Source organism: Hyperolius riggenbachi, chromosome 9 (assembly GCF_040937935.1).
Source record: "Hyperolius riggenbachi isolate aHypRig1 chromosome 9, aHypRig1.pri, whole genome shotgun sequence".
NCBI lineage: Eukaryota > Metazoa > Chordata > Amphibia > Anura > Hyperoliidae > Hyperolius > Hyperolius riggenbachi.
This window is the reverse complement of record NC_090654.1, coordinates 256,802,601-257,090,958: the sequence shown is the minus strand read 5'-3', so window position 1 is coordinate 257,090,958 and position 288,358 is coordinate 256,802,601. Positions and strand designations below refer to the sequence as shown.

General features: G+C 46.2%; 3 protein-coding genes across 4 annotated transcripts; 1 reads left to right on the top strand and 2 right to left on the bottom strand.

Moving 5' to 3' along the window:
- Window positions 1-97,951: 97,951 nt before the first annotated feature.
- Window positions 97,952-101,070, bottom strand: LOC137533157 (ADP-ribosylation factor 6). The gene has a single exon (XM_068254372.1). It carries the CDS (start codon window positions 99,518-99,520, stop codon window positions 98,993-98,995), a length of 528 nt encoding a protein of 175 aa, XP_068110473.1. The 5' UTR covers window positions 99,521-101,070; the 3' UTR covers window positions 97,952-98,992.
- A 15,289-nt stretch (window positions 101,071-116,359) lies between these two features.
- LOC137533156 (cholesterol 24-hydroxylase-like) lies at window positions 116,360-201,993 on the top strand. Of its 2 annotated transcripts, none has more exons than XM_068254371.1 (14): window positions 116,360-117,310; window positions 129,767-129,844; window positions 135,898-135,979; window positions 138,532-138,602; window positions 142,105-142,191; window positions 145,501-145,639; window positions 150,096-150,206; window positions 152,169-152,325; window positions 169,034-169,096; window positions 170,982-171,054; window positions 172,687-172,771; window positions 187,564-187,674; window positions 188,422-188,510; window positions 201,526-201,993. In XM_068254371.1, the coding sequence occupies exons 1-14, from the start codon at window positions 117,174-117,176 to the stop codon at window positions 201,533-201,535; spliced, it is 1,293 nt and encodes a 430-aa protein (XP_068110472.1). In that variant the 5' UTR covers window positions 116,360-117,173; the 3' UTR covers window positions 201,536-201,993. The 2 variants fall into 2 exon arrangements, with proteins under 2 accessions (XP_068110472.1, XP_068110471.1); XM_068254370.1 differs by lacking the exon at window positions 201,526-201,993 and adding an exon at window positions 200,432-200,585.
- A 9,561-nt stretch (window positions 201,994-211,554) lies between these two features.
- On the bottom strand, window positions 211,555-279,165 carry LOC137533154 (cholesterol 24-hydroxylase-like). Its single transcript, XM_068254369.1, has 15 exons — window positions 278,966-279,165; window positions 275,817-275,894; window positions 269,737-269,818; window positions 265,537-265,607; window positions 264,202-264,288; window positions 263,093-263,231; window positions 262,889-262,999; window positions 260,256-260,412; window positions 258,268-258,330; window positions 241,782-241,854; window positions 239,780-239,864; window positions 224,950-225,060; window positions 222,172-222,260; window positions 218,687-218,753; window positions 211,555-214,594 (listed from the first exon to the last, which is right to left on the bottom strand). Exons 1-15 carry the CDS (start codon window positions 279,100-279,102, stop codon window positions 214,433-214,435), a joined length of 1,512 nt encoding a protein of 503 aa, XP_068110470.1. The 5' UTR covers window positions 279,103-279,165; the 3' UTR covers window positions 211,555-214,432.
- Between the last annotated feature and the right edge of the window lie 9,193 nt (window positions 279,166-288,358).

Sequence of the window (288,358 nt, the reverse complement as noted above, 5' to 3'; positions counted from 1 at the left end):
TCTCCTCCTAGGTCCCCCTCCTTCTACTGTGCGCTCTGCCGCTGCCCACTCCGCCCTCCCTTCCCACAGAGAACCACAACTGCAGCAAGAATGATAGCAGCAGATGGCAAACGCTCACTCACCTATCCATGATCCAAGCGATAGAGATCCCGTCATCTGAAACCCATCTGTCTCTTCTACAGTGAAGCCGCTTGCTCTGAACTTCCTGATTCTCAGATCACACAGGAAGTAGGAAATAGTAATAGTAGTAGTAACAGTAGTAGTAACAGAGCGGCAGCACTCTAGATGAGACAAATGGGCTCCGGATGACGGGACCTCTATTGCTTGGATCGCAATAGGTGAATGTGAGTCATCTGGTGCTGTCATTCTCCCCCGCTGCGGCTGCCTTCTTTGCTGGACTATCGTATTCACTGGGATGGAGGCTGCATGGTGGCTGTCTAGTTTGGGAGGAAATCGGTTGTTCGGTGGTGGGGGTGGTTATGTAATTCTGTATGAGGAACGGCTTCCGGTTTGGCGGTGTCCAGAGCTTTCTGCTATTGCCAGGCTGGAGATGCAGGGGGAAAGTGCTGCTGCTGTGATATCTGGCGCCCTCTTCACAGGGGTGCCCCAGCCCCTGAGTGCAAATGTTTCAGCCATTCATCTCTCACTCTGCATTTTGCCGCTGCTATTCCCTGCATTGTGCACCCACCGAGGAAAGTTGGCTGTTGCCCATAGCAACCAGTAGCTTGGCTGCCCCGCTGTGTGCGGCATGTTGCTGTGCAGCTGCATCTTCTGATTCTATTACGACATGATGGGGGGGCCCAAATCAGTTACTTTGCTTAGGGCCCCATTTAGCCTTAATCCGGCTCTGCTGGTACTGCTCACTGCAGTGCAAAGCTAAGCGGCTGCCAGTTTCGTGCCAGTTGCTCATGCAACGCCGAAGTCTGTTATCTTCAACATAGTCTTTAGTAGGGCTGTGGAGTCAGTACACAAATAATCCGACTACAACTCCGACTCCTCAGTTTATGAAATCACTGACTCCAGCTCCAGGTGCCCAAAATTGCTCCGACTCCTCGACTCCGACTCCTCGACTCCGACTCCTTAGTCTAATAATTACCAGGGCTCTAGAGTTGGTACAAAAATCATCCGACTCCCGACTCCTCAGTTTATTTAAACCACCGACTCTGAATCCAGGTACCCAAAATTCCTCCGACTCCGACTCCACAGCCCTGGTCACTAGGGACAGTTTGTCCAAGCAGCATGTGCGCGTTTGCTAGAATCCGGAATCATGAGGAATAATTGGCAGGGCCGGATTTGTACTTTTTACCGCCCAAGGCCACTGTCACCGGCCGCCCCCTCCAGTATAGTTAGCCTTATGACCCCTCCACCTTTCCCTCCAGTATTGATAGCCATATGACTCCCTTAATACCTCCTTTTCCCACTCCCCCCTTTCAGTATAGGTAGCCAGCTCACCTTTACACCGCAACAGCCATCAGTTTCACTCATTTATCTGCTCGTCTCCAGTGCAGAAGCTTCCTCTTTCTTTCTGTCTCTAATGCATAGCGACAGCTATAGTGCAAACATGCACAGAGAGCAAAGTGGCTACTGCACAGGCGGCTAGCAGCAGAGTACCGTGGTCAGGCGCTCGCCTAATCTCCCTGCATTACAGCATTTGCAAATGCTCCACCAGTTTAGCCTGCTGCTTTGGTGTCCTTACTCCTGTGGTGCCCTAGGCCATTGGTCCCCAACCTGGGGGCTGCGGCCCCCTGGGGGTCCTTGGGCAGATTTCTGGGGGGCCGCGGCTTCTCCCTCTCCCCCCGCGGCCGCCGCTCCTGTTACCTTATGAGCGGGCGGCCGCTTCCTTACTTATATTCCTCCAGCCGCGGCTCTCCTCTTCACAGCATGTCGTATTACAGCAGCGCTTCCTGCGCGGCTGCTGTAAGGAGCCAAGGGAGCCGGGACAGCGGTTCCCATGGTAACGGTGATGCGTATCGCTGCTACAGGAAGCCGCTGCTCCGCCTCATTCCCTCCTTACAGCAGCCTCACAGGAAGCGCTGCTGTAATACGACATGCTGTGAAGAGTAGAGCCGCGGCTGGCGGAATATAAGGAAGGAAGCGGCCGCCCGCTCATAAGGAAACAGTAGCGGCGGCCACGGGGTGGAGAGGGTACCTCTGCTAGCTACACTGGGGCAGCTATACTGGGGTAACTACTGGCTACACTGGGCTAACTGTACTGGGCTAACTGTACTGGCTACACTGGGCTAACTGTACTGGCTACACTGGGCTAACTGTACTGGCTACACTGGGCTAACTGTACTGGCTACACTGGGCTAGCTGTACTTGCTATACTGGGCTAGCTGTACTTGCTACACTGGGCTAACTGTACTGGCTACACTGGGCTAACTGTACTTGCTACACTGGGCTAACTGTACTTGCTATACTGGGCTAACTGTACTTGCTATACTGGGCTAACTGTACCTGCTACACTGGGCTAACTGTACTTGCTACACTGGGGTAACTATACTGGGGTAACTATACTTGCCATACCGGGCTAACTGTACTTGGTATACTGGGCTAACTGTACTAGCTATACTGGGGTAAATATACTAACTATATTGGGGTAACTATACTACCTAACTAACTATACTGAGGCAACTATAGTCCTTATACAGGGGCAACTGTGTTAGCTACCTATACTGGGGGCAACTATACCTAGTTACCTACTTACCTATATACTACACTCAAAATCAGGGAAAAGAGGGGGGCTGCCACCGCCACTAACCCCCCCCCCCCCCCCCTGGGGGGGCCCCAGAGAGAAGTTTGGTTGGGATAGTGGGCCAAAAGGTTGGGGACCCCTGCCCTAGGCCGTGGCCTAAATCCGGCCCTGATAATCGGTAATCTATAAGCGCTTTCTGCTGTTTACTGAGAAACACCCACACAGTGACATGGAGCAACATAGTTTTGCGTGTCACACTTTCTAGTGCTTAAAGGGGTTCTTTCGCGAAAAAAGTAGGCAGTTAAAAAATGTGACAGATGACAGGTTTTGGGCCAGTCCATCTTTTTAAGGGGGATTCTAAGGGCTTTCTTTGTTTTCAACAGCATTTCCCGAACAACAGTTTAACTGCCAAAATCGCAAGATACCAGCCGGCCTCCCTACTCACTTGCACACTATTATGTCAATTAAATTTTGCAACTGTTGTTCAGGAAATGCTGTTGAAAACAAAGAAAGCCCTGAGAATCCCCCTTAAAAAGATGGACTGGCCCAAAACCTGTCATCTGTCACATTTTTTAACTGCCTACTTGTTTCGCGAAAGAACTCCTTTAAGCCAGAGGGCGGGAAACATGCTGAGTTTGGGGTCATGTGACTGTATGTTAGTAGTCAGTAAACAGTTGAAAGACGGGAAGCTGTGGAGATCATTCATCTGGATCCTGGACTGATGGAAGCCAATGCAAGGACTGCAGTAGGTGTACATTTGTATTTGGCTGTATTTTTTTTGGGGGGGGGGGGGGGGCAAAAGCAGTGCCGATAATTAAAATAATGGTAAAATAATGGTAACCGATATGCTACATCTTACCTCAACTTTTCTAATGATACACCTAACACCAACCTTTGTACCGATACGCCTAACACCAACCTTTTTACCAACAGGCCTAACATCAACCTTTCTACCGATACACCTAACACCAACCTTTCTATTGATACACCTAACACCAACCTTTCTACTGATACACCTAACACCAACCTTTCTACTGATACACCTAACACCAACCTTTCTACTGATACACCTAACACCAACCTTTCTACTGATACACCTAACACCAACCTTTGTACCAATATGCCTAATACCAACCTTTCAACCGATCCACCTAACACCAACCTTTCTACCAATACACCTAACATCAACCTTTCTACCAATATGTCTAACACCAACTGTTCTACCGATACACCTAACACCAATCTTTCTACTGATACGCCTCAAACCAACCTTTCTACTGATACACCTAACATTGACTTTCCTACCGATATGCCTAACGCTAACCTTTCTACCGATACATCTAAAACCAACCTTTCTACTAATACACCTAAAACTAACCTTCCTACCATTACGCCTAACATCAACCTTTCTACCGATACACCTAACATCAACCTTTCTACCGATACACCTAACACCAACCCTTCTACCGATGCGCCTAACACTAACCTTTCTACCGATAGGCCTATCATCAACCTTTCTACCGATACACCTAACACAAACCTTTCTACCGATACGTCTAACATCAACCTTTCTACCGATACACCTAACATCAGCCTATCTACCGATACACCTAACACTAACCCTTCTACCAAAGCGCCTAACACTAATCTTTCTACCGATAGGCCTAACAACCTTTCTACCGATACACCTAACATCAGCTTATCTACTGATACACCTAACACCAATCTTTCTACCGTTACGCCTAGCTGATTGCTTGTCAAACATGTGCAGCTCGCTTTGTCACCATCTCTGCTTGCCGTAGTCCCTACACCAGGATGAACCTCCCTGGTACCCCGTTCTCACCCGGCGTCGCTTACTGATCGCTTACCAAGCACTTCCGATGCTAGTCAAAAACCTGCCCATGCCTTCTGCTTCCGAAACACTTGCACCACTCACAGCATCACTTGCGCTGTTTACTGATGCCCCCACGGCAAAAACTACCTGCCCAAAGCCCCATAGCTGCAATCAACATTTTGGTCTATGAGATAGTTGATGAACGCCGGTTCCCTTGAGCCAAAGTGAACTGCTTTGCCTTGTAAGCCCCTCTGGTTCAGGGGGCCTCCGCCTCTACATCCTTTATTGCTGCACCGCTGGCTATGCCCTACTCCTAACAGATAGAAATTGATGAAGACCTGGCTGCAGTGTGATAGCACTGATGGAATTTCAGAGGTCTGGCCGAGGATAATGGGGGTCCTCCTTGGTATAACTTATAAAAAAATGTTTTTATAGATAGGCTAACATGTGCCTGAGTGTACTGAAGTTTGCCTTAGGTAAAAAAAAAGCCACATAGCTGTATGCATTGCTGTAATTTCAGCAATCGGCACTACTCATGCCAAGGTCCCACGGCTTACAGCTAATGATCTTCGAAGGTCTTTCCAAGGTGGCTGAGTACAAAGCTCAGCCAGATAGCAGAATGCAGAGGAACAGAATTCTTATAGCAAGAAATTATTCACGTATCTGCAATCAGATAGACAGAATGGGATCTTGCCAATCTGCCATGCAACGTGCTGACATCCCCAGTGTGCTGCCAGCCAGGGCCAGTTCTAGACTTTTTACAGCCTGAAGCAATTCATTGTGAAGAAGCCCGAACTCCCCACCCACCCCGACCGGAGAGGAGAGACAGGCTCAGAGCAGGAAAAAAAGGCACATGCGGCAAGTCTACAAATTGGGCGCCGCCATAGGACTCAATACAATTTATCATTCTTTGGGGGCAAATTTGGGCGTCCAATATATATATCGCTTTCTGCTACTTCAAAAAGTTGATTACCGTTTTTTGATTACCTTTTTTTGTTCAAATCACTTTAGTTTTAGTATTTTGCAATGTTTATGTTATAGCCTCCTGCCCTCGTCTCCTGCCCTCCCCATTTTGATGAAAGAACTAGCGTTGGTATGGTAATTTTGCTTGCTATTGTTAAAAATTGTCTTATATAGTAATTTGTCCACTCCAGCCATAGATTGCTAAATATCGTTTTATGACGTCTTCTTGTGAAGAATTATCACTTCAATATATTTTTAAGTAACAATAAAAACCTTATGTATGGTCCTCCTTTTCATGAAAGATCTAGGGAATGTATTTTAAGTTTGTAAGTACATCATCTTATGTTTTATTCTTCCACCTTGTTCATAGATTGTTAAACATTGTTATATGTCAAAAATATATATTTTACTACTACGTTACTGTGCGCCCGTATTTCCACGAGTCTTTATTTAATGTATCCTCTCAGGCTGTGCATTGCAGGCACTGGCACTACACTTACCTCCCTCTGCTTCCTCCAAAACAGCATCACCTCCCTGCTGGCCTGCAGCATCTGATCCCCAGCACTGCATCACTCACCCGCTCTCAGCAGATTAGAGATGGACTTACCAGCCACATGTGAAGTCCTGCTTCCTCTCTGACTACAGCAGAGCCTCATGTGACCCGGCAGCACGTAACTGGTCACATGAGGCACTGCAGTAGCCATGGATACAGGAGGATGGAGATCCCATTGCTGGAATGCTAAGAGCAGGGGAGTGAAGTGGCACCACGCATCTAAGGAGGAGGAGACAGGGAGAGCGAGGAGGACACTTGGGTTGTGGTACCGCCTCTTGCCGCCCTATAATTGTTGCCACCCTGAAGCACATGAGTCATGTTGCTTCATGGAATAACCGCCCCGCTGCCAGCTCTCATCCAGGCATAAAAACAAACATGGGCAATCCATAGCTTCCAAGTGTTAGGTCTCATTCACATTGTGTGCGGTGGTGCTGCTGTTAATTATGATGCACCACACATAGAGCCTGATCTACAAAGCATTTCTGTTACATTATCTCACCTTATTTATTAACTCACAATTTATCTCTCCTTAAATGAATTAACTCATGATTTACCACTCCTTATCTAACTTAACTCATACTCAGGGCAGATTTGTACTCTTTACCACCCAGGGCCACTGCCACCAGCCGCCCTCCCTTCAGTATAGGTAGCGAGATGACGCCTTCCCCCTTCCCTCCAGTATAGGTAGCCAGATGGCCCATCCCATCCTTCCCTCTAGTATAGGTAGTGAGATGACCCCTCCCTTCTTCCCTCTAGTATAGGTAGCCTGATGACCCCCACCCCAGTATAGGTAGTCAGATGACTCCTCCCCCTTTCCCTCCAGTGTAGGTAGCCAGATGACTCCCTTAATCCCTCCTTTTCCCCCACCCCCTTTCAGTATAGGTAGCCAGCTCAACTTCACACCGCAGCAGCCATCAGTGTCACTTATTTCTCCACTCGTCTCCAGTGCAGAAGCTTCCTCTTCCTTTCCGTCTCCAATGCTGCCCAAGTCTATAGCCATTGGCCACAATGCAAACGTGCACAGAGAGCAAGGTGGCTGCTGCACAAGCGGCTAGCAGCAGAGTACTGCGGTCAGGCACTAGCCTGATCTCCCTTCATTGCTGTATTTGCAAGCTTGCAAATGCATGCTTCACCAGTTTAGCCTGCTGCTTGGGTGCCCTTGCTCCTGTGGTGCCCTAGGCCATGGCCTAGGCAGCCTTGGCCTAAATCCATCCCTGCTCATACTTTGGCTCTCCTTATCTAATTTAACTCATGGTTTAGTTCTCCTTATCTAACTTAACTCATGGTTTAGCTCTCCTTATTTGACATAACTCATGGTTTAGCTCTCCTTATCTATTTATCTCATGAATTATCTCTCCTTATTTGTTTATCTCATGCATCAGCACTCCTTACAGTTAAGCGGAAAAATAAGTAACCTTTGTGAATCAACCCCATAGTGTGTGATCCACATGGTAACATGAAAGTCCATAGTCATGCATCCACAGCCTAAAGGTGGCCAGGTGTACTATGTACAGCGCTACGGAAGGTGTTGGCCCTAGCCCCTATATGAATAAAAATGAATAATAATAATCTCCATGGCCAATGGATTTATCTGCCGACACTAATATGTCTGGCCACATGACCCCTCACCATAACAAGTGTGGCCCCTACAACAACTGTTCTGGAGGATAACCATGTACAGTATTGGTAAGGGAAACAATAAGAAGTTTGGACCCCCCCATAGCCCAGGATTCCCAGAGTTGTAGAGGTTGCTCTCCCTATGGTTACACATCCACTTAGAACTCTATAAACCCCCCAAAAGACGGTTAACAATATTAACAACCACGGATGCACGTTTCATGTTTGAAGTTTATTCCCAACTTGATTCGTGCTTTAAGTTCTATTTTAAGGCTCAGGCTCACCACAAGTGTACGTTTTTCTGTACATACCACAACTAGTTAATCCCCAGCACGATGTGTACGCTGTGTAGCAAGGAGATGCTGGGGCCGGGGGTCCAGATGTGTTCAGGAAGGAAGCACAGGCCATTTGTGCACAAAGAAAAGCTCAGAGATGCTGGAGGAAGTTTGAAACCAGAATGAAGTTTACTGAACAGAGTTGGCCTGGAAAGTCAAAACTGTACTCACTATTACAGCGACCTTTCCTCTGCTGTAACTGGAACGGTAGTGTCTTCAGAAGAAGCCACAAGTGATATTGCAAAAACAAAAATACACAAAAGCATTGTCACATAAAACGAAACACCATAATAAATCGTAAAACAACCACCCATTTATAGCAATGCCATTGTTCTGCAAAAGGAGAGACGTTATGTATTTCTATGTGTTCCTCGCTTGCGTCACAAGGCCTCGTTCACACAGTGGAGTCGGTTAAAAAAACTTATATTTTTGAATCAACTCCACTATTCACTAAAATAAGTTTGATATGACTTTTTGACCTATTTTTTTTAATACTTTTACAATTGTTAGGTATTGAAAAGCTTGTGAGTTCACATGCCCCACTCTACGGGGATGTCATACCTCCCAACTTTTTGAAATAAAAAAGAGAGACACTTAAGCCATGCCCCTGCCACACCCATAATCACCCCCCAGCACACCCCTAGTCACGTCCCTGGCACACCCCTAGTCACGCATACCATAAAGATGTCTTAAGGAATTATGTTGTTTTATAATTCAAACCACATTAGTCTTTTCTATCTTAGTTCATTTTCCTTCATATTAACATTTGAAAATAAGAAATGTATTGATTTAAAGGATGAGAATAAAGTTCAGAGTCAATTAAACAGAAATACATATATGTACATAGGTCTGTATGTCAGTCCTGATAGAGGGACAAATGAGGAATAAAGAGGGGTAGAGGAATTTGGTTCCCAAAGAGGGACTGTATCTCTGAAAAAGGGACAGTTGGGAGCTGTGTGTTTGCCGTAGAAAATAGGACAACAGAGGCGCCAACAGGATAAAAAACACAAAAAGAACTTAAAAACCCATCTTGGTAATAGAGGAGGTAGTGGTGGACTTACCTCCTCCAAGCAGAACATATGACTGTGGATTTTCAGTCAAAACAATTTTATTGGATACTCCAAATAAAGTGCAACACGTTTCGCAGGGTACAGACCCGCTTCATCAGGCAATAACAGATAGGAGTAAACAGCATCTGCCAGTATCATCAACGCTGAGCGCCCCTGTGAGCACCCAGAGGCACTCAGTGTTGATCATACTGGCAGATGCTGTTTACTCCTATCTGTTATTGCCTGATGAAGCGGGTCTGTACCCTGCGAAACGCGTTAACTTTATTTGGAGTATCCAATAAAATAGTTTTGACTGAAAATTCACAGTCTTATGTTCTGCTTGGAGGAGGTAAGTCCACCACTACCTCCTCTATTACCAAGATGGGTTTTTAAGTTCTTTGAGTGTTTTTTATCCTGTTGGCACCACTGTTATCCTATTATCTACATCAAGTCCACCCTGGGTGGAGGGTTGTACCCTTCCTTCTTCTACTACAGAGAGTGACTTTTTAATCCTGAGTGGGGTCAGGACAATCTCCCCACCTGCTTTGATAGTTGTTGCGTAATTGGTAACTCTGGTTTGTGAGTATTAAATTAATATCATTACTCTTCCAATTATACATTACCAGTACATACTACACTATATTGGGCTCTTGGTGAGTTTGTGCCCACTTCGGGTTTGCTTTCATTTACTCTCAGCATTGTTATACTTCATTTCTACCAATGCTAGTTGAGGCCTTGTGAGCACTGTGGTGCATTGCTGAAAATAGCCGCCACCACCAAGCATGGACAATCATCTACAGTGCTTGGACACATATATAATATTATAGGATTATAATTAGGGTTGGTCGAAAATGGCCATTTCCAATTCCGCGGAAATTCTGAATTCCAATTTTCTGTATTTCCGATTTCCCGTGTTCAGTTTTTACAATTTTCCATTTTTGCAATTTTTGAGGAGTATTTTATTAGTCATTTTTTGCATCAGTGAATGTAAAATTAAAAAAAAAAAAACGGAAAAAAGGAGGTCAGAAAAAACGGAAATTGGAAAGTCAGTCTTGTGATTGGTCGAAATTAGAATTTTGCTGAAAAATTATGCATTCTCTGATTGTTCCAATGCTTCCGAGTTCTGGGATTGGGCTAAAATTACCGAGTTGCGGTAAATCGGATTTCCGCAGAATTCTTATTTCCGTTTTCCGTTTTCATCTCGGAAATGCAAATTTCTGACCGGAAATGGGGAAATTTCAATTCGCAGAATCTGAATGAGCGTCCCTAATTATGATGCAATCCTGATTAGTCACACAGTTTTTTAATCTCCAGTATATATATATAGTAATCAGTGGAACCAGCGCTGATCACTTGTACCAGACATAACATCATCATGAAGGAAAAGACACAACTTGGCCGCCTCTTCCTCATTCGCTGCAAAATCCCACCGAGATTTCCTCTAAATTAGGAATGAAAGTCTTGGAAAGCAATGGATTCCACATGCCAGATGTTATTTAATTCTAGAATGAGGTAATCGATGTCAGCAGCACAGGGTACAGCGTATATACATATCCCGCTGCGATCCTGTCACACGGAACATGCTACACACCATGACTGATCCAGGGATATCAAAATGGATGCCATTAAGCCCCTGATGATGCCAGTACTGCGAAACCAGTCGGGCAGAGTGGACACTGGTACGGTGGGGGTGTGGCCTCAATTCACTGAGGGCAGTTCGGTAAAAACTATTAGGTCAGTAAAATACCACATTTGGTATTATAGACATTTTTTCACTAAGAATTCCACACTCGCGGTAATAGTTTGGAAATAAACCGCCTGTTGGTGCCCACACTTCGGGTAGCAGACTCCAGGCACTCCCCACCCCCTGTGATGTCATCATAAATGCTGACGCCAGCTTCCTGTCACATGGGTAGGCAGTAGACTTATAATACTTGAATCCCTCGACTGCCTATATACTAATAAGTGATCTATTGGAATGGGAACACTTCATTTTACAAAACAGACAACAGCAACCGATAAATAAAAAAGCAGCATTACTGTTTGCAAAATTTGAAAAGTAAGTTCAGATCCACTTTATAATCAGATCCTGAGTTTAAGCCCATTTAAGTATTAAATGTACAAATACTTAATATTTTCCTCAAAGATTACATATTTTGCTGTGAATGGGTTTCATTTCCTCCTCTGGCTGTATCACTTCTCTCTCTCTTGCCAGTGGTCATATGACTATTCCTCTCCCTTGGCTGCGGTCATGTGACTTTTTCTCTTCCTTGGCAGCAGTCATGTGACTTTTTATCTCCCTTGGCAGCGGTCATGTGACTTTTTCTCTCCCTTGGCAGCGGTCATGTGACTTTTTCTCTCCCTTGTCAGCGGTCATGTGACTTTTCCTCTCCCTTTGCAGTGGTCATGTGACTTTTTCTCTCCCTTGGCAGCGGTCATGTGACTTTTTCTCTCCCTTGTCAGCGGTCATGTGACTTTTCCTCTCCCTTTGCAGTGGTTACATCACGTGACTTTTCCCTCTGCCTTGGCTGCGGTCATGTGACTTTTCCTCTTCCTTGGCAGCGGTCATGTGACTTTTCCTTTCCCTTGGCAGCGGTCATGTGACTTTTTCTCTCCCTTGGCAGCGGTCATGTGACTTTTTCTCGCCCTTGTCAGCGGTCATGTGACTTTTCCTCTCCCTTTGCAGTGGTTACATCACGTGACTTTTCCTCTCCCTTGGCAGCGGTCATGTGACTTTTCCTCTCCCTTTGCAGTGGTTACATCACGTGACTTTTCCTCTGCCTTGGATGCGGTCATGTGACTTTTTCTCTCCTTTGGCAGCGGTCATGTGACTCCCTTTGCAGTGGTCAAATCACGTGACTTTTCCTCTCCCTTGGTGGTGCTCACATGATTTTTCCTGTCCTCAGCTGACAGTATGCTGCCATAGCTCCCAACTGTCCCTCTTTTGGAGGGACAGTCCCTCTTTGGGGACTCTGTCCCTCTTTCTTCCTCATTTGTCCCTCTTTCAGGACTGATGTACAGATCTATGTAAATATATGTATTTTTCTAGTGAAACATTTCATTGACTTTAAACTGTATTACCATAATTTAAATTTGATATATTTTTTATTTTCAAATAAATATGAAGGAAAATGAAACCAGGATGGAAAGGACCAGTGTGGTTTGAATTGTGAAATGAATTATGAAATAACATATTTCCTTATGAAATTTGTATGGTATACGTTAGGGGTGTGGTCAGGGGTGTGGCTTAAGTGTACCTCTTTCTGATTTCAAAAAGTTGGGAGGTATGTGCTGCAGCGAATTAAGCTGATGATGGCTGGCATGGTTAGCCAGTGGCAGCTCCGGTAGACCTATTAACACACGCAGAATAAACTTTGGTTTCTTAAATCTGTACTTTTGTACAGACACAGATGTAGACACATGTTTTTATCTCATAACTATAGCTCTGTTTTACATTCATTTTGCAGCCGCGCCATTAGATAAAATAGACTTGAGCTTTTAAACATTGCCATATGGTCAGCTTAGCTATCAGTATGTGTGTTTAGATTGTTGCTGTAATCACAGCATTATTCAAATTGGTCTGTTTATATACATAGACCAGACACGCCATCAAATTATCAAGTCCTTCGATATAACCAACCCCCATAGCATTATCCCAGGATATAATGTGACTCTACACTGGGCTGTTACCAGAAATGTCAGTGGTGTAGCTAAGGAGCTATGGGCTCCAGAGCAAGTTTTACATGGGGGCCCGTCAAGTACCTCTACATAGAACAATTGACAATGAGCACCAAAGGCTGTCAAATGTCAGGGACATGTAATCAGGGGTGAAGAACAGTTTCAGTGGAGTAACAAAGTGGGGATGCAGAGATTGCAACTACACCAGGCCCCTGAACTAAAGGGGCCCTCCCTCATCCGTCTGATTAGCTTTTTACTGGTGCTATGCTGGTAATGAACACCTCTATATGTGCATTGCATAGTAATAATGCTTAACAAACTGTTTCCTTACTCTAAATACACCTCTCTGACACCGCAGCTGTCCTTGGTAGGTTTTAGGGCATCATATCAATAGAGTGCTTGGGGCCCCATGCAATACTTGCACCGGGGCGCCAAGCTCATTAGATACGCCTTTAGTTTGTTAAAGGGGAACTTCAGCCTAAACAAACATACTGTCGCTAAGTTACATTACTTTATTTAATATTAATTAAAATAGATAGGCAGTATAATCTCTTACCCACTCTGTTTTAAAAGAACAGACAAATGTTTGTGATTTCATGGGGGCAGCCATCTTTTTCATGGGGGCAGCCATCTTTTTGGTTGAAAGGAGGTGACAGGGAGCATGACACACAGTTCCAACTGTCCTGTGTCCTGATGACCCCTCCCAGCTGCGCGCACTGGGCTTCAAATCTCATATTAAAAATTAAAAAAAAAAATTGCACCAAAACAACAGAAGGAGAATAACAACATCAGAAATCCCATCATGCTTTGCACAGCATCAGGGGAAAAATTCCCGGGCAGTTTTCTTCTGTGCAGCTACGGTAAAAATGAGGCCTGGGTAAGAAAAACAAAGTTCTCATGCTGTGAAACTGTTAAAGAAACACCAAGACTTTTCAGTGCTGCTGAGTAGATTTTTAGTCTGGAGGTTTACTTTAAAGGATACCCGAAGTGACATGTGACATGACATGTGTTTGTACAGTGCCTAGCACACAAATAACTACAGTATGCTGTGTTCCTTTTTTTCTTTCTCTGCCTGAAAGAGTTAAATATCAGGTATGTAAGTAACTGACTCAGTCCTGACTCAGACAGGAAGTGACTACAGTGTGACCCTCACTGATAAGAAATTCCCCTTTTTACCTCTTTCTTGCTCTCAGAAGTCATTTCCTGCTAGGAAAGTGTCTTATAGTTGGAATTTCTTATCAGTGAGGGTCACACTGTAGTCACTTCCTGTCTGAGTCAGGACTGAGTCAGCCACTTACATACCTGATATTTAACTCTTTCAGGCAGAGAAAGAAAAAAGGAACACAGCCTAGTTATTTGTGTGCTAGGCACTGTACATACACATGTCTATCTCATCATGTCACATGTCACCTCGGGTATCCTTTAATGATCACCTCTATTCAAAGCACATATAGAGGTGATCATTATTAACATACCAATGAAGAGCTAATACATAGGCTGAAGAAGGGCCCCTCTGGTCCAGGGGCCCCGTAGTGGTCACACCCTCTATTCCTATGCCACTGAGTAGTGTTAAGATGAATAGGAATAATATTTATACTCCCATGATGGTAATGATAATGAGGGAGAGGAGGATTTGACGGGATCAGTGAATAATGGCGCACAGTGCCTATGCATAGAAATGGCGCCGCATTAAAAAGATACGCTTATCGCTATTTATCGTTAGTACTGCATAATAATGGCGCCCAGGGAAAAAAGAAGAAAAACGGCACACACTAACGTTATTTATCAATAGTGGCACACACTAACGTTATTTATCAATAGTGGCACACACTAACGTTATTTATCAATAGTGGCACACACTAACGTTATTTATCAATAGCGCCCTACATAAGCCAAACTGCAGAAGTTATTTAACTGCAAAATGATGAATGGATTTAATGTAACACTGTCAAGGTTAGGGTTAGGCACCACCAGGGGGGTCTTAGGGTTAGGCACCACCAGGGGGGTGGTTAGGGTTAGGCACCACCAGGGGGGTGGTTAGGGTTAGGCACCACCAGGGGGGTGGTTAGGGTTAGGCACCACCAGGGGGGTGGTTAGGGTTAGGCACCACCAGGGGGGTGGTTAGGGTTAGGCACCACCATGGGGGTGGTTAGGCTTAGGCACCACCAGGGGGGTGGTTAGGGTTAGGCACCACCAGGGGGGTGGTTAGGGTTAGGCACCACCAGGGGGGTGGTTAGGGTTAGGCACCACCAGGGGGGTGGTTAGGGTTAGGCACCACCAGGGGGGGTTAGGGTTAGGCACCACCAGGGGGTTTAGGGGTTAGGGATAGGTACAGAGAGGGTTCTGTGTGTTAACGCTAAATAACAATAAGGCTTTAACGCTAAATAACAATAAGGCTTTAACGTTAAATAGCGATAAGCGGCAAACGGATTAGCGGCAACACTGTGCGCCATTATTCACAGGCGCCATTTTCAGATGGATGCGGATTTGACTGTTACTTTATTTATGTCTCTGAATTAAAAACCTGTGAACTGCTTTTGACACCCACTCTTCATTTTAAGCCGCTTCTAAAATAGGCATTCTATAATGAGCTCCCTTGGGAACGTAGTATCCCGCCAACTTGACACCCACTTTATCATATGGAGAGCAGGTATCCAACCGCAGCTCAGACGCACCGAGCGGGAGATAAACCTCATATACTACAAAAGAGGTTAAATACTTACAGAGAATATGGCTAAACATCATCTACAGAGCTAAGCTGCGCAATAAGGGGTTTGATGTACAGAATTGCTGCAGAGGATTCTGGGATGTGTGCCATATAAATAGCTGACATGACTGATGCAAGAAGATAAATGTCACATTTTTTAGTTTTTTTCTCTCCTAATATTCTATTCATTAAAACTGTATATTAGTAACATAAAACAACAACAACAAAATGTCTGTAAAGTGCTTTTATCCCATAAGGCCCAAAGCGCATAAGCTTGTCTCAGATCAGTACACAGTGATGTGTTACGGGGAAAAGGTTATCCTATATAATAAAACCCTAATGTCCCTGCGTCCGTCCCTGTGTGAGTGCTTTTTTGCACTGCGCATGTGCAGTGACAGACGCAGAGACACTGCGGAGAGCCGGAGGAGGACGGGCCAGAAGGGGCGGGTGTGCCGGTGCGCGCGCGTGTGTTGGGTGGGAACGCGCGATGTATTAGTGACAGACCTAGGGGCTAAGTCACTAGTGTGATCAATGCCAGACTACACAAGTGTCTTTTCAGTTTTGATTCAAACATGTCCAGAGTTGGAGCTGTCTTGATTAAGTTTGGCAGGGTATTCCACAGGGTAGGAGCAGCATGACAGAAAGCTCTGGCTCCAAAGGTTTTTAGTTGGACTCTGGGGGGAGGTCAAGTTATTGGATCCTTTTGATCTGAGGTTGTGAGAAGTGTGACGCAGTTGCAACAAATCCTTCAGGTATCCGGGGCCTAGGTAGTGTAGAGATTTGAATGTTCGCATGCCAATTTTGAAAAGGATTCTCCATTTTTTGGGTAGCCAGTGGAGTGAGCAGAGGATTGGTTTTATGTGGCAATGGCGGAGTTGGCTTGTTAACAGTATTGCGGCAGCATTCTGTACTAGCTGCAGGCAGTGTAGGTCTTTATTTGGAAGGCCTGCACAGAGGGCATTACAATATTCCTTAGGTGAAAGGAGAACAGAGTCTTGTATTTTTATTTTCAGTTTAAGATTGGAATATCTAAGACTGAATTCTAAACCACAGCCCTAACAAAGTCTACGTAGCACTGCTGCCTCTGCCTGCCTCCTGTCCTCTCTCCTCCCCCCCCCCCCCCCCCTTCCCTCATGACATGTGTCACCCCACCAGGTCCATGGTGAGTATGAAAGCAGTTCAGCTCAGCTATACGCTGGCGCATGAGTCCTGCGTCTTCTTTCCGGTGTGACGCACAGGCAGCGGGGGTACGTGATACAGTCGCTGGTCGGCAATGGAGAAAGACATGGAACACAGGAAGAGGGGTGCCCACGGACAGGTGAGATGCAACACTCACCACGGGCCTGAGGGGTGCACGTTTTACAGTAGGGGAGACCAGCTGGGGATCTGTCAGGTCCATCAGCCCTATGGAAATTGAGATCATTCCAGTATGCCGCATCGATCATTTTGGTCGAAAATTGATCAAAACAATCAATCAGGTGGACACGTTGCAGCATCGATCTCTGCCAGATTCAATCATTATGATCGAATCTTCTGGATATCGATGCCACAAAACAAGTAATTTCAGGGCCTGATTTCTGGAAAGGCCACATAGGCCCAGGCTTGGGCAGCAGCTGGCCAAGGGGAAGGCTGGACATGAAAAGGGGATTGCTGCACATGGAAATGCTGTAAATGGAATATGAAAGCTGCAAATAAGGGGCAACATGTGGACATAGGGAGCTGCTGCTCGGTGGATCTGTATATAACTGAAGGGGCTGCTGTACCTGAAGGTTAGACATGGAAGAGGGGGCTGCATTAGGATTAGGAGGGGGTGCTGCACATGGAAAGGGAGCCACAAGAAAGTTTGCCTAGGGGCGAGAAAACTATAAATCCGGCCTTGAGTAATTTAAGGGCACCTGTAGAGGGACTCATTACTTAGCACGTTCCGGAGTTCTCCTGTAACCCCCGGATTACAGAACAACACTTTGTATCACTTCAGGAGAAGCTAGAGTAAAGGTGCCCAGACAATGCGTCGAATTCTCGCCAATATACAGCAGATTTGATCACTGTGATCGCATCTGCTGTTAAATCGATAACGCAAACATTGACCGATCAACCGATTCACATTCAAAATTGATCGATCTGACCCGGCGAAAAAGTTCTCATGATCGATGGCGGATCGGAAGCGCGTCAATATCGGCGTTCGATTGGCTGACGACCGACGCAGCATAGCGGCAGCAATATATTACCTCTCCGCTGGTGCGAGTCTCCGATGTCCCTTCTCTGGCTGGCCATCTTCTCTTTACTTCCTGTCCCGTCCTATCAGGAGAAGTTCAAACAGTAGAGCGCCCTCTACTGTTTGAACTTCCGCTGGTCACAGGACATGACAGGAAGTAAAGAGAAGATGCCCAGCGTGGACAGAAGGAGCAGCGGGGATTTGCGTATTGCTGGGAGCGGCGGACAGCGGGAGCTCCACAGATTTTGAATCGATTTCATGCTGAAATCAATTAAAAATCGGTGTGTAGTGTATGGACATTGGACAGCCAATAGATCATGGGTGTAACAATAGGGCCCGCAGCCCCTGCTCCTGCAGGGGGGCCCGCTCAAGGCCATTTTGGGGGGAAGCCATGGCCACACTCGGCGGGGAGGGGGGACGGTCCCCCCCCTCCCTCACCTCGGGCTCTCCCCTCCAGCTTAAATTAGTGTCTGGGCAGCGGCGGGCAGCGGGCAGATACATACAGGGTCGGACTGGGACACTAAGGGCCCACCAAGGAAGCTTCAGCCCGGGCCCCCCCCCCCCCCCCGATCCCCTCCTCCTCGCCCCCCCCCCCCCCCCCATTTTGGGCTCACATACACATGTACTCTAGAAATTTTGCATGAGTTTATGGTAGGGAAAAGATTGTGAGCACTTCTGAGGACAGTCTCCAATAGGGATATGTCCACATGCGGCGCGCGCAGCGCGCCGCAGCGAAAGTAAATGGGTGTCACCACGCACTGGAACATCGGCGTGGTCACGATGAGTCATGGGCAGACTTAAAAAAAAACAAAACACAACATAAGTAGCGGTGTTATTCACAGAGATTAGGTCCGACCAGATACATTTTAGATAAAATATTCAAGTAGTTACATGCCTCATGATAATTCATCAAGTAGTCAAATCGCAGCAGATTTTCCGACAAAATGCAATCAGGTTGGCGGCAGATACCCCCACAACATGCAATCAGGTTGGCGGCAGATACCCCCACAAAATGCAATCAAATTGGCGGCAGATACCCCCCCAAAATGCAATCAGGTTGGTGGCAGATACCCCCCCCCCCAAAAGTGGGCAGCAGTGACCAGAAAATCGTAATGTGGGCAGCAGACACCTGAAAATCGCAATGTGGGCAGCAGTGACCAGAAAATCGTAATGTGGGCAGCAGAGACCTGAAAATCACAATGTGTGCAGCAGACACCTGAAAATCACAATGTGGGCAGCAGACACCAGAAAATCGCAATGTGGGCAGCAGTTACCAGAAAATCGCAATGTGGGCAGCAGGCACCAGAAAATCGCAATGTGGGCAGCAGGCACCAGAAAATCGCAATGTGGGCAGCAGGCACCAGAAAATCGCAATGTGGGCAGCAGTCACCAGAAAATCGTAATGTGGGCAGCAGACACCTGAAAATCGCAATGTGGGCAGCAGACACCTGAAAATCGTAATGTGGGCAGCAGACACCTGAAAATCGTAATGTGGGCAGCAGTGATCAGAAAATCGTAATGTGGGCAGCAGGCACCAGAAAATCGCAATGTGGGCAGCAGTGATCAGAAAATCGCAATGTGGGCAGCAGTGACCAGAAAATCGTAATGTGGGCAGCAGTGATCAGAAAATCGTAATGTGGGCAGCAGTGACCAAGAAAATCGCAATGTGGGCAGCAGACACCTGAAAATCGCAATGTGGGCAGCAGTGATCAGAAAATCGTAATGTGGGCAGCAGGCACCAGAAAATCGTAATGTGGGCAGCAGTGATCAGAAAATCGTAATGTGGGCAGCAGTGACCAAGAAAATCGTAATGTGGGCAGCAGGCACCAGAAAATCGCAATGTGGGCAGCAGTGATCAGAAAACCGCAATGTGGGCAGCAGTGATCAGAAAATCGTAATGTGGGCAGCAGTGACCAGAAAATCGTAATGTGGGCAGCAGACACCTGAAAATCGTAATGTGGGCAGCAGACACCTGAAAATCGCAATGTGGGCAGCAGACACCTGAAAATCGTAATGTGGGCAGCAGTGACCAGAAAATCGTAATGTGGGCAGCAGACACCTGAAAATCGCAATGTGGGCAGCAGACACCTGAAAATCGTAATGTGGGCAGCAGTCACCAGAAAATCGCAATGTGGGCAGCAGTGATCAGAAAATCGCAATGTGGGCAGCAGTGACCAGAAAAATCGCAATGTGGGCAGCAGACACCTGAAAATCGCAATGTGGGCAGCAGACACCTGAAAATCGTAATGTGGGCAGCAGACACCTGAAAATCGTAATGTGGGCAGCAGTCACCTGAAACCCCCCTCCCTCACCTAGGGGCCCCCCCTCCAGAATTGTAGCCAGCGGCAGCAGCGGGGATGAATCACTTACCAGCATGACGACGAGATCCATAGCTCTGCGTGCCGCTGGCTGGTCTGGCCTCTCTCTGTTTCCTGAACTGACTGTCCAATCACGCTCTCGCAGTACTTCCTGCGAGAGCGTGATTGGACAGTCAGTTCAGGAGCCAGAGAGAGACCAGACCAGCCAGCGGCACGCAGAGCTATGGATCTCCGTGTCATGCCGTTAAGTGATTCATCCCCGCTGCTGCCGCTGGCTGCAATTCTGGAGAGGGGGGGAGCGCGGAAGGGGGGCCCCTAGGTGAGGGAGGGGGGGGGAGGCTTCCGCCCCTCCCCGCCGATCTGTGCACAATGTCCCCCCTTCCTGCGCTTAGCCCCCCTCCTTTTTAGCACTGGGGCCCCCAGGAGGCGGGACGGCCGGGGCCCACCGATGGGACCATCGGTGGTTCGGTGGGCCTGTCCGAGGCTGGATACATACCTTCCTTGCGTTCCCCTGGGAATGTTCCTCTTTCTAGTGTCTGACGTCACTTCCTGTATAAACAGGAAGTAGCGTCAGACACTAGAGCAAGGAGAATCCGCAGTGGAATGCAAGGAAGGTATGTATCTGCCCGCCGCTGCCCAGACACTAATTGAAGCTGGAGGGGAGCGCAGAGGGGAGAGCCCGAGGTGGGGGAGGGGGGACATGGCTTTCCCCTCATGCTGCGCCCCCTCCAGCCCCCCAAAACGGCCCTGAATGGGCCCCAGGGGGGGGGGGGGGGCATCAGAATCTCTGCAGGGGGTCCCGGTGGCTCCTAGTTACGCCCCTGCAATAGATTCCTCTGTGATCAGATTAGATCAGAGAGGGATCTATCTGTTGGTCGATCTGGTGCAATCGACCAGTGTATGGCTGCCTTAAAGGTGGCCATACACGGATAGATTTGCAGCAGATTCGACCATCAGATAGGTTTCTGTCAGGTCAAATCTGACAGGAATCTATCTGCTGTGTGTCACAAAGTAGGAAAAGATTTCCAATAGATTCAAAATGAAATCTATTGAAAATCGATCTAAAGCCCAATCTACACGATACGATTCTTTGTGCGATTCGATTATGACTATTTACGTTCCGATGAAATCCAACATGTCCGATAGTAAATAGAATCGTAATCGAATCGCACAAAGAATCGTATCATGTAGATGGGGCTTAAAGGCATTACTGCACTATTAGATCCAATGCAACTTTATGGGCCATGGATTTTCCATCCTGTCAGATAGATCAAATCGATCAAAATCGAATGCAAATCGATCAATCGGCTGTTCGATCATGCATCGATTTGTGATCGATTCGATCAAATGCTGAAATCAACCAGTGTATGGGCCCCTATTCTCTGAGCCAGGATTTGCCTTCCCAGGTTTTCATGAGCTCTAGAAATGCTAGGCTGCACATAACATGCAGATAACTTTCCCCTACAATGCTATCACCACTTAGCTAAGATCTGGCCTCTAAAATAATGATACCACAGGAAATACTTTCTAGATAACACAAGTGGGGGTTTCGGCAGAGATTATCATGAGGCGTGTCCATATTTGAACAGCTGACTCCAGACATCTAGAGATAAAACAGTGCTGGAGCGATTGTATTCCGCACACATATGCGGTTCTCCTGAGAATGATCCACGGGCAAAGGTCATTAATAAAGAAGCTGTGCTCCAGGCCACGGTATATACACTCGGATTACTTTGCTAATATTGGGTAGGGCCTCCCTTTTCCCAAAAAAGGCCACAGTTCCACCTGGCAATGGGTTCCACAAGATGTTGGAATTGGAAACACGTCCTTTGAGATTTTGGGCTATGTTGATATGATTAAAGAGGAACTCCAGCCTAAACAAACATACTGTCATTAAGTTACATTAGTTATGTTAATTAAAATAGATATGAATTTGATTTCATGATGGCATCCATCTTTTTGGTTAAAAAGAGGTGACAGGGAGCATGAGACACAGTTCCAACTGTCCTGTGTCCTGAGCACCTCTCCCAGTTGCTAGGCAACGTGAATAACAACATAGGAAATCCCATCATGCTTTGCACAGCATCAAGGAAAAAAAGCCCGGGATTTTTTTCTTTGATGGGTGGAGCTTAGCTAAAAATGATGCTTTGGTAAGAAAAACAAAGTTCTGATGCTGTGAAACTGTTAAAGAAACACCAAGCCTTTTCAGTTCTGCTGAGTAGATTTTTAGTCCGGAGGTTCACTTTAAGTCACATGTTTCCAGCACATTAGCCATGAATACAGGTGTGTAACTGCAAATTATGGGTCCCTTCGGCAAAACTTTGATGGTTCTCCCAATGTTCATACCCTTGCCTGGGCGGAGCAGGAAAAAATGGCGCATAGCTCCGCGGCTACTTCCTGGCGCGCCATTCAAGTGCATGGGAAACTTAATTTACCGTTTTCAAGCCTGACATTATGGGGCACAGACACCGGGAGGAAATGATGGCGCAGGGCTATTTATAGTTTTGTTACTTTTGTTGTGTATCGTTTTAATTGCCGGCTGCCTGTGGTGGGGTGGGAGGGTGAAACCTTTTTTCCTGCTCCCATTGGGCGAGCCCCCTGTTCACAGCACCCTGGAGATGATTTAGCCTGGTGGGTAGCAGTGAGTGGTGGGATTGGAGGAGCCCCCTGTTCAGAGCACACACTGGAAATCCCCAGCACTGGGGAGGCAGAGGGGTTGTCACCAGGGGCGTAGCAATAGGGGGTGCAGAGGTAGCGACCGCATCGGGGCCCTTGGGCCAGAGGGGCCCCGTGGGGCCCACCCTCAACCACTGAATTAGCTCTCTATTGGTCCAATGCAGGTAATAATCACTTCTATAGGTGCCTTTATTGGTAGTAATCATTAACAAACTGTTCCCCATCCCCTCCTAGCACTTCTGACACTGTATTTGCCATTGGCAGGTTTTGGTGCGCTGTATCAATTGTTATGTATAGAGTGCTTGGGGGGCCCCATTGTAAAACTTGCATCGGGGCCCACAGCTCCTTAGCTACGCCACTGGTTGTCACCTTTCCCGGCAGGGTCCCCACAAGAAGCCAGCACCCTGGGGTTCAGCGCCGCCTTCACCAGGGTCTCCTGCCTGTGCCGCAGGTAAGCCAACTCCCCCGGCCAGGGTGGCTTCCAGCCGCTCCCGGTCCTCTGGCGCTCCAAGTCCACCTCTGCCTTCTTCCTGCGCCGCAGAGACACGCCTTGAGAGTGGTTTCATCCTGCGGAGAGCTCCGGCTACAGCAGCTGTCTAGTAATGCAACTCCCGGCAGATGGGATCAGCGCCTGGTCTGCGGCATAGTGTCCCCCCCCCCCCCCCCGCAACGCTCAGCTTCCCCTGTGCTAATGGGATCTCTCCTGCCAGGAGCTGCCCATGTGACAGCAGCCCTGCAGATCCAAAAGAGGCGCCGTTTCAGCTTCAATTTAATTTGATAACGGTATATACAGTTTTTATTATAACGGTAAATAGCGTTATATAATGTCAAGATACCGGCATCACCATGCGCCATTTTTTCCCGGCGCCTCTTTTGTATGTACGCTCCTCGGCTGCAAGGGGCTGGAGGAAGCCCCGGGTAAGTAGAGCTTGCGTATCATAATTTTGCCTGACATTTCCTTTAAAGCACACCTGAACTCAACTTTCAAAAGTTAGGCCTAGTCCACACTAGATCCGGAAACGTATCCGTGGCTGCGTTTTTCAGCCCTGATGAAAAACGGAGTTCCGGATACTAATGTTAAAAATAGCAGCCGTCCTCACCCAAGAAAAAAACGGATCTGTCTGCTTTTGCGGGGACCCGTTTTAAAAACATGAACGGAAGGTCCGGATCTGCTGCATTTTCACGGACCACGGATACACGGATGGGTAGTGAAAAGCAATGAGAAAACGCATCTCCATCTCCACAGGCAAAATAGCAACAAAAACTGATGAGAAAACGGATAGCCTGAACTTTATTATTGGCCCAAAACCTCCTCCCACTACCTTCCTAATGATAGAGACGTTTTCTGTCCGTGAAAAACTGAACGGAAACTGATGCAAAACTGATGCAAAACTGATGCACTTTGATCAGTTTGCGGTCTGGTGGTACTTCCCCTAATCTTCCCCTGATCCCAGACTGCAGTGTCCGTCCTGCAACCGTGCCTAGTGTGGACCTAGCCTTACCCGACCATACAAGTATGTGCCTGTTACATACACAAGGCATACAAATGTCTTTAGCTGCGAGGCAGGAACGGAAGGTTGCAGCGTGCAGTTTTGTGAGACAGTTTACACTAGCAGCAACAATTGTACACACGCGACAACATACTGAGTGATCTCACAACGGAAGCAGTCTGCCGCGGGCTTGTAAAGTGATCATCATCGTCTGCTTCCAAGCTTTCCACTTGCTATCCGTCTTTGAGACATTTGTACACACAACACAACAACTCTAAATTGCAAGACGGTTTGCACTACAAAAGTTGTGGGGGATTGAACGATTTGATCTCTCGTGCTAGGGCTTGTCTGCAGACAGTCTTTGTTACTTGCTGCGTACACACGGCGCAATTGTTGCACAAACCGTCCTCCGTCGCCCATCTTGAGAGACATTTATATGCAAACATGTCTCTTCTTCCAGGCCTTTTGCCAGTCCTTTGGCTACACTGCTATCCGCGGCAGCAATGACACGAAAGACTGGTGCCCACTAGAAAGAGCAATAAAAGAGCAATCGCTAAGGACTTTTAGCAGCGATTTCAGCAACATTTTCTGGAGCGATTTCTGGTGATTTTAAAGCGTCTTTGAATTTAATGCTAATGATTTGTACAGCGATTGCGATTTATTTTTAAAAGGGGCAAATAGGGTACGGGATATCAACAACCTCTTATTGGCCTGTCTCAACCATAAAGTACAATGATGCTAGTAAATTGAGTATAGGGAGCTCTAGGCTGGTTATAGAAAAAGTACAAAATCTTTATTAAACAAAGCTACATATAGTAACACACATGCATACCCCCTTTAAAAACAAGCAAATGAACTGGCTATGAATTGCTCCTAATCTAGGCCAAGATCGTCCCTTCTGGAGTGCACTCCTATGAAAAAGGTGGGGACTGACATGTCAGAAAAATGTAATCTTCGGGCCCAATTTTTCATAAGCCAGCTTGTAGGCAATATCCCGTTGATGGTACAAAATCCTGCACCACCCGTGTGCTTGAGAAATGCACGCCTCTATGTAACAAACATGTACGCTCTCATTACAGACACATGTGATAAGTGTCTAACCTCAAACTCCTATTGCACGCCATGGATAGCGCTGAGACTCACGTGACCCGGCCGGGCAGCTGGCGTCCGCATGGAGGATGCACCTCTGTTATAGCGGCGCGTCTGGACTGGATGCGTCAGTCGGTTTGGGTCTAAGCAGGTTTAGGGGTCCCATCTGGTGTGCGGCAAAGGAGGAGGAAGAGAAGCGGAGGCACGGGGGTCAACAGCGCGCCGCGCGCTTCCGGGTAGAGCCGTTCACGTGACGGGTTTCGTCACTCCCACGTGACTTCCTCAGACGTGACAATTGTTGCACAAACCGTCCTCCGTCGCCCATCTTGAGAGACATTTATATGCAAACATGTCTCTTCTTCCAGGCCTTTTGCCAGTCCTTTGGCTACACTGCTATCCGCGGCAGCAATGACACGAAAGACTGGTGCCCACTAGAAAGAGCAATAAAAGAGCAATCGCTAAGGACTTTTAGCAGCGATTTCAGCAACATTTTCTGGAGCGATTTCTGGTGATTTTAAAGCGTCTTTGAATTTAATGCTAATGATTTGTACAGCGATTGCGATTTATTTTTGTTGGTGTTCTGGGTAGAAAATTTTCTGCAAAATCGCTTTGAACAGTGATTGCAAAGCGATGTTGCAGCCATCCCATACTTTGCATTGAAATGTAATCGCTCAAAAAATGCTGCAGGACCCAGGATTGTATTTTGGGGAAATCACTCTTGTGGAAACACCCCAAATGCCTTTCACAAACCTAGTGCTTTTGAAATCGCTGGCAATTCCACAGCACCTTTGGGTCCCAGCCTTTACACTGCAATTCACACTAAAATGTTTACTGCTGATCCCAAAGACACACACACAGACATACACACACACACACAGACAGACAGACAGACACACACACACACAGACATACAGACGCACAGACAGAGACACACACACACAGACAGACACACACACACACACAGACAGACACACACACACACACACAGACAGAGACACACACACACACAGACAGACAGACACACACACACACACACAGACAGACAGACAGACACACACACACACACACACACACACACACACAGACAGACACACACAGACATACAGACAGACAGAGACACACACACACAGACAGACAGACAGAGACACACACACACAGACAGACACACACACACACACACACACAGACAGACACACACAGACACACACACACAGACATACACACACACAGACAGACACACACAGACACACACAGACACACACACAGACACAGACAGACACAGACACACACAGACACACACACACACAGACATACACACACAGACATACACACACACAGACAGACACACACACAGACAGACACACACAGACAGACAGACACACACACACACAGACATACACAGACATACAGACACACACGCACAAACAGACACACAGACAGACAGACACACACACACACACACAGACACACAGACAGACACACACACACACAGACACACAGACAGACAGACACACACACACAGATACACACACACACAGACACACACACACAGACAGACACACACACACACACACACACACACAGACAGACACACACACACAGACACACACACACACACACACACACACACAGACACACACACACACACACACACACACACACACACACACACACACACACACACACACACACAGACACACACACACAGACACACACACACACACAGACAGACACACACACACACACACACACAGACACACACACACACACACACAGACAGACACACACACACACACACACACACACACACACAGACACACACACACACACACACACACACACACACACACACACACACACACACACACACACACACACACAGACACACACACACACACAGACACACAGACACACACACACAGACAGACACACACACACTATGAGAGTTGAAAATTTTATTGCTGGCTGTACACAGCAAGCTCAGCGGAATTGCGCACCTGGGCTGCTCACGTTTCACTTTTCAGCTAACAAGAGGCTGGGTCTCTGAGCTGCGGTACTAAGTCCAGAAGATATGTGATAAAACCACAAGTCAGCAAAGCATTTCTCCTTCACCTATTTCATGTACATGAAATGAAGACGTTGAAAAATTTGGGCACAAGGTGAAGCCAAATAACGTCTCACCCTGCTCCTGCAAAACTCCCAGCGACGTTAATTAGTATTCCCCTTCCAGGCCGCCATGGACAGTGGAATAAGACGTAATTCGGTTATTGCTGGAGGTCGAGTTATGCTGTTTTTAGCGTAATTTGGGCTCCGTCCCTATTAGAGCCTGTAGAGGGTTCACACGCCATTCTACGGTCTCCCTGTTGCCGTGTGCAAAACCCCCCCCCCCCCCCCCCCCCCTGAAGAAATCTGACAAGGGCTTGTTGGATTGAAGATCAGGGCTGCACTCCTCTTCAGGAACGAGCGCTGCTGTACTGCAGCTGGCCCAGTATGGCCATAGCTGCTCGTGCAGGAGCAATTCCGTGCTACTGCGCAGGAAGTGCTCATGCCGGTGCAGCACAGCCGCGCTCCTACATGAAGAGTAGCGCTGCCCAGATCTTCTGGTGGGTCTCAACGAGCTGCAGCAGTGGCGAAGAGGACACGGGAAGCCTCTACAGGATCCAGGGATGATATCTGGGGAGTCTAAAGAACCTTCAAGAAAAGACGAAAAAGACACAGAGACCCCGGGTGCCTCGTATAGTGTAGTAATGTGTGATACCAGATGAGGTAATAGGATGTAGAGAGCAGGGATGGATCTAGGGGGGGGGGGGGGGGGGGGGGCAGGCGGGTATGTTGCCCCAGGCGCAGTTTGTTGAATTCTTAAAAAGGCGACAAAATTAATGGCAGTTTAGTCGGCAAAACCTGACCTTGCCCCAGGCGCAACTTGGTCTTGATCCGTCCCTGGTAGAGAGTGATACTCACAAGTGTAGGTCGCAATAATCGCAACCACAGTATGAAGACAAGTAAGGAGAACCAGTCCTCACTCGGGTTCTTTAGCAACTAGGCATCAGGAGGGTTGCTCTCTAGAAAAAAAATGTTGCAAGTTCAAGGAATTTGTAACATAAATCCCAACAAATTGGGTTGTTTACCCTAAGTAACTGGGAGGGAAGAGGTGCCCCTTGCATTTTTTCTGCTTACAAACACACTTGGGCCTTGATTCATGAAATTGCAGTAATATTACTTACACAGCGCGCGGTAATATTACGAAGTGCGCAGATATATTCCCGTCACATGCGCGTATAGCTACCTCAAGATACGCTCGAAGTGCGGTTGCGCTATGAGCATATCTCACAGTAGTTACGCGTGCAGTTTTGAATCAGGGTGATACCATTTATTGGCTAATTAGAAATAAATAAAAAGTGAGCTTTCGTCTAATAATAAGCCTTCATCAGACTTGGTTCCTGCACATACTGACAAGATTTTAAAAAAACACAGCTTAAATACATTGGACATACAGAGGAGAAACATTCTTTTGCAAAAATAAATAAATGTAATTAGATGCCTTAAATGCCAGGAATGAAGTCCGATGAAGGCTTATTATTAGCCGAAAGCTTACTTTTTATTTATCTCTAAGTTAGCCAATAAATGGTATCACCCTGATTCAAGACTTCTGACTTATTACCTGCAGTAAAAAATCACGTGCGAATAATCACATCCGAATGTGGATTCTAACGCGTGTTAACGTATGCGAAGAAGTGAACATGATAAGTGTAAACCCTGCCTTAAAGCATTTTCTTTTTCTGCACGAATTTCAGTGTGAAGGAAGCTTCAGGCTAAGGGCTAGTTCCTACTATGAACGCAAAACGCGGATTTTTGCCACAATTTGCTTTGTGACTCCCATTCAACAGAACATGAATCACAACGCAATCGCCCCCAAAGCGCTGCATGCAGTGTGTTTGTAATCTATGCAAACTGCAAACACTGCAGTGAGAATGATCCCTTAGGGCTCGTTCAGACTATGCGCGCTGCCGTGCACATTTTGGCAGCACGTATAGTGTGCGGCACACAAGAACGGTAGAAGGGCATAGACAGCCCTTCTACCATTCCCATCATATGCGCTGCGCAGCAAATCGATGCGCTAATGCACTGCTGCATGCATTTTCGGGAGTCACAGCGCAGATCCCATTTACTGTAGTGAATGGGATCTGCAGCGCAGCGCATAGTAGCACAGATTGCGTGCAATCGTATGCGCTGCGTTCTGATCACACAGCCACCTGCGCTAAATGATGTGAACGAGGCCTTAGGGAAACATGATCAACAGCGATTTGCTGATCTCTGAAGATCAGTAAAGGGCTGAAAAGCGTTCAAGTGTGAACAGTCCTTAGAAAGTACAAGTAGCAATGCAGCAGTGCAGGGAACGTCCTTTGTACCTGCATGCCATTACAGACAATCCTACAGCCGTCTAACTAACCCCAGAAGAGCTGGTAAGTTTATACTGGCCTCCTCCGGTTTGGAGAGGACAGTCCTGGCTCCACAGACAATCTCTCTCTGTCAGCTTTGGCTTATGATTGAATTTTTCCACATGATCCTCACACGATCTCATTAGAATTCTTTTTTTTTTTTTTTTTTTTGGGAGTTCTCAGACTAAACAGTCACTCCGTTTCTGACTGACAGTATTTTAATCACTTCAACTCCCTTCCCTGATATGGAGCCAGCTGCTGTCACATACTCTGGAGGACGCAGAGACATAGGGCAGCCTGAGGAGCGAGGGCTTCTGGGTAAAAAAAAGTAAAAAATGGCCCAGGCGTAGGTTTCCAAACCACAGGGCCTTCGGTTTCTGGAAAACGGGCTGGATGACAAGAACCAACACAGGCGAGCGGGGGATTCTCCTCACTGTAGGGCCAGAAGGAGGCACCACTCTGGGCATCGAAACCTGATTTTCCATAGAAGTTGCATTAGGCGTTAGGCACAGCAGGCCTCAGCCAGAGAAGAGCTTTAACAGTTGTGAACTTTACTGCATCCTTTATGGCACATAGAGTATGTGCAGCCTCTCTCCTCAGCTCTATATATAGAATTTGCAGTTTCAGTACATTTTACAGAAATTGTGACTCATTTTGACTGTTCTGTTGAAGCGGAGGTTTGGGTTCATTTGTGGAATGCAGATATAAAAGTTCTGCATTTTAGATTCATATAAAAATCTAAACTTACCATTGCAGCGGATCAGAGGTGGCGTTTTCCTCACCTTTCCTTCTCTCCTCCACACAGAAGTGACTGTGAATCCCACCACAGCAATGCTGCCCTATCTATCAGCCGTCAGTCACTAGGGAGAGGAAGCTGCAGCAAAAATCACAGGTCAGCCACGCCTATACCTCCCAACTTTTTAAAATAAGAAAGAGGGACATTTAAGCCACGCTAACTGTAATCAGAGAAAAAGCATGTGTGCATCAACCAAGTGAACCTGACAAATCTGGCTTTGCAAATTTGGCCTATTGGCTAATCACGAGACATTGCTCATGCAAATAAGCATTTGCTTTCGCATGCCTAAATATGCAGGGTCAAAACCAAAAACCGCAAAACAATCGCCCTGCGGGAATTAGTTCATGCTATACAGCACTATCCAGGGGCGCCACGAGGAGGCTTCCCATTGCCCCCATACAAACAATGGGGGCAATGGGAAGCCTCCTCGTGGCGCCCCTGGATAGTGCTGTATAGCATGAACTAATTCCCGCAGGGCGATTGTTTTGCGGTTTTTGGTTTTGACCCTGCATATTTAGGCATGCGAAAGCAAATGCTTATTTGCATGAGCAATGTCTCGTGATTAGCCAATAGGCCAAATTTGCAAAGCCAGATTTGTCAGGTTCACTTGGTTGATGCACACATGCTTTTTCTCCGATTATAGTTAACATTTAAGCCACGCCCCTGCCATACCCTTAGCCACGCCCTCAGCACACCCCTATTCACGCATCCCATAAAGATTTCAGAAGAAAAATATGTTATTTTATAATTAAAACCGCACTGGTCCTTTCTATCCTGGTTCATTTTCCTTCATATTCAAGGCAGGATTTCTGGAAAGGCCACAAAAGGCCCGGGCCTTGGGCGCCCAAGGGGCCACCTGAAGAGATTTCATGCTGAAATTGATCGGGAATCGGGCTGCAGTGTATGGGCAGCTGGCAGAACTCTCTCCAATCAGATTCGGTCAGAGAGAGATTTGTCTCTTGGTCAAATCTGCCCCTCATCACTAGATGTATGGCTACCCTGGCCGTGCGCATCCTTGTTCGGATTCCCGCCGTCAAGAGCGTCAAGGCAGTCAAGAAAACCTCGTATTGTGCCTGCGCAGGACGCTCTTGCTGACGGGAACGCGAACAAAGATGCCCGTGGCCTGGGCCAAGCAGGCGCAGATGCGTGCCGACTCTCAGTTGGCTGAAAATGAAACTAAGCCATGACAGGGACCGGAGGATCATCGAGGATCTTCATGGGCACAGGACGGCTGCAGGGGGCTGGTAGAAGCCCCAGGTAAGTGAAACTCTTTTTTTGCCTTTCGGTTTAGGTTCACATTAAGAGAAACTTTTCTCAGCCACTTTGAGGCCAGAATTGCAATCACTCAGTATCCGCACTGCCATTGTCCCTAAGCCCTGGCACTAAGCTGCTATTGTAGGCTATATGCTTTGTAATATGCTGGAAAACTGGTTGATTTTGACAGAAGTCCTCAGGCCAGTGACTGTGTCTTTAGGTGTATTTATACGGATGATGAATTTTATGACATCCATGAATCAGTCAGAAACCATGAATCATCTGTGCAGCCACAGAAACCACAGACTAAGTAGCAGCCTGTTCTATGAGGATCATATCAGCAATCCCAACATTTCACAGTCCTGAAAATAAGTGTAACCACAACAAATAAAACAAATAAGGTGATTGTTGAGCACACAGGCACAGAGAGCAGCACAACCTGGCTGCCTTCACCTATCCTGACTCACTGAACACCAGAGATCTTCCCCTCAGTGGTAACACAAGTGTGACGAAATTCTCAGGCTAGGAACACACTAGGCAGAAACGCTAGTAATGTGGAAAACTCAGGGCTCTTTCACACCAGAGCCCTTTTCATGCGTTTCAACACAAAGGCAATCCTTTGCGTTAACCAAGGTAAAATGAAAGTCCATAGACTTTCATTTTACCTTTCACACCCGACGCTGCGGTTCGGTGCATTGCGGTTTCGATGCACCCGGGAGGTTCGATCCGCCGGGAGCCGGCGTTTTTCGTCGGGGTCAATTAATAGCTACCGCCGCTGATTGCGTCGCGATTCCCGATGACACGCCGCAGGGCATATAACGCGTGCAGGAAACGGCTCCTGCACGCGTTGATAGATGTGAAAGAGACCTCAAGCATTTTTGCTGCGAATGTTAGTCTATGGGCCGCATGCAAAACGCATATATGTGTGTTTTACATAGTGTGTTTTTAAAAGTGGAATTTTTAAAATGCTTTTTTTTTAAAAAATATGATACTGTATTTAACTTCATTGGGAAATTAATAATAATTAAAAAAAAAAAGCATGGAAAATGCAATACGCAAACGCATGCAAAAAAGCACCAAAAATGCAGTAAAAAAATTAAAAATGCACAGTGCAGAATCTGCACTGCCTAGTGGGCTCCCAGCCTAAAGGCCCGTACCCACCTTGTAATTTTTCCGATGCTTTTCCTGACGACCGGCGATTGTTTGAGTGACGAGCGGTCGTCTTTTGCAATCTCGCGACGTGGGTACAGGCACGCGATCATGCGAACATAACGACCAGATCGGATCTTTAACTACTTAACGTCCGCATCATACCAATACCATACCAATTGGCGTCAAGTCCTGTGGCCGGCTACTTCAGAAGATTGCACACAGGTTGCACGCGCATCTCCTGCTTGAGGGGCGCTCCGCCTTCAGTCTCCGAGCGGCGATTAAAGCTCGGAGACTGTTAGACGACGAAACCGCCGTCTATTAGGGCTGTACAGCCCTGCGATCTGCAGCAGCGCTGTACTGGGGACAGGCGGGTAACACGGCTGTCCCCCTGGCACACTAGAGAGAGATCGGCTCTCATTGGCAGAAGCCCATGACAGCCGATCGCTATGATTGGCTGGCTGGGGGGAGGGAGGGGTTTGGGAAAATATATAAATAAATAAATAGTAAAAAAAAAAATACAAAAATAAAGAAATAAGTATTTATTTAAAAAAAAATAACCACCAGGGGGGCGATCAGACCCCACCAACAGACAGAGCTCCGTTGGTGGGGAGGAAAAGGGGGGGGGGGATCACTAGTGTGCTGTGTTGTGCGGCCCTGCAGCAAGGCCTTAAAGCTGTAGTGGCCCAATTAACAAAAAACGGCCTGGTCTTTAGTACTTTGGCCCTCAAGTAGTTAAAGGAACTCAAAGCTCCCGGAAAAAAAAAAGTATACATACCTGGGGCTTCCTCCAGCCCCATCAGCTTGGATCGCTCCCACGCCGCTGTCCTCTGATATCTGCAGCGCCGGTACCGGGTCAATCTGAGCCAGTTTGACGTAAGAAAAGTGCGCAGCTGCTAGAGAGATATGCAGAAAGCGCAGTTCTCCTGCGTAGACTGGAGCCGACTGACGGAAGTGCGGGGAACCGGTACCGGCGCTGCAGACATCGGAGGATGGTGGCATGGGAGCGATCCAAGCTGATGGGGCTGGAGGAAGCCCCAGGTATGTATAAATATTTTTTGTCTTTTTGGGGGGGAGCTCTGGTACACTTTAAGATCCCTGATGACTTCGGGCAAAGTACCGCGATCGTTTGATTTCTCATTCGTTCCCGTCATGTGCCATCACGTGACATCGCATGTGCCCGCTGATAGGAAGATGGATCAGGGAGCGCGCATTGTCGTGGGGCATCGCTGTGATCCATCTTCCTTCATTGCGAGGTGAATATTCAGCTTTACCTCTAACCAGAAATAAGAATACAGCATGAATACATGTATGACCACTATGTCATCAGTGCAGCCCTTGTACTGATGTGGAGAGCTAATCAGTTTTGTTCCGCCACCACTTCTTGTTTACATAAGGACAGTCTGGATGGATTGAACGCACCAACCTTCCATTTTTCTCACGTCTATGATGGTAAATTTGCATGGTTTAGCAATGTGCAATGTTTTGTGCACTGTACTTTTTACAAGTGAGGATACTTTCGCACTATACATATACACGTGGGAAAATTCGCATAACGCATAACGCATTAAGTGTGGTGCGACGTATACAGTAAAGCATACGGTACAATGAAAGTATGCTTAAAGAGGAACTGTCGCGAAAATCTTAAAATGTAAAACACATACAAATAAGAAGTAAAATGAGCCATAAATTACTTTCCTCCTTTGTTGCTGGCATTTACAGTAAGTAGTAGAAATCTGACAGGACCGACAGATTTTGGGCTAGTCCATCTCTCCATGAGGGATTCTCAGCATGGCCTTTATTCTTTATAAAGACATTCCCTGAAAAAGATTTATACAAAGATGCTGGCCAGCCTCCTTGCTCACCGTACACTTTTTTGGCAGTTGGACGGAGCAACCGCCTTCACTATGTGCATTTTGAAAGTAAAGAAATCCCTGTGAAACCCCCATGAAGAGATGGGCTAGTCCAAAACCTGTCGGTTCTGTCAGATTTCTACTACTTACTGTAAGTGACAGCAACATAGGAGAAAAGTAATTTATGGCTCATTTTACTCTGGAAGAAACTTATTTCTTAATTGTATACTGTATGTTTACATATATTTAAAATATTTAAAAGTGGTGTAACAATAGGGCCTGCAGCCCATGCTCCCGTGGGGGGGCCCGGGTCCCCCCCTGGTGCCCGCTTGGGGACATTTTGTGGGGGTTGGAGGGAAAACAGCATGAAGCGAAAGCCATGGCCACATTCGGTGGGGAGGGGGGACGTCCCCCCCCCTCACCTCGGGGCTCTCTCCTTTACGCTCTCCTCCACTTTAAATTAAAGTCCAGGCAGTGGCTGGCAGCAGACAGATACATACCTTCCGTGCGCTCCAGCGTGCGCTCCTCTCTCTAGTCTCTGACGCTACAGTAAGTCTCTTTAGTAAGTCGCGTCAGAGACTAGAGAGAAGAACGCACGCTGGAGCGCACGGTACTCTAATTTAAGCTGGATGGGAGCGCGGAGGGGAGAGCCCCGAGGTGAGGGAGGGGGGGGGGAACGTCCCCCCTCCCTGCCGAATGTGGCCATGGCTTTCCCATCATGCTGTGTCCCCTCCAGCCCCCACAAAACGGCCCCCGAGCGGGCCCCAGGGGGCGCTCAGAAATTCTGCAGGTGGGGCATAGTTACGCCCCTCACAGAGGTCCTTTAACTACCACCATATACAGTCATACTAGTAAACACACAGCATGCTCCGCATCATTCAGACAGAACCCTCCACACCGCTAATGTGCTGATGTGAACGTACTATAGAAATGTAATTGCATCATGTTGCAAAGTGTGGAAGAAGCCTAAAATATTGAAAGAAACTGAGTAGCTTCTGTCTGGCAGCATCCAGTAGTTCTTCATTGCCAGGAGAGTGAGGAACACTCCTTTCCCAGCAGATCACCTGATCCAGCCCAACTCCTCCCACTGACTCTTTGTGACCAGCACTGCAATTATAAATGTGCCTCTCATCCCCCTCCTCTGACTGCAGTAGGAAGCCATATCTCACGTCTCTGTTATTCAACTTATTATTTTTTCATAAACATGTTTAGAAGGATGTGGAAAGGGCAAATACTTTATTATCCACTCAGCAATGAGATACTCGACAGAGAGGATTTGATGACGAGGCAGAGATAACGGCCCATAGGCAATTAACTTTTTCTCCTGCGTTTTCTCCTAGGTGATATTTTCAAATTTGTCAATAAAATGCCCTTTAAATCACCAGCAGGCAAGAAAATAACATTGTTTTGATGGTACTTTTTTCACCTACTTTTTTGATCGTTTTTCTATTGCAGAGTGCTGACAGGTTATTCTAAATACAAGATGAAAAATGATCTCCTAGGAGAAAAAGTGAACTGCATATGGGCCAAGACAAGCGTTTTCTCCTAGGAGATATGTTCACCCCTTATCAATAAAATGCCCTTTAATCCACCACCAGCAAGAAAACACTCAGAATAATTTGGACAGTACTCTTTCACCTAATTTTTTGTACTTTCCTCAATTGGAAAATGCTGAAAAGTTATCTTAAACAGAAGATGAACAATTACCTCCTAAGAGAAAACTCAGGAGAATAAGTGAATTGATTAAGGGCAAATGAGTGTTACAGTGCTGGCCACAAAGAGTTACTCTCTCTCAGTAGCATACAGTAGAGGTGGGTGGAGCCAGCTCTGCCTTCATAGTGAAAGACATCATGTTAGTTACAAGTCCATAAAGGGAGCTGTGGCCTAGGGTCAGTATCCAGACAGCAGAAGTCTACAGAATACTGCTGTTGTTGAACTCATGGCCAGACACTTTAAAAGTGATTTTTTTTAATGCATAAAAATAGCACACACTACCCTCTTTCCCTGAAATTAAGACATCCCCTAAGGGCCCTTTTCCACTAGCAATCGCTAGCGTTCACGCTGAACGCTAGCGATTGCTGAATCGCAATTAGCGGCGATTCCCCGACGTTCGCGGCCGCGATTTTGCTATGCTATGCACTGCATAGCAAAATCGCGGCAAAAGTCGCTCCGCGGCGCGATCGCGATCAAGTAAAAAACGAATCGCGGTAGTGGAAATTACCTACCGCGATTCCTATGTTAAAAAGCAAACCGTAGCGATTGTAAAATCGCTAGCGGTTTGCGTTTTTGCGATTCAGCCAGCGCAAACGCGCTGGTGGAAAAGGGCCCTGAAAGTAAGCCCTAGCAGGAATCCTCGAAATATAAGCCCTACCCCGAAAGTTAGCCCTAGCAGCAGTAAAAAAGGGAAAAAAAGTATGGCAACTTATGTTATTACCAAGAAGGGGCCGGATTTACCATAAGGCACTGTAGGCACGTGCCTACAGGCGCCTGATGATGGAAAGGCGGCTCATTCCCCTCCCCCAGTGCTTCTCTTCCTCCTTCCCTATGCAGAGTCCAGAGCAGAGGGTAAATGAGCAATTATTAACCCGGGACTCCACATTCCACTGATGGGATCTCCCTTCAGTCAGGGCCAAGAGGCACCACTAGCTACTTAATACTGAGGGTACCTCTGGCTACCTAATGCTAAGGGACATCTTTAGCTTTGATGGGAAAGGGAAGTAAGGGAGAAGAGACAGCTGGCCCAGCCAGCACACTTGTGGTGTGGTTCGTGGGGGGTTTGTAGGTTCATGGGGCGCAGTCTAGTGTGCCTATAGGCTCCTGTGATGTAAATCCGGGCCTGAGCGGAGCGCATGGTATTACGGGTGGGACCATGGCTCCATCATTGGGCCAATCACTGCAATCACTGCTATTCAGCGAGTGCTACGATTGGCCCAATCACGGAGCCATGGTTCTGGCTGCCAGACCATCGTCTCCAGTAGAAACACAAGTTGTCGTACTTCTTCCGCACAGGGTGAAGCTCGGGGACACAGCGGCATGGAGCTGGGGGAAAGAAGAGGATGCAGGGGAGTATCGGAGGACATGAGGGACAGCGGAAGACACAGCAGATAACACAGAGGACATAAGGGGACACAGGAGGACAGGGGAGAGAAGGATACGGGTCCGTGGGGGTGGGGCGGGGGGCACCAGGAGGAGACTAGAGGTACAAGGGGGACACAGAGGCACACAAAAGGTGTGCATGCACAGAAATATAAGACATCCCCTGATAATAAGGCCCTGGCACATATTTTGGTGCAAAAATGAATATAAGACACTGTCTTATTTTTGGGTAAACATGGAACTCAAGCCTAGGACATATGTGACCAGAGTGGGGCGTTGATCTAGGAGGAGGCCAACAAGACAGGAGGATTTATGTTTTACAGCAGACACTCTCGGAGTTCCACAGTAAAGCTGTTTGCAGATTCACCATCTGTAAGGGTTTAGTGGCATTCTGTAGCTGGAGATGCTGTTCTGAGATTATAACTTCTAAAGACGCAAGCCTAATAAATTCAAGGAGAGCCTGTTCCAGTGACGCACAGCTACCTCCCATCATCAGGCTATCTCTCTGCACAGACCTGGACTGTGCCAAATATGGACTACAGAGGGAGACTGCAGGGTTCCTTCTCTCCAGATGGCCTCTACCAGAGATATCTCTGCCAGAGCAAATCCTGGGCCTCATTCAAATGATATCCCCCCTTCCCCAGAGGAAAAAAAAGAAATCTTCCAGTCACTAAAACCATTGCACCTCATTTTCTTTATATTTATACAGCAAAGCTGGTGTGATTTATTTTGTTGTCATCTAGTCATGTCACTGACTGTCTTCAGAGGAGCAGAGGAGCTCACAATCTAATCCCTGCCATACACCCTAGTCATTATCTAATGTCCTATCATGAGTCGCCTGCACCTGCGCAGTACAGGGGACTCGATCGGGCTCGCCTATATCCGCCTGAGCCCAAGAGGAGAGCCACTACTACGCCTCCGCTGGATCGCAGCAGGTAAATATTTACTTCTCTGGCGTTCGGCAGCTTCCAGCGCTGGAACGCCGGGACGGAAGAGGACGAGGGAAGCCTCACTAGGATCCAGAGGCTTCCCCAACCTGAGGTAAGTATCCAACAGATTTTCTTTAACCACTTCAGGACCACAGGATTTACCCCCAACCCCCACCCCCCCCCCCCCACCCTCTAAAGACCAGGCCATTTTTTTCACAAAAATGGCCACTGCAGCTTTAAGGGCTCGCTGCAGGGCCGCACAACACAGCACACAAGCGATTCCTCCCACTTTTTCAGAGAGCTCTCTGTTGGTGGGGTCGGTTTTTTTTTGTTTGTTTGTTTTTTTAGAAATCCTTATTTCTTTATTTTCACAATATTTTTAACTATTTATTTTTTTTATTCCCTCTAACCTCCTCCCTCCCCCCGCAAGCCAATCATCACGATTGGCTGTGATAGGCTTCAGCCTATCACAGCGGATGTTTTTTCCCCCCTGGAGCGGACAGCCGAGTGACATGGCTGTCCCCTGTACAGTGCTGCCATAGATCGCAGCACTGTATGTGGTAAAACAGATGGCGGTTTCGGGAGACTGGGAGACTGAAGGCGAAGCAGAGCCCATTGGCGTGACGCGGTCCTGAAGAAGTTAAAGTGACACTGAAGCAAAAAAAAACAATTTATGATATAATGAACTGTATCTGTAGTATTGATATTTAATAGAACATTAGAAGCAAAGAAAAGAGTCTCATATTTTTATTTTCAGTTATATCTTTTTTTTTTTTTATATAACATTGCATCATTCTGTCATATTTGCATTTACAAACTACACTCAATTTTAAAGGAAACCTGAAGTATCTACAAAAAAAAGAGTTTCACTTACCTGGGGCTTCTGTCAGCCAATGGGGGGCTGCGGACAAGATAGGGAAGCCTCAATAGGATCCTGAGGCCTCCCTCTCTGCAGGATAAGAAGTTGTTTTGAACCTGAATTTTGGCGCGGGTTCACTTTAAACCAGAGTTCCCCAGCCCTGTCCTCAAGGCCCACCAACAGTACATGTTTTGCAGAAAATCAAAAACTTGCACAGGTGAGGTAATTAGTGTCTCAGCAGAGCTGATTTACTACTTTTGTGGATTTCCACAAAACATGCAGTTGGTGGTACTTGAGGACAGGGTTGGGAATTAGGAAAATTGAATACTCACCTTACAGGTAATTTTCCTTTCCTGGTGCTCTCCATGTCAGCATACTAATGGGCAAAGACCCGCCTCCTTTGCCCCAGTAGGATGTCCAAAGATGTTAAAAGACTATCCCTCCCCCATACTGCCATTCTAGTTAACAAGTACGAGCCGACAGTATAGGGTGGGAACGTATGCTGACATGGAGAGCACCAGGAAAGGAAAATTACCTGTAAGGTGAGTATTCAATTTTCCTAATTCCCTGGTGTCTCCATGTCAGCATACTAATGGGCCAATAACTAGACAATAACAAGGGTGGGAGATGCAATAACAACAACAAAATTTAATTAACAGAATGTCAACATTACATAAATCATATTGCAGAGCTGACAGTGGAGGAAATAACTTTCTTTCCAAATTCCACAGTAGACAATAGTGCAGGGTCTACACTATAATGTTTCAAAAAGGTGTGCCCAGAGGCCCAGTTAGCTGCTCTGCATACTGTGGTCAACTCGACCTTACCTAACGTTGCCCACGAGGAAGACAGACTTCTCGTTGAATGGGCCAATATTTCCTGCGGAGGCTCAAGACCATTGGTTTTGTAAGCCTTTTGGATTAGAGTGACAATCCACCTCGCTATGGTTCTTGTAGTAGCGGGTTTTCCTTTCCTATAACCGTTAGGAATTACAAACAATCTATCTGAGTCTCGAATCGAGTTAGTTGCTTCTAAATAAGCCTTGACTGTAGAAGGAATGTCCAATGGATGCAGTTTTGAGACATCATCCTGTAATCTGAAACTTGGTAGTGTCCATTCCTGATTAAGATGAAAAACTGACGTTACTTTTGGCAAAAAAGCTTGGACGGGATGGAGTACTAGTCTATCCTCATAAAAGATCAAGTAAGGCTCTGAATGCCCCAAAGCCTGCAACTCTGACACCCTTCTACCAGATGTGATTGCCACCAGAAATACTGTGATCAAAGTTCGATCATAAAGGCTTAACTCCGTTTGTTTAGATAGGGCTTTCTCAATGTAGTCCAGGACTAACGGAAGTTCCCATTTAGGGAACTTTGGTTTTAACGGAGGCCGGAGTTTAATTGTTGCTTTAAAGAATTGCTTTACCAGAGTATTGGAGGACCAGGATATTCCAGATATTGATGAAATGGCCGAGACCTGCCTCTTCAGTGTGGAATAGGCTAAGCCCATATGAAGACCTTCCTGAAGAAAAGATAACAAATTAACTACTGTAAACTCTGATGTAGGAAATCCTGACTTAGCAGCAAAGTCTGAAAAGGTCTTCCAAACTCTGTTGTAGGAGAGTGTTGTGGTTGGCTTTCTTGCTTTAGCTAAGGTTTCCGCCACCTCTGCAGAACAACCTATGTCTAACAACCTAAGCCTCTCAAATTCCATGCCATCAATCGGAGTCTTTGAGGATTTTGATGGCACATCGTTCCCTGTGAGAGTAGATCCGGCAAATCTGGAAGAGCTAGAGGATGTTGAGTGCTCAACTGAAGCAGTAGGGGAAACCACGGTCTCCTGGGCCAATATGGCAACACTGCCAGTACTGTCATTTTCTGAGTCATTAATTTCCTGAGAAATCTGAAGATTAACGGGATCGGTGGAAAAGCATATGCGAGATTGAAGCTCCAAGACTGGGAGAGAGCATCTGTCGCTAGAGCATTGGGGTCTCTGTACCTCGAGAAATATTTCTTCACTTTGTGGTTGGAATGAGAGGCAAAGAGATCGATCTCCGGACAACCCCATGTTTCGGAAATTGTTTGAAACACCAATGGATGTAGCGACCACTCGTTGTTGTTGAGTAGATTCCTTGACAGATAATCTGCTGTCGTATTTAATATTCCCGGAATATAAAGAGCCGAGAGATCCCCCAGACTCTCCTGCGCCATCTGCATTATCGGGCCAGTTTCCTTCATCAATGTCCTGCTGTGCGTTCCCCCTTGATTCTTTATATAGGATACTGCTGAGACATTGTCGATCCTCACCATCACTGATGTATTCTGTAAGACTGGAAGAAAATGTATCAAGGCTTGGAGGACAGCTCTTAGCTCTAGGACGTTTGAAACTATCCCTTGTGTTGGAAACTCCCAACAGCCTTGAGCGACTTGGTCTTGAAATACTGCCCCCCAACCTAAAGAACTGGCATCCGTTGTCAGAATATTCCAATTCTGTGGAAAGAGTGGACGACAATTTTTGAGGTTTGCCATGTTCCTCCACCATGAAAGGGAAGACCTGACTTTCGAGGAAAGTAGGATGTGCTGTGTTAACGATTCTTTGTTCCACTGTCTTAGAAATGACCACTGAAGAGGACGGAGATGCCAATGAGCCCACTTCACCATCGGTATCACTGAAGACATGAGCCCTAGGATCTGCATACATTTCCTGGCTGGAATCCAAGCTGCTAGTTCCAGATTTAGAACAGCTCGTTGAATTTTGTAAAGTTTGTCTGCTGGAAGTGATACTGTCCCTTTGACTGTGTCCAATTGAGCCCCCAGAAATATCATCCGACGAGTTGGTTGAAGCTGACTCTTGGGAAAATTTATCACCCAACCGAAAGCCTGCAGAGTATCTATCAGTACAGACCTGTCTCGAAGTAAGGCTTCCTTCGAAGAGGCCAACAGGAGAATATCGTCTAAATAATGAAGGACGCGTATTCCCTGTACCCTTACAACAGCAATTACCGATAACAGAACCTTGGAAAAAGTTCTCGGAGACGTCGATAGGCCGAACGGCAGGCAAACAAACTGAAGGTGCAACTCTCCTACTGCAAATCGAAGAAATTTGTGAAAATTGTGATGTATGGGTACATGGAAATACGCGTCCCTCAGGTCCACTGAACACATCCAGTCGCCCGGTTGAATTGATAGGAGTATAGTTTGAAGACTCTCCATTTTGAATCTCGGGGTGAAGATGAATCTGTTTAGGCTTTTTAAATCTAATACCGGCCTCAGCTTCCCAGTCTTTTTCTTTATTAAAAATAGAGGGGAATAGTATCCTGTACCTCTTTCGGAAGTTGGCACCTGCACGACTGCTTTCTGCCGCATTAGCTCTGTCACATAGTCTATTAGAATTAACAACTTTTCTCGATTGTTTGGTATCCTTGTCGAGATAAATCGATTTAGAGGCGGACTTCTTTTGAAGGACCACTTGTGACCTTCTAGCACTGTACTTAAGACCCATGGGTCCTGACAAGTCCCCGTCCAGATTTTCCCGAAATTCAAAAGCCTGGCACCAACCGGAAAATCTAGGACGGGCGTCCCATCAAAAAGGCTTAACTGCATTACTTGTGGCTGAAGATGTTCTGGCTTTTGTAGACCTTTGAAAGGTATTTTGGGGGCGTTGCCAGTTTTTACGGTACTCCCTTCCAGGGCGATAAGACTTTGACTCGGTAAACTTGCTTGCTAACTGCTTTCTGTATTGAGAGAATTTTTGTCTACTGAATCTTCTGTCCTGGGGCAACAGACCCGATTTGCCCCCTGTAACTCTTGAGATGGCCGCATCCATCTTGGGCCCGAATAAATTCTTTCCATCAAAAGGTATTTTCGACCAGGCCTGTTTCGATGTAGGATCTGCTGACCAGGGTTTCAGCCATAAATTTCTTTTCGCCATGACGGCATATAACATTGAACGACTGGCAGAGCGGACTATGTCCACACTGGCCTCACCCAAGAAGTCTGCCGATAATCTTAACTCATTTAAGCCAAACGTAACTTCATCCATCGATGCACCCCTTGCTATATCTCTTTGAACCTTGTCTATCCAAACTCTGTTAGCCTTTGCTACTGAGGTTAATGCAATAGCGGCCCGAGACGTTTCCCCTGAAGCTAAGTAGGATCTCTTCAGGTCCTGATCTATTTGCCGATCTAATACATCTTTAAAGGCCACAGCATCTTCTATCGGCAGGGTAACGTTCTTCACTATTCTCATTAATGATGCGTCTACAACAGGGCATGTCTGAATAAGTGCTTCATCCCGATCCTCCAAAGGATACATTTTTTGAAATTTATTCTTGAGAGAAGGTTTCTTGACTGTCTTCTCCCATTCTTCCAATATCACTTCCTTAATCTCCTCCATCAAAGGAAACGAAACTTTAGTTTTAGTCAGATGTTTGTAATATCGTCTTCTCTTGTTTTTTGGCGATGCCGCTTCATCCTGCCACTCTATTGCTGATCTTACACTTGAAATAAATGAAGGAACGAGGGAGAAATCAAAACATTCCATTTCTATATTCGAATCCTCATCTGAGCTATCATCTTGTGATGAGTTTCTGGAGGAACGAGTGTCTGGAGAGTGACGGCTTTGACTGTGCGACATCTCTGCCACCGTATCCTTTACCACCTGCTTTATTAGCGTGGACACTTCCCTATCCTCCCTAGCAATGTCCAGGTGGCACAACTCGCAAACCTTCTTGTGGGGTAAAGCAGGTCTACCACAAATCCAACATTGATTCTTTTCCATGACTGGTCCAAAGGAGGTAGAAGGAATCACTCGATGGTCCGAATCTTCTGTTGACGACTGCGATCTTCTATTATCATATTGTTGTAATTGCTTAAGAGCCGAGGAACTTGACGAGGATTTTGATGATGCTAAATTGGACGATTTAATATCCGTAGGATGATCCTGCCGAGAATGCTGAAGCTCCGGATCCTGACGTCGTTGGGAAGATGCAACTGACTGATCCGTAGTCCCAAACGAGGATCTATGGGAGGCTTCCTCTTTCTGCTGCTCCACCTGACGATCCTCCTTGTCGCGTCTGAAAAAAGAGGGTAATCCCCTTAATCTCAGACCAATTTGATGCTCTTTTCAAAAAAATAATTACTTACCACCCTTACCTTTTAGATTTTGATTCACCCCCTTTATGCTTTCCCATGGCAGCTGGAATAAAATCAAAAGGTTGCTTTAGTGAAAAATCTATGCTGTACCTATCATCATAAAAAACAAAAACTTTTATTATATTTTTTTTTTTTTTTTTTTTTTTTTTTTTTTTTTTTAGTGTCAACCTACATAAAACCCACTTCTAATATATATCCCCTTATTTACCTAGCAGGCTAGCAGGAGCCAACAGCCTAGTCCGGAGCGCACTGGAGAAACGACCTTCCAGCAGCGCTGCCCGCTCCTACTGACTCTCTTATAGAAGAGTCGGCTGAATTCCTGCCTCCTCCTCTGAGATCCGGAATTTGCCCATAACAAAGATGGCGGAATTACAACTTCCGCCCCGGGCCCACAAAGGCAGCCGAAATCTCGCGCGCGCGCGCGAGAACACCGCCCAATCACCCGGAGAGCTACGCATCAGCGTCCTCCGACACCAGCAGGAGCCCACAGGAGGCAAACAACCGACGTGTGTCCCGGTATCAGACCGACAGCCGAAGCGGGCGGCCATGCCAGACGAGAAGCACCCTAAGGTAACACGCTGCACAGACTATATACACACCTGAGCTACAGCAACCACAGCATGCCAGGGACCCACTGCATCCTTTAGATACATAGCGTGGCCGCAGGAGTTTGTATAAATGCCCCAGGGGGAGCCATAATCAATGGCTAGGGCTCTACTACTTTTAGGAGCCTTTAGCAACCTAAGTAGCAGACTACAGCAGGAGAGCCTGAACCTGCTGGTGCCGCAAAAAAAGAGCGGAGGTAAGGGACAAGTAGAACAACATCCATGGAATCCACTACTGGAGGCGAGGACGAAAAAAAGAATGGCAGTATGGGGGAGGGATAGTCTTTTAACATCTTTGGACATCCTACTGGGGCAAAGGAGGCGGGTCTTTGCCCATTAGTATGCTGACATGGAGACACCAGGGAAACACTGCTAGGCTGCTTTCACAGTGGGACGTTACAGGCGCACATTAGAGCAGCCTGTAACGCAGCCCACCGCACAGTAATGAAAATTCAATGGGCTGTTCACACTGCCCACGTTGCGTTACATTGCAACGCTAGACGTTAAGAGAAAGTACTGCATGCAGTACGTTATAGGCGGCTAAGCCGCGTTAGACTGCTTGCACATGCTCAGTGATGTTGGGGAGGAGGGGAGAGAGGCCAGGCACATGGCTAATTAATATTCACTGCACGGTGTGACGTGCAGTGTTTACTTCCTGGAGCGGCCGATCTGTGCGGCGATTGGCGGGCGGGACCACGGGAGGCCGCATACGTCACAAAGTACGCATCGCAGCATCACGGACTCCAGAGTGAGCTGCACAAAGCGGCTCACTCTGGCGTCCACATCCAGCACCACCAGGCGTTGCGTTAGGGGCACGTTATGCGACCATAATGTCCCCTAAAACGCAACGTCCTGGTGGGAAAGCAGCCCTAGGGCCTGTACACACTGCTGCGCTTGCGTTGCGTTTTTAAAAACGCATGCGTTTTTAAAAACGCAAGGTCTTTTGAAAAAGAATGAAAATCGTGATGACTTGTACACACTGGTGCGATGCGTCTTTAAAAAAACGCAAACGCAGTGCCTGCTGCGCTTTTTTAAGCGCAGCGCATGAAAAACGCATTAAAAGCGCTTGCGTTTTTGCCTGCGTTTTTCAGAAGTCAGTATCCCAGAAGACTCTGCAATCTCCTGATTCCTGTTGAAATGTAAACTAGAAAAAAAACAAAGGATTCTTTAGCCAATCAGCAATTACAAGAAAAACGCAAACGCACAAAAAACGCAGGCAAAAGCGCATGCGTTTTTAAAACTACAGGCACTTTAAAAACGCATGCGCTTGCGATTTTGCCTGCGTTTTTCAGTGTGTACAGGCCCTAAAACTATGAAAAAGAGCAAAGCTAAGTACCATAGTAACTGAAAAGATATATCGCTGCACCAGATGGTTGGATAAACGTAGAAATTCTTTATTATTTATTCCGACATCATAATGTACAAGTAAAAGCTCACGCGTATCAGAGCAAGGTATGGCTCCTTAATCATAGCTTACAAAAAACTTGTGCTACATAGATTATATGGCTTATAAAGCTAATGACTCCCCTGCAGTAAAATCTTATCTGAAGCTGCCTCTCACCCTTTCTTTGATGTATAAGTGCTTCAGAAAATAGGACTGTCTCTGACCCAAGTTGGGTCACAGAGCTCAGAGCAGCTCTTTTGCATAGATAACAGCTGAAGTTTCTTAAAGGTACATACACACGTCTGATTTTTCCAAACGACCGGTCGTTCGGACCGGTCGTTTGGACGTCAAATCTGGCGTGTGTACAAACGGTCGTTCGGTTGATAAGGCTGATTTTGACGGATTTGCCAAGCAGCATTGGCTGCATTCTCAGTGACCTCCCTGCTCTCTAGTTAATGGATTGGCTGCATTCTTAGTGATGTCCCTTCTCTCCAGTGAATAGATTGGCTGCATTCTTAGTGATGTCCCTGCTCTCCAGTGAATGGATTGGCTGCATTCTCGGTGATGTCACTACTCTCTAGTGAATAGATTGGCTGCATGCTCAGTGATGTCACAGGCCAAGATGTGTCTGTGGGGAGGTGGGCCCTATACACCAGTGTAGAACACAGACTTCCACTTTCTGCAGCATGGGGGACATTTCGATGAACTGGTAAAGGGTACATTTTACAAGGCAGGATATCAAATTAAGGTGACCTGGCAAGAGGGGCAAAAGACACCTTTACCAGTTCGTGAGGGGAAAAAAAGAGATTTCCCCCCTTTACAAAAATCCATTGAGGACTGAAGTCCTTTGCTGTTGACATTAGTCAGGCGTAAGTGATTGAGTTAGGGGCTGACGTGTCACTATGTCAGGTCTGTGTCATTAGGTCACAGTGTGACAACTGCTGGGGACATAGTGTGGCATTGTCCCTGGAGCCACAGGACAGCCAACTGTTGTTATGGTAGACCTGTGACCGCAGCCTGATTATTAGTACATAAATCAGGCATATATTGTGCCGCTGTGACAGCATATTTATATATGGCTTACTTAGGGTGACCGGGGCAAGTCCATTCAGTCATGGAGGCAGGTGTTATTTATGGCATGTGGTGTCCTGGATTGAGATGTATTCGATGAAATAAAGCTATTATTCAACTGACATAGTGCGGATCTCACCTTCACTATACGGATTTCTGGGTGTGAGCTACCTGTTTTCCTGCACTGTTGGCTGACAGAGGTATTGAGCGGAGTTCCACTTTTACTTTGTTATTTATGGCCCTGTTGGCTTTTGGGTAAAGAAGGTTTAGCGTGAATGAGGAGACTGTAGTGATCAGATGAAGCATTAGGCCTGTTTACAGGGCAGCCTGCGAGCCGCTTTGTTGCACCTCCTAGGCGCTTGCTAGCGCTCAACTCAAGCAGTAGAGCGGCGTCCGTCCCATGCGGGCTTATAGACTACAACTGCTGCCGTCGCCCTCAGACGTGTCTTGAGGAAGTTTTTGTTGCTTGGTAACTGCACCGCGTGTCGAGCGGTGGCACCGTTGTAGTTATGTGTTTTTGGTAATAACTCTGATCAGAGCAGGATCACCTACCAGGCAACCTAGGCAGGTGCTTGGGGTAAAGTGGGTATCAAGGGGCCCACCTTCCAAATTTTTTGACCTCTCTTTGCTTCATCTTACCAAAAGGACCACAAGGGGCCCCAAAACTACTATTCATTGTATTGTTTTAATGACACTTCTTCTTTAAATGCATATAAAAATGAACTGTGGCTATGAGAGATCAAGGGGCTTTTGGGCTGGTTGACTCGCACTTACACAGTGTAAAGAGAAACCGTAACCAAGGACTGAACTTCATCCCAATCGGTAGCTGATACCCCCCTTTCCCATGAGAAATCTTTTCCTTTTCACAAACTGATCATCAGGGGGCGCTGTATGGCTGATATTGTGGTGAAACCCCTCCCATAGTGTGATGTCAGGACCATGGTTCTGCCATCACACTGTGGGAGCCTTGTTGCATCGTAGGAAATAACAGCTGCTTACAGCTGTTTCCAACTGCCAAAAAAGCAAGCAGCATCTCCTTCCAGTTATATTACCTGCCAGCAGTAAAAACGTCACCATGTGATAAGTGTCAGAATGTAAATCAGGGAGTGGAGAGATTTTACAATGGGCAAACTCTGACTAAATCATTTATACTTAAAGGACCACTATCACAAAAAAAAGTAGGCAGTTAAAATCTGACAGAACCAACAGGTTTTGGGCCAGTCCATCTCCTCATGGGGGACTCTCAAGGTTTTCTTTGTTTTCAAAAGCAGTTCCTGGACAGCAGTTTAACTGCCAAAATAGTAATATACCAGCCAGCCTCCCTACTCACTTGCACACTATTTTGTCAGTTAAACTTTGCAACTGCTGTTCAGGAAATACTGTTGAAAACAAAGAAAACTCTGAGAATCCCCCATGAGGAGATGTACTGGCCCAAAACCTTTCGGTTCTATCAGATTTTAACTGCCTACTTTTTCGCGATAGTGGTCCTTTAAGAAGGCCATCCGGTGCTTTCTATAAAGCACTTTCACACATTATAGAGGTTTACTTCCAACCTTTCATTTATATCAAAGGGAAAAATCCTGTATTTCCTTACAAACGTCAGACAGAGGGAATGGGGAGGATCTGTGAGGCAGCGACAGCTCCGCTGCGCAGGAATGCCTGACATTGCTGGAGGTTATTTTGTTGTCATGACGAGGTTATTAAGTAAATCACACAGCGCGGTCCCCCCTCCTTCTCTCCCTCGCTGACATGCCACAGCCCTCCCGGCCCACTTCTCCCATGCCAAGCCTGCTCATAGCAGACCTTCAAGTCAATTATTATTATTATTTAGTATTTATACAGTGCTGGCATCTTTCACAGCGCTTTACAGAGTATATATAGGGCTTGATTCACAAAGCAGGGATAACTGTTATCACGCTGTGAAAAGTGCTTTGCGCGAAATTTAATAAATTCGCGTTATCGCATGAACGCGAACGTTAAAGCATGAAAATTTGCGTTAATGCGCAACCGCGAATTTTTGCATACGATAACCGCTTTTCGCGTGAAAACAAGCACTTTTTCACAGCCCATAGTCTTCTCACTGACTAATGTGACATTATCTGCATCCTGAAATATCCTTCAGAATCCACTGCTGCTACTTCCCCATAGCTCATTTCTGCTTGCATAGAAGTGGCCATCTTGCTGGAAGTGTCAAAACTATGCACAGAACAGGGAGAATTCACAGGTTTTTCAGCTAGAAATGGTTTGTGTCACTAAAAAAAGTGGTTCTAAAATCTCATCAGTTCATCTCTTTAGGACAGAAGCTGCAGTGATTAGTGTATGGGCATACGTGTATTCAGCATGTAGTCCTGTTTTGAAAGATTCAAAGTCTAACTCTAGGTCAGTAATGGCTAACCTTGGCACTCCAGCTGTGCTGGAACTACAAGTCCCATGAGGCATTGCAATACTCTGACAGCTCTAAGCATAACTTGAAGAGGCAGAGGCATGATGGGATTTGTAGTTTTGTCACAGCTGGAGTGCGAAGGTTAGCCATCACTGCTCCAGGTGAACACACCCACAGCATCAGGAGCATACTGTGTCTGCTCAGTACTGAACAAGCGCAGTATGCTCCCGTTGTTGATGTGGGCACACTCTTGCACTATTTGCTGCTAACTACTTACTTGCTTTAAAGAGGAACTCCAGTGAAAATAATGTAATAAAAAAGTGCTTCATTTTTACAGTAATTAAAGAAAAACATTTCTTTGTTACAGCTGATTCAAAACCTACAATACATCTGCACTGTGTCTACTTCCTGATTCATGGAAGCAGACATATTGTTAACATCCTGTGCTTTCAAATGAGCTTATCTGCCGTGGCAGTCAGCTGACATAAGTGAGAGATCAAATTACAACTTTCGATTAGACAAAGATGAGAGGAAATTAGACAGGCTAAACTCTCTAAATGCATACAGGGTGCATTTCTCTATGTTTACCTACTGTTCTGTACAAGAGTTCAGGTCCACTTTAACCATTTTACTATCCAGCCACTATCCACTCTCTAGAACAGACTCCATTTTGTGTGCCCGCACCGCAGACCTGGCTGTTTATAGTATTCTGGAAGGGATTGCAAGGCAGCTATGCAGAGTAAAGAAAGCTTCGGCCTACATAGTAACAGAGGCCTCTAAGAAGAAAAATGAATCCTTTGAGGCTAAAAATAAACGAGACCTTTCTGTCAAGAATTCTCCTCTGTACAACAGGTCATCATTTTGTTTTATTCTCACTTTCTAAATATACTGTTTGTTTAGACAGCGGTTGGTGCTGCGCGCACCGCCCGCCAGCTGTCCCCCTTCCCAGCTGCCTGCTGGCCAACCCAGAGGCTGTCAGTGAACTGCGTGACAGAGAGATCAATCGCCGCGTAACCTCGTCCACGCAGCCAAGGTTCAGATACAGCCCTGCCAACCGCCTACAAGAAAGGTGAATCAATATTAACTCTGGGGTTAATGGGTAACCATTCACATTCCTGTAAAATCTGCTGAACTCTGGAGTAACAGTTAGTGGCTGTGGCTGCTGCGAGCACGCCCTTTGTACGGCAAAGGTGTGCAGATAGCTTGCACTGAGTCATGCCCTCCTCCTGTAATCTGTGCCCTGGGATCTGCCCCTCTCTCCCTGCCCATTCCCAGAATGCTGCTGGGTGAGACACTATCCAGGGCATGTCAAGGTGTGTTGCTTTCAATAGTGTGATTATATTCAAAAGAGGATTGTTCTGTTCAGCCGCTTCCGCTGTTCACACCCATCGTAACTCATCAGCGCACGACAAACAATGCTGCAGCAGCCGGGGCAGGTGGAACCGGGCCGACCCGCCTCTTTCACAATCTCCCCATTATTGTGAAAAAGTTGCAGCCGCATAATTTGCTGTAAGCAGAAATACTAGCCTGTCACCGTTTACGATCTCTTGTCATTGTTAAAACGTGCCTTTTGGAATTCGCAACATTTGTAAACTTCCACTGCTGCTGTCAGTAAAGTGTTTAATGTGTATTGATACTTCCGAGTGTTGAAAGTAGTAGCGACAACCACACTATCCCAGGAAAAAACAACAACACATGTATAAGTAGATAAATGCTTGTTCTACTTACATAACACATGTATTGTACTGTCCATGTTTTGATATCAGTGAATTTTATATAGTAAATAAAGAGAAAACAGTTCCAGGCATTCTCCATCTTTACTGCCTCTGACTGAAGCCAATTCCGATGTAATTTCCTCCCTTACTCTTTTTATCTCCTAGAAAATATGCTGTCATATCTAACTTGCTTTGTAAACACATGTGAGCATAGCATAGATCGTATTTCAGCAGCTTCTGCAGAGGGGTGAGGTGTATTTCCCTTCTCAGCCTCAGCCTTCACACTGAACTGCTCTCAGCCAATCAGTGAGGAGCAGGAATGTGGGAGGGCAGATAACAAGCCTCCCTCTCCCCGGCAATGCACCAAATAAAGCCAGGCTGACTGCGATAAGATTTATTACAGCAGAGACATGTATGGTTATATTGGAATGCTTACAATGCAGGGTCATGTTGTAGACTGCATAATAAACACAGAGCAGTGGGTAAATGGAATTTGATATTATGGCTGACAATCACACGTTAAAGGGAACCTGTAGTGAGAAGGATATGGAGGTTGTTATATTTATTTATTTTTTTAAACATTACCAGTTGCCTGGCTGTCCTACTGATCCTCTGCCTCTAATACTTTTAGCCATAGACCCTGAATAAGCATGCTAATCAGCTCAGCTGTTTCTGACAAAAATCTGACAAGATTAGCTGGATGCTGAATGTTTTGGGTGTGCGATTCAGACACAGGACTGCCAGGCAACTGGTATTGTTTACTAGGAAATAAATATGGCAACCTCCACTTAGTGACGGTCATGTCTAGGAGAACTCATGGAGAAGCATGTGATCAGTTTGGTCAGGTGATAGATATATAAGTCTCTAATTTGCTGGTTATGATCTTGTGCTGAAGCAGGATGTGATTGCAGCAAATCAGAGCTTTGCAAATCTATCAGCTAAGTAAACAAATAAATCACATGCTTTCCCTTCAGTTATTCTAGACATGACTATCACTAGCCTCCTAGCCTCACCTATGGTTCATTTTAAAGCAACCAGTTGTTCAATGGTACTTTAGAGTGTTTTTTTTAAATATGACTTAAAGGGAACCTAAACTGAGAAGGATATGGAGTTTTCCTTTTAAAATAATACCAGTTGCCTGCCTCTCCTGCTGATCCTGTGTCTCCAATACTTTTAGCCACAGCCCCTGAACAAGCATGCAGATCAGGTGCTCCGACTGAAGTCAGACTGGATTAGCTGCATGCTTGTTTCAGGTGTGTGATTCAGCCACTACTGCAGCCAAAGAGATCAGCAGGACTGCCAACCAACCGGTATTGTTTAAAAGAAAATATCCATATCCCTCTCAGTTAAGGTTCCCTTTAAAGGACAACTGAATTGAGAGGGATATGTCTGCATCTGGGCTTTCTCCACCCCCATGTACTCCGTGGGTTTCCTCACCATCCTCCCAGGCGGCTCTGTTTGTCTGCAGTCATCTTGTACTGTGCAAGCGCGGCCCAGCAAGCCCCTGTCGCCAAGAGCGTTCTGCACCTGCGCAGTACAACGTTCACAGGCAAGACAAGACAAATAACATTTATATTGCACTTTTCTCTTGGCAGACTCAAATTGCTTAAGCTGCAGCCACTAGGGCGCACTCTGTAGGCAGTAGCAGTTTTAGGGAGTCTTGCCCGTGGTCTCCTCACTGAATAGGTGCTGGCTTACTGAACAGGAAGAGCCGAGGATTGAACACTGGTCTCCCTTAACCATTACATTACACTATCCAGCTACTAGGTACGGAACTCTCCAGGCAACAAAAGTGCGTGTGCAGCCAGGCAGAACATGCGCAGTGCAGCCCAACTGGAAACTATTAACGGGGGAGATTGCAGACAAACAAAACCACCTGGGAGGACTGCGAGAAAACCCACAGAGTAAATGGGGCTGGAGGAAGTCCCAGGTAAGTATCAATACTTTTCTCCTTTCGTCTCAGGTTCTCTTTAAATTCAAAATTGCTTAATATGATTAGAAATCACTCCAGAAAATGCTGCTAAAATCTATTAGCAATTGAAATTGCATTTTATGATTTCTATTCAGGGCTGGCGCTTCCATAGAGGCAAAGGGGGCAATTGCCCCAGGACCTCAGAACCCCTGGAACTCTAGGGGTGATTTTTTGGAAAGGGGGGAATCAGGGGGGCCCCTGAAGTTACTTTTGCCCCAGGACCCCATTGTAGCTAGCACCTACCCTGTTTTTAGAGGGGCCCCAGCCAGGGCCGGATTTAAGGCAAGGCCACACAGGCCATGGCCTAGGGCACCACTGGATCAAGGGTGGGTGTGCAGCAGGCTATAGTGGGTGGGGGTGGGAAGGGCACCTGGCTACCTATACTGGAGGGAGGTGGGTCATCAGGCTATCTATACAGAAAGGGGGAGGACATCTGGCTTCTTATACTAGAGAGAGGGGACGGGGGGGGGGGGGGGAGGTGAAGGGTTATCTGGCTACCTATACTGGAGGTGAAGGGGAAGGGTCATCTGGATACCTATACTAAAGGGGGGGCAGCAGCTGACAGTGGCTTTGGGCGGTAAAGAGTACAAATCCGGCCCCAGCCCTAAACAGCTCAAAATCCTCATCCTTCCTGTAGAATTGAAGAGCAGTGTCCATGTTTATTCTAAAAATAACCTGTGGAGTTATGTGACATAATCACCATACAATAACCCAGAGCAGCCTACTATGCATTACGTATCCTCTATGTCCCATGCCACTTTATTAGGCGGCCTATTTGTCCATAGCTACTCATTTCCTCCCTATTAAAGGGAATGTTTACACACCGCTCTGTAGGACTCCATGCTGGTATTTCATTCTAGGAAGGTTCGGATTTTTCAGAGAGGCCTGTGTAAGTGAAATAGCGCATTCTTGGAATACACACGAGATGTGAGTTACGAATGTTTAAAACAACCGCAGGGAGATTGTAAATGTTAGGCACAGCTTTGCTGCCTTAGTTTAACGGGACTCCTGGGCCTTAAGGCTCCGCTCCTTCTACCCAGAGGTCTCCTGAACCTGCCAAGGATTACTGTTACAAAATTAGCCAGTGGGACGTGGATTTCTGGGAAATTTTCATTTTATAATTCCCATTATATGCATTAGAACTAATCACTAGCAGAAGACAACAATAGAGTAAACGTCCACTTTTTTTTAACCACTTCACCACTGAGGGGTTTTACCCCCTGACCACCAGAGCAATTTTCACCTTTCAGCGCTCCTTCCATTCATTCGTCTATAACTTTATTATTACTTATCCCAATGAAATGAACTATATCTTGTTTTTTTCGCCACCAATTAGGCTTTCTTTAGGTGGGACATTATGCCAAGAATTATTTTATTCTGAATGTGTTTTAATGGGGAAATAGGAAAAAATGTGGGAAAAAATTATTATTTTTCAGTTTTCGGCCATTATAGTTTTTAAATAAAGCATGCTACTGTAATTAAAACCCATGAAATGTATTAACCCATTTGTTCCGGTTATAAAACCATTTAAATTATGTCCCTATCACAATGTTTGGCGCCAATATTTTATTTGGAAATAAAGGTGCATTTTTTTCAGTTTTGCGTCCATCCCTAATTACAAGCCCGTAGTTTATAAAGTAACAGTGTTATACCCTCTTGACATAAATATTTAAAAAGTTCAGTCCCTAAGGTAACTATTTTTTTTTTTATTGTATTTTTTTTTTAATTACAAAAAAAAATAAAAAAAATTGGGGAGTGTGGGAGGTAATGAGTTAATTTATTGTGTAAATGTAATGTTTGTATATGTAAAATGCTTTTAGGGTGTAGTTTACTATTTGGCCACAAGATGGCCACAGAGTGTTTGTTTACATGCGACCTGTAAGCGTCCGGAAGGACGCTTACAGGAAGCAGTAGGAGGCTGGGAGACTCACAATGATCTCGCTGTTTCTGAAAGAAGCAGCGGATCATTGTGGGGTTTAGATCAACGAACGGGAATGGATTTTCCCGTTCATTGATCTCCGGGCGAGCGGGCGGCGGCGTGCACGAGCGGTGGGTGCGCGCGCACGATCGGCGGGAGCGCGGACAGCGGCGGTAGCGCGGAAGGTACGGATTTCTCCGTCCCTGGTTTTTTAGGAGGGAAAAAAGGGGCAGAGAAATCCGTACGCGGGGGGGGGGTAAAGTGGTTAACATCTGTACTGCTCAATACTGGGATCAAGGCAAAATAAAATTAAAAAAGAGGGATTGTTAGCCAGAAAATCAAATTCTATTTACCCACTGCTCTGTGTTTAATATGCAGCCTGCAACCTGACCCTGCATTGCAAGCACTCCAATCTATTTAGAAAAGTTTCTGCTGTGATAAATCTCATCTCTCAGTCTGGCTATATTTTGCCATTAACAACGAGAAGGAAGCTTGTAATCACCCCTCCCACATTCATGCTCCTCACTGATTGGCTGAGGGCAGTTCAGTGAGTTGCTGATCTCTGAAATCTGATCTATGCTGTGCTCACATGTGTTTACAAAGCAAGCTAGCTATGACAGTTTCTAAGAGAAAAAAAAGTAAGGGAGGAAATGGCATTAGGATTAGCTTCAGTCAGAAGGAATGAAGATGGCAAATGCCAGGTACAGAATTCTGTTTATTTACTATATAAAATTAACAAATCAAAATGTGGACAGTACAATACATCTGTTATGTAAGTAGAAAAAGTAGTTATCTACTTATGAATGTGTTTTTTTTTCCTGGAATAGTATGGCTGTCCCTGCTGTTTTAAAGTAACAGTGGATAAATGCCACAGTAAATAAGATGACATACATGAGCAGGAAGCACCTACACAACCTCATCCTTCTTCCCCTGCTGCTTTACATGTCCAGGCAGTTACTTGTGAAGCACAGACTACACCTAGATGGATATTTATTGCTGTAAGATAGCTGAGTGAGGACCATTATCAGAACAATCAGCGTGGTCCAAAGAAATTTGTGACATTCACAGCCCTCTGCACAACCAGCCCCTCCTCTCCAGAATCTCTGTATCAGCATTACAGGCAACTTCAAGCTTTGTACACATGATAGACGGAAGTAATTTAAAGGACAACTGAAGTGAGAGGGATATGTAGGCTGCCATATTTATTTGCTTTTAATCCATACAAGTTGCTTGGCTGTCCTGCCTCTAATACTTTTAGCCATAGGCCCTGAACAAGAATGCAGCAGAACAGGTGTTTCTACCATTATTGTCAGATCAAGATTAGCTGCAGCATGTTTCTGGTGTTATTCAGACACCCCTGCAGCCACAGAGACAAGCAGGCTGCCAGGCAACTGGCATTGTTTAAAGGGAAATACATATGGCAGCCTCCATATTCTTTTCACTTAAGTCGTCCTTTAAAATGAGCTACAGTATGTGCGATGAGCTACTGATAAATGGGACCAACACATCAGGTAAATGATGGCGTACACGTAATACAGACAAGAGACAAAACTCATTTGTACTCTGTACTACAGATGGTGATGTGTGCATTAAAGGGATACTGTAGGGGGATCGGGGGGAAATGAGTGTAACTTACCCGGGGCTTCTAATGGTCCCCCGCAGACATCCTGTGTTGGCGCAGCCACTCACCGATGCTCTGGCCCCGCCTCCAGTTCACTTCTGGAATTTCTGACTTTAAAGTCAGAAAGCCACTGCGCCTGTGTTGCCATGTCCTCACTCCTGCTGATGTCACCAGGAGTGTACTGCGCAGACACAAACCATACTGGGCCTGCGCTGTGCGCTCTTGGTGACATTAGCGGGATCGAGGACACGACAACGCAGGCACAGTGGTTTTCAGACTTTAAAGTCTGAAATTCCAGAAGTGAACCGGAGGCGGGGCCGGAGCATCGGTGAGTGGCTGCGCCAACACAGGATGTCTGCGGGGGACCGTTAGAAGCCCCGGGTAAGTTCAACTCATTTTCCCCTGACCCCCCCTACAGTATCCCTTTAAGTGGGAAGTAGTGATAAATGACGGAAATGACATCACGTGCCTTCCTTCTTTTCTTGTAGCCACACTTCGCAGACACATCGTTATGCATGTAACCAGTTCTATACACACTACCATCACTAACGATTATTGCCTAAAGCCGGTTAGATTGGTTGAAATGCCAGAGAACTGTTCTTTACCATTACATTTTCCCTAGTTTACAGCTTTATTTTTGGATGATAGTTGGGTGATCCATCATTGTTTTTTACCGACTTCCAGCTAGCGTCTGTACAAAGCTTTAGGGGCTGCAAGCTATAAATACTGGTCGTAATCTGAAACTAAGGAGAACATTTGATAAGTGTGTTACATTATGTGAAAATAAAAACTGCTTCTCTTGATCCAACAAACATATGCTTCTCTCCTGTCAGCAGAGAGATGTTACACACTGCATCATGGGAGATAATGTTCCTTGATGAAGGGAGTTTAGGGTTAGACATCAGAAAGGGGCAGCATGGTGGTGTAGTGGAAAGTACTCTTGCCCCGGTTAGAATACCAGTCAGGGCACTATCTGCAAGGAGTCTGTATGTTCTCCTTGTGTCTGCGTGGGTTTTCTTCCGGGCACTCTTGTTTCCTTCCACATCCCAAAAATATACAGGTAAATTAATTGGTTTCCCTCTAAATTAGCCCTAGACTACGATGGACATGGACTATGTTAGAGATTAAATTGCGAGCTCCTCTGAGGAACAGTTAGTAGTGACATGACTATGTACTCTGTACAGCGCTACGTACGATGTCAGTGCTATAGAAATACTAAATATTAATCGTAAATGGGGTGTTACATTAGGTCGGGAGGTTAGGATTAAACAACTAGATTTAGATAAGCAACGGAGACAAATGCCTCAACAAAGCAAGTCACAGACACCCAAATCAAAAACAAGCCCACAACTGTATAGACAGACATGAGTATTGACGACAAGACAAAGTCTGTATAGACAATGAGTTTGTGCAGGGGTACTGCTTCTGCCTACCAAGTATGAGGTTGTGAGTTTGACTCCCAGATTAGTCCAGCTGTGGTCAAATTGGATGTGGGTCAATGTACATGGCTTGCGCCCAGCCATGAGCAACCTGGACATGGGTCAATGTCCATGGCTGAAGCTGGGATTTTGACTTAAGCCTCCTCGGGGGACGAAGCTGTATAGCACACTCAACCTGATCAAGTAAGAAAAAAGAGCAGCACAGACAACTTTACGAAAAGGGTAGGAGGCGCCCGGTGTACGTAGTAGTATGTCTTACTCCATAAGGTAGATACAACATTTAATGAAAATGGTGTGGTCCTACCTTCTAGAAAATCCGGGCGCCATTTTTAGCAGTATCTGCTATAAGGCATTGTCACTGACCTGAGGAAGCGGTTCTAACCGTGAAACGCGTTGTCCTGATGCAAAATAAATAGAATCCTAAAAACCAACGAAATTCCGTTTGTATACTTCCCAAGAGGGGACCTCTAGAAGGTAGGACCACACCATTTTCATTAAATGCTGTATCTACCTTATGGAGTAAGACATACTACTACGTACACCGGGCGCCTCCTACCCTTTTCGTAAAGTTACCAGAAACCCCTAGCCCTAGGGGGAGATCCACATCGGGAACCTCCCGATTGATCATCTTTTCGGAGCAGCGACCAGGAACAAAGGCCGAGTGGGGACGGTACTTCCCCACAGGCGTGCACGAGTGGTTGCCTCACCTAGCAACCCACTCTTGTGAGTATAAAATCTACTGTTTTCAATTTTTCCCATACCACCTAACGTACTACACCAGATCGGGCTCCCGGACCCCCTGTGTTTTCTCATCCACTACCTCTACAGCACAGACAACTAAACCACTGGGGTCTCATCCAAATGAACACAAGGAGTGATTGTCTGGATGGAAGGGAAGAAATGATGATGAAAGCATGGGGAAAGTAATAGTCCATACAGATTGAAGTGACACTCTGCAGGGAGAGGGACCAGGGCCGGCGCTAACATAGAGGCAAAGGGGGCAATTGCCCCAGGGCCCCAGAGCCTATAGGGGCCCCCAAGGTGTCCCCCCACCAACATAACTGTGATCCCCTGTCACATATTTGAAAGAGTAGCATCTCACCTGTCCCAGTGGGCACCACACAGGAGTATGCTTGCTGGGACAGGCGAGTTGCTACTCCTGTTAAAGACATTGCAGGGGCCCTGGGGAGCACAGCTAAGTTGGGGGTTAGTGGGGAAGGGTGCAGCTGGCTCAGGGGCCCTGTGGGGAAATAAAGCTGCAACAAAGGCCCCCTAATGCTGCTTTATGGTTGGGGAAAGGGGGGTGTCTGTCAGCAGGGGGTTCATTTTGCCCTGGGGCCCCATTGTTACTAGAACCGGCCCTAAGAGGGACTGATACTTTGGAGGGAGGAGTGAAGCTCTGCACTAAAGGGAAGTGGCGTGGTGATAGCCTGCAGACAGTGGAAGTAATAAATGCAACAAGGCTTCTTACTATACTTCCTCTAAATGAAATAAATATTTAACCGGTTGGAGTGTAGGAGCCTCCCTGCTATCCAACAGTCCAGCTACAAGCTGCATAGCTTACAAGCCGGAGAGGGGGTAGGCGGGTGGGGCGGACAGTCGGGCAGTGTGCCAGGTTCGGCTGCCGGGACTGACAGCCAGGAAGCACACATTAGCCGGTCATGCTCCATACCCACACTATGAGACCTTACATACAGCGACAGGTGTACTGCTACCATCTGGAAGTGAAGACAAGATTTGCATGTTACAGCACAGCTGGTATCGGTGGTCTGAGGTTCACTGGAAGAATAATAAAGATGCAGCACATGCAGGAGTCTATGCCGCCTGCAGTGTCTTTAGCATGTCACTTTGGAGCAGTTATGGTTATGACAGATTTCTTTTGTGCAGGGAATTATGGGAAAGCAGTATACTGGTAACTATAACAAAAAAAACCAATAAAAAACAAAAAACACTTAACAAGTGGAGTTGCACTCCACATACATACACATTCTAGCCTACAAATTATCACTTTAGGATGTGTACACACAACCAATTTTGATTGTCCAATCTTACCACTTCCATGAAATACGAAAGCTTACCTACACAATTTGTTCATGGATGTGGAAAATTGGCCAATCATTGGCAAATTGAAATTGGATATGTGTACCAGGCTTTATTCTACAGATATTCTCTTTGACCTAGTGCACACCAGAGCGGTTCGGTCGCGTTTTCGGATGTGGAAACACTTGGGTAATGTATTTCAATGGGCTGGTGCACACCAGAGCGGAAGGCGTTTCGCAGAAACGCATACTCCCGGGCTGCTGCAGATTTTGGATTGCGGAGGCGTTTCTGCCTCCAATGTAACGTATAGGAAAAACGCAAACCGCTCTGAAAAACGGCAGTTCAGAGCGGTTTTGCAGGCGTTTTTGTTACAGTAGCTGTTCAGTAACCGCTTTACTGTAACAATATCTGAAATCTACTACACCAAAAAAGCTTCACAAAACCGCAAAATGCTAGCTGAAACGCTTCAGAAAAATAAGAAAAAGCGTTTCAAAATCTGCTAGCATTTTGTGAATCTGCTAGCGTGTTTTGTTGTGCACCAGGCCTGTAAGGAGAATTTTGGAGAAAAATGAGATTGAGATTGGTCCTGGGCGGGCTATGCTCATGAAAAATTCACAACAATTACAGCACCCTGATACTGCGCTCATATGCTGAGTCAGGTGTTAAGTGGGTCACCTCTAAAATGTTATAAAAGATAATGAATCAAACATTCATATTACAGGTGCTAAATTCTAAATAAAACACATTGGCAGGTAGTAACCACATGTATAGTGTCCTTGCTCATATAATGGTTATCATGTGGGAGCGCTCTTCCTAGATGCGTGCAGCCATCAAAATAGAGTTCTTCAGTGAAATGGTTAAGCGCTCTTCTCTGCCTGTTCCTTCTTAAACACAGCGAATATGTCATATAATGAAAAAGCCCACCAGACTTCTAGGCCTCCAAGGCCAATGCTCGCATTCGGGGTATTGGCCACCCCTTCGGGGAAAGACTCACCAGACTTCTAGGCCTCCAAGGCCAATGCTCGCATTCGGGGTATTGGCCACCCCTTCGGGGGAAAGACTCACCAGACTTCTAGGCCTCCAAGGCCAATGCTCGCATTCGGGGTATTGGCCACCCCTTCAGGGAAAGACTCACCAGACTTCTAGGTCTCCAAGGCCAATGCTCGCATTCGGGGTATTGGCCACCCCTTCAGGGAAAGACTCACCAGACTTCTAGGTCTCCAAGGCCAATGCTCGCATTCGGGGTATTGGCTGTGTTTCATTTTCTTGTCAAACAAGGGGCTGGCTGTGTTTCATTTTCTTGCGTGCGCCTTGTCACAAGCTTAGTGCATCTCATCTCTGCATACCCCTGTACCTGGAATCAGGTAGCTTGTCAAACAAGGGGCTGGCTGTGTTTCATTTTCTTGATGAAGTTTTTTGACCCAATGAGTGGTTACACACCACTGATCTGTTTTTAACCATTTTTTAAATAAACTGGTACGCTTTTACGCGATGTGGAATTCGTTTCTTTGATTACACAGACTGGGAATAGCCGAGAGAGGACTGCCAGAGAGGCTGCGGGGTGGCCAATACCCCGAATGCGAGCATTGGCCTTGGAGGCCTAGAAGTCTGGTGAGTCTTTCCCCGAAGGGGGGGCTTTTTCATTATATGACATATTCGCTGTGTTTAAGAAGGAACAGGCAGAGAAGAGCGCTTAACCATTTCACTGAAGAACTCTATTTTGAGGGCTATGCTCATGGCCTATTCCTCTATGCATGTACATAACACTAACCCTCCCTAAAATGCCTAACACTAACCCTCCCTAAAATGCCTAACACTAACCCTCCCTATAATGCCTAACACTAACCCTCCCTATAATGCCTAACACTAACCCTCTCTATAATGCCTAACACTTAACCTCCTATAATGCCTAACACTAACCCATCCCTTTCAGTGCCAAACACTAACTCCCTCCTATAGAATGTAGCACTAAGCCTGTAAAAATAAAAATAACAGTTGAACTTACCTGAGACTCCCCAGCAAGCAGCGGCGGCCCCTTAAAGCAGGCTGGCTCTGACTTGCCATGACCGACCAACTTTGAAAGGGACGTTGCCGCTCACTGGAGGGCCTCAGAAGGACGGTGCGGGCACAGAATGACTGCAGGGGGCTGCAAGAAGCCCCAGGTAAGTTCAACTGCTTTTTTAACAGGCTACAAGAGGGATTGTCAGCCACAAAATCAAATTCCATTTACCCCCTGCTCTGTGTTTAATATGCAGCCTGCAACCTGAACCAGCATTGCAAACACTCCAATCTATTCAGAAATGTTTCTGCTTTAATAAATCTTATCTCAGTCAGCCTGGCTATATTTTTGCCATTGCTGAAGAGAAGGAAGCTTGTCATCACCCCTCCCACATTCCTGCTCCTTGGTGATTGGCTGAGGGCAGTTCAGTGAACTCCTGAAATCTGATCTATGCTGTGCTCACATGTGTTTACAAAGCAAGCTAGCTATGACAGTGCAGATTCTAGGACTAAAACGTAAGGGAGCAAGTTACATCAGGATTGGTTTCAGTCAGAACAAAATTCTCTTTATTTACTATATAAAATTCACTGAAATCAAACTGTGGACAGCACAATACATCTGTTATGTAAGTAGAACAAGTAGTTATCTACTAATATATGTGTTTTTTTCCTGGGATAGTATGGCTGTTCCTGCTGCTTTAAGTATCCCTTTAAAGGGGAACTGAAGTAAGAGGTATACGGAGGCTGCCATATTTATTTCCTTTTAATCAATACCAGTTGCCTGGCAGCCCTGCTGGTCTATTTCTCTGCAGTAGTTTCTGAATAACACCAGAAACAAGCATGCAGCTAGTCTTGTCAGATCTGACTTTAAAGTCTGAAACACCTGATCTGCTGCATGCTTGTTCAGGGGCTATGGCTAATAGTATTAGAGGAAGAGGATCAGCAGGGCTGCTAGGCAACTGGTATTGCTTAAAAGGAAATAAACATGACAGCCTCCATATACCTCTCTCTTCAGCTCCCCTTTAAATCTGCCCAGGGGTAAGACCAATAGTTACACAGGCACACTGCTTATTATTCTTCTGCTCAAAGTGAAATGATATTGAATCAGCCCACCTGTAAATGACAGAGAAGTCCTGAAGCAGGAAACAATAATGCATACATCAAAAAGGGCACTCGGCATCCAGAAAAGCAAGTAGTAGAATATCGATAAATTTGCCGGTATTCTACTATTAAAGTGGAAAAGAACTCCTGCAATGAATCAGCAGGGTGTCTACATCCTGCTTTCATGGAAGCAGACAAAGGATTAACATCCTGTGTTTACATATTAGCTATGACTTCCTAGGACTTCCGAATACCTGAGCTGACACAACTGAGAGATCAAATTACACTTGTGATTACATGAAGATGAGCGGGAAATAGACAGACTGTTCTCTCGAAAAACACACAGGATGTTTTCCTTGTGTGCTGTGCAAGAGTTCAGGCCCACTTTAAATATCGGTATTATAGGACAACCGAGGTGACATGTGACATGATGAGATAGACGTGTGCATGTACAGTGCCTAGCACACCAATAACTAGGGTGTGTTCTTTTTTTCTTTCTATGGCTGAAAGAGTTAAACATCAGGTATGCAAGTGACAGTTTCTGTCCGGGTCATGACCATGTCGGACTGAGTCAGACTACAGCATAACCCTTACTGATAAGTAATTACAGCGATAAAACACTTTCCTATCAGTAAAAGGCTTCTGAAAGCAGAGAAGAGATAAAAAACGGTCAATAATTCATGTATTTGGCATACTTCAATTAAGGTGTCATTGAGCAGAGACAATGAAACAGTAAAAACTTAAAAACTAGATTTAAATATAAAATAAAACTGTGGGATAGCTAAAAAAAGTCATTTTTAGGAGGAGGAGGATAGATACAATTTTTTTTCTCATCAGTTTATTTTCACTTCGGATGTCCTTTAAATACTCATCAGCACTTATGGATAACATCTTCAAAATTGTATTTTCAAAGCTAGGACTGCAGACTGTAGTAATTGTGCTGGTGACTTTGCAGTCGGCAGGGCTGCTTCTTGCATTTGAGCTCAGTCATTTTTGAAGGGTAGGTCTCCACATTTGCCCGGAGTCTCTAGCTTGAATAATCCACTTCCTGCGTTCATTCATGAGCTGTGTGATTGCGCTGCACGCTGGCATTATACAATGACTCTGCCTCTGACTCACGTATTGCATCCAAGCCGAGACCTGCGCTAAACAAGACTCGTTCTACAGGAAGGGTTACAATTTGTTTGCTATTGGAAATGAGGGGTAAAGACAACATTGGTTTTAGGAATCTCATTGTGCGGAGAGAGAGGAGGTGGAAAATACTGGATCCATTGTACTCTGCAGGAAGGGTTATGCATGAGACTGAGAATGAGACATGTCACAGTTTACAGTCACACAGCAGCAGGGAGTCCGCATCATACGCAGAGTGACCAATCATGGGCCAGATTTAAATCTCCTGCACTCTCTAGGCAAACAGTCAGGTGCCCAATGCCAGATTTATATTTTTGTCCCTCTACGCCAACTGTCTTAAGTGAACCAAGCAGTATTATTAGCCCCCAAGGTATCTCAATAGCATATTAAAAATGCATGCTAACAATGTGGCACATTACTAAAGAAAATTCTATTCTACCTCTTCTTTTTACATTTAGGGCCCATTCACACCTAAGCGATTAGCGGGCTATTCCTGCTAATCGCTAAAGGGCTAGTGCTTTTTAAAGTGCTAGTGCTTTGTTACCCTATGGCAGTGTTCTCACTGCTGCAATTGGCGCGGATCGCGAGCGTTTTGCGTTTAGCACCAATCGCAAACGCGTTACCTGCAGCAGTTTTGAGGCGATTCTGGAACGATCTCAGTACAGTGCTTATAAAGCGCTGACCATGATTGCTCTGAAATCCAGTGTCCAGTGATTTTTACAGCGCTAATCGCGGTAAAATCACTCGAGCAAGGTTTTGCGATTTTAAGTGTGAATGGGCCCTTAAAGAGGACCTGTAACCAAGGATTGAACTTTATCCCAAACAGTAGCTGATACCCATTTTCCCATGAGAAATATTTAACGTTTCTCAAATATATCACCAGGGGGGGTCTGTATGGCTTTTGTGGTGAAACTCCTCCCACAGTGTGATGTCATGACCTAGGTCCTGACAGTTTCCTGTCCATGAACCTTGTTGTATTGTGGGACATAACAGCTGTTTCCACCTGCCTAGCAACCAGTATATCGCTCTGTGTATCTGTACAGATATATGGATATATATCTTTATAAAAAAAAACTTTTAGCCTATCGCATTGTTAGGGGGTGTGGTTGTGGATAATGGCAGTTGGTGCTTTTTTTCATGTCTGCCAGTAGTAAAGATGATGACATGCAGGTTGGTAGTGGATCAAACGATATGAACTAATTACATGGCGAATATCAATCATTTCTTGATCTCGCTTCTATTTTTTAAAGAGAACTCGAGGTGGATCTTCGGGGGCAGATGGAGATGGGACACAGAGCCAAGTTCTCTGCCTAATGACATGGCTCTGTGTCCCCCAACCACCTCTCTCTGCCCCCCCCCCCCCCCCCACCGCGAAAATATTTGTCGCTAACTCGGGCAGCTCTCTACCCTGGCCACGCCTCCTGCCGCTCCCCCGCCTCCCTGCATGCTATGAGAGACAGCACAGTCTCTCCATGCAGTGTTGTGACCCAGGGGGTCACGCAAGTGAAAGTGGGCTATTGCGACCCACAGGAGCAGCGGGTAGCGGCATTTTTTGTGGCTACCTGATCCGCTCGGCCCTGCTTTTTGTTTTATTTTTTGAGCCCACCTCAGACTCTCTTTAACTTCTCACTTTGCAATGTATTGATTTATTTTTTCCCCCTTTTTGCTTAAGTTCCTCTGTAAAGTAAATCTGTAACAAAAAAAATCCCCTGGGGGGTACTATTGATGGTTCCCCCAGTCCCACGGTGGTGGCGAAAATCCTCTTGGAGCGGCGGCGGCGTAAATATTTACCTTTTGGCTCCAGCGCAGGCGCAGTATCCGCTCCTTCCCACGGAGATAGGCGGAAAAGGCCGATCTCCGTCGGGCCGCTCTACTGCGCAGGCGCAAGTCTCCTGCGCCTGTGCAGTAGAGCGGACCCGACGGAGATCAGCTATTTCCGCCTATCTCCGTCAGACGAGCCGCAACAGCGCCCCCGCTGGAGCCTGGAAAGGTAAATATTGAACAGGCTGTCGGGTCTGTCGGGCCGCTGTTCGGACGGCTACAGCGAGACCCCCGTGGGACAGAGGAGGACAGGGGAAGCCTCATTAGGATCCGGAGGCTTCCCCCTCCCAAGGTGAGTACCCTCCAGGAGATGTTTTTATTCTTACAGTGTCTCTTTAAGTGTTTGTTGGGGTCTGAGTCCACTAACACAGTTGTGTCCGCTTTTCAGCAACACATCAATGTTACAGATGCTGAAAAACGGACACAACTGCGTACAACTGCGCACAACTGCGTTAGTGAGCTCAGGCCCTTAGAGGCTTTGTTACCCTACTTCCACATCCTGCCATCAACAGAAAGAACAGGCAGATAAGGACTGCTGCAATTAGCAGTAGCAATGAAGAAACAAAAGCTTTCATCAGCAGAGGGTGGGGAGATGGGATACTGTACTGCAAACAGTTTTGAGAAGTCACACTTGATCACATTCACAATTTCCCCTGGATAAATAAGGGCAGAGGGGAGGGGGAAATGGCAACTCCTAAAGCAATTAGAGAACAAGACAAACTGCAGGAAAAAAAGTTGCTTGTATTTCTTTAAGGTGCCAATTAACAGTACAATATTTTCCTCAGATGCGATCATTCTACCAGATTTGTGGGATCGTAAGTAATTGGAAGGTAATTATCGATTGTTCCCATTAATGAGTTGATTAGGGAAGTTTCTCTCTTCAGATATGAAAAACAAAATCAAAAAATTGTATTTGGGACGTCATCCTGTTGAGCCAACCCCCACCTGCAGCGTGCAGGAAATGTGAAACTGTAGAAGACCAAAGCTTCCTTCACAGACCTGGGAAACCAAGTGTGGGCCATGCATTCACCTCTTCCTCTTTCTGCAATCACATACACACATTTAAGGGAAATTACACTTCTGTCAACAATAAATTTACTTTAACTACAGATCAAATACAGCGCAGCGCGCAAGCCTAAGAATGTGACTGAACTGGAGGCTTTTGCCCATGAAGAATGGGCTAAGATACCCGTAGATCGCTGCAAGACACTTGTGTCAAGCTAAGCTTCACGTTTAAAAGCTGTTATAACTAGAAAAGGATGTTGTACTAAAGTACTAAGCATGAATGTCACTTGGGGGTTGAATAATACTGATAATGACGTGAACACAGAAAATACATTTGTGGTTATTTCATTATAAATGTAAAGGTGGCCATACACTGGTCGATGTGCCATTAGATCGACCAGCTGACAGATCCCTATCTGATCGAATCTGATCAGAGAGGGATCGTATGGCTGCCTTTACTGCAAACAGATTGTGAATAGATTTCAGCCTGAAACCGATTCACCATCTGCTGAGCTGCTCCTGCCGCCTGTCCCCCCCCCCCCCCCCCCCCGTATACATTACCTGAGGCTGGCTCCCGGGCGTCTTCTCCGCTTTGCACGGCTCTGTTCCGGCTCCATCCCGGCGCTTCCTGTGTTACTCCGTGACCAGGAAGTTCAAATAGAGCGCCCTCTATTTGAACTTCCTGGTCACTGCAGTGACACAGGAAGCGCCGGGATGGATGGAGCCGGAACAGAGCCGTGCAGCGCGGAGAAGACGCCCGGGAGCCAGCCTCAGGTAATGTATACTTGATCGGATCAGCCGCCGCTAGCGACGCGCACTTTACCCGCGGGCGATCGAGGGTAATTTCCCGCACGCCGCGATCGACGGACCGATCCGATTTCGGGAGGAAATCGGATCGGCGGCTGCGTTTACCGCGAACGATTGGCAGCAGATTCGATCCCAGGATCGAATCTGCTGTCGAAACGGCCGCGAATCGAGCCAGTGTATGGCCTGCTTTATGTTATATTTGTCTGATTTACAAGTGCCTCTTTGATTTAATTGTAAACAAGATGACTGAAATGTAAACAACAATGAAATTGTAAACAAGATGATTGAATGAAAACATACAGATAAGGTAATTGGCTTCCCTCTAAATTGGCCCTAGATAATGATATATACATGATTTCACGATACATACATAGACATATGACTATGGTAGGGATTAGATTGTGAGCCCCTCTGAGGGAAAGTTAGTGACAAGACAATATACTCTGTACAGCGCTGCGTAAAATGTCGGCGCTATATAAATACTTAATAAATAATAAATAATGATCAAAATCAATGTCAAATTGGCCAAAACACTCAATTTCAAGGGGGTTGAATAATTTTGAATACAACTGTAAATAACTGCAAAAATGGGGTGTGCGTAATTATTCAGCCCCCTTTGGCCTGAGTGCAGTCAGTTGCCCATAAACATTGCCTGATGAGTGCTAATGACTAAACAGAGCGCACCTGTGTGTAATCTAATGTCAGTACAAATAAAGCTGCTCTGTGACGGCCTCAGAGGTTGTCTAAGAGAATATTGGGAGCAACAACACCATGAAGTCCAAAGAACACACCAGACAGGTCAGGGATAAAGTTATTGAAAATTTTAAAGCAGGCTTAGGCTACAAAAAGATTTCCAAAACCTTGAACATCCCACGGAGCACTGTTCAAGCGATCATTCAGAAATGGAAGGCATATGGCACAACTGTAAACCTACCAAGACAAGGCCATCCACCTAAACTCACAGGTCAAACAAGGAGAGCGCTGATCAGAAATGCAGTCAAGAGGCCCATGGTGACTCTGGACGAGCTGCAGAGATCTACAGCTCAGGTGGGGGAATCTGTCCATAGGACAACTATTAGTCGTGCACTGCACAAAGTTGGCCTTTATGGAAGAGTGGCAAGAAGAAAGCCATTGTTAACAGAAAATCATACAAAGTCATGTTTGCAGTTTGCCACAAGCCATGTGGGGGACACAGCAAACATGTGGAAGAAGGTGCTCTGGTCAGATGAGACCAAAATGGAACTTTTTGGCCAAAATGCAAAACGCTATGTGTGGCGGAAAACTAACACTGCACATCACTCTGAACACACCATCCCCACTGTCAAATATGGTGGTGGCAGCATCATACTCTGGGGTGCTTCTCTTCAGCAGGGACAGGGAAGCTGGTCAGCGTTGATGGGAAGATGGATGGAGCCAAATACAGGGCAATCTTGCAAAAGACTTGAGACTGGGGCGGAGGTTCACCTTCCAGCAGGACAACGACCCTAAACATAAAGCCAGGGCAACAATGGAATGGTTTAAAACAAAACATATCCATGTGTTAGAATGGCCAAGTCAAAATCCAGATCTAAATCCAATCGAGAATCTGTGGCAGGATCAGAAAACCGCTGTTCACAAATGATGTCCATCTAATCTGACTGAGCTGGAGCTGTTTTGCAAAGAGGAATGGGCAAGGATTTCAGTCTCTAGATGTGCAGAGCTGGTAGAGACATACCCTAAAAGACTGGCAGCTGCAATTGCAGCAAAAGGTGGTTCTACAAAGTATTGACTCAGGGGGCCGAATAATTACGCACACCCCACTTTGCAGTTATTTTTTTTTTTTAAATGTTTGGAATCATGTATGATCTTTGTTCCACTTCTCACATGTACACCACTTTGTATTGGTCTTTCACGTGGAATTCCAATAAAATTGATTCATGTTTTTGGCAGTAATGTGACAAAATGTGGAAAACTTTAAGGGGGACGAATACTTTTGCAAACCACTGTATATATTTACACACACACATATATACATAAACAATTCTTTAGCCTATCAAATTAATGAGTGTGTTTAGGGATAATAGCAGTTGGTGCTGTTTGTTTTGTGTAATTTTTTTTATTTTTCTGACAGCAGTAAAGATGATGACATGTAGGATCACGGGGATCAAACACCATGAACAAATTAATTGGCAAAGAGCAATCATTTCTTGATCTATCTTCTCTTTTAAATTCTCATTAGTTGCAATGTCTTGTGTTTTTTCCCCTACTGCTATCTTTCTGTAAAGTTTCTCTTTAAGTGTTGCAAGCAGAGGAGTAGCATGAGACTTTTATTTTGATTTGGTCTTTCTGGCAGCAGCGGCAGCCTTAGTGCATCTCATTACGCTTTGCCATGAGCAGTCTGGTACGAGTTTCCTTCCTGAACACCACGTCACAGCACTGCAGCCGTTTGCAACAGATCATGTTAGTCCACCTGTCTGTATTAGTCACTCCTATTTTCCCAGCAGCTGAGTAGTCACTTGTCCTGCTGTGAGCACCATATTACATTTCCTTTCAGTGGTTTACTGCTCAAGACAGGAGGCGGGAGAGGAAGTACTGAGATGTGTTTCCCAGTGTTAGGCCCAGCTGACTAAAACGTAAACTACATGAAACTCAGAGAGTATATGTACTTGCACACACACAAGGAATGTTATCTCTGCTCCCCTCAAATAGTTTCAAAAACTTAAATTGGACCCCCAATCTATGATTTATATAAGAATGTATATGTGCAGCCAGCGCCTTTTGAATTCACACATAGGTTATTTCCTATCCAAAGAAGCTGGGTAGTAGACAGGAAGCTGAGCGTAAACTAGTCAGGGCAGGTCATGAAACATCCTACCTGAAGACTATACTGCAACCGCTGAATGCCCTGCCTCATGACCAGCTTCTCTGGCAAGGCAGGAAATGACATCATATTGTTTAGGCTTCCTTGATGGAATAGAGAGGCACTACAACTAGTTACCGATAGCTTCCAACTGTCCCTTTTTCAGAGGAATAGTCCCTCTTTGGGAACCAAATCCCTCTATTTTCTTCAATTGTCCCTCTTTCAGGACTGATGTATAAATCTTTTAAATATATATGTATTTTTCTCCTGAAAAATGTTTTAAATTGACTAAACTTTATTCTCATCCTTGAACTGCCTTGGGACGTCTACGCCGCACTTGTGGCTGCCCAAGCCTGATGCGCTGTAGTTTTATCACCTTCCAAGCACGGGACGCAGTAGCGCGTCCCCGCCGGCACAGATTCCCGCTGTCTAAAGACAGTGGAGATCCATGCATTGGTCAGGAGCCATTTTCATTGGCTCCTGATCACTGTGAGCCAATCACAGTGAACAGGAAATGCAAAAGTAAAAAAGGCTCTGGTCCATAAGGAAACCTGAGGTGTGGAGGATAGAAAAAAAATGATACATACCTGGGGCTTCCTCTATCCCCTTTAGGCTGATTGCTCCCTCGGGAGTATTGCGCACCCCCATCATGCTCCCATTTCTGGGAGAGTTCTGTGCCTGAGGGACTGAGGGAATTACCGAGTCGAACAGAGGAGGATCCAGGCAGAGGAGGAGGACGGCAAGGGAGCGATCAGCCTGAAGGGGGCTAGAGGTAAGTATAATTTTTTTCTATCCCCGTCTCAGATACACTTTAAAAGGCCCAGAACCTTTAGTCAAGAATGAGTTAAAATAATATATTTTTTTATTTTTAAATGTTATTATGAAAGAAAACGAAAGATGCTCGACAGGATGGCATGGTTTAAATGATGAAACGACATATGTTGCTTATGAATTAATTGTGGTATGTGTGACTAGGGGTGTGGCTGGGCGTGGCTAGAGGTGTTGCAGTGGCGTGTCTTAACGTGTCCATCTTTCTAAACTCAAAAAGTCGGGAGGTAAGACTTACCATAGCAATGTTTGCGTTACCCATGTACCACGGGTTGTGCTAACGAGCGGTACTCCACTGGCATTAGTACCGGTAATAAAGCCACCTGCACAGGGTAATATTAACGGCGGTTTGTGCATCAGGCCCATGGTCCTTTAATATTTGCTTTATCTTAGCAAATGTCTCCTTGCTACCGAGAAGTCATAGTCAAGTCGCCCAGCACTGAGGCAGTGTTCTCCCCAGGCTCTTTTAGCCGGGTGCTCCACCCAGCTAATTTTGGTGAGCACCCGGCTGTCATCGGTCTGTCTCCTCATAAGCTGTAAGCAGAGTTGCGTTGGCCATGCCTTCCCCCTCGCACCCCACCCGGCTACGTTTTCATGCCATCCGGCTGGACCAAAAAATTCTGAGGAGAACACTGTGAGGAATCCCGTAGCTGGGAGACGCTTTAGGACGTTGATCGCTCATTGCCCTTGCAGTGGAGCCTTCTAAAATGGCCATTAAGCCGCTGTGGAGAAAAACAAATGAAAGCACTCATTTCTCTCCAGCAGCAATGTGCGCCCCTCGCATTCCAGCACGTCCTGGAAACAGAACAGCAATTACTCTGCCGTTAAGTATGTGTGAAGTGAAACAGGAGAAGAGTTGTGCTGTGGATGAGAAAAATGGATCCGGCTGTGGTATCCAATCAAATGCATAGTTTCATTCTTTTTTAAACTGCATTTAAAAATGGAATCTAAATGGCTGCCATGGCAACACACCTCTAGTATTTATCCACAGGACCCCGTATGCACTGAAGCCAAACATTCACTCCATCTGAGGGCTATAATTAGTATTTTTATGCATTTATATAGAACAATCATCTTCGGCAGCCATTTACAGAGTATATCCCCCCCCCCCCACCCCCACCCCCATTCTTACAAACCCAAAGCTAAAATTAACATCATACCCATACTTCCTAAGTTTTTGAGATAAGAAAGAAGGACACTTTTAGACAGGGCTTTTCAACAATGTCCTCAAGGCCCACCAACAGTGCATGTCTTGCAGAAAACTACAAACCTGCACAGGTGAGGTAATTAGTGTCTCAGCAGAGCTGATTAACTGCCTCTGTGGATTTCCACAAAACATGCACTGTTGGTGGTACTTGAGGACAGGGTTGAAAAGCCCTGCTTTAAAGTGAACCGAGCATCATTTTTAACACCCAGGGCAGCTCTATAGCAAATTAAAAATGCATTCTAAAAATGTGGTTTATTATTAAAAATACCTTTCATTTTACCTCATCTTTTTACATTTAAGGGTTAAAACAGGCACTTCTTCCGACCGTGAAAGGACTGTGGACCCAGAGCAACAGATGATGGAAGGCAGATAAGGAATCACCTCATTAGACTTAATTGACCACAAACAAACCCAGAGTCTTCCCCATTGTACTTCAAAAGGAAAACATTAGCCACACTTAAAGAATTTCACACCTAGCATGGATAATTGCAGTGTAAAAGTAGCAGGGGTTTGAACTCCTGAAACATGGCAGCCCTTTCAGCTATTTGAACCCAGGAGCTGCTTAGTTCCTTTTAAGACACAGCCCTGCCAAACCTCTAACCACACCCAAGGTCAGGGTGACCTTGGGTGTGGTTAGAGGTTTGGCAGGGCAGGGTGCCCATGACTCGGGGTGATGCAGCTTCCTCAGGCGGCGGAAGTGTGGGGGAGGCACCAGGCAGAAACAGGAAGTGAAGAGTGCCCCTGACCTGCCGCCGCCCGCATGGACATCATGACCACCCATACATGGCAACCCCTAGCCGCCTCGCTGCACTTCTTTTTCCCTCCCCTGGATCCCCCGCAAGTGACTGCCTCCCTATCGTGGCCTCCTCTTATTGCTTCGATGGGCAGCGTTCAGGCTCGCCGGGCTCCTTACAATGCGGTCTGATTCCGGCACACCAGCTGATTCCCAGCCACGTGTCCCTGCTCCTGCAGCGGCTCCAGCCTCTCCTCTCCACATCCAATGGGAACTACGAGGCCAGCAGGGACTCTGCAGGCGACACCATACAGCTTTCCGCTGGACCTCTGCCGCGGCATGCCGTTGGCTCCTCACTGTGCAGGACAGGCTAGCTGCAACCACTGCCAAAGACACTGCACACTACAGTTGGGCCGCTGCAACGTGGGGGGGCCAGGCACCATCGCTCCAGTCCTGGCCTCCTCGCACCTCTGCCACACTGCTAGCCTTAAACGGGAGAGCCCAGCCACTGCTTCAGCAGTCTTGGCCTCCTTGCATAACTGCCCGTGAGTGGGGGGGGGGAAGGGTGTTGACGGGCTCAGCATCACCAGGATGATTGGTGAGTTGCGGGGGGGGGGGGGGGGGGGAGGATGTGAGCCCCCCCGCGCATCCTCACAAGTTTGCTTCAGGCGGCAAAAAGTGTGGAATTGGTCCTGACCACACCCTTCGCCATGCATATCACAAAAAATTCAGACTCAAAAGATGTAGTTATCATTCCAACCACACTGGTCCTTGCTATCATCATTAGTTTTTGTTTACATTATATTAACATTTGAAAATAAGAAATATATTAACCACTTCCGGATTCTCGGAGCGTATATACACGCCCCTGAATCCAGAAGTGTATACCATGGAAACGGCCGCTCGTATGAGCGGCCGTTCCATGTCAGTTCCCGGAGGGTGTCTCCGTGAACACCCTGCGAGCCGATCGGCGGCTCGCAGGGTAAATGTAAACACACGGGGAAGATCTTCCCCGGTGTTTACATGTATACGGCGCTGCTGCGCAGCAGCGCCGTAGAGGAGATCGGTGATCCCCAGGCCTCTGATTGGCCGGGGATCACCGGCATCTGATAGGCTAAAGCCTATCCCATCAGGCGCAGGACGGAAATCCGTCCTGCGCCGCTCACAGGGGGAGGGAGAGGGAGGGAAGGGGAAGGAGGCCAGGAAGCGCTGCGGAGGGGGGCTTTGAAGAGCCCCCCCCCGCAAGCGCAAGCAGCCGGCGGCGATCAGACCCCCCCAGCAGGACATCCCCCTAGTGGGGAAAAAAGGGGGGAAGTCTGATCGGCCTGGCTGCTAGCTGATCGGTGCTGCGGGCTGGAGAGCCCACGCAGCACCGATCAGCAAAACATAGCGTGGTAGGGAAGTGGTTAATTTAATTGATGGGAATAAAGTTTAGAGTCCGTTAAATAACATTTTCAGTAGAAAAATACATATATTCACACAGATCTGTACATCAGTCCTGAAAGAGGGACAAATCAGGGACAAATGAGGGACAGGGGGGATTTGGTTCTCAAAGAGGGACTGTCCCTCTAAAAGAGGGACAGTTGGGAGCTATGATACTATATACTAACTACAGAGGAAAAGGAGGCACCCCAATATAGACAATAATTAAAAATTGTTTAAAAGAAGCAAGTAGTTGCCTACCTCAAAAAGGAAGATAACCGATGGCCCAAAACGATTTATTGAAGACAATCAGATGATGCATCTCACAAACTGTGCGCACCCAGTTCATGATGGTGAGCACTTCCAGACGGGAGGATTTATAGGAGTTTTCCAAATGGGACACCAATATCCATGATCGGAAATACTCATTTCCGATTCTACAGAAATTCTGATTTCCGCTACTACTGATTACCGGTTCCACAGATTTCTGTTTTCTGATTTCCAAGATCCAATTTCCGAGTAGTCTTTCTTGGTCATTTTTCTCATTGTCTGATTAGCCAAATACTTACAAGTTGATTCATTCTGTGATTGGTCCAATGCTTCTGAGTACTGTGATTAGCTAACATTAACGAGTTATGGTAATGCCGATTTCTGATTGGAAATTAGGATATTTTAATTTCACCAAATCCGAATGAGCCTCTCTAGCCACCAGGGTGACGGAGGAAGTAACAGGAAGTGATAAGGGCTATTTTATACTGGGGGCAATTTTGCGGTGATTACGCTACAAAGTCTCCCTATGGAAGCATTCGCAGTGTAGCGATGCGATAAAACCTACCTGAACCTATGTGACATGATGAGATAAACATGGCTACATGAAGCACTGAACCTACCTAGATCACTGTTGGAAAGAGGTGTGAAAAATAGGAAATACATTAAAACTGATAAAAAGGAGAGGAAGTAGTTGGCTTACCTCTCCTGGAGAAAGAGCCTGCCGTGTTACAACTTGTAGAAAGTTTTATTGCACACTAAAAGGACAACGCATTTCACCTGTGCAATTATGCAATAAAACTTTCTCTGAGTTGTCATACGACTGGCTCTTTCTTCAAAAGACGTAAACCAACCACTTCCTTTCTTTTTTAAGTTTTTTATGCATGTTATATTTTTGGCTACCTCTATCCACCAGTTATTTACTGTTTACACCTTTGTTTGAAGGTTGTAACTTTAGGCCTCTTTCACATCAGGACGTTGCGTTTTAGGGGACGTTAGGGTTGCATAACGTGCCCCTAACGCAACGCCTGGTGGTGTTGAAGGAGGACGCTACATAGAGCCGCGCTATGCGGCTCTTAGTGCGCCTTTTTTGTTCTATGGACTGCGGAGACCACATGATTGGAACACTCCGCATCACGTGGTCCCGCCAGCCAATCGCCACACAGAGCGGCCGCTCCAGGAAGTAAACACTGCATGTAACACAGTGCAGTGAATATTAATTAGCCATGTGGCTAGGGGCACTAGTGGACTCTCCCCTCCTCCTCCAACGTAACTGAGCATGTGCAAGCAGTCTAACGCGGCTAAAACCGCATATAACGCACAGCACGCTGCACTTTCTCAGAACGTCCAGCGTTACACTGTAACGCAACGTGGGCACTGTGAACAGCCCATTGATTTTTCATTACTGTGAGTTGGGCTGCGTTACAGGCTGCTCTAACGTGCGCCTGTAACGTCTTACTGTGAAAACAGCCTTAGTTTTACCCGTCTGCTGGGAGTCTGCTTTTGCAAGCTCTACTTTTTTGGAGAACGACCACCTGGGGTGGATACCCCAACCCGAACAGGAATCTCCCATGTAAGGTTGAAAAATGGTTACCTAAAATAGAGTTTTTGCACTTTTTGTATGCGTTCCTTTTACAAAGGAAGTTAATTTAGATGAAAATGTATCTATGACGTTGCTGTTCTGAATTCTAGTGTACTTACCTATGCAAAACAGAAGTTTGCCTTCTTAAAACAGACGGAATCTGCAATTATTTATGTTGGAGTGAGCATATGAGGTGTCCCACAATGCATCACTGCTGATTATGCTAACATATGTTGAGTAAGCTATCGTGTACAACAAAGGGATGATTTGCATATTCAGCAGTGATGCATTGTGGGAGACTCACTCCAAGCTGAATAACTGCAAATACCTTCTGTTTTAAGAAGGCAAACTTCTGTTTTGCATAGCGTTTTAGTAACAGGGTTACTTTTTGGTCCTTTTTACTTTACACACTTCTAGGAGTTCTGGTTCCCCATGAGCATGCAGAGCGATCTGTATCTCAGTGTCCTTACCTAAACATGTAGGATGTGTTCAACTTACACTTCAATAAAATTATATTGAAACAGAAAATATATCTAATTAACTTCAAAATTGTGTACGTTTTTTTCAGGAAAAAAAACATGATTTTTATGTTTTTTTTTCTGCATTGCCATTGACTTGCGTTACAGAGAAACTCCAATGAAAATAATGTAATAAAAAAGTGCTTAATTTTTACAATAATTATGTATAAACTAGTGACCTTAGCCCATTTAAAAACGGGCTAGGTCTGTCACCGGCATCCATCACGCACTCACGTCCCCGCGCCCGCTTTACGTGCACTCCCGCAATGTGCTCACGTGCCCGCGCACACGCTGCCCCTCCTGTCCCCCCCGCCACGTCATTGCCCCAGCTCTCCTTAGTGTCTCCACGTCCCTGCACATGCGCACAACAAAAACACACACATACAGCGACATGGGACGCAGAGACACTTGCATTTTATTAGGTAGGATGATTTATAATAATAATAATAATGGCAGTATTTGTATAGCGCCTTTCTCCTGTCGGACTCAAAGCGCTTGATTTAGTCAGTGTTTGCCCATTGTAAAATCTTTCTTCTCCCTGATTTACATTCTGACGTTTATCACATTATTACTGCTGGCAGGTGATGTCAGTAGAAGGAGATGCTGCTTGCTTTTTTGTCAGTTGGATACAGCTGTCATTTCTCGCAATGTGCTGTGAGGCGCTGACATTACACTGTGGGAGGGGTTTCACCTCAATATCAGCCATACAGAGCCCCCTGATGATCTGTTTGAGAAAATAAATAGATTTCTCATGGGAAAGGGGGTATCAGCTACTGATTGTGATGAAGTTCAATTCTTGGTTACGGTTTCTCTTTAAAATGCAAATTGCAGATCGCACATGAAAAAAATGCAGACCTGCCGTGAGAATTTAAAATGCAAATCACAAAACGCACACAACACATAAATATTGCAACACAACTGAAATACATTCATAATACAGTGACTTCGCATTTTGAAAATCGCAAATTGCTCCCGTTTTGAAATAAGCGTGCCCCTGCCTTGAAGGCCGAGTTTTGAGTTTTTCTTATTTGCGTTGGCTTGTATTACTGAAAGAAGTGCATTTTTATTGTCTCCATTTTGGAACACTACAGCTCCCCAGAGGGGCCAGTTGGTAATTACAGGACCATCAGGCCATGTGGTCACCTCCCAGGGGAGTGATTTCCACTATCCCACCCCAAAGACCCCACATGTATTCTTTCCCCTCCACCACAGAAGTCCTTATGTGGCAGTAAAGAGAGACATCAGGGGAGCTAAACAGAACACTGGATGTTTGGTCTGTGCCGGGCATATGGAGATCAATGTCTCCATCTGTTCTCCCCAGGGCCACCACACTGACCATGGAGAGCCTGGAGGTAGACATTAGGAACTCTACAAGATGATAATGTGATATTCTTGCTGCGGTAGATGTGAGGATAGGATAGTCTTCATTCCAAGATCCATAGTCTGTGCTGAATTTGCATTTAAATCACAACTATTAGCATCCATAGACCATCTCTGACGTTCATCTGTTGGAAGGTTTTGGAGCAATGGCCTCAATTCACTAAGGACTGTTCTGTAACTTTTTACTGAAGTCCCTACGTTTTTCACACATTGAGGGCATATTCACAGTGGGACGTTGCGGTTTAATGTGACGTTAAAGTTGCAACACGTCTGTGTTTAGAGATAACACACTGCAAGCAGTGAGTTACCATAACGCAACAATTTCCAACGCAACGTTAATGTCGCACTGTGAATTATTTAACGCGACGTTAACCTCCCACTGTGAACGTCCCATACGTTTATCATTGGAGTGCAGTAAGCTGCATTATAAGACTTTATAACGCGGCTCCGCAAGTTGCCACTGTGAATGCGACCTTACTGAAAAACATGGCTTCAATCCACTAAGACCTGCTCTGTAAAATGTATATGGGCTGGGACCCACTAGAGTGATATTGGCAGCGTTTTGGGATCTCTGACAATCGCTGGCGATTCCAAAATGTCCTGCTTCCGCCCGTAGCCACACCCCGTAGCGGAAGAGGTCACAGGCGCTTCTCTGATTGGTCCTAGAGAAGCAACTATGACTCCTTCCATTAGTAGGCGAGGCTACAGATGGAAGCTGGACGTCAGGGCTCCTGGTAAGTATAATAAATTTTATTAAAAAAAAAGTTAAAAAGAAAGAAAGAAAACACTAATCAAAAGCTTCAAATCAGAGGGAAACACAATCACAATTGGCTTAGGCATCGCTGCACGCTGCACTTACGCGATTTAGTGGGTTCCAGCCCCTTGGCCACCTTCACAGTGGCCATTACGCTCCCAGCAGGAACGCAGGGGATTGGGAAAGTGTTGCCGCACATTACCTGCGCTTTGCTTCGCATACAGTGAAGCATACAGTCAATGAAAAGGTATGTAACCATTAAAGAGAATCTGTATTGTTAAAATCGCACAAAAGTAAACATACCAGTGCGTTAGGGGACATCTCCTATTACCCTCTGTCACAATTTCGCCGCTCCTCGCCGCATTAAAAGTGGTTAAAAACAGTTTTAAAAAGTTTGTTTATAAACAAACAAAATGGCCACCAAAACAGGAAGTAGGTTGATGTACAGTATGTCCACACATAGAAAATACATCCATACACAATCAGGCTGTATACACCCTTCCTTTTGAATCTCAAGAGATCATTGTGTGTTTCTTTCCCCCTGCATCTCTCATGCACCGAAGTTTCAGGCTGCTCTTTTCTTCCTGCAAACAGCTTTGCCCGTGTCTGTAATTCCTCAGTATGTGAAAGCCCAGCCAGCTCAGAGGACGATTTATCCAGCTTGTAAAAGATAAGAGAGAAGAGAGAAGCTGCTCTAATCCTAAATAACACACAGGCAGTGTGCATAGAGGGGCCTGGAAGGGGGAGTTCATAGCAGAACCACAACACTGAAGAACTTGGCAGCCTTCCAGACACAGGCTGACAAGTCTGACAAGAGAGAGATAAGTTGATTTATTATAGAGACTGTGATAGTACAAAGTGCTGCAGTAAGCCAGAACACATTAGAATAGCTTTTGGAACTTATAGGATGATAAAAAACAGGATGCAATTTTTGTTACGGAGTCTCTTAAACACACAAGTTTAGCGGTAACACGCCGCATGCAGTGTGTTACAATGTCGCAACTTGTAGCACGCAATGCACCCGCTGCACTGTGAATGTCGCATAGGTGGTGCACTGCAGAGTGGTAAGTCGTATTACAAAGCTGCTGTTACACCACAACGCACCACTGTGTGGTTTTAGTCTAACGAGCTGTGGAGTAGGTCCGGGCAGCAAGCTGTGTTCTGCAATGGTGATGCTCTCTCAGTTCTGCCCAGAGTTTTTCTGATTCTTCTGGTACACGTGGTCTGCATGAGCTGTTCCTTCTACCCTGTGGCAGCTTCAATAGTAAAAGCATCCCACTAGAGTCAGGGGCCTCTGTGTATCAGTCTATAGGTCTGAAAGTCTAAAGGGATTCAAGAAAGCCTCTATGAATATGCACTGCTCCTGCATCTATTTTTGTTTTCACTTTCTTAAGTCCCACCCAGAAGTGCATCAGATCAAATGGAGTGAGTAGCAGGACGAGGTGTTTTTTCCTATTGACTGTGTCCTATGTCATACCTTTTTTCCAAATGCTGTTTGTTAGCTATTGACAGCTTCAGGCTTCTTGCACATTGCAAATCCGATTTGCGATTCCAATTTGCATTTCTGATTTTCTCTGGATGCTATCAAAATAAGAAGAAAAACGCTGGAAAAAACGCATCATGCAGTACCGATAAAAAAAATCGCAAATCGGAATCGCATGTAGTGTGCAAGCGGCCTCAGGCTGGTCTTAAAATACAGAACATTTCACTTGTTTTACCAAATGCTCTAACCTTTGTGAATTGTGAATGGACATTTATTGAGGTATTTGCCATACAAGTTGGTCATTTACTTCACTAGTTGGTAATTTTACTTCTTAAAGTAATAACAGCCTTAGTGAATTGGTATTTGACAAGAGGTTTGGTTAAATCAGCTGTTTTCTGCATTACCCAACACAGTAATGCTTAGTAAATACAAGCTTGTAGACAGCAGTCAATGAAGTGCCAACAAGATTAGAATTAGAATGAAGAAGCCAACGGAGGACATGACTAGAGCGATGCCAGCAGCACACCTCAGTGGTGATCATAAACTCTATTCACATGCGTTGATAGTTCTCCATTTGCAGGCTAGTTATTTCTATGCACAGTTTTTGGCTGAAATGCTGATCCTGGCCCGTATGTTTCTTCCTCAAACAATGCAGGAATCTATACACAACAGTTTAATGACAAGTCCGATCAGGGTAGTTTTTCGGCAACCAGGCAGATGCCTAGGGCAACACCAAAAGGAGGGGGCAACACAGAGCTATATTTAGTGCAGTGCTTTATAGGACACATAAATAACTGCTGGTCCCATTAAGGTGATGAATGGAAATTGTAACAACTATATGGTCACCGTTGATTAGCATAACAAATATATTTATTTCTATATTTATTGATAAAATCCTTCTACATTTCGAGGACAATACAGCAAGACCCCCGGTATCCGACAAATGTGGGGATTGCCGGGGATTGCCTGATGCAGGATACATGTGCTTGCCAGTTGCTTGAACTGGCATTAAAAACACTATTGCCCCAGGCTGTACATAAACAATATAATGGGTTTTTAAAAAATAGATATAAACCCTTCACAAAAGTTACACACGGGGTTTTTATATGGATATTTTTTAATGTACATCCTTCTTTTACATAAGATTGTGGGCGAGTGGGGAGGGGGCGCAAAACATGCTTTCCCTAGGGAACCAAAATGCCCAGAAATTGTCCTGAGCTGTTCCTATTGAGTTGTGGATTGGTTTGCTCACAGATCCAGCCTGTGCTGTCTCACAAGGCCCACTGAAGAGAAGGCTGGAGGCTGACCAGGGCTGGTACCTCCAGCACTCCCCCGGAGAGCATTATGCAAGGCCGACTGCAGAGAAGGTTGGAAGACTGACCAGGGCTGGAACCTCCAGCACCCCCCAAACCCCCTGCCCTCCACCCCCACCCCAGAGAGCATCACGCACGGCCCACTGCAGAGAAGGCTAGAAAGCTGACCAGGGCTGGGACCTCCAGCACTCCCCCGGAGAGCATCATGCAAGGCCCGCTGTAGAGAAGGCTGTAGAGCTGACCAGGGCTGGAACCTCCAGCACTCCCCTGGAGAACATGGTGCAAGGCCCGCTGCAGAGAAGGCTAGAGAGCTGACCAGGGCTGGAACCCCCCCAGCACCCCGCACCAAGCCCCCCCTCCCCTCGAGAGCATCATGTATGGCCAGCTGAAGAGAAGGCTGGAGGCTGACCAGGGCTGGAACCTCCAGCACTCCCCCGGAGAGCGTCATGCAAGGCCGACTGCAGAGAAGGCTAGAAAGCTGACCAGGGCTGGGACCTCCAGCACTCCCCCGGAGAGCATCATGCAAGGCCCGCTGTAGAGAAGGCTGTAGAGCTGACCAGGGCTGGAACCTCCAGCACTCCCCTGGAGAACATGGTGCAAGGCCCGCTGCAGAGAAGGCTAGAGAGCTGACCAGGGCTGGAACCCCCCCAGCACCCCGCACCAAGCCCCCCCTACCCTCGAAAGCATCATGTATGGCCAGCTGAAGAGAAGGCTGGAGGCTGACCAGGGCTGGAACCTCCAGCACTCCCCCGGAGAGCGTCATGCAAGGCCCACTGCAGAAAAGGCTGGAAAGCTGACCAGGGCTGGGACCTCCAGCACTCCCCCGGAGAGCGTCATGCTCGTCACCAAGCCCCGTTCCCCGCCTGGATCTCCAGTTTCTCTAAACACAAGCGTACGGTTAATGAGCAATTATCCCAGACAGGGAATTAGAACATGGGGTTTACAGGCCTGCAAACTCTGCCATTGTTATTCTTCAGAACTTGGGTGAGTCACTGACCTGAAACAAGCATGAAGGCTGCATACTTATTACCAGTTTGTGACTCATTAAAGAGCGAGTGAACTTTAAACGCTTTATAGAAAAGCCTTGGAAGTAGCCCCTGATTAGTCATGCAAATATTAGCCGGTAATGAATTTAGCTGCTAGAAGATGAAACAAGAGAGCATTACTTAAAGTGTACCTGAGATGAGGCAGGAGGAAAAAAATGATACATACCTGGGGCTTCCACCAGCCAGATCGCTCCCTTGCCATCCTCTGCTGCCTCCTGCATCTTCCTCAATCAGCTCCAGTAAGTCGTCCAGTCGGCGCAGGCACAGTCCAGCCACGCGTGCTTCCACATCGCGCTCCCGTAGCCAGGCGCTTTTTGCACCTGCACAGTACTACTGCACAGGCATGCGCTCTGGGGCATGCGTAGTTTTTCCCTGGACCAGATGAATTTCTAGGGCCAATTGCAGAAGAATCAAGAGGCTGAGGAGGACGTCAAGGGAGCGATAAGCCTGAAGGGGGCTGGAGGAAGCCCCAGGTATGTATAATCTCCCCCCCCCCCCCCCGCCACTTTGTCTCAGGTTTACTTTAAGCTACCCATATTAAACCGTGGCGCAGATCGCCCCGCGATCGATATTATGCGCAATATCACAGGTCATTCTCTGAGAAAAAACCACTGACCCAATTATGGGATGTCACCCACAGGTCGACCGCCGGACGATCGCAGCAAGGTGGAGAACAATGATTTTTTTTCCAATTAGACGTTTGAATATCGAACTTGGCAAAAATATTGTATAGTTTATGGGCAGTTTTAGACTTTCTGTGCCCCAGCTACTGCCATAAATGCCACTGTCAAGATCAGTTGGATTTACCAGTCACTATCAGTCCAGGTATTCTCCTGCTTCTGCCTTCAGATCTCTTCTCCAGTAACACGGTTGCCTATGCAGAGACCCTGTTTTGCAGGCAGGATGTGGCAAGTGTAGAAGAGCTTGAGGATTGACCATGTGGTCTGCAACTGAAGGGAGTGGCAGGGTCAGGAAATGCACATATTTGCAATGCACAGGGGGAGGTTGAGGTGCCCATATACATCAGATGATGTATGGGCAGATCCACGAAGAGACATCTTTCTCGGATCGGAGAGAGATCTGTTGCCTGTCCATACACCACATCACACACGCGCCCACATATACCCCGGTAGCCACATAGGGCGTATGTATGTAGACGGAGCCAGCAGCGGACACCGACAAGTAAAGTATGCACGCCGCGGGGGTCGGGCACATTTTACACTAGGGAGAACAGCGCCGTGAGTTCCATAGTTTGTCCCGATATCGCACGTTGCTACTGCTGTGCACCCGATCGAGCATGTCGGCCGTACACCTTGCAGCATGTCCGATCGATACATGCGACTAATTTTCGGGATCATCGGGCATGCTCTTGGCGGAACCGACTTTCATCACAGGCGCCTTAGACGTTCTATCCTACTCGGGCCGACACATATTTGACCCGAGAAAGCGGCTTACTCCTAGAAACGCGTTGTCACTGTGCACGTTATATTTTTGTCTCAAATAAATTGAAAACTCCTTTTTTTACTCATTTGAACTCCCTGTGAGTTATTATTATTACTTATTCATGAATTTTTGGGTGCCTCCTGTGTTTGCATAGTAAATACTTTATACCCTACTTTGCCTCGCAGTTTTTGCGAACGAAAAAACATTTTTTAGGAGCAGTGACCTTGACTTCCAAGAGAAAAGACTGAGTGGGGACGGCTATTCCTACAGGCTCATACGAGTGGTTGCCTCAGGAAGAAACCCTTCTTTGTGAGTATATTCTTGCTATAAGCAGCACGGTGGCGTAGTGGTTAGCACTCTCGCCTTGCAGCACTGGGTCCCTGGTTCGAATCCCAGCCAGGGCACTATCTGCAAAGAGTTTGTATGTTCTCTCCGTGTCTGCGTGGGTTTCCTCCGGGCACTCCAGTTTCCTCCCACATTCCAAAAACATACAGATAAGTTAATTGGCTCCCCCTAAATTGGCCCTAGACTACAATACTTACACTACATAATATAGACATATGGTAATGGTAGGGATTAGATTGTGAGCTCCTTTGAGGGACAGCTAGAGACAAGACAATATATATATATATATATACTCTGTACAGCGCTGCGTAATATGTCGGCGCTATATAAATACTAAATAATTATAATAATAAAAGATATAAACCACACCAGACGATATCACACCAGAGCGGGCTCCCGGTGTCCTTTTTGTCTCACCAGTACGAATAGATATTCATCTGATTCTTAGATCTCTCAGCAACTTGGGGGGGGGGGGGGGGGGGATACATAATTTGGGCACCAGCTGCTGAATTACCTCCTATTCCCCTAATTTGAGCTCTGGCTATCACAGGCGCCCAATTTTGTCACTAAGTGCCAATATAACGATAATTCTCATTGCGGCCTATGGCAGCACCCAAAGCGCTGCGGTTAAATTACCTGATTTGTGCCATATTGCCAAATAAGTAACTTAGGCAATATTCTGCACCACTAAAAAAAAAAAAAAAATTTACGCCTATAGGAGGGGTAATATAGCCACTGAAGTTGAGGATCCCTGTGGACCAGAATAATTGGGACTTGGGGGAACATGTGTGAGTAAAGGAAGGAAGGGTAGAGATTTACCGTAAACTTGCTTTGCTGAAACGTGGCTTTAATCTTCAAAATATAAAACTCAAAACCTGGTCGTCTTAATACTTCCACACACAACTCAGGCTGACTGCCATGAACACACACAGCCCTATAAAACCTTTAATAAAATGTGTTTTGTTTTAAATCTAAGGAAGTTTACTACGCCTCATGTCTAAAATGGCAACTTCTCCTACTCCATGCCCACAGACAAGAAAGGTTGTGTGATGCTAAATGCAGAGGCTGTTCATCCAGTCATGTTGAGGTTGTCTTATTAGTCATCTCTAGATCAGCAGGAAGTTAATGAGGCTGCTTTGAAACTTAACATTAGAAGGGTGTGACAGCTTGGCCTCTCCACATCACAAAGCAGGAGAGGCCTGAGATCTGCAGCATGTGACAAATGAGAAGTCAGAGTGTGCCCCCAGTTATTAAGCCACCAGGTCCAAATCTGCTGAACTCATTTGCTCTGAGGGAGACTTACAGTTCCTGCCAAGTTCCAAAGCAATTAGTACATCACTGTACAGTGAAATATAAAACTTCCCTTCCTCAAAGAATAAAAATAAACTTTTATTTAGCAAAGTTTTTCTAAGCAAGGGATCTTTTTAACGTTCCTTGTAGTCCCTTATAAAACCCTAGTGGTTCTGGTTCATGATGCTTTAAAGGAAAGGTTCAGGGTAACGTCGAAAAAAATAAAAATCCATATCCACTTACCCGGGGCTTCCTCAGCCCGTGGCAGGCAGGAGGTGCCCTCGCCGCCGCTCCAGAGGCTTCCGGTCGTCTTCGGTGGCCGACCCGACCTGGCCAGGCCGGCTGCCAGGTCGGGCTCTTCTGCGCTCCACGGACGGGCTCTTCTGTGTCCCACGCAGGCGCGCTGACATCATCAGACGTCCTCCGGGCTGTACTGAGCAGGCGCAGTAGTTCTGCGCCTGCGCAGTACAGCCCGGAGGACGTCCGATGACGTCAGCGTGCCCGCGTGGGACACAGAAGAGCCCGTCCGTGGAGCGCAGAAGAGCCCGACCTGGCAGCCGGCCTGGCCAGGTCGGGTCGGCCACCGAAGACGACCGGAAGCCTCTGGAGCGGCGGCGAGGGCACCTCCTGCCTGCCACGGGCTGAGGAAGCCCCGGGTAAGTGGATATGGATTTTTATTTTTTTCGACGTTACCCTGAACCTTTCCTTTAAAGTATACATGTCAAACTCTGGCCCGTGTGACAAATTTGGCCCTCAAAGCTATTAAATTTGACCCTGAAGTAAATCCTGGCTAGGTCAAGTACCTATTCAGTAAGGAGTTCAAGGCAAGACTCCCTAACACTGCAGGGTGGCCTCCTGAGCGCGTCCCAGTGACTGCAGCTCTTGAGCGCTTTGAGTCTGACAGGAGAAAAGCGCTATATAAATGTTCGAATTATTATTATTAAATTATTATTGAAGTGGTTTCCCCACTTTGCATTATGTTTGGCCCACTCTAGACCACCAGGGAATCTATATTGGAGGTGAAGCCCTAGAACACCAGGAAAGCCATATGGCATACATTTGAAATCAGCGCTGGAGACTTGCGCACAGAATACAGCCGGTATATGGCTGATCCTGCTGCTGCACAAGTCCCGGCCGTGTTAATTACTATTCCCACTCCAGGCCGCCATGGATGGTGGGGAATTATATAATTCAGCTTCCAGCTATTGCTGGAGGCGGAATTATTGTGTTTTAAAAGCAACTTCAGCTCCGTCTTCTGACGGAGCCGACGTTACTCACTGAGTGCCGCTATAGATGTAATTCCTATTACAGTCTATGGTGGCGCCGGCTGCTCCCAAATCTTCCTGTGCTGAAAAGCACTGCTCCGAGCCATATGGGGGAGGTACGGGGAAAGCACTAATCCAGGCATGGGCAAACTTGGCCCTCCAGCTGTTACGGAACTACAAGTCCCACAATGCATTGCAGGAGTCTGACAGCCACAGTCATGACTCAAAGGCAAATGCATTGTGGGACTTGTAGTTCTGTAACAGCTGGAGGGCCAAGTTTGCCTATGCCTGCACTAAACACTATGGAAGTGTATAGGGGAGGGGGTCTCTAGACACCAGGGAACTGCATAGAAGAGGGAGGACCGCTAGACACCAGAGAACTTTATAAGGGAGGAAGGTGGTCAGTAGACATTGAGGTTGGCCCGCGACTAGGTCCCAGTGTACAATTTTGGGCCACAGCTAGGTCCCAGTGTACAATTTTGGCCCACGACTAGGTCCCAGTGTACAATTTTGGCCCACTTTGTATTTGAGTTTGACAACTCTGCTTAAAGGGAAGGTTCAGGGAGAGTGGGTAAAAAATAAAAATCAATTTCCACTTACCTGGGGCTTCCTCCAGCCCGTGGCAGGCAGGAGGTGCCCTCGCCGCCGCTCCGCAGGCTCCCGGTGGCCGACCCGACCTGGCCAGGCCGGCCTCTTCTGCGCTCCAAGGCCCGGAACTTCTGCGTCCCACGCCGACGCGCTGACGTCATCGGACGTCCTCCGGGCTCTACTGCGCATGCGCAGTAGTTCTGCGCATGCGCAGTAGTTCTGCGCCTGCGCAGTAGAGCCCGGAGGACGTCCGATGACGTCAGAGCGCCGGCGTGGGACGCAGAAGTTCCGGGCCTTGGAGTGCAGAAGAGCCCGACCTGGCCAGAGCATGTGACCTTACTGAGCATGTGCAACACACAACGCAGCAAATGTTTTGCTAAACACACAGCATGCAGCACTTTCTAAATATATTACTACACTTTACACACTACTAACGTAACGTGTGCACTGTGAATGTCCCTTGCCGTCCTCCCGAGTGCCGCAATTAGTCCTGGTAATCTGGCTCAGCAGCGCCAGTCAGCTGTTCTGTGAATGCACGACCCTGGTGAGTATAAAATCTTTTTATACCAAGTCTCAGGTACACTTTAAAGAAAATGTGAAGCGACCTGAAAAAAAAAAAGTTACATACTCACCTATGGAGAGGGAAGGCTCTGGACCAAAGAGATTTCTAGGTCTTCTCTCTATGTGCTTGGTCCATCACTGCCCCCCCATGAAAGTTCTGGCCTCAGAAGACTTTGGGAGTGTGAGTCCTCAGAAGAACTTTGTGTCTCCGAAGATGGATGGCTCTGTACGGCGCATTCGCAGGTGCATTCTCGCACATACGCAGTACAAAGCCACCCGTCTTCAGAAACACTCTGAGAACCAAGTGCTCGAAAGCTTTCCAAGGACTATCGAAGGCGTATTGAACCAGTGAGTTGAATAATTTCAATGGTGAACACAGTGGTGGATTGAGAGCAAGGTTCTATGGTACCAAGAGCATATTTTTTTAGGTCAATTCAGTTTTACTTTAAAAGGGAACCCGAGCCGAAGCTCGAGTGAGATATTTACCTAAAGAGAGGGAAGTCTCATGATTCTATTGAGGCTTCCCTCCAGGCTTCGATGTCCCTCCCCCCATTTACTTAGCGCCCCTCTCGCTACATCGGGGCCACACTCCTCACCTGTTAGGAGCGCAACCGTGAAGTGGCCGCACAAGCACAGCCACGCATGCACAGCCGCTGGTACACGAGCAGCTATGACTTACTGTGCATGTGCGGCCCCAATACGATTGGCAACAATGCCTTTTCACCAATCTTTTGGAGTATCGTGCTCAGTGAGGGGGGACATCAGAACACTGAGGAAATGTACACTGTAACAAAATTAAAAATGATTGAAAGGACACCATCTCATTGAAATACATTAGCCAAGCATTTCACAGGTGGAAGCGGTTTGCGGAACACTGCAAAAACCGCTCGTTGTGCACCAGGCCTCAGTCCCCTATACTCACCCAGTGGTTCTGGGTCACCCCGAGCTGCTTGGGTATTCTGTCAGTTATTTGCAATCCAATGGAAACCCTATGCTTTTGCCAGGACTCTGATCTATATATCGGTCAAGTGTCCTGTACAGTGAAGGCAAACAACGTGGCAGAAGCGGTGGAGGACTCGAGATGACCAAAGACAGAAGACAGGTGAGTAGAGCAAGACGTACACTGTGCGTTCTCATTGGCTTGCATTGATTCTGTCGGCATCTGCTGCATTTACGTTGCAAGAATTATTGTGCAGGTTCCAAATCTATGTTCTGCTTACTGTTCTACAGTAGATCAAACGGATGCACGGATCCTATAAATAACAGAATCCTTTTGACTGTCCATTTCTCAGATAGAGTGAGTTTTTTGGCTAATGGGAACTGGGCCTTAAAGCACACCTGAAGTGAGAGGAATACACAGGCTGTCATATTTATTCTTTTTTTAAGTAATGTAAGCTGCCCGACCGTCCTGCCCATCCTCTGCCTCTAATGCTGGGGATACATGGTACAACCCGGCGGGATCGACTCCCACTCGTCCCCGCGGGCGCTTCCTTATCTTCCGCTCGACTCCCCGCTATGGTCCGCCCGCGGGGATCGAGCGGGGTCATCAGACCTGTCGGAAATTATCAATCGAGCCATCATACATATATCTATGTATGTATTGTGTAGTGCATGTATCAGTCTAGGGCCAATTTTAGAGGGAAGCCAATTAACTGCATGTTTTTTGGAGCTTACTGCGCAGGACGACCATGCTCATATACCGCAGGAAGCATGGTCACGAGAACATATCCAACAAGCTCATGTTCAATATATTCAGCTGGTGCAAGCGCAGGAACAGCGTGGTCGAGGAGAACAAGGGAGTTATGTCATCATGCCAAGTCACCTCAGTGTCCCTTTAATAGAGTCATGAACCTATACCATGTATGCAGATCAGTTGCTGTGACCTACATAGCTGAATAACCGAAACTACTTCACCCAAAAGGTCAACATGATAAGCCAGCAATTAGTATTTTAGCACAAAGTCAGGATAAGCAACTTTAATGAAGACCTTAGTATTGGCCTAGTCCAGTGGAGAGCGGTCCTGCAGATGGAGACATTGACTGCAAAAAGCATGCTTCCTAAAACATTTATAAAATATGTATAAGCAACGTGAGGTTTGTGGCAGCACTCCCACCATTATAATTAGATGCACTTTTAGTCTGAGCACAGGTGGACAAATCATCATCAACCCAGTTAGTAAACTTGTAGTGTAAAAAACAAAACAAAAAAAAAAAACTGTTCCCCTAGAGGGTACCTACCTCAGGAGGGGTAAGCCTCTGGATGCTAAAGAGACTTCCCCTGTCCTCCACAATGGAGGTAATTCAACTCTGGGACCCCTGGAGATGCCCTTGTCAGCCGCTTGTCAGTGAGAGGATGTGCGAGTACGGGCTGCACCTGCACAGTACCACGAAACCAGTCGTGCCCAATTTCTCCTCCATGCACGAGCAGCTTTGTGCTACCCCTACTCACGAATGCGCAGTATGGACAAGAGACTCCCAGACAGCACCGGAGGGAGTCGAGGGGGATCTGGGAAGCCTCTCCCAGGGCATCCAGGGACTTCCTGCTAATCTTTTTTTAAAGGATCACAAAAATCTTAGAATAGAAATATGACATTACTGACAGGTTTTGGACAAGTCTATCTCTTCATGGGGAAATCTCAGGGTTTTGTTTAGTTTCAAAAGCACTCTGTCCAACTGCCAAAAAAAAGTGTACGTTGAGCAGAGAGGCTTGCCAGCATCTTTGCATAAATACTTTTTCAGGGAGTGTCTTTATCCTACCTAATAGGCACGTCTCTGCGTCCCATGTCCCTGCGTCAGTGCTTTTTCCGTTGTGCGCATGTGCAGGGACGCAGAGACACTGCTGAGAAAATGACAAGCAGCAGAGGAGGACAAGCCAGAAAGGGGGGGCGCATAAAGCGAGAAAGCAGTGCAGGGGGTCGCGGCCACAGCCTAGCACCAGTTTTTAAACGAGCCTTAGGCCTAGTAAAAAATAAAAACCTTGCTGAGAATCCCCTATGGACAGATGGACTAACCCAAAACCTGTCGGCTCTGTCATATTTCTATTACCTACTGTAAGTGACAGCAACATAGCAACAAAAAATGAGTTTATGGCGCATTTTACTCTGGAAGAAACATACTTATCTGTATTTTAAATTTTACCATTTTTCGCGATAGTGGTCCTTTCAAGTGAACCAGAGACAAAGCACCCTCATGTATTTTACCATATATATCAGTGAGAACATTAGAGAAAACACCTACCCTGCTCTCTGTTTCATTCTTCACTGCTCAGTCTGCTTATCAGCCCTGATAAAATCCCAGACTGAGCATTCAGTCTAGCCTTGCTCAAAAATCTGTCTTCTCTGATGTCTTTTCAAGCCAAAGCCCGCCCCCTTCTGGCTCTGCTATAATGCTTCCTGAGCAAAGCCAGACAGAATGCTCAGTCTGGGATTTTATCAGGGCTGGTAACAAGCAGGCTGAGCAGTGAAGAATGAAACAGAGCAGGGTAGGCGTTTTCCCTACTGTTCCCACTGATATACAGTATATGGTGAAATACATGAGGGTGCTTCGTCTCTGGTTCACTTTAACCACTTAAGGACCGGGCTTGTTTCTTCAGATCTGTGCTGCGTGAGCTCTGCAGCCCACAGCACAGATCGTGTGGCAGCCAGGGTGACCAGACTACCCCCCCCCCCCCCTTTTTTCCCCACTAGAGGGATATCCTGCCGGGGGGGGGGGTCTGATCGCCGCCGGCTATTTGTGGTTAGCGGGGGGCCTTCTCAAAGCCTATAGCAAAACCCCTATAGCAAAACAGTAACAGCTTTACTGTAACAATATATGAAATCTACTACACCAAAAACGCTTCACAAAACCGCAAAATGCTAGCTGAAACACTACAGAAAAAGCGTTTCAAAATCTGCTAGCATTTTGCGGATCTGCTAGCGGTTTTTGGTGTGCACCAGGCCTTACTTCAGGTTCCCTTTAAAGGGGAACTGTCAGCTATACTATCTCCCCCCCCCCCCCCCCCCAAAAAAAAAAAAACACATACATAAGTAGATAAATACTTGCTCTACTTACATAACACATGTATTGCACTGTCCACGTTTTGATTTTGAGTGATTTTTCTACAGTAAATAGAGAAAATCCTCCTCAGCATTTCCCCATTTTAAGTGTGGCTATTTTGAAGCCAATCCTGATGTCATTTTCTGCCCTACTCTCCTCTGCCTGATTTGCCCAAAGTGCACTGTCTCAGCAAGAGAAATATTAGCCAGAGAGGAACAGAGGTGTGGGAATGGAAAACAGGAGGGAAAGAGGCTTCAGCCAATCAGGCTGCATTAGTTAAGTCTGAGGGGAAATAGAGAAGCAAAAAAGGACAACCCAGCATGCCCTGCAACTTCCTTTTTGTGTACCAAATTGTGTATGCCAAATAAGAGACAGGTAAACCGGGAAATGATCATTTAACAAGAAAAGTAATAGGGATTTTAACTTTTGGATTTCCTGGTTAGCATCCTTATTACTTGATTACCAGATAAAAAAAATAATTGATTTTTGATTCTATGCCCGACAGTTACACTTATGTGCAGAGTCACTGTAGGAGGTTAGACTTTTTTAAAGGTGGCCATACACTCAATTAGTAGCAGCAGATATATCAGTAGATTTTCTGATCTGATATGTTTAGGAACATTTTTTACTAGGAACAGATTTGCAATAGATTTGAGTATGAAATCTATTGAAAATCGATCTGATGGCATTTTGTTGCCATCAGATTTCCATTAAGTCCAATGCAAAATGATAAGCCATCTCAAGAGAGAAGCCTAAATTTTGCAACGTCAGATCGATTGAAATAGATCGAAATCGGCCACAATTCGATCGATTGGTCAATCGGTTTCGATCGATCGGCCGAAAATCGGATGAGTGTATGGGCCCCTTAACCCTCCTGGCGGTATAAAAAAAATCTGCCAGGAGGGAGCGCAGCAGTTTTTTTTTCCTATATCATGTAGCGAGCCCAGGGCTCGCTACATGATGGCCGCTGCTCAGCGGCATCCCCCCGCCCTCTATCGCCTTCGGCGATCTCCGATCAGGAAATCCCGTTCAAAGAAATCGGCCCAGCAGGGCCTGAGCGGCACCCTCCGACGGCTTACCCCGAACTACGTTCGGGGTTACCGCCAAGGAGGTTAAAGGACGTCAGAGGCCAACTCAAAAAAATAAATACCTGCATCACATTTGAAGGCACGGAGGATGCCGTCCACGCCCTTCGTGACGTTCCACAGGGTACCCGCCGCTCAATAGCCCCCCGGGGCCAGTTCCCAAACGCACGGCCCGGGTTCTCCTGCCTCCACTAACATGGCTGCATGAGCTGGCCGCGGCTGCGCAGCTCTAGGACCTCCCCCCGATCCTTGCTACAGGCTCCTCCTTCAAATGTGATGCAGGTATTTAACTTTTTTTTTGAGTTGGCCTCGGAAGTCCTTTAGGTATAATTAGTTTAAGCCCAAATGCAGCAAAATTTGCACATCAATTTTTTTTTTATTTACAAAAACAAATTTGCATAAACAAAAATGCAGAACAAAATCTTAATGTCCCAACTCCAGCCAGAAATTGTGTTTAGTTCTGGTAAGGAGTAGCAGAGGCCTAGAATTTCCGGCAGGTTTATGTTTGAGAGAGTCATATAGGGAAGTTTCCCCTCCCATTCTGTCACACTGAGAAAGGTCACAGAACAGGAAGTCAGTGAAGTCTCTGAAATGAGCACACATGCTGAAACAAAAACATCTGATGAATTTCTGGGGTAAGGCATAAGAACATACATGATAGACAAATATGTGTGCTGCATGTTACAACCAGGACTAAAGGATATTATGTCCAAAGTAAATCAGTTTTTCAATGCCAGTGTCAGACAATGAAAAGAGGAAAGGTAGCACCCAGTGCAGCTTTCTCAGCGGTGGGATTTGACAAGTGTCTGTATCAGAAAAAGGAAAGAGAAGAGAGCTCCTCTATGGTGCAATATCTTTAATTCAGTTTGCAAATTGCAAAAGAAATGCACGTACTAGATCACATAAATTTGCAAGCATCTCTCACATGCTCAATGTTCCACTCCTCGGACGTCGTCCATGGCCAGTGGGGGACATGAACAAGGGTCCGTGGTAGGTCTAGAGTCCAGGCAAGCTTGGTGTGCCTGGTTATAATGACATGTTGACACGCCAGTGTGTCTTTGTCAAGTCAGGAACTTGACAGACACACTGGCATGTCGAAATGCGTCGTCATAACCCGGCACACAGAGCTTGCCTGGACTCCAGACCTACCACAGACCCTTGTTCATGTCCCCCACTGGCCACGGTCAACGTCTGAGGAGTGGAACACTGAGCATGTGAGATATGCTTGCAAATTTATGCAATCTTGTACGTGCAATTCTTTTGCAATTTACAAACTGAATTAAAGGTATTGCACCATAGAGGCGCTCTCTGCTCTCTCCTTTTTCTGATAAGAATATACATGAGCTGTTATCTGCTGAGTGCACCTATGAAGATCACACTTGCTGCCTGTTACAAAGAACAGAAAGTAGAGGGGATCCATAAGGAGATAAAAGCTAAAAAAAATCTGTCACATTTACTAAACTCTCCCCTGCTCTTCTCGAAAACTTAACACAATAACTTTGGATAGACCTGAAGGGAACCTGGAGTGAGAGGGTTGACTTGTTAGGATCCTCGTCTGCCTTCTGCAAATAGTCGAAAGTGGAGAGAACCTCTATTGGATTTTTATTGCTTTCCTCTGCCCACATGAGAATACCACTTCCTAACCAAACAGGAAGTGGAATAACCTCTTTAAAAGTGTTAGAAAAACTAAAAAAAATGCAGTGAGGGGGAGATTCCGAATAGTTTTTATTTGTGCACCTCATTTCCTGTTATGGGACCACTAGATTTCATATTAAACCTTCAAAGCTCCATAGAGGTTCTAGTGATAGAAGGGGAGGAAAAAAAGGTCTTCAATAGGACATAAACAATAATAAAAGCATCAAACATTTAAAACCGCCTCCTACACTGTCCAAACTAAAAAGAATAGTTCTTGGAATTTGACTTTCTACCCTCACTGATCTAGAACCAGCATGCCATGTATACCGAGACTCCATTGGCTGCTGCTTAAAGGACGCCTGACCTGATGGGCTAAATTGTGAAATAAAGCCCTTGGTGGAATAGTTTACCTCATTCTCAATGTGATCCTGCTGCTCGTTATCCGGGGTCCCCATTCCCCCAAACACTGCAACCGCCCAGCAGTTACTCATAGCAGTGCAAAGTAATTCACAGGCCTGCTCAGTGAAAGTGAACACCTGCTTGCGTGATTTTGGACCTGTGCAGTTCTCTTTGCGCAGGGCTGCCTGAGTTAAACAGTCTTTGACTGAAAGATCCCGTCAAACAGGACCAGACCAGGGAAACCCCTGACGACAATTGAGAATGAGGTGATCTAACCAACCACAGGCTCTATTCCACTATTTAGCCGTCGGGGGGTAATTTCACCTCACTGGCGTATAATTATTTCCTGATTTTAGTGTCTAAAAGCTGTACAATATTTTCATGTCCTTTTAGACCCTAAAAGCAAGGGGGAAAAAATAAACCAGAGAGCCTGCAGCAGCCCCGGCACATTACTCACATCCCTGGATCCAGCACTGCAGTTCTCCCTCCTGTCCACTGGGTGGCACTTTACCCCTATGGTAAGATCACCACGACAGCAATCTCACCTGAGGGATCAAGAGCTTCCGAGGACCGGAAGAAGATGGGCTGCAAGAGTTCTACCTGCCGATGTGTCCACATACGTCATTACAGCTTCCCCGAGCCAGGAATCTTTTTTCCACTCCGAGCCTTACTCGGGGTTGCCACCCAGGAGGTTAATGCCGGTGTACAATTCAGACACTATTGAATCCAAAACATAACAGCTAGGCAATTAGCATTTAACGTGATAAATATATGTTAGGGCGCATACACCCATCCAATTATGATTTGCCAATTTTACCACTTTTACATAGGGGGGCTGACAAGATAAAACGGATTGTGTATGCAAGACTTTAAATGACATGCAAGTGGCAAAATCTGCCAATGAAAATTGGATAAGTGTAAGCAGCCGTTGAAAAAGATGGCTGCCTTGTGTTACTACAAGTTCTGGCTTGTGGGTAAAAATAATGCAAATTACTATGCTTGAAATTGGCCCAATCAACTTACTGTCAATTCTGACTGGCCCAAATTGCAAGCTGCCTACAAATTTGTATGCAAGCAAGATTTGAACCTTACTGCCACTTCTACTTTCAATTCCCTGGACATGTCCGCTTTTTGGCTGCATACAATGGCCTAGAAAAGAAGTGTACTGTACACTAATTATACAGAAATAATGTAGGTATTTTATTAATAAATGCATATAGTTTAAGACGCTTTGGAGTAATGTACCTTTTTGAACACAGAAATATCAGACAAGGCCGATTACCAGGCTTCTAAGAAAGCTTTGCAATTTGCATTGAATTACAATGTTGTGCTTTACATAATCTGGTTTTCAAAATTAAGAACTTTTGCATAATTTAAAGTATTGCTACATGTTAAGGGATCTCTCCTCTATATACAAAAGTGGAAAGGCTTGTTTTTCTTCTTTCACCCCAGAACAAAAAAGCATTATAAACAGTGACAGCGTCTGCTATCAGTGCATCCTTCAAAGCCACACAGAACTTTGTCATCTCTTGCTAAAAATTGATTAGAAGGATCAATTTGCATTTAGCTTACTCATGCATACATTAAGCAAGGGTAGTCCAACATCTGTTTCCAATCATGGCAGATGTAACACTAAGATTTATTTTGCACAAATTGTTAGCAACCAATTGGAAAGGTCTAGTAATCATGTAAGCTTTAAATATAGACATATAATATATATTTAATCTTTATAAAGAAGGAAAAAAAAATCCAAGTAAATTTGTTATAGGCTAGCTAGCAGAACTCTTATTAAAAACAGCCTTAGTATAAAAGACAGACTGCAGCGTTGATTGTTAAAGAATAAACTGTAAAATTTACTAGTTGAGAGACCTAGCAACATACCCTGTGAGAATGCAGAATCTACAACATAAATCAGAAAGGGGAAAAAAAAGAACCAGAAAAAAAAAAAAGTTAGCTCCTAACCCTCAAACCAAAACCTTTTCAGCTCTAAGGACGTTTGAAACTTGTTTTATGGAAATATGTCAGGTCAATATCCTACAGCAAGGGAAAAAAATAAAATGTATATATTTATATAACATATTCCAGCCCATAATTATTTTTTGTAATTTATATTGGGATCAGTTAGATCGGTATAACCTTCAAGATGTGTCACTTGACTGCCAGTATATGCTTATCAGAAAAGCAACATCGTAGAACTGTTTGAATCTTCTAAAGTCATTAAGATTTGTAGTTGGAAGTTAGCCACGTGAGTCCTTCATAAAGCCCGTCCCCACTGGTCGCACAGGAAGGCTGCACGTACCAATTCCTATCTCTGATCCGGGTTAGGCCAAGTTTCTCCTGGATCTCGTGGGGTTTCATGGCATCAGGGAGGTCTTGTTTATTGGCAAATATTAGGATGATGGCGTCCCTCATTTCCCTGTCATTGATAATACGATGGAGTTCCTGCCTAGCCTCATCAATACGATCGCGGTCGGCGCAGTCCACAACAAAGATGAGCCCCTGGGTACCTGTGTAGTAGTGTCGCCATAGGGGCCGGATCTTATCTTGCCCCCCCACATCCCACACATTGAATTTGACATTTTTGTAAGTCACAGTCTCCACATTGAAGCCTACGGTAGGGATGGTGGTGACGGATTGGCCCAGCTTTAACTTGTACAGGATGGTGGTCTTACCGGCTGCATCCAGGCCAAGCATCAGGATCCGCATCTCTTTGTTGCCAAAAATCTTGGAAAGAACCTTGCCCATGGTGGAGCATTAAACAAGGCTTAATGAAATAGAGAAATGGGTGTTGTCTATTATCCAAAGCAAGAGGTTGTTCTTAGAGGGACAGAACACCTTTCTGCAAGGCTAAAAATTATTTGTAGTTCCGTTCTGATGTGACCCAGCAAACAAGGCAAAACAGCACTAGTATCAAGTCACGTCTCTCACCAGATATTCTTGTAATATCAGAAGTTGCCCAACTTTGCAACAGTTAGCCCAGATTATGGGGAGTTTCCAGCTAACTTGTGTATTGTAGTCTAAGGTAAGTTGCTACTTACCCTGTATCATACAGCTTACCCAAAAGACAGGCTCACACCTATGCCAGTTATTGAGCAACTAAGAGGGATAACATAACCAGTATATACTTTCTTCAGGTGGTATATATGAAGCGTTTAATGAATGAGGGTCCTTCAAGTTTAGGATATCCTTCAATGTCACACAAATAAGATATGTTGGTGCTGAACCTTCATATGAATGAGATTGGGTAGTCCCTCCCCTCGGAGTTCAGTGTTCCACTGTCTGTAGAACTAGAGAGATCAGAATATGTTGTAATGTCCTTCTATGAGGTTCAACAGCCCCAGGATTACAAATGCACTCCTCTGACTAAATTCGACAGTCAGTTCTACCTCTATAGTTTTGATTGTCCTCAAAACTCCATTCCAGCATTTAAAATCCTCAGATGAAGTTCACTGGGCTCAAGATTTCAGCAACTGTCCCTCAGGGATCCAGTGGCCCCCCTCAAATGAGGTCTGAAAGTCCAGGACATCCAGTGTTACCTCTCCAATGAGGTCTGGTGAGATGTATGAAGCAGCTCTGAAGATGTCTGAGGGTACACAGGTTGCTCCAGTTAGATCAGACGGAAAATAAACACCCCAGGTGAGATAAGGGGGTCTCCAGCTAGATGGGATTGTGCTCAGGAAGCCCTTCAGAAGAGGTGAGGTCGCAGTTAGGGCCCCTGCAATGAGGTATGTATGTCTATAGGTTGCACCAGCAGTAAGTGATGATGTCCAGAAAGCCCCTCAGATGAGATGAAGAGGTATTTTGGGGTCCTCTGACGTCTGGGGATCCTCTGGTTGCTGCAGCCAGACTGAATGGTACTCCAGAAGCCCCTCAGATGAGGTGAGGTTTTGGTTGGGGACCCTCTTGTGAGGTATGGGGGTCCCCTGGTTGCTCCAGCTACAGGCAGGCCCTCAGGTGAGGGGACTTGGTACAGGAGGAGGCCCCGTGCCTCAGCTCAGAGTCCCGGGCGGGCCAGTTGCCTCTGCAGGTATGCAGCACAGTTAGCGTCCCGCCTCGGCAGCCACATGAGACGGTTTCCCGGACTCTGCAGGCCGCTCCTCCACTCCCCTCAGCGCTCACTCCGGCCGGATACCCCCAATCAACGTCTTCCGGTACTGCTCTGAGCTGGAGGACGCGAGAGGAGGAGGAGCCCAAATCCCGGCGCCCGCCACAGCCAGGGAGGGGCCCGCTTCCGAGTTTCTACTCTAATGAGCCGGTCTTGGCGCCGCCCAGCTCCCCCGCTTGCGCCTGCGCGTCCCGCCCGGACATCTAACAGCGCGTCACGTGAAGGCTGCTTGCGTGGTGGGCGGGGCAATGGTTGACAGGGGCTGGAGGAGGAAGAGGCCGTAGGGCGGCTGCGCTGCTCTCTCGTGCTCTGACGTCACGCGGCCGCTGGGCGGGAGTTTGTGGCTGGGAAGGGTGTGAGTTGTGAGCTGGTTACCTCAGCCGAGCCGAGTTTCCTGCTGGGCGCCTTCTCTCTACAGCGCGAGGCGGCGTAGCGAGCTCAGAGCGGCCAATACAACAACATTCCTTCCGTCATTTTCCAGTTAGGAACTGATTGGTTGCTATGGGCAACAACACACATTTCTGTAGGACTCCTAAAAGGGACACTTAAAGAGCAACTCCAGTGAAAATAGTGTAATAAAACTGCTTCATTTTTACAACAATTCTGTATAAATGATTTAGTCAGTGTTTGCCCATTGTAAATTCTTTAAAATCCCTTATTTACATTCTGACATTTATTACATGGTGACATTTTTACTGTTGGCTGGTGATGTAGCTGCTGCATGTTTTTTTGGCAGTTGTAAACAGCTATTTCCCACAATGCAACAAGGTTCACAGACCGGAAACTGCCAGGCGTACCACGGTCCAGTTTCTTGTGGGAGGGGTTTCGCCACAATATCAGCCATACAGCGCCCCCTGATGGTCTGTTTATGAAAAGGAATAGATTTCTCATGTAAAAGGGGGTATCAGCTATTGATTGGGATAAAGTTCAATTCTTGGTCGGAGTTTCTATTTAAGCCGTGTAGAAAAAAAGTTTCACTTACAGGGGCTTCTACCAGCTCCCTGCAGCCGTCCTGTGCCCGCGCTGGTCCTCTACGATCCTCTGTTCTCGGTGCAACTTAGACGCTATTGCAGACGGCAATGCAGGCAAGGATACGCGTTGCCAGGGCTGCACAGGCGCAGTGTCCCGCCGACTCTGAGTTGGTGAAATCGAAACTAAGCTGCAGCGGGAGAACGGAGGATCATTGAGGACCAGCGCAGGCACAGGATGGCTGCAGGGGGCTGGTAGAAGCCCCAATTAAATGAAACACTTTTTTCCACATGTCAAACTCCGGCCCGCGGGCCAAATTTTGCCCTCAAAGCCATTAACTTTGGCCCTCAGGGGGATTCGCCACTTTTATTATTATTGATTTATAAAGTGCCAACATATTCCGTGGCTCTGTACAAAGTAAGAAACAAACGTGGGTTACATAATAATACAATGGTGTACACCAATATACAAGATACATAATTAGTGACAAAATACAAAATAATTATTATTATTGATTCATAAAGCGCCAACATATTTCGTGCCGCTGTACAAAGTAAGAAACGAACATGGGGTACATATCAATACAGACAACAGTGTACACCAATACAGGGCCGGTTCAAGTAACAATTGGGCCCTAGGGCAGAATTAGCCTGGGGGCCCCCCAACGGGCAACCCCCCCCCCCGACCAAAAAGCGTCATTAGAGGCCCTTTGTTGCTGCCAAATTTCCCTCCTGGGCCCCTGAGCTGGCTACTGACCCTCCCCCAATCAACTCCCAACTTAACAGACTCTGCAGAGTCCTTGGGGAGCAACAGTTAAGGTGGGGGAGGGACACCTTGGGGGCCCCTACGGGCCCTGGGGCAATTGCCCATTATTTCCTATGGTAGCTCCGGCCCTGCACCAATATACAAGATACATAATTAGTGACAAAATACAAACAATGATACAGAATACAAATCACAGAATTGGTAATGGCAGTGATAAAAGTAACATAATAAATAAAATGTATAATGATTTCCAAGACACAAAAGTGTGGAGAGAGCCCTGCCCTTGCAAGCTTACAATCTAAAGGGAATGGGGGGGGGGGGGGGGGGGTAATAGGAGGGGTAGTATACAACAAATATACAGAGGCAGTGTGTTTTAGGATACCTAGTAGAAGTGCAATTTGGTCTTAGGACAAAGGGAAGTGGCCTAAGATACCGCATATGCTTGTCGGAAAAAATGAGTATTTAGAGAGCGTTTAAAGGTAACAAAGGTTGGCGAGTGACGGATGTGATGTGGGAGGGCATTCCAGAGGAGGGGGGAAGCACGTGCAAAATCTTGTAAACGTGAATGTGAGGAGGTAATTCTAGAGGACAACAGAAGATCATGGGCTCTATTCTCAATGACTTCCCGCATGCGGTAAAGTCAGTGTGGGAAATTTGCGACCAAAACATCGGCATGTTGAGATTCACAAAATTTTCCGCATGTTGTTTCCGCATGCGGTAAATGTGCAGTAGTAATGCGGAAAAAGTTCCGCAAAAGTCGGTATTTTCGCCATAAAAAACACATTCTCAAAATATTTCAGACGCATTATTTCAGCGTTAACTACCGATTTTTTTATCACCTACAAGTAGTAGGTGATATATTTCGCATCCCATTGATTTTAATGACGTCTGGAGGCTTAAGTGCTGTGCTTGGTGGACTTTGAATTTTTTTTTTAAATTATTTTTCATGCAACCTTTTTACCGCATGTTTACCGCACGTTTAATTGCCGTTTCCGCACTCTTTTTACCGCATGCGGAAAATTTTAGTGAATGCAGAAAAAATGCGGAGATTACCGCTGGCGGTAATTTTGCGGTAAAATTTTGCGGTGATTTGGCCTCTTTGAGAATAGAGCCCAATGTGCAGATCTGAGATTGCGATTGGGTTGTGTATCTGGAGCAACAGGTAATCCGACAAGTTGCATTGTGTGTACTGCGCCTGCGCAGTAGAGACCTGATGACGTCAGCTACACCACGTGACCCGCGCCGTGGAGCGCACATGAAGCCGATCCGGAAAGGTCGGCTACTTCAGCGGAGGACACCGGCAGTGAACGGAGCTGCGGCGAGTGCCCAGGACGGCTGCCAGGGGCAGGAGGAAGCCCCAGGTAAGTGGATTTTGATTTCACCTTGGGCCTCTCCTTTAAGCAGACTGTGATTGTCTATTGTTGTGACTAAGATGAAGATCAGATCACAGGAAGGGAGGAATTATGGCGGCCCGCGCCCCTGCATTGTGCATTGACGCGGCTGGTGCCTCGATCAGTTTTTCCCCTCCTCTCTGCCTAGTTGGGACACAAGGTGGTGCCACAGGACAGACCCCCCCAATCCGGGGCAGTCCTGCAGAATTACAGAATTACAAATTAGCTGCTCTGCCAAGGACTGACGAAATTCCTAAGCTGAAACAAGAGAGATCAAATTACAACTTGTGATTAGTCACAGATGGGGAATTAAACAGGCTAAACTTTCAAACTACATGCAGGGTGGATTTCTCTGTTTCCTTCTGTCCTGTGCAAGAGTTCAGGTGATTCAGACTGATTCAGACTGATAAATGCAGCATCTAAAGCTGGCCACACACACACACATCAATTTTCCCAGTCTCTCCATCTAAATGCTATGAAAACAAGAGCAACATTCTACTGGCTCATTTGGAAATACACAGGTTTTAAACTTTAGAGCAGGGGTCCCCAAACATTTTGGGTCCAGGGCCGGGTCAACATACTTCAGACTGCTGGGGGGCCGGAATATACATAAAATGATGTCTTTGAGGGCCAGACAGTGAAGCATACCCAGGTGACAATCTGCAGTCCAGTTGGACAGCAGTGTCACCTGATGTGGAATTTGACTCGAAACCAGCAAATTACTGCTTTCTGGCTTCCATGTGGATGGGTGGTGCCAGCACTGCTATTCTATATGTGGATCACCAATATTTAAAGATGTAGCTGACCGCATCTATAAGTAATACATTGGGGCCGGTAAAAAAGCCTCAGGGGGCCGCATTCGGCCCGCGGGCCTTAGTTTGAGGACCACTGCTTTAGAGGGAGGACTTTAAAACATTCAAATCGCTGAATGCACTTACATTGTTTCTTATGGAAGAGCGCCATCTGTCATCTTCAGTGAGAAATGCAAACTGAGGATATTAAAGAGAATCCGAGGTGGGTTTTAAGAATGCTATTAGGACACAGAGACTGGTTCTGCATACAATGACCAGCCTCTGTTACTATACAGCAAAAATCTATTAACCCTTTGCACACTCGCATGCAAATGTTCAAACAAATGCATTCACAGATTCACTCATCCAGGCACCACTGTTATCCCTACAGCTAAGTTAAAAGCCTGGGTCTTAGTTCACAGAAGAATGCATTTTTATGCTTAGTCACCTATACTACGCAGAAGTACCCAGGTAAACATAGGTGTCCTAACTCTGGCCCTGTAACATGCATAGAGAGTGAATCTGTGAATGCATTTGTTTGAACATTTGCATGCGAGTGTGCGAAGGTTTAAAGGGGTTCTTTCGCGAAAGAAGTAGGCAGTTAAAAAATGTGACAGATGACAGGTTTTGAGCCAGTCCATCTTTTTAAGGAGGATTCTAAGGCTGCATTTCCACTTGTGCGGTGCGAATCGCCGCGGTAAAAATTCGCATGCGGATGCGAATTTCGCATGCGGGTCTATACGAATTTTCATGCGAATTCGCATGCGAATTCGCATGGATGACGATGTATGCGAATTTAACCATGGCAGTGCTGGAGTGCTTTTCCATTGTTTCTATGCGAATTCGCATGAAAAGTCGCATGAAAATTCGCATGCCCAAACCTCATGCGAATTTCCTATTAAATACATTGTATGCGATTCGCATAGCGGTATGCGCTATGCGAATTCTGATGGCTCTGCCATGCGAATTTTTTCTGCACAGAAAAACGCAAAGGAATCCTGACAAGTGGAAACAGTCCCATTCACTTGTATTGCTATGCGAATTTTCATGCGAAAAACGCATGCGAATTCGCTATAGTGGAAATGGGCCCTCAGGGCTTTCTTTGTTTTCAACAGCATTTCCTGAACAACAGTTGCAAAGTCTAACTGACATAATAGTGTGAAAGTGATTAGGGAGGCCGGCGGGTATCTTGCTATTTTGGCAGTTAAACTGCTGTTCAGGAAATGCTGTTGTAAACAAAGAAAGCCCTGAGAATCCCCCTTAAAAAGATGGACTGGCTCAAAACCTGTCATCTGTCACATTTTTTAACTGCCTACTTTTTTCGTGAAATAACCCCTTTAATAGATTTTTGCTGTTTTCTAGCCACACCCCCTTCGGCACCTCCCTTTCCTTAATAACTTATTTAATGTCCTAACTAAAGGCGATGTACCTGGATATATGTATTTTTTTTTCTGTTACTATACAGTGCACCCTGCTGTCCCCCCCCCCCCAAAAAAAAAAACGCTGTGCTAGTGACATGCAGCGTGTCGCTAGCAGCCTGTTTACATCCAGGCTTCCAGGCTGTCATTTACCGCCGCTCCCCCGCCTCCTCTATATCGCCGCTTCATGTCGCTAGCACGGCATTTTTTTTTCTGGGGGACAGCAGAGCGCAGGGGGGGGGGGAGGCACAGTATAGTAACAGAAGCTGGTTATTGTATGCAGAACCAGCCTCTGTGTCCTAGTAGCATTCTTAAAACCCACCTCGGGTTCCCTTTAACCACTTCGCCATATCTGGACGCATATATCCGTCCAGATAGGCAGTGGTGCTGCAGCCGTGGCGCGCGCCCCCGCTACCTCCCGCTGCCCCCCCGATCAGTGAATGGGAATATAATTCCCATTCACCGATCCAAGTCCCCGGCAGAAATACCGACGCTTTCTCATCAGAGAGCGTGGTATTTCTGCCCCCAGGAAACAACTTCTCTTCATTTTAGTTCCTAGATGCGACATCGTTCGCATCTAGGAACTTTTTGAATGTGGCCATCTTGTGGCCAAATAGTAAACTGCACCCACATACCTGTATTGAATAAAAAATACATTATTTTACATCTAAAATTGGCTATTTACCTCCCAAACTAAAATTACCCAAATACATTTTTGTATTAAAAAAAATAATAAAAAAAATTACAATAAAAAAAAAAAAAACTACATAAATAGTTACCTAAGGGTCTGAACTTTTTAAATATACATGTCAAGAGAGTATCTTATTACATTTTTTAAAATTATAAGCTTGTAAATAGTGATCGACGCAAATTGAAAAAATGCACCTTTATTTCTAAATAAAATATCGGCGCCATAAATTGTGATAGGGACGTAATTTAAATGGTGTAATAAGCGGGACAAATGGGCACATAAAATGCATGGGTTTTAATTACTGTAGCATGTATTAATTTTAAACTATAATGGCTAAAAACTGAGAAATAATGTTTTTTTTCCATTTCTATCTTAATCTTCCTGTTAAAATGTATTTACAGTAAAGTGGCTCTTAGCAAAATGTACTACCTAAAGAAAGCCTAATTAGTGGCGGAAAAAACGAGATATAGATCAATTAATTTTGATAAGTAGCGATAAAGTTATTAGCGAATGAATGGGAGGTGAACATTGCTTGGATGCATAAGATTTTCGAAGCTGTAGGCTGAAGTGGTTAAAGAGAACCTGTATCAAAAAAATGTCCCCCTGGGAGGTACTCACCTTGGAAGGGGGAAGACTCAGGGTCCCAATGAGGCTTTCCCCTCCCCTGTAGCTGCAGGCAGTCAAGCGCTGGCTCCCCCGAAGTGTCCAGGAATCCTCCCTCAACAAACCTGACAAATGCTGATAAGCGCTCATTAATTTACCTTCACTGGCTCCAGCGGGGGCGCTGTTGCGGCTTACCGCACAGAGATAGGCAAAAATAGCCGATCTCCGTTGGGTCCGCTCTACTGCGCAGGCGCAAGTCATCAAGCGTCCTCCTCGCCGTCAAACGAGGAGGACGCTTGACGCTATTGAAAGCGGGAGACGAGGATTGCTGTGGTCCTAGACCGGGGGATCGGTATACTCCATTAGAGGCTTAGGCTGCAAGTGGTTGTTTAAAGCGTATGAACCTCTGGCATAACAGTGAGAAGCAAGGCCCTGCAACTCTCTCATACAACTTCTGCCAGTGAGCAGGGAATTAGAGGGGACGGAGGGGAGTGCATGACTAGCTGGTGGTGGTTTGCCCAACCCCCCATACCTGCACACTTTAGGCATGTGGAGAGAGTCACATTGGAGGTGTGTTGCCTAACAGGGCCGGCGCTACCATAGAGGCAAAGTGGGCAATTGCCCCAGGGCCCAAGAGCTTGTAGGGGCCCCCAGTGGCTACAAGAGGGGAAAAACATTTTTCAAATCGACCTTATAGTTTTTGAGAAAATTGATTTTAAAGTTTCAAAGGAAAAAAAATACACATTTAAAAACTCGCCAACTTTAACGGTTAATAGCAAATCCACCTTAAATGCTAGAAACCCTAAATTTGCAGGATATGTTAAGGAGATCATTGGGAATAAGAGGAAAAAACAATTTTTCAAAAAGACCTTATAGTTTTTGAAAAAATAGATTTTAAAGTTTTGAAGGAAAAAAGTATACTTTTAAATGCGGTAAATGTCACTTTTAGTAGCAAACCTAACGGTAGTGTAATTTTACATGCATCAAACGAAAGCGCAATAAATTTCCTGATGGGGTTTCCAGGGGGTCTATACGCAGCTGCATCGCTTTGGCCAGGGATCGCTATACAGCCGCAATATGGCTGTATGAAGATCCCTGGCATTTTTTCCTATTTTCCCAATTTTTTTTTTTATCTTTAGAGCGTGGGAATTTTTTCTTTAAAAATGATGTGGGGTCCCCCCTCCTGAAACTTTTTAACCCCTTGTCCTCTATGCAGGCTGGGGTAGCCAGAATGTGGAGTTCCGACCGATTGGGGCTTCACACCCTGTTATACCAGCTGCAAAAATGGTCCCTTAATGCCGATTTTTGTTCCGGGGTATCTGTTGGGGGGGGGGGGGGGGGGCCCAGGTTTATTTTGCCCTGGGGCCCCATTGTTGCTTAAACTGGCCCTGTTGCCTAACTCATAACAGTCTGCACTTTTGTATTTTTATGTTTTCTTGAGGTGTGTTCATATGACAAAGAAGATCCTGAAGCATCGCAGATGATTGACTATATGAACTGAACGCTACTATTCTGTGGATGTTGGATCCAGCGCTGATTCCCCCCAAAATTGGCAATGATATTTACAATTGCTGCTGCGCACTTGGGCAGTAGCGGCTCTCTGGTCAGGCTCCAGCGGAAATAGCCAAGCCCAATCAGCTCCGCTCTACTGCACAGGAGCATATGACCCACGCCTGAACAGCAGAGCGGACCCGATCATGGCTCGGCTATATCCACCGGAGTCCGAGCGGAGAGCTGCTACTGCACCTATGAGCAGGCCGACAAGCATCCGACAATGAGAACCTTGGGGGGACCCAGCGTTTTATCCCTTCTGCAGAGGAGGACGGGGGAAGCCTTCCCCCTCCAGAGATACCCCCCAGGCGCTCTTTTTTTCTTGTTACAGATTTTCTTTAACCACCTGAGCGGTCTGGACGAGCTGAGCTCGTCCAACACCGCCGGAGGTCGCCGCTCAGGCCCTGCTGGGCCGATTTTAATCAAATAAAAAGCAGCACACGCAGCCGGCACTTTGCCAGCCGCGTGTGCTGCCTGATCGCCGCCACTCTGCGGCGATTCGCCGCGAGCAGCGGCGAAAGAGGGTCCCCCCAGCCGCCTGAGCCCAGCGTAGCCGGAACAAAAAGTTCCGGCCAGCGCTAAGGGCTGGATCGGAGGCGGCTGACGTCAGGACGTCGGCTGACGTCGATGACGTCACTCCGCTCGTCGCTATGGCGACGATATAAGCAAAACAAGGAAGGCCGCTTATTGCGGCCTTCCTTGTTTATTCTGGGCGCCGGAGGCGATCGGAAGATCGCCTCCGGAGCGCCCTCTAGTGGGCTTTCATGCAGCCAACTTTCAGTTGGCTGCATGAAATAGTTTTTTTTTTATTCAAAAAAAACCCTCCCGCAGCCACCCTGGCGATATAATCAGAACGCCAGGGTGGTTAAAGAGACACTGAAGCCTCCAAAACTGTTTTTACTGCAGAATACTGTTTAGCATGAATGCCCTACTTGAAACACTGCATCACCGTGGCTGAACTCACAATTAAAACTCCCGGAATCCCTGGGGGGATATTTGGGCAGCGCTTCCTTGTGGAGGCAGAGCTTTGGGCTGTAGCTCCCGTCAATCTGTGCTGATCGCCGTCTCTCCCCGCCCCTCTCAGTCTTCCTTCACTGAGAGGGGCGGGGAGAGGCGGCAATCAGCGCAGATTGACGCGCATGGAGGCAGAGCTACAGCCCAAAGCTCTGCCTCCTCCGGGCAGAAAAATCCACAACTTTGAAAGTTGTGGATTTTTGCCTCAGGATTCCAGGGGTTTTAATTGCGAGTCCAGCTGCAGGGATGTTTTGTGGAGGCTTCAGTGTCTTTTTAAGTGTGTGTGGAGGGGGGGGGGGTGCATCCTGTGTATGTAAGTGCTAACTCATTTAGGCCACCACAATCCTATCGATGCATTCCAAGCTGCATTCCATCGTCTTTCACTTCTGCCTTCAGAGCAGAAGCTCCAGTTTAGAATGCGGAAGTGTAAGAAGATGGAACTTGGCCTGGATCACATTTATTTATTTTAGTATTTATAAAGCACCAACATATTACGCCGCGCTGTACAGAGTATATTGTCTTCTCACTTAACTGTCCCTCAGAGGGACTCACAATCTAGTCCTTACCATAGTCATATGTCTATCTATGTTTCATAGTCTAGGGCCAATTTTTAGGGGGAAGCCAATTAACTTATCTGTGATTTTTTGGATGTGAGAGGAAACCCAGGCAGACACGGGGAGAACATACAAACTCCTTGCAGATGTAGACCTGGCTGGATTCAAACCAGGTACCCAGCGCTGCAAGGCAAGAGCACTAACCACTACACCACCGTGCTGCCCATCCGAAAGAAGGCAGGAGCTTAGGTGAGTTAACCCTTATGTACACAGCCCACACCACCCTCCCTCTAACTACTTCCTTCTACAGACGGCACAATGGTCATCAGTTTAGGTTCAGTTAGGAGATGCCCAGTGTAAACATTAGGTGTCGGTAAGGGTATAAAGCTAAAGGTAAGTCATTGGGATTGGGGATTTCATTATGGGAATCAGTAGTGAGGCACAAGACAACCAATGCACAACATAAAGTAGCGCCAGATAGCCACCACCGAAATCAAACGAACTCCGCTATTAACACCCAAAATACTCAATGAGCTTACTATATCCTAACCTGAACCTGAGTTAATTAAAAAATATCCTGACATTAAATGATTAGGATTTGGCACCTTTACCTGAGTTATATCAGATCACGGTGAAGGCTGCTGAGATGTTTGTGAGTTAGCAGATGTGGGATTGTAGTTTCGTGCAGCATGCAAGGCAAGAGTTTTTTCTTACCTGCCACGCTAGTAAAGGGGCCCATACACTTAATGATTTTCCCGCCGATAACTGTGATCAAATCTGCTGTGAAATCATTGCGCAAACACTGATCGAACGATCGATTTCCATCCAAAATCGATCATTCCCGTCGACCTGTCCGTGCGGAAGATTTCGCTAGATCGCCGGCGGGTCGGCAGTGCGTCTATAGCGGCATTCGAATGTCCGACGACCGACGCTAGTGGCATTACATTACCTGTTCTGCCGGTGCGTGTCCCCGCTGTCACTTCTCCGTACTGGGCTCCAGCTGGCTTCACTTCTTCCTGTCCCGACAGGAAGTTTAAACAGTAGAGCACCCTCTACTGTTTAAACTTCCCCAGCAGGAAGTAAAGATAAGCTGGAGCCCAGAGCGGAGAAGAGACAGCGGAGACCAGGGGACTCGCGCCGGCTGGATCAGGTTATGTATTCAAGGGAGGGGGGGGGGGGGGGGGGTTTCAGGGGTGGGCGGCGTCAGCTCCAATAATTCAGCTATAAGTGAACATTTGTGGTTACCCACAATGCTCCACTACTGAATATGCAAATGATCCCTTTCCACCCTTATAAGCAAAGCAAGCATCCAGAACTGCTGGTGTATAGCAAGCCTATAGCTGTACACACAGCCACACCAACCCCACATGTACAGAGCTTGTTTCAGGCTTTTGGCCCTCATCAGTATGTTGCAGGGATTGATATGGCTGTATGGGATAGGACTTGGACCAGTACAACAGAGTAACCAAGCAGCTCGGGGTGACCCAAACCACTAGGAATGTATAGGGGGATAAAAGAGACCGAAAAGCCCTCCTACTAATAAGTAGTGCTTGGTGAAATTTGCAGTTAATGTAACACTCAAGTATGAAAAACATCTAATGCTACGCGGAGCGGATAGCGGTGATTGAGCGCGGGCCAGCGGCGATCGGTGTGCTGACGCAGCTAGCAAAGTGCTAGCTGTGTTCAGCAAAAAAAAAAATTAAGCAAATCGGCCCAGCAGGGCCTGAGAAAACCTCCTGCGCGGCTAAGGTTAAGGACCAGACCCTTTTTTTCCATTCAGACCACAGCAGCTTTCACGGTTTATTGCTCGCTCATACAACCTACCACCTAAATGAATTTTGGCTCCTTTTCTTGTCACTAATACAGCTTTCTTTTGGTGCTATTTGATTGCTGCTGCGATTTTTACTTTTTATTATAGTCATCAAAAAAGACATGAATTTTGTCAAAAAAATGATTTTTTTAACTTTCTGTGCTGACATTTTTCAAATAAAGTAAAATTTCTGTAAACATGCAGCACGAAAAATGTGGACAAACATGTTTTTGATTAAAAAAAAAAACCTATTCAGCCTATATTTATTGGTTTGGGTAAAAGTTATAGCGTTTACAAACTATGGTGCAAAAAGTGAATTTTCCCATTTTGAAGCATCTCTGACTTTTCTGACCACCTGTCATGTTTCATGAGGGGCTAGAATTCCAGGATAGTATAAATACCCCCCAAATTACCCCATTTTGGAAAGAAGACATCCCAAAGTATTCACTGAGAGGCATAGTGAGTTCATAGAATATATTATTTTTTGTCACAAGTTAGCGGAAAATGACAGTTTGTGACAAGAAAAAAAAAAAAAAAAAGTTTCCATTTCTGCTAACTTGTGACAAAAATAAGTAAATGAAATCTGCCACGGACTCACCATGCCCCTCTCTGAATACCTTGAAGTGTCTACTTTCCAAAATGGGGTCATTTGTGGGGTGTGTTTACTGCCCTCGCATTTTGGGGGGTGCTAATTTGTAAGCACCACTGTAAAGCCTAAAGGTGCTCATTGGACTTTGGGCCCCTTAGCGCAGTTAGGCTGCAAAAAAGTGCCACACATGTGGTATCGCCGTACTCAGGAGAAGTGGTATAATGTATTTTGAGGTGTATTTTTACATATACCCATGCTGGGTGGGAGAAATACCTCTGTAAATGACAATCTTTTGATTTTTTTTTACACACAATTGTCCATTTACAGAGATATTTCTCCCACCCAGCATGGGTATGTGTAAAAATACACCCCAAAACACATTGTACTACTTCTCTCGAGTACAACGATACCACACATGTGGCACTTTTTTGCACCCTAACTGCGCTAAGGGGCCCAAAGTCCAATGAGTACGCTTAGGATTTCAAGGGTCATTTTGCGGCATTTGGTTTCCTCACGGTTTAGGGCCCCTAAAATGCCAGGGCAGTATAGGAACCCCACAAATGACCCCATTTTAGAAAGAAGACACCCCAAGGTATTCCGTTAGGAGTATGGTGAGTTCATAGAAGATTTTATTTTTTGTCACAAGTTAGCGGAAATTGATTTTTATTGTTTCTTTTTCACAAAGTGTCACTTTCCACTAACTTGTGACAAAAAATAAAATCTTCTATGAACTCATAAGCTGGAATTTTTTATTGACTCAAATATAAGTCTACCAGCAAAGTTTATGACTGCACTTGGGGACCAGGAAAAATTAACAGCTGCACTTGGGGCTCAGGAGGGGTTAATGACTGCAATGTATAAAGTATAGCAGCCATTAACCCCTCCTGTCCCTTAAGCACAGCCAATAACTCATTCAGGCCCCCAAGTGCAGCAATTATTCACCCCCTTCCCCCCTTCCTGAAGCCCAGTATTTTGCCTCTTACCATTTCCTTGTTAATTGTTGTGGCCAGGACTTTCAGACCTGTGTTTTCTTGGCAATACCTTTATCCCTCCTTTTGTGTCACCAGCCCCTCCCTCTAGATTGTAAGCCTTTGGCAGGGCCCTCTCCCCTTGTGTATCATACTTGACTGTGTGCACTGCACCCAGAATTTGGAACTGGTAATTTTTACCACTACCATTCCAGTTTATGATCTGGCATTGTACTATTATCTGCATTGTGTTGTGTATCTTATTGCTATTACCTGTATTGTTGTATCTATGGTCTGTTACCTGTATTGTTCTGTCAACCCTGTTATCATTGTCTGTAATCCTATTTATTGTACAGCGCTGCGTTGGCGCTATATAAATCTAATTAATAATAATAATAATAATAATCAAGGGTAAATTGCTGTAAATGGGAATCTCACCAGTAGTTACACACATTACTCTGTGTGCTTAGTATTGCTTGTGACTTGTGTATAAGTCGAACCCTATACTTTTATTTAGTGAATCAGACTTACATTTCTAGACTTATAATCGAGGAAATACAGCACTATTCCCTTTATATCTCTGGAATTTAAAGGTGCTTAGTAAGCGAATAAAATAAGTACAACCATTTTGTTGCGTTCCTAATACCGGTTATCCTAATAACGTCAACACAGTACAGATAAACCTCATTCTAAAGGTGCCCATATATCTATTGATTTGGTGGGCGATCGACCATCTGATTCGATAATTATCGAATTGGATGAAAAACAGTGCCGCCAAAACCATGCACATGCTGCAAGATGTCGGGCCGACACGCTTGATTGGGCGCATGGCATAAATGACAAACGCTGCAAAAACATCTGCCCTCCCCTTGCCCCTGCATTCATATTTTTACTCTCTGCCAGTTGCCAATAAATAGAGGAATTCCCACACAAAAAAGACTGTTGTTTGTATTCTTGAATATTAGCATTCACACCGCCCTGTTGTGTGCCCTGGTGATAAGGACAAGGGAGTTCCTCCACTATCTGCTCAGGAGAAGGACTCAGCTCACAGCTCCAGCACTGACACAAACCTTGTCCACAATCACTCTACAAGTACAGCATTGTCAGCCTCATATGCTAATGCCGGGGCTGTACACAGTCACCTTTCCCAGCACTTCAAAACTGCCGTAAAACTTTTTTAGGGTTTAATTACACCTAGGGCGTTTTGCGTTTTTTTTAAGCGCCGGTGATCGCCCTAAAAGCGCAAGGAGGAGAAAAATAAAAGTGCAAAAAATTGAAAATCTCTGCCGTCAACAATTTCGATTTTAGATGTGAACAGAGCCATAGTGCGCGGGGCACGTAATGGTCATTCGGGGTTCCAGCGATGGCCAAACCCCCAATTTCATCTCCCTCCAAGTTGCTACGACTCAGATGGGGCAATAGTATTTAACGCCGCGGGGATTTGAGAGGCAGCAGGGAGAGCCCTCATTTGGCTCACCAGTGGCGTACTAATACGTTTTCAATATTTTCACATCGTTTTAAAATGCCCTTTAAAGGAAACCAGAACTAAGCACTAATACAAGTGTTATACATACCTGGGGCTTCCTCCAGCCCCATGCACACGGATCGCTCCCACGCTGCCGTCCTCGATCTTCTGCAGCTTCTGTACCAGTTCCCCTAACTTCAGCCAGTCGCGGCCAGTCTACACAAGAGAAACGTGCCCTCTATGTATCTCTCCAGCGGCTGCTGGAGAGATACCTAAAGAGAGCACTTCTCTTGCGTCACACTGGCCGCGACTGGCTGAAGTTACGGGACCCGGTACAGAAAATGGAGAAGACTGAGCATGGGGCTGGAGGAAGCCCCAGGTATGTATAAATCTTTTAATATTATTCAACTCTGGTACACTTTAAGCCACCAACTAGCAAGAAAATACTCAGAATAATTGTGACAGTACTTTTACACCTTCTTTTGTGGTACTTTTTCAATTGCAGAGCGATGAAAAGTAATTTTAAACAGAAGATGGAAAATTATCTCTTAGGAGAAAACCTAGGAGAAAAAGTGAATTGTGTTTGTTTTTTGTATTTTGTTGAATAGATACATAAGAAGTACAGGCCAGGTACATCATTACAATTTCCCATTGGAACTGGCTGCCCTGTACGTTTGTGTAAAGCATACATTCAGGTAAACCGTTGAATGAACAAGGAGGTAGAAAACCCTAAAAACGTAGCTGTGTTTTCTTCAAGAGACGGTGATTGTGCAACATCCCTTGTCGCACTGACACAGCCTCTGCTGATAGGTTTCACTCACAGGACTACACAAGAGTTTATCTATCCAAGGGCCAGCCTGGCATTAACATCTACTGGCTGCTGCTGAGCACACACACAGGCATCACACAGACACTTCCACTGAGCACACACAGGTATCACACAAACACTTCACACACAGGCATCACATTGGTACTTCCACTGAGCACACACAGGCATCACACTGAGCACACACAGGTATCACACAGACACATCCACTGAGCACACACAGGCATCAAACAGACACCTCACACACAGGCATCACACAAACACTTCACACACAGGCATCACACAGACACTTGCACTGAGCACACACAGGCATCACACAGACACATCCACTGAGCACACACAGGCATCAAACAGACACCTCACACACAGGCATCACACAAACACTTCACACACAGGCATCACACTGGCACTTCCACTGAGCACACACAGGCATCACACTGAACACACACAGGCATCACACAGACACTTCCACTGAGCACACACAGGCATCAAACAGACACCTCACACACAGGCATCACACAAACACTTCACACACAGGCATCACACTGGCACTTCCACTGAGTACAAACAGGCATCACACTGAGCACTGAGCACACACATCAACATCTACTGGCTGCTGCTGAGCACACACAGGCATCTCACAGACACTTCCACTGAGCACACACAGGCATCACACAGACACTTCACACACAGGCACCTCACGCACAGGCATCACACAGACACTGGGCACACACAGGCATCACACAGACACTTCCACTGAGCACACACAGGCACCTCACACACAGGCATCACACAGACACCTCACTCACAGGTATCACACAGGCACCTCACTCACAGGTATCACACAGGCACCTCACGCACAGGCATCACACAGACACCCCATACATCATGGGATTCTGGAGCCTCATATTATGGACTTTTCTCCTAATGGCTTGTTTCTCTGGGATCTGCTTTCTCCTGTACTGTGCATATATCTATTATATTCACAGGAAATATGACCACATCCCTGGACCCCCAAGAGACAGGTAAGACCTGGCCATTGTTTTATGTCTCTCTGGATTAGCAATGGATCAGCGTAGTTGTGCCTCTACAACTGTGATGCCAGTTGGATCAGGGATTACTTGTATTGAGGTTTGTTGGATTGCTAGACTTTTTCTTACACACTTTCTTTTCCCTAGTATGCATTAGTATTTTTTTTGTGTAAATTCTTACTCTGCATTTATACATCTCTGACACGTGAAATGTGAAAGCAAACCTGTAACGTTGGAAAAAAAAGCAATGGATACATACAGTTAGGTCTATACTTTTTTTTTTCTTATTTTGGTTCTGTACCACAATTTATTGTAAAATGAAACAACTCAGATACAGTTAAAGTGCAGAGTTTCAGCTTTAATTCAATGAGAACAAAACAATTGTATAAAAATGTAAGGCTACTGAGGCCAGTTTAACACTAAACCGGCAGTGTGGTGCGATCGGATGATTGCCCTGCAATGCTAAAAATAGCCTTTTGGGGTTTCCGCGTTAATACACGGTAATCCTCCTTCTGGCTGGCAGACAAACAGGAAGTGAGGCTCTAGCGCTCACTTCCTGTGATGGAAATACAAAGTGCACGGAAGTGTATTTAAAAAATATGCTTCCACGCATGTGCGTTGCAACGCCAACGAGAATTTTTTTATTAAAAAAAGCTGTGTCGCCATAGACTTACATGACTTCCTGTCTGCCGCATGTCGCCGCACGTGGTGCCCGACAATGCACAGAAAGGCTCTATAGACTTTCATGGCCCTAGCGTCAACCTGCGGTAAAAAAGGGTAACGCAACGCAGTGAAAAGGTCCCAATGTGAAAGGGGCCTAAAGTATTTTTTTAAACAATATCCCTTTATTACAGGGGCTCAAAGTAATTGAATAATTGACTCACAGACTATTTAATGGGCAGGCGTGGACAAGTCCATCGTTATGTCATTATCAATTAAGCAGATAAGAGGGCTTGATTTGATTTGAGGTGTGGCGCTTCCACGTGGAAGATTTTGCTGTGAACAGACAACATGCGGTCAAAGGAACTTTCTACACAGGTAAAAGAAGCCATCCTTAAAGAGGAGCTGTTAGGTATAAGGTCTCAGAAAAAAAACACATATATCAGTAGCTAAATATTGGCTGTACAGCATTACATATGCATTTCACTGTCCACGTTTGGATTTCACAGAATTTTTATATAGTATTTGCAGAGAATGATGCTCCTGACAGCTCATGGCAGGTTCCATGTTTGTCTGTCTCCTATGAAGCCAATTGTGTGGTCATGTCCTCCCTGCTTCCTGATGATTCCACTCACAAAAAAGATCTGTAATGGACAACACTACTGTGCAGTGAATATTAATTAGCCATGTGGCTAGGAACAATAGCGTACTCATGCAGTATACTCTGCCCTGTGATTTTTCAGTGCTGTGAGCTGGGCTGCATTACAAGCTGCTGTAATATGAGCCTGTAACTTCTCACTAGCAGCCGAGGGGAGGACCCAAGGTGGGGAGAAGTAGCCCCAGAATGCTTTGCAGTATGTTATGCGACCTCTCGTCCTTTTAAGAGCTTGGGAATAACAGCCTTGCTGTTTAGCACAGATCAAAAGTAAGAGAGATTTTTAACTTCAGTATTGCCTTTTTGGCTTCCTTCTAAACTGTTTAACACAGGAGAATAGAGGTTTAAATTAGCTTTTGCAGCCTGACAGTTACTCTTTAACCATTTCAGCCCCTGGATATTTTTCACCTTATGGACGAGAGGAATTTTCACCTGTCAGCACTTTTCCCTTTCATTCCCCAATAACTTTATCACTACTTATCACAGCAAAATGATCTACAGTATACCTTGTTTTTTTTCCGCCAACACTTAGGCTTTCTGTGGGTGGTAAATTATGCTAAGAATTGTACATATATTCCTCAGCTCTGTTGTCACGCCAATCCTGTTGCAATAGCCTGAAGCCACCCAGTGCTCAAAAAAGGGTACACAGTGTCCACCACCATAGGACAAACAATATGCCAGGCTTAGTAGGATTGTCACAAGGGGTTACAATTTTATTTCACACTAGTCAAAGTTATAACAGAACAACTTACATTGTGGGTCCATGCAAACTGAACCCAACTGCATACAAATCGCTCATAAGGTTTTTGCACTGAATCAAATCAAAGTGCACCTTATCATATATGTAGGTGGCATGTTCAGAGATAGCCCGTCTCTCCTTCCCTTGGGGGAGACTTAATTGTAAATATTTACATATACTTTAACCACTTCACAACTGAGAAGTTTTACCCCTGAAACACCAGAGCAATTTTCACCTTTCAGCGCTCCTTCCATTCATTCGTCTATAACTTTATTATTATTTATCGCACTGAAATGAACTACCATATCTTGTTTTTTTCGCCACCAATTAGGCTTTCTTTAGGTGGGACATTATGCCAAGAATTATTTTATTCTAAATGTGTTTTAATGGGAAAATAGGAAAAAATGTGGAGAAAAAAATCATTATGTTTCAGTTTTCGGCCATTATAGTTTTTAAATAATGAATGCTACTGTAATTAAAACCCATGAAATGTATTTGTCCCGGTTATAAAACCGTTTAAATTATGTCCCTATCACAATGTTTGGCGCCAATATTTTGTTTGGAAATAAAGGTGCATTTTTTTCAGTTTTGCATCCATCCCTAATTACAAGCCCATAATTTATAAAGTAACAGTGTTATACCCTCTTGACATAAATATTTAAAAAGTTCAGTCCCTAAGGTAACTATTTATGTTTTGTTTTTTTATTGTAATTTTTATTTTATTTTTTTATTACAAAAAAAAAATAATTGGGGAGTGTGGGAGGTAATGAGTTTATGTTTATTTATTGTGTAAAACTAATGTATGTGTATATGAGAAATTGTTTAGGGTGTAGTTTTACTATTTGGCCACAAGATGGCCACAGTGATTTTTTTGTTTATGCGACCTGAAAGCATCCGGAAGTACGCATGCAGGAAGCACAATGAGGCTGGGAAAATCACAATGATCTCGCTGCTTCTCATAGAAGCAGCCGATCATTGCAGGAGCGTAGATCAACGAACGGGAACGGCTTTTCCCATTCATTGATCTCCGTGCAAGCGGGCGGCGGCGTGCACGAGTGGCGGGAGTGCGTGCACGAGTGAGCGGGAGCCGCGGACAGCGGCAGTAGCGTGGGAGGTGCGGATATCTCCGTCCCTGGGGGTGAAAGGATGGAAAAAGGGATGGAGATATCCACCCCAGTGGGGGTAAAGCGGTTAAATTTTAAGATTTTCGCAACGCAGAGGTCCTTTAGGCTGCTTTCACAGTGGGACGTTACAAACGCACGTTACTGCAGCCTGTGACGCAGCCCACCGCACAGTAATGAAAAGTCAATGAGCTGTTCACAGTGCCCACGTTGCGTTACATTGTAACGCAGCACGTCAAATAAAAAAGCTGCATGCTGTGCATTATAGGCGGCTAGGCCGCGTTAGACTGTTTGCACATGCTCAGTAATCCAAGGGGTAGGTGTATTGATATACAAGTCTAACGTAACAAGAGGACTGCATGAAAGTACATACAGAAGGTGCACTGCAAGGTACAAGCCGCTCATAAGCCTCAAGAATAGAATGGCTAGATTGGGCTTTGCTAAAGAACATCTGAAAAAGACAGCACAGTTCTGGAAAAACATTCTTTGGATAGATGAAACCAAGATCAACCTCTACCAGAATGAGGGCTAGAAAAAAGTATGGAAAGGTGTGGAACAGCTCATTATCTAAAGCATACCACGTCATCTGTATAACAAGGTGGAGGCAGTGTGATGGCTTGGGCATGCTTGGCTGCCAGTGGCACTGGTACTCTAGTGTTTATTAATGATGTGACACAGGACAAAACCAGCAGTCAAATTGGTGGCAATTCTAAATACAATGACCCAAAACAGCCAAAGCATCCCAGGGGTTTATTGAAGCAAAAAAGTGGAAAATTCTTGAATCGCCAAGTCACTCACCTGATCTAAACCCAACTGAAAATGCATTTCACTTATTGGGCTTGATTCACAAAGCGGTGCTAACTGTTAGCACGCCTGTGAAAACCCCCTTAGCACGTCTAAACAAGCTTTTCGCGCATAAAACATTATGCGCGCAAAACTTTATGCGCGTAAAACTTTACGCGCATACTGCACAGAGCACAGGGCGCTCCGCGCGAAGTGCCCATTAAAGACTATGGGACTTAGCGCGTGTAAAACTTTGTGCGCGTAAAACTTTGCGCGCGCAAAGTTAGCGCGCGATCTGATTGAGAAATCCGGTGCTAACCTACTTAGCACCCTGGTTAGCGCGTCTAAAGACTTTAGGGGCTTGATTCACAAAGCGGTGCTAACCTACTTAGCACGTCTAAAGTCTTTAGACGTGCTAACCAGGGTGCTAAGTAGGTTAGCACCGAATTATCTGATTCAGAAATTCGGTGCTAACCTACTTAGCACCCTGGTTAGCATGTCTAAAGACTTTAGACGTGCTAAGTAGGTTAGCACCGCTTTGTGAATCAAGCCCTAGATGTGCTAAGTAAGTTAGCACCGCTTTGTGATTCAAGCCCATTGAAGACTAAACTTCAGAGAAAAGGCCTGCCAGAGCATTAAAAAGGAGGAAACCTAGCATCTGGTGATGTCCATGAGTTCAAGACTTCAGGCTGTGATTGTCAGCAGAGGTATTTCAACCAAGTATTAGAAATGAACATTTTATTTCCAGTTATTTAATTTGTCCAATTACGTTAGTTGCCTCACATTTTAAGCAATGCAATCTATTTTGTTCACCCCACTGAACTTTAGCTGAAAGTCTGCAATGCTACTGCATCTGAGTTGTTTCAATTAAAATTCATTGTGGTAATGTACAGAACCAAAATTAGGAAAAAATTGTGTCTGTCCAAAAATATTTATGGACCTAACTGTTCCTCTAGATCCAGAGGTTTCCCATGTCCTCCAACAGACAATCGCGGGACGCTGGGACCCTCTGAAAACTCATGGTTGCGCTCCTGTAGGAGAACAAGCCGTGCTGCGCAGGAAGGCTCGCACTAGTGCAATAGCAAGGCATGGGCTCTTCGGAAAGAGCTAAGCCCATTTGGCACCATGCTACTGCGCAGGCGGAAGCCGTCTTCGTCTGCGCTATGCAGCCAAGCTCAGTCAACAAGCCCTTGTTGACGTGTTTCAGGGGGTCCCAGTGGTGGAAAGGTGGGGGGATGGGGAAAGAGGCTTACCTATACTGAGGTAAGTATCTCAGTTGGGCACTTTTTTCCCTTCAGATTCCTTTTAAGCTGCACTTTATCGAGTGTGTTGAAAAAGAAAGCAGTTACCGTAATGGTGTAGGGGAGAAAATCCACACCTAGGAAGAACATCAGAGTGGTGACTATAGGGGAAGCAGCCCATGCAACCGCAAGTGGGCCCAGAGCTGTTGGAAGCCCCAACTACGCGTACGTATTGTCCTTCTGCCGGAGAGCTGAGTGCCGTTCAAATCCCCGGCAGCAATAAATACTATTCCCCCTCCGGGTTGTAGTTACTCAGAGGGAGATGTAATTCGGGGTCTGGTGATCATCGGATCCCCGAGTTACCCTTGCGCAGGATGCATAGCATAGCACTAGCGCTATGGCGGTGCCCAGCTTCAATGCAGAGCGTCGGGAGCCCAAATGACCTGCTTCATCAGCTACTTAACCTCCCTATCCTTCAGTTCAGCTGTTACCGAGTCCACGCTTCATGATGGCCATGCTCGTCATATGACTCCTGGCAGATGGACTGCATGGAGTCCTGCCAGATGGACTGTCATGGGGGTTGCTAAGAGGAGACAGAAAGGAGTGTGAATGTTGGGGGGGTGGGGTGATTTGTAGTTGCGCTCCTGGCGGACAATACTGTATAGCTTTTTGAAATGGTGTCCTGACCAAGATAGCACTGCAAGCCAAAAGTGCTCACCACTTAGCTATCCTACTCTGACAGTTCCAGTATAAAAGGTTCCGTCAATCCTACTTTCCTAAAGGAAATCTGAATGGACAACAAAGTGCCCAATTAGGATACTTACTTCAGTAGAGGGGAACCTCTGTATAATCCAGAGGCTTCATCCATCTCCCTCCACCCCGCCACTCCAGTGCTGGGACCCCCTGATGCTCCTTGGGAAGGGCTTGTCAACAGAACTGTATCGCACTGTGCAGAGGCAAACAGCTCACGGCTACGCAGTACCGTGGAGCAGATGGGCCTGGCTTTTTTTCCGCCTCCTCTTGGGCTCCTCCTTGCTACTTCGCTGACCCTAGCTGTCCTGCATTTGCGCAGTGCGAGCGTGCTTGGTCTCGTAAGGGAGCGCAGCTGCGAGCTTCCAGGGGCTCTTGTTGACCAGCAGTGGTCAGAGCCAGTTCTAGGCTTTTTGTAGCCATAGCCTGAGGCCCGAGGCAAACTTATGAGGATGCTACCCGACCCCCCCCCCCCGATTTGGAATGATTGCACAGAACCAAAAAAATTTACTCTGCTTCACTTAACCTCCCCAGCGTTCAATTTCCCCAGGATTTCTGTGCAAACAGTGATAAAATTTATTTTTAAAACTTTTTTTTTTCTGTAACTTGCCAAAATGTGTCAAGCAAGGGTCTAGTATACAGTGCAGGAGAGTATTGATGTGTATGCATGTTTACACTGTTCACAGCATGTTTTTTTTGAACGGACATTTCTGTCCATACCGCTAGGGAGGTTAATGTTCTCAGTCAGCAAGGGAGCATATGCAACAACTCGAGACTTGACATGCTGGAGCTCGATACAATAACGCACTGGCTGACTACAAGTCTGTGACAAACAAACTGCTCACTCTCAGCCTGTTGGCCATCCTCCATTCCTCTTTAGTCAGGACAGCAGTGCCACCTCCTCCCATTTGCTGTGCAAGTCAAATGAAACACGGCTGCCTCCCCCCTCCCTACTTACTGTCAGACTCCTCACACAGCACTACAAACTGCTTTTCCCCAATGATGACCTCTTCACCTAGCTCTCCTCTCACTTCTCCTATTCTGACTGCATGATGTAAGTGTAAACACACAATGCAAACATGCTGCCCCTGTAAGCTCTGATGCAAGTGGTTCACCTTGCTTCATGAGAGAACCGTTTCTGGCGGTAGTCTGCCGGGGGAGGATCCAGAGCCTTTCCTCTACCGAGGTAAGTAATTAACTAAGTTTTGCCTCCTCCCAAAGTTACAGGTTTGCTTTCGCTTTAAAGCAAACCTGAACTGAAAAATATAAACATACACATGTCATACTCATCTACTCATTAATCTTTTTCCTCTCCTGCATCCTGTGTGTCCACTGTGATCAATGGAATCCTCCATTTTAAAAATGGTGATTACCCCGTAACAGCTTCTGGGTCAGCACACCATTAAACTGTAATATCGCCCACTTGAGCTATAGGGAAACATGGACATTACCTTGCACATCAGTTGTCATTTCAGTTATAACTGACAGCAACTGATAAAGTGGAAAAAGACCCTAATGCTAGGTACGCACCATACAATTTTGTAGTAGATGGTTCGATTGATAATTTCCGACATGTCCGATCTTATTTTCGAACGTTTTTCTGATCGATTTCTCACAGAAGTGAATGGAAATAGATAAGAAAAGATAACTGCATCAAATCGGAAACCGATCGAAAAATCGAATCGGAAATCGATCGGATGGAAAATCGACCGAAAAAACGCATCGTGTATACCCAGCATAAGGCTTTCGGCTCTGACAAGATCTTGTTAAGGGGCCCATACACCTAACGATATTCCCGCCGATATACAGCAGATTCGATCACTGTGATCGAATCTGCTGTGAAATCGTTACGCAAACGCTGACCGAACGATCGATTTCCATCCGAAATCGATCATTCCTGTCGATCCGTCCGTGCGGAAGATTTCGCTCGATCGCCGGCGGGTCGGGAGTGCGTCGATAGTGGCGTTCGAATGTACGAACAAACGACGCCAGCGGCAAAACATTACCTGATCCGGCCGGCGCATATCCCCGCTGTCACCGCTGCTCCTTCTCCGCTGGGTTCCGGCAGGCTTCACTTCTTCCTGTCCCGACAAGAAGTTTAAACAGTAGAGCGCCCTCTACTGTTTAAACTTCCCCAGACAGGAAGTACAGTGAAGCAGCAGCCCTGGAGCCCAGGGCGGAGAAGGAGACTTGCGCCGGCCGGACCCGGTAATATATGCAGGGGTGGCAGCGGCAGCTTCACAGATGGTGAATCGATTTCATGCTGAAATCGATTCACAATCTGTTTGCAGTAAAGGCAGCCATACGATCACTCTCTGATCAGATTCGATCAGAGAGGGATCTATCTGTTGGTCGATCTGATGGCAAATCGACAAGTGTATGGCCACCTTTAGAATGCAAAGGAATAGTCATTACAAGAAAATGGTGAACCTCTTGTTATAGTTATGCCTGGGCAGTTGATGCAGTAAACTTCCTCAACAGTTATATTGTCTACTATTGACTGTAGCCCGTTTAAAAATGTCCTCTAGTCATCGCCGCCACATGCCAGCACGCTTGTGCTCGCACCCACCACGCGCACACACACCCATCCACTGGGTAGTGTTGGGCGAACAGTGTTCGCCACTGTTCGGGTTCTGCAGAACATCACCCTGTTCGGGTGATGTTCGAGTTCGGCCGAACACCTCATGGTGTTCGGCCTTTTTAGTCCGGGTTCGCCCGAACAGCTCAATGCCCAGCCGAACAGGCCGAACAGGGCCCCTGTTCGGCTGAATACTGCCCCCCTATGGGGTCGCAGGCATAAGGGGGGAGCATGCCCCGGTCACGGGGGGGGGGGTCGAAAATTCCCCCCACCCCCTCCGCTAGCGCTCCCCCCTCTGCCCGCTTCCCCATACAAAAATTTTCCGTAAAGTTCAATAGTACCTTCAGTGGCTGGCTGGCACTGTGGTGTGAGTGAGTAGGAGGAGTCCGAGTAGGACGCGTTGAGGCCGCCCTTTCTCTGACCTCACGTCCTCTGCATACGAGGGTACGCGTCACGCGTACCCTCGTATGCGTCATCACGTAGAGGACGTGAGGTCAGAGAAAGGGCGGAAGTACCACAAGGGTACTACCGCTGAACCGCCCGCTGCCCGGCCTCAACGCGTCCTACTCGGACTCCTCCTACTCACTCACACCACAGTGCCAGCCAGCCACTGAAGGAACTTTACGGAAAATTTTTGTATGGGGAAGCGGGCAGAGGGGGGAGCGCTAGCGGAGGGGGTGGGGGGAATTTCCGACACCCCCCCCCCCCGCGACCGGGGCATGCTCCCCCCTTATGCTTGCGACCCCATAGGGCCCCCAAAAGCGGGATGTTCAGGGGAGTTCAGGGTTCGGGCCGAACATGCCGAACATCTGGCCCATGTTCGGCGAACGGACCCGAACCCGAACATCCAGGTGTTCGCCCAACACTACCACTGGGTCGGCCCCCTGGAACTTCTCTGCTTCTGTCCAAGGCTGTCCGTGCTACGCACATGCACAGTACAAAAAACACACGGACACAGATGACGCAGGGACACCTGCGGTTTTATCATATAGGATTATCTAACTGGATAGTGTACTGGTTAAGGGCTCTGCCTTTGACATGGGAGACCAGGGTTCGAAACCTGGGTAGGTCAAGTACCTATTCAGTAAGGAGTTCAAGGCAAGACTCCCTAACACTGCAGGGTGGCCTCCTGAGCGCGTCCCAGTGGCTGCAGCTCTTGAGCGCTTTGAGTCCAACAGGAGAAAAGTGCTATATAAATGTTCGGATTATTATTTCAGTTTGTTTTGCCAACTTCCCTTTATCTCAAACTCAGTAACATTAGGCATCCATTAGAATGGACTTTTTTGTGACTTCTACACTAATTATACGCGTAAATGATCTTAACCTGCATTACCAAATGATTTTAACAGCTTTTCAGCTGTCTCTCATGCGTGACCTGAGAGTTAGCTTAAGATACGCCTGAAGTTGGTCTAAACAGATAAAGCATAGCTGAATTGTTATGTAAAATAAACAGTTTACTTAGCAATACAGAGTAAAAGAGAAAACACGTGGCATGAGGGATGCATTGCTGGGACCCATTTGTAATGACTGTCATAGGCATATCTTTATCATATATTTAATTTTTATTGGATGTCATTGAGACTGATATGATGAGGAAAGGTGCAGCCATCACTAAGCTATTGGAGCTAGGAGCCATTGAATCTAGGCAGAAGCTACACAGTCTTTATTTAAAGCAGCGAACACAGATGCCTGCGAGCAAAGAAACTTGGGACCCATCAGAAGAAGCTTGGGTGCCGCCATAGGCAACATAATAAAGTTTGGCTATAGTGTTAAATTTCAACGCCCAATACATAGCATGGAGGCGCCCCAACATTATCGTAAAACTGGCGGATTGGCGGCGGAGGCTGGCTAAGGTTAGGTGTTCGGGCGGTTAAGGTTAAGCATGGAGGGTGTGTTTTTAAGGGTGAGGCGGTTGGTAAAAGTTAGGCATAGGTATTGGGAGGGTTCTGTGTAAGAATAGTGTTAGGTTATGTTGTAGTAAAATATTGGTATTATTTACAAATATTTTACTACGATCATTTTCACTTTAAAACGTAGAATATCAGAAAATGATACTGATATTTTACTAGCCGAAATTGGGCGCCCCAATTTCTCCACGCCCCTTTTTTATGCATACACCCGCGAGGGGAGAGGACCACACACTGCCTACAGAAATAGTCAGTGGAGGGGGTGTTTTTAACGGTTAGGAGTGTGTGTGTGTGTGTGTGTGTGTGTGTGTGTGGGGGGGGGGGGGTTGAGGGTTAGGTGTGGGTGTGTTTTTAAGGGTTAAGGTGCGTACACACATGCGACTATAGTCGTTTGAAACGATCGTTCCCCGATCGTTTCAAACGACAATCGTTTAAAAAAAAGCAGCCAACGACCATTAAGTCTAACGACGGACGAGCTAGATCGTTAAAAACGAACGATCTAGCTTGGCGGATTTTTTCCAACGACGATCGTTTGCAAAAGTAGTACATAGTTGGAAACGGTCGTGCGTACTAGGCTTGATATGCGCATTTCACTATTTCTTCATGGAACTTTTCATTTTTATGCGCAGGCGCAATAGTTGCTTTTACGTGATGTAACGTTCGTTCTAACGATCAGATCATTACACACCTTTTAAAACTAACTTTACTTAGGTCGTTCTTTCATCAATTTAAAGTTCGTTCGTCGTTGACAACGAACGATCGTTGTCGCATGTGTGTACGTAGCATTAGGCATGGGGGTCAGTTAAGGTTATGTATTGGCAGTGGGAGGGTTCTGTGTGAGAATAGTGTTAGGTTAAGTTTTAATAAAATTTCTGTATTATTTACAAATTTACACTTTTAAAACGTAGAAAATTGGTAAAAATTTTGCCGATTGCTACTAGACGAAATTGGCACATTTCCCTGCGCCCCTGTTTTTGTGCATGCACCTGTGATGGGAGTGGACAACACACCGCCTACAGAAATATTCAGTGGAGAGCATTTAGCAAAACCAGGCAGTGCCTAACAAGCAAGCATTATTCCTCCTATGTATTACTATATTTCATGTTCAGATGAACTTCAGAATCATACAATAATAACAGTACATGTTGTATGCTGTAGTTGAATAGGCAGCAAGTCGCTTGGCAGCTAGTGCAGACTGGAACAGCTATGGATGCATAGTTGACCAATGACTAGGGGAGATTATGTAGTGTATTTAATGAAGCCGTAGAAGACCAAAGTAGCCCCCCACCACCACCACCACTACGGCCTCAATTCACTAAGCGGTTTAAACGAATTTATAGATAGTTTTTAGTCTACTGATGGTTTGGTGTAATGTTTTAGACCTGTTTTTAGACCTGGTCTAACATTCAGTAATTACACAATTCACAAAGGCAAACAAGGAGTAACCACGCCCACTTTTTCTGACAGAGATTAGACCAGCTGATTTCTGTCAGTAAAGTAATTCTGTGAGGTATTTTAGGTGTGAGGATGGAACCTTTTGAATTAATTATGCAGGAGTTTAATTGTATGCAGAGGAGAGCTCATCAAAGGAGAAGGATGTAGTCATACCTACTCGTTTGTGCATTGCATCTTTTGATTATTTCCCCTGCTTTACCGACCTAATTACCAAATGTTTTAGACCAGGTCTAAAAACAGGTCTAAAACATTTGGTAATAGTGAATTCTCCTTTGATGCAACTGACCAAACCATCAGTAGACTAAAAACCATCAGTAGACTAGTCTAAACTGCTTAGTGAATTGAGGCCCACACAGCAGTGCCCCCCAGATAAAAACTAGTATCTGTATGAACAACATCAAGGATGCTATGGAGCAGCCCCCTAGTACGAGGTGCCCATGGCACATGCTATACCTGCACCCCTGTAGATACGCCTCTGTGTGAAAACACTAATTTCCCTATGCGTTAGTTCATAATATCTATTTTAAAATAATGACCATATGTTTTCCTATTCCCTTTTAGCTATCTTTTTGGACACACACCATCAATATTTAAGGTTCTGGAAAATAACGGCCTAGTGCATGACCTCTTCTTGGACTGGTATGTTGTTTTTTATGTACCACTTAGAAACATGTATATTATATATGCAACCCGTATGTGCGTAATACAGTATGTACATTTTCATTGTGGCCTCAGTTGTTGTCACCCTAGAATATTGGTGCCAGTCAGGTGTAAAGCCTCATCCACACGCGTAGATCGCCTCTTCCGTGCCCCCGTGCGTACCTGCCGCGTTCCCGCTCGCCCGCGCATGCGTCGGATTCGATACCAGCTTGTCCCCGCGCCGCACCGCTTATCTTCCGCTCGATTCCCTGCCATTGTCCCCTCGCGGGGAACGTGCAGGGAATCGGCGGTAGCAAGATCCGACCTGTCGGATCTTATCAATCGAGCCGCTGGTTGAGTCAGGCATTATCTGTACCTTTATTGTGTATGGTGGGCCCCCAGGCTAATTTTTCCCTAGGGCCCAATTGTTACTTGAACCGGCCCTGACTCCAGGTACCCAAAATTGCTCCAACTCCTCCACTCCGACTCCTTAATACTTACGGTACCAGGGCTGTGCAGTCAGTACAAAAATCAACTGATTCCGACTCCTCAGTTTATGAAACCACCAACTCAGACTCCAGGCAGGGCCGGAGCTACCATAGGAAAAAATGGGCAATTGCCCCAGGGCCCCAGAGCCTGTAGGGGCCCCCAAGGTGTCCCTCCCCCATCTTAGCTGTTGCTCCCAGGGACTCTGCAGAGTCGGGTAAGTTGGGAGATGTTTGGGGGAGGGTCAGCAGCCAGCTCAGAGGCCCAGGAGGGAAATTTGGCTGCAACAAAGAGCCTCTGATGACGCTTTTTGGTCGGGGTGTCTGGGGGGCCCCCAGGCTAATTTTGCCCTAGGGCACAATTGTTACTTGAACCGGCCCTGACTCCAGGTACCCAATATTGCTCCAACTCCTCCACTCCGACTCCTTAACCACTTGAGGACCTAGGGCTTTCTACCCCTTAAGGACCGGCCACTTTTTTTCCATTCAGACCACTGCAGCTTTCACGGATTATTGCTCGCTCATACAACCTACCACCTAAATGAATTTTGGCTCCTTTTCTTGTCACTACTAAAGCTTTCTTTTGGTGCTATTTGATTGCTCCTGCGATTTTTACTTTTTATTATATTCATCAAAAAAGACATGAATTTTGGCAAAAAAATGATTTTTTTTAACTTTCTGTGCTGACATTTTTCAAATAAAGTAAAATTTCTGTATACATGCAGCGCGAAAAATGTGGACAAACATGTTTTGGATAAAAAAAAACCCATTCAGTGTATATTTATTGGTTTGGGTAAAAGTTATAGCGTTTACAAACTATGGTGCAAAAAGTGAATTTTCCCATTTTCAAGCATCTATGACTTTTCTGACCCCCTGTCATGTTTCATGAGGGGCTAGAATTCCAGCATAGTATAAATACCCCCCAAATGAACCCATTTTGGAAAGAAGACATCCCAAAGTATTCACTGAGAGGCATAGTGAGTTCATAGAAGATATTATTTTTTGTCACAAGTAAGCGGAAAATGACACTTTGTGACAAAAAAAAAAAAAAAGTTTCCATTTCTTCTAACTTGCGACAAAAAAAAATGAAATCTGCCACGGACTCACCATGCCCCTCTCTGAATACCTTGAATGGTCTACTTTCCAAAATGGGGTCATTTGTGGGGTGTGTTTACTGTCCTGACATTTTGGGGGGTGCTAAATTGTAAGCACCCCTGTAAAGCCTAAAGGTGCTCATTGGACTTTGGACCCCTTAGCGCAGTTAGGCTGCAAAAAAGTGCCACACATGTGGTATTGCCATACTCAGGAGAAGTAGTATAATGTGTTTTGGGGTGTATTTTTACACATACCCATGCTGGGTGGGAGAAATATCTCTGTAAATGACAATTTGTTAATTTTTTTTACACACAATTGTCCATTTACAGAGAGATTTCTCCCACTCAGCATGGGTATGTGTAAAAATACACCCCAAAACACATTATACTACTTCTCCTGAGTACGGCGATACCACATGTGTGGCACTTTTTTGCACCCTAACCGCGCTAAGGGGCCCAAAGTCCAATGAGTACTTTTAGGATTTCACAGGTCATTTTGCGACATTTGCTTTCAAGACGACTCCTCACGGTTTAGGGCCCTAAAATGCCAGGGCAGTATAGGAACCCCACAAATGACCCCATTTTAGAAAGAAGACACCCCAAGGTATTCCGTTAGGAGGATGGTGAGTTCATAGAAGATTTTATTTTTTTGTCACAAGTTAGCGGAAATTGATTTGTATTGTTTTTTTTCACAAAGTGTCATTTTCCGCTAACTTGTGACAAAAAATAAAATCTTCTATGAACTCACCATAGTCCTAACAGAATACCTTGGGGTGTCTTCTTTCTAAAATGGGGTCATTTGTGGGGTTCCTATACTGCCCTGGCATTTTAGGGTCCCTAAACCGTGAGGAGTAGTCTTGAAAGCAAATGTCGCAAAATGACCTGTGAAATCCTAAAGGTACTCATTGGACTTTGGGCCCCTTAGCGCACTTAGGGTGTAAAAAAGTGCCACACATGTGGTACCGCCGTACTCAGGAGAAGTAGTATAATGTGTTTTGGGGTGTATTTTTACACATACCCATGCTGGGTGGAAGAAATATCTCTGTAAATGACAATCTTTTGATTTTTTTTACACACAATTGTCCATTTACAGAGAGATTTCTCCCACCCAGCATGGGTATGTGTAAAAATACACCCCAAAACACATTATACTACTTCTCCTGAGTACGGCGATACCACATGTGTGACACTTTTTTGCAGCCTAGGTGCGCTAAGGGGCCCAACGTCCTATTCACAGGTCATTTTGAGGCATTTGTTTTCTAGACTACTCCTCGCGGTTTAGGGCCCCTAAAATGCCAGGGCAGTATAGGAACCCCACAAGTGACCCCATTTTAGAAAGAAGACACCCCAAGGTATTCTGTTAGGTGTATGACGAGTTCATAGAAGATTTTATTTTTTGTCAAAAGTTAGCGGAAAGTGACACTTTGTGGAAAAAAACCAATAAAAATCAATTTCCGCTAACTTTTGACAAAAAATAAAATCTTCTATGAACTCGTCATACACCTAACAGAATACCTTGGGGTGTCTTTTTTTCTAAAATGGGGACACTTGTGGGGTTCCTATACCGCCCTGGCATTTTACGGGCCCAAAACCGTGAGTAGTCTGGAAACCAAATGTCTCAAAATGACTGTTCAGGGGTATAAGCATCTGCAAATTTTGATGACAGGTGGTCTATGAGGGGGCGAATTTTGTGGAACCGGTCATAAGCAGGGTAGCCTTTTAGATGACAGGTTGTATTGGGCCTGATCTGATGGATAGGAGTGCTAGGGGGGTGACAGGAGGTGATTGATGGGTGTCTCAGGGGGTGGTTAGAGGGGAAAATAGATGTAATCAATGCACTGGGGAGGTGATTGGAAGGGGGTCTGAGGGGGATCTGAGGGTTTGGCCGAGTGATCAGGAGCCCACACGGGGCAAATTAGGGCCTGATCTGATGGGTAGGTGTGCTAGGGGGTGACAGGAGGTGATTGATGGGTGTCTCAATGTGTGATTAGAGGGGGGAATAGATGCAAGCAATGCACTGGCGAGGTGATCAGGGCTGGGGTCTGAGGGCATTCTGAGGGTGTGGGCGAGTGATTGAGTGCCCTAGGGGCAGATAGGGGTCTAATCTGATAGGTAGCAGTGACAGGGGGTGATTGATGGGTAATTAGTGGGTGTTTAGGGTAGAGAACAGATGTAAACACTGCACTTGGGAGGTGATCGGACGTCGGATCTGCGGGCGATCTATTGGTGTGGGTGGGTGATCAGATTGCCTGCAAGGGGCAGGTTAGGGGCTGATTGATGGGTGGCAGTGACAGCGGGTGATTGATGGGTGGCAGTGACAGGGGGTGATTGATCGGTGGCAGTGACAGGGGGTGATTGATGGGTGATTGATAGGTGATTGACAGGTGATTGACAAGTAATCAGTGGGTTATTACAGGGGAGAACAGATGTAAATATTGCACTGGCGAATTGATAAGGGGGGGTCTGAGGGCAATCTGAGCGTGTAGGCGGGTGATTGGGTGCCCGCAAGGGGCAGATTAGGGTCTGATCTGATGGGTAAAAGTGACAGGTGGTGATAGGGGGTGATTGATGGGTGATTGATGGGTAATTAGTGGGTGTTTAGAGGAGAGAATAGATGTAAACGCTGCGCTTGGGTGGTGATCTGATGTCGGATCTGCGGGCGATCTATTGGTGTGGGTGGGTAATTAGATTGCCCGCAAGGGGCAGGTTAGGGGCTGATTGTTGGGTGGCAGTGACAGGGGGTGACAGGGGGTGATTGATGGGTGATAGGTGATTGACAGGTGATCAGTGGGTTATTACAGGGAAGGATAGATGTAAATAATGCCCTGGCAAATTGATAAGGGGGGGTCTGAGGGTAATCTGAGCGTGTAGGCGGGTGATTGGGTGCCCGCAAGGGGCAGATTAGGGTCTGATCTGATAGGTAACAGTGATAGGGGGTGATTGATGGGTAATTAGTGGGTGTTTAGAGAAGATAACAGATGTAAACAATACATTTGGGAGGTAATCTGACGGCGGGTTTGCGGGCGATCTAATGGTGTGGGTGGGTGATCAGATTGCCCGCAAGGGGCAGGTTAGGGGCTGATTGATGGGTGGCAGTGACAAGGGGTGACGGGGTGATTGATGGGTGATAGGTGATTGGCAGGTGATTGACAGGTGATCAGTGGGTTATTACAGGGAAGAACAGATGTAATGAATGCACTGGTGAATTGATAAGGGGGGGGTCTGAGGGCAATCTGAGCGTGTGGGCGGGTGATTGGGTGCCCGCAAGGGGCAGATTAGGGTCTGATCTGATTGGTAAAAGTGACAGGTGGTGATAGGGGGTGATTGATGGGTGATTGATGGGTAATTAGTGGGTGTTTAGAGGAGAGAATAGATGTAAACAATGGATTTGGGAGGTGATCTGATGTCGGATCTGCGGGCGATCTATTGGTGTGGGGGGGGGTGATCAGATTGCCCGCAAGGGGCAGGTTAGGGGCTGATTGATGGGTGGCAGTGACAGGGGGTGATTGATGGGTGATCGACAGGTGATTGAAAGGTGATTGACAGGTGATTGACAGGTGATCAGGGGGGATAGATGCATACAGTACATGGGGGGGGGGTCTGGGGGGGGGGTCTGGGGAGAATCTGAGGGGTGGGGGGGTGATCAGGAGGGAGCAGGGGGCAGGGGGGGGGGGTATAAAAAAAAATAGCGTTGACAGATAGTGACAGGGAGTGATTGATGGGTGATTAGGGGGGTGATTGGGTGCAAACAGGGGTCTGGGGGGTGGGCAGGGGGGGGTCTGATGGGTGCTGTGGGAGATCTGGGGCGGGGGGGGGGGAGAAAATCAGTGTGCTTGGTGCAGACTAGGGTGGCTGCAGCCTGCCCTGGTGGTCCCTCGGACACTGGGACCACCAGGGCAGGAGGCAGCCTGTATAATACACTTTGTAAACATTACAAAGTGTATTATACACTTTGTATGCGGCGATCGTCGGGTTAACATCCCGCCGGCGCTTCCGTATGGCCGGCGGGATGTTGCGGCGAGTGAGCGGCGACAGGCGGAGGCGGAGGATCGCGTCACGGATGACGCGATCGCTCCGCCCATGCCCAAACAAGGACCGCCGCATTTTGTCAATACGGCGGTCCTTGCGGCGTCTACTTCCCGGCCGCCATTTGTCTATACGGCGGTCGGGAAGTAGTTAATACTTACGGTACCAGGGCTGTGGAGTTAGTACAAAAATCATCTAACTCTAACTCCTCAGTTTTATGAAACCACCAACTCTGACTCTTCAACTCCACAGCCCTGGTCTGTACATCAGTTCTGAAAGAGGTACAAATGAGGAAGAAAGATGGACAGAGGGACTGGGTTCCCAAAGTGTTCATACTGGCAAATGTTACTCTAGTTAGTAGATGTTTTTACTCACTAAAAGTTGTTTTGTGCAAAAATAATAATATGAATATTTTTGCGTGGATTAACACAACCCTCTTTTTGTGCAGGGCACAGACCTATGGCCCTGTAGTGCGGATCAATGCTTTACATAAAGTAAACATTCTAATATCAAGCCCAGAAGGAGTCAAGGTATGTCAGCAGACTGAACGGAATACACTAGCTTAAAGTGGATCATTCACAAATCACATGTAAGGCAAAAAGTTACAAAAACAAAGATAAACTGTTTAAAATGTGGAGTGAAACAAAAAGAGAATTCGAAGTTAAAAAAATCCTACTAGACTGCTGGTATTGCAGTATATTAGCTTAAGTTTTTGTTCTTGGTTCAGAAAGGAGATGACCAGTTGTAAGTTGAAAATCTGCTCGAGAAAATTGTAGGAAGAAGAGAAAAGATAAAACATGATCTCCACCAGCCATTTAAAGTCTTGCAAACAAATCACATGATCAAATGAACTTGCTTCGCAATAAATTATCTTTTGGGAGAACCTCTATAGAAATTGTAGATGATAATTAGACACATTTAGCTATGACATGCTAGGGAGGTATTTTTGATTTTTTTTTTTCATTCACCAACCCTCCCACCAAAATGGTATACTTATATTCTTCCCAGGTCCAGAAATTTGCGGACATGTGAGTGCCCCCAGCCTCTCCTTACTCCCTCCCTTCCAGTCTGGAGGATCAGTGGATCACATGTTAAAGGGATCCAAGAAGCTTTTTTCCTGCAGTTTCCTGGTTTCAATTAGCTGTATGTGCACCCCCCCCCCCCCCCCCACCCCCATTTATCCAGGGGAAGGTGTGAATGTAATCAAGTGGGACTTCTCTAAACTGTGTAAAGTACAGTTGGAATAACCCTGCCCCCACCCAACCCCCTGCTGATGAAAGCCTTTGTTTGCTCATTGCTACTGCTAACTACAGCAGCTTTTGTTGGCCTGATCTTTCTGTGGATGGCAGGCTGCTGCTCAATTCACTAATAGATTTTCTTATATTGGACTGGGGGAGGGTGCATTAGGAGAGATTGCTAGTTGGTGGAAGAGGCGGCACTAATCAACTGGGGACAACAGAGTACAGAGGGAATCCTCATTAGGATCCTGAGGCTTCCCTCTCTTGAAGAGAAACCATGACCAAGAATTTAACTTCATCCCAATCAGTAGCTGATACCCCCTTTTACATGAGAAATATATTCCTTTTCACAAACGGATCATCAGGGGCTCTGTATGGCTGATATTGTGGTGAAACCCCTCCCACAGGAAACTGTAAGGACCATGGTCCTGGCAGTTTCCTGTGTGCGAACCTCGTTGCATTGTGGGAAATAGATGTTTAAAGAGACACTGAAGCGGAAAAAAAAATATGATATAATGAATTGGTTGTGTACTATGAATAATTACTAGAAGATTAGCAGCAAAGAAAATATTCTCATATTTTTATTTTCAGGAATATAGTGTGTTTTCTAACATTGCATCATTCTCTAATATGTGCAGATTACACAACACTCTGCATTCAAAATGATTCTTTCAGAGCAGTCTGTGAACTAATGACCTCTCCTCTGGCAGATAAAAAGAAAACTGATCACTTACAGTTGAGATAATAAAAGTCAGAAGACAGCCCTCTCCATGACTTTGAAAGTCGTAGAGATTAATGGCTTTTTTGCATAGAGATAACAACTGGAGTTTCTTAACTCTTCCTGTACTGGAAACAATTACACTGATGTATCTGATCTTAAGGTTTTATTTCTTAGGTGTGCTACACATACAAATCATAATATCATAATTTTTTTCCCGCTTCAGTGTCTCTTGAAAGCTGGGTCCAACTGCCAAAAAAGCAAGCAGCATCTCCTTCCACTGACATCACCTGCCAGCAATAAAAATGTCCCCATGTGACAAATGTCAGAATGTAAATCAAGAAGAGGAAAGATTGTACAGTGGGCAAAGGCTGACTAAATCATTTATACATAATTATTGTAAAAATGAAGCAATTTTTTTTATTACATTATTTTCACTGGAGTTCCTCTTTAAGGTATTTGATTTTGATCTCGAGCTTCGGCACTCTAATGATGGGAGTGGGATAATCTGATGGAGGGTTGTTTACGTTGCAGAGAGGATTTTACATGTTTGGAGGGAGTTACTCCACTGGGAAGGAAATAGAATTCAGAGGTGGAAATAAAATTGTACATTGGGGGGACATTACTTGAAAATGGGAGAGTAAGGCCTCGTTCACATTACACGCGTTGGCATCCGTATTTCGGCAACGCGTGCAGGAGGCAGACACGCACGACATCAGAAAGTGCATAGACTGCACCGTCTAATGTTCACACTGCATGCGTTGCGTACCAGTGAGGTGCGCGAACGCATGCTGCATGCATTTTTTGGCAACACACGCGACTGACCCATTCACTACAGTGAATGAGATCAGCCACGCAACGCATGCAAACACAGATGGCGTGCGACCGTGTGATGATGTGTGCTGCATGTGATGATGTGATCGAGGCCTAATGCATTATGTTAGGGGGATTATGGCTTTGGTGGGTTAACTGTTACCTTTTACCAGCTATACAAAGCTCTGCTAGGCACCAAAAGCCTTTGTTTGTGCCAAAAATAATTCCAGGTACATCCCCCGTTGTACTTGGCGAAATAGATTGTTCTGATTCTGATTGTTTATTGTTATTGCATATTATTGTTTCATTGCAGGAATTTCTTATGTCACCCAAGTACAAGAAGGATGCAGAATATAATCGTGCTCAATATTTATTCGGAGAAAGGTAGGTCTGGCTCTCGAGAGAAATCCAAACACTCTGGCTATTTGGCTTTAACCCATTAGCAGCTAGTTTATTTAGAGGCTTGCAAGTACTCCTGGGCAATTTATTTCAGCACATTTTTTTTATTTCTTATTTGTTATGTTTGCTTGCTACAGAATTGTACTGCTGTAATGTGTATGTAATGGCCGTTGTGAGATTATAACAGAGGACTTCTGCTTTCAGTTTCTGTATTTTCTGCTAGCAGAGAGACATCAAAGCATTCCAAGAATTTACAGCACAATGAGTTCTGACTGAGGTCAAATGTAGTGCACTTATCTCAAATGACATAACTCTATTGAAGTTGCTAATGGGTTAAAGAGGAACCGTAATGACTTATACTAGTAAATTATTTAGGATACCCACTTTTACATGAAATATCCTAGGTTTAGCATCAGAAACACTTCCTACATCTATATATTAGTATGTAGCCCCATCCTCCCACTGAGGCTTAGCCTAGGCTGTTTATTATGTGGAATTCTCATAAGAGGATGGATTTGTTTTGGTAGCCACAAGAGGTGCACTTAGCGTAGGGCTTTTTAAAGAATCAAAGTATAACACGGGGGCAGACGTATTGAAAACAACGCGGGTAAAATTGGAGCATAACTGATGCAAAGGGGAAGCAGATGCCCAGATCCTCCTGATTGGTCAGTCTGGACAGTTACCCAAGTTTTGCATCTACTTTGGACTAGTTGCTTTCCAGTTTACTTGTGCATTGATTCTGATAAATCTGCCCCACAGACTCAGGGGTGCCTCTAGTCATTTTGTCACTCCAGGCGAGAAAACCTGTGGCGCCCCCCCCCCCCCCCCAAGCCCCTACCCCCTAGGAAAATAATCATAATGCAGCATCGTTTCACCAGAAAATAATCATAATGCGGCAGTGTTTCATCAGAAAATAATAGTAATTATCGTAATTCAGAATCGTAATTCACCAGAAAATAATCGTAATGTGGCAGTGTTTCACCAGAAAATACACTTGTTGCAGCAGCAGTTCACCGGAAAATATTCGTAAGGTGGCAGCGTTTCACCAGAAAATACACTTATTGCAGCAGCATTTCACCAGAAATTAATCATAGGGCAGCAGCGTTTCACCAGAAAATAATCGTAATGGGGCAGCGTTGTCAGAAAATAATCGTAATGTGGAAGCGTTTCACCAGAAAATACACGTAATCCGAGCAGAGGGAAAGAGTAGAGAGGGAGAGGCAGCATAAGATGTAAGAGGGGGGGTAGAGGAACAGAGAGGGGGAGGGATAGACAGCATAAGATGGAAGAGGGTGCAGAGAAACAGAGGGGAGAGGGAGAGACAGCATGAGATGGAAGAGGGGGCAGAAGAACTGAGAGGGGAGAGGGAGAGACAGCACAGCACTAAAGCACAGGTTTACAGCTTTACCAGCCTACAGCCTAACCAGCTTTCAAAGAAAACTCTAGTATCAAAAGAGCAGGGCACATTCTAGCAGTTATAACAGTACTGGGAGTCTGCACACAGGACAGGAAGTGTTCTTAGCAGCCTGCCTGCATACCTTCTCTTCTGCCTGTGCATACAGCTTATCATCTCTGGAGTAGTGATGGGTCGTTCGCGAACGAGCCGGCTCTTTGCTGCGAACGACAAGAGCCGGTTCTCAGTTTTGAAAGAGCCGATGCCTCAGCCGCCCCACAGAGCTCTGCTTTGCTCTGCAACAAAGGGCGCTGAGGCATGTTGGGAGATGTAGTCCTCCTCTTGCAGCTTGTAGGAGTGTATGGGGCGGAGCAGAGCAGTAGCAGGAGGGATTGCCCCAGTCAGAGAAGCAGTCTGGAGTTGTCATGGAGACGGGGGCGGGGCTTTTACTCCGATTCTGAGTGGTGCTTAGTGATATTTAATGAAGAGCCGACTCAGAGCCGTAAGAGCCGTCTCTTTAATGGGAGCCGATTCAGAAGAGCCGATTCTCTGAAAAGAGCCGGAATTCCCATCACTACTCTGGAGCAGAAACTTCCCTTCTCCCGGGCTGTGTTGCTGTCTTGGGCGGGGGCGGGGCTCCAACACGGACACATCACATTCTTCTCTCTGTGACTGCATCTGTCCCCTGGCTGTCTTGCTCCAGTGTCTGTGTGCAGCCAGTGACACAGGTGGGGGGTCAGACTGTCGGGTGCATAAGCTGGCTGGCTGCTGGCTCCTGGTTTGACTGGCGTGGGGCGGAGTTAAAGGCTGGGCCACACGAGGTAAACACTTTACCTGTGTGGCTACTGAGAAGAAGGGGCACGGCTTTAAAGAAGGAGCCTGGCAGAGAAGAGCAGTATTGATTGCTCTATTGGCTGGGGAGAAGTGGAGGTGGAGGCACTGCTGAGCACATGGTAGCGTGCCGAGCACTGGGGACTGAGTCGGGAGGTAATATAATATAAAAAAAAAAAAACATGGTCACAGTAGCAGCGTCAGGGGAATGCGCCTCACCACCTCATGGCGCCTCACCACCTCATGGCGCCCCAGGCAACCGCCTATACTTGCCTGGTGGGTGAGACGCCCCTGCACAGACTGATAGATTAGTTGTTTCATTTTAAATAGTTCTCTTGTGAGTTCTGTCCTTAAATAAGCCAGTGCTCTAAAACCAGAACCATTACTGACACTCTTCAAACGCAAGGCAACCGGAAGTTTCAACTAACAGGCATGCCTGAGGGGATAATGGGGTCTAAGTTTGGTGGGTTTTGCAATGATAAAAATACTTACCGAGCCTCCAGTGATGTCTTCTAATCTTGCTGTAGGTCCTGACGGCTTTCTGGCGTCTGTGCACAGCTCCCGGCAGCAGGGATGCTCAAATACGAATTCGTGTGAAACCCGTATAGTTGCTATCTGGATTTCACCCTGTTAATTACAATCACCTGTGCGGGCTGGGCAAGGGGGGGGGGGTCAATCTTACCTATCTGACGTCTTCTTTGGTCCGTCCCTCGGCACCTCCCATGATGCGGTCCACATCCTTTCAACCCGAAAGGAGGAAGTGTTTGTAGTCACGTGACCGCCGCTTGATCCGCATTGTGGGAGGTGCCGAGGGACGGACCGAAGAAGACGTCAGATAGGTAAGATTGCCCCCCGCCCAGCCCGCACAGGTGACACCCTGGGAGCTGTGCAGGAACAACACCAGAAAGACGACAAGAGCTACACAAAGGTTAGAAAACGCCACTTGCAGCTCAGTAAGTATTTATTGTTGGGCGGGGGGGGCTTTGTGCTTTTTAGGCCAGTCAAGCAACCGGCAAGCACATGTATCCTGCTTCAGGCGATCCCCACCAGTGTCGGATACTAGGGACTTTTCTGTACTATGCAGACTGTTTGGTATGAGTACAATTCATATCCTCAGACAGATTACCACTCATTACCAGAATTGATGACGTACGTTTTGAGGTGTGTGTTAGGTACAGGTCTTCAGGGTAGAGATGTCTCCATCGGGTAAAATCCATTTCATACATTCAGGCTCTGTATTGTGTGTTTGCCTTTTGCTTGCAGATTTATGGGTGTCGGTCTTGTGAGCGACCAGGACAACGAGCATTGGGAGAAGCAAAGGAGGAGGCTGGAGCCAGCATTCAACCAAAAGTGAGATCCATCTTCAAGATAGGCTAAACGCGTTGACCCATGGGCCAGGAGCGTAACATAAGACCCTGAAAGGGATGCAGCCGCAGGGGGGCCCAGAAGTAGCAGGGGGCCCCATGGGGAGAGAAGTTTATTTTTCCTGTCCTGAGAAACTGACAACTAAGGGCATGGAGAAAAAAAAGTTTTCTACTCCCTGCACAATTTTTCTAATGGCTGCATCTGCTCAGCCACTGCTAAGGAATCATACAAAGTTTTGCAGACAAAGATTTGTAGACAATCCCTATTCAGTGTGCAGCAGGGTGTTGTGTACAGCGCCCAGCCCCCAACCTCTCTACCCCTCCCCAAGTGCTGTGTACTGTAGTGATGATGGAGGAGTCTGCAGAGTCAGTTCTGCTCCATCATAGATGGACAGAATGAGTGTAATAAGCTGAGGATGGGAGCACACTCGTCTGTCGTTTTTTTGTATGCGTTTTTTGCACACCACGTGTATCTGTATGTGTGAAAACATGCACGTTTTATCACAGAAGCTAATGGAATTGATAGAGAAAATGTGAGCAGTGCTTGGGGAAAACACATTCAAGTGTGCACTAGCCAATGGATTAGCATTGGTTCTCAGTTTACCTGTGCAGAAAGCGAGGGGGAGGGGGGGTGAGGGGGCCCAGTTTTGCAGGAGGGCCCAGTGATTTCTAGTTACGCCCACTGCCATGGGCTCTGATGTGCTATGCTTTTCTGATGAGTTATTGTCCCGATTCCTTAAATGTTTCTTCTCAGTTGTCTCACAGGAGATGCTTTTAAAACTTATCAATAAAATTCCTTTTCAATTTGAAGCATGCAACAAAGGAAAAAAAAGACAAGACAAATAACATGTATATTGTGCTTTTCTCCTCGCGGACTCAAAACGCTTGAGCTGCAGCAGGGCCGGCGCTACCATTAAGGCAAAGAAGGCAGCTGCCCCAGGGCCCCAGAGCTTGTAGGGGCCCCCAGTGGCTACAAGAGGAAAAAAATTTTTCAAAATCGGCCTTATAGTTTTTGAGAAAATCGATTTTAAAGTTTCAAAGGAAAAAAAACACATATAAAAACCTGCCGACTTTAATGGTTAATAGCAAATCCACCTTAAATGCTAGAAACCCTAAATTTGCAGGGTATGTTAAGGAGATCATTAGGAATAAGAGGAAAAAACAATTTTTCAAAAAGACCTTATAGTTTTTGAGAAAATCGATTTTAAAGTTTCGAAGGAAAAAAAGTATACTTTTAAATGCGGTAAATGTCACTTTTAGTAGCAAACCTAACGGTAGTGTAATTTTACATGCATCAAACGAAAGCGCAATAAATTTCCTGATGGGGTTTCCAGGGGGTCTATACGCAGCCGCAGCGCTTTGGCCAGGGATCGCTATACAGCCGCAATATGGCTGTATGAAGATCCCTGGCATGTTTTCCTATTTTCCCAATTTTTTTTTTTTTATGTTTAGAGTGTGGGAATTTAAAAAAAAAATTGTGGGGTCCCCCCTCCTGAAACTTTTTAACCCCTTGTCCCCCATGCAGGCTGGAATAGCCAGAATGTGGAGCTCCGACCGATTGGGGCTTCACACCCTGACTATACCAGCTGCAAAAAAGGTCTCTTAATGCTCTTAATTTTTGTTCCGGGGTATATGTTGGGGGGGCCCCCAGGTTTATTTTGCCCTGGGGCCCCATTGTTGCTTAAACCGGCCCTGAGCTGCAGCCATTAGGGCGCTCTGAGTAGACAGTAGCAGTGCTAGGGAGTCCTGCTGATCCTCTGCCTCTAATACTTTTAGCCATAGACACTGAACAAGCATGCCACAGATCAGGTGTTTCTGCCAAAAATCTGACTGGATTAGCTGCATGCTTACCTATGGTGTGATCCAGACAATACTTCAGTCAAATACATCAGCAGGGCTACCAGGCAACTGGTATTGTTTAAAAGGAAATGGCAGCCTCCATATACTTCTTACTTTCCTTTAGGCTTCTTTCCCACCAGGACGTTGCGTTTTAGGGGACGTTATAGGTTGCATAACGTGCCCCTAACGCAACGCCTGGTGGTGCTGGACGAGGACGCTACCTAGAGCTGCGCTATGCAGCTCTTGGTGCACCTTTTTTGTGCAATGTGATGCGGAGACTACGTGATCTGCATCATGTGGTCCCGCCGGCCAATCGCTGCACAGAGCGGACGCTCCAGGAAGTAAACACTGCACGTCACTGAGTGCAGTGAATATTAATTAGCCATGTGGCTGGCCACGGAGGAGGAGGGGAGACCTCCTCCTCCAACATTACTGAACATGTGCAAACAGTCTAACGCGGCTTAGCCCAGTATAACGTACAGCATGCAGCACTTTTTTTAAACGTGCTGCGATACTATGTAACGCAACGTGGGGACTGTGAACAGCCCATTGATTTTTCATTGCTGTGCGGTGGGCTGCGTTACTGGCTGCTCTAACGTGCGCCTGTAACGTCCCACTGTGTAAGCAGCCTTAATACATAAAAACGGTAAGATTGCATACAAAAAAAAATATAACATTAGTGGGCACCTAAAGGTGGCTACACACCATACAATCTTTGACATTTCTTTTTAATTCAAGGATTGCAATCAATTTTTCTGATTGATTGTAACATTTAAAAAATATGATCAATGTACCCCACACACGTGCGTTCAATCCTTTCCCAGTTGATGATTGAAAACTGCTAAAAAATGGATTGGGACTATACATTAAGAAATTGACAATCTACCCTCAATCAGGAAAATCTACTAATCCCAATCATCTTATATTGAGAAAAAAAAAACTCAATTTCTCTTTACAAGCGATTGGTTTTATCGAATTACCGTAAAATCTGATCATTTTATTGTATGGTGTGTGGCCACCTCAAGGCTCATCAAATACCATATATCGGTTATGTTAACCTTCATTAACAAATGTCTTCAATATAACATACAGTACTGTACTAGTCACCCTTTACTGACACCAGGGCCGGAGCTACCATAGGAAAAAATGGGCAATTGCCCCAGGGCCCCAGAGCCTGTAGGGGCCCCCAAGGTGTCCCTCCCCCATCTTAACTGTTGCTCCCTAGGGACTCTGCAGAGTCTGTTAAGTTGGGAGGTGATTGGGGGAGGGTCAGCAGCCAGCTCTTGGGCCCAGGAGGAAAATTTGGCTGCAACAAAGGGCCTCGAATGACGCTTTTTGGTCGGTGGGTGTCTGCTGGGGCGCCCCCAGGCTAATTTTGCCCTAGGGCCCAATTGTGACGTGAACCGGCCCTGACTGACACCCCTATACGCTGGTCACATCTGCTCCTTTATTCCAGCTGTCTGATCGGTCTAGTAAGACCTTTCAATGAGAAAGCGGAAGAGCTGGTGGACAGACTGATGGAGAAGATGAATGAGAAGAGCCAGGTTGACATGCATGACATACTGAGAAGAGCCACACTGGACGGCATTGCCAAGGTGCTCATAATTTTACAGCACTAGTGTGTCCACTAACAGGTTCTCTTTATAACCCCAATATCATAAAATGACATTAAAGCAAAACTGAAAGCAAATATAAAAATACCAGTATCAAGTGATGTACTTTATTAAAGATTGATGAAATACATTTTAGGTACAATGAGTGAAAGGATGTGATTTTGTTTAGCTATCAGCACATGGAATGCATGCAGGGCTTGCTATCGCAGTCTGTGAGGGTGAGGGCTCTGCTATGAACCAGTCTACTCTACCACCGTGTGCTAGTCTAGCTTGGCTGCAGTAAAAGACAAATGGGGTGATGATTCATCCGTTATCTTCTGACTCGCCCTGCTCTAGCTGCAGTTGGAGCAGAGACACACTGGTCCTTATTCAATTCACGTTTCACGTTCAATTCACGTTTTCTCTTAAGGTGGCCGTACATCAGGCGACTTGGTGGCCAATCGACTATCCGATTCGATTATTATAATCAAATTGGATGAAAATCAGTGCCGCCAAGTACATGCCTGACCGACAATGCAATCAATTTCGTGACGAAAATCGGTTGCATTATCGATTGCACATGCTGCAAGATGTTGCATTAAACACAAAAAGAAAGAAAGTAGCTCAACAAGCACCACACTGGACCAAAGTGTAGAAATCAATCAAAAATCATCTTTATTATAACATCACAAGGATCATAAAAACATTTAAAAACAAGACCATGAGTCTGGGGTCCCCAAGAATAAATGAATGGTACACTAGCACTGATAGTAAATGGCAAAAATAGCACTGCAGTGCATAGTGCAAATATAAACAACTCTCATAAGTGCCCAACAACTATGACCAACATGTCAAATCAATAATACATCTATGTTCCAAATTGTATAAATATAATAGGTATATATGATAATGAACAATAAAGTGCAAGTATTATAAATACCAAGAATGGTATACAATGCAAAGTGACAGTGGCGTAGCTAAGGAGCTGTGGGCCCCGATGCAAGTTTTACAATGGGGCCCCCCAAGCACTCTAAACATAACAATTGATAAGACGCACCAAAACCTGCCAATGGCAACTACAGTGTCAGAGGTGCAAGACAGGGATGGGGAACAGTCTGTTAATGATGACTATTATTTAAAGTATCTATAGAAGTGATTATTATGAGCACAGGACCAATAGAGAGCTAATACTGTAGTTAAGGGAAGGCCCTTCGGGGCCCCTCTGGCCCAAGGGCCCCGATGCGGTCGCTACCTCTGCAACCCCTATTGCTACGCCCCTGCAAAGTGACAAGGTGCAACAAGAAAAAATGATGAGTAAAATACTCTGTGCAAAAACAGCAGTGAAATGAATACCTTGTGCAGTATATAGAGCAAAAAGGTGCAAATTGGCCAAGAGGAACAAGTAGGTAATATGGGATTCGAAGGATACTCACATAGGTGTGGCACAAGAGAGAGAAGAGGGGACCCCAGTTCCGTTCGCCTGGGGTCCCCTCCCCTCTTCTCTCTCTTGTGCCACACCTATGTGAGTATCCTTCGAATCCCATACTACCTACTTGTTCCTCTTGGCCAATTTGCACCTTTTTGCTCTATATACTGCACAAGGCATTCATTTCACTGCTGTTTTTGCACAGAGTATTTTACTCATCATTTTTTCTTGTTGCACCTTGTCACTTTGCATTGTATACCATTCTTGGTATTTATAATACTTGCACTTTATTGTTCATTATCATATATACCTATTATATTTATACAATTTGGAACATAGATGTATTATTGATTTGACATGTTGGTCATAGTTGTTGGGCACTTATGAGAGTTGTTTATATTTGCACTATGCACTGCAGTGCTATTTTTGCCATTTACTATCAGTGCTAGTGTACCATTCATTTATTCTTGGGGACCCCAGACTCATGGTCTTGTTTTTAAATGTTTTTATGATCCTTGTGATGTTATAATAAAGATGATTTTTGATTGATTTCTACACGTTGGTCCAGTGTGGTGCTTGTTGAGCTACTTTCTTTCTTTTTGTGTTTAATGTGACTATTTTAGCTCATAGCACGCCTAGACCCTATGTACCATTACTACTATTATTACTTTTCTAGTGGTGCTTGTTTCCGTTTTTTTGATGTATTAATTGCTGCAAGATGTTGGGCCAACTTGCTCGATCGGGTGTGTGGCTGGAACGGCGTGCAATTTTGCGACGATCAACAAACGTGGCGAAACCCCCGGCGCTTCCCCCTAATGATAAATGGTGCACTGGGGGGCTATACATTACCCATCCGCGGGCTCCGCTTGTTGACGGATCTAGACCAAGTTGCCCCAAGTTGCGCCTGGGGCAAGGTCAGGTTTTGGCGCCTAAACTGCCACTTTCCATCCAAATTTTGCCGCCTTTTTAAGAATTCAACAAACTGCGCCTGGGGCAAGAGACCCGCTTGCCCCCCCCCCCCCGATCTGTCCCTGCTGCCGGCTCTGGGCACATTCCGCTGTCCATACACGTGCGCCCCACGTGGTTTCCTAGTAAGGGTGTGTGACGTCATACACTCCCGCCCTTACTAGGAAACCACGTGGAGCGCCGGGGCAGTGAGGCGGACTGATGCTGCGTCACAAGGCCGATTCCGGATGGATTTCAGCATGAAGTTGATCGGGAATTGGCCTGTGTTGTATGGCCAGCTGACAGATCTCTCTCTTATCAAATTGGATTAGATAGAGATTTGTCTCTTGGTCAAATCTGCCCATCATCGCTAGATGTAAGGCCTTAAGGTTTTCTCCTAGGTGATCTTTTTACACCTTCTCAATAAAGTGCCTTTCAAGCCACCAGCAAGAAAATACAGTACATTTTTTTTTTATTGCGTTTACTTTTTCAATTGCAGAATGCTGAAAACAATGTTTTCATCAAAAGTAAAAGGACTTATACTTGCCTGGAGCTTCCCCCAGCTCCCCGTAGTCTGACTGCTCCCTCGCCGTCCTCCTGGTCCCCTCCGTTGTGCCACTGTCAGCCCCTGTGAAATCCCCGAATGAGACAGACGAGTCCCGGCTACATGCACCCCCCAATACCGTTCTGCACATGTGCAGTTGGTGTAGACTGTAACTGCGCTTGCAAATAACACTGCCGGTTATGGGAGCCTGATCAGGGCTGCGGGCAGCCGAGACTGCACATGCCCAGTGGCTCGCAACCCGGCTGGATCCCGGACTCCACAGTGGCAGAACAGAGGGGACCACACCGACACGTAGGGAGCTAGCAGACAGTAGGGGGCTGGAGGAAGCCCCAGGTAAGTATAAAACCTTGTGCGATCTTTGTCTCCGCTTTACATTAAACAGAAAATCAAACATTATCTCCTATGAGAAAACTTCAGAAAATAAGTGAATTGAATAAGGGCCTGTGTGTTTTTTTTCTGCTTATCAACCAATATACAGTATGTGATATTCTGCTTAGAGAAGTTAAAGGACACCCAAGGTGACATGTGACATGATGAGATCGACATGGGTATGTACAGTGCTTAGCACACAAATAACTATGCTGTGTTCCTTTTTTTCTTTCTCTGTCTTAAAGAGTTAAATATCAGGTATGTAAGCGGCTGACTCAGTCCTGACTCAGACAGGAAGTGACTACAGTGACTACCTCACTGATAAGAAATTCCAACTATAAAACACTTTCCTAGCAGAAAATAGCTTCTGGCAGCAAGAAAGAGATAAAAAGGGGAATTTCTTATCAGTGAAGGTCACACTGTAGTCACTTCCTGTCTGAGTCAAGAGGACTGAGTCAGCCACTTACATACCTTAAATTTAACTCTTTCAGGCAGAGAAAGAAAAAAAGGAACACAGCATAGTTATTTATGTGCTAGGTACTGTACATACACATGTCTATCTCATCATGTCACATGTCACTTCGGGTATCCTTTAGAGTGTTTCTCCAGTCTTGCAAACCCTGTATCAATGCTGTACCTTTCATTCTAACTTGCGGCCATATATTTCAGCAGCACGGTGGCGTAGTGGTTTGCTCTCTCGCCTTGCAAGTGCTGGGATCCTGGTTCATATCCTAGCTAGGGCACTGTCTGCATGGAGTTTGTATGTTGTGTCTGTGTGGGTTTCCTTCAGGTACTCTGATTTCCTCCCACGTCCCAAAAACATGCAGATAATTGTCTTCCTCCTAAAATTGGCCCTAGACTACTACACGATACATTCATAGACATATGACTATGGTAGGGATTCGATTGTGAGCTCCTCTGAGGGACAGTTAAGTGACAAGCCAATATACTCTGTACAGCGCTGTGGAAGATGTCAGTGCTATATAAATACTAAATAATAATGTATTAGTTGCTAATTTGCATTAGTATGTGCCCATTGCTAAAAGGTGAGACATTGATGAAATGTTCATAAAGCCCTTAAAATGAGTTTTGTTTTAGGTAAGGATTTGTGCCATAGAAGTATGGCATTTTAAACACTCTTTTGTATGTTCCAGGCAGCTTTTGGGCTAGAACTGGAAAGCCTGCAGGATGAGCACAGCACATTACTACAAGCCGTTTCCTTGGCTATGAAGGGTCTGTCGGAATCGATGAATCCATTGGCACAGGTCTGTGGGGTATTAAAGGAGGACTCCGTCTGAAGGATAATCTGTCTATAAATGAGCGTGTTGGTAACATTTCTAAACAGGAATCCGTTGAGCTCTGTTTATCCCCTCTTGTTCTCAAACTATATCAGTGACCCCAAAAGTGCTATTAGATCTCAAGGGGTTCTGAAATGCATTCATGCAAAAAAGGACCTTGAAGTGTCAGCTCTTTAGACAGGCTTGTGTGCCAAGGAGTTTCGGTGACTACCGAAATAGCTGCATTACTGTAAGGCAACTAAAACTCTGGGGGCCATTTACAACGTACTTTTTCTCTGTGAATTGCATAGGGGCCCCGTGTGTGTGATGTCACACATGCGCCACACTGGCGGAAGACAGATGGGCACTGCAACCAGGGCCGGATTTGTACATTTTGCCGCCCAAGGCCCACTGTCAACCCCACCCTGCCCACTCTGTCTCCCCTGGTCTTGGGCACCGTTATTGTGCTTCCCTGTCCTGTGCTTCCCCTATCCTGTGCTGTGCTCGACTGCTCTGCTCTGTGGAAGCTGAGTGGCCATGAACCGGGTCTGTGACGGCTGTGGTTTCAATGTTTGTTAGTTTAACTTCCTGAGTGTGTCAGCCCACTACCCTCCCTTTTGTTCCTGGTGCCCTAGGTCATGGCCCTTGTGGCCTTGCCTCAAATCCAGCCATGACCACGACACAGGAGAAGTAGTGTATAAATGCAACATACATGCACATTTATACACTGCGGGAACAGCGGCGAGGCAGTAGATGTGGCGGACTCAGGTGATTCCCAAGAGATTTCAGCATGAAATTGATCCCGAAACGGCTTACGGTGTATGGGCAGGTAATAGATCTCTCTCCAATCAGAATCGATCAGAGAGAGGTCTGTCTCTTGGTTGATCTGCTCATACATCGTCTGATGTATGGGCACCTTAACAGATTGACCAGCAAGCTTAAGTCCTAACCCATAGAGCCACATAAATCCATGACATGCACTGAAGAGGATCAAACAATCTGAAACAGTCTGTATGCAAGTTGGATTATTGTGGCTCTGTAGTATTAACAAGCTGACACATCATTGCATTCCAGCGGTTCTGGAGGGATGATAAGCTTTCAGGGACAACAAAAGAGATGATTTGCATATTCAACAGTGATGCCTTGTGGGACACCTCAGAGCTCACTCCAACCTGAAGTTGTGTTAACTTTCTCATCCTGATTCAAAACTTCTTGCTTTCTAACTTCTGTTAGTCTGTATTTACAGTAGCTAGTAATAGGAATATCAGACTACTAGTGACATCTTGTGGTCAAAATGCAAGCTGCACTTTTGCTATCTCTAGACGTGTGCTGTTCTCAAATCTTCTTATGAAGAAATTTAGTTAATGCCACTCTTTAGTTAATGCCAAAATAAATAAGTACATGTACCATAACTGTACCTACTACGATAGTCATTCTCTTCTTATTTTATATCCAGGGTTTCTCTATGTATTATAGGGCCCCATGGCTAAATATTTATCAGTGCTACTGATTTTTGTTATTTTGCTGCCTGCAAGAGTTAATTTTTAGGCATGGAAGTGACAGCTTCTGTCTTGTCAGTAGCTTGTCGGGAATATAGTAAATCTCACTGATAAGCAAATTACAGTCATAGAAGTTTTCCTGGCAGAATACAACTTCTGAGGGCAGGAGAGAGATAGAAAGGGGTCAATAGTTCATGTATTTTAACTCTGGGACACTCAATAGTCTGTGATTCATCAGGGACAATAAAATATTCAATCTACTTTGTAAATGTTTAAATATAAAATAAAACTGTGCTTTACCTTAAAAAGGGTCATTTTTAGGAGTAGGAGGATAAATACAATTGCTTATCTCAATAGTTTATTTTCACCTCTGGTTCACTTTAACTCCTCCAAGATACTGCAGATGTATGATGTTAACTGATTGTTCTTTTGCTTTCTTTCTGATTGGAAGTACATGCCACAGAAGCGGCCTTTCATTACGGAGGTTAAGAAGAGTGCCAGGTTTCTGCGTGACTCAGCGAGAGAATGTATAGAGAGACGACAGAGGGTACAAGAGCGCCAGGAGAAGGTTCCAGAAGATGTCCTGACACATATGCTTCGTACAGCAGGTATTATTATTATTATTATTTATTATTTTTTATTTATAAAGCGCCAACATATTCTGTGGTGCTGTACAAAGTAGGAAAACAAACAAGGCATACATAAGGATACAAACAATGCTATACATCAAATATGGACACTGGTACAAAATACACAACTGTTGATTACACTAACAAATTTAACATGATGAATAAAATGATAACTGAGTCCAAGCTATTAAATGAATAACATTCCAAGACACAAACGAGTGAGAGCCCTGCCCTTGCGAGCTTACAATCTAAAGGAATGGGGTAGAAACGAGAGGTGGGGAGGTATACAGTATATATACAGGCAGTGCATGATTAGGTAATTTAGTAAAGAATAAAACTAGACACAAGGTTGAAGGGTGTATGGCCTAAAATAGAGCATATGCATGTCGGAAAAGGTGAGTTTTGAGGGAGCGTTTAACCACTTCGCCTTATCTGGACGGATATATCCATCCAGATAGGCACTGCTGCTGCAGCCATGTGGTGCGCGCGATTGGGCGCCCGCCCACGCGTGCTCCCGCTGCCCCCCCCCCGATCAGCGAATGGGAATATAATTCCCATTCACCGATCTAAGTCCCCGGCAGAAATAGCGACGCTTTCTCATCAGAGAGCGCGGTATTTCTACCCGTACAGAGTCTCCCCAGCCTCTTTATACTTCCTGGATGTGCGATCGTTCGCATCCAGGAATTTTTTGAATGTGGCCATCTTGTGGCCAAATAGTAAACTGCACCACATACATCCATTAAATAAAAAAATACATTATATTGCATCTAAAATTAGCTATTTACCTCACAAACTAAAATTACCCAAATACATTTTTTTATAAAAAAAAAAAAAAATTACAATTAAAAAAAAAAAAAAATACATAAATCGTTACCTAAGGGTCTGAACTTTTTAAATATACATGTCAAGAGAGTATCTTATTAAACTTTTTTAAATTATAAGCTTGTAAATAGTGATGGACGCAAATTGAAAAAATGCACCTTTATTTCTAAATAAAATATCGGTGCCATAAATTGTGATAGGGACGTAATTTAAACGGTGTAATAAGCGGGACAAATGGGCACATAAAATACATGGGTTTTAATTACTGTAGCATGTATTAATTTTAAACTATAATGGCCAAAAACTGAGAAATAATGAATTTTTTCCATTTCTATCTTAATTTTACTGTTAAGATGGATTTAAAAAAAATAATTCTTAGCAAAATGTACTACCCAAAGTAAGCCTAATTAGTGGCGGAAAAAACGAGATATAGATCAATTAATTTTGATAAGTAGCGATAAAGTTATTAGCGAATGAACGGGAGGTGAACATTGCTCGGATGCATAAGATTTTCGAAGCTGTAGGCTGAAGTGGTTAAAGACTGAAAAGGTGGGAGAATGGCGGATGTGCTGTGGAAGGGCATTCCAGAGGAGGGGTGAGGCACGTGAAAAGTCTTGTACACGTGAATGTGAGGAGGTGATTGTAGAAGAGGATAATAGGAAGATATATATATGATAGGAAGATACATAGAGGTCCTTATAATCTGTACACTGACATACCCTGCAGAGTATTCCTTACTCATCAAAGTAGCTCTCATTCTATTATCTTTACCATAAACATTACCGCATACAGTAATGCAGACAACAGCTTAGCAAATGTCAATTCTCTAAGGTTACATTTCCACTGTAGTGTAAAATTTTTGCATCAAAAAAAATCGTACGCTATTTTTCTGAATGGCAAAAAATGTGCATGTAAATTTGTACGTGTTTTATGCACATTTTTCAAATGTCAATTTTTTTTATGCGCATTAGTCAAATTTGACATAATCTGCCAAGTAACGGTTTACTCATGAGTGCTGACAACTTCCTGTAACTATACATTTAATGCAAATTTTTACGCAAATAACGTGAAAATTTGCGTTGCTATCTGATGCCATTGCAAAGCATTTTATGCGAATTGCGGATGATACTCGTAAAATATCACAATAAATGAAGCAGGACCTCAGGTCCTCAGGTTTTGGGGTTTTTTTTGCATATGAATCCTTATGGAAATTCGCATTAAGTGGAAACGGACCCTTCACTACTATTTGTTGCTAAACTAATGCAAATATTCCATGCAAAAAATCCAATACAAAACACACAAGTGGAAACCTAGCCTAAGGCTGTTACCGCATGGCAAGCTGAAATCAAGGCGGGAAAAAAGGGTGGCGGACGTTTGGGCGCCACCATAGGCTGTAATGTGAATTACGGCTATAACAGTGCTCAGAGGGTAATTTATTTGGGTGCTGGAAAAAATGGAGCCAAAATTACAAAGAAACAGTGCAGTTCAGCCAGCAGCAATAGCTGGCAGCCGAATTGCATCTTATGACCATGGCGGCCTGGAGGGGGAATAGTAAGTAACGCCGCAAGGACTTTTGCAATAGCAGGGTGAGCCATAGTGTTGGGCGAACACCTAGATGTTCGGGTTCGAGAACGTTCGCCGAACATCGCCGCGATGTTCGGGTGTTCGCGCCGAACTCCGAACATAATGGAAGTCAATGGGGACCCGAACTTTCGTGCTTTGTAAAGCTTCCTTACATGCTACATACCCCAAATTAGCAGGGTATGTGCACCTTGGGAGTGGGTACAAGAGGGAAAAAAATATTTGAAAAAGAGCTTATAGTTTTTGAGAAAATTGATTGTAAAGTTTCAAAGGAAAAACTGTCTTTTAAATGCTGAAAATGTCATGTTTCTTTGCACAGGTAACATGCTTTTTACCGCCATGCAGTCATAAATGTAATAAAGAGAAGAGGTTCCATAAACAGGGACCGGTAACGCTAACCCAGCAGCAGCAGCAGCACACGTGATGGAACAGGAGGAGGCGCAGGAGGAGAAGGCCACGCTTTTTGAGACACAACAACCCAGGCCTTGCATGAGGACAAGAAGCGTGCGGATAGCATGCTTTTTACCGCCATGCAGTCATAAATGTAATAAAGAGAAGAGGTTCCATAAACAGGGACCGGTAACGCTAACCCAGCAGCAGCAACAGCACACGTGATGGAACAGGAGGAGGCGCAGGAGGAGAAGGCCACGCTTTTTGAGACACAACAACCCAGGCCTTGCATGAGGACGAGAAGCGTGCGGATAGCATGCTTTTTACCGCCATGCAGTCATAAATGTAATAAAGAGAAGAGGTTCCATAAACAGGGACCGGTAACGCTAACCCAGCAGCAGCAGCAGCAGCAGCACACGTGATGGAACAGGAGGAGGCGCAGGAGGAGAAGGCCACGCTTTCAGACACAACAACCCAGGCCTTGCATGAGGACAAGAAGCGTGCGGATAGCATGCTTTTTACCGCCATGCAGTCATAAATGTAATAAAGAGAAGAGGTTCCATAAACAGGGACCGGTAACGCTAACCCAGCAGCAGCAGCAGCAGCACACGTGATGGAACAGGAGGAGGCGCAGGAGGAGAAGGCCACGCTTTCAGACACAACAACCCAGGCCTTGCATGAGGACAAGAAGCGTGCGGATAGCATGCTTTTTACCGCCATGCAGTCATAAATGTAATAAAGAGAAGAGGTTCCATAAACAGGGACCGGTAACGCTAACCCAGCAGCAGCAGCAGCACACGTGATGGAACAGGAGGAGGCGCAGGAGGAGAAGGCCACGCTTTGAGACACAACAACTCAGGCCTTGCATGAGGACAAGAAGCGTGCGGATAGCATGCTTTTTACCGCCATGCAGTCATAAATGTAATAAAGAGAAGAGGTTCCATAAACAGGGACCGGTAACGCTAACCCAGCAGCAGCAGCACACGTGATGGAAAAGGAGGAGGCGCAGGAGGAGAAGGCCACGCTTTGAGACACAACAACCCAGGCCTTGCATGAGGACAAGAAGCGTGCGGATAGCATGCTTTTTACCGCCATGCAGTCATAAATGTAATAAAGAGAAGAGGTTCCATAAACAGGGACCGGTAACGCTAACCCAGCAGCAGCAACAGCACACGTGATGGAACAGGAGGAGGCGCAGGAGGAGAAGGCCACGCTTTCAGACACAACAACCCAGGCCTTGCATGAGGACAAGAAGCGTGCGGATAGCATGCTTTTTACCGCCATGCAGTCATAAATGTAATAAAGAGAAGAGGTTCCATAAACAGGGACCGGTAACGCTAACCCAGCAGCAGCAGCAGCACACGTGATGGAACAGGAGGAGGCGCAGGAGGAGAAGGCCACGCTTTGAGACACAACAACCCAGGCCTTGCATGAGGACAAGAAGCGTGCGGATAGCATGCTTTTTACCGCCATGCAGTCATAAATGTAATAAAGAGAAGAGGTTCCATAAACAGGGACCGGTAACGCTAACCCAGCAGCAGCAGCAGCAGCACACGTGATGGAACAGGAGGAGGCGCAGGAGGAGAAGGCCACGCTTTCAGACACAACAACCCAGGCCTTGCATGAGGACAAGAAGCGTGCGGATAGCATGCTTTTTACCGCCATGCAGTCATAAATGTAATAAAGAGAAGAGGTTCCATAAACAGGGACCGGTAACGCTAACCCAGCAGCAGCAGCAGCACACGTGATGGAACAGGAGGAGGCGCAGGAGGAGAAGGCCACGCTTTGAGACACAACAACCCAGGCCTTGCATGAGGACAAGAAGCGTGCGGATAGCATGCTTTTTACCGCCATGCAGTCATAAATGTAATAAAGAGAAGAGGTTCCATAAACAGGGACCGGTAACGCTAACCCAGCAGCAGCAGCAGCACACGTGATGGAACAGGAGGAGGCGCAGGAGGAGAAGGCCACGCTTTGAGACACAACAACTCAGGCCTTGCATGAGGACAAGAAGCGTGCGGATAGCATGCTTTTTACCGCCATGCAGTCATAAATGTAATAAAGAGAAGAGGTTCCATAAACAGGGACCGGTAACGCTAACCCAGCAGCAGCAGCACACGTGATGGAAAAGGAGGAGGCGCAGGAGGAGAAGGCCACGCTTTGAGACACAACAACCCAGGCCTTGCATGAGGACAAGAAGCGTGCGGATAGCATGCTTTTTACCGCCATGCAGTCATAAATGTAATAAAGAGAAGAGGTTCCATAAACAGGGACCGGTAACGCTAACCCAGCAGCAGCAACAGCACACGTGATGGAACAGGAGGAGGCGCAGGAGGAGAAGGCCACGCTTTCAGACACAACAACCCAGGCCTTGCATGAGGACAAGAAGCGTGCGGATAGCATGCTTTTTACCGCCATGCAGTCATAAATGTAATAAAGAGAAGAGGTTCCATAAACAGGGACCGGTAACGCTAACCCAGCAGCAGCAGCAGCACACGTGATGGAACAGGAGGAGGCGCAGGAGGAGAAGGCCACGCTTTGAGACACAACAACCCAGGCCTTGCATGAGGACAAGAAGCGTGCGGATAGCATGCTTTTTACCGCCATGCAGTCATAAATGTAATAAAGAGAAGAGGTTCCATAAACAGGGACCGGTAACGCTAACCCAGCAGCAGCAGCAGCACACGTGATGGAACAGGAGGAGGCGCAGGAGGAGAAGGCCACGCTTTCAGACACAACAACCCAGGCCTTGCATGAGGACAAGAAGCGTGCGGATAGCATGCTTTTTACCGCCATGCAGTCATAAATGTAATAAAGAGAAGAGGTTCCATAAACAGGGACCGGTAACGCTAACCCAGCAGCAGCAGCAGCACACGTGATGGAACAGGAGGAGGCGCAGGAGGAGAAGGCCACGCTTTGAGACACAACAACCCAGGCTTTGCATGAGGACAAGAAGCGTGCGGATAGCATGCTTTTTACCCCCATGCAGTCATAAATGTAATAAAGAGAAGAGGTTCCATAAACAGGGACCGGTAACGCTAACCCAGCAGCAGCAGCAGCACACGTGATGGAACAGGAGGAGGCGCAGGAGGAGAAGGCCACGCTTTTTGAGACACAACAACCCAGGCCTTGCATGAGGACGAGAAGCGTGCGGATAGCATGCTTTTTACCGCCATGCAGTCATAAATGTAATAAAGAGAAGAGGTTCCATAAACAGGGACCGGTAACGCTAACCCAGCAGCAGCAGCAGCAGCACACGTGATGGAACAGGAGGAGGCGCAGGAGGAGAAGGCCACGCTTTCAGACACAACAACCCAGGCCTTGCATGAGGACAAGAAGCGTGCGGATAGCATGCTTTTTACCGCCATGCAGTCATAAATGTAATAAAGAGAAGAGGTTCCATAAACAGGGACCGGTAACGCTAACCCAGCAGCAGCAGCAGCACACGTGATGGAACAGGAGGAGGCGCAGGAGGAGAAGGCCACGCTTTGAGACACAACAACCCAGGCCTTGCATGAGGACAAGAAGCGTGCGGATAGCATGCTTTTTACCGCCATGCAGTCATAAATGTAATAAAGAGAAGAGGTTCCATAAACAGGGACCGGTAACGCTAACCCAGCAGCAGCAGCAGCACACGTGATGGAACAGGAGGAGGCGCAGGAGGAGAAGGCCACGCTTTCAGACACAACAACCCAGGCCTTGCATGAGGACAAGAAGCGTGCGGATAGCATGCTTTTTACCGCCATGCAGTCATAAATGTAATAAAGAGAAGAGGTTCCATAAACAGGGACCGGTAACGCTAACCCAGCAGCAGCAGCAGCAGCAGCAGCACACGTGATGGAACAGGAGGAGGCGCAGGAGGAGAAGGCCACGCTTTGAGACACAACAACCCAGGCCTTGCATGAGGACAAGAAGCATGCGGATAGCATGCTTTTTACCGCCATGCAGTCATAAATGTAATAAAGAGAAGAGGTTCCATAAACAGGGACCGGTAACGCTAACCCAGCAGCAGCAGCAGCAGCAGCACACGTGATGGAACAGGAGGAGGCGCAGGAGGAGAAGGCCACGCTTTGAGACACAACAACCCAGGCCTTGCATGAGGACAAGAAGCGGTGCGGATATAGCAGCAATGCTTTTTGCCGCCATGCAGTCATAAATGTAATACAGATGAGAGGTTTAATAAACAGGGACCGGAAACGCTAAACCATCCCAGATGTTCATTGGTCATGTTACTTGGTTGGGGTCCTGGAGTGTTGCGTAGTCGTTTCCAATCCAGGATTGATTCATTTTAATTTGAGTCAGACGGTCTGCTTTTTCTGTGGAGAGGCGGATACGCCGATCTGTGACGATGCCTCCGGCAGCACTGAAACAGCGTTCCGACATAACGCTGGCTGCCGGGCAAGCCAGCACCTCTATTGCGTACATTGCCAGTTCGTGCCAGGTGTCTAGCTTCGATACCCAATAGTTGAAGGGTGCAGATGGATTGTTAGATACAGCTACGCCATCTGACATGTAGTCCTTGACCATCTTCTCCAGGCGATCAGTGTTGGAGGTGGATCTGCACGCTTGCTGTTCTGTGGGCTGCTGTTGCATGGGTGTCAGAAAATTTTCCCACTCCAAGGACACTGCCGATACCATTCCCTTTTGGGCACTAGCTGCGGCTTGTGTTGTTTGCTGCCCTCCTGGTCGTCCTGGGTTTGCGGAAGTCAGTCTGTCGGCGTACAACTGGCTAGAGGAGGGGGAGGATGTCATTCTCCTCTCTAAAGTCTCCACAAGGGCCTGCTGGTATTCTTCCATTTTGACCTGTCTGACTCTTTCTTCAAGCAGTTTTGGAACATTGTGTTTGTACCGTGGATCCAGAAGGGTATAAACCCAGTAATTGGTGTTGTCCAGAATGCGCACAATGCGTGGGTCGCGTTCAATGCAGTCTAGCATGAATTGAGCCATGTGTGCCAGAGTCCTACCAGAATCCTCATCATCATCTTGTGAGCGTTGTGATAGTTGTTGTGATGCATCATAGTCGTCACCTTCTTCCTGGTCTGCTTCTGCTGACCATTCGCGCTGAATTGTGGAAGTCCAGCGTGCACCGCTCTGGCCCTCGTCAGTGGTGGCAGGAAATTCCTGCTCCAACTCCAGCTGTTCCTCCTCCTCTTCTTCGTCATAGCTGCTGGGGCCAGCGTTTCCTGAGGCGGATGGCCTGATGTTGGTACCATCACGCTGATCGTTTTCTCCTTCAGATTCCCCCAGTTGCATCATGACAGCTGTTTCCTTGATTTTCAACATTGACCTCTTCAGTAAACACAGCAGTGGTATGGTAATGCTGACTGAAGAGTTGTCACTGCTCACAAGCAACGTGGATTGCTCAAAATTTTGGAGGACTTGGCAGAGGTCCAACATGTTGGCCCAATCGGATCCACAGAAGCTTGGCAGCTGTCCGGATGCGCCTCGGTACTGCGCCGTCATGTACTGGACCACTGCACTCTTCTGCTCGCAAAAGCGGGCTAGCATGTGCAGCGTAGAATTCCAGCGCGTAGGGACATCACACAGCAAGCGATGGTGGGGGAGATTGAAGCGCTCCTGCATCTTGGCGAGTGCCCCCGAAGCAGTACTGGAATTTCTGCAATGTTTGGCCACTCGTCGCACCTTCAACAGAAGATCGGCCACGCCTGGGTATGTCCTCAGGAACAAGAAATTGTATGTACGATTCATCCAACACCAATCCACTCCTAGCTATATAAACATACATTTGAAAAGTCTATATGACTCAGAGTGACTTGGGTTGAAATTGGCAAGAAAAGGAAGCAGAACCCATCTGCACCCAAGTCAAAACTCAATGAGCCAAAAAGTATTACAGAAAATGATATAAAAATAATTCATTTATTAAAATGCATTAAAACATGTATATAAAACATACAAGTGAAGGTCTGAGTATCTGGACAACTGAGGGAGAAAAGGAGTGTTATAACATATTAACAGTGTAACTTCTTTGCACATGCTCTCAGCATGTGAGTCACCAATAGTTCAACAAACATGATCCATAGAGGCTATAGAGGAGGAAAAAGAGTCCTTAATGACCGTACAAAAGTGCAATATAATGTGCAGCTGTCTTATAGTTCCTGTCCATAAGCAGGCAACTACTAGTACACGAGGATGTTATATAAGCATATAAGGATGCAAAAGATGATATTTGACTGGGTTCAAGTTCCTGTCTTCAAGCAGGCAACTATGGGTGCATAAGATACATGTAGAAAAAATCATCAAAGGTGCAGCTTGATGCAAAGCTGGCTTTTCAGGGTTCCCATTCAAAGGCTGACCATAATAGGCATGTGAGTATCCAGAGGCGACCACATGTCACACACAAGATGTAAAGATAGAACCAGATGATACAATGTCAGCACTCCAAGTTCCTGTCCACAAGCAGGCAACCGTTATGCAGTAGGAAGTTCAAGCCTAGTAGCATCAGATGAAAAAAAGGTGTATGTGTACACACAGTCCTGAGTGTAATTGACACTGTCAGTAGGAAACTGATTTTTAGTTCCTGTCCGAAAGCAGGCAACTTGAACTAAATGAAGATGGGTGGTTGTAGCAGAGTAATGGCATGACAGAATCCGCTTGATATACCACAGCATGGATCATATGAGACTTCCCCTGCATCATAGAGAAGTAGTAGCATCCATAGGATCAGTATAGTCAACAGGGCTCAATATGAGTAGAAAAAATACAGTCCCAATGTGAGGCAAAAAGCAGGGCCTCAGTATACACAGGGTAGTATGCTTACGTTTCCTCTCTTAGGTATAAATGTCCTCCATAGGTTGTTTGTAGAAAAGGAGAGATGGTGGATGGTTATTGAAGGTAGCAAAACATCCTCTCAGCTGCCCAGACCTTGTCGTCTACCGGTTTCGCCGAATTGTTCGGCTCATCAGGACACAGACCGTCAGGTAGGTATGTCAGAGACTATCTCCACGCGCCTTAAATGGCGTCTACGCCGAGGCTCAGCCCGCATCACTTCCGTGGGCGCGGCTTCTGCGCCTCAGCGTGGTCCGTCCTCCCGGAATTGGCGTCCGCGCGCATGCCCAATGCGCCCTGCGCTGTTCCCGGGTGGTAGCCTAGCAACAGGGGGGAGAGGACAAAAGAGTCGGTCAAAACTGTCCGGCTCTGCCCGCCCCCTAGCCAGGCTAAGCGCCGGACATGAAAGCAACGTGGGGCAAGCAGGGAAAGGGATGGGAGACTAAGACAAAGGAAAAATAGGAGACATAAACTAGGCATGCCACCAAGCCGCATCCATGTCCAACGCAACGGACTCTTAAAGGAGACAGTCCTGAAAAGATCACAAAGTTCTAAAACAACCAATTATATTATATGTCCTCAGGAACCGCTGAACTACTAGGTTCATCACGTGCGCCAGGCAAGGGATGTGTGTCAGCTTAGCCAACCTTAAAGCGCGAATGAGATTACTCCCATTATCACACACAACCATGCCCGGTTTCAGGTCCAGCGGTGCCAGCCACAAATCCGTCTGTTCCTTTATTCCCCTCCAAATTTCCTCCCCTGTGTGCTGCTTATCCCCAAGGCAGATCAGCTTCAGCAACGCTTGCTGACGCATGCCAACAGCTGTGCTGCACTGCTTCCACGATCCTACTGCTCAGGGGCGTAACTAGAAATCACTGGGCCCCCCTGCGAATATTTGGATAGGCGCCCCCCCCCTCCATAGGTGCCAAATAATCGTAATGGGGCAGCGTTTCACTGTAAATTAATTGTAAAGTGGGCAGCATTTTACCAGACAATCGTAATGTGGGCCAGAAAATCGTAATGTGGGCAGAGTTCACCAGAAAATCGTAATGTGGGCCTTTAGAAAATCATAATGTGGGCAGAGTTCACCAGAAAATCGTAATGTGGGCACCAGTCACCAGAAAATTGTAACGTGGACAGCATTCACCAGACAATCGTAATGTGGGCAGCGTTCACCAGAAAATCATAATGTGGGCAGAGTTCACCAGAAAATCATAATGTGGGCAGAGTTCACCAGAAAATCGTAACGTGAGCAGCAGTCACCAGAAAATTGTAACGTGGACAGCATTCACCAGACAATCGTAATGTGGGCAGCGTTCACCAGAATATCGTAATGTGGGACAGAAAATCGTAATGTGGGCAGAGTTCACCAGAAAATCGCAATGTGGGCAGCAGTCACCAGAAAATCGCAATGTGGGCATCAGTCACCAGAAAATCCTAATGTGGGCAGCAGTCACCAGAAAATCGCAATGTGGGCAGCAGTCACCAGAAAATCCTAATGTGGGCAGCATACACCAGAAAATCGTAATGTGGGCAGCAGACACCATAAAAAAGCAATGTGGGCAGCAGACACCTGAAAATCGTAATGTGGGCAGCAGACACCAGAAAATCGTAATGTGGGCAGCAGACACCAGAAAATCGTAATGTGGGCAGCAGACACCTGAAAATCGTAATGTGGGCAGCAGACACCTGAAAATCGTAATGTGGGCAGCAGACACCTGAAAATCGTAATGTGGGCAGCAGGCACCTGAAAATCGTAATGTGGGCAGCAGACACCTGAAAATCGCAATGTGGGCAGCAGACACCTGAAAATCGTAATGTGGGCAGCAGACACCTGAAAATCGTAATGTGGGCAGCAGACACCTGAAAATCGCAATGTGGGCAGCAGTGAACAGAAAATCGCAATGTGGGAAGCAGTGACCAGAAAATCGCAATGTGGGCAGCAGTGACCAGAAAATCGTAATGTGGGCAGCAGACACCTGAAAATCGTAATGTGGGCAGCAGGCACCTGAAAATCGTAATGTGGGCAGCAGTCACCAGAAAATCGTAATGTGGGCAGCAGACACCTGAAAATCGTAATGTGGGCAGCAGGCACCTGAAAATCGCAATGTGGGCAGCAGACACCTGAAAATCGTGATGTGGGCAGCAGTGACCAGAAAATCGCAATGTGGGCAGCAGTGACCAGAAAATCGTAATGTGGGCAGCAGTCACCAGAAAATCGTAATGTGGGCAGCAGACACCTGAAAATCGTAATGTGGGCAGCAGGCACCTGAAAATCACAATGTGGGCAGCAGACACCTGAAAATCGTAATGTTGGCAGCAGACACCTAAAAATCGTAATGTGGGCAGCAGACACCTGAAAATCCCCCTCCAGCTAGTCAATGTGTGCGGGCAGCGGGCAGCAGCGGGATACATACCTTCTTCCTTGCGTTCCATCGCCGCCTTCTCGCTCTAGCGGCTGACGTCACTTCCGGAAGCGGAAGTGACGTCAGCCGCTAGAGCGAGAAGGCGGCGATGGAACGCAAGGAAGAAGGTATGTATCCCGCCCCCGCTGCCCACACACATTGACTAGCTGGAGGGGAGCGCAGAGGGGAGAGCCCCGAGGTGAGGGAGAGGGGGGAACTTCCCCTCTCCCCGCCGACTGTGGGCAAGGCTTTCCCCTCATGCTGCCACCCCTCCAGCCCCCAAAAAACGGCCCCGAGCGGGCCCCAGGGGGGGGGGCCGGGCCCCCCCCCGCGGGCGCAGGCGCTGCAGGGCCTATTGCTACGCCCCTGCTACTGCTGCTGGTGCTGGGTTCGCGTTTCCGGATGAGGTACAGCTTTGAGATGCGTTGGAGGAGAAGGAGTCAGAGAGGTAGGTGCTGCTGTTGTTATCCAGTGGGAGGGACGGCGGTGCAGCTGTTTGCGGCGTGGGCAACACCCGCGCCGTAGCAGGTGAGGAATCGCTGCCAGGCTCCACAAGGTTCACCAAGTGCGCGGTAAGGGAGATGTATCGACCCTGGCCGAACGCACTCGTCCAGGTGTCAGTGGTGAGGTGAACCTTGCAGGCAACGGCATTCTTCAAGCTTCGGGTTATTTTGCTGACCACGTGCTCATGCAACTCAGGCACTGCAGAGCGCGCAAAGTGGTAGCGGCTGGGAACCACGTAACGTGGGATGGCCACTGACATCATGCCCTTGAAGCTGTTTGTCTCCACCACTCGATATGGCAGCATTTCGCAGGCCAGAAGCTTGGCTATGCTGGCTGTTACTGCCACGGCCGGGGGTCATTTGCTGGCAATTTCCTCTTGCGCTCAAACATCTCCGAGACAGACAACTGAACCGTAGGGCTGCACACTGAAGGGCTGTTGGTTGTTGTGTTTGATGAAGACTGGGAGACCTCAAGAGCACTACTCCGGAAAGTGACAGTGTCAGCGTCGTCTGATGTTTGTGAATGTTGTGAACCACGCAATGGCTGGGCTACTGCTGCTGCTGAGGCGGGTCTGGTGGTGAGTCTGGTGAACCCAAGGGAGGCAGTGTTGCTGGTACCCTGTCCTGTCGAGTTTGCCCACAGAGTGGGATGTTTGGATAGCATGTGGCGGCTCATGCTGGTGGTGGAGAGGTTGTTAATACTTTTCCCCCTGCTCAGGCGGGTCTTGCACACCTTGCAAATCGCCATGGTAACATCCTCAGTGCAGTCTTCAAAGAAAGCCCAGACTTTGGAGCACCTGCCTTGCTGGCGATTTCTGTTTGCGCCTCTTTTGCCTCTCACTTGAACTTCCACGCTTGTGGTGCCTGAAATTGCGCGCCGCCTACCTTGTGGCACAAGGCGAACTCGTGCAGCAGTGGGTTCTTCAACAGACTCATCTGTGCTGCTGCTACGACGGTGATGTTCTCGTTCACAAACAAAATCTGGGTCTCTGTCCACATTGTCCATACCCTCCTCTTCCATCTCCTGAAACTCGTCATATGTCATTGTGGGGGGCCGCCGCCGTGGAGTAGAGCTCCCCAGAACAACCTCTGCGCAGCTCACTCCAACGTCGTCTTCCAGATCTTGTCGGCCGACCTCCTGCAATTGCAACCCCTCCTGCCCAACTTGCTCTGGGATTTGGGTTTCCGAGTCCTCCTCGGACTCGCCTTGTATTTCAGTGCGCGGTGCATTTCCCACAGTTAATGGTTGTGAATCCGGGCACAACATTTCTGGCTGTTCCTCCATTGACCTTTGAAAGGTGGAAGTTTGTTGGGCTGGGAATAGCTCCTGCGAATACCCCATTGTGTCCTGAGGTAATTCATCGGACTGGTTATCTGGCAGTTGTGTGCGTGGTGTCGCTGCCGGTTGTGTCAGCTTTGTGCCCACTGGCTCCTTGTAACTGGCTGAGGACTCGGACCTCGTGCGTGATGTGCTGGTGCTGCTTAACCCACTGCTGGACGCTTGAGAGGTCATCCAAGTAATTATCTGGTCCTGTTCTTTTGGTTCTGTGAGGGTTGTTGTCCTGGACAACATGGGCGGTATTGAGTGAGTTTTCTTGGGTGCTCCCCTGTGGCCTGTACGTGAACCGTCAGGGGAAACACCTCTTCCCTTGCCCCTCCCTCTTTCACCGGATTTCTTCCTCATTTCACTTATCCTTAAAGTACACGCTGACTGGCAGCAGTACAGTGGCAGTACAGAAATGCTATACAGTGGTGGGCGAGCGGTGTACCACTATTGCCAGCAGCGACACAGAGCACAATGCTATACAGTGGCGGGTGAGCGGTGTACTACTGTTCCCAGCAGACACAGAGTGGCAGTAAACACAATGATATATAGTGTGGCTGAGCCGTGTACACACAGTGGCAGTAAACAATGCTATATAGTCTGGCTGAGCCGTGTACACAGAGTGGCAGTACACACAATGCTATATAGTCTGGCTGAGCGGTGTACACACAGTGGCAGTACACACAATGCTATATAGTCTGGCTGAGCGGTGTACACAGAGTGGCAGTACACACAATGCTAAATAGTCTGGCTGAGCGGTGTACACAGAGTGGCAGTACACACAATGCTATATAGTCTGGCTGAGCGGTGTACACAGAGTGGCAGTACACACAATGCTATATAGTCTGGCTGAGCGGTGTACACAGAGTGGCAGTACACACAATGCTATATAGTCTGGCTGAGCGGTGTACACAGAGTGGCAGTACACACAATGCTATATAGTCTGGCTGAGCGGTGTACACAGAGTGGCAGTAAACAATGCTATATAGTCTGGCTGAGCGGTGTACACAGAGTGGCAGTACACACAATGCTATATAGTCTGGCTGAGCGGTGTACACACAGTGGCAGTACACACAATGCTATATAGTCTGGCTGAGCGGTGTACACAGAGTGGCAGTACACACAGTGCTATATAGTCTGGCTGAGCGGTGTACACAGAGTGGCAGTAAACAATGCTATATAGTCTGGCTGAGCGGTGTACACAATGCTATATAGTCTGGCTGAGCGGTGTATACAGAGTGGCAGTAAACAATGCTATATAGTCTGGCTGAGCGGTGTACACAGAGTGGCAGTACACACAATGCTATATAGTCTGTCTGAGCGGTGTACACACAGTGGCAGTACACACAATGCTATATAGTCTGGCTGAGCGGTGTACACAGAGTGGCAGTACACACAATGCTATATAGTCTGGCTGAGCGGTGTACACAGAGTGGCAGTAAACAATGCTATATAGTCTGGCTGAGCGGTGTACACAGAGTGGCAGTACACACAATGCTATATAGTCTGGCTGAGCCGTGTACACACAGTGGCAGTAAACAATGCTATATATAGCGTGGCTGAGCGAGGTACACAGTGGCAGTACACACAATGCTATATAGTGTGGCTGAGCGAGCGGTGTACTACTGTTCCCAGCAGACACAGAACAGTAAACAGAATGCTATATAGTGTGGCTGAGCGAGGTACACAGAGTGGCAGTAAACAGAATGCTGAGCGAGCGGTGTACTACTATTCCCAGCAGCAACACAATGACTGGGGGGACCCTGGCTAGCGTGGCTGGAGCGCGAACTACCCTGCCTGCCTACCCAAAGCTAAACCCACAGACAAATGGCGGAGATTTGACCTGTTTCGGGTATTTATTTACCCGAACCACGTGACCGTTCGGCCAATCAGAGTGCGTTCGGGCCGAACCACGTGACCCGTTCGGCCAATCAGAGCGCGTTCGGGGTCCGAACCACGTGACCTGTTCGACCAATCACAGCGCTAGCCGAACGTTCGGGGAACGTTCGGCCATGCGCTCTTAGTTCGGCCATGTGGCCGAACGGTTTGGCCGAGCACCATCAGGTGTTCGGCCGAACTCGAACATCACCCGAACAGGGTGATGTTCTGCAGAACCCGAACAGTGGCGAACACTGTTCGCCCAACACTAGTGAGCCATTTTTCAGCTTCACCCTAAATTTCCTGGCCCCATTTTTGCATGCAGCTCGAATTACCGACCAGTGAGTTAAATTACCGACTTGTGTGGCAAATACCTCAATACATGTCAATTCACAAACATTAGAGCATTTGGTAAAACCAAGTGAGAAGTGAGGTATTTATCTCCAAACTACAGCTGTCATCCAACACTTAACATTCGATAAAATGTTACAGGCAAAGGAGACAGCCAATAGGAGGTGCCACCCCGTCCTGCAATTTCCTCTATTGGTGCCGATATACTGTCGGGCGGGACAAGTTTCTCTCCCCCAGGCACCAGAGAAGACAGCAGGCACAAAGAGCAGTTTCCACTTCAGCCCTCTAGACATTAACCCTTAAACCTCTTGCTCCAAGCATTGTCTTATGTTTATTTAAAGTTTATCTAAACTTAGGCTATTAAAAAAATGTTGAGGAATACACAGACTCAGAGGTGCTAAAATCATATTAAGCATGTAGGTAACTTTTATGTGAAGCTTATTCTGTGGGCCTGTTAGTTTTAATGCTCATTCTGTGAATGAGCAAGCAAGACATAATCACATCTCACCTGACAATGGTAGCCGCAGCAGTGTATAAAGCATGAATGTTTAGCAGTGCCAGTTTGTGATGTCACCCTTTTAGCAAAAGTGAAATTACATTTTAAATGCTGATGGTGTGTGCAGACCTTTCTTCTTTCATTGCAGGTTTAGAAAAGGACTGTGATTTGGAGAATATAGTGGACAACTTTGTCACTCTTATAATTGGAGGTAATTTTATTACTATAGATGATGCAGGGGGTGTAAGTAGAATATATATTCTAGTGTATGTCTCCTAATTTATTTCTTTTCTACCTGGTCTGTGAGCCTTTGCTGAACTGTGCCAAACTGTGCAGAGCCAACAGGATTGTGGGAAGTCTTTTTTTTTTTTAGCTACATTCATACATTTTTTAGCTTATCTCAGAATGCAAATAACAGAAACTTCCCATTTCAGATAAGATAAGGACACTGGCCAGATGGTAATTGAACACCCCCCCCCCCCCCTCCTTCCCCATTTGAATAGTTTAAACAGCCATGTAAAGCCTCATACTGAGTCACGAGGCACAAATGTTGCTAGTCGACGAGAAAAAAAAACAAAAGCAGCGACAGTTCGTCACCAGGTCCCTCTGTGCAATAGCCGTACACACGGCGCACAGAGGGACAGAGATTCGGCGGAGCTGTCACCGAAGGTCCCTCCCCCCCCCCTTGCCGGAAGCTCCGCTCACTGCGTGTGTGTTGCTGTCGCTAGTCCGCATACACACGGCGGACTAGCGACAGTTGCGGCGAAGTTGTAGCAACAGCTGTTGCCGGCGATTGACCAAGTCAATCACCTGGCGACAGCTCTAAGTAGCGACGATTCGGGGCGTGGTTGCGGCGACAATTGTGGCCCATGTGTATGAGGCTTAAGCATGTTATCTAGGTGATGTTTGCTGTGCGAGGGACAGTGATCTGTAAAAATAAGCTGTAAATTACACTGAGCTGGGTTAAAAAAAAAGAAAGAAAGAAAGAAAGAAAGAACAGGCAGAACAGTCAAGATGGAAACCAGCAGAAATGTTCTTTATTCTTTTCTTTTTTTTCATACCACATTTCTCACAACAGGATAGGCAAGCTAAATAAATAATTTCTTAGTGGATAATTTATTTACATTTATTCAGTTAATATGGAGTTTTATCCCACTATAAATACTCCTGCATGTCACTGGGTGTCCGATTCACTGCTGGTCATGTCACCTTTTATATATTACCCTTAATATGTTGTGGTTGTTTTATTCATTGAGGGCTCGTTTCCACTATCGCGAATCTGCATGCGTCCAACGCACAAAAGAGCCAACGATTTCGCCTGCGTCGGGAATCCGTGCGAATCGCCGCTAATGTATTTAATAGTAAAAACGCATGCGTTTGTTACATGCGTTTTTACCCGCGATTTCGCGTGCGATTTCGCACCTTTTTCAATTTTATTTAGCCCTGGCAGTGTCATGGTTAATTTCGCATGGCACCCTGCCATGCGAAATCGCATGCGAAATCGCGGGTAAAAACGCATGTGGAAACGCATCCGCATGCGTTTTTACAAGCGTCGGAATGCGGCCGAAATCGCGTCGCAACAGTGGAAACAAGCCCTTAAAGTGAATGGGAACCGCATTTAAAAAAATGAGACAGATACTTACCCAAGGAGAGGGAAGGCTCTGGGTCCTATAGAGCCTTCCCGCTCCTCTCCTGGTCCCCTCATTCCAGTGCTGGCCCGCCCGGTAGCAGTATTTGACTAAATTAGTCAAATACTGCTTTACCCGGCCCGAAGGAAGCTTCAGCCCGAGTGCTCCTGAAGAAGGGCGGCCCTGTACTGCACCTGCGCAAGCACGCTCTCTCACACGCTCACGCATGCGCAGTATGGAGCCGCACGTCTTCGGGAGGACACGGCTCCCGAAGACTTCCAAATACCCTTTCGGCGGGGGATTGAAACGGGGTGGGAGCCAGCACAGGATAGAGGGCACCGAGAGAGGAGACGGAAGGCTCTATATGACCCAGAGCCTTCCCTCTCCTTAGGTAAGTATTTGCTTCATTTTTTAAAAAATGTGGTTCCCATTTACTTTAAGAACATTTTAAAATTCCTTGTGTCATAGGTCAGGAAACAACATCCAATCTGCTGTCATTTGTGGTGATGGAGCTGTCCAGGAACCAAGAAATCCTCCAAAAGTGAGTCCAACATCTCAACCACATCCTATTGCAGTGGATCCTTCAAGTTGCTTAATTAGACCTAATGAATATAAAACTACTGGGAACTGCCAAAAGGCTATAGAATTATGGGGTAAAGTCAAAACACTCAAGATAATATTTGGAGTGGAAATTCTTCACATTCAGCAATCCTTTCTGTATTTCCCTAATCCGGATGTTCCAAGATGCTTTTGCCAACTGTCCGCCCACACACATAACCCGTGGTGTCATCAGGGTTGCCACGTCATCACCTTAAATACCCGCATATATGAATTATACATGCCTTGTGGCTAGTTAGATGCAGTTTAGGCACTGATTATGTGTGAGTAGCCCCAGAACCTGTATAACTTAGATGTGTCAGTATTTAAAGCAGGGGTCCCCAAACGTTTTGGCTCGAGGGCCGGGTCAACATACTTCAGACCGCTGGGGGCCGGAGTATACATAAAATGATGTAGAAGTCTTTGCGGGCCAGAAAGTGAAGCATACCCAGGTGACAACCTGAAGTGGACAGCAGTGTCACCTGATGTAGAATTTGATTGGAAACCAGTGAATTATTGCTTTCTGGCTTCCATGTGGATGGGTGGTGCCAGCACTGCTATTCTATATGCGGAACACTAATATTTAAAGATGTAGCTCACCGCATCTATAAGTAATACATTTTGTGTGTGGGGGGCCAGTAAAAAAGCCTCAGGGGGCCACAATCGGCCCATGGGCCTTAGTTTGAGGACCACTGATTTAAAGGGATGAGGTAGCAACCCTGGGTGTATCCCCTGCAGATAGGCCAACCCCCACTTTAGAGCTAAAGGTCATCTTTCAGCAGTGATATGCACTTCTTAATGGGCATAAAGTTTTTATTGCTAAATGTTAACTTTGCCTCCTGTGATATGCCATGTGTAAGTCCACGTGTCACAGCATAAAGCTGTTTTGCAAGTCAATACCTTTAGCTAAATGATCATGGCACAGCTGACAATAGTGATTTTATCATGTGATGAATGTAATAAAGATCAGAGGCGTAACTACAGTTCATGGGGCCCTCCAGGGAGACTTTGATTGGGGGCCCCCGCAGTGTTCAAACCCCTTCCCTTGCCTACCCTTGGGGTCCATCTCACAAGAGTTATAAAACAAGTGTAGCCATCAGTGGCGTAGCTAAGGAGCTGTGGGCCCCGATGCAAGTCTTACATTGGGCCCCCCCAAGCACTCTATACATAACAATTGATACGGCGCACCAAAACCTGCCAAGAACAACCACAGTGTCAGAGGTGCAATAAGGGGATGGGGAGAAGTTTGTTAATGATTACTACTATTCAAAGTATCTATAGAAGTCACTATTATGAGCACAGGACCAATAAAGAGCTAAAACTGCAGTTGAGGAAGGGCCCTTTGGGGACCCGATGCAGTCACTCCCTCTGCAACCCCTATAGCTACGCCCCTGATAGCCATCATTATCTTCACACCCATAACAAGTGTAGCCTGATCTCAAATATAATCTCCTGTAATGGAGGAAGGGAAGGTTAGTAGTTGAGGCCCCCCCCATGCGATCACAGTGGTTGCTCCGCCCTAGTTACGCCCCTGATAAATATGTGATTTTTGTTGTTTGTTTGTTTTTTTCCTCAGAGTCCAGTCAGAAGTAGATGAAGTTGTTGGTTCAAAAGTTGACTTGGTGTATGAAGATCTTGAGAAACTGCAGTATTTGTGGCAGGTGCGGTACATGAAAGGAACCTGAATAATAATAAAGAAGGACTTATTGAAGTATACTGTTCTAGGAAAATGTGTACTTAAAAGGTTTTCAGATTTCCCTACTTCTAGCACTCTGCATGATTCAAATAGAGGTCAAGGGCCCTCGTTCAATTCAGTTTTTCGAATAAGTTTTGGTGTGAAGGTGTGAAAATATCACCTCAAAGAAAACTTAGAAGAAAAAGTGAATTGAATATGGGCCAAAATGTTTTTTTTTAAATCACAAATGTGTGATGTTAGCAATCCTCTGGAAAGGTCTTTGTAAAAGTGTACTCTCTCCTTTCCTCTCCTCTCCCACCTGATTCCTCCCTTGACTCCTCCCTTCTCCCTGACTCCTCCCTTCTTAGATTATCATAAATACAGAAGATAAGAATCAGGGTAAATGAATTGGGCAAAAAAAGCCTTGTACACATGCTAGATCTTTCTCGATCGGGCCGTGTGTTCGGGGCCACCTCTGCCGAGAATATAGTGTGTGTAATGTCACCACTAAGATAGACTAGTTTGACTAAGGCCCCCTGCACACTGCAAATCCGATTTGCGTTTCCAATTTTCCCTGGATGCTATTAAAACAAAAAAGAAAAATGCAGAAAAAACACAGCATGCAGTACCGATTAAAAATCGCAAATCGGAATCGCATGTAAAATCGATGAAAAATTGCAAATTGCAATCGCATGTAGTGCATATGTAGGCCTTCTTATGTGTAAAAGCAAGACGTTTTGAATCAGGATGATACCATTTATTGGCTAACTTAGAGATTAGGTATTACTGTTTATCCATCTCTAAGTTAGCCAATAAATGGTATCATCCTGATTCAAAACTTCTTGCTTTTACTCATGGCTAACACGGTACAACACTTTACTGCTTCTATTATGTGTAAAAAAATGTGTATGGCCACACACCATACATATTTTTAAAAATCTGTTCAATTCAAGAATAGCAATCAATTTTTCTGACTGATTGTAACATTTCAAAAATCTGACCAATTATCTGACCATAATTTACCCAATTATGATAAAAATGATTGGAAACTCTGAGAGAAATGCTCGGGTGTACAGAATCTTCTCAAAAAATTAGCATATTGTCAGGGCTGTATTTAGGGTTTGGGCTCCCCTAGGCACCCCAAACCTATGGCGCCCCCCCCCCCCCCCCGAGGGCGTTGGCGGCACGCGGAGCGTGCCGCGGCGAAAAATGGGCGTGGTCACATAATACAGTGGGCGTGTCCATAACATACAGTGGGTGTGACCAATTAAAACTTCCTAGTAAGAGTGCAGCCCAAAGTCAAAGGCCATGTTTTCTCCCCGGGTATGAGTAAAGTGACTAGGGTTGCAACGGTATGAAATTCCACGGTATGATAACCGTCAAAAAAAATACCACAGTATGACGGTATACGGTATTATGCAATTTTTTGGACCAGGGCCCCACCTCCTTCCATTACATTTTGTGCCCCTCCACCCCAGTGTGGGGTGCCCCACTCCCTCGGGAACTGTAAAAAGGCTCACCCTATTCCTGCAAAAGTCCTGATGGCGTGATAGGTGTAGCTAGTAATAGGTGGTCGCAGCATAGGTAGCTAGGGATAGGTGAAGCCAGGGATAAGTGTGGCCAGAAATAGGTGGCCGCTGTATAGGTAGCCAGGAATAGATGTAGCCAGTAGTTGGTGGCCGCTGTATAGGTAGCCAGGAATAGATGTAGCCAGTAGTTGGTGGCCGCTGTATAGGTAGCCAGGGATAGGTGTGGCCAGAAATAGGTGGCCGCTGTATAGGTAGCCAGGGATAGATGAAGCCAGTAGTAGGTGGTCGCAGTATAGGTAGCCAGGGATAGGTGTAGCCAGAAATAGGTGGCCGCTGTATAGGTAGCCAGGGATAGGTGTAGCCAGTAGTAGGTGGCCGCAGCATAGGTAGCCAGGGATATGTGTAGCCAGTAGTAGGTGGCCGCAGCATAGGTAGCCAGGGATATGTGTAGCCAGTAGTAGGTGGCCGCTGTATAGGTAGCCAGGGATAGGTGTAGCCAGAAATAGGTGGCCGCTGTATAGGTAGCCAGGGATAGGTGTAGCCAGTAGTAGGTGGCCGCAGCATAGGTAGCCAGGGATAGGTGTAGCCAGTAGTAGGTGGCCGCTGTATAGGTAGCCAGGGATAGATGAAGCCAGTAGTAGGTGGTCGCAGTATAGGTAGCCAGGGATAGGTGTAGCCAGAAATAGGTGGCCGCTGTATAGGTAGCCAGGGATAGGTGTAGCCAGTAGTAGGTGGCCGCAGTATAGGTAGCCAGGGATAGGTGTAGCCAGTAGTAGGTGGCCGCAGCATAGGTAGCCAGGGATAGATGTAGCCAGTAGTAGGTGGCCACAGTATAGGTAGCCAGGGATAGGTGTAGCCAGTAGTAGGTGGCCGCAGTATAGGTAGCCAGGGATAGGTGTAGCCAGTAGTAGGTTGCCACAGTATAGGTAGCCAGGGATAGGTTTAGCCAGAAATAGGTGGCCGCAGTACAGGTAGCCAGGGATAGGTGTAGCCAGAAATAGGTGGCCGCAGTATAGGTAGCCAGGGATAGGTGTAGCCAGAAATAGGTGGCCGCAGTATAGGTAGCCAGGGAATTGTTCTAATGACTGCATCTGCTCAGATACTGATAAAGAATCGTACAAGGATTTGTAGACAGTCCCTATTCAGTATATGGCAGGCTCTTGTGTACAGCGCCCAGCCACCAACCTCTACCCCTCCCCAAGTGTTCTGTACTGTAGTGATGCTGGAGGAGTCTGCAGAGCCAGTTCTGCTCCATCAGAGATGGACAGCGTGAGTGTAATAAGCTGAGGCTGGGAGCACACTGTATGTCCGTTTTCTGTACGTGTTTTCTGCACACCATGTGTGTCTGTATGTGTGAAAAACATGCAATTTTTATCACAGGAGCTAATGTAATTGATCGAGAAAATGCGTGCAGTGGTTTGCTGCGGTCTGTTCTGATCTGCATGGGGAAAACACATTCAAGTGTGCACTAGCCAATTGATTAACATTGGTTCTCCGGTTACCTGTGCAGAAAGTGAAGGGGGTAGGGGGGCCGCATCCAAAGTTTCGCAGGGGGGCCCAGTGACTTCTAGTTACGCCCCTGCTGGGCCCCCTTGCAAAAATTTGGATGGGGTCCCCCCCATAGGTGCCAAATAATCGTAATGGGGCAGCGTTTCACTATAAAATAATCGTAATGCGGCAATGTTTCACCATAAAATAATCGCAATGTGGGCAACATTTCAGCAGAGAATAACCGCAATGAGGGCAACATTTCACCAGAGAATAATCGCAATGAGGGCAACATTTCAGCAGAGAATAATCGCAATGAGGGCAACATTTCAGCAGAGAATAATCGCAATGAGGGCAACATTTCAGCAGAGAATAATCGCAATGAGGGCAACATTTCACCAGAGAATAATCGCAATGAGGGCAACATTTCACCAGAGAATAATCGCAATGAGGGCAACATTTCACCAGAGAATAATCGCAATGAGGGCAACATTTCACCAGAGAATAATCGCAATGAGGGCAACATTTCACCAGAGAATAATCGCAGTGAGGGCAACATTTCACCAGAGAATAATCGCAGTGAGGGCAACATTTCACCAGAGAATAATCGCAGTGAGGGCAACATTTCACCAGAGAATAATCGCAGTGAGTGCAACATTTCACTAGCGAATAATCCCAATGAGTGCAACATTTCAGCAGAGAATAATCACAACGTGGGCAGTTTTTCAGCAGAAAATGTCCCCAGTTTAGGTAGTAGGTTTATAGGTGTCCCCAGTTAGATAGTAGCTAGGTATATAGGTGTCCCCAGTTAGACAGTAGGTACATAGGTGTCCCCAGTTAGACAGTAGGTACATAGGTGTCCCCAGTTAGACAGTAGGTACATAGGTGTCCCCAGTTAGACAGTAGGTACATAGGTGTCCCCAGTTAGACAGTAGGTACATAGGTGTCCCCAGTTAGACAGTAGGTACATAGGTGTCCCCAGTTAGACAGTAGGTACATAGGTGTCCCCAGTTAGACAGTAGGTACATAGGTGTCCCCAGTTAGACAGTAGGTACATAGGTGTCCCCAGTTAGACAGTAGGTACATAGGTGTCCCCAGTTAGATAGTAGGTACATAGGTGTCCCCAGTTAGATAGTAGGTACATAGGTGTCCCCAGTTAGATAGTAGGTATATAGGTGTCCCCAGTTAGATAGTAGGTAGGTATATAGGTGTCCCCAGTTTAGGTAGTAGGTATATAGGTGTCCCCAGTTAGATAGTAGGTATATAGGTGTCCCCAGTTAGATAGTAGGTAGGTAGGTGTCCCCAGTTAGATAGTAGGTAGGTATATAGGTGTCCCCAGTTAGATAGTAGGTAGGTATATAGGTGTCCACAGTTAGATAGTAGGTAGGTATATAGGTGTCCCCAGTTAGATAGTAGGTAGGTATATAGGTGTCCCCAGTTAGATAGTAGGTAGGTATATAGGTGTCCCCAGTTAGACAGTAGGTACATAGGTGTCCCCAGTTAGACAGTAGGTACATAGGTGTCCCCAGTTAGACAGTAGGTACATAGGTGTCCCCAGTTAGACAGTAGGTACATAGGTGTCCCCAGTTAGACAGTAGGTACATAGGTGTCCCCAGTTAGACAGTAGGTACATAGGTGTCCCCAGTTAGACAGTAGGTACATAGGTGTCCCCAGTTAGACAGTAGGTACATAGGTGTCCCCAGTTAGACAGTAGGTACATAGGTGTCCCCAGTTAGACAGTAGGTACATAGGTGTCCCCAGTTAGACAGTAGGTACATAGGTGTCCCCAGTTAGACAGTAGGTACATAGGTGTCCCCAGTTAGATAGTAGGTACATAGATGTCCCCAGTTAGATAGTAGGTACATAGGTGTCCCCAGTTAGATAGTAGGTATATAGGTGTCCCCAGTTAGATAGTAGGTAGGTATATAGGTGTCCCCAGTTTAGGTAGTAGGTATATAGGTGTCCCCAGTTAGATAGTAGGTATATAGGTGTCCCCAGTTAGATAGTAGGTAGGTATATAGGTGTCCCCAGTTAGATAGTAGGTAGGTATATAGGTGTCCCCAGTTAGATAGTAGGTAGGTATATAGGTGTCCCCAGTTAGATAGTAGGTATATAGGTGTCCCCAGTTAGACAGTAGGTATATAGGTGTCCCCAGTTAGACAGTAGGTATTTAGGTGTCCCCAGTTTAGGTATAGGTAGTAGGTATATAGGTGTCCCCAGTTAGATAGTAGCTAGGTATATAGGTGTCCCCAGTTAGATAGTAGTATATAGGTGTCTCCAGTTTAGGTAGTAGGTATATAGGTGTCCCCAGTTAGACAGTAGGTATATAGGTGTCCCCAGTTAGATAGTAGGTAGGTATATAGGTGTCCCCAGTTTAGGTAGTAGGTATATAGGTGTCCCCAGTTAGATAGTAGGTAGGTATATAGGTGTCCCCAGTTTAGGTAGTAGGTATATAGGTGTCCCCAGTTAGATAGTAGGTATATAGCAGTCCACAGTTAGATAGTAGGTATATAGCAGTCCACAGTTAGATAGTAGGTATATAGCAGTCCCCAGTTAGATAGTAGGTATATAGGTGTCCCCAGTTAGATAGTAGGTATATAGGTGTCCCCAGTTAGATAGTAGGTATATAGGTGTCCCCAGTTAGATAGTAGGTATATAGGTGTCCCCAGTTAGATAGTAGCTAGGTATATAGGTGTCCCCAGTTAGATAGTAGCTAGGTATATAGGTGTCCCCAGTTAGATAGTAGGTATATAGGTGTCCCCAGTTTAGGTAATAGGTATATAGGTGTCCCCAGTTAGATAGTAGGTATATAGGTGTCCCCAGTTAGATAGTAGGTATATAGGTGTCCCCAGTTAGATAGTAGGTATATAGGTGTCCCCAGTTAGATAGTAGGTATATAGGTGTCCCCAGTTTAGGTAGTAGTATCAGTGCTGCAGCTAGCTAAATCAGCTTACACCAGCAGTGAAAGGGTTACACACTAGAGACAGAGAGATGCTGGACTGTGTGATCAGGGCTGACATGTGACAGGCAGATAAGGCAAATTAAGTTGAGAGGAGGTGTCGTCTTACCATGGAGAGTGCCCGTGATGTTTGTGCAGCCAGTGTCCCTCTCCCCTTGAGCTTGATGAGGCAGGAGGCTGGGATTGAGGGAGAAAACCTGACGCTGCGCAGAAAAGCTGCAGACATCAGGCAAGACAGGGACCCTTGCAGAGTCATTTTAGACGAGCTGCCTGCTAAGCTGTCAGGAAATGAATTATGCAGCTTCAGGTCGCACTTCCGACCCTGCCCGCCTGCAGTTCATTGGCCAGTGGTTTGCTCTGTCACACACTCACAGTAGTGTTGTCCGGATCATGAACGATTCGGATCTTTGATCCGAATCTATTTTATGAGTCGATCATCCGAATCATCAAAATGAGTGATTCGGATCGCAAAAGGGGCGGGGCCAGGAGCGACACGCCCCCTCTCAGCGGGCAGCGGGGTCCTGGAAGCAGAACACAGAGGGATTGCTCTGTTGGATGGGAGGTAGCCTTGCAGGGAGACAGGTAGATGAGAGAGAGGGGACATGGGTGCCACTGCCAGATATGTGTAGAGCACACATACTGGCTATAACGTGCTGCCCAATATAGGCTGTCTGTTCCGTAGTGCTGCACAGTGATCACATGGGAAGCTTTTGGCTCAGCACAGCTCAGTAACTTTGCAGGCACTGTGATTGAAAGGCAATATAATCCTCCTGCACTCCGCACTAAACAGCTGCACTTATCTTCTGGGAATGCTTTCTTTCACTGTGCGACCTTTTCTTTCAAAGTGTACAGATGAGCATATAGGTGAAATATATGTAAAGCATATGACTTCAGCATGTGGGTATTACGTGCAAACATTTCTGCTCTCTGCTCGTCCCTTCTCTGTCCACTCCCTGCCCTCTGTCCATCTTCTCCCCTTCTCTGTGTGTCCACCCCTCCCCTTCTCCTGTCCACAGACCTGTCCTGCTGTTCATTATACCCCCGAATGCTTCCGGTAGTAAAATGATCCGAGATTCGGATCAAAGATCCGGATCTCTTCAATGATCCGATTCGAATCATCCGGATCATTGAAAAGATCCGAACTTCCCATCTCTAACTCACAGGCTCAGCCCCGCTGAAGAGGAGGTCGGGACTAAACCACTGCCAGGCATGGATGGGGAGGGCAGGTGCCAGCTGCAGCTACCCTGGGCTGGACCAGACTCGCCCCCAACCCCCCCCCCCCTCCCCCCCTCCCTTAAAAAAAAAATAATAATCCAGAGGTCCACTCCAGAGGACCAGAGGAAAAATTTTAAATACATTAAATAACACACCATATAGGAGGCCGCCCCCCCCTGAGGGGCCGCCCATGGCACCGGCCCACGGGTGCCTCTTAAGAGATACGGCCCTGCATATTGTGATAAAGATGATTATTTTCTGTAATGTACTGATAAACATTAGACTTTCATATATTTTAGATTCAAATACACACAACTGAAGTAGTTTAAGCTTTTTATTGTTTTTCTTATTGATGATTTTGGCATACAGCTCATGAAAACCCAAATTTCCTATCTCAAAAAAATAGCATATTTCATCCAACCAATAAAAGAAAAGAGTTTTTAAAGCAAAAAAAGTCAACCTTCAAATAATTATGTTCAGTTATGCACTCAATACTTGGTCGGGAATCCTTTTGCAGAAATGACTGCTTCAATGCGGCGTGGCATGGAGGCAATCAGCCTGTGGCACTGCTCAGGTGTCATGGAGGCCCAGGATGCTTCGATAGCGGCCTTAAGCTCATCCAGAGTGTTGGGTCTTGCGTCTCTCAACTTTCTCTTCACAATATCCCACAGATTCTCTATGGGGTTCAGGTCAGGAGAGTTGGCAGGCCAATTGAGGACAGTAATACCATGGTCAGTAAACCATTTACCAGTGGTTTTGGCACTGTGAGCAGGTGCCAGGTCGTGCTGAAAATTGAAATCTTCATCTCCATAAAGCTTTTCAGCAGATGGAAGCATGAACCCACTTTTAAACCAGAAACAGCGGCAGAAGTGCCTGACCTAGGCTACAGAGAAGCAGCACTGGACTGTTGCTCAGTGGTCCAAAGTACTTTTTTCGGATGAAAGCAACTTTTGCATGTCATTCGGAAATAAAGGTGCCTGGAGGAAGACTGGGGAGAGGGAAATGCCAAAATGCCTGAAGTCCAGTGTCAAATACCCACAGTCAGTGATGGTCTGGGGTGCCATGTCAGCTTCTGGTGTTGGTCCACTGTTTTATCAAGGGTAGGGTCAATGCAGCTAGCTATCAGGAGATTTTGGATAACTTCATGCTTCCATCTGCTGAAAAGCTTTATGGAGATGCAGATTTCATTTTTCAGCACGACCTGGCACCTGCTCACAGTGCCAAAACCACTGGTAAATGGTTTACTGACCATGGTATTACTGTGCTCAATTGGCCTGCCAACTCTCCTGACTAGAGATGTAGCGAACGGTTCGCCGACGAACTTAGGGGGTTCGCGTTCGCCTGCACTAGGCGAACTTTTGCGGAAGTTCGATTCGCCCCATAATGCACTATGAGGGTCAACTTTGACCCTCTGCATCACAGTCAGCAGGCACATTGTAGCCATTCAGGCTACACTAAGCCCTGGAGCCCCACCCCCCCCCTATATAAGGCAGGGTCCTGCGGCCATTAGCCTCACTCGTGTGCCTGCTAGAGACAGACTAGGGACAGCTGCTGCAGACTTGTTCTTCTAGGGACAGATTAGTTAGGTTCTAGGCTGCTTTGCTTGCTCCTGACTGATTATTATTGCTTTTAAAGCACCCAGCAACAGCTCTTTTCAGAGCTCAACCTGTACATTTTTTTTTCTGTGTGTCAAACTGACACTTTTGTTGCATGCACAGCCTTGCTAATTGATATTGTGTGTGCCACTGCCAGCAGCCCAGCACATTCAGTGACTACATGTGTGTGTGACAGGGAGCTGCACATTGTACTACCCAGTACTGCATATACCCCAGTACCTGTTGTGTTTACTTAACCCACCTCATCACTGCATATACCTAGCTTTGTGTTGAGTGAACCCAGCTCACTGCATCTAACTACCCAGTACCTGTTGTGTTTACTTAATCCACCTCATCACTGCATATACCTAGCGTTGTGTTGAGTGAACCCAGCTCACTGCATCTAAATACCTGTTGTGTTGAGTGAGAACCCACTTCACTGCATCTTAAGTACCTTTACTGTTCAGTGAACCCAGCTCACTGCATCTAACTACCCAGTACCTGTTGTGTTTACCTAACCCACCTCATCACTGCATATACCTAGCGTTGTGTTGAGTGAACCCAGCTCACTGCATCTAACTACCTGTTGTGTTGAGTGAGAACCCACCTGGCCACCTCACTGCATCTAACTACCTGTTGTGTTGAGTGAGAACCCACCTGGCCACCTCACTGCATCTAACTACCTGTTGTGTTGAGTGAGAACCCACCTCACTGCATCTTAAGTACCTTTACTGTTCAGTGAACCCAGCTCACTGCATCTAACTACCCAGTACCTGTTGTGTTTACTTAACCCACCTCATCACTGCATATACCTAGCATTGTGTTGAGTGAACCCAGCTCACTGCATCTAACTACCTCTTGTGTTGAGTGAGAACCCACCTGGCCACCTCACTGCATCTAACTACCTGTTGTGTTGAGTGAGAACCCACCTCACTGCATCTTAAGTACCTTTACTGTTTAGTGAACCCAGCTCACTGCATCTAACTATCCAGTACCTGTTGTGTTTACTTAACCCACCTCATCACTGCATATACCTAGCGTTGTGTTGAGTGAACCCAGCTCACTGCATCTAACTACCTGTTGTGTTGAGTGTGAACCCACCTGGCCACCTCACTGCATCTAACTACCTGTTGTGTTGAGTGAGAACCCACCTCACTGCATCTTAAGTACCTTTACTGTTCAGTGAACCCAGCTCACTGCATCTAACTACCCAGTACCTGTTGTGTTTACTTAACCCACCTCATCACTGCATATACCTAGCGTTGTGTTGAGTGAACCCAGCTCACTGCATCTAACTACCTGTTGTGTTGAGTGAGAACCCACCTGGCCACCTCACTGCATCTAACTACCTGTTGTGTTGAGTGAGAACCCACCTGGCCACCTCACTGCATCTAGCTACCTGTTGTGTTGAGTGAGAACCAACCTCACTGCATATAGCTAGCATACCCCTGAGATGGACAAAATGGACAAACCAGGTAGAGGAAGAGGTAGAGGCAGACCCAGAGGAAGGCCACCAGGCACCGGCAGGTCTGTGGCTGTGCGAGGTGGTGTTGCTGTGATTTCGTGCGGACCTGCCCCAAAATACAGTGCTCAGAAGAAGGCACGTGCCATCACTTCCCAAAATCGTAAGGAGGTGATTGAGTATTAAACACAGAACACCTCATCTCCCGCAGCCACCAGCGCTACAACAAGCACCACATCCGCTGCATTTGACACTTCGCAGGAGTTATTTGGTGGTGGTGGTGAAATCACTGATTCCCAGCCACTACTGCAACAACAACAAGAAGGCGCAGGTACACCACCTCATACGTGTGAGTTAGGTGGCGATAGTATGGACGTAACATGTGTGGATGGGGATGATGGTGGACCACCTGAAGTTGGTGCACTTGAGGAGGTGTCTGAGGAAAGCGCAGCTGGCCAGGAGGATTATGATGACGATTATACAGATATCACATATGTTCTCGGTAGAGGAGATGACCAGGGGGACAATTCAGAGGAGGAGTCAGAGAGGAGTAGGAGGAGACGACTCCTTGGGCTCGATTCACAAAGCGGTGATAACCCAGTTAAAGACTTTAGGCGTGATAACCATTTTTATCATGCCTAAACTCTGTTTAGGCATGATAAGTTTAGGCATGATAAGTTTAGGCATGATAAGTTTAGATAAGTTTAGATTGCGCGCAAAGTCCCGCACGCAAAGCAGCGCCATTAAACTTTATGCAAAGTGCACCAGACTTTGCTAGCGCAAAACTTTTGATCAGCTGTGCACTGCGGTGCTAGCCCAGTTGGTGCTTAAACTTATCACACCTAAAAACTTATCACACCTAAACTTATCACACCTAAACTTATCATGCCTAAACAGAGTTTAGGCGTGATAAAGGGCTTTTCACCACGGTGCTAACTGTTAGCACCGCTTTGTGAATCAGGCCCCATGATAAAAGCAGAGGGAGCTCGTCCTCAGAAACAGCTGGGGGCAGTGTCCGGCGCCATGTATCACCAGCTATGGCCAGTCAGCCAACATGCCCTTCAACGTCAGCTGCTGATGCCACCCTAGCGCCATCACCCCACGGGGGTTCAGCGGTTTGGAAATTTTTTAACGTGTGTGTCTCAGATCGGAGCAAAGCCATCTGTTGTCTCTGCCAGCAAAAATTGAGCCGTGGAAAGGCCAACTGTCACGTAGGGACAAGTGCTTTACGAAGGCACCTGGAGAGAAGGCACAAACAGCTATGGCAAGAACACCTGAGGAAAAGCAGCACCCCTCAAAAGACAAGCCGCGGAGAACAACCGCGGCAGCCGTCACAGGGGGCTTCTGCTGCTCTACGTTCCCATGGTATTGTTCGTGGCTGGGGGGAGGAAGAATGGATACACTTTTAAACAATTTAAAAATACAACCATCTAAACTTTCAAACAATTTAAAAATACAACCATCTAAACTTTCAAACAATTTAAAAATACAACCATCTAAACTTTCAAACAATTTAAAAATACAACCATCTATCATTTTCAAAATTTTTTAAAAAGGGCAAAAAAACTTGCCCTCTGTAAAACATTCTTGGCAAATGCTTTCGACTTGGTTTGTCTTCCGCTGGCTCAAGGGTCAATCTGACCACAGATGCCTGGTCTGCAAAGCACGGTCAGGTCAGCTACAGCATGGGTCTCAGCAGGCTCCCACTTCGGGCCAGAATCCAACCTTCATTCCCCGCGGTGACAATGGCAGACTTGCCCTCCATAACGGATTCCCGTTAAAGGATTTAAAGTTAATTCATTTCAAATACACAGCAGGGCCTCAAAAGTCTGCCTCCTGTATTGTTATTTTTCGGCGCGGGCGTGCATGCCTGCCTGCTGCCCTCCTTGGATGTGTAGTGGTAGCCGTTTCTCAGGCTCCACACCGGATTCCATCCCTCATTCCCCGGCCATTACCCGGGGTCACAAATGGCAGACTTGCCCGCCTCCATATGATTCTCGTGAAAGGAATGTGGTGTCATCTTTGCCCGCCATAACTGGTTCTCGTTAAAGGATTTAAAGTACATTCATTTCAAATACACAGCAGGGCCTCGAAAGTCCTCCTCCTGTATTGTTATTTTTGGTCACTACCTCGGGGCGGGCGGGCGTGCATGCCTGCCCGCTGCCCTCCTTGGATGTGTAGTGGTAGCCGTTGCTCAGGCTCCACACCGGATTCAAACCCCTCATTCCCCGGCCATTACCCGGGGTCACAATCGCAGACTTGCCCGCCTCCACAGGATTCTCATTGTAGCGGTACTGAACAAGTACACAGCAAGTAGAAAATGTAATTTAAAAACAAAACGTAAGCTTTTTAACAATGCCACGGAAAGTTGAGAAGGAAGTCACACATTACCTGACATCACTGAGTGAGGAAGAGCAATCTCGCCATGTTGCGCAGTAGTCCAGCATGGCCGTCACTACACAAACAGCTGTTTGCGGTGCATTACACAGTGAGTTTGGTGTGTCAGTGTGAAGCAGTACTCTAATTACACTCCCTGATTGATGTATACACATGCAAGATGTTTGAAAGCACGTTAGGCCTGCAATTTAGCATTCAATGTGATTTCTGCCCTTAAAACGCTGCTTTGCGTCACATCCAGATTTTTCCCCGGGACTTTTGGCATGTATCCCACTCCGCCATGCCCCCCTCCAGGTGTTAGACCCCTTGAAACATCTTTTCCATCACTTTTGTGGCCAGCATAATTTTTTCTATTTTTCAAAGTTCGCCTCCCCATTGAAGTCTATTGCGGTTCGCGAACTTTTCCGCGAACCGAACCTTCCGCGGAAGTTTGCGAACCGAAAATCGGAGGTTCGCGACATCTCTACTCCTGACCTGAACCCCATAGAGAATCTGTGGGATATTGTGCAGAGAAAGTTGAGAGACGCAAGACCCAACACTCTGGATGAGCTTAAGGCCGCTATCGAAGCATTCCTGGGCCTCCATAACGGTAACAGTAAAAAAGGGCGCAGGAGGCTAGTGGACAAATTGGGCGCCGCCATTCACTCCCATAATAAATATCGTTTAATGGGCGCTCGATAGGAAAAAAGGGCGCCGGAGAAAAATAACGTTTTAAAAGCGGCACCCGGAGACTTCATGTTTTATTACTGCTTCTCATGATTACACATTATTTAATGATTTATAAATTTTTTAATATTATTTTTAAACGAAAAACAGTACAATATTTTTTTCAAACATTATTTTTAAACGAAAAACAGTACAAATTTTTTTTTTTTTTTTTACATTATTTTTAAACGAAAAACCGCACAATATGTTTTTGAAATGCTTATCACAGGGGGGTCTTAGGTTTAGGCACCACCAGGGGGGTCTTAGGTTTAGGCACCACCAGGGGGTCTTAGGTTTAGGCACCACCAGGGGGTCTTAAGTTTAGGCACCACCAGGGGGGTCTTAGGTTTAGGCACCACCAGGGGGGTCTTAGGTTTAGGCACCACCAGGGGGGTCTTAGGTTTAGGCACCACCAGGGGGTCTTAGGTTTAGGCACCACCAGGGGGGTCTTAGGTTTAGGCACCACCAGGGGGGTCTTAGGTTTAGGCACCACCAGGGGGGTCTTAGGTTTAGGCACCAATACGGGGGTCTAGGGGTTAGGGGTAGGTACAGGGAGGGTTACTTACTAATTTTTTTTTTAAACGTTATTATACGTTTCACTTTTTAAACGGAAGATTAACGTTTTCACAATTGCCGATTTCATGAACATTATTTAATGATTTATAACTTTATAAAACATTATTTTTAAACGAAATATAGCACATTATATTTTTAAACGTTATCCATGTTTATCGTTTAAAACCCCGCGCCCTTTTTTCCCAGCGCCCCTTTTTAACGTACGCCTCCATAACACCTGAGCAGTGCCACAGGCTGATTGCCTCCATGCCACGCCGCATTGAAGCAGTCATTTCTGCAAAAGGATTCCCGACCAAGTATTGAGTGCATAACTGAACATAATTATTTGAAGGTTGACTTTTTTTGTTTTAAAAACACTTTTCTTTTATTGGTCGGATGAAATAAGCTAATTTTTTGAGATCGGAAATTTGGGTTTTCATGAGCTGTATGCCAAAATCATCAATATTAAAACAATAAAAGGCTTGAACTACTTCAGTTGTGTGTATTTGAATCTAAAATATATGAAAGTCTAATGTTTATCAGTATATTACAGAAAATAATGAACTTTATCACAATGTGCTAATTTTTTGAGAAGATCCTGTATATATTAATAAACTGACAATCTACCACACACCATTCAATTTTCATAAAAATTGATTTAAAAAAATCTACCATTCCCGATCAACTTTTATGGAATAAAAATGGGAAATCCAAATGGAGTTTTTGCTCGAAGAAAAAAAAAACTTTCGATTTATCGCCAAATCCGTTCTTTTTTATTGAATTGCCGTGAAATTGGATCATATAATTGTATCGTGTGTGGCTACTTTTAGTGTCCCGGAATGATGTGACAAAGTGTGCATGTACTTTATTTAGGTTCTACAGGAGACTCTGAGATTATACTCTCCGGCACCTGGAACATCCCGGGCTCTGGAAGAAGAAATAGTCCTTCATGGTATAAGGATCCCCCCTCATGTTACTGTGTTGGTAAGTTTATACAAAGTTTCTGTAGATCCTTTGTAGACCTTTCTAGGTATCCTGGTGTGTTATCATATTGAATCCGATGAATCGTCCAGGCTGGGAAAAAAAAAGGAAGGGGAATTGTCGGAGACCTGCTTTGTTATGCTCTCCAAGGAGCAAACTGAGAATACTGGAGAGCCTAAGCCACAGGCGTCATCAATCTCCAGTGTTTGGGATGGTCAGAGAAATGGAGAAATGCGTTCTGCTTGATGAACCCCACCCTTTCCTGATTCAGTCCCATCAATTCACTTGAGCTGTGCCATAAAAAGTGTGAGGCCCTCGAGGACTGGAGTTTGGTATCCCTGACCTAAGCAATCAGCAGACCTCCCCTGAAGCTAGAGGACCCGGTTCTGGACATAATGCAGAGCGTCAGTGGAGTGGAGCCTTCTACATTACCCACTCTCGGTAATGATGAAGGTCCCTCTTCACGTACTTTTCAGTTTGCAAGTGCCGTGCAGCCAGCCAATCACTATGTGGTTTCAGTCTTGTGCAATGTGACATGGGATAGAAGCCGCATGGTGGTTGGCTGGCTGCACAGGACTTGTAGTCTGAACAGGAAGTGAAGAAGACCTGTATGACTGCCTGGTATCACTGCCGACGCCCCTACATCAGAGTAAAACGAATCTGCCAGGAATTGGGTAAATTGATGATCGTATGGCCGGCTTAGCACTCTGGTGAGGTGCAGAAGAGACTGACACTCTGTTGTCTTTACAGCTGGACTCCTATGTCATGGGAAGGATGGAGCAGTTCTTCCAGGACCCCCTGATCTTCAATCCGGACAGATTCCACCCTGATGAAGCAGAGTAAGAACAAGGCGATACACCTAAGTGTGCAGGTGCCCAGCATCCGATTACTAGAACAGTGCTTTTCTTTCTGCAGATTGCTGTATTAAAGTACAGCTGAGGTGAGAGGTATATGGAGGGGATGCCATATTTATTTCCTTTTAAGAAATGCAGATTGCCTGGCTGTCCTGCTGATTCTCAGCTTCCAATACTTTTAGCCATAGAGCCTGAACATGTATGTAGGTCAGGTGCTTCTGACTGAAGTCTGACTGGTTTGGCCACATGCTTGCTATAGGTGTGTGATTCAGACACAGCTGTAACCAAAGAGATCAGCAGGACTGCCAGGTAACTGGTATTGTTTAAAAGGTAATAAATATGGCAGCCAGGGCCGGATTTGTACTTTCCAGTGCCCTAGGCCTGTAGTTTGAATGGGCTCATTTCAGTTGTGCTGCTCTGCCCCCCATTCAACAAATAATTCCTGTAATTTGCGCTCCTGCCCGAATGTGCATAGCAGCCGACAGTGTTCTGGGCATGCAGGCTTGAGAAATGACACTGATGTATGACCGGTACTTGTCAAGAATGCATAACACTGTACCGGCCATGAGCAGGAGCGAGAAATTACAGAGAGCGCGAGTGGCCAGAGCATGCGCTGCTTCTTTGTCCTCTGTGAGACTGGCTGCAGTCGGAGCCACAAACAGGTGGCAGGGCAGTGCAATGGAGAAAAGCCCATCCAAAACAGAGAACAGGTAAGCAGCAAACATCCTGTCAGGACCCACTTTGGATGTTCTGTTGTAATTAGAGTGGACCTGAACTCAGAACTTCCTCTCTGCTCTAAAAGATATGCAACAACATAACCTTTAAACAAAAACATTTCTTTGTTACAGCTGATACAAATCCTGCAATAAATGTGCAGTGTGTCTACTTCCTGCTTTTATGGAAGCAGACGTATTGCTAACATCCTGTTCTTTCAAAGGAGCTTAGATGTTGTGGCAGTCAGGTGACACATTGTAGAGATAAATTACAACTTGTGATTAGACACAAATGAGGGGGAATTAGACAGGCTCTCTAAATACATACAGGGTACATTTCTCTGTTTTTCTTCTGTCCTGTGCAAGAGTTCAGCTCCACTTTAAAGCATCTGAATGACATTTCTTTATATTTGCTGAAAAATCTATGCATTTCTTTTGAATGCTGAATGTACATATGGTGGTGTGCTCTAACATATTGACAGTATACAGCAACAAAGTATGAAGAAGGCTTATTAGCAGAAAGCTTTCTCTTTTTCTTTTAAGCAATTAAATGGTATCCTGATTCAAAACTCTCTGCTTTCGCTGATGGCTAAGATGGTACAATGCTCTGCTGCTACAGGAAAGCAGAAGGATGCCAAACCATACACACTAGCATAGAGGTAGTAACAGCTCAGGTGTCCTTTAAAGTCACAGTTTAGCAATGAAAGGGAAGCAAGCAGTTCTCATAGATGGTAGGAGATGAAGGACAGAAATGAGCCAGGAAAGAGTTAACTGAATCAGACAAGCGATCACTGCTAGCTAGGAAAAAAAGATAGAGTCATAAATTAGGATTAGTTAAAGTAATTTACAACTGCTGGGTCAGTGTCAAAGCTGTAAAAAAGGTGAAGAAACTAGCAGACCTCACTGATGTTTGGGAATGCCTGCATTAAAACTCATCCTAACTTAGTTCTATCTGCTTTGTAATGTAAATCCCTGGCATTTCTCACATCATCTGTATGTCCATCATACAGAGGAATGGTGACAGTTATGATTGATCCTGATTGTTATAACACATCAGGAAGTGTGAGAGAGAAGCAGGGATTGGGGAACTCTGGAATTCAGCAGAGCAGGGCGCTGCCTGGCTGCACTGCGGGACCAGAAGAGATGATTTACTTTGACATATGACCTCTTCTCTCTCCAAGTCATGCCGCCCTTCTTATCTTATCTTATTTTCGTGCCCTAGGCCGTGGCCTTTCCGGCCTTTCCAGAAATCCGGCCATGATGGCAGCCACCATATCCCTCTCACACAACGACAGATTTCCTTTAAAGGACTACTGAAGCAAGAGGGATATGGAGGCTGCTATATTTATTTCCTTATTCCCAGGATCCACTTAAAAACATTTGGTGTTTGGGCCTTTTCCTATGCAGCTCCTACTCTATGGAACTCACTTCCACAATCAGTGCGAGAGTCTCCTTCTCTGGACAGCTTTAAAAAGAAACTGTAACCAAGAATTGAACTTCATCCCAATCAGTAGCTGATACCCCCTTTCCCATGAGAAATCATTTCCTTTTCACAAACGGATCATCAGGGAGCTCTGTATGGCTGATATTGTGGTGAAACCCCTCCCACAGTGTGATGTCAGGACCATGGTCCTGACAGTTTATTGTCTGGGAACCTCATTGCATTGTGGGAAATAACAGCTCTTTACAGCTGGGTCCAACTGCCAAAAGAGCAAGCAGCATCTCCTTCCACTGACATCACCTGCCAGCAGTAAAAATGTCACCATGTGGTAAATGTCAGAATGGATTATCAGGGGGAGGAAATATTTTACAATGGGAAAACACTGACTAAATCATTTATACATAATTATTGTAAAAATGAAGCACTTTTTTTATTACGTTAAAGGCTAAAAACCCACCTCTTTTCCCGAGCGTTTGAGACTGCATAACGCAGGGTCATAGCGCTTTGAGTCCCCAGGGAGAAAATCCCGATAAAATATTATTATTATTATTATAATTACTAAGCAATACCAGTTGCTTGGCATCCTGCTGATCCTCTGTCTCTAATACTTTTAGTCACAGACCTTGAACAAGCATATGAAAATCAGGTGTTTCTGACATATTGGCAGATCTGACCAGATTAGCTGAATGCTTGTTTCTGGTGTTATTCAGACACTACTGCAGTATAGCTCCCAACTGTCCCTCTTTTGGAGGGACAGTCCCTCTTTGGGAACCCTATCCTTCTGTCCCTCTTTCTTCCTCATTTGTCCCTCTTTCAGGACTGATGTACAGATCTGTGTAAATATAAGTATTTTTCTATACTGACTCTAAACTTTATTCCCATCTTTTAAATTGATATATTCTTATTTTCAAATGTTAACCACTTCAGCCCTCAGTCGTTTTCACTTTATGCATCCGAGCAATGTTCACCTACCGTTTATTAGCCAATAACTTTATCACTACTTATCACAATGAATTGATCTACATCTTGTTTTTTCCACCACCAATTAGGCTTTTTTTGGGTGGTACATTTTGCTAAGAGCTACCTTACTGTAAATGCATTTTAACAGTAAGAATAAGAAAAAAACGGAAAAAAATTATTTCTCAGTTTTCGGCCATTATAGTTTTAAAATAATACATGCCTTCATAATTAAAACCCACGTATTGTATTTGCCTATTTGTCCCGGTTATTACACCGTTTAAATTATGTCCCTCCCTATCACAATGTATGGCGACAATATTTTATTTGAAAATAAAAGTGCATTTTTTCTGTTTTGCATCCATCACTATTTACAAGCTTATAATAAAAAAAAAATAGAAATAGTTCATCTTTACATAGATATTTAAAAAGTTTAGACCCTTAGGTAAATATTTATGTGGTTTTTTTTTATTTTTTATTATTATTAAACATTTTATTTGGGTATTTTTGGGAGGGTGGGATGTAAATAGTAATTTTTTTAATGTAAATATTTTTTTTATTTTTTTTTTAAATGTAGATGTAGTTTTATTTTTTGGCCACAAGATGGTTTGTTTACATGACGTCACCCTAAGCGTAACATGTACGCTTAGAGGGACGTAGGGGGACGTAGGAGGCAGAAAAAGCGAGGCTTCCGAGAGAAGCTGTCGCTTTTTCTGCGGGGGAGAAGAATCAGTAATCGGGCACCATGGCCTGATTCATTGATTCCTGGGCTAAAGATCCCCGGCCGGGAGCACGCGGGAGCGTACATGGCCTCCTGGACGTAGCTCTACGCCCAGGAGGGGAAAGTGGTTAATATGAAGGAAAATGAACCAGGATAGAAAGGACCAGTGTGGTCTGAATTATAAAACAACATATTTCTCTTTTTATGGTATGCGTGACTAGGGGTGTGTTGGGGCATGATTAGGGGTGTGACAGGGGCGTGGCTTAAATGTCACTCTGGTATTGTTTAAAAGGAAATAAATTTGGCAGCCTCCGATATTCTTCTCACTTCAGTTGTCCTTTAAAGTGGCGATCAGCAACGTAAACACACACACACACATCCCATGCCTGCAACTATTATAAATGTATTTTTAAAAAAATGTTCTTACTGAAGGAACTGCATGTTTGCTGTTGCTCAACCTCTGCCCCCACTATGTCCTTTTATGACCCAGGCAAGGTAGCAAAAACAATCCAGTCCAGGTTTGCTAGATCATGTATGTTCTCTGCTGTCCTTCAGCCTTTAAAGAGAAACTTTTACCAAGAATTGAACTTCATCCTAATCAGTAGCTGATACCCCATTTTACCCCAATTTTTCCTTATCACAAATGGATCATCAGGGGGCTCTGTATGGCTGATATTATGGTGAAACCCCTCCCACAGGAAACTGTAAGGACCATGGTCCTGGCAGTTTCCTGTCTGTGAACCTCGCTGCATTGTGGGAAATAGCTGTTTTAACTGCCAAAAAAGCAAGCAGCAGCTACTTCCACTAACATCACCTGCCAGCAGTAAAAATGTCACCATGTGATAAATGTCAGACTGTAAATGAGGGAGAGGAAAGCGTTTACAATGGGCAAACGCTGACTAAGTCACTTATACATAATTATTGTAAAAATGAAGCACTTTTTTTATTACGTTAAAGGCTAAAAACCCACCTCTTGTCCCGAGCGTTTGAGACTGCATAACGCAGGGTCATAGCGCTTTGAGTCCCCAGGGAGAAAATCCCGATAAAATATTATTATTATTATTATAATTACTAAGCAATACCAGTTGCTTGGCATCCTGCTGATCCTCTGTCTCTAATACTTTTAGTCACAGACCTTGAACAAGCATATGAAAATCAGGTGTTTCTGACATATTGGCAGATCTGACCAGATTAGCTGAATGCTTGTTTCTGGTGTTATTCAGACACTACTGCAGTATAGCTCCCAACTGTCCCTCTTTTGGAGGGACAGTCCCTCTTTGGGAACCCTATCCTTCTGTCCCTCTTTCTTCCTCATTTGTCCCTCTTTCAGGACTGATGTACAGATCTGTGTAAATATAAGTATTTTTCTATACTGACTCTAAACTTCGCTGGAGCTCAGGCTGGGGTAAGTGCAGTTTTTCTTACTAGGCCTTAGCCAGAAATCCCTCCCCAGCCATCGCCCAGCATCAGGCCCACACAACAGCAGCCTTTTTCCCCAGCGGTTAGCAGCAGCCCCTGCAAGCCCCATCCATCCTGCCCATTCATCCCGGCTACCCCAGCCCGGCAAAACCCCATCCCATTCCGGGCCCAACTCACCGAGGCCTTTACAGCTGCTGCAGGCGACCGATCTGCAGTTCCTGCCTCGCATTGCATCTCCCCCAAGGAGCTTCTGGGCACACCAAGTCTTCTCTTTGTGTGCCATCCATCCATCCCACCCAGCACAGCGGCCCCCTCACAGCACTCCAGGCCCTTGCAGCACCCTCCAAGTGCCCCAGGTGGCCGCTGGCTGTCGCATCCCACCCCTCGCAACCCTCCTGCCCAGCTACCCCACCAAGCTTTCCCCCTCAGCCCACCCTCCCCAGCACCGAGCAGCTGCAGGGGCAAACAGCCATGGATGCCCCCATGCAGGAGCTCTGGGACCGGGTGCGGGCCATGCCAGGCGAGCAAGGGATGCTGTGGCTACAGGCCCAGCTCACTGACCTGGATAGGGCTCCGCGCCCGGAGAACCCGAGGAGAAGGAGGCCCCCGGTCCGGTATAGTCCCGCAGGCTCCCCAGCCAGGAGCAGGAGGCGGGGGGAGGAAGGGCCCATTGAGGCGGTGGTCGGCGCGGGGGGCATAGGGGCCCAGGCTGCGGCGGCGGATCGCGGGGTCCACGTGGGGCGGGCAGAGAGGAGCCGGAGTGCGGGAGACTGCCCGACCGAGGAGGCCCACCCGCCCGGACAGCAACAAACAGCGGCAGGTCCACGCCCCCTCCCTCTTCCCCCTCGAGGCCCACACCAAAATGGCCGCCACCCGGAGCCCCAGCAAGATGGCCGCCACCCGGGACTCCGGGAAAATGGCCGCCGTCCCAAACCAGCCAGCCCACGGCAAAATGGCCGCCGCCGGGACGGGGCAGGTAAGAACCCCGGGCAGCGCAGCCAGCGCAGCGGTAGACACAGCGGTGGGACCAGGGGGGACACAACCCCCGCAGCGCAGGGCTCACGCACCCCATCCCCAGCCAGCAGCCAAGCGGCCACCCCCACCCATAGGCCATACACACATGGCCACCGAGGGGGGCACGGCCCAGCCCCGAGCCGCCAGACACCGGAGCAAGTTAAGGGCTCACCGCAGAGCCCCAGCATGGTGCCGGGGGATGGTGGGGGGAGGCAGGAGCAGCAGTCAGAGGGGGCCCCAGGAGATCAGAGGGTCGCAGGGCAGCGGAAGGGGGGGGGGTCGCAAGGCGGGGGGAAAGAGAGCAGCGGGCAGGGGGGCCACAAGAGGCCAGGGCGGGGGTCAGGCGTCAGCTCAGAGGCCCAGCGGGCGGGAAAGGGACAGAGGACGGCAGCAGCAGCCAGAACACGCCACGGAGGTGAGTTCGGCGGAGGAGGGAGGGGAGAGCGAGGGGGACCAGGAGGAAGACCAGGGCCATTACGGGGGCCAGCAGGAGGGCGGATGGGGTTACCAGGAAGGCGCGGGGGAAGCGGGGGGGGACCAGGCACAAGGCCGGGACAGCAGCAGCGCCGAAGGACGGCAGCAACAGGGCGCGCGACAGCGATATAACTGGGCAGAAGGGGTCGCCTCTTGGTTATTGCCTCCGCAGGTCGCCCATCACGGCTCCGGGGAGCACTTGGCTCAGGGGCCACATCGAAGGGATGGACCAGCGACCCCCCAGGAGGCAAAAAGCCAATCAGGTGAGAACAACAAAACGACTGCCAATGAAATGTATGCTTCTACAAATGCTAGTGGTGTTTCGCAGGAGGGGGACCAGCGGTCGTTACTGCTGGAGATTCTAAAGGCCATTAGGGCAAATAATACCACCCAGCAGGTGGGGGCCTGGGGTGGGGGGGAGGAAACAAGGCCCGGAAAACAGGCAGAGGTGTGCGGCTCGGTTCCGGGGGTGGGGAACGATCAACCGCCGGCCGCTGCAACCCCAGAGGTAGCAGCGACCGAGAAGCCCGAACGGGCACCCCGTCTAGCCGATTCGGCTAAGAGCAGCACCTACATCTGTTTTGCGGGCCCCTTAGGTTTCCATGTGTCGGAGGAGACAAAGGAAAAAATTTGGAAGGGTCAGTACATTGACATTTTCACAGTGCTCCCCCTGGATAACTCTAACATAGACAAATGGGAAAGGGGCAAGGAACACCGCAAGGAGGAGGACGACATAAGGAGAATGTATAGACTAATACCCAGGACATTCCCCAACTGGTCCAGGGCGTTCCACATATTCGCCAGCATAGTGGGGGAAAAGACCCCAGAACAATGCGCAGCAATGTTCTGCTACCTAGACGGCATCAGGGGGAAGGCCTGGCTGCTATACGATGAGCAGTTTCGCCAAAGGATGGCAGTCAGGTCATCTTTGACGTGGCAGCACAGGGACATCATGCTATGGATGTCACTGAGTAGCCCCGCCAAACCAGAATACGGGGGCGGGTACAAAGGGGGACAGAACGCCCCCTTTCAAGCAGGTGCCGGCGGGGCGGATGCCTCGCTGGCCCAGCAAAGAAAGGGTCTATGCTGGAACTACAACAACGATACCTGCAAGCGGGGAACCACATGCAGGTATAAGCACGATTGCGCAGTCTGCGGGGCCAGTGGGCACCCAGGGGCAAAATGCTACAAAAGGAACAGAAACGCACAAGGGGTCAAGGCAGAGCAAGGAGCTGGAAAAGGGAGTCACGCCAGTTAAAGTTGGGGCGATGGCCCCATGGCTAGACAGGTACCCCAATAGGGAACAGGCCGACCTGCTAGCATATGGTTTTCGGGAGGGGTTTAGAATACCATGCGAAACGGCCTACCCAAATGACAGGTGCAAAAATTTAAAATCCGCGTATCAATTCCCAGAGGTGGTGGCGCAAAAACTGGATAAGGAGCTAGCCATGGAAAGGATGGCAGGTCCTTATCAACACCCACCCATTCCCAATCTACACATATCACCCCTAGGCGTGGTCCCCAAGAAAGAGGCAGGTAAATACCGCCTTATCCACCACCTGTCGCACCCACGGGGCACATCGGTAAACGACGGGATCGACCCGGACTTAGCAGCGGTACACTACGCATCCTTTGACAGGGCAACAGCCCTGGTGAGAGGAAAAGGCCAAGGGGCTTTAATGGGCAAGGTAGATATAGAATCGGCCTTTCGCCTACTGCCGGTGCACAAGGATAGCCTGCACCTGTTGGGATGCAAGTTTGAGGGAAGATATTATGTCGACCGATGCTTGCCCATGGGTTGCTCAATATCATGCGCGTATTTCGAAGCCTTTAGCACATTCCTAGAATGGGTGGTGAAGAACGAAAGCGGTTCCAAAGGCATAGTTCATTACTTGGACGACTTCCTTTGCGTGGGCCCGGCCGGGTCGGGCGAATGCGGGCAGCTGATGCGCACGCTGGTAGACACATTTGACCTATTCGGGGTACCATTAGCAGCTGACAAAACTGAAGGACCAACGAGGCAGATCAAGTTTCTGGGGATAGAGATAGACTCGGAGGCGATGGAATTCAGACTACCTGAGGACAAGGTGAGTGACCTCAGGCTTGAAGTGGGAAAATCCCTGGCAGCCAAGAAAAGGACACTGCGAGAAATACAGTCACTACTGGGTAAACTCAACTTTGCATGCAGGGTCATGCCAATGGGCAGGATCTTCTGCAGGCGCCTAGCCTTTCTGACGAAAGGAATACAGCAGCCCCACCACTTCATCAGGCTAAAACGGGAGACAAAAGATGACTTAAGGGTCTGGGAATCGTTCCTGGCAGATTATAATGGGAGAACGCTGTGGCCCCAAGAGTGGCGCACGAACGAGGAGCTGCAGCTCTTCACCGACGCTGCGGGGTCCACAGGCTTTGGAGCTTATTTCAAAGGACGGTGGGTGAGCGGCAGGTGGCCACACCCATGGCTCCGATCACCACTGGGGAGGAACCTGGCCTTTCTAGAATTCTTCCCGCTGGTAGTAGCACTGTTGGCCTGGGGCCACGAGCTAGCCAACAGAGCAGTCCGATTTCGCACGGACAACATGGCAGTAGTCGCAGCAGTAAATAGTCTGACTTCATCATCGCCCCCAGTTGTGAGTCTCATCAGGCAGTTCGTACTAAAGTGTCTGCAGCATAACATTAGCTTCAGGGCAGTACACATCCCCGGTAAGGAGAACGGGATAGCTGACGCACTGTCTCGTTTTCAGCTGGACCGTTTTCGGAAGTTGGCCCCAGAGGCGGACGAGAGGCCCACACAGATACCACCAGGCCTATGGGACACAGTCTCGACAGACTGGCAAGTTGGGTGAGACAGTCCATCTCACCAGCCACTTGGAGGGCCTACACCAGAGTATGGAATAGGTGGGCGGACTGGGAAATCAGGCACCCAACGAGGAACCCCGAGGAGAAAAGGAGCCTTATGCTCCATTTCCTCGACAACGTATGTGCCACGGCTACGTCACCCTCCGCAGTGGACAAGGCCATGGCGGCACTGGCATTCTTATTTAAGTTGAGGGGGGAGGAAGATTTAACCAAGGTCTTCATGATTCGCCAGGTGGTCAAGGGTTTTAGACGTAGGGGTAAGGAGGAGTTGGGAGGTGATTGCCGAAGGCCCATTACGCTGGCACTACTGATCGAACTACTGAACGCACTGGAGGTACATTGCCGCAGTGCACACGAAGTTCGGCTGTTCCAACTGGCTTTTGCGCTAGCTTTCCATGGAGCTTTGAGGGTGGGGGAGCTGGTAGGCCCCAATAGAAATAGCGGGGGGGGATACAGCGAAAGGATATTTCAGTAACCCAAGGCAGCTTATGGGTGCACATTCCCAGATCAAAAACGGACCAGAGGGCCAAAGGAGTAACCCTTAGGCTCAGGGAGATGGCCGGGAGCAGGGCTTGCCCGGTACAACTGTACACAAGTTTTATGCAGGGGCAATCTGACCGAACCGGTCCGCTCCTGCGGCACGAGGACGGAACTACGCTGTCCAGATTTCAGTTCGTAGCCCTGCTAAAACGCACACTCACAGGGATCGGGTGTGCCACGGCCGAATACGGGTCACACTCATTTCGCATTGGGGCGGCTACCGAGGCAACCAGATGGGGCCTCGGCGCCGAAATGATTAAAAAGATCGGCAGATGGGAATCGCACCGTTTCAGGTCTTACATTCGCCCGCACCTGGCGGAGCGATAAGTGTAGGGCGCGAGGAACAATCAAAAAAAAAAAAAAAAAAATTTTGTACTGTAGCATGTTATAATGACTATCATCCCTCACAGGCCGACGAAAATGTATAGTGTGGATAATGGGGCATTCATACCTAGTGCGGGCTGAGCGACGAGCGGCAAAGCGAGACAGAGACCGTCGGCTCGGGCAGGTAAGCGACAACGTGGAGGTTCACTGGCTGAGCCAGGGAGGACTGACAGTCGAGAGGCTGGCCCAAAAATTTTTTAAGTTAGTGAAAGCAAGGCGGTCCCCCGACGTGCTAATGGTCCATATAGGGGGTAACGACGTCGGGCATATGCAGCAGCATCTGCTGATGCAAGAGCTAATATCACTATTCACACGGATGTGGTCACTCTGCCCCCATATGACCATAGTGTGGTCGGAAATCATCCCCAGGCTAACTTGGCGCCCGCGCAAGCCCGAGCAGGTCCTAAACCAGTCTCGGGCAAAAATCAATAGAGCCATTTCGAAATTTATGTTCAGGTCTGGGGGGTTAGCGGTACGTCACACGCTGCTCGAAAGGCCGGCAGGGCACCTGGAGAGGGACGGCGTGCACCTAAATGATCTGGGCAACACCATCTTCTTATATGGCCTGAGAGAGGCTCTCGAGGCAGCGCTCTGCGTATGGGCGGGCATTCGCCCTTGAGAGGGCAAGGACGAATGCTGTGGCGGGTCCTTGGCAATGCCGTAGCTTTGGACATCGAGAAAGTATTCACCACTGAGCTGGCATAACCAATGAATGAGTCGAAAGAGGATCCCATAATGAAATATCATGATAATGGATAATGCATAATGGAGTGAGGAGTGGTGGTGTAATGTGATAATGTAAGCCGAAGGCTAGTGGCCAGCACGCAAGGGCATTGTCAAGGGACCTGCAGAGCGCTCAAGCGCCCCGCCATCTGTTAATGGAAATATGATTGTTGTTGTAATATGTGTTTCTTGTCCCTCCCCCCTTTTTAATCATCTTTTTATTTCAATGTTTCGCTGTCACAGCTCAACTAATGTTTAATGTTAACACTGTAATAAAGCTGTGGCCTTATAACTCCAATTGGGTGTCATAGCTTATGTTACGGTAATTATGAAGGTCAGCTCAATTAGAGCCCTACCCTGGTCAAGTAACCTGAGAGCTGGGCGAAGCTAGGGCGAGAAGAGGCGTGACCGGGTGGGCTCTGAGCTGGACTGTCCAGAGACAATAGGGTCGCCAGGTGTGAAGTAAAGGTGGAGTGTCCTGGCCTGAGGCCAGGACACTATAAGACCAGGGGGCTGGCCTTTCAGCCTCCCTTCTTGGATCGTGTGGATACAGCAAACTTCTCCCACCCACCCTCCCATTGCCGCTTGCTCGTCGGTAGCAAGTGGCAGGATGGGTGTTGGGAACACCCCATAACAATGCAAACTTGTTGTATCCCTACAGACTTCGTCACAGCCGAGGGCGGGTCCTTGGCAATGCCGTAGCTTTGGACATCGAGAAAGTATTCACCACTGAGCTGGCATAACCAATGAATGAGTCGAAAGAGGATCCCATAATGAAATATCATGATAATGGATAATGCATAATGGAGTGAGGAGTGGTGGTGTAATGTGATAATGTAAGCCGAAGGCTAGTGGCCAGCACGCAAGGGCATTGTCAAGGGACCTGCAGAGCGCTCAAGCGCCCCGCCATCTGTTAATGGAAATATGATTGTTGTTGTAATATGTGTTTCTTGTCCCTCCCCCCTTTTTAATCATCTTTTTATTTCAATGTTTCGCTGTCACAGCTCAACTAATGTTTAATGTTAACACTGTAATAAAGCTGTGGCCTTATAACTCCAATTGGGTGTCATAGCTTATGTTACGGTAATTATGAAGGTCAGCTCAATTAGAGCCCTACCCTGGTCATGCTTTGCCAATTGCTGAGGAACTAGGAACTGTTAGGGCAGATCATTTTCTTTTTCACTTTTTTTTTTTACAAAACTTTTTAGGCATAATTAATTTAAAGTATTGTTCTATTAACGGTACCCTAAACAGATGCGGTGGGTATGCATATAAGCATATCCAGGGCTATTGGGTTAAGAGGAGACACTCTTCAGCCCCTTAGGTAAGCACTCCTGCTCCCGGGCTGGCTGCTATCCATTACATGGGATCGGCGACTCTAACATAAAGTCATGCTGTGACCCCGGAACAGGAAGCCTGCAGGTCCTCTCTGCACATGCACAGGATTCCTCCTCCTCCCTCTGCCGCACGTCATTTTGCGGTTCATGCGCAGAGTGGAGGAAGAAGTCAGGAAGCCTGCGCATGCACAGAGAAGACCCGCAGGCTTCCTATTCCGGGGTCACAGCACGACTTTATGTCAGAGTCGCTGATCCCATGTAATGGATAGCAGCCAGCCAGTAAGTATCTTACTTTAACCAAATAGCCCTGGGTATGCTTATATGCATACCCACAGCATCTGAGTCCCTTTACCTGCATGTAAATGAAACCCTGCCTGGACAAGGATTTGATATGTGGTTCTCTTCTCTCCTTTTGCAGATCCATATGAAGATTATAATGGCTAAGCTTGTGCACAGGTTCCATTTTCAGCTAGTCGAGGGGCAGACATGCAGGATCGCCGGCACTGGCACCCTGGAGCCAGCAGAGGGCGTGTTCTGCAGACTGAGGCTTCGTATGAGGCAACGGAGATCCCAGACTAGACGGACTCTGTGATGGACGTTGTGTTCCTACCTTATTTAATAAAGTTTAGCTCAAGTTTTTATTCCACTATAATCAGCGCTGCCAATAGACGATCACCAGTTTTAGTTAACACGTTAATAAATATATTGCACACATTAAACCTTATTGGCAGTGCGGTCATAGTGACAGAAACAGGAATGGAATATCAGTTTTTTGTCCACCGCTGATGATCACCTGGATTTTTTAGTAAGATTTGGTGGGTGATAACAACCACCAGGCCCCTAGACTCTCTCCAGGCCCTAGGCAACTGCCTAGAATGGCCTTGTGGATGATCCGGCTCTGGACAGAAAGAATAATCACTTTCTGTATGATGCAGGTCAGAGCAGTCCTGGGGGAGGTACATCCTGAGAGTATAAAGGCAACAAGGCTGCAGATTGCAAGGGGGTGGGGCAGTGAAAGGTATGTGGGGTGGGGCAGGGAGGGTATGTGGGGTGGGGCAGGGAGGATATGGTGGGTGGGGCAGTGACCTTTGGCTAACATCAACATCTTCGTACTGCAAGCAGTAGTCACTGTTCCATGCCCATTCTCCAGCAGCAGCACTTTTTCAATTTACTATACTTAAATGGAAGAGCTGCCTACGAAAAGGCATGTAGATCGTAGTACACCCATAGATACATATATTTCCACTTTTCATATTATTACTTTAAATTTAACTTAAAGAACCGCTACAGTTAAAAAAGTAAGCAGTTAAAATCTGAAAGAACTGACAGGTTGTGGGCTAGTCCATCTCCTCATGAGGCTTTCTTTATTTTCCAAAGCATTTCCTGAATGGCAATTTAACTGCGAAAATAGTAAGATACCAGACAGCCTCCCTACTCACTTGCACGCTATTTTGCCAGTTAGATTAGCAACTGCTGTTCAGAAAATGCTTTTGAAAACAAAGAAAACCCTGAGAATATCCCATGAGGAAATGGACTGGTCCAAAACCTGTCAGATTTGAACTGCTTACTTTTTTCATCAAAGTTTTCCTTTAAAAGTTTCAACTAACAGAGAAACAAAGAGCCATTATTCTACAAATAATAGGTTGTTAATTAAATACATTACTATGGAAAATGATACACTGGAGAGTCTTTAACCACTTCGCATCCGGACCTTGTTTTCCCCTTATTGACCAAAGCAATTTTGACGTTTTAGCTATGCCCCTATTCAATCAGCCATAACTTTATCCCTACTCATGACACCTAAGTAATATAGGTATCTTTTTTTCAGGACAAACTAGACTTTCATTGGCGGGTATTTTGTCCCTAGACCAAAAAAGTTTTCTATGCATTTTGATGGGAAAAAGAGGGAAAAAATGAGAGAAATGCATTTTTTCTCAGTTTTTATCAATTCCAGTTTAAAAATAAAAAGTGCCACAGGAGATAAAAACATGTCACCAGTATTATGTCCCCCAGTATTGATGGCAAAATGCGTCCCGAGTATCAGACCCCCCCCCCCCCTATAGCCAGATGTGTCCCCAATATCAGTCACCCCCAGTATAGCCCGATGTGTCCTCTGTGTTTGGCACCTCCCAGTATAGATAGACAGATGTATCCCCAGGATTTCTGCCCCTCATTATAACCAAATGTGTCCCCAGGAATAGTGGTCCCCCATTATAGTCAGATGCCCCCTCAGGATTAGCGGGTACACCCCGGATTAGCCCCCCCCCCCCCCACCATTATAGCCAGATCTGCCCCTAGTATAAAATTATACACTTACAATTAAAATATGTGGCCCCTCTTACTTCATCCCCCCCCCCAGCTGCACAGTTTACCCCCCACCAAGGGTCCACGCACCCCCATAGGTGCCAGCCAGATGCCCCACCTAGGCAGTCCCCTCGGTGGCCAGATGGCTATAAAAAAATGATCAGAAAGCAGCCTGATTCACCTTATCTCGTTCCAGCAATCAGCCTGCAGCCCAAGCCTCCGATCGCCGCTCTGCACGCAGCCCTGTGATGCTGGTTACCGGGTCCCGGCTTGATGACGTCATCAAGCCGGGACTCGGCTATTCAGCATCACAGGGCTGCATGCAGAGCGGGGATCGGAGGCTTGGGCTGCAGGCTGATCGCTGGAACAGGAAAAGGTGAGTCAGGCTGCTTTCTGATCCTTTTTTGTTTTTACAGATCTGGCCACCGAGGGGAGAGATGAAGGATCACCGCTGTTTGCTACAGCGGTGATCGTTCATCCGCAGGGGGGGTTACTAATTGACTACAAGGGAACATTTTCCCTTTCACCAATTAGTATTGCAGCTGTTAGTGCCGGGAGGTGCGCTCTGAAGCGCACCTGTTCCTGCACAACAGGGCTGCAAGCAGGTCAGTATATCTATGTCGCTGTGGCTTGGAGAGTGCCACAGCTGACGTAGATATATACCTACCATTGTTTTACTGTTGTACATTCCCATCTCACCTTGCTGGCAAGAGCTGAAGGATGTGTCAAGTGAGCTTCCATCTCCACCTCTGTTTAACTCGACAATGTTTTCTTACAGACCAGCTTCTCTATGATAGTTCTGGTGTTTTATTACTTTAACCACTTGAGGACCACGGTCTTAACCCCCCCCCCCCCCCTAAAGACCGGGCCATTTTTAGCAAAATAGGCCACTGCAGCTTTAAGGCCTCGCTGCAGGGTTGCACAGCCCAGCACACAAGTGATTCCCCCCCTCCCCTTTTCTCCCCACCAACAGAGAGGGTCTGATCGCTTCCCCCAATGTTTTTTTTTTTTTTTTTTTTGTAAATAAAAATGCCTATTTTTTTATGAATTTTGTAACCCTCCCTTCCCCAGCCAGCCAATCAGCATGATCGGCTGTCATAGACTTCAGCCTATGAAAGCCGATCACTTGTTTGCCCCCCAGGGGGACAGGCGTGTCACACGGCTGTCCCCAGTACAGCGCTGACTTAGATCGCAGCCCTGTACAGACTTATTAGACGGTGGTTTCATCGTCTAACAGTCTCCGAGCGGCTATCGCCGCTGGGAGGCTGAAGGTGGAGCGGAGCTCCATCATCAGAGCGGGGATGCTGCAATCCCCATTCCAGGCCATTCATGCCAATCGGCGTGGAGAGGCTGCCGCCGCATTCACGCCAATTGGCGTGGAGCGGTCGGCAAGCAGTTAAAGCAATACTGAAGTGCCCTGTAAAAAAATGTCAGAGACTCACCTACTAGGAAGGAAAACCCTGGATGTCTGGAGTGTAGTGGCTGGATAGTGTAATGGTTAAGGGCTCTGCCTCTGATGTAGGAGACCTGGGTTCAAAACTTGGCTCTTCCTAATTCAGTAAACCAGCACCTATTTAGTAAGTTCTTTGAGCAAGACTCCCTGCGTCTTATAGACAGTCCAAATGCAGAGAGTTCCTGACTTGTGAACGCCGGCCAATACAAACCTCCAACAATGTCGCAGACTCCCTGTACTGTACCCATGCGGAGAAGGACACGGGGACACAAAGAAGCATAGAGGAGGACACGAGGGACACAAAGGAGGACATAAGAGGGACACAAAGGGGCATAGAGGAGGACATATGGAAGACTCAAGGGGGACAGAGAAAGACACAGGGAGACATAAGAGATACAAGGGGCATGAGGTATAAAGGGGGCATAATCCACAAGATACCCCTACACCCTGGATGCACCAGGTTTAGTATATATATTTTTCCCTGTTTTTTGTCCTCTAAACCTATGTGCATCTTATATTCTGGAGTCTTATTGTCCGAAAAATAAGTTATATATTTATGTAAGCTATTTTGTGTCATCTCGGTAGGTAAACATCTAAGTGTGGGTAATGTTGCCAAATGAAGTATTTTTGTGCAATGAATCTAAAAACATGCTTTGTAACTTATATAAGTGTGTTCTGAGATATAAGGTAGGACAGAGGTGGGATATTCATTTTTTTATATTTGTATAATTATATAATGTTAAATATTAGATGATTATTCAGTGAAACATGGTCTTACTATGACAAGTTTTGAAATAATATATTATATTTGAAAAAAAAACAGACTATAAATTTCTCTTTATCATCTGTCTACTTTTTCTGCCGTTCAGCTCCTGCGTATGTATTTGACTGGTGTTGGCTCCACCCACTTTTTCAAACCCTAACACACAATCAGGGGCGTAGCAATAGGGGTTGCAGAGGTAGTGACCGCATCGGGGCCCTTGGGCCAAAAGGGCCCCGGAGGGCCCATCCACAACTACAGTATTAGCTCTCTATTGGTCCTGTGCTTATAATAATAACTTCTATAGATACTTTGAATAGTAGTGATCATTAACAATGTGTTCCCCATCCCTTCTTGCACCTCTGGCACTGTAGTTGCCATGCGCAGGTTTTGGTGCACCGTATCAATTTTTATGTATAGAGTGCTTGGGGGGCCCATTGTAAAACTTGCATCAGGGCACACAGCTTCTTAGCTACGCCACTGCACACAATTACTCAATGACCAAGTTTGTGAGCTTGACAGTCTTTGGCATCAATAATTTGCATTGAAATGAAACAAATTTGATTGGCTGTGGCTCCAACCCCTTTTCTGAATTTGAACCCAATGATGGTCACCCCACGACCAACTGTACCAGGTTTGAAGCTTGCGCCATTAACAGTGCAAGAATGGCAGAAATTAAATATTCCCCTTGAAAATCAATAAATGAATTTTAATTGGCTTTTGTAGGCTCCACCCACTTTTTTGAATTTTAATCCCAGTCACCCAGTGACCAACTGTGCAAAATTTGAGAACCCTGCCATTAACAGTGTAAGAATGGCTGCAGTTTACATTTTCCCAGTGAAATTTGTATTTGTCCCCACCCACTTTTTGGTTATGGGGATAAAAAGTATCCTATATGTTATTCCAGGTAATGCACTATGTGTGTGCCAAATTTCATTCAAATCCGTTTAGCCATTGTTGCATGATTGTGTAACTAATATCCAAACTTTCTCATTTATAACATTAAAATAATATTAGTAATATAACAAAACAAGACCCTAAATAAAAAAAAATAATAAAAACTGACTGTCAGCAGAGTTCACTTTTAATGTAAAGTACCTATTTTATGTGATATGGATGTAATTTTTTTTTAAAGCGGACCCAAATCAAAGAGATACGCTAAAATATGTTTAAAATTGAGGTGTAACAAACGTGGAAGAGACAGCTACGGTGAACAGCGATACCACCGCAGCTGCCTCCATCTCCCTGCCTAGCGATCTATCCGTGCCTCAGGCGAGGACGGGTTTGTCAGCAGCACATCGGGTCGCATTGTCGCGTGTGCGCGCGCACAGAAAGGACCTTTATGCGGGGAGGAGGCGCGTCAGCTGACCGGCCGGTCGGCTGACGTCAGAGGAGATGTTCGCCGCTCCTCATTGGTTGATGGGAGTGGGCGTGCCGGAGGGGTCTCCTCTGCTTCTTAAAGAGACACTGAAGCGAAAAAATCTATGATATTATGATTTGTATGTGTAGTACAGCTAAGAAATAAAACATTAAGATCAGATACATCAGTCTAATTGTTTCCAGTACAGGAAGAGTAAAGAAACTCCAGTTGTTATCTCTATACAAAAAAGCCATTATCTCTACGACTTTCAAAGTCGTGGAGAGGGCTGTTTTCTGACTTTTATTATCTCAACTGTTAGTTAACTATTTACTTTTCCTCTGGCAGAGGAGAGGTCATTAGTTCACAGACTGCTCTGAAAGAATCATTTTGAATGCTGAGTGTTGTGTAATCTGCACATATTAGAGAATGATGCAATGTTAGAAAAAACACTATATACCTGAAAATAAAAATATGAGAATATTTTCTTAGCTGCTAATCTTCTAGTAATTATTCATAGTACACAACCAATTCATTATATCATATATTTTTTTTTCGCTTCAGTGTCTCTTTAAGCCTTGCCGAGTCACTTGCAACTTGTCTGCTGTTGCGAATACTTCGTGTTAGCGCTCAGACGTTATGGTGGCCATACATGGTACAATTTTTCAATTAGATAATTTAGTTTGATTATTCCGTTAGATCGAATATAAAGATTTTTCCAGCATGTCCGATCATTTTTCCCGAAAAAACGGGATAATCGTTCGAATTTCTTGATCGAAAAAAAACATTTTTTCAACTTTCATTCAATTTGATCATTTAGATCGAAAAAACGGGAAAATCAAACGTTTTTATTGTAGGGTGTATGGCCACCATTAGATAGATCCGGTGTGCTTTGATCCGGGAGGAAACTGGGGATTTCACACAGAGATAGGAATTGTTGATAGCTATAATTATAATTGAAATACTGTGTATTATCTGTATATGACTCTAGCTCGTTCTGACTATCCCTCCGTTCAGTGATTCTGTACTTCTGCCTATCTGATCTTGTTGCCGACTCTGCCTGTTTAAACCTTCTTGCCTTTGCCTTCTGATTTGGTACTGTATCTGTCTGTCTGTTGCCAACTCGATTAGTCTGACCTCTCTCCTCTCACCAGAGGGCCCTTGTCTCTGGTGAGGAGCTCTGTACTGTTAGTGCCCACCAGCTCCTCTGGTGTGGTATAGCTAAACCGAACAGTGCTACTGTTGCACCAAGCACTATACTTGCTATCACATTAGCTGTCTGGTATACTTGTATTATTGGTGATTCTGCAGATCACCATATAATCAGGTATATATCTGTATTATAGGTGATACTGCAGATCACCTAATAATCAGAACTCTGTCACTTGCTGACACATATCGTTACAGGAGGTAGTGTTGGACTTACTTCCAGGTATACGACACAGATAGTAAAATAAAACTTACATTTCTGTACACAGTAGGGAGAAATGGCAGTGCCTCCAAAACCAGGCTGCATCTGAATGACTTAACAGCAAGATGGCGTGCAGAGCCTCTTAAAGGCATAAATGCATCCAGTTGCATCTGAAGCATGTGCTTAATTTACACTAATGGAGGAATTTAGCTTCCAAAACAGTTTGCATGCAAAAAATTTCATAATAGGCCCATTCACCACAGTGAGGTCACCCTAATGGAAGGGACCCTAACCTGTATAAAATACCTGGAAGGGTGTGCATGGCCCATGCTACACCCCTTCCTCTACGTTAAAGCAGGATTGTCACCAAAACAATTGAATTTCAACAGCAACTGGTCTGAGTGTATTAAGTGATAAAGATGCTAATCCTGCATTCAAAACTTTCACAACATTTTCTGCTGTTATGGTTTGGCGTTACCGCATACTGTAGGAGCACTGGCCCTTTAAATGCCAGTTTCATGCTGGGTGTCTTTTTATCTATAATATATTCCTCCTCTTCCCTTTAGTTCCCCCTCCTTCTATTGACATAAAACAGTGCACTTCCTAATATAGGCCTTAGTGGAAATGTCTGAAGAATCTGGGAGGAGGGCAGGTAACGAATACACAATTACCAAGAGGAGAAAAAGTGAGGGAGGAAATTATGTCAGGAGGTCAAAGGTAACAAAGATGGAAACTGCCTAGAATAGGATTCTCTGCTTTTCCTTTATAAATTTCACAGGAATCATAACGTGAACAGTGCAATACATCTGTTATGTAAGTAGAACTAGTATTTATTTACTTATATGTGTGTTTTTAATTTCTATGTTAGCATGGGTGTCACCTGTTCTTTAATTGCTATCTGCTCGCAGGTCAAATTAATGTTTGCATGTCATTTTCTGGTTGTTTAAAACAGAGGTTTGGGTCCTTCCAATAGGATGACCTCACTGCGGTGGAAGGGTCTAGAACAAAAAAATGTATGCATGCAACCTGTTTTGGAAGCTAACATCCTCCATAAGTGTAAATTGTAGCACCTGTTTCAAATGCAATTGGGTGCATTTATGCCTTTGCTGTTAAGTCATTTAGATGCAGCCTGGTTTGGATGCACTGCCATTTCTCGACAATACGACACAGATAGACCATTCCTAAAACAGCATTAATAAGACATGAAAAAAACAAAACTTCAAGTGGAGCAGTTTTAGGAAAAGACTACCTGTGTGGTGTACCTAAGTCCTTTGCTAACTCCCTTTTAACCACCTTGGCGGCAACCCCGAGCTACAGTTGGGGAGGAAAACCGCAGCTCAGAGCGGTAACCCGTCCTACATTCAGGGTAGCCACCAGAGGAGCAATGCGCGCAACGGACATTTCAACCCACCTCCCGGGGGATCCCAACGTCAGCCGCCATTCTTCTTCCCCTCCTCCAAGGCTCTGCTTCCCCCTGGTGCGATCGCCGTCTGTCGTCATGACGACAGCTGGCAATCTCACTTTAGGATTACAGCGCCACCCGGAGGACGGAGGGAAAACTGCAGCGCTGGAGCCCAGAGAGGTCAGTAAGTGCTGGGGCTGCAGACTCTCTGCTGGTATGTTTTTTTTTCATAATTTTAGGGTCTAAAAGCACATGAAAAAATTGTACAATTCTGATTGTAAAATCAGAAGGAATCATACCGCCAAGGAGGTGAAACAGATTTTAGCCACAGGGTATGCTGCCAAGGCAGGATCATGTTGTATGTTGGGACAACTACTACACAGGCTCCCACAATCACACATGAAAACAAAATTGCAAAAAATTGCAAAAAAAATCGCAAGCACTTCAATGTCTTTCAGTGTAATATGTGACCTAAAAAGTGATGTATACAGAAGCAGCATGGTAACATAGTGGTCAGCATTCTTGCCTCACAGTAAGGACACTATTTGCATAAAGTGTATTCACATGTTTGTGTGGGTTTTCTCCAGCCACTTCAGTTTCCTCTCACATCCTAAAAGCATACTGATGAGTGAATTGGTTCCCTGCCCCCCAAAACTGGGTAGACATAGATCTAGCGATGATGAGCAGATCTGACCAAGACACAGATCTCTTTCTAATTGAATCATGTGACATCACACATGCACCCACATTTCTCTAACAACCACATGGGGGGGGGGGGGGTGTATGGATGGAGGATGGAGCCAGCGATGGACAAGAGTGGGACATGGACAGGTAATATGTAGTGCACTGGGCACCAGGGGACACAGTGAACATTATGGGGGATAGCGTCGGGGGTTTCGTCACTTTTCGCAATTTCACTTGACATTACCACCGCGCACCTAATCAACCACTACGGCACGACATCTTGCAGCTTGTCTGATCAACATGCTCGGCTTGAAATTGGTCGCATTGTCAAGTGGGCATGCACTTGGCGGCATTCATTTTCATCTAATTTGATAATAATTATAGAATTGGATGATCGATCAGCCGCCAAGTCGATAAATGTGTGGGCACCTTTAGACTACGGTAGGGTAATGAAAACTATAGTAGGGAATAGGGATTCGTTTGTGTGTTTCTCTGAAAGATAGTTAGTGTAATAACTATTCACTCTATAAAGCAGTGGTTCTCAAACTAAAGCCCGCGGGCCGAATGTGGCCCCCTGAGGCTTTTTTACCGGCCCCCCACACACAAAATGTATTATAGATGCAGTCAGCTACATCTTTAAATATTGGTGGTTTGCATATAGAATGAAGCCAGAAAGCAGTAATTCGCTGGTTTCCAATCAAATTCCACATCAGGTGACACTGTTGTCCAATTGGACTGAAGGTTGTCACCTTAGTATGCATCACTGTCTGGCCCGCAAAAACTTCTATGTACACTCCGGCCCCCCAGCAGTCTGAAGTATGTTGACCCGGCCCTCGACCCAAAACGCTTGGGGACCCTTGCTATAAAGCATTTTGGGAGATATCAGCACCAAACAAATATTGGTACTTTTCTATTATTTCCATTTTATTTTTTCCTAATGAAGGGAATTGTGGTTCCACGAAACATCTCTTTCAATTTAGTTGATTAACACCCACAGGCTTCAAATTCCCAGGTATGCACTGCAAAAAATAACTTATTGACTAATTTCTCAAATATATTTCACTAAGAACAAATGATGTAGAAAAAACACCAATACTTTAATAAGAATAGCAGAGTTATACACATAAAAGTTAATGATTAAATCCTGCTGTAAACAACATTTGTAAAAATCACTTTGTTACAGCATAAATAAAGTTTTGGAATACTGTATGATTGTTTATGTCCTTAGAGGTTATGACAATGGGCTCAAGTCACAAAGCATTACCGCATGCTGTGAAGCAGAAAACAGCTGATTTTATCAAACATTTTGTCAAATGTCAATTCACAAAGTCTGTTACTGTATAGAAAACTAAAATTACTATAGTGGAATATAGCCCTGCATTTCAACTTTGCTCTAAAACATTATTTACAGAATATTATATGCAAAAAACATTTTTTTTACTAGACCAGCATTGGAAGGTTAAACACAGAGGTTTAAAGTTCCGTGGAGAGATATGCAGAAGTTCAGATTGTTACATTCTATTTAGTTGAATGTATCTATTGATAAATGTTACACACTCTTTGGCTGTCCTCCAGCTCCTTCTCAGTCAGAGAGAGTGAGTCACATTCAACACTTTATGTAAACAAAATGTATCTATGTCAGCTTCGGATGCGTCTGCAGAAATCTCCAGGAACTTTAAGGCTGGTTTCACAGTGGGACGTTACAGGCGCACGTTAGAGCAGCCTGTAACGCAGCCCACCGCACAGTAATGAAAAATCAATGGGGCTGTTCACAGTGCGGACGTTGCGTTACATTGTAACGCTGCGTCACAAGACAACGTACTGCATGCAGTACTTTGGACACGGCTGAGCCGCGTTAGACTGCTTGCACATGCTCAGAAATGTTGGTGAGGAGCGGAGAGCGGCCAGGCACATGGCTAATTAATATGCACTGCACGTTATGACGTGCAGTGTTTACTTCCTGGAGCAGCCGCTCTGTGCGGCGATTGGCCGGCGGGACCACGTGATGCCGCATGCGCACAAGAGTGCGCATCACGGCATCACTGACGCCAGAGTGAGCTGCACAACGCGGCTCACTCTGACGTCCAGATCTAGCACCACCAGGCGTTCCGTTAGGGGGACATTATGCGACCTTAACGCCCCCTCTAACGCAACGTCCTGGTGTGAAATTAGCCTAAAGCTCTGTGTAACCCTTCCAATGCTGGTCTAGTAAAAAAAAATGCTGGTTGCATATAATATACTGTAAATAATGTTTTAGAGCAAAGTTGAAATGTAGGGTTATATTCCGCTTTAAGGTAAATTACCACATTTCTGAGGTAAATTACCAACTTGTGAAGTAAATACCTCATAAATGTCAATTCACAATGCATAACACATGCAGTAAAACAAGTGAGATATATGCTATTTTATCTCCAGCCTGGAGCTGTCGGAAAGATAACAGCCATTTGTGATACTACAGAATGGTGTTATAGGGAACCACGCACCATTTTTTCCCTGCAGTTTCTCCTGGTTTCTAATAGCTATAGGAGCTGCCATGTTTGGGGGGTCTCCTTCTAACTGCCCTTATTTATCCAGAAGTAAAATGTGAAGATAGCATGTGTGACTTTGCTAAACCCTTTGAGGCACAGTGTCCTATCCCCCTACTGCTAAAAGCTTTTGTTTGATCTCTGCTAAAGTGTGTAATAAAATAACTACATCAGTCCTTATCTGCCTGAAATTTCTGCGGTTGGGCAGCCCTTGCCATCTGCAGAAGTAGGGTAATAAAACCCTCTGCTAAACTTTAAATGTAAAAAGAAGAAGTAAAATAGAAGGGTTTTTTATGAATAAGCCACATTATTGGCATGCATTTTTTATGTGCTATTGATATGCCCTGGGTGCTAAAAATCATGCTCGGTTCACTTTAAGAAAAAAAAAGGGAAAGAGAGCGTAGAGAAAAGAGGGATGTTAAAGGACCACTAACATGAAAAAGTTTTAAAATGTAAAATACAGGCAAACACATACAAGTAAGAAATTCATTTCTTCCAGAATAAAAAGAGCAATAAATTACTTTTCTCCTATGTTGCTGTCACTTACAGTAGTTAGTAGTAATCTGACAAAACTGACAGGTTTTGACTAGTCCATCTCTTCATGGGGGATTCTCAGCATGGCCTTTAGTCTTTATAAAGACATTCCCTGAAAATCATTTGTACAAAGATGCTGGTTGTGCAACTGCCTTTCAATAAGTGCTTTTGAAAATAAAATAAAACCCTGAGACTCACCCATGAGGAGATGGGCTAGTCCAAAACTTGTCGGTTCTGTCAGACTTTTACTTAGAAGAAAAGTAATTTATAGCTCATTTTACTTCGGAAGAAATGCACTTCTTATGTGTATGTATGTTTGTATGTTTTTACATGTATTAAAAATGTTGCAGTATTCGCGACAGTGGTCCTTTAAGGAAACTATTCAGGAAAGTAAGAAAGTTAGTGAAAATATTGTTTTTCCTACTTTCACATGTGTTGTAAAACACAAATCCTCAATAATATTGTGTAGTTATTAAAATGGTAAATACGATACTAATAGTTTTGAGCTGATACAAATTTTATGTTAAATTTATGCAGCTTGGACTTGCTCTTTACTAGTCAGTATAATAAACAATGCTTTCTGTATCAGATATCGCTTCCATTTTCCATGCATTGCAAAAATCCATCAAATACTGGATGAAATACCGCATGAGGTAAAATCTTTGTTAATTGACATGAAGTTGTTTGATATAATTTACTATTATCGCATGTTTAAAAATCTTAGCGAACTCTCAAAAATATATATTTTTGCCGCATGAGGTGATTTACCTCACATGACATTTTACCGAACAGGTCTTAGTGAATTGAGCCCACATTATTTTTCAGACTTGAGTGATGACCAGTTTTGCTGGATTGCTGCTCACTGCCAAGGTCTCTGGCTTTAGCAAATCAGTTTCTATATTTTTGCAGTTCCAGAATCTGCCCGAGGCCTCAGTCTACACATCGCCCCACCCATGGGTCGCAGAGTTCCCATGTCATGAATGTCAAAGCTCTGTCCTTCCACCAGCTCCAACTCAAATCTCTGCAGGAGTTTGGCCATCACCACCTTGGCCTCCATCTGTAGAGTGAAGAAGAAGCATGATCAGTTTAGTTTTTTTCTCTTGGTTTGAACCCCAAATTCCCCAATTTTTTCTTTAACCACTTGAGGACTGCAGTGTTAAACCCCCTAAAGACCAGGCTATTTTTCTTGTAAAGCTGCAGGGCCGCACAACTCAGCACACAAGTGATTACCCCCCCCTTTTCTCCCCACCAATAGAGCTCTCTGTTGATGGGGTCTGATCGCTCCCCCAGTGTTTATTTAAAAAAAAAAATGTTTTTATTATTTTCATAATATATTTATTTATTTATTTTTCCCTACTCCCTCCACCCCCCCCTATGCTAGCCCCATAGAGAGCCGTTCACGCCAATCCGCGTGGAGTGGTCCTGGGGCTGCTACACTGCTCACGCCAATTGGCGTGGAGCAGTCGGCAAGTAGTTAAACAATCCCCCCCACCCCCACTAATCTAACAATGCACCCTCCAACCCCAACATACCCCACCTTGGTGTCATGTGATCCACGATAGTCAATCCATAGAGCCAAAGCACCTCTAACCTACTATGGCATCAGTTGGCACACTCACATCCTCCCGCCCCCCATTCCCCGCTTCATTCCAAGAACTCCAGGTGTGCTCTTTGCTCCCACATTACTACAGTGATTAAAATGTGGAATTTATTGCCACAGGAAGTAGTTATGGCAACTCTATATCTGCATTTAAGGGGGGCTTGGATGCTTTCCTTGCGTTGAAAGACATCCATGGCTATAATTACTAGGTAATTCCCGGTGGTATTGATCCAGGGATTTTATCTGATTGCCATCTGGAGTCAGGAAGGATTTTTTTCCCTTTTGGGGCTAATTGGACCATGCCTTGTAAGGGTTTTTCGCCTTCCTCTGGATCAACAGCGATATGTGAGGGTGTGGGCTGGTGTTGTACTTTATTTTCTGGTTGAACTCGATGGACGCATGTCTTTTTTCAACCCAAATAGCTATGTAATTATGTAACAACACTCTCCTGCTGCTGGATATACTGCAGAGATGGGAACAAGGAGTTCTGTGGCCTTAAAGGATACCACAACTGACATGTGGCATAATGAGATAGACATGGGTATGTACAGTGCCTAGCACACAAATAACTGTGCTGTTTTCCTTTTTTTCTTTCTCTGCCTGAAAGAGGTAAATATCAGGTATGTAAGTGGCTGACTCAGTCCTGACTCAGACAGGAAGTGACTACAGTGTGACCTTCACTGATAAGAATTTCCCCCTTTTTTATCTCTTTCTTGCTCTCAGAAGCCATTTTCTTCTAGGAAAGTGTTTTATAGTTGGAATTTCTTATCAGTGAAGGTCACACTGTAGTCACTTCCTGTCTGAGTCAGGACTGAGTCAGCCACTTACATACCTGATATTTACCTCTTTCAGGCAGAGAAAGAAAAAAAAGGAACACAGCATAGTTATTTGTGTGCTAGGCACTGTACATACCCATGTCTATCTCATTATGCCACATGTCAGTTGTGGTATCCTTTAACAGCCCATGCTTTCACTGCAATCAAAGGGAAATGGAAGGGCTGAGTGGCGCAACTACTATGCCTTCTTCCAGAGGTCACCTTAGGAGCTAATTTGGACCTGGATAAAAACCAGAGTGAGACATCATCGCTGCAATTTTCCTGGGTGATTATAAGGATTAGGTAGGGTAGGGGGACCACCTTTAAAGTACCCCTGAACCGAAAGAGTGTTTGACTGCTGTTAGTTTCCGTTTTGTGAATGGTGATGTGACATACTGTATGTCACAGCACAATTCTCATTCCAGTGCCCCCAGGAGTCACTGCTCTAGGCAGCCGAAATCTTTGACTGACAATTAGAAGTTGAATATGGGCGAGGAGGAAGTGGCAGTTATCCCCCTTAGAAACACCCCAGCCACCCCCCCCCCCCCCTTGTATTGCCGAAATGAGTAACCTGTAAAAAAAAAAAAAAAAAAGCCAAGGCTAGGGATGTGTCTGCATCATTCCCTGAATTGTTGCCAGAGGGATAGTTTCCTGATCCCCAACCGGCGACAGTTATCATACATGTATACCTAGTTATGTTACAGTGGGATGCGAAAGTTTGGACAACCTTGCCGTAAATCGCCATGATTTTCCTGTATAAATTGTTGGTTGTTACAATAAAAAAATGTCAGTTAAATATATTATATAGGAGACACACACAGTGATATTTGAGAAGTGAAATGAAGTTTATTAGATTTACAGAAAGTGCGCAATAATTGTTTAAATAAAATTAGGCAATTAGGCAGGTGCATAAATTTGGACACTTGTCATTTTATTGATTCCAAAACCTTTAGAACTAATTATTGGAACTCAAATTGACTTGGTAAGCTCAGTGACCCCTGACCTACATACACAGGTGAATCCAATTATGAGAAAGAGTATTTAAGGGGGTCAATTGTAAGTTTCCCTCCTCTTTTATTTTTTTCCGAAGAGTAGCAACATGGGGGTCTCAAAACAACTCTCAAATGCCCTGAAAACAAAGATTGTTCACCATCATGGTTTAGGGAAAGGATACATAAAGCTATCTCCCAGATTTAAGCTGTGTGTTTCCACAGTTAGGAACATATTGAAGAAATGGAAGACCACAGAATCAGTTCAAGCTAAGGCTCGAAGTGGCAGACCAAGAAAAATCTCGGATAAACAGAAGCGACGAATGGTGAGAACAGTCAGAGTCAACCCATAGACCAAAGACCTAGAACATCATCTTTCTCCAGAGGGAGTCAATGTGCATCGTTCAACCATCCGGCGCACTTTACACAAGGAGATGCTGTATGCGAGAGTGATGCAGAGGAAGCCTTTTCTCCACCCACAGCACAAACAGAGGTATGCTAAAGCACATTTGGACAAGCCACCTTCATTTTGCAATAAGGTGCTGTGATGAAACTAAAATTGAGTTATTTGGGCATAACAAGGGGTGTTATGCATAGAGGAAAAAGAACACAGCATGACAAGAAAAACACCTGCTACCTACAGTAAAATATGGTGGTGGTTCCATCATGCTGTGGGGCTGTGTGGCCAATGCAGGGACTGGGAATCTTGTCAAAGTTGAGGGACTCATGGATTCCACTCAGTATCAGCAGATTCTGGAGACCAATGTCCAGGAATCAGTGACAAAGCTGAAGCTGCGCCGTGGCTGGAGCTTTCAACAAGACAACAACCCTAAACACTGCTCAAAATCCACTAAGGCATTCATGCAGAGGAACAAGTACGATGTTCTGGAATGGCCATCTCAGTCCCAGACCTGAATATAATTGAAAATCTGTGGTGTGAGTTAAAGAGAGCTGTCCATGCTCGGAAACCATCAAACCTGAATGAACTAGAGATGTTTTGTAAAGAGGAATGGTCCAAAATACCTTCAACCAAAATCCAGACTCTCATTGGAACCTACAGGAAGCGTTTAGAGCAGGCTTTCTCAACCAGGGTTCCCTGGAACCCCAGGGTTCCTTGAGTACTCTGCAGGGGTTCCTTGACATTTTCCCCTATCGTGGGGAAGTATAATGTAGCATACTATAATAGGTGGTACTGTAACAAGAAGCACTAAATTGACAGCTCAGGAGACAGTATAATGAGTGGCAGTGTAATAGGGGGAGTGAAATAAACAGCCACACATAATTTTAAAGACCACGCCTCCTGAAAAATAAATGCAAGGGTTCCTTAAGACCCAAAAGTTATTTGCAGGGTTCCTCCAGGGTAGAAAGGTTGAGAAAGGCTGGTTTAGAGGCTGTAATTCTTGCAAAAGGAGGATCTACTAAATATTGATTTCATTTCTTTTTTGTGGTGCCCAAATTTGTGCGCCTGTCTAATTTTGTTTAAACAATTATTGCACACTTTCTGTAAATTCAATAAACTTCATTTCACTTCTCAAATATCACTGTGTGTGTCTCCTATATGATATATTTAACTGACCTTTTTTATCGAAATAACCAATGATTTATACAGGAAAATCATGACGATTAACAAGGTTGCCCTAACTTTTGCATCCCACTGTATATAAGATAGGTCCTCATAGTGGCCTCCTATATGATAAATACCCATTCAGAAGAACAGCCAAAGGCCGAATTAATATATGACCTACCTGTGAAAAGACTTGTCCGATGCAAGTTCGTGGGCCAAGGGAAAACGGAAAATAGGAGAAGTATGGCCTGTTTAGGAAAACAACATAAAGTTAATTTCGTCCATCAAACTTTACATCTGAAAACATATGCAACTATGCAGCTGGACATAATGCTGTAAAGTGGATGATAGTAGATAGTAGATGATGACACAATTCTGAACACAGGCCATGCTCCACTGGGGTGTCATCTTTCCTTGGCATTGCCAGGGACAGCAGGGCAGGTGGCTGAAGTAACGCAGGAGGGGAGGAGGCAGCGTCCGGCAGAGGAGCACTGTCGGCATGTATGTAAAAAAATCTGCCATGTTGTTCTTAAAGGGAACCAGAGATGATCTAAAGAAAAGATTTTATACATACCTGGGGCTTCCTGCAGCCCCATACGCACGGATCGCTCCCACGCCGCCGTCCACCGCTGCCCGCAGCATACGAGAACTGGCTCCCTGCTCTTCCGTCAGTCGGAGCCAGTCTAGTGTAGGAGAAGTGCGCTCTCTGCGTATCTCTGCAGCAGCCGCTGGAGAGATACGTAGAGGGCTCACTTCTCCTGCGTAGCATGGCTCCGATGACGTCAGTGATGGGAGCCGGTTCTCGTAGTGGCGGGCAGCTGTGGACGGCGGCGTGGGAGTGTGTGCGTATGGTGCTAGAGGAAGCCCCAGGTATGTATAATTTACTGCCAGGAAAGTGTCTTATGGCTGTAATTACTTATCAGTGAGGGTTACAGACAGGGGCGTAACTAGAAATCACTGGGCCCCCCTGCGAATATTTGGATGGGGCCCCCCCCCCCCCCCATAGGTGCCAAATAATCGTAATGGGGCAGCGTTTCACTGTAAATTAATTGTAAAGTGGGCAGCATTTTACCAGACAATCGTAATGTGGGCCAGAAAATCGTAATGTGGGCAGAGTTCACCAGAAAATCGTAATGTGGGCCTTTAGAAAATCATAATGTGGGCAGAGTTCACCAGAAAATCGTAATGTGGGCACCAGTCACCAGAAAATTGTAACGTGGACAGCATTCACCAGACAATCGTAATGTGGGCAGCGTTCACCAGAAAATCATAATGTGGGCAGAGTTCACCAGAAAATCATAATGTGGGCAGAGTTCACCAGAAAATCGTAATGTGGGCACCAGTCACCAGAAAATCGTAACGTGAGCAGCAGTCACCAGAAAATTGTAACGTGGACAGCATTCACCAGACAATCGTAATGTGGGCAGCGTTCACCAGAATATCGTAATGTGGGACAGAAAATCGTAATGTGGGCAGAGTTCACCAGAAAATCGCAATGTGGGCAGCAGTCACCAGAAAATCGCCATGTGGGCAGCAGTCACCAGCAAATCGCCATGTGGGCAGCAGTCACCAGAAAATCGCAATGTGGGCATCAGTCACCAGAAAATCCTAATGTGGGCAGCAGTCACCAGAATATCGTAATGTGGGCAGCAGTCACCAGAAAATCCTAATGTGGGCAGCAGTCAGTCACCAGAATATCATAATGTGGGCAGCACACACCAGAAAATCCTAATGTGGGCAGCAGTCACCAGAAAATCCTTATGTGGGCAGCAGTCACCAGAAAATCGCAATGTGGGCAGCAGTCACCAGAAAATCGCAATGTGGGCAACAGTCACCAGAAAATCCTAATGTGGGCAGCATACACCAGAAAATCATAATGTGGGCAGCAGACACCAGAAAATCGCAATGTGGGCAGCAGACACCAGAAAATCATAATGTGGGCAGCAGACACCTGAAAATCGTAATGTAAGCAGCAGACACCTGAAAATCGTAATGTGGGCAGCAGACACCTGAAAATCGCAATGTGGGCAGCAGTGACCAGAAAATCGTAATGTGGGCAGCAGACACCTGAAAATCGCAATGTGGGCAGCAGACACCAGAAAATCATAATGTGGGCAGCAGACACCTGAAAATCGCAATGTGGGCAGCAGACACCTGAAAATCGTAATGTGGGCAGCAGACACCTGAAAATCGCAATGTGGGCAGCAGACACCTGAAAATCGCAATGTGGGCAGCAGTGACCAGAAAATCGTAATGTGGGCAGCAGACACCTGAAAATCGCAATGTGGGCAGCAGACACCAGAAAATCGTAATGTGGGCAGCAGACACCAGAAAATCGCAATGTGGGCAGCAGACACCAGAAAATCATAATGTGGGCAGCAGACACCTGAAAATCGTAATATGGGCAGCAGACACCTGAAAATCGTAATGTGGGCAGCAGACACCAGAAAATCGCAATGTGGGCAGCAGACACCAGAAAATCATAATATGGGCAGCAGACACCAGAAAATCATAATATGGGCAGCAGACACCTGAAAATCGTAATGTGGGCAGCAGTCACCAGAAAATCGTAATGTGGGCAGCAGACACCTGAAAATCGTAATGTGGGCAGCAGACACCTGTAAATCGTAATGTGGGCAGCAGACACCTGAAAATCCCCCCCCTCCCCCCCCCCCCCCCCCCGGGGCCCGCTCGTGGCCGGTTTTGGGGGGCTGGAGGGGTGGCAGCATGAGGGGAAAGCCTTGCCCACAGTCGGCGGGGAGAGGGGAAGTTCCCCCCTCTCCCTCACCTTGGGGCTCTCCCCTCTGCGCCCCCCTCCAGCTAGTGAATGTGTGTGGGCAGCGGGCAGCAGCGGCGGCGGGATACATACCTTCTTCCTTGCGTTCCATCGCCGCCTTCTCGCTCTATCGGCTGACGTCACTTCCGCTTCCGGAAGTGACGTCAGCCGCTAGAGCGAGAAGGCGGCGATGGAACGCAAGGAAGAAGGTATGTATCCCGCCGCCGCTGCTGCCCGCTGCCCACACACATTCACTAGCTGGAGGGGGGCGCAGAGGGGAGAGCCCCAAGGTGAGGGAGAGGGGGGAACTTCCCCTCTCCCCGCCGACTGTGGGCAAGGCTTTCCCCTCATGCTGCCACCCCTCCAGCCCCCAAAAAACGGCCCCGAGCGGGGGGCGGGCCCCGCGGGCGGAGGCGCTGCAGGGCCTATTGTTACGCCACTGGTTACACAATAGTCCGACCCAGTCCTGACCCAGACCGAAACTGTCACTTGTATACCTGATGTTTAACTCTTTCAGAGAGAGAAAGAAAAAAAGGAACACAGCCTAGTTATTTGTGTGCTTGGCACCGTACATGAACACGTCTATCTCATCATATCACATGTCACCTCGGTTGTCCTTTAAAGGAAACAAGAGGTGCAAATAAACAGGGCTGAAGACAGAGATCAGATTTGGAAGGAGTAGCCACTGGGACAGGTGAGATATTACAAGGCAGCTCAGCTACAGAACATGTGGAGGCCATGGGGAGCAGTCAGGGGCAGACCACCTGGATAGTCTGGCGGCATGGGGGCCCCAGGTTCTGACTTTGATCTGGGGATAGGGGCCCCCCAAGTTACTTCTGCCCTGGGGTCACCATGTGGCTGTATAACAGGCAAGTACAAACAAAACTTACTTGGGGGCATCTGAGTGGAATCGGTCTGGGTTGAAGACAAGAGGGTCCGGGAAGAACTCCTCCATCCTCTGCATGACGTAAGAGTTAAACTGCAAAGAGAACAGATAGAGAACTGTGAATTCATTCTCAGAGAATGTAGACTGGACATTGATTTTAACTGGAGTTGAGACATGTTCCAATATTTATCTTCCAATGTGAATATAAGTTTGGTGACCAGCCGCTGTCCCATAGCTGCAGTCCGAAATGGATCACAAAACCCAGCATCGTTTCTAGCATAAAACAGCCCTGAAGCAATGGAGTGCCTCTGGCCCATAGCTACTTTTTGTATTCAGATAACTTTAAAGGGACTCCGAGCTCCTCTCATGGGCATCCCTTTAAGACTCCAACCAGTACTGCAAAGTAGATGCATACCTTTCTGTAGCTTGTGCTCTCCTCTTTCATTTGATGCCTGAATCGCCGTTCTACACCAAATAGTTTTCGTTCGATTTTAATTTAAACATCGCAGCTGCCATCTTGGCTATGTTATTACTTCCAGGTTACCCCTGTCTTCTCTGTTAGAGAAGTGCATCACTGAATGAAGCAGGAAGAGGAAGTGACACGCATGGCCATTGCAAGCGGCTCCTCCAGAGGGGTCATAGTAGACTTTGTTGGAAGTCGTCTGGCTTAAAGGCATGCCCATGATAGGTGCTCGGAGTCCCTTTAATTCTAATATGTATGGCCCTTATTCAGTTCACTTTTTCTCCTAAGTTTTCTCACACCTTTTGATGGTACTTTTTCATTTACTTTTTGGTACTTTCTCAAGTGCACAGTGCTAAAAAGTAATTTTAATTATTTTAAACAGGAGATGATTATCTCCTAGGAGAAAAAAAAGTGAATTGAATAAGGGCCACAGGGCCCAATCCAATGATCTTTTCCCCCTAAGTTTTCTCCTAGGAGATCATTTTTCATCTTCTGTTTAAAATAATTAAAATGACTTTTTAGCACTCTGCACTTGAGAAAGTACCAAAAAGTAAATGAAAAAGTACCATCAAAATTAAAGTGTGAGAAACCTTAGGAGAAAAAGTGAATTGAATAAGGGCCATACATATTAGAATTAAAGGTATCTGTATACAACTTTTCAGCACTCTTCAGTTGAAAAAGTACCAAAAAGTAGGTGAAAAAGTAGTCAAAATTATTCTTGGTATTTTTTTGCATGCTGGAGCTTAAAGGGCATTTTAGTGATAATATGTGAAAATATAATCTAGGAGAAAATTTAGGAGCAGAGCCAGGTGATCATCAGAGGTGGGCAAAAACTGAACCGCTATCTTTCCTAGGGCCCCATTTCATCTTAATCCTTTTCTGCTTATTGGTAAAAATGTGAATTGGATCGGGCCCTTAGTGTATTCAGGCCTGAATTTACCTCAGAGGAGCCTATAGGCACAGATGTCCTGGCATCCTAGACTTTGCCCTTCATGAACTTACAAACCCCCACTGAACCGCACTGCAAGTGTGCTGGCTGGCCCAGCTGTCACGTCTCACTTACTTCCCTTGCCCGTATTAGGTGGCTACAGGTGCCCCTTAGTATTAGGTAGGCAGACATACCCTCAATAATGAGTAGCTAGAGTTGCCCCCATATATTAAGTACCTAAAGGAACCTCAGTATTAAGTAGCTAGAGGTGTCAGGTATTAGGTAACTAGAGGTGCCCCTGACTGAAGGGAGATCTCTTCAGTTGAAGGTTAAGTAATCTCTTATTTACTAACTCATCATCAGGACTGTGCATAGGGAAGGAGGGAGGGAGGCGCTTGGGAAGGGGATAGAGCCGCCTTTCTATCATCAGGCGCCTGTAGGCACTTGCCTACAGTGCCTTATTCTAAATCCAGCCCTGAGTGTATTGTTTTTTAGATCAGTTTTCTTGTTTATAAGATAAGAAATCTTACAGTGGGATGAAGCTCAAATTTCATCTATGGGTTACAGCAGTGTTTCTCAACATTTTTGTGGTATGTACCCCTTTTCAAAGCCTGTGCTCGTCAAGTACCCCTTGGTATGGTAAAGATTATCTCAAGTACCCTTTTACACTTTTATATTTAGTAGTATATGGTAATTGTTTCTAAACATTTTATATTTAGTAGTATATGGTAATTGTTTCTAAACATTTTCCGAGCATTTACTAATGTTTTTAAGTAGTTAAAATACTAATTTGGTCTTGTTTATACAGTATTTATAATTTCCCCAAACTTTTACTTTCTTTTAACTACTGTATATCAAACCCAAGAACCCCCTGGACTCATCAGAAGTCGCCCCTGGGATACGCCTACCACATATTGAGAACCTAGGGTCTAAAGCATTAACACAGCATACAACTAATAAGAAAAAAAAAAGATATACCGTAAATGGTTTTGAAGCTACTGGAAGGTTAATGATCATACCTCTACTTCACTCAGAAGCTAATTGATAAGAGTGCTGTTGCTGTACTGAAACTATCAGATTGTGTTTAGCTATAGTAAGCTGTGGAAACAATACAAAAAAACTTCTCTTGTTTCCAGGGCAGGGGGTAAGCAGAAAACTTTTTATATTTGTTAATTAAAATCTGATAGTTTGTCCTGCAACTGGCAATCTTATCAATCAGCTGCAGCAAAGTGTAAATATGTCTTGGAATGACCAGTGTTTTTATGTTTTCTTTCATTTTTTTTTTTTTGCCGTGTTTAATGTTTTAGAGCAAAAATGTAATTTTAAGCTTCAAACCACTTTAAAAAAACATGGGTGTGGGTCAGTGCCTGTAGTGAAGGTTCAGATCTTACCGTCACAGTCACACTAGGGGGGATCTTCAGCCCCTCGATGACGATTTCCTCTTCCAATGCACGAGACGTACCAGGTGCTGTGGGGTACATTCTAAGACTCTCTTTTAAGACCTATAGGGAAATAATATTAATAGATCAGTGTTTTCACTTCATGTGAGTTTACAGTCAGACAAAATAATCAACTTTATTAATGATATTTATATCATGCTTTGCTAAGGCTTGTACATATACAGTAAAGTATCTATACTATACTGTAGTATGAAAGGAAACGTCAGACATTTGCTTATTATCACCACAGGGGATGAAAGAATTGGTGACACTAATGACTATCTCAGTGGCTAGGGAGACGATTGGACCTTTGTGTGCACTCATGGATCCAACGTAAGTCCACTTCTCCAGCAGAGAAAGCCCTTAGCATTACTGAGTAGCTAGTTTTAATCCTTTGTACTGCCTGAACCAAGATTCCTGGTAGATAGAAGGTTGCTTATAGTCCTTTCTCCTGGTCTTTACTTCAGCCTGTCCCTAATTACGAGATACGAGATGTGCAGCACCTGAAACTATGGATACTGGAAGCCTGTGCTAGCATTTCTCCTGCATTGTTGCTATCAGTGTGTGAAGAGTGGGAGAAGAGGGTTGCATTGACAATCCAACATAATGGGCAGCACATTGAACACATTTTATAAGTGGGCAGAAACTTGTAAATAACTCATGAAAGATTAAAAGTAAGTTAAAACCAAGCACACCATTGTTTTTCTTGTGAAATTCCCAATAAGTTTGATGTGTCACATGACTTTCTTCCTATTGAATAAACAAAAGGTGGATTTAAAATGGCCGACTTCAAAATGGCCGCCATGGTCACCACCCATCTTGATAGGTTACCCCCCTCACATATACTAATGTGCCACAAACAGGAAGTTAATATCACCAACCATTCACATTTTATTAAGATGTATCCATATAAATGGCCCACCCTGTAGCATAACCAGGTTATGGAGAAAGACAAAATGTGTGCTGTTATACTCACAAATGTGGGTTACCTCAAAGACAACAACTGTATAGGTGGGTAGGGAGCACTAGCACCTGACCCCACTCATGTTAAGAAGTGGCTCTCTGTAGATAGGAGACAAGGGGTAACATCTCTCCACCGAGGGTGGACTCCAGAATGTAGCAAGGATGGAACAGAGACGCCAATAACAGGATAAAACTATTCAAAACTAGGGATGGGACGACGAATCCGGCGAATCCACGAATCCCTCGAATATTGGGAAATATTCAAGATTCGTGGATTCGAATCCCGACGCCATTTTCCACTATACGAATCCGCCGAATCCCGACGCTGCATCGCCGCGCATCCGTCGCTTGCACTCGTCCTCCTCCGACCTCCTCCGACCCCCCCGCGCCTCCTCCGCCCGCCCGCATACTTAGTATCTCACCTATCCAGAGGGGAGCGCAGAGCGGCAGACCTCTCACTGACTTCCTGGTTCCCTCTAGTGACGGCTTTTACAATGACGTCATCAGTAAAAGCCGGTTTGGCCACTAGAGGGAACGGGGAAGTAACGAAGAGGTCTGCCGCTCTGCGCTCCACGGGAAAGGTGAGTAGATACTTATGCAGGGGTGAGCAGAGGAGGCACGGGGGACGGAGGAGGCCGTGGGGGGTTGGGGGTGAGCGGAGGAGGCATGGGGGGGTACCTACCTACAGGCCACTATACCTACCTAAAGGCCCCCTATACGTACCTACCTACCTACCTAAAGGCCCTTATACCTACCTACCTAAAGGTCCCTATACTTACCTAAAGGCCCCCTATACGTACCTACATACCTACCTAAAGGCCCCTATACCTATCTACCTACCTAAAGGCCACTATACCTACCTACAGGCCTCTATACCTACCTACCTAAAGGCCCCCTATACATACCTACCTACCTAAAGGCACCTATACCTGCCTACCTACCTAAAGGCCCCTATACCTACCAACCTAAAGGCCCCTATACCTACCTACCTACATACCTACCTATACTTTAGGCCCTATACCCTGCTACCTATACTGAAGGTCCCTTTACCTACCTACCTACCTAAAGGCCCCCTATACGTACCTACATACCTACCTAAAGGCCCCTATACCTATCTACCTACCTAAAGGCCACTATACCTACCTACAGGCCTCTATACCTATCTACCTACCTAAAGGCCCCCTATACATACCTACCTACCTAAAGGCACCTATACCTGCCTACCTACCTAAAGGCCCCTATACCTACCTACCTAAAGGCCCCTATACCTACCTACCTACATACCTACCTATACTTTAGGCCCTATACCCTGCTACCTATACTGAAGGTCCCTTTACCTACCTACCTACCTAAAGGCCCCTATACCTACATACCTACCTATACTTAAGGCCCTATACCCTGCTACCTATACTGAATGTCCCTTTACCTACCTACCTACCTAAAGGCCCCTATACCTACCTACCTAAAGGCCTCTATACCTACCTACATACCTACCTATACTTAAGGCCCTATACCCTGCTACCTATACTGAAGGTCCCTTTACCTACCTACCTACCTATACTGAAGGCACATGTACCTTACTACCTATACTGAAGGCCCCTATACCTACCTACCTACCTAAAGGCCCCTATACCTAATTACCTACATACCTACCTATACTTAAGGCCCTATACCCTGCTACCTATACTGAAGGTCCCTTTACCTACCTACCTACCTACCTATACTGAAGGCACATGTACCTTACTACCTATACTGAAGGCCCCTATACCTAGCTACCTACCTATACTGAAGGCACATATACCCTGCTACCTATACTGAAGGCCCCTATACCTAGTTACCTACCAATACTGAAAGCACATGTACTGTGCTACCTATACTGAAGGCCCCTATACCTTGCTACCGATACTGAAGGCACATATACCTTGCTACCGATACTGAAAGCAGACGTACCTTGCTACCGATACTGAAGGCCTCTATACCCTGCTACCTACCTATACTGAAGGCACATATACCCTGCTACCTATACTGAAAGCCCATATACCTTCCTACCTATTGTAATGATCCGCTCAGCTGCCTGCGCAGGCAGGCAGCTTTTTGACCACTGTTCAGGTCTGCATTCTGCAGGTCTCTGGAAGAGAGACCTTTTGTCAGTTTTGCATCTTGCTGCTGCTAGGGAATTTGCATACGTTGGTCATGCAAATTTCCTAGCCACATCCTTTAGAGGTTTGTACTATAAATACCATGTGATATCACAGACCTGGGCTGGTCATAAGGGTTAGTCCTGTGAAACACTCCTGGAGTGTCAGCCTTGCTCATTGTTTAAAGATTAGCTTAGAGTAATTCCTGGGACTGCACTAGGCAGATTCCCTAGTGCAGTTATGCTGGATACACACCATGCGTTTCCGCGTTCGATGCGTCCGTCAATACGCGTCGATTCAATTATTTCCGACATGTCCGATTCAAGCTTCGATGGATCGTTAGGTCGATTTGCCATACTTTACATGGCAATCGACCTAAAAATCATCTAAATTCGTTCGGAAATGCTCGGAAATAATTGAATCGACGCGTATCGACGGACGCATTCGACGCGGAAACTCATGGTGTGTATCCAGCATTAGGATTGCATATCTGTTTTGTTTGTCTGTTGCGATTGTTCTGTCCCAGCGGTGGTCGACAGGAAGTCGTTCTGACCTTTGTTTTTGGAGTATAGCTGGAGCAGCGGTTGCTACCAGCTATCTCATCTAATCTGTCTTGCCTGGATCGCACTCGCCTTGTGCTAGTGCTGTGGATCCGTCTCTCTCACTTATTCCTGTTTTCATGTATCTGTCTTGTCTGCTACGAACGCTTGCTGGAGGCTCGGTGAGGTAACCGTTAAGCAAGCGCTCGCGTCCTCTGTTTCATGTTTGTCTGTCGGTGGTTAGTTAGGCGTGCTTGTCTCTGTTGTGCTTAACACGCGGAGACCGCGCATAAACGCGTGCACTGTTGCGAATGAGTGCGGTGTTCGCGTTTAGTTAGCGTTTGTTATTTTCCTTATCTTCTCATTGTATGATTTGCTGTGCCTTTGCTACTCTCGTGCTCTGCCTTGCTGTAGCCTTGTGTCACCTCTGGCAATCGCCTCTCCCGCGATTGCGTTCCTACTTCATATCTGCTGTTGTGTATGCATCGTCGCGGGTTGGCGACTAGTTTGGTGCACACACATACAATCTGTCCCTTTGCTCAATCTCTTCGCAATCGCTTCTCTTGCGATTGTGTTCTCACTTGGTTTCCTCCGTTGTGTGTCCGCCGTCGCAGGGTGGTGGCTAGATTGGTGGACATACACACATTCCTCATCTGTGCTTATTCAGTCTTGTGTCACTGTTAGCAATCGCCATCTCTGGCGATTGCCTTCTCACCTGTTCTTCATGGTTGTGTGTTCATCGTCGCAGGGTGGCGACTAGATTGGTGGACACACATACCCTCTGTCACTTTGATCTCTCTCTTTCAGGGCTATCTTGCCCTGCGTTTCTTCCCTTCGTGCAATTCCTGTCTGGCGTGTGTAGCAGGGCAGAGGAGCTGTTCCTCTGCACTCCACAGCTCCACCTGCCGACAGGAATTTCCCTCTACAGGTGCATTGCACCTTTTGCTGGGTTTCCTCAAATTATACGCTTGTGGAGGATTTCCGCAGTGTCAGCGCACGTCTTGTGCGCTTATCACGGAGAGAATTCCACAATCGTTACACCTATACTGCAGGCCCCTATACCTTGCTACCTATACTGAAAGCTACCAATATTGAAGGCACCCATACCTAGCTAGCTATACTTAAGGCACCTTTACCTCGCTACCTATGCCTGGGTACCTATACTGCGGGCAACTATACCACGGATTGCACAATTCTTATGTGCAGGATTCGTTAGAATCGAGATTCGAAAGGTTCGAGATATTCGAGAACCTTTTTAGATTCGGATTCGGATTCAAAGAAATTGTGGATTCGTCCCATCCCTATTAAAAACTGTTTAAAAGAGGAGGTAGTGGTGGATTTACCTCCTCAGTAAGCAGACACCGAATTGGTTAATTTAACAGTCAACAATGAACTGTATTTATACACTCCACAATGCAACGCATTTCGCAGGACTAAACACGCTTCATCAGGCAATAACGGGAGCAATGACTAGTACTGGTCAGTGTAGCTGCCAAGCGCCTCTGTCTGGGATGATATTTAGTCCTTACACCTCCCCAATCCTTTATCATTAAGACAGAGCCTGACAGACGGTGTCTCTTTTGCAAGAGGTTCTCTTTAAGCTAGTGGTTCACTGGCCTTTGAGTCCAATTTTCCAACTGCAGTTGAATAGTTTGGGTCAGGGCCCTTTCACATTGGAATGGTGCCGTATTTTACCTCAGCCCACCGCTAAGGCAATGTTAGTCTATGCGGCCTTTCATCACGACGCGGTGCGGCGCGATGTGACAAAGTGACGTTTTAGCCGCATCCTCGGTGCCAGGGCAAACCTATGTTACTGTGTGGCTCTGCGGTGACCTGTGGCGACGTGCTGCGAGCTTGAAGTCATGTTAGTCTATGGCGACTATGGAGACGTGCGTTTTTTTGGGGGAAATGACCGCTGCAAATTTTAAGCGTTGTGCATGGAAGGAAGCACATTTTAGCAATAAGCTTTCCCGCACGTGATCGCTTTAGGCACAGGAAGTGAGTGTCACTTCCTGCTTGGCTGGCTGCCAAACGGGTATTACCGCATTATTACTGTTAGGCTTTTTTGGATTGGCGGTAGCGGTGCGGTGTGAGCGCACCGCTGTCGCCAATCCGAAGTGTGAAACCGACCTGATGCCCCCTGTACACTGCAAATCCGATTTGCGATTCCGATTTGGGATTCGGCTTTTCCCTGGATGCTTTCAAAAGAAAAACACAGATAAAATGCAGCATGCAGTAACGATTAAAAATCACAAATCGGAAATGCATGTTAAAAATCGACTAAAAAACGCAAATCGAAATTGGAATTGCATGTAGTGTGCAAGAGGCCTTAGAGTGCACAGTCGTATGTCTTCGGTGTAAGTTCAGATGGGTTCAAGTTAACCTCATGGATTTTACCCATTATAGCTGAGATATGAGAAGAAACAGTAAAATTGAAGGTTTTTTTATAATGAGACACATTATTGCCATGCATTTTTAATGTACTATTGAGATTTCCGGGTGCTGAAAATGGTGCTTGGTTCTCTTAAAGCGGACCCAAACCAAACATTTTTTAAATTAAAAATATTTAGTTGCACCACTCTGGCACATACAAAGATAAATAAACACACCTTTAAGCCTATGAGCATTTCAGTGCATGCTTTTCACCCTTCTCTTTTCATAACTAGGGTTATACAGGTGGCAGCCATTAGCAATTCCTCCTTTGTTGGACACCTCCTACTCCATCAGTTTACCGGATTCTGTCCCGGCAATATGAAAGGAAGGGAGGGGTTCCTCCAATAAATGTAAAATATTTTATATTTGTCATCATGCAGCTGAAAAAAGGCTGCTATTTATTATTATAATTTAGAAAATAGATTTTATTTCTGAAATCTTGTATTTTTAATTTGGGTCCACTTTAAAGCTATGTGGAATTCTCTTCCCAGATCATTCTGAGAGGCCAGGCACTATATTCACTGGCTTCGGAACACTAAGTAAACAAACATTCCACAGAGCTGCATCTGACAGGACTTGGAAGAGAAAGGACCGCACTCCAGTGCATGTGGGTGCCGGACTTCAAGGCTATCCAACGACAAAGTATGAAGAAGAAGTCCGCACACAGACTTGATGGAACAACCAGTGATCAGTTTATTGTTCCGTCACATACATTGCTTTTGGTGGGCGGGGCATGTTTGGAGAAAGTGTCGGCCTAACTGAAGTTGTGAGTTGGTAGTTGAAGAGCAATACCACAGGAGAGTAGAGCGGGAGATTGTGTGCTGAAGCGGGTGAGATTGTCCCATTACTATTGGCAAATCGTGGAATTGCTTGTCTCGTGCGGTGTCAGCATATCTTTTAGGATCTGGTTATTGAGTCTGATGGAAAGAAGCCTCGCAATCATCTATGGCTGGATTAAGGGGGCCCCCAGTTTCAATATTTAGCACAGCACAGTACACTTTCCTGTGTGTATGCGTGGATGAATGATGTGGGCTTATGTATAGTATCTCTGGCCAGAGAAATATTGCCCTAAATTTCATGTACATGATTTATCACGATCTGCCAAACCAATTTAATGATTGGTACTAATGTACAGGCTGGCGTATGAAGCTATCTGCATTTAACTGATTTTAATGTTTGTATTTGTATTTTTGGTGCTTAATTAGGTAAATTTATTCTGTATTTCTCATATGGGCTTTGGTCTATTGTTGGAATATTATTAAAGGCATTTATTCTTTGCTAACACTATAGCCTATTGCTTGACGTTTGTATAAATACGATTATTTGACGGAGGCTGTGTTTCGCTCACTTATCTTATTGTGAGCTGAAAGTAAGTGTGGTGGAGCAATATAGACCTGTGCTAGTTGCCAAGCTTTTTGGTTTCTAATTGAGTTGATAGTTGCACAGGGAATTCTGGGAAGCAGATACCTTCTGATGGCCCCTTTACATGCGTACGTACAAAAAGGGCGCCCGGACAAAAAGGGCGCGGGGTGTAAACTCTAAATAATAATTAATCATTAATAGGGTTTATAAAAATAGTGTGCTATATTTCGTTTACAAATAATGTTTAACAAAATTATAAATCATTAAATAATGTTTATGAAATCGGAAATTGTGAAAACGTTAATCTTCCCTGTTTCTAAAGTTAAACTTATAATTACGTTTATTAAAAAAACAATAATATATGTTTAATTGTTATAATTCTATATTATTGTGAATAACCTTCATTTACGGTTTGTTCTTATAATAAAATCTGAAAATATTCTTTATAACGATGATATATATATAACTACGTTCGTAATAAGTGTTGTAAAACATTAGTAATTATTACTAAAATTTTACTAAAACTATACCTAAGCCTACTCTTACACAGAACCCTCCCTGTACCTATCCCTAACCCCTAGACCCCCCTGTTGGTGCCTAAACCTAAGACCCCCTGGTGGTGCCTAAACCTAAGACCCCCCTGTTGGTGCCTAAACCTAAGACCCCCCTGTTGGTGCCTAAACCTAAGACCCCCCTGTTGGTGCCTAAACCTAAGACCCCCCTGTTGGTGCCTAAACCTAAGACCATGTAATGATCGCTGCTGCAGCAGGTGTTGCTGGAAGTAGTAGTGCTGCAGCTCAGGCAGTTCTGATCTCTTTCCATGTAAGCTGCATAGCTTTGTCTGCCTTCCCCTGCTGTCAGCTTGTGACTGATTATCATTCACCTGTGTGGGAATCTGCATGTCTGCTCCCATTGGATGACCTCAGTATAAAGATCTGCTTGCTGCAGGACTCCTCGGGTTTTCATAGCTTCAGTTTAAGCCTGTCTTGCTGTCGCTTCAGCCCCCGATCGTGTTTCTTGTTCTAAAAGATACTTTGCTGGTTTTGCATCATATATTGGTTCATTGCCCATATATATGCATACCAGCACGTTTATTATTTTCCTTGTATTCGTGTTACGTTGATACATCAGTGTCGCTGATGTATACGTACACGAACTGTTTATATCCTGTGTGCAGTTAGTCAGCTTTCCAGCACGTTTTGGTAGTTTGCGCGTATCGTGAGCACCCGTGCTGAGCTAGTATCCTGCTCCTGGTCCTGTTCGTGGATTGCGTTCATCTCTGCGAGGAGATAACGAATCCTTCTGAATCCTGTCCTGTTACCGTTTGTGGATTGCGTTCATCTCTGCGAAGAGATAACGAATCCTTCTGAATCCTGTTATGTTACTGTTTGTGGATTGCGTTCATCTCTGCGAAGAGATAACGAATCCTTCTGAATCCTGTTCTGTTACCGTTTGTGGATTGCGTTCATCTCTGCGAAGAGATAGCGAATCCTTCTGAGTCCTGTTCCCTGTATTACTCCAGTCCGAGTCAGCGTTCCTGCTTATGTCATATATCGGTTCATTGCCGATATATACATATGTTAGTCAGACGTTACAAATAGTTTCATTGATAGCTGTAATTGTAATACGCTAGGAAAACATACTTATTGTATATTTGTCTGTGTTACGTTCATCTATCTTGATCCTGCTATTTCCTGACTATCCTGTCCTGTCTTTGTGAGGCACGCCATCGCTGCAATCGCATTGGCTGCCTCATTCCAGTCTGTCTTGTTTTGGACGCTTGCTGTCGCTAAGTAGCCGCTAGCTAGCAAGCGTTTATTCTGTCTACCTGTCCTGATCTCCTCAGTTCTGGTTTATGCGCTTAGCGCTACTTTGCGCTGAGACGTTATAACGAAAGCATTGTTTGTGGCTGTCAGATCTGCACCAGCTCTGTGCGCCACAATCTCCTATTGGAGTCAGTCCTCCCCTCCACTATACTAGGGATAGCCTGTTTCCTTGTGCTGGTGTGTGTACCTCCTCCACTCCAGCTCATGCGTTGCATGCTGACTGTGGAGAATACACCACCAAGCCTTACATTATGAAAACCCCCTTACCAATCCCCATTGTGGGGGGGATTCCCAGAAAGTATGACACTGTTAATTATGGTTCCTGTTCCTTTAAGAAATTTGAAGAACTTAACTCTGAAACAGAAAATGAGTTTTTCTCTGAATGTGCCAGGTTCCTGGCCAATCCCGATCTCCAAGCGACTCCTGTTTCAACCTGGGCACTCCAACTAAGTTATATTTTGTTTAAAGGGGAATTATTCCAGTGGGCATTTGATGTTCTCAATCATTCCGATTTGAAAGAGAGACCGCTGGAATTTCTAGCGTTTGTGATCCATAACTGGTTGCGCATAGATCCATTGCCTTTTCCTCTTAATGAACTCCTGGCAGCAGGCCAATCAGCTTCTCCTTCAATTGCTTGCAAAAATGTTCAGCAAGCAGAAAGTGTTACTGATAATTTTTCTGCAGCCTTGAATAAATCACCAAAAACAGCAGGGTCTAAGGCAAAACGCAAACGTTCTAAGAAACGTGTCCGATCTGCAGAGTCGTTATCCTTAGCGACTGAGACCTATAATGAGATTCTGCCATTAACAGATAATGAAATGCAATTGTCTTTCAGGGGAGTTAAATGGACTTATGAAACTACTAATGAACTTTCCTCCCTGGCTAGGGAAAATAAAGATTTTTGTTTAAAAGAATTATCTGAGTATGATTATGAGGAGATATTACAGAGTATTGAACAAATCAACTTATTTGTGAAGCAAGGAAAGTTTGCATACACTACAGTTCAGCACTTGCTACAGGTATTGGAGATTCTTAGGAATAAGGAATCTGCCAATCACCTGCTAATTAACCCAATATATGTCCCTGCTACAATCATATCTGCAAACCATGATCTGCCTGTTAAGTATGCTTGGAATCCTCCATTTGAGAAAGGAGAGATGGAAGCTCTGGTCAATGAATGGAAGAATGATTCAAGTTCATTTTGTCAATTTTACAGTGCAAAAAGTGAATTAGTATTGAATGCATGCATTAAGTCTGCCTATAACCTAATAAAAACTGGTGTGTGTGGGTATGACTTTGTGGCTCCATTGATTGATGTGTGGGAACTGATTTTGGATGATTTTTATGTGACTCCGAATTCGCAAATTTGGCGTTCTGACCCGCCTGCTTCAGCACCTTTGGCTGATTCAGCAGGTGATTCGGAGCTCTTTTTGTGTGAAATTGAAGTTCCTGCAATTCCACCCTGTACCATGGATAACTCAGTGTTACTTACCAGTAAAACAGAAGCCACTGATACATTTTTAACCTTGCCCTGCGCAAATTTCTCAGCAGAGAATCCAGAGGTCCTGCTGACTTCCGAGTCCAGCCTAGCCAGTACTCATGACTCTTTGTTCAGTGAAACAGACACCAGAAAAATCTTGCCTGCCTCTGCAAACACTTCTGCAGAAATTACCTGTGTTAATAAAGTTCAACTCCTGTCTGATCCAGCAGATGCCAATAGATGCACTACATCAGTTTCCGAGTCCCAGCAATCCTGTCTAGAAACCTCAGAACCCCAGCATCTGAATTTTCCAATTTTACAAATGAATGGTGATTCAGATGCGCAAACATTGTGTCTTGATCTTCCTGTTTCTACACCTCGCTCTAGTTTCGTGAATAGCTCAGAGCATCTGCTATGTGAACCTGAAATCGCAGAATTATTACCTTGTTCAGAAGATGTTCCAGTAAAATTGCCCTGTACCATGAATTGTGCAGTAGATTTCTCCAATGAAACTCAGGTCACAGAATCATTATGCTGTCCAGCAGGTGCTTCCATGGTTTTGCCCTGCAATATGGACTGTTCAGTGATCCTGTCCAGTGAAGCTGTGGTCGCAGAGTCTTATGCTTCACCCAGAACTTTGGGTACTTCAAACCCTCTAGCAGAGGAGTCTGAGGCACTGCTTACCTCAGTTGGTGTTGCAGTAATATTCACTTGTCTAGCAGCTGTTTTGGAATTACAGTCTGCTCTAATAAAACTTGATGAATTTCTGCCCAGCAAAGCAGAAGCCATTGAAATATTGTCCTCGTCAGCAAGTGTGTTAGATACCTTGCCCTGTACACAGTCTGATTTAACCAATGTTGTTGAGTCCCTCTCCAGTGTTGTAACAGCTGAGGAACTCCAGCCCTGTCCTCTGAATGTTTCAGAAGTCTTGCCCTGTAACATGGATAATTCTGATTCTCTGGTCAAAATAATAGAAATCTCAGAATTTCAGTCCGGTCTGATGAGTGTTCCTGAAACCCAGCCCTGTATCCTGAAAGATTCTGGTTCTCTGGCCGCTGTGGCAGAGGTTCCAGAGTCCCCTTCCTGTCCAGGGAATTCCTCAGTTTTGCCTAGTCCAGTGGGGGCTGCTGCAATACTGACTTGTTCTGCAGCGCCTCATGAGCTCCAATCCAGTGTATTAGATGAGTCTCTGTCCAGTCCAGAGGTAGTTGTGGAGTCCCTATCTGGTTCAGTGCATACATCAGAAGATTTGTCCTGTCTTGTTAGTGCCCCTGAATCTGATTTGTTACTGACTTTGCTGGAATCAGCGACATCTAAGTCTGATCCTGCATTCTCGTGTAAAAGTCCAGTAGTTGCGAAGTCTAGTCATGATGATTTTTTTTTTGGCCAGTCCTAGTTTTGGTCCTGTCTTGGCTGACCCTGAGGCTCACAGTTCCTTGACATGCCCAGAGGTTTCTCTTGTGCCAGTGTGCCCAGATGTTCTTTGTGTGCCAGAATGCCCAAGTGTGTCTAAGGTGTTAGCGTTCTCTGATGCTTCCTTAGTGGGAACATGTTCTGATGTTGCCAGTCTGCCTGCATGCCCAGAGATGGTTCTGGTCCCTGAAAGCCCTGATCTTGATGTTTGTCCTTGTGGCCCTGACTCGGGATTTGCCCTAGGTTCCATAGGGGTTCTTGATAGTTCTCCATGTGAGCCTAAGGGGCGTTCTGACCTATGGGGATCTCTTTGGAGCTTCAAGGTGTTCTGGGAGGTCTCTGAGAAAACTTGTCCTGGTGCCTTGGACTGGTTCAACAGTGGGTTTTGTGTTGGTAAAGACAGTCCCGGTGGGCATTGCAAAGGCTTTGGCGTTTTTGAACGGTTCCTGGAAGGCGGTGGGTATCGCTCAGGGAGTTTCGGAGGGCTTTCTTCTGGAAATCATGGTTCTGATGGGTGTCACACTGGGGCTTGTAGTACTGATGGGCATGGTTCTGTAGGTTCTGGTTCTGATGGGTCCAGTCTTGTGGGGACTGATTCTGGAATTCGGTCTTGCCGGGCTGTCCCGGTCCTCATGAATTATCAGTCAGACTGTTTTGTTGGGAATTTCAGTTTTGAAAAGCGTCTGGAATCCGCTTTTAAGGGCGGGGGTACTGTAATGATCGCTGCTGCAGCAGGTGTTGCTGGAAGTAGTAGTGCTGCAGCTCAGGCAGTTCTGATCTCTTTCCATGCAAGCTGCATAGCTTTGTCTGCCTTCCCCTGCTGTCAGCTTGTGACTGATTATCATTCACCTGTGTGGGAATCTGCATGTCTGCTCCCATTGGATGACCTCAGTATAAAGATCTGCTTCCTGCAGGACTCCTCGGGTTTTCATAGCTTCAGTTTAAGCCTGTCTTGCTGTCGCTTCAGCCCCCGATCGTGTTTCTTGTTCTAAAAGATACTTTGCTGGTTTTGCATCATATATTGGTTCATTGCCCATATATATGCATACCAGCACGTTTATTATTTTCCTTGTATTCGTGTTACATTGATACATCAGTGTCGCTGATGTATACGTACACGAACTGTTTATATCCTGTGTGCAGTTAGTCAGCTTTCCAGCACGTTTTAGTAGTTTGCGCGTATCGTGAGCACCCGTGCTGAGCTAGTATCCTGCTCCTGGTCCTGTTCGTGGATTGCGGTCATCTCTGCGAGGAGATAACGAATCCTTCTGAATCCTGTCCTGTTACCGTTTGTGGATTGCGTTCATCTCTGCGAAGAGATAACGAATCCTTCTGAATCCTGTTCTGTTACTGTTTGTGGATTGCGTTCATCTCTGCGAAGAGATAACGAATCCTTCTGAATCCTGTTCTGTTACCGTTTGTGGATTGCGTTCATCTCTGCGAAGAGATTGCGACTCCTTCTGAGTCCTGTTCCCTGTATTACTCCAGTCCGAGTCAGCGTTCCTGCTTATGTCATATATCGGTTCATTGCCGATATATACATATGTTAGTCAGACGTTACAAATAGTTTCATTGATAGCTGTAATTGTAATACGCTAGGAAAACATACTTATTGTATATTTGTCTGTGTTACGTTCATCTATCTTGATCCTGCTATTTCCTGACTATCCTGTCCTGTCTTTGTGAGGCACGCCATCGCTGCAATCGCATTGGCTGCCTCATTCCAGTCTGTCTTGTTTTGGACGCTTGCTGTCGCTAAGTAGCCGCTAGCTAGCAAGCGTTTATTCTGTCTACCTGTCCTGATCTCCTCAGTTCTGGTTTATGCGCTCAGCGCTACTTTGCGCTGAGACGTTATAACGAAAGCATTGTTTGTGGCTGTCAGATCTGCACCAGCTCTGTGCGCCACAATCTCCTATTGGAGTCAGTCCTCCCCTCCACTATACTAGGGATAGCCTGTTTCCTTGTGCTGGTGTGTGTACCTCCTCCACGCCAGCTCATGCGTTGCATGCTGACTGTGGAGAATACACCACCAAGCCTTACAGACCCCCTGTTGGTGCCTAAACCTAAGACCCCCCTGTTGGTGCCTAAACCTAAGACCCCCCTGTTGGTGCCTAAACCTAAGACCCCCCTGTATTACGTGGGTAATAATGTTTTACTAATTGTGGATGCAAAAAATATTTTGCAATTTACATTACGTACTGATCGCTTTATTTTGTGAATAATAATGTTTTACAAACAGTAAGGGATAAAACTTTAAATAATGTTTTAATTAGTTAAATAAGATAAATATGTTTAGTATTTTTATAAACGTTATTCGGCACGGGTGCATTTTATAAACGTAAATCACCACAAGCACACTTATAAATCATTAAAAATCTCCTGGCGCCGTTTGTAAACGTTATTTATGTCCTGCGCCCTTTTTTCCTGCTCGGCGCCCATTAAACGTTATTTATTATGAGAGTGAATGGCGGCGCCCTTTTTGTCCACTAGCGGCCTGCGCCCTTTTTCCCCGCTTCCCCTTTACATAGGTCAGGTGAGAATTCTGAAAGCCAATATTATTCAATAAGGAAGCTCTCCATTCTTGATGGAGTTATCTCTGTATATGAAATATGACGTAGATGTGGTTACCTGAGACAGATACTGCAGTTTTCCAAGGTCCTCATACTCAATGTCTCTTTTGGAACCAATGACTTCATCCACCTCAGCCTGAGCCCTGAAAGGTTAACAGAGCTTTGTTGATTATTTACAATAGTTAAAGTGGTAATGTACTTATTCCTACGTTTTTTTACACTTAAATTGCGGCCCCGATCAATAATGCAATATTTATTTTACACCGTTGTTAAAGGATACCCAAGGAGACATGTGACATGATGAGATAGACATGGGTATGTACAGTACCTAGCACACAAATAACTATGCTGTGTTCCTTCTTTTTTTTTCTCTGCCTGAAAGAGTTAAATATCAGGTATGTAAGTGGCTGACTTAGTCCTGACTCAGACAGGAAGTAACTACAGTGTGACCCTCACTGATAAGAAATTCCAACTATGAAAAACACTCTCCTAGCAGAAAATGGCTTCTGAGAGCAGGAAAGAGATAAAAATGTTCAATAGTTCATAGATTTTAGCTCTGGCATACTTCAATAAATGTGTCATTGAGCAAAAACAATAAAACAGTTACAACTTAAAAAGTAGATTTAAACATAAAATAAAAAAGTCATTTTTAGGAGACGGAAGATAGATACAATTGTTTATTTCATTAATTTATTTTCGCCTCCGGTGTCCTTTAATGTGTACATGAGACAGATTTTGGGATAGCAAGGTGCTCGACTGGTACAGTCCAATGCAATATAATCCAGAAGGTCCGCACCCTCAATGAAAGAAAGGTTGTTTTTATTCACATCGCGTGCCAGATGTCTATTCAAATAACCAACACACATTTTCGGGACCACAGCAGATCCCCTTTGTCAAGGTATTCGACAGAATAATAACGGAATGGTTACCATTCTGTCAAATACCCTGACAAAGGGCATTGCTGCACTGGGTCCCATCCCAGCCATGGCACAATCTGCATGGAGTTTGTATGTTCTCCCTGTGTCTGTGTGGGTTTCCTCCGGGCACTCCGATTTCCTCCCACATCCCAAAAACATACAGATAAGTTAATTGGCTTCCCCTTAAAGAGACACTGTAACATCAAAAAGCTCCCCTGGGGGGTACTCGCCTTGGGTGGGGGAAGCCTCCGGATCCTAATGAGGCTTCTCACGCCTTCCTCTGTCCCACGGGGATCTCGCTGCAGCCCTCCAAACAGCCGCCGACAAACCCGACCGTTGATTCAATATTTACCTTTCCAGGCTCCAGCGGGGGCGCTTCGGCTGCTCTCGGCTCCGAAGTAGTCGGAAATAGCCGATCTCAGTCGGGTCCGCTCTACTGCGCAGGTCCCGGAAACTTGCGCCTGCGCAGTAGAGCAGACCCGACGGCGATCGGGCATTTCTGCCTACTTCGGAGCCGACAGCCGCCAGAGCGCCTGCGCAGGAGCCGGGAAGGTAAATATTGACGTCACCGCTGCACGGAGGGCTGCAGCGAGACCCCTGAGGGACGGAGGACGGCGTGGGAAGCCTCATTAGGATCCGGAGGCTTCCCCCACCCGAGGTGAGTACCCCCCAGGAGACATTTTGATGTTCAGATTCTCATTAAAGAGACTTCATAAGAAAAAAAAAAACCCTGGGGGATACTTACCTCAGGAGGGGGAAGCCTCAGGGTCCCAATGAGGCTTCCCTGTCCTCAGAAGCTTGGGGGAACTAGCACTGGCTCAGCCGAAAGTCCCTCGACAAAGCCTGACAAGGACTGCAGCTGAGCCTGAGCAGCCAATATTTACCTACAGCGATCCTGCACAGGCACAGTAGTGGCTTCTCCTTTGGGCTAAGGCAGAAATAGCCGAGCCTAGGGGCCCGAAACTCACCAGTTATGGGTAAATTCGAATTCGAGATCACTGGCGAGCACCCCTGGTTATGGGATTGTACAGAGGCAGGTGGTATGTGTGGAATTGTGTTTGTGAGAGAAACTCGCCCATAGCAGGCACAGTACACTTCAAAGCTGATAAACCCTTACATCATCTTACATATAACACTCCTCACTTTTTCATGATGTCTGGATTCCGTGCCAGCTCTATCACAGTGAATGATAACTGGTTGGCTGTTGTTTCTTGTCCTGAAAAGTACACAAAGCAGTTTAAATATCAACTCCAGATAGTTATAACAGCTACCATACCTCCCAACTTTTTTAGATGAGAAAGAGGGACACGTAAGCCACACCCCTGATCACGCCCCGTCACACCTCTAGTCACACAAACCAAAAAGTTTTCATAAGAAAAATATGTTGTTTTATAATTCAAACCACACTGGTCCTTTCTATCCTGGTTCATTTCCTATCATATTAACATTTTAAAATTAGTAATATATACATTTAAAGGATGGGAATAAAGTTTAGAGTCAATCAAACACATTTTTTTAGTAGAGAAATTTATATATTTACATAGAAAGAGGGGCAAAGTCCTGAAACAGGGACAAATGAGGAGGAAAGAGGGTCAGAGGGACAGGGCTCCCAAAGAGGGACTGTCCCTCCAAAAGAGGGACAGTTGGGAGCTATGAGCTACTAGTAATGGTGCCCATACATCAATTCATGTATGGACACATAGTCTATGAGACAGATCTCGCTCTGATTGAATTTGTTACTTGCCCATACACTGTAGACCGATTTTTGACAGGTTTTAGTACAAAATCTATCCAAAAATCGGCCTAGTCCCACTGGCTCTGCCACCTGCCTGGCCGCCCATCAAAAAATAAAAATGTCCCAACAGTGCCAGGGTTCTGTAAAATGTCACCTCTCCGCCAGAAAAGCTCCTGGACTCCTCCGCACTCACCACCGTGCGCGTATACCGCATGGCAACAAACGCATGACGTGACACCCATGCCTGGTGCCACGTGGTACACGCAAACGCGGTGACGGTGGACACGGCAGTCATGGCCGAGGAGGCCAGGAATTGCGCCAGCAGAGAAGTGATTTTTTTAAAACACTGCACATGGGCACATTTTAAACTTGGAGGGGCACTGGCTGTGAGTCCATCAGGTCCGCTGATCATTGCATGCCGTTAGCTGCGCATACCTGAGATTTTCCAGCATGTCGGATCGATCCTTTTGACTGATTTCAGCATGGTATTGATCGAAACACTGATCAGTAAGACATGCTGCAACACCGATTTTCCTCCGATTCAATAAAATTATCAAATTGGAAGGTCGGTCGGCCTGCAAAAATCACCTGGTATATGGCCACCTTAAATCAGGTTGTCTCCCCAGAACTGATGCAAAACCTCAGCACAAGATTAACAACCAGTCAGATTCCTTGCAGTATCTGGAAGCTAAAACCCAACAGGTTTCCCTGAGCACTTCTGTCTTTTCATATTTCATATATCAGTCCCATGCTGGCTCCAGACATAACGATGCATTAGGGTCCTGGTACACAGGAAGTTTATACGCATCAAATTAGGATGCTAAGAAAAAAGGGCCCGGGGTGCAGTCGAAATTTTTAAATATTGTCTATAACAATTTTTTTGTATCATTTATTCATCTTTATTTTGAGATAGAATTATAAATATGTCAAAATTATGGTAATAAAAAGGGCACCGGTTGAAGGCAAAAACACAAAATGTCATCTATAACAATAAAAATGAAAACATATGTACAGTCATAATAAGCATTCTAAAACATTAGTATATTACTGATATTTTAACCCTACTCTCACACAGAAACCTCCCTCTACCGATGCCTAACCCTAAGACCCCTATGGTGGTGCCTAACCCTAAGACACCCCCCTAGTGGTGCCTGCCTAACCCTAGGGACCCACCTGGTGGTACTTAACCCTAAGACTCCCCCTGGTGGCAGCTAGTGTTGGGCGAACATCTAGATGTTCGGGTTCGGGCCGAACAGGCCGAACATGGCCGCGATGTTCGGGTGTTCGACCCGAACTCCGAACATAATGGAAGTCAATGGGGACCCGAACTTTTGTGGTTTGTAAAGCCTCCTTACATGCTACATACCCCAAATTTACAGGGTATGTGCACCTTGGGAGTGGGTACAAGAGGAAAAAAAAATTTAGCAAAAAGAGCTTATAGTTTTTGAGAAAATCGATTTTAAAGTTTCAAAGGGAAAACTGTCTTTTAAATGCGGGAAATGTCTGTTTTCTTTGCACAGGTAACATGCTTTTTGTCGGCATGCAGTCATAAATGTAATACATATAAGAGGTTCCAGGAAAAGGGACCGGTAATGCTAATCCAGCAGCAGCACACGTGATGGAACAGGAGGAGGGTGGCGCAGGAGGAGAAGGCCACGCTTTGAGACACAACAACCCAGGCCTTGCATGAGGACAAGAAGCGTGCGGATAGCATGCTTTGTACCACCATGCAGTCATAAATGTAATAAAGATAAGTGGTTCAATAAACAGGGACCACGCGGCAACGCTAACCCAGCAGCAGCACACGTGATGGAACAGGAGGAGGCGCAGGAGGAGAAGGCCACGCTTTGTGAGACACAACAACCCAGGCCTTGCATGAGGACAAAAAGCGTGCGGATAGCATGCTTTGTACCGCCATGTAGTCATAAATGTAATAAAGATAAGAGGTTCAATAAACAGGGACCACGCGGCAACGCTAACCCAGCAGCAGCAGCAGCAGCAGCACACGTGATGGAACAGGAGGAGGCGCAGGAGGAGAAGGCCACGCTTTGTGAGACACAACAACCCAGGCCTTGCATGAGGACAAAAAGCGTGCGGATAGCATGCTTTGTACCGCCATGTAGTCATAAATGTAATAAAGATAAGAGGTTCAATAAACAGGGACCACGCGGCAACGCTAACCCAGCAGCAGCAGCAGCAGCAGCACACGTGATGGAACAGGAGGAGGCGCAGGAGGAGAAGGCCACGCTTTGTGAGACACAACAACCCAGGCCTTGCATGAGGACAAAAAGCGTGCGGATAGCATGCTTTGTACCGCCATGTAGTCATAAATGTAATAAAGATAAGAGGTTCAATAAACAGGGACCACGCGGCAACGCTAACCCAGCAGCAGCAGCAGCAGCAGCACACGTGATGGAACAGGAGGAGGCGCAGGAGGAGAAGGCCACGCTTTGTGAGACACAACAACCCAGGCCTTGCATGAGGACAAAAAGCGTGCGGATAGCATGCTTTGTACCGCCATGTAGTCATAAATGTAATAAAGATAAGAGGTTCCATAAACAGGGACCGGCAACGGTAACCCAGCAGCAGCAGCACACGTGATGGAACAGGAGGAGGCGCAGGAGGAGAAGGCCACGCTTTGTGAGACACAACAACCCAGGCCTTGCATGAGGACAAAAAGCGTGCGGATAGCATGCTTTGTACCGCCATGTAGTCATAAATGTAATAAAGATAAGAGGTTCCATAAACAGGGACCGGCAACGGTAACCCAGCAGCAGCAGCAGCAGCAGCAGCACACGTGATGGAACAGGAGGAGGCGCAGGAGGAGAAGGCCACGCTTTGTGAGACACAACAACCCAGGCCTTGCATGAGGACAAAAAGCGTGCGGATATAGCAGCAATGCTTTTTGCCGCCATGCAGTCATAAATGTAATACAGATGAGAGGTTCAATAAACAGGGACCGGAAACGCTAAACCATCCCAGATGTTCATCGGTCATGTTACTTGGTTGGGGTCCAGGAGTGTTGCGTAGTCGTTTCCAATCCAGGATTGATTCATTTTAATTTGAGTCAGACGGTCTGCATTTTCTGTGGAGAGGCGGATACGCCGATCTGTGATGATGCCTCCGGCAGCACTGAAACAGCGTTCCGACATAACGCTGGCTGCCGGGCAAGCCAGCACCTCTATTGCGTACATTGCCAGTTCGTGCCAGGTGTCTAGCTTCATGCCCGGTTTCAGGTCCAGCGGTGCCAGCCACAAATCCGTCTGTTCCTTTATTCCCCTCCAAATTTCCTCCCCTGTGTGCTGCTTATCCCCAAGGCAGATCAGATTCAGCAACGCTTGCTGACGCATGCCAACAGCTGTGCTGCACTGCTTCCACGATCCTACTGCTGCTGGTGCTGGGTTAGCATTTCCGGATGAGGTACAGCTTTGAGATGCGTTGGAGGAGAAGGAGTCAGAGAGGTAGGTGCTGCTGTTGTTATCCAGCTGTTTGTGGCGTGGGCAACACCCGCGCCGTAGCAGGTGAGGAATCGCTGCCAGGCTCCACAAGGTTCACCCAGTGCGCGGTAAGGGAGATGTATCGACCCTGGCCGAACGCACTCGTCCAGGTGTCAGTGGTGAGGTGAACCTTGCAGGCAACGGCATTCTTCAAGCTTCGGGTTATTTAGCTGACCACGTGCTCATGCAACTCAGGCACTGCAGAGCGCGCAAAGTGGTAGCGGCTGGGAACCACGTAACGTGGGATGGCCACTGACATCATGCCCTTGAAGCTGTTTGTCTCCACCACTCGATATGGCAGCATTTCGCAGGCCAGAAGCTTGGCTATGCTGGCTGGCTGTTACTGCCACGGCCCGGGGGTCATTTGCTGGCAATTTCCTCTTGTGCTCAAACATCTCAGAGACAGACAACTCAACCGTAGCGCTGCACACCGAAGGGCTGTTGGTTGTTGTGTTTGATGAACACTGGGAGACCTCAAGAGCACTAGTCCGGAAAGTGACAGTGTCAGCATCGTCTGATGTTTGTGAATGTTGTGAACCACGCAATGGCTGGGCTACTGCTGCTGCTGAGGCGGGTCTGGTGGTGAGTCTGGTGAACCCAAGAAAGGCAGTGTTGCTGGTGGTACCCTGTCCTGCCGCGTTTGCCCACAGAGTGGGATGTTTGGATAGAATGTGGCGGCTCATGCTGGTGGTGGAGAGGTTGTTAATACTTTTCCCCCTGCTCAGGCGGGTCTTGCACACCTTGCAAATCGCCATGGTAACATCCTCAGTGCAGTCTTCAAAGAAAGCCCAGACTTTAACTGGCTGAGGACTCGGACCTCGTGCGTGATGTGCTGGTGCTGCTTAACCCACTGCTGGACGCTTGAGAGGTCATCCAAGTAATTATCTGGTCCTGCTCTTTTGGATCTGTGAGGGTTGTTGTCCTGGACAACATGGGCAGTATTGAGTGGGTTTTCTTGGGTGCTCCCCTGTGGCCTGTACGTGAACCGTCAGGGGAAACACCTCTTCCCTTGCCCCTCCCTCTTTCACCGGATTTCTTCCTCATTTCACTTATCCTTAAAGTACACGCTGACTGGCAGCAGTACAGTGGCAGTACAGAAATGCTATACAGTGGTGGGTGAGCGGTGTACCACTATTGTCAGCAGTGACACAGAGCACAATGCTATACAGTGGCGGGTGAGCGGTGTACTACTGTTCCCAGCAGACACAGAGTGGAAGTAAACACAATGCTATATAGTGTGGCTGAGCCGTGTACACAGAGTGGCATTAAACACAATGCTATATAGTCTGCTATATAGTCACCCCGAACAGGGTGATGTTCTGCAGAACCCGAACAGTGGCAAACACTGTTCGCCCAACACTACTGGGAGGGAACGCAGATTTTAGTACCTAAACACACGATACAACATGTTTTCCGGGGTCGGACTCTGAGGCACATACAGATGGTCCCGATCATCATCCTCATCATACAACTCTTCTCCTGAGTCTGACCCACCCACCACCTCTGCCACCCCAACATCCCCAGACACAGACCCCTCATCGTCCTCAACATTAACTTGGGATGCTGGCCTGAGCCAGACCTCCTCCTCCACATCAGGCCCCACCATCTCCTCAATGGCAGCCCTCATTAATCGCTCTGGCGACGGACTGATGGACACAACGTTCTCCTCCGGGGAGGGCTGCTGCTGACCACTGGCTGCTGGGGTGGATGTTATAGCTTGCGTGGGGCGTTGGCTGTTGCTGTTGTTGGGAGTGCTGCTCACAGCGGAGGTCTCTGGGGAACTCATGTTGAGCTCATATAGTGGTTGACGGTGAGTGGAGTATTACTGATCCCAGCAATATACACACTGACTGGCAGAGTACGCAATGCTATATAGTGTGGCTGAGCGGTGTACACAGAGTGGCAGTAAACACAATGCTATATAGTCTGGCTGAGCGAGCGGTGTACTACTGTTCCCAGCAGAATCAGAGTGGCAGTAAACAATGGTATATAGTCTGGCTGAGCGGTGTACACAGAGTGTCAGTAAACAATGGTATATAGTCTGGCTGAGCGAGCGGTGTACTACTGTTCCCAGCAGAATCAGAGTGGCAGTAAACAATGGTATATAGTCTGGCTGAGCGGTGTACACAGAGTGTCAGTAAACAATGGTATATAGTCTGGCTGAGCGGTGTACACACAATGCTATATAGTCTGCTATATAGTGTCAGTAAACAATGGTATATAGTCTGGCTGAGCGAGCGGTGTACTACTGTTCCCAGCAGAATCAGAGTGGCAGTAAACAATGGTATATAGTCTGGCTGAGCGGTGTACACAGAGTGTCAGTAAACAATGGTATATAGTCTGGCTGAGCGGTGTACACAGAGTGTCAGTAAACAATGGTATATAGTCTGGCTGAGCGGTGTACACAGAGTGTCAGTAAACAATGGTATATAGTCTGGCTGAGCGGTGTACACAGAGTGGCAGTAAACACAATGCTATATACTCTGGCTGAGTGAGCGGTGTACTACTGTTCCCAGCAGACACAGAACAGTAAACAGAATGCTATATAGTGTGGCTGAGCGAGCGGTGTACCACTATTCCCAGCAGACACAGAACAGTAAACAGAATGCTATATAGTGTGGCTGAGCGAGCGGTGTACCACTATTCCCAGCAGACACAGAACAGTAAACAGAATGCTATATAGTGTGGCTGAGCGAGCGGTGTACCACTATTCCCAGCAGACACAGAACAGTGAACAGAATGCTATATAGTGTGGCTGAGCGAGCGGTGTACCACTATTCCCAGCAGACACAGAACAGTGAACAGAATGCTATATAGTGTGGCTGAGCGAGCGGTGTACCACTATTCCCAGCAGACACAGAACAGTGAACAGAATGCTATATAGTGTGGATGAGCGAGCGGTGTACCACTATTCCCAGCAGACACAGAACAGTAAACAGAATGCTATATAGTGTGGCTGAGCGAGCGGTGTACCACTATTCCCAGCAGACACAGAACAGTGAACAGAATGCTATATAGTGTGGCTGAGCGAGCGGTGTACCACTATTCCCAGCAGACACAGAGTGGCAGTAAACAGAATGCTATATAGTGTGGCTGAGCGAGGTACACAGAGTGGCAGTAAACAGAATGCTATATAGTGTGGCTGAGCAAGCGGTGTACTACTATTCCCAGCAGACACAGAGTGGCAGTAAACAGAATGCTATATAGTGTGGCTGAGCGAGGTACACAGAGTGGCAGTAAACAGAATGCTATATAGTGTGGCTGAGCAAGCGGTGTACTACTGTTCCCAGCAGTGACACAATGACAGGGGGGACCCTGGCTAGCGTGGCTGGAGCGCGAACTACCCTGCCTGCCTACCCAAAGCTAAACCCACAGACAAATGGCGGAGATATGACGTGGTTCGGGTATTTATTTACCCGAACCACGTGACAGTTCGGCCAATCAGAGCGCGTTCGGGTCCGAACCACGTGACCCGTTCGGCCAATCACAGCGCTAGCCGAACGTTCGGGGAACGTTCGGCCATGCGCTCTTAGTTCGGCCATATGGCCGAACGGTTTGGCCGAGCACCGTCAGGTGTTCGGCCGAACTCGAACATCACCCGAACAGGGTGATGTTCTGCAGAACCCGAACAGTGGCGAACACTGTTCGCCCAACACTAGTGGCAGCTAACCCTAAGACCCTCCCTTGGTGGTGCCTAACCCTAAGACCCCCCTGGTGTCGCCTAACCCTAAAGGTGCGTACACACGCACTACTAAAGAGAACGACAGGTCCATCAGACCCTCCCGCTGGGAGGCCATTCTCCTGACAGTAGCGCGTATGTACAGTCTATCTGCAGACTGATAAGGCTGTTTCTGAATGATTCGCTCAGCGGATCTACCAGCCTTATCAGTCTGCAGACAGACTGTACACACGCGCTACTGTCGGGAGAATGGCCTCCCAGCGTTCTCTTTAGTAGTGCGTGTGTACGCACCTTAAGACCGGTGTTGCCTAAACCTAAGACCCACCTGCTGGTGCCTAACCCTGACACCCCCCCTGGTGGCACCTAATCCTAAGACCCTTCCCCGGTGGAGCCTAACCGTAAGACCCCCTGCTGGTGCCTAACCCTAACACCCCCCTGGTGGCACCTAACCCTAAGACCCTTCCCTGGTGGTGTCTAACCCTAAAACCCTCCTGGTGGTACCTAACCCTAAAACCCCCCTTTCTCCATTGCAAATAACATTAATACAAAAAGTGATAATAGGTATTGAATTTCAAAACGATAATTTACAAAATTATAACTCAATCTCAAAACGAATTTAAAAATGATTAAAAAAAAATGTTGCAATAATTTACAAAAATGATAATTGTTAAAACAAATTTCAAAATGATATTTTTCAAAAGGATAATTTTTAAAAACGAAAAAACGTCGATTGGACTTGCCCAAATTTCTTCTTTTGGCACCCAATAGCCGATACTTTGCATAAGCGCCTATGGGGCCCCTAAATAGTCCATTAGCCCAAAGCACACAGATTTCCTGATTCCAGTTTATACTGCCTTGCCAAGTTCTGCTCCTAGCTGCTTCCAGACGCTCTCCTCTTCATAGGTAAATAGCTTATGTTTTTAAATTTCATCTGCCTGTTATGAACCAGTATTTTCAAGTCCATCTCTAAATCTGATGTTCCCAGTTGTTAGTCGTGTCCATATTTATAGTAAAAATGGCCTGTGCATAGGCAAACGCAGGTGGGGATTACAGCTGCCCAGAATCCCCCCTCAGACCAGGGTCGGTGCAGTGTCTGGGGACAGCACAAGTTGAGACACCAGAATATCTGCAGGTATCCTGCAGCTCACAGCACTGGCCCCTTTCTTTCCCTGCTACAGCTGACTTTGGAGGGAGCAGCAGCGTGTGTACAGAGCATGGAGCAGCAGCAGGAGTACAGAGCATGGAGCAGCAGCGTGTGTACAGAGCATGGAGCAGCAGCGTGTGTACAGAGTATGGAGCAGCAGTGTGTGTGCAGTGCATGGAGCAGCAGTGTGTGTACAGAGCATGGAGCAGCAGCGTGTGTGCAGAGCATGGAGCAGCAGCGTGTGTGCAGAGCATGGAGCAGCAGCGTGTGTGCAGAGCATGGAGCAGCAGCGTGTGTGCAGAGCATGGAGCAGCAGCGTGTGTGCAGAGCATGGAGCAGCAGCGTGTGTACAGAGCATGGAGCAGCAGCGTGTGTACAGAGCATGGAGCAGCAGCGTGTGTACAGAGTATGGAGCAGCAGTGTGTGTGCAGTGCATGGAGCAGCAGTGTGTGTACAGAGCATGGAGCAGCAGCGTGTGTACAGAGCATGGAGCAGCAGCGTGTGTACAGAGCATGGAGCAGCAGCAGGAGTACAGAGCATGGAGCAGCAGCGTGTGTACAGAGCATGGAACAGCAGTGTGTGTACAGAGCATGGAGCAGCATTGTGTGTACAGAGCATGGAGCAGCAGTGTGTGTACAGAGCATGGAGCAGCAGCGTGTGTACAGAGCATGGAGCAGCAGTGTGTGTACAGAGCATGGAGCAGCAGCATGTGTACTGAGCATGGAGCAGCAGCGTGTGTACAGAGCATGGAGCAGCAGCAGGAGTACAGAGCATGGAGCAGCAGCGTGTGTACAGCGCATGGAGCAGCAGCGTGTGTACAGCGCATGGAGCAGCAGCGTGTGTACAGAGCATGGAACAGCAGTGTGTGTACACAGCATGGAGCAGCAGCATGTGTACAGAGCATGGAGCAGCAGCATGTGTACAGAGCATGGAGCAGCAGCATGTGTACAGAGCATGGAGCAGCAGCATGTGTACAGACCATGGAGCAGCAGCATGTGTACTGAGCATGGAGCAGCAGCGTGTGTACAGAGCATGGAGCAGCAGCAGGAGTACAGAGCATGGAGCAGCAGCGTGTGTACAGCGCATGGAGCAGCAGCGTGTGTACAGCGCATGGAGCAGCAGCGTGTGTACAGAGCATGGAACAGCAGTGTGTGTACAGAGCATGGAGCAGCAGCATGTGTACCGAGCATGGAGCAGCAGCGTGTGTACAGAGCATGGAGCAGCAGCGTGTGTACAGAGCATGGAGCAGCAGCGTGTGTACAGTGCGTGGAGCAGCTCTGGGGAGCATAACAGAGTCAGGTATGAGCACAGCCCTGTGTCCTGCTGTGTGAATGCTTCACTTTCCCCTTCATTAGCAAAGTTGGCAGTCCTCATTATTATCTGTATCTAAACTGCTCCTGATCTATCCCGTTGTTGATCGGGAGCAGATCGGACATTTAGGAAATAATCGTCAGATCCTGTCAGTCGGACGGGGAATTGCATTATGTATACCCAGAATGATGTCCTACCATATTATTATACTGTATTGTGCGCGGCTGATTAAGACCTTTCAGGAATCCCCCCCCCCCCCTTTGAAAAACCTGGGTTTTTCCCTGCTGTAGAGCTATGTAGCGTATTCAACATACAATAAACCAGAACTACATCCTACACATTACATATCCTTTATGTTCCATCTCTGTTTACCAGATGTCTATATATATCTGTAACCACTCCTTTCTTTCCTGTTAAAGGGAATGTTTACTCATTATTCTGTATGCTGGTATTTCCCTCTAGGAACCTCCGGATTCAGAGGCCTGTGTTAGCGAAATAGTGCATTCTTGGAATATTACACACGAGACTTGAGTTAAGAATGTTCAACTCATCCAGAGAGAGAATGGAAAATTTAGCTCAAACAGGACTTTGGGGACTTTTAAAGCAAACCTGAACTTATAAGATAATTTATTATATGAGTAATAAAGCTGTGTACCCACCTCACAATTTTTCACATGATTTTCCAGATGACTGGCAATTTTTGGAGCGATGAGCGGTCGTTTACGCAGCATGGGTACAGGGTACGATCACACCGTCGCTTAGCGTTGCGTGGCAATAACGACTCTCACGGTGGATTGGATCTTTAAGATCCCTGATGACTTGAAGTGTTGTTGTGCCTGTCGGCCAGAAGATGGATCGGGAGAGCGCTAGTCATCAGGGAGACGTCGTTGGATCCATCCCCCTGCATTGCACGGTGAGTACAAAAGCTTAAAGAGAGCCCGAGGTGGTCTCATAAAATAAAATAAAAAAGTAGGCTACCTGATCCAGGGGGCTGAGCGGATAAGGCAGCCGCAAAAACTGCCGCTCCAGTGGGCCGCATTCGCCTATTTTCACTTTTGTGACCTCTGAGTCACGACCCTGGAATGAGAGACTGTCTCTCATTTACAGTGTGCAGGGAAGCGGCAGGGGGCGTGGACAGGGAGTGAGAGCTGCCCGGTGAAAGCTCTGGAAACCCTGTAAGAACACCCCTAGCGGGCGTTTTGAACAGGGAATACCTCTCCCCTGGTCAGGAGGAACTACAGGAAACATATGACCTCTGTAATTGCAAACAAAGGCTTCTGTACCAGATATTAACAATGATTTTTCTCAGGTGTTCAAATACTTTTGAGCAGTAGAGCAAGACAAATACATTCTTTAAAAATCATACAATGTGAACGAATTGAGTAGATAAAAGACAAAGACATCTACTGAGCAGTGTTGCTTATGAATTTTCGCATTAAGTCATTTTTGCATCGAAAATGCTATTTTCGACTTCAAGAAAATTTTCATGGAAATATTTTCGCAGTATGGTCAAAGGAAGCAAATTTTTCTTTCTGATGCAAAAATTCTCAAAAATCACACAAAAAAAATGTGTATTTTAGTGCAAATATTTGCAAAAAATGTGAATAACACAAATGTATTACAAAATGATTTTCGATGGCATTTTTTGCATGAAAATCAAATTTTACAATATTTTTGCGAAAATTAACAGGAAAAATATACCAGCATTGCTCCTGAGAGTCAAAGTCAACTGAATTATGGGCCCGCTTTTCAATTAACTTTTCTCTGCAGATATCTCACAGGAGATATTTTCCAACCTTATCAATCAAATAGCTTTGTAACCTCCTTGGCGGTATGGACGAGCTCAGCTCGTCCATGACCGCTGGAGGGCGCCGCTCAGGCCCTGCTGGGTCTATTTTCACAATTTTTTTTAAATCACGCAGCAAGCACTTTGCTTGCTGTGTGTTGGTCCCGATCGCCGCCGCTCGCCGCCGATGCGCCGCTACCTGCCGCGTAACGACATCCCCCCCGCCGAGACCCCTGCGCAGCCTGGCCAATCAGTGCCAGGCAGCGCTGAGGGGTGGATCGGGACTCCGGCTGACATCACGACGTCGATGACATCATCACGATCGTCGTCATGGTGACGGGGAAGCCCTTAAGGAAATCCCGTTCAGAACAGGATTTCCTTACGTGGGTACACGCCGGCGGCGATCAAAGGTATGCGCCGGAGGGAGGGGGGCATCATGTAGCTAGCGCTAGGCTAGCTACATGATTTAAAAAAAAAATTTAAAAAACTGCTGCGCCGCCACCCTGGCGCAGGTAATAGAACGCCAGGGTGGTTAAACCTTCAACAAACATGAAAACAGTCAAAATAATTTTAATATTACTCTATAAGGGCTCTTTCACACCAGAGGCTAGTTTCGGTGTTTTACAACCAAGACCATAGTTGGCGTTTTCCAAGGTAAAATAAAAGTCCATAGACTTTCATTTTACCTTTCACACCTAAAGCAGGTTTTTTGGGCGTTGCATTTTGATGCTCCCCAGAGCTTTTTCAAAGCTGTTTACAGCCGAAGTTGGCTTTTTGCATTTCAATGATAGTCAATGGAAAACGCCAACTACAGCATTTCCAAAGCGTTTTCAAAGCATTTTACAGCTGACTTGTTGACTTTTTTTAAAGAAAAAAAAAGGACATTTTCATATGAGCTGTAAAACGCTTTGAAAACGCTATGGGCCTGATTCACAAAGCGGTGATAACTCAGTTATCACGCCTAAAAGACTTTAGGCGTGATAACCTTTGCACCACACTGGTGAAAAGCCAGTTTTGGCATGATAAGTTTAGGTGTGATAAGTTTAGGCGTGATAAGTTTAGGCATGCTAAGTTTAGATAAGTTTAGATCGCACGCAAAGTCCCGCACGCAAAGCAGCGCCATTAAACTCTATGCGAAGTGCACCAGACTTTGCTAGCGCAAAACTTTTGATCAGCTGTGCACTGCGGTGCTAACGCAGTTGGTGCTTAAACTTATCATGCCTAAACGTATCACACCTAAACTTATCATGCCTAAACTTATCACACCTAAACTTATCACACCTAAACTTATCACACCTAAACTTATGGGGCTCGATTCACAAAGCGGTGCAAAGTGTTAGCACCATGGTGAAAAGGCCCTTATCACGCCTAAAGTCACTTTAGGCATGATAAGAAGAAACTCGCGCGACGTTGCCGCGCGTACGCCCGTACGCGCGTACGCGCGTAAGTGCGCGCTCAACACCCGACGCTTCGCGCGAAGCTCCCATTAAGCCCTATGGGACTTTGCGCGCGCTCTCACGCGCGTACGCGCGAACGCACTTACGCGCGGTAACTTCGCGCGAAGAGCAGGAAAAATCGGTGATAACTCAGTGGTGAAAAGGTCATCACGCCTAAAGTCTTTTAGGCGTGATAACTGGGTTATCACCGCTTTGTGAATCGAGGCCATCTCATGCCTAAACTGAGTTTAGGCGTGATAAAGGGCTTTTCACCAGGGTGCTAACTGTTAGCACCGCTTTGTGAATCAGGCCCTATGTATTGCTGTTAAGCAAAAGGCAGAGTTTCAGCCTTTTCTACCACAGTCTATAGTGTGAAAGAGCCCTTATAACTACTTTTTAGAATGTTTTCAATGGTCAGGTGCTGAAAGAATATTTTATAGGTAAGTGGAATATGTCTCTCCTGAGAAAAACTCAGGTGAAAAAGTAATGGAATAGGAGCCATGGTCCATATTCCTTTCTGTTCACGTTTCTTTTAATGCATATTTATGAGCTGCTCCTGGGTCAGGGCCTGTTTCCACTAGGTGCAAATGTGTGTGTTTTTTGTCACACAAATTCACACAGCAATGATTTCTTATGGGCCTGTTTCCACCAATTGCAAAATGTGCATGTAGAAAACAAATGACAACCATGCTACTATGTTTTGGACGTTGCATGCAGAAAAATTGTGTGCAATGTGATTTCCACATTTCTGTGCACGTTTTCATGTTTTTATTTCCAATAGTAACAATTGAGCTTACTTCTTTTTAAAGATTGCAGTTCCCATTCATTTATCTAAGTTACCATGTCAGTGATTGCTGGCTTGTATGAGAAGCCACGTTCATTGTAAAAAACCCTACTTATCCACGCATTATTTCCTGTTTACATACTAATAGCACGCTAACAGGAAAATAAGGACATCTTGTGGCCAAATAGTAAAACTACACATACATACACCATAATTACCCAAATAAATCTTTTGCATAAAATAAATAAAAAGACAATTAAAAAAAAAACTAAAATAAATAATAATTGTGAGGAAACGCGGAAAAGCCGCCGCGTGTGCCAAGAGCTAGGCGGCTGACTCCGCGTCCTACGCGGCGGTTTGCACGCGTCTGGTTGTGGGGTGGAACGCGGAAAAGCCGCCGTATGTCCTGACAGCAAAGCGGCTGTTTGCATGCAGCAGCATGTGCTTGGTGTGGCTGGGTCTGTTAGTGCACCTAGGCAGATGGAGAGCTATGCTCGCGCGGGCCTGAATTCAGGACCTTTATATCTGCAGAGGAAGTGTCAGCTGATCAGGAAGGTCAGCTGATTCCTGCAGAACTCATGATTGGCTGAATGGTTCGGGCAGGACAGCAGAGTCCAGCAACTATATATTCTGCTGCTTATTCAGTTGCTGGTTGTCTGGCGTTGTGATCACATACGTGGGAGCACCCAGATCCGTAGTCAGATCCGCAAGTGTGCCGGGACCAGCTGGAGCTGTAATCCTACACTTAGCTAGTTTCTGTTGATAGCTTAAAGTACTAGTTTGATTGTGATTATCTGTTTTGACCTTTTTGCCTGCCTGCCTGCCTGACTATCCTCCTGAACTCTGATCTTGTACCTCGATATTTCTGATACCCTGTTGCCGAACCCTGCCTGTACCTGACTCCGCCTTTGCCTCTTGATATTGTACTTTATCTGTCCGTGTGTGTACGACCTGGCTTGTCCGACCTTGAGAACTGACCTCACTGTTGGAGGTGGTTCCCCGTTCTATCAGTGACACTTCCTCCAGAGTGTTACTTTTAAACATTCCTTCCTACTCGCAGCCTGACTCCTCCCGTCTTGGAGAGTCCAGGTCTTCGGAAGGAATCCGTGCAGTATACCTTACTGCGCTGAGGCTTAGTCCTCAAAGTGTTACTGTTACACCAAACACTACACTCTACTCAGGTGAACAGAGGTTAGCTGGTATATCGGATTATCGGTGATACTGCAGATCACTTATAATCTGGTATACATCTGTATTCCCAGTGATACTGCAGATCACCGGTAATCAGATCCTCTCTGTGCTTCACCGATCGTTACAGTAATCTTAGGAACTGAACTTTGACAATATGTATGTCAAGAGGTTATATTACTGTTATTTGTGAAAATACAGGCTTTTAATTAGTGATGAAAGCAAAAGTGAAAAAATGCACCTTTATTTCCAAATAAAATATTGGCACCATACATTGTACTAGGGAAACAATTTAAACATTGCAATAACCGGGACAAATGAGTAAATGAAATGTGTGGGTTTTATCCACAGTAAAATGTTTTATTTTAAAACTATAATGGCCTAAAAACAGAGAAATAATTTTTTTTTTCATTTTTTCTTATTATTCCCATTTAAATGCATTTAAAATAAAATAATTCTTAGCATAATATACCACCCAAAGAAAGCCTAATTGTTGGCGAAAGAAACAAGATATATATATCATTTTGTTGTGATGAGTAGTGATAAAGTTATTTGGGAATGAAAGGGAGGAGCGCTGAAAGTTGAAAATTGCTCTGGTGCTCAAGGGGTAAAATCCGACTGTGGTGAAGTGGTTAAACTTAACTAAGTAGAGTTACCCGGCTTCTGTGCTGACTGGTCTGGCTTTCTGATGGGCGGGCTGGCCTGCTGCCAGGTTGTCTGGCCGTCCCCTCATAGCATTCCCTGACCTTCTACTGGACCCCCTCCCATGCTTCCATGGGCCTCCCATTCAGGCACCACAACTCCCAGCATGCCTCCATAGAGCCACCACAGCACCCAGTATACTCTCTATTGATGCATCACAGCACCCAGCATGCCACCACAGCACCCAGCATTCCCCCATAAAGGCACCACAGCAGCCAGCATACCCCCATTGATGCACCACAGCTTCCAGCATGCCCGACATTGAGGCACCACAGCTGACTCTGCCTGGGGAACATCCAGGGAACCCCAGAATAGATAGGTCTTGTGTTTGCCAAAATCATTTTTTTTCTTTCTTAGGATTACCCACCTGCAATGAAGAACGTAACAAAATTGTCCAGCAAGTCCTCTATATCACAGTCTTCCTCCTGAGCTGTGGAGAGATCATGGATAATTTGGTATTTAAAAATATATATACCGTATATATTTTTGGTATCACAGTACAAGCTGCAAGTGCAATTTTACCTCTGAATTTATCCACCAAACACCGACAGTGGGGGGGGGGGGGGGGGGGGGAGTTGTTGGGGCTACGAGGGCTGGCTCCTCCTCCCTCCCATGATCTGCTCCAGTGCTGCTTCGGGTCTCCTCTTATTCCTGGAGCCACACGCTTTATGCTGCCATCCTCTGGTCCCTGATGGCATACGTGTTATAACGCCATGGGTGAGTCGGGCACAGTGTGAGCTGAATGATGGTTCACCCTGCTGCTGCTCAAATTCCAGGTGGCGTTAAGCACTATTCACCCTCCGAGTTGTAGCAACTTGGAGGGAGAAGTAATTTGGGGTCCAGCCATTGCCGGAACCCCAAAATACCCTTGCGTGGGGTGCGCACTATAGCATTAGTGCTATGGCCCGGATTTACCTCACAGGAGTCTATAGGCACACATGCCCTGACACACTAGACTTTGCCCTCCATGAACCTACAAACCCCCACAAATCTGCACCGCAAGTGTGCTGGCTGGCCCTTCCCCTGCCCATCATAGGTAGCTAGTGGTTCCCCTGAGTATTAGGTAGGCAGAAGTATCCTTAATATTAAGTGGCTAGAGGTGCCCCTGACTGAAGGGAAATCTCGTCAGTGGAATACAGAGACTTGGGTGAGGGAGGGAAGAAGGCACTCGGGGAGAGGATTGAGCCGCCCTTCCATTATCAGGCGCCTGTAGGCACATGCCTACAGTGCCTCATGGTAAATCCAGCCCTGGCGCTAAGCGCCAAAATGACCTGCTACGCCCTGATGAATGTCACATGATTGAGAGCCGGGTATACACCATTAAGTGACTGGCTGCAGGGAAAAGGAGACCCGATGCAGCAGAAGCAGGTAAATATTAAGCTGCTCCCTGTGCTTTCTCAGCCATGTATTCAAGCGTGAGTCCAATCCCAATAAAGTGTTCTCTCAGTCTAAGACTGTTCGGTCCCCCCCTCAGATCCTGGCTCTACACTATGCATCAATTGTGCGGAATTCAGAACAGAGAATGCATAAAGGACACCTGAAGTGAGAGGGATACGGAGGCTGACATATTTACTGTATTTCCTTTTAAACAATACTAGTTGCCTGGATGTCCTGCTGATCCTCTGCCTCTAATACTTTTTAGATATAGACCCTGAACAAGCATGCAGCAGATCAGGTGCTCTGACTCAAGTCTGACTAGCTTAGCCGCATGCTTGATTTGGGTGTGTTATTCAGACACTCCTGTAGCCAAAGAGATCAGCAGGGCTGCCAGGCATCTGATATTGTGTAAAAGGAAATAAATATGGCAGCCTCCATATCTTTCTCACTTCAGGTGTCCTTTAAAGTGGATCTGAACTCAGAACTTCCTCTCTGCTCTAAGATTAGCAACAGCATTATAACCTTTACAGAAAAGAAAACATTTCCTTGTTACAGCTTATAGAGTTCCTTCAGAGATGATGTAGTGTAGTTACTTCCTGGTTTACTGGGAGCACAGAAAGGGTTCACCTCCTGTGTTTACATATTAGCAGTCAACTCGGCAGATTCCGCAGACAGCTGGGAGCACAATTTACACTAGCTCATTACTTGCTGTGAAGGGAAAATTAAGACAGGCTGTTCTCTATAAACACACACAGGGCATTATCCTACTCTTCTGTGCAAGAGTTCAGGTACGCTTTAAGGGGAACTTTGACTTTGGTCATTAAGTTGAAGCATTGAACTCAGCCTATTACAATCATAGTGTGGGTATGATAGGTTTGCAATGTTTGCAGAGAGCAGTAAATGAATACTATGGGACAACAGTCTCCCCCCACTATGGCTAGAATAGCAGAATCCATCTTGGCATATTATCTGATGTACCTGCCCCTTTGAGAATCTGTGTGAGTATATCCACTGGAACGTCGTCTCCCTCGTCAATGGCCTTCTGACGTCTCGTGATGCACTCTTTCCCAGCTTTCCTGAGAAGTTTGACACTTTCTTGGACATCTTTTATAAACTTCCGATTCCCAAAATAATACTAGCAAGGAAGACAAAGTAATAAATTATTATCGGGTAAGGTGCTCTTGGAAATAGTAGGAGTTGTTTTTGTAAGGGCTTTCGGAACTCAGATACGACCCAGAATCTGTTTTTATGGTGTCCAGAAGGAGAGTAGGTGGATTTGGTGCTACAGAATTGGGCCATGGTGCTTGGCTACAGTGTCGTCTACAGTAATATGCTACTATATGGGAGGCGCTAGGCGAGAAGGTTTTGGCAGAGGAAAGTTGAATGTGGCTCTGGGAGTTGAAGCTTAAATGCAAGACAAAAGATAGGTGCAGCTTCAGCAAATGTATAAGTATATGGGAGTAGCCACTGCACCCGCAAGGGGGCCTAGATGTGTAGGGGGCCTCCAACTACTAACCTTCCCTACCTCTGATACGGTGGTCCATCCTCCCGATTAGATATCATGATCATAATGCCTTCAATTGTTTTATCCCCAGTGGCGTAACAATAGACCCCACTGTCACTGCAGTGGCGGAGGGGCCCAGGGGCAGTGCTGAAGGCACTCTTATACCAAATATAATAATACAGAAAGCGCAATGGAAGCCGGAAGCCTTATACATTACCTGCTCATGCGATCACATTTTCTCCACTTCCCGGTTAGTTAGTGCAGCTAGTCAATCACCATGCGGCTTCAGTTCCCACATGGTAATTGCTGGAGCGGGTTGTGCACAAGGCTTCCCACTTCCACTGTGCTTTCTGAATTATTGCATTGGGCACAAGACCTGCTCAAATCCCCCCCCCCATCCCCCAGACTGTATTGATCAGTGATCAGGTTGATCTGCAGAACAAGTAAAGCCTTGTACACATGTACAAGGATGGTCACGGGGAGGGATTGGGACTTGTCCCCTCTCCCGCAACCCCTGCATGTCAAGATGTTTCCATGCAGGGGGGAGGGCTGGAGTGGCACGGCGCATGACGAAGCGCACAGAGCAGGTTAGGTGAGTGGGGAGAACAATGCCCTTAGCCAGCGCTCTGCCAAGTCAATCTACCAGGCTGATAGCTGGCCGAGGCACTAAGGGAAGTCAAAGTCCACTGTACACATGGTAGATATTCGGCAAAGGTTAGCCTGACCACCTATGGTGTGTCCAAGGCTTCAGTGACCTATAGAAGACTTTCTTATAACTGCAACTTAGTAACATCTTATTTTTTTTTTTGTTCAGGTAAATAACTAGGGGGTTGATTCACTATAACAAATAGCGTGCCTTATCGGAGTTAACATGCCTTATCACAGTAGTATAGCAAACTTATGCCTGCTAATTAGCAATGACAAGAGCTCCACTGCCCTGAGCCCCTCTGGGTCCAATCACTTTAAAGGACATTATCCCCGACCTTTGATTGGCCCAATAGGCTGCCTGTCACTTGACAGGAAACTTGACAGTCAGCCTATTGGGCCAATAGTGAATCAACCCCTATATGTTTACTCGTAGCCACATCTCTGCAATCAATGTCATATAGATGTTGTTAGCAAATCAAACGGGTCGGCACCGTCAAAAGTGGTTTATAGTTCTTTATTCATAAGAGATTTGGCAGCAGTGACAGATTGCTGTTTTGGGCAATCCAAGCCCATTTTCAAACTGCTTTAGCCAAGGTTTGAAAAAGTGCTAGGATTGCACGAAATAGCAGTCTGTCACTGTTGCCTAATATCTTATGAATAAAGAGTTTAAACTACTTTTAGCGGTGCCAAACCAATTGATTTGCTGATTACCGTACCCCAAGAGACACTGGGGTTGGGGTCTTGGCACGCCGTCCTTTTTCACATCAGTGCTCCCTACCGCCTTTTGCATATAGATGTTGTTAAAGAGGAACTGTAGTGATAATAACATAAGGAATACAATTGCTTATTGTTTACCATATTCATTTATAGAGTATTTAGCCAGTGTTTGCCCATTGTATACATGTTCCTCTCTCTGATTTACATTCTGAAATGTATCACTGATGGTGACATCTTTAGACCTAGCAGGTGATATGTTGGGAATGTTCATTTCTGAGAGTTATATGCACAGAGGGAGATATTGCTTGCTTGGCAGTTGGAATTTCCCACAATGCAACAAGGTTTACAGACCACAAGCTGTGAGGACCATGGTCATGACATCACACTGTGGGAGGAACAATATCAGCCATACAGTCTCACCTGTTGATCTATTTGAGAAAAGATAAAGATTTCTCTGGGGAAAGGGGTTATCGGCTACTAATATGAATGAAATTTATCCCTGGGTTAAAGTTCCTCTTTCTGAGTGAGCAGGTTTCTTGGTGATGCTACATTCATTTGAACCTACAATCCAGTAGTAAAAACTAGGTATAGGATACATGTCATTGGTTTAAAGAACCCTGCATAGATTTGATTCCAAATTTTGAGCAGCTGGTGAAAAAGCTAGCAGAGTATATGGGCTATGGACACAGATGGATCATATATGGGCCAACAGGGTTGGTAGAGTCAGCTACAAAGTCCTCACCTTGAATAAAGGATCCCTAATTTCCATTAAACCCCTCATAGCCAAGGAAACTGCTCGAGGAAACGGCGTTTGATCATCATCGATGGTGTTCAGCTCCATCCCAAAAGCAACCTGAAACAGTAATTGTACATTATATGACATATTGCACCTATCAGAGTAACTTTTTCTGTGATGGAAAAATGAAATCAATTTATTTTAAATGACCTTGGAGATGACATCCATGGTGACCTTGCTGAGCATGTCAAGCATTCTAACTTGAGTTTTCCCATCAGCCTTCTCTGCAAGTCTCTCCACCAGCTCCTCGGCCTTCTCATTGAACGTGCCCATCATTCCAATCAGGTAGCTGTAAGGTTAACACATTGCAGTTAAGAAATAACCTGACTCCTCCATGCCACAGTACACAATGCTTTCACCTCCTCTTCATAGTCAGGGGCAAACCCAGGATTTTCAAGGGGGGATTCCTGAAAGGTATATTTTACCCAGCCACATACTACTGCTCGTCTGCTCTTGCCCTGGCGCAGCGTTTGCCCACAAAAGACACATGATTCCCCCCTTTTGTAATCTTGAGTGCCCAATTCCACCTCCCCCTTTATTATAGGTAGCCTTGTGTGCCCTTTCCGTCCCCCTTCCTCCGGACAGTGAAGCAGTAACAGCACATTTAACACTCACCTCTCCATGCTTCCAGCGCAAATCCTCATTTCCCCTCCATCAGCCGCTGTGAGCTTCTCTCCCACCAGCTGGTGTCCCTTACATGTGAAGCCTCGGCACATTACTGGAAGTCACATGTGAGGGATGCCGGCTGGACAGAAAGTGGCGCACAGTAGTTGAAGGAGAGGAAATGAAGATTCTGCGCTGGAAACTTGGAGAGGTGAGTGATGAATCTGCTGCTCTCCCCATGCATTTCCCCTATGTGTCTGCACTGAGTCGTAGCCACCCGCTGTGTGCGCAGAGGGGTAGACGGCTGTGGACTGGCAGGGCAGCACGTCCGGCCCTGGTTGCAGGGGGGATTCCGGGCACTGGTGACCCCTCCTGCACACGCCCGTGATAGTACCTTCATTACAGCATCACATGCAGACCTCACTAGAGGACTTTAAAGAGGAACTGTTTATATATTAGCTGTGTCTGCCAAGGACTGCTGAATTGCTGTGCTGACACAGCTGAGAGGTCAAATTATACTTTTGATTACTACAGATGAGGGGGATTAGACAGGCTCATCCCTCTAAAAATACAAAGGGTGCATTTCTCTCTGTTTTCCTTGTGTCCTGTGCAAGAGTTCAGGGCCGCCTTAACCCCCTGGGGATATGCAAACTTACGTTCTGCTAAATGCTGGATCCATTATTCTCCTTTGTTTGTGCCAATGGTCATTATCCCGATCTGACAATAAACCTTTTCCCATGAACCTAGGACAAGGCGAAAATAAAGAAATGAAGAAAATGAGCAATTTCTGTTGCTTAACATGCATATTGTATAATTTTAGATAAATTGGGGAGTCTTTGAACAGAAGCATTTTACATTGTATCATTATTAAACTGATATCTCACTACAGTACAGGGAAAGCTGGCTACCCTCTGGGTGCTTTTAAAGGGGCCCTGAGCACTCACTAAAAATGAAATAGTGACTTACCGGGGGCTTCCTCCAGCCCACCGTAGGCCGCAAGGTCCCTCAGCATCCCCCAGGCTCCTCTCCTGGTCCTAGCTGGCGGCTCTGTTATGGGCCGCCTTCTGCCTGAAGTCGTCATGGCTGCTTCCCGATTCCTCAATTTGCGACATCACGCCGGTTGACTACGGATCATTACCCCGGCCGGTGTGAGAGTCCTGCGCATGTGCGGTTCTCTAATATTGCTCAGGATCCCTTTAAACCTCAATATAAGTGGCCTGGAAATCTTTACTGTAATCATAAAATATTTATTCTTGAAATACTTATGTAAACTGATTGTACAGCTGGGGAACATCCATCAAATACACACCTGAATTAAGGAGGATACGCAATTAGGGGTTCAGCTATTGCCGGCGCTTGAATTACATGTATGTGGGATGCGGAGCTATGGCATTACAGCTATAGCGGCAAACATATCAGGTGCTACATCGAGCTCCAAAATGAGTTGCTTCTTATAGTACCAAGCATAGTACCAAGCCTAAGGAGGAATTGTCTATGCTCATTTTTTTATTGCAAGGGTTAATAAACCCAGTGCATTATGTATACAAATGAGGCAGTCAAATGTATCCAGTAACTCTTATGGTAGAACCCAAAATACTTTTATCTGGCTGAGCAAATAATCCTGAAAACAAGAGAGTGCTGAAAGCTCAAAAGCAACATTTCTTTTTTGTAGTGAGCTGAATAAATGAAATCATGCCAGAGGCTGTCGAGGACCAGCATCAAGAACCATATACAAAACTGGACAGAAACATCACCGAAAACCCTGTCTGTCTGGAACCACATCAGAAGCAGAACAGAACATAACCAGGGATTATAATAGGAGGTGAGTGGGAACATTGCCGAAGGTCAGTAAGAACACAGCCAACAACTAATTCTGCTGGCTGGGGACGGAGGGTGGGCATAAACTCAAGAAGCATGGCAGAAGGTGGGGAACATGGCAGGAGGTGGACTTAAACATTGTGAATTTTTTCTTGTAATGTTCTTGTACATACCTAACCCCAAACAAGTTAAAGAGATTGCTGTAAAACCAATCCTTTGAATATTTTGAAGACATCAGAATTTCCTACAAGCAAAGAATAGAACAAAATGAAAAGATTAAATATCAAGAAGTTATAATTTCTCAATGTAACCAGATTTAACTTCTAGCAGAATCTCTCATTCAATATGCCTGCTTCCCCCCCCCCCCCCCCCCCCCCTCTGAAATAAGCAATCCTTACCACTCTTTCTCTAAAAAGTCTCACCTCTGACTCCTGGCATATAACTTACTTCTAGCTTCTGTTTGCTGGTCAGTTTAGCATTCTCTCATGAAAGATGAACTTTAGGAAAAATGAAAATGGAACTTTATTCGAAACTTTTTTTGCTTTGGATATAGCTTAGAAGGGTAAGAACTTTTGCCATGCTTTCATGGTTCTCTTGTTTTTATAGCAGAGTCTTGGTTATCCAGTACCGACGGTGATCGGCTGATACTGGATAAGTGTTCTTTCTGGTTGCTTGAGATGTTAAAAATAGGCCTAGCTAATACAGTACTATACCCCACTCTAAATACATACCACGAACTCTGTATTTAAAGCGGATCCGAGATGAAAAACGAACTATAACAAGTAAATTGTCAACATATCTTAAAGTTTAGATAGTTTACACAGCAAATCTAGCTGCAAACAAATTTAATAGAAAATGATTATTTCTTCCTGTGATACAATGACAGCAGCCATGTTGTTTGTAAACATTACACAGAGGCAGGCTTATCTGCACCATCAGCACTCAGACTGTGAAAAAAAACCCAATCCCCCCTCCTCCCCTCTGCCTCTGAAATCAATGGCTAGTAACACCTCCTCCTCCCCCTGCCCAGACTGAGCTCCCATGAGCCCTTGCTACTGCCAAGGCTCTCTGAAAACATGTGGGTGGGGCTTTTTTAGTTTATAGGGAATTAGAGTAGTAGAACAAAAAAAAAAAGTTATTTGGCTTGAGGAATGCCCTATAAACAATAGGAAAGGAACACAGTTATGCAATGAGTAAAAGTTCACCTTGGATCCACTTTAATGTCAAAATACAGTAATTGAAAGTATACTAAAGCTGACCCAAACCAAACTTTTTTTAATTCAAAATATTTAGTTGCACCACTCTGACACATACAAAGATAAATAAACACTCCTTTAAGCCTATGACCATTTCAGTGTATGCTTTTCACCCTTCTCTTTTCATAACTAGGGTTATACAGGTAGCAGCCATTACTTCTGAGCTTAGTAGGAGGTTTTAGATCATGGGTGTGTTGGTCATTAGCTACCCTCCCTCACAGGGGCATCGTCTATGTGAAATCTCACATAAGCTGAGATCACCTCCCCTGTGACATCATCAGTAGCATCCTGTGTTTTGTTTTTGTTTTTTATCTCCTCCACCACAGTCTGCCGGATTCTGTCCCGGCAATATGAAAGGAAGGGAGGGGTTCCTCCAATAAATGTAAAATATTTTATATTTGTCATCATGCAGCTGAAAAAAAGGCTGCTATTTATCATAATTTAGAAAATATATTTTATTTCTGAAATCTTGTATTTTTAATTTGGGTCCACTTTAACCTTGGGGAAGCTGTAAGCACAGTAGAGTCCACAAACAGTCTAAGGAGTTGGCCTTCACCAGTGTGAGCACTGCCATTGATTTGTGCTGGTTGGTTGAGACTGCTGGTTAGTTGAGTTCCTCTGTGAGAGGCTCAGGAGGTCCGAGTAGAATGAGGAGGAGTTTGAAGGAAAGATACATAAGTAGCTCTCAGGAACACAGCCAGCTCCGTGCCCCTGATGAGTCATTCATGATGAAACATGTTGGACGGAGAGTGAATGCAGAAGTGAGAACTCACACACACATGCAGAGGGACTAAATCGACATCTGTCAGTGTAGAACTATTTTATAGTTTTAATAAAGTCAGTATGTTTTTACACTTTAAGAGGCTTCTCTTTGAGGTGATTTGCTGGATTTTGGTGGAAGAGGTAATACATATTATGTGGTGAAGAGGATCTACAGTAATATTGAAGGAATATATACCATCAATGCCAGAGTGGTGGGAGTCGGCTCTAAGCATCTCAACTCGTTATTAAACCTGCATATAGGTCTCAACAGCTGATGAGTTCATTAACATCGGGTGTGGTGGATGGTCACACTCTCCCTAAGGTCTCTTTTCCATGGACTGTTGATAGGCAGTGAAATGCCTCTCAAACTCTCACAACTGCTTGCTGCTGCCTGGTAACTGCTTACTGAGCACACAGCTCAACAGTCCGTTTAAAAGAGGCATTAGCCTAGTAGCTGAAAGTTATAAGAACTGCATAAGCCTTGGACTGCTCTCTTCATCTAGCACAAATAGCCCACAGAGACTGGACTCTTTATGTTGGGTAGCGCTCCCTTCTAGTAAAATAATACTGACTAATGCTATTCAGTAAGTGCTTTTGAAAAAATACAAAAACCCCTAACAACCCCCTATAATGAGATAGACGAGTCCAAAACCTGTCAGATTTTTACTGCCCATTATAAATGACAGTGAGATGGGAAAAAAGTAATTGATAGTGCATTTTATACATATTCATACACATGTATTTGATTTTATCAATTTGTCATGATAGTGGTCCTTTAACCACCCTGGCGTTCTATTAAGATCGCCAGGGCGGCTGCGGGAGGGTTTTTTTTAAATAAAAAAAAAACTATTTCATGCAGCCAACTGAAAGTTGGCTGCATGAAAGCCCACTAGAGGGCGCTCCGGAGGCGTTCTTCCGATCGCCTCCGGCGCCCAGAATAAACAAGGAAGGCCGCAATGAGCGGCCTTCCTTGTTTTGCTTGGATCGTCGCCATAGCGACGAGCGGAGTGACGTCATCGACGTCAGCCGACGTCCTGACGTCAGCCGCCTCCGATCCAGCCCTTAGCGCTGGCCGGAACTTTTTGTTCCGGCTACGCTGGGCTCAGGCGGCTGGGGGGACCCTCTTTCGCCGCTGCTTGCGGCGAATCGCCGCAGAGCGGCGGCGATCGGGCAGCACACGCGGCTGGCAAAGTGCCGGCTGCGTGTGCTGCTCTTTATTTGAACAAAATCGGCCCAGCAGGGCCTGAGCGGCAGCCATTGGCGGTGATGGACGAGCTGAGCTCGTCCATACCGCTAAGATGGTTAAGGTTACCATTGCTCCACTGAGTGGGAACACATATACAATTAATGAATGTTGAGATTTTTTTTGGAAGCACGTTATGTTATTTCTTTTATATTGTTCTTATTGAAAAACTTTGAAGCGTGAATGAGGGGGAGGAGAAGGGGAGGGGTGAGGAAAAGAGGGGGGAAGGAGGGAGTGGAAGGGAAGGAAAGGTAAAACGCGGGTCTGTGAGGGAAGAGGATTGTAGGAAGGAGGAGGAAGGGAAATGGAGGGTAGATGGCAGCGGTGTAGCTTTGGAGCTGTGGACCCCGGTGCAAGTTTTACATTGGGCCCCCCAATGCACTCTATGCATAACAATTACTGTGGCGCACCAAAACCTGCCAAGAACAACCACAGTGTCAGGGGTGCAAGAAGGGGATGGGAACAGTTTGTTAATAATTACCACAATTAAAAACATCTAGAAGTGATCATAACCAATGCAGGACCAATAAAGAGCTAACACTGCCATTGAGGGAGGGCTACTCGGGGCCCCTCTGGCCCAAGGACCCCGGTGCAGTCACAACTTCTGCATCCGCTATTGCTACACCACTGGTAGATTGAGAAGGGGAGTGGAGAAAAAGGGGGTGGGGAGAGTGGAATGGGAGGGAAATGGGATAGAAGAAAATGCAGAGGAGGAGAGGGAATATGGAATGAAAAAAAGGAGGGGAGGGTCGGGGAAGGACAATGGGAGGTAAGAGGATAGAAGATGAAGGTGGTGTATGCGAGGGTTTCCTTCGAGCACTCTAGTTTCCACATCCCCAAAACATACATATAAGTTAATCAGCTTCCCCCTATATTGGCCCTAGCCTAGACTACGATACATAAACTACATACATAAACATATGACTATGGTACGGATTAGATTTATGAGCCCTTCTGAGGGACAATTAAGTGACAAGACAATATACTCTGTACAGCGCTGCAGAAGATGTCGGCGCTATATACGGTAAATCCTAAATAATAATAATCTATTGTTTTCCAACAGAGTCTATAATCTTGACTGATTAAATTTGGCAGCTAGAAAAGTTTCTTACCTTTACTCCTTCTGGGCTGTTAACTAGAACTGCCACATAATGTAACATGTTGAGCCGTACAACATGACCATATTTCTGGGCCCTAAAAAGAGTAGAGAAAAAAAATCAGAATGTGCCTGAATTGGTGGATTTCTTTAGGACAAATCATGCTGCCGACTAATGTCAAATGTACCCAGGAAAGATAGGTGGCTTTGGCGTATCACCTGCTTTGAGCACCCCCATAGACGCAATGTTATTATGTCTATAGCGACTCAGCTGGATTTTCAATGTAATTTAAGTGCCGGCAGTGCTGCTGATCCTCTGACTTTTAGCCATAGACCCTGAACAAGCATGCAGCAGATCCGGTGTTTCTGAGCTAGAGTTGGGCCGAACCTCCGATTTTAGGTTCGCGAACCTGGTTCGCGAACTTCCGCGGAAGGTTCGGTTCGCGTTAAAGTTCGCGAACCGCAATAGACTTCAATGGGGATGCGAACTTTGAAAAAAAAAATAATTATGCTGGCCACAAAAGTGATGGAAAAGATGTTTCAAGGGGTCTAACACCTGGAGGGGGGCATGGCGGAGTGGGATACATGCCAAAAGTCCCGGGGGAAAAATCTGGATTTGACGCAAAGCAGCGTTTTAAGGGCAGAAATCACATTGAATGCTAAATGACAGGCCTAAAGTGCTTTCAAACATCTTGCATGTGTATACATCAATCAGGGAGTGTAATTAGAGTGCTGCTTCACACTGACACACCAAACTCACCGTGTAACGCACCACAAACAGCTGTTTGTGTAGTGACGGCCGTGCTGGACTGGTGCGCACCATCGCGAGAGTGCAGGTTTGGTGGCTTTACAGCCCATATGGTCGCCTGGCTGATGTAGCTGAATGACAGAACAGTGGCGGGTCCACTGAACAGAACAGGTATGCAGTGGCGGGTTCACTGAACAGGTATACAGTGGCGGGTCCACTGAACAGAACAGGTATGCAGTGGCGGGTTCACTAAACAGAACAGGTATACAGTGGTGGGTTCACTAAACAGAACAGGTATACAGTGGCGGGTTCACAGAACAGGTATGCAGTGGCAGGTTCACTGAACACAACAGGTATGCAGTGGCGAGTTCACTGAACAGGTATACAGTGGCGGGTCCACTGAACAGAACAGGTATGCAGTGGCGGGTTCACTAAACAGAACAGGTATACAGTGGCGGGTTCACAGAACAGGTATGCAGTGGCAGGTTCACTGAATACAACAGGTATGCAGTGGCGGGTTCACTGAACAGGTATACAGTGGCGGGTCCACTGAACAGAACAGGTATGCAGTGGCGGGTTCACTGAACAGGTATACAGTGGCGGGTCCACTGAACAGAACAGGTATGCAGTGGCGGGTTCACTGAACAGGTATGCAGTGGTGGGTTCACAGAACAGGTATGCAGTGGTGGGTTCAATGAACAGGTATACAGTGGCGGGTCCACTGAACAGAACAGGTATGCAGTGGCAGGTTCACTGAACAGGTATGCAGTGGTGGGTTCACAGCACAGGTATGCAGTGGTGGGTTCACAGAACAGGTATGCAGTGGTGGGTTCACAGCACAGGTATGCAGTGGTGGGTTCAATGAACATGTATACAGTGGCGGGTCCACTGAACAGAACAGGTATGCAGTGGCAGGTTCACTGAACAGGTATGCAGTGGTGGGTTCACAGCACAGGTATGCAGTGGTGGGTTCACAGCACAGGTATGCAGTGGTGGGTTCACAGCACAGGTATGCAGTGGTGGGTTCACAGCACAGGTATGCAGTGGTGGGTTCACAGAACAGGTATGCAGCCAGACAGGAACAAGTTAAGCCTAACTAATCTTTCCCTGAGAGACAGTCTGCAGCAGCTCGCCCTACTCTCACTAACGCAGGCAGCACACGAGTGACCGTAATGGCCGCCGCTGCCTGCCTTATATAAGGGGGGGTGGGGCTCCAGGGGCTAGTGTAGCCTAATTGGCTACACTGGGCCTGCTGACTGTGATGTAGAGGGTCAAAGTTGACCCTCCATGTGCATTATGGGGCGAACCGAACTTCCGCAAAGGTTCGCCTGCGGGACGCGAACGCGAACCACTGAAGTTCGCATGGAACCGTTCGCAGGCGAACCGTTCGGCCCAACTCTATTTCTGACATTCATAGGCAAACACAGGGGGGATTACAGCTGCCCAGAATCCCCCCTCAGACCAGGGCTGGTGTAGTGTCGGGACAGGCACAAGTTGTGACACCAGAATATCTGCAGGTATCCTGCAGCTCACAGCACTGCCCCCTTTCTTTCCCTGCTACAGTTGACTTTCGATCGAGCAGCAGCGTGTGTACAGAGCATGGAGCAGCAGCGTGTGTACAGAGCATGGAGCAGCAGTGTGTGTACAGAGCATGGAGCAGCAGTGTGTGTACAGAGCATGGAGCAGCGGCGTGTGTACAGAGCATGGAGCAGCAGTGTGTATACAGAGCATGGAGCAGCAGCGTGTGTACAGAGCATGGAGCAGCAGCGTGTGTACAGAGCATGGGGCAGCAGCGTGTGTACAGAGCATGGAGCAGCAGCGTCTGTACAGAGCATGGAGCAGCAGCATGTGTACAGAGCATGGAGCAGCAGCGTGTGTGTACAGAGCATGGAGCAGCAGTGTGTGTACAGAGCATGGAGCAGCAGCGTGTGTACAGAGCATGGAGCAGCAGTGTGTGTACAGAGCATGGAGCAGCAGCGTGTGTACAGAGCATGGAGCAGCAGCGTGTGTACAGAGCATGGAGCAGCAGCGTGTGTACAGAGCATGGAGCAGCAGCGTGTATACAGAGCTTTTCACTGGATGAATGTCATGGACGGATGTGTGTGAAGTGTGTGTGGATGCAGGGACTGCTGAGCCAATCCTTGGGATCCATGTGTTTTTAAGGTTTTTATTAGATTCTTCTTGAGACAGTTTGTGATTGCTGTGCATTTTTTCTACAATAAAGTTTTTTTGATATATGACAAAGTGAGGCCTGGTTTAAACTCTTTTGATGGGTTTTTTTTGCAGATACAGAGCTTGGAGCAGCAGCGGGTGTACATAACATGGAGCAGCAGCGTGTGTACAGAGCATAGAGCAGCAGTGTGTGTACAGAGCATGGAGCAGCAGCGTGTGTACAGAGCATGGAGCAGCAGCGTGTGTAAAGAGCATGGAGCAGCAGCATGTTTACAGAGCATGGAGCAGCAGCGTGTGTAGAGAGCATGGAGCAGCAGCGTGTGTACAGAGCGTGGAGCAGCAGCGTGTGTACAGAGCGTGGAGCAGCAGCGTGTGTACAGAGCATGAAGTAGCAGTGTGTGTACAGAGCATGGGACAGCAGCGTGTGTGCAGAGCATGGAGAGCATGGAGCAGCAGCGTGTGTACAGAGCATGGAGCAGCAGCGTGTGTGCAGAACATGGAGCAGCAGCGTGTGTACAGAGCATGGAGCAGCAGCGTGTGTACAGAGCATGGAGCAGCAGCGTGTGTGCAGAGCATGGAGCAGCAGCGTGTGTACAGAGCATGGAGCAGTAGCGTGTGTACAGAGCATGGAGCAGCAGTGTGTGTACAGAGCATGGAGCAGCAGCGTGTGTACAGAGCGTGGAGCAGCAGCATGTGTACAGAGCATGGAGCAGCAGCGTGTGTAGAGAGCATGGAGCAGCAGCGTGTGTACAGAGCATGAAGCAGCAGCATGTTTACAGAGCATAGAGCAGCAGCATGTGTACAGAGCATGGAGCAGCAGTGTGTGTACAGAGCATGGAGCAGCAGCGTGTGTACAGAGCATGAAGCAGCAGCTTGTGTACAGAGCATGGAGCAGCAGCGTGTGTACAGAGCATGGAGCAGCAGTGTGTGTAAAGAGCATGGAGCAGCAGTGTGTGTACAGAGCATGGAGCAGCAGTGTGTGTACAGAGCATGAAGCAGCTCTGGGGAACTTAGAGTCAGGTATGCGCACAGCCCTGTGCCCTGCTGTGTGAATGCTTCACTTTCCCCTTCATTAGCAATGTCGCTGTCCTCATTATTTTCTGTATCCAAACTGTTCCTGATCTATCACATTGTTGATCTGGAGCAGATCGGACATTCAAGAAATAAATGTCAGATTCTGTCAGTTGGACGGGAAATTGCTTTATGTTTACCCATCGTGATGTCCTACCATATTATACTGTATTGTGCGTGGCTGAGGGAGACCTTTCAGGAATCCCCCCCCCTCCCCCCTTCAAAATCCTGGGTTTGCCCCTGACATTATTGTCAGATCTGACAAGAATAGCTGCATGCTTGTTTCAGGTGTTAATCAGACCCTACTGCAGCCAATGAGATCAGAAGCAGGGATGCTCAAATTCGGATTCGGAAGATACCCGGATAGTTGCAATCCGGATATCTCCCAGTAATGCTGTGCGGGCTGGGCGGGGGGGTCAAGCTTACCTCTCTGACGTCTTCTTCGCTCGTCCCTCGGCGCCTCCCACGATGCGGTCCACGCGGCGGTCACGTGACTACAAACACTTCCTCCTTCCGGGTTGAAGGAGGAAGCGTTTGTAGTCACGTGATGCGTGTGGACCGCATCGTGGGAGGCGCTGAGGGACAAGCGAAGAAGACGTCAGAGAGGTAAGCTTGACCCCCCCGCCCAGCCCGCACAGCATTACTGGGAGATATCCGGATTGCAACTATCCGGGTATCTTCCGAATCCGAATTTGAGCATCCCTAATCAGAAGGGCTGCCAGGCAACTGGTATGATTTAAAAGGAAATTAAATGGCAGCCTCCAAATTCTTCTCACTTCAGTTGTGCTGAAGCAAATCCAGTCGCCTGGCAATCCTGCTGATTCTATGCTTCTAGTACTTTAGGCTAGCGCTGTACAGTGACCAGCATGTGGTTGCTATGGATCTGTAACCGGCGCTGGGGTGTTTCAGTTAGTGTTAGGCATTTCTATAAAATGCTTGAATCTACATGAAACTGCCAGTCCAGATCCATGTAGTGTGTGCGCAGTCACGACATTAGCTCCAAACCGCATCATTCATTTGAGCAGTGGTGTAACTAAGGAGCTTGGGTGCGAGTTTTACATGGGGCCCCAGGCAGCTATTGATATGGAGCCCGGAAACCCTATCAAGGACAGCTGCAGTGTCACAGAAGTGCATTTAGAGTAAAGGTGGCCAGACACCAGGCAACTTGGCGGCCAATCGACCATCCAATTTGATTATTATAATTGAATTGGATGAAAATCAGTGCTGCCAAGTGCATGCCCAACCGACAATACGACCAATTTCGGGACAAAAATTGGTTGCATTCTCGATCGCATACGCTGCAAGATGTTGCTCGATCGGGTGCGCAGTGGTAATGGCATGCAATTTTCCGATGATCAACCCCCGACACTGTCCCCGCTAATGTAAATGTCTCCTGTGCCTAGTGTAAATGATTGCATTACCTCTCCGCGGCCTGTGCTTGTCCCCCGCTGGCTTCCGGGATTCCGTCTCTGCATACATGCGCGCCCCAAGTGGTTTCCTAGTGAGGGCATGCTTGTGACGTCACACACACTCCCTTTCTAGGAAACCATGTAGGACGCGCGAGTGTATGCAGACAGAATCCCGGAAACCAGCAGGGGACAAGCAGAGGCCGCGGAGAGGAGAGGTAATTTATACCTTTACAGGCACAGGGGACATTTACATTATGGAGGCACAGTGGCGAAGAGGCGGATGCGGCGCACAAGGCCGATTCCGGATTGATTTCAGCATGAAGTTGATCGGGAATCGGCCTGCGGTGTATGGGCAGCTGACAGATCTCTCTCTTATCAGATTCGATAAGAGAGAGTTTTGTCTCTTGGTCAAATCTGCCCATCATCGCTAGGTGCATGGGCACCTTTAGGAAACAGTTTGCTAAGGATTACCACTAGGCAATGCACATATAAAGGTGTTCATCACCAGCATAGCACCAATGAAAAGCTAATAAGATGGATGAAGGAGGGCCCCTATTGGGCCCCTGTAGTCCAAGGTCCCCAGTGTGGTTGCAGCCTCTGCATCCCCTATTGCTATGCCAATGCAGTACACAAATGCAGTTTTAATTTCCTGATATTCTGCATATAACTCCAGTATAACATCAATTCACAACTTACCATTCTAGAAATAAGTCATACATAAGACCATCGTTACTCATACTCTTCTGTATACTCTGAGAATGTCCGAAGAAGAAGCTGCAAGCGAAAACAGGATTAGGTTATATGTATATAAGCTGAACCATAATTGTTCTGACAGTTAGAATCATTTATGAGTCGCAGGAGGAAGTGTATCAACAGTGTTTGAGACAAAATATTAGTAGGTTTTTAGAAACCGCTGCAGAACTGTCTCAGGCATCCTAAGAAATCGCTAGATAGTGCAGATTCCTTCTTAAACTGTAGTAAAATAGGAGGAGCTAGGAAGGTCTCTCAGACAGTGCAGTGTGTGAGGGGAATTGCTGTTGCTGAGGTAACCAATACATCTGCTGTATTGATACCAGCAGGCTCTGAGGAGGAATTCAGCAAGGGGGAGGAGCACCTCACAAATCATGTCTAGTCTGCACTCTGCACTATCTGTAGAACTGCTATTAAGCACTTCTTACCTTTCACCTTACGAAGTGAAAAGTTAAAAAAAAGTTCAGTACCTGTGTCTATTATGAATCCACGGAGGACACCATCTGCGTCCTCCGTTTACTTCCACCGGGCAGTATAACATTTACTTCCAGAGGCAGTATAACAAAATATGTACATCTAAAGGGATGTCGGGATGCCTCACAATGCCCTCACTGCACGGAACAGCTTGTTCAGTGCAAAGACACTCCACACTGTTACCGCAAAGGTTTTTGTCAATGGGCTTCGGTAATTTATCGAACTTCTACCGCAACTGTAAAAATTTTTATGAATTGGCACACAAAAGTCTAAAATACCGAATGCCGTATTTTCCCGACCAGATTTTTTTTCTGCACAGCCTTTTATGAATTGACCCCAATATCCATTCTTAGAGGCAGTGTGCATTTAAGTTATCTAGTAGGGGTTCAACTTGGCCTTATATCAAAGGGGGATGGCCTAAGGTAGAGCATATGCTTGTTAGAAAAAGTGAGTTTTGAGCGTTTAAAGGTACCAAAGGTTGGAGGGTGATGGATGTGTTCTGGAAGGGCATTCCAGAGGAGGGGTGAAGTGTGTGTGAAATCCTGTATACATGAATGCGAGGAAGTGTTTCTAGAGGAGGACAAAAAAGGCCATGTGCAGACCTGAGATTGCGGTTGGGTTGGTATCTGGAAACTAGTGAGGATATGTATGGGGGAAGAGATTGTACTTAATTGTACTTAATCGTTCCACAATCCAAAAACATTTATAGACAGATATTTAATAAATCGTACTGTATAAAGAATAAAAAATGTAAAAAAGACTTTCATTATAATTAAGAGAATCAATGCTATCTGTTGGCTCACAACAACCTTTTTTTGTGTGTGACTTTCAAAAGACAACTGAAGCGAGAGGTATATGGAGGCTGCCATATTTATTTCCATTTAAGCAATACCAGTTGCCTGGCTCTCCTGCCGATCCTCTGCCTTTAATACTTTTAACCATAGCCCCTGAACAAGCATACAGCAGGTCAGATGTTTCTGACATTATTTTCAGATCTGACAAGATTAGCTGCATGCTTGTTTCTGGTGTGATTCAGACACTACTGCAGCCAAATAGATCAACAGGACAGCCAGGCAACTGGTATTGTTAAAAGGAAATAAATATGGCAGCCACCACATCGCTCTCACTTCAGGTTTCGTTTAACAAGGACCTTATCTAGTGACAGGTGTTTTTGCTTACTTTTGAGAACTTCATGGAAATGTGACATTGTACAGTAGCAATTTGCATTTCCACAAGCCCTGACGCACAGAATTCTATTGTGCACCGAAATTTAAAATCCATGCTAGTAATCTGGCGCCTACAGGCACCAAATTTTACCATCTTCGGATGATTATCGCAAATCAGGCACCGAAATTTACCTTGTTTGCCACATATTGTGGCCATTTTAAAAGCCACAATTTGCATCAAAGAAGATACATTTTGCCGCCCGGAAGCGCCCGATAGCAGCCGCCACCTTGCCCCAAATTTCCTTTTTTTTATATGCTAATCACAGCTTTCATATTAGGTGCCTATGGTGTATCAATTTCTTCATTGAAAGCATTTTATTGAGACAATAAATAAAATGAACAATAGTAAAAATCAGGGCCGGCCCTAGACTTTTTGCCGCCTGAGGCAAAAAAAAAATTTCCGCCGGGGGGGGGGGGGGGGGGCGCTCTGGGGGGCCGCCGAGCTGGAGGGGTAGCTGGCAGGACGGGGGTATTGGGCCTAGCGGCGGGGAGGGGGTCGTACCCCCCTCCCTCGCCTGGGTCCCCCGAACTGCGCTCCCCTCCAGCCTTACATAGAAGAAGCAGCCGCTATTTGTAAGACGCACGGGCGGGGAGGACTCACCTCTTCCCAGCGTGCGCTCCACTGACATCACTTCCTGCAGCGTTGCAGGAAGTGACGTCAGTGGAGCGCACGCTGGATCAAGGAAGAGGTGAGTCCTCCCCGCCCGTGCCTCTTACAAATAGCGGCTGCTTCTATGTAAGGCTGGAGGGGAGCGGAGGACGGGGGACCCAGGCGAGGGAGGGGGGGTCCGACCCCCCCTCCCCGCCGCTAGGCCCAATACCCCCGTCCTGCCAGCTACCCCTCCAGCTCGGCGGCCGGCTCCCCGCACGGACGGGCGGATGCCGCCCCTGGAAATTTGCCGCCTGAGGCAAAAGTTTCACCCCGCCTCATGAGCGGGCCGGCCCTGGTAAAAATAGTAAAATAATAATTTGTCTTTTCACTCTTCAGTTCTGTTTTGTGAACTTTAAGTGAATTAAACCATGTCTCATAACTGTAATCAATGGCATTCTTAAGGTGGCCACTAACGGTCCAATTTCTAGCGAAAAATCCTTTCGATCAGAAATTCTGATTGGATTGGTTGTAAATATTCTCCGTTGATGGGCACAATCGACTACGAACGTCCTAATGGATTTTTGTTGAACCGAAATTTTCTTGTTGGTTGTTATAGATAGGAAGCAAAGGTTGGTTCGTTGATGGTGCAGTGAACAATTTCACTTCCGAGCAGAATTATTTAATAGCTTGAATGATTTTTCGATAGAAATTGTATCGTTAGTGGCAACCTTGAGGTGAACAGACATACACACCATGTGACAGAGACGTAAGCAGCATCCTATTCATGTAAACATTAGCCTCACCTTTCTCTGGGGGGTCCAGGAATGTGGTCATACTTCTTGTGCTGGTAGTGGATATATCCGCAGTATAGGATGAAACAGACCACAGCCAGGCCCAGCAGAAGAGCGATGATCCAGTAGATGAAGGCCCACAATGTCATGGTTACTGGGGAGAGCACAGCTACCTGGGTGCTCACACTGACATGTGCTGTGCAGTGCAATGACAACACACCACCAGACTGACTGCTCAGAGCAGAACAAGGGGCAGTCTTTAGGCAGACCGGAAGAAACTCGACTCAACTTGCATTCCTAGCACAGCCTCTGTCACACTAGGGCCTCACTGGGAACAAAGTGCAGTGCTGCAGTGCAGGGAACAATAAGGCCTGATACACACCATTCAGTTTTCACTTTAGATACAGCTGAGCAAATGATCAGATCGGGCTAAAAAATACACAGCCAATTAATAGCCAGCAACCGATCCCAAGCTCAAAATTAACCAATGAGAATTCACTGTTAGGCTCCCTGCACTCTACATGCAATTCCAATTTTTACTCGATTTTCACATGCAATTCCGATTTCGATTTTTAACCGGTACTGCATGCTGCGTTTTTTCTGCATTTTCCTTTTGATAGCATCCAGGGAAAATCGGAATCACAAATCGGAATCACAATCGCAAATTGGAATCACAAATCGGATTTGCAGTGTGCAGGGAGGCTAAACCTGTTGACCAGGAGACAGATCTCTCTCTTATCGAATCTGATCAGATAGACATCTGCTGCCGGCCCATACACCGCAGGCCGATTCCGGAACGATTTTAGCATGAAATCTCTTGGGAATCAGCCTTGTGATGCCGCATCTGCCGCCTCACCAGCCCACGCGCTGTCCCTCCTAATGTAAAATGTTCTCCCCCCGGTGCCTAGTGTGTGTGATGTCACACATGCACCCATGTTATGCCGGCAACCACATGGGGCGTGTGTATGTGGGCGGAGGACGGAGCCAGCGGCGGACACAGACAAGTAAAGTATACTGTACTGGGCATTGGGTGGGGGACATTTTACATTAGGAGGGGACAGCACTGGGGGATACAGTTGCATCGTCCATCAGGCCTGCTCTTGATGGCACCAATTTTTACTCAATAATAATTATCAAATCAGATGGTTGAACAGCCCCCAAGTCAGCAGGGCCGGATTTGTACTCTTTACCGCCCAAGGCCACTGTCACCAGCCGCCCCTTCAGTATAGGTAGCGAGATGACCCCTCCCCCTTCCCTCCAGTATAAGTAGTCAGATGACTCCTCCCCCTTTCCCTCGAGTATAGGTAGCCAGATGACTCCCTTAGTCCCTCCTCCCCCCCCCCCTTTTCAGTATAGGTAGCCAGCTCGTCTTCACACCGCAGCAGCCACCAGTGTCACTCATTTCTCCGCTCGTCTCCAGTGCAGAAGCTTCCTCTTCCTTTCCGTCTCCAATGCTGCCCAAGTCCATAGCTGCCGGCCACAATGCAAACGCTCACAGAGAGCAAGATGGCTGCTGCACAGGCGGCTAGCAGCAGAGTACAGATGCTTGCCTGATCTCCCTAAATTGCAGCATTTGCAAGCTTGCAAATGTTGCATCAGTTTTGCATGCTGCTTTGGTGCCCTTGCTCCTGTGGTGCCCTAGGCCATGGCCTACTAGGCCTTGGCTTACATCTGGCCCTGCAAGTCAGTAGATGTATGGCCACCTTTATGCTGTATTGTGATAATATGCTGACAAGCTGCATTCTCACTACATATTCTTATCATCCCTTAGAACACCTTCTAACACCACTACCCCCTCTTCCCTTCTGAATGCCAATCCCCCTTAAAGAGGAACTCCAGTGAACATTTTACTGTTGGCAGGTGATGTAGCTGCTGCATGGTTTTTGGCAGTTGGAAACAGCTGTAAACAGCTATTTTCCACAATACAAAAAGGTTCACAGACAGGAAACTGCCAAAAGTTTGAACTTTTCTTGTGGGAGGGGCTACTTGTGGGAGGGGTTTCACCACAATATCAGTCATACAGCGCCCCCTGATGGTCTATTTGTGAAAAGGAATAGATTTCTCATGTAAAAGGGGGTATCCGCTACTGATTGGGATAAAGTTCAATTTTTGGTCGGAGTTTCTCTTTAAAGGGGAACGTCAGCCTAAACAAACATACTGTCATCAAGTTACATTAGTTATGTTAATTAGAATAGATTGGTAGTATAATCTCTTACCCACCCTGTTTTAAAAGAACAGGCAAATGCTTGTGATTCATGGGGGCTGCCATCTTTGTCATGGGGACAGCCATCTTTTTGGTTGAAAGGAGGTGACAAGGAGCAGGAGACACAGATCCAACTGTCCTGTGTCCTGATTACCCCTCCCAGCTGCACACGCTAGGCTTCAAATGTCAAATTAAAAATGTAAAAAAAAAAAACAGCAGAACGAGAGCAACAACATCAGAAATCCCATCATGCTTTGCACAGCATCAGGGGAAAAAAGCCGGGGCAGTTTTCTTCTGTGCGGCTAAAAATGAGGCTTGTATAAGAGAAACAAAGTTCTGATGCTGTGAAACTGTTAAAGAAACACCAGGCCTTTTCAGTGCTGCTGAGTCGATTTTTAGTCCGGAGGTTCACTTTAAGTCGCAAGTCCAGGTCATAGATCTGTGTAGACATGGTCCTCTGCGACTAACCTCAGGTGTTCCTACATGTTGTTCGTATTTGTAATAACTAATCCTATGTTCTTTATTTAGTTTACTCGCATCTATACTAACCTCCTTTGGTTCTCCCATAAGGAGTTGCATTCACCTTATTGTAGCTTCATGGGCACAAGCCAACCTGAGTTCATAAACAGATATATGCTATACAAATTGGCTGTATTTTGTTGCTATGTACTTGTTCTATATACTATGTTCTTATAATTAAAGGATACCACAACTGACATGTGGCATAATGAGATAGACATGGGTATGTACAGTGCCTAGCACACAAATAACTATGCTGTGTTCCTTTTTTTCTTTCTCTGCCTGAAAGAGGTAAATATCAGGTATGTAAGTGGCTGACTCAGTCCTGTCTCAGACAGGAAGTGACTACAGTGTGACCTTCACTGATAAGAAACTCCAACTATAAAACACTTTCCTAGAAGAAAATGGCTTCTGAGAGCAAGAAAGAGATAAAAAAGGGGGAAATTCTTATCAGTGAGGGTCACACTGTAGTCACTTCCTGTTTGAGTCAGGACTGAGTCAGCCACTTACATACCTGATATTTACCTCTTTCAGGCAGAAAAAGAAAAAAAGGAACACAGCATAGTTATTTGTGTGCTAGGCACTGTACATACCCATGTCTATCTCATTATACCACATGTCAGTTGTGGTATCCTTTAAGGATATTGCAATACTTGCATGTGTTTGATATGTTTAAAAATTTGAATAAAAATTAACAAACAAAAAAAAAATACCTTCTAACAGTTTATTATTATTGACTTATAAAGCGCCAACATATTCTGTGGTGCTCTACAGAGTAAGAAACAAACATAGGGTAAACAAACAACATAATAAACATAATATCTGCATTTATACGTAAAATCATCATGTTACATGATGATTGAAATGTATAGCAAATTCCAAGACACAAAAGACTGAGAGCCCTGCCCCTGCAAGCTTACAATCTAAAGGATAGGGTGGAAACAAGAGGTGGGGGTAATGTACAATATGTATACCTAGAGGCAGTGTGTTTTAGGTTATATTTTGTAATGAGCACAAATTGGCCAGAGGTAGAAGGGGAATTGCCTAAGTTAGAGTGTATGCTTGTCTAAAAAAAAAAGTGAGTTTTGAGGGAACACTTAAAGATTTTTTTTTTCTATTTCAGAGTATTGGAGAGTGACAGATGTGTGTTGCAAAGGGATTCTGGAGGAGGGATGAGGCTCATGAGAAATCTTGTATACATGCGAGGAGGTGATTTTAGAGGAGGACAAAAGAAGGTCATGTGTAGATCTGAGATTGCGGTTGGGTTGGTATCTGTAAACAAGTGAGGAGATGTACGGGGAAAGAGACTGGAGAGCTTTGTAGGTTAGGGTTAAGTGTTTGAAGTGGATACACTGGTTAATTGGCAGCCAATGTTGTGAGTAAAGCCTTGTACACACACTGCATGTGTCCATGGTGGCCAGTTGTGGCCGCCTCTGCTGAGATTATAGCGTGTGTAGGGCGGTCCCCAATTTAGTACTAGATCGCCAGATGTGTTCCTCAGTTAGCTGTATTAGGTATTCCTGTGAGCCCCCTGCCAAAAGTATTGGGTAGTCAAAAGTGTCACCCAGGTATTAGGTAACCAAGGGTCCCTGAGTATTAGGCAGCTAGTGGTGTTCCCCAGTGTTAGGCACTAGGCAGTCAAAAGTGCACCCCTTCGTATTAGGTAGCTAGCGGTGCCCCTAGGTATTAGATAGCCAGATGTGACCTTCCCCCAGAGGTACCCCCCAGAATTTAGGAAGCCAGTACTGCTCCTCATTATAAGGCCATCAGAGGTGCACCCCCTCTTCTCCCCCAGAAACAGGTTACCAGAGGTACCCCCTCCGGGAATTAGAAAGCCAGAGCTGATGGGCAGCCAGAGGTATCCCCCTTCCCCAGTATAAGGCATTCAAAGGTGCCAACCAGTATTAGGCAGCCAGAGGTACCCCCATTAATTAGGTCGCCAGAGGTACCTGTATTAGACAGTCACAGTTGCCCCTTCCCCGTATCAGGAAGGCAGAGTCTCCCCCCCCCCCCCCAGTATTAGGTGGGGAGAGGTAGCCAACTAGTAATTAGGTAGCCGGAGGTGCCCCTTAGTATTAGACAGCATAAGCAGGCAGGTGTACCCCACAGTATTAGACATTTACAGGTGTCCTCCTTCATTAGGCAACCAGCGATGCCCCTGGTATAAAGTAGCCACTAGCTAGAGCTACTTTCCCAAGAAATAGGCAGCTAAAAGTTGCTCCCAAGTTTTGTGTGTGAGCAGACCAGTGGAAACTCACCTCTCCAGACTACAGCGACATGATCACCTTCTTTCTTCTTCCTGGTCCCTATAGCTCCAGCGGCATCACTCATTATGTAACCCACTGGTACATGCTGGCTGGTGATAAGAGAGGCTGCTGGTGCCATGGAGACTGGGACACTGAAGGATAAGGAAGGTGATCGCATTGCTGGAGCCCACCAAGGTACCATTCCACTCACATTCTGCTCTGCAGGGGGCCCTTGGCAGGTCTCCATGAGGCCCCTGACAGGCCCCCTTAATGCCAGATGTCCCCACAAGGCTCACGCTAACTGCTTTAGTGACTTGTTGTTTATTCAACCCTGCAAGACACAGTGGCCCTTGTGTGGCTTTAAGGCCAGCACACCCGTATGTCCACCACTGCTCGCAAGCAGGGCCAGAGTTCTGAAAAGGCCACAAAGGTCTGGGCCCTGGGCAGCTGCAGGCTAAACGGCACCTGGACATGAAGGAGGGGTTACTACATATGAAAGAGGACTGTGAAAACAGGGAGCAACACATGAATAAAGAAACGAATACTGAAGGGAGCTGTTCATGAAAGAAAGAGGCTGCTGTACATTAGAGATGGCCCGAACTGTTCGGCGGTGAGCAGTATTCTGCGAACATCCGCTGTTTGCATTAGCGGAGAACAGCGAACATTTGGCGTGTTCGATTCGCACCCTGTACATTATCTGTAACGGTGGGAAATACAGTAAGATAAATCGTAGTCAGATCGTCAGCTATGGTCATACACGTAATATCAGATAATCTGCAGCACAAAAGGACTGAGGCAAGGCTAGGTCAATCACAGGCTGAGTTCATACACTGGTAGTCAGATGGCTGAAGTACACTGGGCTGAGACACAGACTAAGTCGTTAAACAGGCTGAAGTCATACACATAAGATCAGATGGCTGAGGTACAGACAAGGAGGAGACAGAGTCAGAGTGAGGGGCTAGCCAGGTCATACACAGAAAAACAATCAGGAGAATATACAATATACGATATACAATACTGATCTAACTAGAGTCCATATATATCGGCAGTGTCTGTATGTATATATATATATATATATATATATATATATATATATATATATATATATATATATATATATGTATCTGAAGACTAGCTAATCTAGCCTCAGCAGTAAGGCAAGGTCCAGCGCTAAGCGAACTGATAGCTATAACGGACAGTGAGCAACTGAATGCCCAGAGCTTATATAGCAGGAATAGATCACAGACCAAGCCCCCAGGAAAATCGGACCAATCAGCAACATCCCTGCAGCAAGTGTCAGCTGCCCGCAGGAATCAGCTGACACACCTCAGACACGCCTCCTTAACCTATAAAGGCAGCTCTGAGCTGCGCGTGTCCTCCTAGGGAGACTGCCAGAAACAACACGCTGACTCACATCTACAGAGGAGCCGGGTATGCGTCTGAATAAAGAGGAAGAGGAAGCTTTCTCCAGGTGCTCAACTCTGTCAGAGCAGCCTGCAGAGACAACACCAGATACGTTTGTTACATTAACATTAAGCTAAACTTTGACCCCTTACCTCACAGTCAGCAGACACATGGCAGCCAATCAGCTAGTACCCCCTCCTGGACCCCCCACCCCCTTATTAAAAAGCAGTTGCGGTGGACATATTGGATCAATTCTCTGCTGGCTGTTGACTGTTAGTGAGAGCAGGATCAGACTTGCTGCAGATAGGTAGGGAAAGCATTAGCTAGGCCTGTGTTCTTGTTCCTCACTTGCTGTGAAAGCACCCCAAACAGCCTTTTGAGGGCTAGCCCACGATCTCCTATGTTTTTTTGTGTGTGACACTCCACGGCCCACTGACACCCAGAGCTGTGTGCACACTACTGCTGTTGCCTCATGCAGGCACAGAACCACTCCAGTGCATTATTATTTCACTGTATGCTGATAGTACTACTATGGCATTTCTCAGTTTGAGACACTCCACAGCCCAATGACACCCAGAGCTGTGCATAATGTGATTTCTGCCCTTTAGGGATTGAAACCCAACTTTGCGTCAACTCCATAATTGTTTGTGGGACTTTTGGCATGGATTCCCCCTCTGGCATGCCCCTGTCCAGGTGTTAGACCCTTTGAAACAACTTTTTCATCACTTTTGTGGCCAAAAACAGTCTTTGTAGATTTTAAAATTCACCTGCCCCTTGAAGTCTATGGCGGTTCGCCTGTTTGCAAACATTTGCAGAAGTTTGCATTCGCAAATGGAAAAGTCTATGTTCGCCACATCTCTACTGTACATGGATGATACACATGGAAGCGGGGGCTGCACATGGAATGGGAGGGGCTGCTGTACATAAATGATACACATGGAAGAGGGGGCTGCACATGGAATGGGAGGGGCTGCTGCACATGGATGATACACATGGAAGAGGGGCTGCTGTACATGGATGATACACAGGGAAGAGGGGGCTGCACATGGAATGGGAGGGGCTGCTGTACATGGATGATACACATGGAAGAGGGGGCTGCACATGGAATGGGAGGGGCTGCTGTACATAAATGATACACATGGAAGAGGGGGCTGCACATGGAATGGGAGGGGCTGCTGTAAATGGATGATACACATGGAAGAGGGGGCTGCACATCGAATGGGAGGGGCTGCTGTACATGGATGATACACATGGAAGAGGGGGCTGCACATGGATTGGGAGGGGCTGCTGTACATGGATGATACACATGGAAGAGGGGGCTGCACATGGATTGGGAGGGGCTGCTGTACATGGATGATACACATGGAAGAGGGGGATGCACATGGAAACGGAGGGGGCTGCTGTACATGGATGATACACATGGAAGAGGGGGCTACACATGGAATGGAAGGGGCTGCTGTACATGGAGGATACACATGGAAGCAGAGGCTGCTGTACATGGATGATACACATTGAATAGAGGGCTGCACATGGAATGGGAGGGGCTGCTGTACATGGATGATACACATGGAAGAGGGGGCTGCACATGGATTGGGAGGGGCTCTGTTGCACAAGAAAGGGGAGCTACAACATACTTGGCCTAGGGGCACACAAACTATCAGTCCGCCTTGCTTGCAAGGATGTTATATAGTCTCTTTTGTAAATGATTATTCTCATATCAAGGAAAGGGATTATGTAAGTCCGGTGAAATGATTCAGCAACAGGCAATACAAGTTACATCATTTGCAAGTGTTGGAAAGATAGGTTTGGCATTAGCAACATGCCAACAATGATAAGGGATGAGAAAGTAGAGCGTAGGCCTCTGCCACATGCTCAGAAGTAAAGCAAAGTTCACAGTAATGAACACTTAAGAAATCCAGAGGCAAAATGGCAACTAAAGACAAAATGGCTAAGGGCCTGTCCACTCCTCAGTATTTCTGTGCTTCAGTTTTTCTGCATGAGTTGTCTGACAGTGCTGCATTACTGTCAGTTGTTTGTGTGCGTGTGAAAAATGCATTCAAGTGTGAACTAGCCCATTGATTATTGAGACCCTGCTCTCACTAACAGTCCGTTTTTTTTCCATTTTTTTCTTATTATTCCCATTAAATTGTATTTAGAATAAAATAATTCTTAGCATAATGTACCACCCAAAGAAAGCCTAATTGATGGTGGAAAAAACAAGGTATAGATCATTTCGTTGTGATTAGTAGTGATCAAGTTATTGGGGAATTAATGGGAGGAGCACTGAAATGTGAAAATTCCTCTCGCCCATAAGATGAAAACAGTCCGCAGGCTGAAATGGTTAAAGTTTATTATGCTGTTGCTTATCTTTAAGAGCAAAGAGGAAGTCCCGGTTTGCTTTAAAATTCCCACATAAGCAATGTAAAAAAATAACTCTTTTGTTAACTTCTCAAATATTTCATAAAATATCAAAAAAATTTATTAGTAATAAAATGTAATATAACATAATAAGCAGCGATGTACAATAGATAGGGAAGACATTACAAAGTTAAACAATATTACACAAAATAGTAATCCAAAAATAAACAGTGGTGCGCAGATTGCAAGTTAGGGATAAATACAGAAGATGAGCCACTGAGTCCATATGGTGGCGGAGAAGAGCACCCTGTAAAGAGGGCCCTGCCAACCGAATAGGCTTACAATCTACGGTCATTTATAGAAAGAAATATTGCTGAATTAATAAGAATAAAATATTTGAAGAAATACATTTTAATGATTGAGTTCTGCTACAAACAACATTAGCAAAAATCACTTCATAACAGCATAATTCAAGTAAACCTGAGATGAAAATAAAGAAAGATTTGATACTTACCTGGAGCTTCTTCCAGCCCCATAAACACCGTTGAGTCCATTGCCATCCTCCCGAGTACCTCTGTTCTCCTGCTATCCGTCTCCGCAATCTGGTTCAGCCGCACTGTTGGGCATCCTGGAGTTTCTACGCATGCGCAGAAGAGACAGGCTGGCATGACTGAG

What these genes read in the sequence shown, in the direction of transcription:
- LOC137533157 (XM_068254372.1), bottom strand. Translation starts at nt 99,520, where the DNA reads ATGGGCAAGGTTCTTTCCAAGATTTTTGGCAACAAAGAGATGCGGATC.
- LOC137533156 (XM_068254370.1), top strand. Translation starts at nt 117,174, where the DNA reads ATGGGATTCTGGAGCCTCATATTATGGACTTTTCTCCTAATGGCTTGT. An exon ending in AACCAAGAAATCCTCCAAAA is followed by an intron (nt 171,055 to 172,686) that starts GTGAGTCCAACA and finishes TTTTTTCCTCAG; the next exon opens with AGTCCAGTCAGAAGTAGATG. An exon ending in TTCCACCCTGATGAAGCAGA is followed by an intron (nt 188,511 to 200,431) that starts GTAAGAACAAGG and finishes GTATCCCTACAG; the next exon opens with ACTTCGTCACAGCCGAGGGC.
- LOC137533154 (XM_068254369.1), bottom strand. Translation starts at nt 279,102, where the DNA reads ATGACATTGTGGGCCTTCATCTACTGGATCATCGCTCTTCTGCTGGGC. An exon ending in AATCCAGACATCATGAAAAA is followed by an intron (nt 239,865 to 241,781) that starts GTGAGGAGTGTT and finishes TTAACCTTTCAG; the next exon opens with GGCTCAGGCTGAGGTGGATG. An exon ending in AACTGCAGTATCTGTCTCAG is followed by an intron (nt 225,061 to 239,779) that starts GTAACCACATCT and finishes ATTTCCCTATAG; the next exon opens with GTCTTAAAAGAGAGTCTTAG.